Source organism: Bufo gargarizans, chromosome 11 (assembly GCF_014858855.1).
Source record: "Bufo gargarizans isolate SCDJY-AF-19 chromosome 11, ASM1485885v1, whole genome shotgun sequence".
NCBI classification, from domain to species: domain Eukaryota; kingdom Metazoa; phylum Chordata; class Amphibia; order Anura; family Bufonidae; genus Bufo; species Bufo gargarizans.
The window spans coordinates 52,148,962-52,437,319 of record NC_058090.1 but is presented as its reverse complement, the minus strand read 5'-3'; the positions used below and the strand labels follow the sequence as shown (position 1 = coordinate 52,437,319).

General features: G+C 44.8%; 2 protein-coding genes across 3 annotated transcripts; both read right to left on the bottom strand.

Annotated features, from left to right (window-relative positions):
- Positions 1-28,863: 28,863 nt before the first annotated feature.
- On the bottom strand, positions 28,864-83,771 carry CFL2 (cofilin 2). The gene is made up of 4 exons (XM_044272482.1): positions 83,546-83,771; positions 55,694-56,001; positions 51,414-51,490; positions 28,864-30,281 (listed from the first exon to the last, which is right to left on the bottom strand). Exons 1-4 carry the CDS (start codon positions 83,546-83,548, stop codon positions 30,166-30,168), a joined length of 504 nt encoding a protein of 167 aa, XP_044128417.1. The 5' UTR covers positions 83,549-83,771; the 3' UTR covers positions 28,864-30,165.
- Positions 83,772-169,960: 86,189 nt separating this feature from the next.
- Positions 169,961-279,107, bottom strand: BAZ1A (bromodomain adjacent to zinc finger domain 1A). 2 transcript variants are annotated; one of them, XM_044271504.1, is made up of 28 exons: positions 278,918-279,107; positions 278,576-278,706; positions 267,289-267,567; positions 263,103-263,237; positions 259,520-259,621; positions 257,911-257,998; positions 253,784-253,909; positions 253,070-253,148; positions 251,363-251,529; positions 241,816-241,911; positions 238,676-238,814; positions 238,092-238,238; positions 237,767-237,862; positions 223,344-223,568; positions 223,089-223,254; positions 221,187-221,291; positions 219,698-219,810; positions 217,833-218,354; positions 210,944-211,104; positions 208,289-208,434; positions 206,926-207,074; positions 194,848-194,937; positions 194,501-194,748; positions 185,817-186,007; positions 183,277-183,776; positions 180,860-181,023; positions 180,656-180,743; positions 169,961-170,989 (listed from the first exon to the last, which is right to left on the bottom strand). In XM_044271504.1, the coding sequence occupies exons 2-28, from the start codon at positions 278,686-278,688 to the stop codon at positions 170,799-170,801; spliced, it is 4,626 nt and encodes a 1,541-aa protein (XP_044127439.1). In that variant the 5' UTR covers positions 278,689-278,706; positions 278,918-279,107; the 3' UTR covers positions 169,961-170,798. The 2 variants fall into 2 exon arrangements, with proteins under 2 accessions (XP_044127439.1, XP_044127438.1); XM_044271503.1 differs by having other exon boundaries at positions 169,962-170,989; positions 180,860-181,005; positions 278,918-279,052.
- Positions 279,108-288,358: the final 9,251 nt, after the last annotated feature.

The window sequence follows — 288,358 nt, the reverse complement described above, 5'->3', positions numbered from 1 at the left end:
TTGAAGAGAATATTTAAAAGAAGAAAAACTGCTACAAGAGGACATAGTTTTAAATTAGAGGGGCAAAGGTTTAAAAGTAATATCAGGAAGTATGACTTTACTGAGAGAGTAGTGGATTCATGGAATAGCCTTCCTGCAGAAGTGGTAGCTGCAAATGCAGTGGAGGAGTTTAAGCATGCATGGGATAGGCATAGGGCCATCCTTCATATAAGATAGGTCCATAGGCTATTCATAGTATTCAGTATTATGGGCTGACTAGATGGGCCAAATGGTTCTCATCTGCCGACACATTCTATGTTTCTATGAATTGGAACTCGACGAGGAACAGATAAGAACCTTGCCAGGTCCTGAATCCGAGTTCTTCTTTCTGGAGTCAACTGGAGGGACATCCCAACGGAGTCGACTATAAACCCTAGGTAGGTTACTGAAGTCGACGGGCTCACGTTCGACTTCTGCCAGTTGATGATCCACCCTAGGCGGACCAGAAAGGACGGTCGGCCCAACGCTGACCCGAACGCCCACATACTGTGGCGGGGCACGGGAGCGCATAGCTCCCTGTCCCATCGCCGATCACCGCCATAGGCTTCAGGCCTAGTAGGCCTGAGGCCTATGCGGTAGTGAAATCCCGGCGCAGGCGTGCGTGCGTGTGTCACGGCTGAGGAAGGGGAAAACTCTCAGTAGTGCGGTATCAGAAGATGATAATAACGACTCAGCCAGGAAGGCAGAATTAGGGAGCAGGTCACCTCCTAAAGCTTCCCTAATCTGACCCTAACTCCTAGTGGCATGAGCCGACCTTGAAGGTAGGAGGACTCATGCTCCGGAACCTCGGGTCCTTACTAACCCTCTGCAGATCCCTAAGCTAGGAGCTGGGTAAGACGACCCGTTCCTCCTAGACACGGAGGAACAGGAGTCTCACTGGCCAAGCTACATAGAAAGGGGAAACATAAACAGACATATGGCAGTGACAGGTAAGTGAGACTAGTACCACACTTACCTGCCACAGACACACAACCTGGAACCTACGTGCAAGTGCTGTTATCCACAACCAACACCAAGGACACAGCACACAACAGACATCACACGGGAACCCAGTAAACCATATGCTGCAATAACACATAAACCATAAACTAACACCAGACATAAATTTTATGACCACCAGGGTGGCCCTCACTGGCAGATGGTAAATAACCAGGAGGATGTCTCCAGCAAGCATGGCTGAAGCACCCTCTCTGACTACTGCCTTCCACTGAGGCTTTATAGGGCCAAGTAGCCACACCCACAGTCAGACACACACACTAGGAAGGAAGTTAAAGGGGTTGTCCAGGTTCAGAGCTGAACCTGGACATCCCTCCATTTTCACCCCGGCAGCCCCCCTGACATGAGCATCGGAGCAGTTCATGCTCCGATGCTCTCCTTTGCCCTGCGCTAAATCGCGCAGGGCAAAGGCATTTTTCTGAGTTCCGGTGACATACCGGGCTCTCTATGAGGCTGACAGGCAGCCCGGTGACGTCACCGGCACTGATGGGCGGGATTTGGCTCTGCCCTAGCCAGTAAAACGGCTAGGGCAGAGCTAAAGCCCGCCCCTCAGAGCCGGTGACGTCACCGAACACACTGCTGGGCGGAAGTTACCGCCCGGCAGTGTGTTATTGAAAACACAAGAGCCTGTGCCCTGCGCGATCTAGCGCAGGGCACAGGAGCGCATCGGAGCATGAGATGCTCCGATGCCAGGCTCAGGAGGGCTGCCGGGGTAAAAAAAAGGGTATGTCCGGGTTCAGCTCTGAACCCGGACAACCCCTTTAACCCTTCCAACACCAGGGAAGGGAAAACATCAACTTAAAGGGGAAGTGCACACAACACATATAACACCCCGTGCACACTGATAAAAGGCACACCTATAGGAGAGGTTGCCAGGTGCAACCGCATGCCTACTGCAGCAAGCTGCCTAGCACTGCTCAGGCTGCTCTGCTGCCACATACCCAATGTTGCCAGCGGCAACCACAGGTGAGGCAACATACTATAGCCCTCACCTGTGATTGACAACAACACCAAGACCGCAGGCAACTGCATGCGGCTACAGGAGCCACGACCATGACCAAGGGTCGTGACAGCGTGATGACGTCATTGCGCGCCTGTGCCGGGACGCAGCACTGCCTCATCCCGGTTTCCTCTGCGAGCAAGCGCCTGGCCCTGGACATAGGTGAGCATTTAGCTTTTTTTCATGTGCCTACTTTGGGGGACATGTGGGGGGTGGGGGACAAACAGTAGGACATATTAAGAGACATCGAGTACATGGGGGGGAATGTGGGGGCTGTGGGGCCAAATTATTATGGGAGGGAATACTATGTGGGGGGAAACTATTATGGGAGGGACTACTATGTGGGGGCAAATTACTATATGGGGCAGTGTGGGGGCAAATTACTATATGGGGCAGTGTGGGGGCAAATTACTATATGGGGCAGTGTGGGGGCAAATTACTATGTGGTGGCAGTGTGGGGGCAAATTATTATGGGAGGGACTACTATGTGGGGACTAATTACTATATGGGGCTGTGTGGGGCCAAATTATTATGGAAGGGACTACTATGTGGGGGCAAATTACTATATGGGGCAGTGTGGGGGCAAATTACTATGTGGGGGCAATGTGGTGGAAATTACTATGTGGGAACAGTGTGGGGTAATTTCTATGTGGGGACACTGTGGGGTAATTTCTATGTGGGGTCAGTGTGGGTGAAATTGCTATGTGGGGACAGTGTGGGGTAATTTCTATGTGGGGACACTGTGGGGTAATTTCTATGTGGGGTCAGTGTGGGGGAAATTGCTATGTGGGGACAGTGTGGGGAAATTGCTATGTGGGGACAGTGTGGGGTAATTTCTATGTGGGGACAGTGTGGGAAAATTACTATGTGGGGGCAAATTACTATGTGGGGGAAACTATTGTGTGGGGGCAGTGTGGGGAAAACTATTGTGTGGGGGCAGTGGGGGGAAGTTGCTATGTGGGGGCAAATTGCTATGTGGGGGCAAATTGCTATGTGGGGGCAAATTGCTATGTGGGGGCAAATTGCTATGTGGGGGCAAATTACTATGTGGGGGAAATTACTATGTGGGGGCAGTGTGCTGGATATTACTATGTGGGGGCAGTGTGGTGTAAATTACTATGTGGGGGCAGTGTGGAGGAAATTACTATGTGGGGGCAGTGTGGTGGAAATTACTATGTAGGGGAAATAACTGTGTGGGGGCAAACTACTATATGGGGCAGTTTGGGGAAAATTACTGTGTGGGGGCATATTGCTATGGGGGATTACTATATGGGGGTGTTGCTATTAGGGATGCACTGTAGGGGCAATTCTATTATTTTTGGGGACACTATACAGGGATTATTGCCTGGAGCACATTAAAGGGTGGTATTACTAGGGGCACTCTAGGGGACATTATAGCTGCTGTAGACACTATAGGGACATTTGGGGTAATTTATCAAACTGGTGTAAACTAGAACTAGCTTAATTGCCCATAGCAGCCAATCAGATTCCACCTTTCATATTTGACAGCTCTTTTGGAAATCCAGTTCTACTTTACACCAGTTTGATAAATGACCCCAATTATGTCTATTAGGGTTACAATTTTTTCAGCAGTTTAGTACCTTGGACATTGGGGAGCAAAACGAGCACAGTATTGGGAGTGGCAGCAGGATGACACTGTGGGGACACCAGGATGAGGAGGTTGATGGAAAAATTGAGAAATCTAACGTGTCTGTGTTACAAACTGTAGAGCCGAGATGTGGCTGAAAAAATTTGCCATGGTGGTCTGAGTCAAATGGGGGAGAAGAGGAAAGAGAAGGTCTACATGACAGGAGATGTCACTGGATGTAAGAGGTATGTGGTGCTGTATTCTCCTCCATGTCTTTTTTATTATAATTATATGTATCTTAAATTTGGCGACCAAATTTTTCAGTTTAGGACCCAATTTGGGGTATTTTTTTAATCTGAAGATGTCATATGGCTTAGGAAGAGACTGTGGCGTTCATGAAGCACCGCAGCCTCTTCATACAAAAAAAAAAACGAAACTAAAATGAAGGGAGGGGGTAGACAGCCCCGGGCCTATCATGCACTTAATCCGCCCCTGCCTGTAGCTGCGTAAAAGATTTTATTACCCCCTGTGATTGAATTTGACATAAAAATAAGATCCCTTTGTCTTCCCAAGGGGAAAAGCCCTCCAATCTGAACAGTTCCAGTACTTGAGGATTACGCCATAAAGACGTATAATCGTTAAACCCCATCAGACCTGTAAATTCCTTAAATTTCGACCAGACCTTTGTTATTAATGTGATTGTAGGGCATTTAGCAGCGCAAGACTGCAGTCTTCCCAGTTCCGCCAATGTAATAAGTGTTTTCTGTTTCATGATTACGGAGGCAATTCCTGCAGAGGGGCCTAGCTGTACCTGTCGTCCCCATCCTCTAAAGTGCTGTAGCTGTGCGGCCATGAGGTACAGCCATGGGTTTGGGATGGAAAGTCCACCTTCCTCTTTACTTTTTTTTTATTTTTTATTCTTTATTTATCATTTTTCATATAGCACGTAAAGGTGTACATGACAAGTTGATATGTCCTAACATAAAGAGTATCCAGTATCTTGACATAAGACATGCCATATTTCTCAGACCCCAACAGGGGCAAAAGTTTGCCTAAACATAGAATATACATATAAACATTTTATGTAATGGTAACCATAACTCTTCTCGCTGAGTTTTGCTGACGTCACTTGATTCCAAGACCTGCTATCCACCACTGGTAGGGATAAGGGGAAAAACAAGGAGAGGGAGGGGGGGTCCATGTCACCATCCGGACCACCACTTACACCACTCTCTTGTGCGATTTAGCCAGAGCAAGAACGTAACTATCATTACATGTGAGACACATTAAGTATGATGACTAGATCATTTTTTCAGGTATCTGTCATGTGACCTGTTTAGCCAGCTAGACATCTCCTCAAATTGGGATATCTGGTTGACCTTAGCCCTCCACCCCTGTACCGTAGGGGGGTTTACATCCAGCCAATGCAACGGAATCAAAGATTTAGCTGCCGCAATGAGGTGTATTACCAGATTTTTCTCGGAAGATGGTTGATTTATTGGCTGGTTGATTTGGAAAATACTACCATTTCTAGCGAGATCTGAAAGTCTTGTGTGGTAAATTTTTTTACCTCTGTGGTGATCCCCCTCCAGTATGATTCTATCAAAGTGCAGTTCCACCAGATATGAGATAAGGAACCAGAATCGCCCCCACATCTCCAACACCTCTGAGTGGGTGCCAGCCCCCTAGTGTAGAGAAATTCCGGTGTTCTGTACCACCTAGTAATTAATTTAAAGTGATTTTCCTGTAGGCGTACACATTGCAAAAAAACATGCAAAGCCTCCAGTATTTTCTTTGTCTCACACTCCGTTAGCACGATCTTCAATTATTTTTCCCACTGTAGTAAATAGGGTGGTTTTAAGGTCTCCCCTGATCTCCCGTCAGAGGATAGAGCTCAGAGACTTTCCTCTGTTTGACTATAGGAGTGCATATCAGTTTCTCAAATTCTGTCAAAGGTCTCTGAAAAACTTACTTTTTCCTAACACTCCCGCACACAGACCGTATCTGAGGCATTGTCAAAAACATTGTTCCCTTACGTCCTACCAGCAGCACAGATGGGGTTAACTGCCCCTGTGGACTGGGTGGACCGGCGGAATTTTTAATGAGCCCAAGAACCAATAAACGATCTTCAGCTCCCTGAAAGGGAGGAGATCACCCCCCAGCCCACTGTGTTTTTTTCTGTCCTCTGGACAGGTGGACTGCCGTGTCGCTCCCCCTCAGGGAGCTGAAGAGTGCTTAGAGGCTCTGTTATTCCCCATTAGTCGCTGGATCAAGGAGGCCATTAGGGAGGCTTTCGTCTCCCAATCCCTAGATCATCCGGAGTTTGTGAGAGCCCATTCTACTAGGGCTGTCTCTACCTCTGTTGCGGAGAGAAGACTTCTTCCCTTAGAGTTGATCTGTAAGGCGGCCTCCTGGAGCTCTGAGTCAACCTTCATCTCCCATTATAGGATAGATGCTAGGATGGCAGAGTTTTCGGCCTTTGGGCAGACTGTTCTTAGTTCTGCCAGGCATAAGGACCCTCCATAGGGGATTCTTCTTGCTATCTCCCCATCTGTGCTGCTGGTAGGACGTAAGGGAATCGTTAATTTCTAACGATAATTTGTTCTCCCTTAGTCCTAACAGCAGCACACAAATATTCCACCCTAAATACATTTTTGCTTGTTAAAAACACAGTGGGCTGGGGGGTGATCTCCTCCCTTTCAGGGAGCTGAAGATCGTTTATTGGTTCTTGGGCTCATTAAAAATTCCGCCGGTCCTACCAGTCCACAGGAGCAGTTAACCACATCTGTGCTGCTGTTAGGACTAAGGGAAAACAAATTATCGTTAGAAATTAACGATTGTTGCCTGTTTAGGTACATCAGGTAGGACTTTGGTCAAAATAGCTTCTAGGTCTGTGAGGACCTCTCTAGCACTGGTTTGCTCCAATGCTTTCCACACTGTGGAGGTTTCCTGACATTTTGCACTTAATACATCAGGAAGTAAGGACCCTGGCATCAGCAGAGATAAATTTGGGGCTAGTTTCCCCCCCAAGGGCTTCCATATGTTACATATCCCTCGAAGCATGGGGTCTAGGCCTGGTAGATCCCTATTATGTTTGTTCGGAAGCCACACATAACTTAGGAATGATGGGCCTACACTATATTCACTTATGTCCCTGACATCTCTTTGTCTCTTAGGTTCTACTAACTCCAACCACCTATTCAGCTGTATGGCTTGATAATATCACGCCACATCCGGTAAGCCTAGGCCTCCCTTGTTTTTACAGAGCATGAGAACCTATATGGAATACAAGGCCTCTTCCCTTTCCATACGTATCTAGAGAACAACTTGTTTATATCGGTAAAAAACTTAGCAGGGATGTCTATAGGGACCATTTGCATCATATATTGTATTTCTGTAGTAGATGCTTTACACTCTCCACTAGCGGGGTATAATTATGTCTAAAAAGGTCCTCCAGGAACCTTGGTATCAAGATCCCAAGGTATTTTATGGGGCCTTTAGACCAGTGTAAGGGGAGAGAAGCTTTTAGAGAGTTCACTTGATCTTCAGGTAGAGTGATATTTAAGATTTCCGATTTGGTGTGATTCACCTTAAACTCTGAGACCCTGCTAAATGCCTCTAGCTTATTTTCCAGGGCACCTAAGCCTTGTACTGGATTGGTTATTAGAAATAATAAGGCTGTGCACTTCAATTCTGGGCTTCCATATCTGATTCCAGATATTTATTTTGTTTGTCTAACTGACTGTAATAAAGCTTCTGCTACTAAAATAAATAAGGAGAGGGACAGGGGGCACCCCTGTCTAGTCCCGTTTGAAATTTCAAATGTTTGGGAAAGCGTTCCATTAACTTTTAGTCTTGCGTGGGGCTGCTCATAAATGGGTGAAGATTGACCTGATGAATTGACCAGGTATGTTAAACTTCTCTAGGACTTGACTCATGAAGCCCCAGTTAACTCTATCGAACGCTTTCTCAGTGTCAATACTCAGGAGGACTAGAGGTATCTTCCTTGTGTGTGCTATGTGTATTGAGTGGAAAACTCTATGGGAATTGTCTTTCCCCTCCCTCCCTTTGACAAAACCGGATTGTTTGCATTGTATTAAGGAAGGTAGGACCTTAATCTAGTGGCCAGTATTTTCGCCCAGATCTTTAAATCCAGGTTTAGCAATGAGATTGGCCTATAACTTTCACATTGTTGTGGATCCTTACCCTCTTTGTGTATTAACGTCATGTGTGATTCCTGTGTCTGTCTGGTGTTGTGGAAAAATAATTGTTCGCCGTATGGTCGCCATCTATCCTATGGAGTAGCGCAGATTCGTTCGCATTCGCATCTGCGCAGAGACTTTCGCACGATTGTCCGGTCGTCCCGACCTGTAGCTGATTTGTGCCCGGCCTGGTATTACTGTAGGATACCAGTGTCATGGCGCCGGCTGAGGAGGGAGGAATGGGGACCGTCGAGGGGGGGTTTCTTCATCCACGAGGATAAGCACGGCAACGGAAAGGGCGCGAATGTGTGTGTGAACGTTCGCGCGATCATTCACATCTTTGCCAGCCAATCACTTCATACCATAACCTGTCTCCTCATTGTTCATGATTGTAAGACCGCCTTCCAGCCAATCACTTCATACCATAACCTGTCTCCTCATTGGTCATGATTGTAAGACCGCCTTCCATCTTCTGGTATAAATAAACCACGCCTAGCTGCTGGGAAGGAGGCACATTATTGGAACCTACTTGAGAACGTCTCTGTGATGTTATTTTGGAGGAATTGCGCACACATCGACGCACACTACACCAGGGATTTCACGATTGTACTTCTGGCGGTCGTTTTCGGTTGTGAGAACGAGACAAAGGAGCAAACGGCGACATCACTGGGGCGCGACATTTGACAGTGTTCTGCTGTCTCTGATCACTCTGTTCTTGACTTTCCCCTTGATTCAGGTTATACAAGGCTGTATAAAATTCCTGAAGCGCTCTGGCTATTTCTGGCGTGTCTGTCCGCATTGTACCATCTGATCCCTGTATCTTAGTTATGTGTGTCACACCTCTCACTTTTTTAAGTAGCGAGGTCATCATTTTGCCTTCCTTATCTCCATGAGCATAAATTTTGTGCTGAAAGTACAGCATCTGCTTAGTTATTTTCTGTTGGAGTAATTTCGCAACTGAACCCTCAACTCTATGACTTCCCCTTGAAAAGGCCTGCTAGTCGATTATTTGTTTAGTACTTCTATGGAGGCAATCTGCGCTAGCAGAGAGTCAACTGCTTTTTGTTGATCTATCTTAGCCTTGGTGCCTATAGCGATAAATACCCCCCTAATGAATGCCTTATGGGCTTCCCATATAATCAGGTGTTTAGTGTGTGCGGCAGTGTTATTCTCAAAATACGATTCCAAATGAGATCTGACCTGTTCCGAATCTAGTGTATTGTTCAGAAGAGATTCATTAAGTCTCCAGCTCCAGTTCCTTCTAGGCAGGGAATCCAAGGTGAAGATTGCTGTGCACGCAGCGTGATCCGAAATAGTGATGTTAAAATAAAAACTGTGTCAAAAAAGCCATTTTTGTCACCTTACATTACAAAAAGTGCAACACCAAGTGATCAAAAAGGCATATGTCCCAGAAAATGGTACCAATAAAACCGTCACCTCATCCCGCAAAAAAATGAACCCCTACATAAGAAAATAATTTTAAAAATAAAAAAAATATAGCTCTCAGAACATGGACACATTAAAACATAATTTTTTGGTTTCAAAAATGCTATTATTGTGTTAAAGTGAAATAAATAAAAATAAGTATACATATTAGGTATCGCCACGTCTGTAACAACCAGCTCTATAAAAATATGACATGACCTAACCCCTCGGGTGAACACCGTAAAAATAAATAAATAAATAAAAACTGTGCTAAAACAACCAATTTTTGGTCAACTTGCCCCAAAAAAGTTATAATGAATGATCGAACAAATCATATGTACCCAAAAATAGTAACAATAAAACTGGCACCTTATCCCCTAGTTTCCAAAATGGGGTCACTTTTTGGGAGTTTCTACTGTAAGGGTGCATCAGGGGGGCTCCAAATGGGACATGGCATATAAAAAAACAGTTCAGCAAAATCTGCCTTCCAAAAATCAGGTGGCGCTCCTTTTCTTCTGCGTCCTGCCGTGTGCCCTTACATCATTTTACGACCACATTTGGTGTGTTTTTGTAAAGCAAAGAATCAGGGTAATAAATATTACATTTTGTTTGGCTGTTAACCCTCGATGTGTTAAAGAAAAAAATTGATTAAAATTGAAAATCTGCCCAAAAAGTGAAATTTCAATTATTTATTTCCATTTCCTTTAATTCTTGTGGAACACCTAAAGCGTTAGCAAAGTTTGTAAAATCAGTTTAAAGTAACTTGAGGGGTGTAGTTTCTACAATGGAGTCATTTATGAGAGTATACACTATGTAAGCCCCCACAAAGTGACTTCAGACCTGAACTGGTCCTTAAAAAGTGGATTTTGGCAATTTTCTTAAAAATTTTAAGAATTGCTTCTAAAAATCTAAGCCTTCTAACATCCTAAAAAATAAAATGACATTTACAAAATAATGCCAACATAAACTAGGCATATGTGAATGTTAGGTAAAATATTTTTTGAGGTATAACTTTCTGTTTTAAAAGCAGAGAAATAGAAATTTAGAAAATTGCGAATTTTTCAATTTTTTTTTGTAAATTTGGGATTTTTTCATAAATAAAGGGGAAATAAATTGACTCAAATGTATGACTATCATGAAGTACGATACAATGTGTCACAAGAAAACAATCTCTGAACGGCTTGGATAAGTAAAAGCGTTCCAAAGCTATCACCACATAAAGTGACATACAGTGGATATAAAACGTCTACACACCCCTGTTTAAATGTGCTGTAAAAAATGAGACAAAGATAAATCATTTCAGAACTTTTTCCACCTTTAATGTGACCTACGGTATAAACTGTACCACTCAATTGAAAAACAAACTGAAATCTTTTAGGTGGAGGGAAGAAAAAAAACCCTAAAATAATGTGGTTGCATAAGTGTGCACACCCTCTTATAACTTGGGATGTAGTTGTGTTGAGAATTAAGCAATCACATTCAAAAATCATGTTAAATGGGAGTCAGCATACACCTGCCATCATTTAAAGTGCCTCTGATTAACCCCAAATAAAGTTAATTTGCTCTAGTTGGTCTTTCTTGACATTTTTTTAGTCGAATGCCACAGCAAAAGCCATGGTCCACAGAGAGCTTCCAAAGCATCAGAGGGATCTCATTGTTAAAAAGTATCAGTCAGGAGAAGGGTACAAGGCATTAGATATACTATGGAACACAGTAAATACCGTCATCATTAGTGGAGAAAATATGGCACAACAGTGACATTACCAAGAACTGGACGTCCCTCCAAAATTGATGAAAAGACGAGAAGAAAACTAGTCTGGGAGGCTACCAAGAGGCCTACAGCAACATTAAAGGAGCTGCAGGAATATCTGGCAAGTACTGGCTGTGTGGGACATGTGACAACAGTCTCCCGTATTCTTCATATGTCTGGGTTATGGAGTAGAGTGGCAAGACAAAAGCCTTTTCTTACAAAGAAAAACATCCAAGCCAGCCTACATTTTGCAAAAATACATCTGAAGTCTCCCAAAAGCATGTGGGAAAATGTGTTATGGTCTGATGAAACCAAGGTTGAACTTTTTAGCCATAATTCCAAAAGATATGTTTGGCGCAAAAACAACACTGCACATCACCAAAAGAACACCATCCCCACAGTGAAGCATGATGGTGGCAGCAGCACCGGGTGGTGGCAGCAGAACTGGGGCCTTAGTTAAGCTAGAGGGAATTATGAACAGTTCCAAATACCAGTGAATATTGGCACAAAACCTTGAGGCTTCTGCTAGAAGGCTGAACATGAAGAGGAACTTTATCTTTCAGCATGACAACGACCAAAAGCATACATCCAAATCAACAAAGGAATGGCTTCACTAGAAGATGTGCTTTGGCTCACATGGAATAATTAATATGACCATTATCAGGGTATCATGAACAGATACACTACTACTGTTTATATGGTGATGTGTCTAGATGATCATGTCTAGAGAGGAAACAAATCTATCCCCTAAGTGTGGGCTCTGACCCTGATGTATGGGGTCTTGACTGTACCGTCCAAGAGTGTGAACTGGTGTTGTAGGGCTGTAAAGATTGAAAGCCTAACACTAGTGCCAATTCTGGTTTACTATCATCCATGAGGAGGAAAACTGTATCCTGCTCATGTTAATATTGATGCCTTTATATATCCCCTGATGAGCCCAGGTTATTGGTATGGGCGAAACGCGTTGGTATTATATATATACCAATAATATGTTCGGCATCGTGATGAACAGCTGCATTACAATTAGGCACTGAGAGTGTCAAGCAGCCATCTTTGAATGTGTATCATACAATACCTTTCTTTTTTTCACTAAAAAAACGACATTTTGGTTCTAGCATGTATCTGTATGATGCAATAACCTTTGGATATATCTTTATTATTGTTTCTGTATTTAGCCCAGGTCACCACCTAGGATAATACAATTAGACCTAGTCCAATCACCATCGATAGGGACATACCAGGGTAATACAGGAGGTTCCTGAACACGGGATCGCTATTCTGTTTTTTAGGCAGGAATAAATATCTTAGGGCCATAATTAGGGAGATGCCCGCTTTAGAAATCAGCATCCTGCCCGGTATCCAACGTCCTTCAGGGATCCCACCAAGACACAGATATAACTGGTTTAGAGCACAAACCGCTGGTCCATCTACATATAGTTGATTTTTGCTCTTTCTTTTTTTCCTTTTTTGTGTGTTTGTTCTAAATGGGAGTTTGTTATTTTATGCGTATTATAGAATAAAGGCTACGTTTTAAGACAGGTGGTATCCTGTGACTAATCACCTTTTATTTAGTCACAGTAACAATAGAAAAGGGTCTGGCCAGTCACCTGACCACTTATATCACATAACAAGGATACAGGAAGTGATGACACAGGAAGATGAGAAAGTTCAGGTACATGTCAAAGGACAGGGGAGGGCATCAACATGGCCGAACAGTGCAATGCACACACCCCATCCCTGTATAAGGAAGGATGGGTCATGTCGATTGTCTGATCAGCCAGGTGGCCGCCCATCCCCCATCACTGTCAGCATGGACCCCATTCAATACTGCTCAAAGTGACCAGTATCTAGTGAAGATCATTCTACTGGTTCTTATAGATTTGGGACTATCTGCGAGACATTGCTACGGCTATTGTCAGTATACGGTACGAGTATACCGACAAGGCAGATATGCATGTCTTAAAAGCAGATATGTATCCAGAAAGGGATAGCGAAGCCGCAGCAGAGGTATAATATGTATCTCTCGTTATGCAGACTTCATTTCCCTAATGTGTATGGACATTTGAAGGGAAGAATCCCAGTGCATTGCACTTAGTGCTCACAAACCGGCAAACGCCCCCCTACACACTGAGAACACGTCTCCAAGCCCATGAGAAGGTTTTCATACTGACGGTTTTACCACTGGTCCCGATTCAACCCAAGTACCCTCTGCTAGAGCGTTCTTCGGTTAAATCCGACACAGGGAGACAGATGACAATCTATAAACACACACACACACATCCTAAGATAAAATGTCCGCATAACAAAATTTCCACAACAGTCTTTGTCATATGCTCCCCAGTGTCCCTCGATGAATCTCGATCTTCTTCTTTGAAAAAAAGTCTTGTCTACGAAAAGTCCTGAATCCATAAAACAAAACAGATGATGGAAAACAGAAAGTCAATCTTGACATGTAGCTTCTTTTCTTCGGGAGGTGACTCAGGAGGTGGCGTTTCGCGTTAGTTGCCGGCTGGTTTGGAATCCTCTGCATCTGGTCCATGGTTTGGTCTTCAGGGCGACTTGTCTGTTTGGACTTCGGTAACTCGGTCGATTAGACATCAGGAACATCTCACTCCAGCGTATAGAAGGAATGGAAACAAAAAAACATATGTACATGTCCTATTTCCTTTCCCCCAGATCCAATGGAAAACCAGTGAGCCCCAAGACCTCCAAAAGCTTTAAAAAGGATTCCGACCCTCACTAGTCATAGCTCCGCCTCTGCTCTGCTCCTGTTAGAATGGGCCCGACCCTTGTCAATGGTGTCTGTTAGACAGGCATAACCATACCACATCTACAGGTCGCCTAGCTGCCCGGACACCCATATAGGATTAACAAGCAAAGAGCAGGAGCCAGAGCAAATATTAAACCTATAGCTGATATTACCCTCTAGAAATGTATCGTTATGTGCTATCAACAAATGTCTCCTTGTGGCCCTGGCTAGTTTGAGGTGCGTTTCCCTCCCTAAAAATAAAACTAAACAAATAAACAAAAGTGATACTCTTCATTCTTTGACTTAGTTGAGCAGCTTCTTGCAATGACTGGTGTGGATCCAGTTGTCTCGTCCCTCAAACTTCAGAGAGGTTGGCGTCATCAGCAGCACCTGGAATGGCGCAAGATATCTCGGCTCTAGTCCCGTACTGGGATGTTTCTTTAGCACAACCCAATCACCTGGTTGACTAGAATGAACACTGGTCATTGAGCTGGGTCCGGGAGAAACTCCTGAACCCGGTGGTGGACATCGGGTGATAACCTGTGGAGCTGCCTGGGGGCATACCTGATGGAATAAAAGGGTTACAGCGGAACATTTACCTTCTTTGCAAAAATCTGACCCAAGTACCGTCAAAGAAAAGGCAGTCGTGATGGTTCTCAACGTGATTCCCTACTAGGTTAGAAAATTGATTGACAGTTGAGAGGTTAGAATGGTTAGTAAAAAATTTGAAGATTGTTGTTTTCTGCACCACTTTCCCCCCTTCTCATCGTCCTTAAAACCAGAACGATGAGAAGCTGGATTCAAAATGGTGCATCGTCTCAAGGTTAGATGGAGAGATGAGGGAGGGATGAGAGAGAGAGAGAGAGAGAGAGAGAAGGAGAAAGAGAAAAGCTCTTCTATTGGACTCCGTAGTTTTAGTTTGACGGGAGTACATGACAGTGTAAGTTCACACTGTCTGGGACTTTTGAATGCCCTGTTGCTGGAGATCGATGGATTCGTGCAGCCACAGTTCTGCTTTCTGGAGGGAACCATGGCTTTGGAGTCTAGTGGGGAATTCACGGACAAACTTTTTCCCAATCCAGACCTCAAAGGTCCCTTCTTTGGGGATGGTCCACTCTGTACCTACAGTCTATTGGTGCCAATCTTTGAGGGGCTTAACAACTCCTCCTCCATAGATGGATTTCATGTACTGCTTGGCTGTCCTATACTCAGAAGTGGTACCCTTCTATTCCCTAGATTTCCCTACACCCATGCTCGAGCCTTCTAAAAGTAGGTGCGTCCACCTACAGTGTCCTGCGACACATGCCTGAACAGCTGCTACTTACCTATGTTCGCCTCTGAGTTGCCCTAGGATTTCTGGCACCGACACATGGACTCTGTTCACCCTAGTTAGACCTCAGGAAAAGGATTAGCGGCCCTCAGAGATATACCAGCCTCGGTTTTGGCTCTGAATAGTGACCTGACCACAGGATAGGGCTTCCAATTGACCTAAAGTGGAATGTGCGCCCAGGAAACACACAGTACTCCTGTGTTAAAAAGGGGCGCACAGAGAACACAGTACCTTCTGTAGGGACAGTGTACACACAGAGAACACACAGTACCATCTGTGGGGACGAGGGGCACACAGGAAACACACAGTACTCCCATGGGGGAAGGTTCAACAGAGAACACACAGTACCAGCTGTTGGGACGAGGGGCGCACAGGTAACACACAGTACTCCTGTGGGGAAAGGGGTTACTCACACAGCTATTGGGATGCCCGGGTGATATATACCACCTTGTCTCTTTAAAAATAACTCATCAACTCACTTTCCTTTGCCGATATGATTCTATATAGTCAAGCTGAACAGCACACAAAGCCCTTTTTGCAGAGACTGATCAAAAACCTCTCGCTCAGCAGCAACTCTTGAATTCAGACAGTAGTTCCCACACAATATCACGAGACCCCCAGTAACTAAAGAAAGGTCTCCCAACCAAATCTACAGAGAACAGAAAGAGAGAGAGACAGAGAGAAAAGAAGAGGGGAAAAGAGAGGGAAAAAGAGCGGGAAAACGAGAGGGAAAGAGAGAGCAAAAGAGAGGGAAAAAGAACGGGAAAAAGAACGGGAAAAAGAGAGAGAGAGAGAAAAAAAGTTCTGGAACAGTTTTTAACAATGCAAAAGTTTAGGGCACAACCAAACTAATCACAGACATAACAAACCCCCAGTTTAGATACTGATGGCAATATCTGCCTGCTGTGGTGTTTAAACTATAACCACCTGACCTTACACACAAAGCCCTCTGTTGGATCTCTCACCATAGATCCTTTGTCCCAGCAGGGCAACGAACAGCCCTTTAAGGTTGAGAAACTCCCACAGCAGATATGCAAATATGCAACAACAAGTATCTGGGCAGATATTATTGGAAAAACATCAACCACATATGTACACCAAAAGGTTCTTTCAGTAGATTTTTTCCTGATATCAGCAGATTGGAGTACACAGATTTCAATTCACAAAGAGCAAAACTTTCTTAAAAATAAGAGTAAGGAAAAGGATTTTCTTACCTTATGTCGGCCTTTTTTGCTTTTTGAAAATGAAGCTGTGTGTCCTTTAAGTTCTGCTGATAACGGGGAAAATAATTTGCTCCCTAACTGTGCTCGCCAACTCATATCGCCATTTGCTCCTTTCGTCTCGTTCTCACAACCGAAAACGACCGCCAGAAGTACAATCGGGAAATCCTTGGTGTAGTGTGCGTCGATGTGTGCACAATTCCTCCAAAATAACGTCACAGAGACGTTCTCAAGTAGCATCCAATAATGTGCCTGCTTCCAACAGCTAGGCGAGGTTTATTTATACCAGAAGATGGAAGGTTGTCTTACAATCATGACCAATGGGGAGACAGGTGATTGGCTGGAAGGCGGTCTTACAATAATGACCAATGGGAAGACAGGTGATTGGCTGGAAGGCGGTCTTACAATCATGACCAATGGGGAGACAGGTTATGGTATGAAGTGATTGGCTGGCGAAGATGTGAATGACCGCGCGAACTTATGTTCACGCATTCTCACACTTATTCGCGCCCTTTTCGTTGCCGCGCTTATCCTCGCAGATGAAAAAACCTTTGTTCGACGGTCCCCATCCCTCCCGCCTCAGCCGGCGCCATCCGTGGTTTTCACTGACCCGTAGACTATAATGGACGTGATGGATCCGTGAACACGGACAAAATAGAGAATGCATCCGTGCTAAAAACACTGATCCACGGACCGTGGTAAAACACGGATGTGTGAATGCACACCATAAAATGAATGGGGACGTGTGCTGTCCGTGGAGAACATGTACAGTACATGTCCATGGAACACGGACGTGTGAATGAGGCTAAACTAAGTACCACATCGGACCAGCTATGCATGTTTTTGCAATGCAGATCTGTAGGCCTAAGTATAAAAATGTTATGGGGGTTAGAATATGGCACTGAAAAGAAAAAAATACATATTTTCAAAGGTTGTTTTTTTTTTTTCAGTATTAAAACAGAAAAAAAACTGTAAATATGTGGTATAGCCATAATTGTACTGACCTGGAGAATGAAAAGCACAAGTCAATTTTACCACATAGTGAACGCTGTAAAAACAAAACCCATAAAACTATGGAGGAATTGCATATTTTTTTTCCAATTCCATCCTATTTGGAATTATCTTCCAGTTTCCCACTACATTCTATACAAAATTAAATGGTGCCATTGGAAAGTACAATTTGTGCAAAAAACAAGCCCTCATTTGGCTATATGAATGGAAAAATAAAAAGATTATAGCTTGGGGAAGCGAGGGAATGAAAAACGAAAATGCAAAAATTGGAAAATTGCTCCATCAGGAAAGGGTTAAAACCAAACTTTACCAAATATTGATGAATGTTAATATTGTTAACCTCCATTGTAGACTCAATATAAAGTATAGATATTGCTTTTTACCAAATTCTTACTAAATAAAAACTGTGTCATCCTGTGTACCTGCCATGCTCCCCAATGCCCCAAAAAATACACTGCAGATAAAAATAGTACCCCCAGTAGTAATAATACATCTTTAGTGCCCCCATTAATTAGAATGTCTCCTATAATGCCGTCAGTAATAATACTGTCCCTTATTGCAGCCCAAATATTTATTTTTCTTTCCTGTCTTCACGGAGCGATAACTTTATTTGATTTTTTTCCGAATGAGAGCTTGTTGTTGTACCTTTTAATGCCACCATTTAAAATGGCATACAATGTAGTAAGAAGCTGGAAAGTGGTGTGGAGTGTGGTGTGGAAAATTTTGCAGGTTTTGTCCCAACAGTGTTCCCAATGTGGAATAAGTGACCTGTGGCCTTCATTCACTGCATCAGTACGATTACAAAGATACCACAACTTTGGGAAAAAATATATATTTTTTACATCGTCATAATCTTACCCCCATAACTTTTTTAAGCCTCATGCAGATGTCAGTGTTTCACGGACGTGTGCTGTAAGTGTTCTCCATGGACAGCACACGTCCCCATTCATTTTAATGTGTGTATTCACACATCAGTGTTTCAGCACGGTCCGTGGGTCCGTTTTTTTTAATCCATCACACCCATTATAGTCTATGGGTCCGTGAAAACCACGGATGCCATCCGTGTTGCATCCGTGTTTCACGGATCATTAACAAGAGATTCTTTGAAAATTATTTTTCAGCTGTTGAGTGTTAGTGAAACACGGATGCAACACGGACAGCAAAAAACGTACCCACGTACCCAACAAAGATCTGTCACGGGAGAAAACACGGATTGAACACGGTCCATGTTACCACTGATCCAAAACTGACACGGATGTCTGCATGAGGCATTATAGTTATGTCTACTGAGCTGTGTTGGGACTCATTGATACCATTTTGGAGTGTGTGTGACTTTCTGATGACATATTTTTTTTTTTTAATTGGGTAAGTGAAACAATAAAAAAAATGGCGAGTTACGCCATTCACTGTACGGGATAAATATATATATTAAAAATACGGGTGTTTTTGAATGCCGTGATGCCCATGATTTGAGGTTTATTTTTTTTATTGTATTGTATTTATATTGTATTTTTTATTCTAGGGAAAGGGAGGGGTGATTTAAGTTTTCATATTTTTTTATTTTTGTAATATCTCTTAAAATATTTTTTTACATTTTTTAGCCCTTTTGGAGGTTACAATATGCAGTATTCAGAATAATTTTTGCATAGACTGTGGTACCAAACAACTACAATCTAAGCTCTATTTGCAGCTATCCTATGGAAGCCTGCCACCTGCAGACCTCCATAGAACTGCAACTCTGATACACTGGGTCTGTTCATACAGTCACGAGACATACACTGGGTCTCTTCATAGAGTCACACTGGGTCTCTTCATAGAGTCTAGAGACAAAGCATGGAGGAGACGTTCCTAACCTGGAAGTGCATGCTTAACCACGGCATCTAAATGATTAAATGCCTGCAATCAGCATTATTGCCAGTCGCAGACATTAGCCCCGGGCCTCTGGTGTTTGAAACAGCACAGACCTGCATGGTGTGGTGCCCACTGCACTCATGAGCGCCATATATAAAAATCCTCCTGAGGTATCCTAAGGGTTAATAATGCCCTATAGCACCTCCAGCAACAATAATGACCCCATAGAGCCCCCAATATTAAGAATGCCTCTATAGTGCCTTCAGTAACAATAATGCCCCCCAAAAATAATTATGCCCCTATAGTTCCCCTAATAATAATAATGCCCCCAGCAATAATAATGCTCCTTATAATAATGCCCCCTGTATTGCCTTGACCAACATTAATCACCCTATTATACCCCAGCAATAATAATGCCCCCTACAATGCCTCAACAATAATAATGCCACCTATTGCGCCCCCCAGTGCCCCTATAATGCACTCGGTATTAAATACTATGGACACTTTTGCATTGTACTTATTTTGAGCTAAAAATAATTTTTTTAATTGGTCTTTATTAGAAATGTTCAGCCCAGCCTTGAAATTCTCTAGTACCAAACTCTGGGTTTAAACTGTTTCCCATAAGGCAACTCAGCTGATGGCTCCTTATTTCTGATCTCCTGACATCATAAATACTCATTATAGCTCAATTCTTATCAATTCTTATCTTACTGATAAGAATATGGTTTAAATAAGTGTTTATGAGCTGTTGGTAGTTCACAGATAAGGGATACACATAGCCTGTAGATAACAGCTCAACAGAAAGTAAGATGCTCACAACTAGGCAAAGTTAACCCTTTATGACAAAAATGCTGAACATTTTGACTAAAGACTAACTGAAAAAAATAAATAGACGTGTCCCCATGGTGCCCCCAGTACTGCATCCCATAGTGCCCCCTTTAATGCCCTATAGCAGGGGTACTCAACTAGTTTTATTAAAGGTCCACATACCTGGGTCTGCAGTCAGGTGAAGGTCCGAGCTGAACGCCAACAGTAAAGATGCCATGCGATCATGTGATCCATGCGCGTGGGGCGCTCTGAAGTTATAGTGGAGCACCCCGGGTAAGTCCCAGAATTAGTAATGGCCACATTAGTGGCCAGTAAGAATAATGCCCCCAGTAAGAGTAATGTCCCCATTAGTGCCCCCAGTAAGAGTAATGCCCCCATTAGTGCCCCCTCTTCTCTGCTTTTGCAAAAAAAATAAAAAATTATTAGCATTCACCTGGCTGCGGTGAACATTCGCTGCTGACTGCAAGCTCAGGACCGGTGCTCCAACGTGATGACGTCTTGTAGGTCCTGTCCTGAGCTTCTAGTCAGGGGGTGTTCTCCACAGCATGAGCAAATGGAGGTGGAGGTACCGTATTTTTATTTATTTTTTTACTAGCACAAGTAGCGGTGGAGGTAAAGGCTGTACTAATGGGCGTTCCATGATGGAAGCGCTCATTAGTAAGGGTAATGATCCGTCCTGTCGGATCCGTCCTGCCGCAAGTGTGAAAGTAGCCTAAAAGTCCTTACAGGAAAATTCTGGCACCGGCAAGGGAACTAAAATACCAGCCTTGCTGGTGAACTACTGGCCGGGTGGCAACCCAAGCCACAGAACAGACATATGTGACATTTATTTCATTGGTGGCAGTGGTGATGTCCCTCCCCTCTCCAGCAGCAGGTAAGTGTCCTTTGGAGCTTGAAGCTCCCTTACGTGCTGCTGCTGCTGCAGGGGAGGAGGGACCTGTGAGCGCACTGAGGGAGAAAGCTCCCTCCATGTGCAGGTGCCGGATGAAAGCGCTGGTGCCTGCATGTGGAGGGAGCCGTCTCTCACTGCGCCCCTGGGAAGGAGGAAGTGCGCCGGTAAGCTCCTCCTCCTGCACGTACCAGAGTGTGCAGGAGAGGAGGAGCGCTACATGTCTCACTGCGCTCAGCGCTCTGGGAGTGGGACAGGAGGAAGTGCATCGGTAAGCTCCTCCTCCTGCACTGTACAGTGTGCAGGAGAGGAGGAGCGCTCTGAAGAATGGCCAGAGTCCAGACAACTGGCGGCCGCGGTCCGTATTTGGACCGCGGTCCGCCAGTTGAGTACCCCTGCCCTATAGTGTCCTCAGTAATGCCCCCTTTGGTCCTCAAGTGGCCAGGTGAAAAAAAAAAACTACTACTCAACAAAGTCCGGTTACCTGATGCAAAGCAGGCTGTAGGCCTCTTCTTGCCTGAGATGCCTACGTCTTGGCACAAGCAGTCTGCATCTTGGGGCAGGCGGTCTTGATGATGTCATCACTTCACCACTGCTTGCACCATTCTACTGCGATATAGGCTTTAGGCTTAGTAGCCTAAGGCCTATGAGGGTGAACGGCAGGAAACAAGGCCATCGGCTCCAGTGCCCCGCTGCAATATTCAATTGAATGGCTGTGCAGAGGACAGCAGTACAGTTGAATCCAGAAGGGTACCTGCTGCCACCAGCCGTGTACATAAGTACCTGGTGCTTCCAGTGTTAATTAGGATGTTATGTAGCCATCTGGCGACCGTTAGAAGGGCTTCGACTGACCATAAGGAATCGTACTTGTAGGTTCAATGGCCAATCCATCCCTAACTGATCCACACTCGGGCACCACTTGCAATCAATCTAATCTAGCAGGAGGGAAAGTTCCCCAGCATCATCTCTGATTGGTTCCTGGCAGTAGAAGTCAACATTCTCTGTTAATGTCACGATACCCCTGAAGATGCCAGGTGTCTGGAAAAACATGACGGGAAGCACTTGATTTCCTTTTTACATTTTACTACTATCTCTGCATTTTATATTGACTTGTACAGGTATTTGTTGGTTGTTGATTGGACCCATACATTCTGTTAATCTGAGGGGGTCACCTGGACTGGACCCTCTCCCCTGTGATCATAAACGAATGTCGTATCGAAGGACAGCCCATCAATGTAAAATTCGAAGAAACTCCTTTAAAGTGTACCTAAACTTTAAATTTAACTTTATTACACCTATTGTACATGTGATAAAAAAGCATATTTGTAATATAGTTATTTTATATTTTACTTAGAAAAATAGGCACTTGAATTTCAGTTCCCTATTCTGCTTTGCAAGCCATACACCACTGTGATCCGGCGTATGGATTCCCCTGTGGCCGCACTGAGCATTGTACAGGCTGGAGCATACATTGCTGCTCCTGCCTGTACCAGCACTGTTTGCACATCAGTACAAGCGATTAGTACAGCGGAGCGAGAGCAGAACGCGTGCAGAGCATTAGCTCCATAGCACATCGCACTCTTGCCTGTGCCCGCTCTGCTAAAGCTTCAAATTCTAAGGATTTCAACATTCAGCTGGTGAAGGTGATGGGTCAAACACCTCCAGAGATTACGATCATAGTCTTTGAAAACTTCCAGACACATCTATGCCAAGCTTGAGAAGAGCAGCGATGTATGCTCTGGCCTGTACAGTGCTTAGTGCGGCCTTAGGAAACCCGTAAATAAATGCACAAATATGTTTTTATTACATGTACAATTGGTTTAATAAAGTGAAAGTTATAGAGTAATTCCCATCTTGAACATTGGAGCATATCACTAGGATAGGTGCAGGAACCACAGCTATACTTAGAACAGAGCCCGCAAAGTGCCAGAGGGCGCACTGCACATTCACGGCCATCCTCCATTCATTTCTACGGGAGCACTGGCTCGGCTATTTACGTAAGCCCTTAGAAATGAATGGAGGGCAGCTACGCATGCGCGGTGCACCCTCCTGCATTTTGCAGGCTGCAGACTTCAGGTACAACACATTTAGCTGTTACTTACAGAAGTTCTCTGATGACTCTGCAATAGTAGGCCTCATCACAGAAAAGGATGACAGGAAGTACAGAGAATTGACCCAGGAATTTGTGTATTGGTGCCAGCGGAACCACCTTAGGATCATTGCTGGAAAGTACATAGATGGTGGTGGACTTCCACAAGCACAGACATCCCCCTAAACCAGTGGACATCCAGGGGACAGACATTGAAATACTCAACACTCATAAGTACCTGGGTGTGCTCTTCAATAATAAGCTGGACTGGGCAGATAACATGGATGCACTATAGAGAAAGGGTCACAGCAGGCTCTACCTGCCTAGGAGGCTGAGAGCTTTTGGAGTGCTGAGGGCACGTCTTAGGACATCAGCCATCTTCGTTGGAGTGGCCTGCTGGGGTAGCAGCATCTCAACCAGGGAAGAGACTTCACAAACTGAAGGGACAGCTCTGTCCTAGGGAGCCCCCTAGACCCAGTGCAGGTGGTAGGTTAGAGATTGGGTAGTACTATCAGCGACCCACTGCCTCACCCCAAGTGTGAGAAGGAGCGCTATCAGAAGTTATTATTTTCTGCTGCTGTTAGGCTGTACAACCAAGACTGACCCAGGTGGAGATAGACTGCACTCATTACCTACCGGGCTCCTGTGTATATTTTTCCATCCAGACACAGATTTTTTTTTTAAAGCTGTGATATCTATATCCCTTTACTTTTTATATGTACCCTGTGCTATGATGCTTTTATTTTGGAGTTTTTGTATTCTCTGTGCTGCTTTAACACTGTGAATTTCCCCACGGTGGGACTATTAAAGGATTATGTCATCTTATAAGGTGTGTTGTCATAGGGCTAATTGGACCAATGCTACAGATTCACAGCAGTTACCCATTGAGTGTTGCTGGCATACGTCGGTGTTCTGTACATTTTATACTTTTGGAGCCTAATTAAGAGCTGAGAATGTTTGTTTTAATTTGGAAGTTCAGAACAATTCTAGCTACACGGTCAGTACTAAGCGTGTAGCTATACCATTTCTGTCCAGCGATGACAAGACTGGGAATGTGTCTGCTATTAATAGGAATGGTGTATGAAGGCTTGCATGCTGTATCATATTACAGGCTAATGTTCCTACAGATTGCTTGGCGGTGTCCTAAATTACATCTTACAAAAATTATGTTAGGAACTCATATTGTCGACTTCCTTTGATGTACAAAGTAGTTATTTAAGTATATTGTCAATAGCTTTATATTATTGTATCATTGTAGGACAAAAATATATAAGGTGGGCCCCGAAAAAACAGAACCCTGTTTCACTTGTGTGGTTTTTACAAAAATATTAAAGCATTATGGGGGTCATTTACTATCAGAAACACGCCTATATTAGGCGTATATCTGGCGCAGATTGCTCACGGCAGGTCTAAAAAAGTGGTAGGAAAAAGGGGACAGGCCAGCAGGCCCATCTCACTCATCATTTTCTATGCCTGTTTTAGGCACAGAAAATGGTCTAGATTTAAGCCAGCAAGGAAGTTGTCTTACATTTAGAGTGGCGCTCAGGGGTGGATTGGCCATAGACCTTACAGGGAAATTTCGCAGTAGGCCGATGCCCAGTTGGCCGTCTGAGCCCTCCTCACGGCTGGCCAGTAGAAGTTTTTGAGGATGTATTTTGTGCTGCTGGCGGCAGTAGTTTGCGATTGACTGTGGTAGTTGTCTCTGTTGGGGTGGTATAATGTCCTACAATATTGTATTGCTAGCCCCACCTACTTGTGTTGGCCCTGCCTTCCATCAATTTGGACCCTACTACAAAACGGGACCACTTTTAGAATTTTTCCCAGGGCCACTTTTAGTTCCTTGTCCACCCCTGGTGGTGTTGGATACACTGAAGTTATGTAAAGGCTGGCGTCTATTTATAACTTCGGCGGATCCGGCGCCGCCAGCTAAAAGGCTTATTAAGACCGGCATCTAAAACGCCGGTCTTAATAAATGACCCCCTATGTACTTACATGTTAAGGGAAATTAGGGAAGTGGTTTCCGTCAGTGTCTCTGCAAAGTTGTGCCCGACTTACCATGGTCAGGAACTCCTTCTGCAGCACCACAAGTTCCATATTCCAGACATAAGTTTCAATTTGCCATTCAGTTTGGGTACTGTCTGGGGATTAGTTTCATAAAACCTTAAACTTTAGGTAACCCCACAGATAAACGTCCCACGGTGTTAGGTCTGGTCACTGTGAAGGCCACAACTTCTTTGTTCACCGTACTTTCTTCTGTGGATGCTGCATGAACTTGGCACAGGGACATGTGCGGCATATGGCAAGTGGCCCCGTCATGATTGAATTGCTAGCAGGCTGCAGTAATGGTACAGAGGGGAGGTAACCAGTTGGGCGGGGGGGGGGGGGGGTGTACCTGCACAGATCAACTCTATCCAATCGCTACTGCCATTTTCAGACTGTGCAGGTACACCCCCCCAACTGGTTACCTCCCCTGTACCTTTACTGCAGACTGCTAGCAATTTATTCATAACTTCTAGTAGAAATAATAAAGGAATGGCACAACATACTGACATAAGAATAGATGTTCCAGAATTGTTATTACATGGGGAATGCATGAAGCTATTAGGCATGTCAGGAGAGGTGAAAGGTCTTCTTCAAACTGCTTGCTAAAATAAAATTTATCTCTAACTGGTTGCAATGGACAACAAATACAGTTTCACAGTAATGCTGGACTTATATTGCCCAATTGTGGGACAGATTATTGTGAACAAACCTTACTACGAACATCGGTTGCCGATAATCTGCCCTTGTAAATGTGCCGTCAATCACAGAGCAAAACACTTGTTCATCTGGTGAAATGGTCATTTATGTGGCATATTAAATCATTGTTTCTAGGCAGCAGATCATGCTGTGTGAACAATGGCTCTGTATGAGGACGAGCAATGGCAGTAGTGATTGCTTGTGCTCATACAGTGGAGGTGATCCTTAATTCAAATACAGCTCTTCGCCTCCACTGAAGAGCAGGCAATTATCAGGAAGGAATAGTCACTTCCTGACCATTGCCTGCTCAGTTGGGCAGTCTAAATGTGCCTTAAGGCAAGCATTATATATTATTACATTATAAGCATTATCCTGTGCAACTGCGTTAGTGAACTACGGATGTGTGCTGTCCGTGTTCTCCGAAGAAAGCACACGTACCCATTGATTTTAATGTCTCTATTCACACATCTGTGAATTACCACAGTCCATGGTTAGTTTACGGAAACATGTCCTATTTTTGTCCATGCTCACTGATCCCTCATGCCCATTATAGTCTATCAGCTAATGAAAAAATCACAGATACAACATGGATGGCATCTTTGCTTAAAAAAATAAAAAAAAAATTATGAAATTTTCAGCTGAGGCATTGTCAATGGAATATGGATAACACGTGGAGGGCAAAAAATGGACACATGGACCAAACATGGAAATCTGAGCGGATGAACCACTGACCAACTTGTCATGGGTGTCATCATGGACGTGTGAATGAGGCCTCACTGTCAGTGGCTGTTCATAAAAACTACTTTGTGATACACCAGTCTTTGTGTATAGACTGTTTAGTACCTTTATAAGGAGTAACAAAATAGGTATGGTATGCAAGGCACATAAATGACAAAGCATCACACTAGAATACAGCTTCTGTGTAATAACAGGTTTTATTATTATTATTTGGCACAAAATTCCACAAAATATTGCTGTGGTTTAATAACGGATGTCTGGAGACGATATTCTCATAAACAGTCTTTGGCGTTGTCTCTGATAACACTGAAATCTCTGAATAAAGGAAGTATAAAGGCACATGTTTGGTCTAATATAAATACCAATAATACACAACAATATTCAAGGCTATATTATGTTTCTACCAGGGGCGTAGCTATAGGGGATGCAGAGGTAGCAGTTGCTACCGGGCCCAGGAGCCCGAGGGGGCCCAAAGACCCTTGGGCTGCATAAGAAGATACCAGCATTATAGAAAGTGCGTGCTGGTCAAGATACACCTCTGGCTGGAGGGAAGGGGTTAGGTCAAGAATTTGACATGGGCAGCACAAAGGTTTGTGCTTCCCTGCCCTTGGCCACATAGCACTGAGGGAAGGAGGGCCCAAGCTGAACTCTTGCACTAGGGCCCATGAGCCTTTAGCTACGTCCCTGGTTATTTTTACATATGTCGTCATTATTTGTATATTATCTATTGATTTTTGATCACTGGCTGTTTACTCTAACATTTTTTGTCTAAAAGGTCCTTTGCTCATCCCTGAAGTAAATTTGATAACAGTATGTATAATCACAAAAAAACTGTTTCTGCATGTCCTAGCAATGTCCTTAAATGTCCGAGAGGGGAATACCCCTTTAAAACTCAACACTGATATTAAAAACACCATTTTAACAGAAATTTAATGGGGCGGTCTGCTTTGTGCAACCCCCTTTTTAGAAGGGTCCCTCAAAAATAAGATCACCGGGTGCCACCCCTCTCACAGCGAAAACCTGACAGCAAATTTTCAGTTTTCACAGGGTTGCTCATTGAAATCAATGGGTTGTCTGCTCAATAGGTTGTCTGTCTATTAGATGGGCCTGTCAGGACCTCCAGAGCGAGGTCTGCACAAGGCTTACATTCTGGGTTGTAACTGCTCTGGCTAGTAATAGAGGAAAGACACAAAATACCCCTAATAGGGCCTTCCTAATCTAAACAATTCATTTAACATAATTTTATTCCTAGGTCCAAAATTCAGCTCAATTAATGTAATATATAATTATAATATATTAAATGATGCATCTTTATAGGGTTCAGAACTCAATTTTTCTGCCTGTGTGAAAACCTTCTGTGCAGATTTCTTTACATGAGGACCATGTACTAGCTCTCAGTACTCACAGTACTATCACAGGGAGACTGTGCCTTTAGAAAGCCTAGTACAGGCTAAACATGAAGTTCTCTAACTTCAAGTCTATAATTTCAATTAGTAATAATTTGTCTCGAGTGTATTACTGTAGTGCAGCGGCGGCATGAAGTGCACGGCGTCATAGCAACCAATGACGCCGTGCGCTCCTGCTGTCAGCAGGATGCCAGGCCGGGATACCACGGACCGTTCACGGCCCTGTGCATTCGGCCTAAAGGGGTTGTCCCATGAAAAACATTCTGCAGTTTTTAAACCAGCGCCTGGCTCTCAATACTTTTGTAAGTTCAGATAATTAAAAATTCAGTATAGCCAGTGAATTTAATTAAATCTATCTGTATAGCACCACCTGCTGTTTGCTCTTTTTCTATCATCTCTGTCCACCTCACTGAGGTGGACGCACATGCTCAGGTCCATCCTTCAACTGCCACATCTGCAGCAGACAGGACACCCACCCCTGAGAAAGGGCATGCTCTCCGAGCTGTCAGCTCGAAATAAATCTAGCAGAGCATTTGGAACAATGAATGTGGAGATCTCTGTATCCATGTGAGGTACAGGGCTGGTTCTAGCTTTGTTAGAAAGAGATTGTCATGTACTATATGATGTCTGATTTTCATTTTTCACATTCATTGTGGGATAACCCCTTCAAATATACTCCACCAATATAAATGTGTGTGTATATACTGTGTGTGTATATAAATATAAATATGTACTTTCCAAAGAACGAGGCAGCACTTCCAGATTTCAAGCTTGACAAAGGCCTCATTGAGTAGGCCGAAACGTTGCTGGGGAATAAAGTTTTGGGATCTTCCCCCTGTCACCGAAATCTGGAAGTGCTGCCTCGTTCTTTGGAAAGTACATATCGTGGAGGAGAAGCCGACCTCTGTGAGGAATTGCACCCAGTATACACGGTCTGACTGTGCTGCTGCGGTATTTGGTATTTTATATATATAATTAATTAGTGGGCGGGGCTCCATTTTTGTGATGCAAAGCACCAAATCGCCTGTATACACGTTAAAGGGGGTGGCTCATGAAAATAACGCCATTTTATAAAAAAATATGGTGTATTAACCAACTGATCGCAGCAGTTCCTGCTTATCTATCCCGCAGTTGTAAGCGATTGTTACTGTGGGAATACTGCATTAAGGCATAAGGCATACATCTCCACTTTTACTGCAGGAAAAACATAGAATTACATAATGGCCATTTCTGTGAATGGTCGTCGATGTAATGCTTACATTTATAGGGTCTGTCAGAGCGGCCCTCTGTTCTAGGACATAGAGGAGGGGTCCCAAACAGAGGATCCCCCTCTATGAGGTCCATATGCTGACTAAGGAAAATGGACAGGGTTGCCGCCATGAGACAACCACATTAAAGAATAAAATTCTGTTGGCATGCAGCCATCACTAGGGGGAATATAGTAGCATATTACACACCAAACTCAATTATAAAGACTGTTTGCAGAAAGCTTGTGCGCTTCCCCTAGAGGTGGCTGCAGGCAGATAGGATTTTATATTTTAATTTGAAACAGAATGTTAGACCTAGAAACGGCATGCTGTTAAAAAAAGTACATTAAGTTTAAGATCAGTCACAGACGAGTGAGTTCAGTGCGAGAAACTCGCTGCGTGTGTCCATGCGATTTCTCGTTCTGGCCTCGCTCCTCTGACAGGATTGAACAGCATTATAATGATTTATAATGCTGTGTGACCCTGCGAGACCTGAAATCTGTTGCATTAACACTGACATAATGCTGTTAGTATAATTTAGTATATTCCAAGTCTCTCAGAATCACACAGCATTATAAAAATCAGTATAATGCTGTGCAATCTTGTCGGAGGAGCAGAGTTCAAAACGGCAACTCGCACTAACACGCTGTGAGATTCTCGCACTGAACTCGCTCGGCTGTGACTGGCTTAAGGCAGAGGATCCGAATTTAAATCATACATTAGGCTTAATTTACACTTGCATTTTACAGCTTATTTTTAGCTTCTGTTTTTTTTTTTTTTTTAAAGAAAAGTATAAAGACATCCAAATTAACTGAAAGCGCTATCCTTTGCCAGGATCAATTCCAAGGCTGTATGAACAAACCCTTAATGCTTTTCCATTAAGTTTGACTATGGTTGTACTTTTGTTAGTTCTTCACTTCATCTCTCAAGCACCAAAAGGGTTTATTCAGTTCATAGAGGTAAAAGGAAATTGAAAAGAAAATCAATAAATAAAAAAAAAACTTCCTATAGTCATAACAGGAACTGCTACTTAAATTATTGTAAGCTTCCAAAATACAAGAATTTCCTTCATTTTAATGGAACTCCTTCCAATGAAGTAACCACGTTCCCTCCTAGTTTATCTGCCAGGTTGGATCGGTCTTTAATATCATCCATGCCATTCACTTGCCACTCGTGTTTGATACCTAAAAAGATGAAATACACGTTAGATAAAAATCCATATAATACATAAAATGTACATATAAACGTTTCTGATAAAAATGTCTTTAAAGGCTATGACAAAGACTTATCCAAACTGGTGCAAAGGAAAACTGGTTAAATACCCATAGCAACCAATCAGATTGATCCTTTTATTTTCCAACGGAGCTCTGAAAAATAAAAGGTGTAATCTGATTAGTTGGTATGCCAGCATTCTTTGCACCAGTCTTAATAAATCTCCCCCTATAAGTTCACTTTTGAAAGCACTTTTTAATACTGCTCCAATGCAATTGAAATACTAAAATGATGCAACTCTCCAGACAGTTTTGCTTAAAGGGAACCTGTCATTGCTGTTACTGTTCCACTGGAGTCCTTCTAATAGTTTCATGCTTTTCATAATCTCCAAACAGCTTGTTATGTTCAGAAATCGCTCTATAAAGTTTTCCTGCTAATGAGTATTGACATCAAATCGGGTCTTGCTCCCGGCCACCTCTTCCCTGCCCACTTGTCTTTGATTGGCATTCCTGTCTTCTCATCTGAAATCCTGCGCATGCGCCTTGCTCTTAGTATGTGCCAGCTTCTTCGCATGTCTGCACATCATCTAGGGTCATATTTCACCAGAACATTCTTCCCCTCCCAGGAAAGAAGACCAACGACATTTAAGCCCTGATTTATCAAGTCTGGCATGTGCTATGCCTATGGCCCCACCCTCACAATGCCCTCACTTCCCCCGGATGCTTCCTTTTTTGTACACTTTGCGAGGGGGTGCAAAATACAGATTTGTGACTTTTCTATGGGGAATAATAAAATACCCCTTTAGCTCCTGCCAGTGCCTGATGTCTTCTATAGGTAAATTTCTTCATATAGTCAAACACTATAGCATCCATAGCAGCTGCCAATACTGGCCCCTCAGTCTCTATTGGACCCAGCCTGGCACACATGGAGGAGGCACAATAATAGAGGATGTGCAGCATTACTTCTAGTGTATAAAGTGTATTCCTCCAAAAAATAAGCTTATTCCTACAAGTGTTGTGCCAGAAAGGATGAAGGGGCGAGTGGACCACTAATAAGATGTCCGTCTATAATGGAAGCCGCAGGACGGGACCTTGAAGCTGGGTGTAGAGTCCTGTATGTGCTTTGTCTCCTGTCCTTCACATGATTTCTTCAGCTGTTAATCAGCTCCACCCTTATCTGTTTTTCTTACCCCTTCCACGGCTGTCCTGACATTTGAGGGTGCGATGGATTAACCTTGGCCGATATAGAACACTCCTATAAAAGCTCATTCCACATAATCAGCCCATCTAAAGGTGTCGCAGATCACCCTATGAACGAGTGAAATGCTCATTCAATGGGTGAAGTGATCAGAGTTGCGGACACCTCAATCATCATTCCCAGGCAGCAGATCATGCGGTCTAATCAGCGATCTGCTGCCCAGGAGAAATGATTATGCATGAGGACAAGCAAAAGCAGCAACGAGTGCTCTTCCCAATACTATGGAGGTGATCGGTGCATGTAAACATTTTTTTATATATTTTTTTTTATGGGCTCACAAGGGGACTCCATTATTAGATTACCATTTCTATTCAGTAATGGTATTTTATCCATTACTGAATACAAAAGTCTGTATATTCCAAAACAGTGCTGCTTCCTGCAGGTCTGCATTTGAATATACCAGTAACAGGCCAGAAGCCTATATGGGTAATAATATTAATTATAATAATATTGTATATAATATTATCAAATACTATTATTTGACCAACGCATCTGAGTGGGTTTAATGTCTGCGATCAGCATTATCACAGACATTAGCCCCGGGTGTCTGTTGTGTGAAACAGCAGACATCGCGCCAGCTTTGGTACATTCTCTGGAATGGGCGCCATCTTTAAAGACTTGCCTTCCGCCGTACATGTATGGCAGCAGTCGGGAAGGGGTCAAAAAGTACAATAAATAAGCAACTATTAACCTTTGAGACAACAGAAAGTTAGTATTTTAGTCAGCATGATCAGCCCTACCAGGTTTAATAGGGTTGATCATGCTGACAGATGCTCCTTAAGGGGACCCTTAAGTGAAAGAGAAAATACTGAGCATTAGCGGCTTGCTTTCCATTTACAGCCATTGGATTTTAATAAATAAAAGAGAAAGCAAGTTCAAATACAAGTCACATTCATTTCAACTCAGCTGCTGGTAATACACAAGTCAGAGCTTACAGTGTACGTCATCTACACAACCAGCATAGCACAGCAAGCTAAGATGTTTCCAAGTTAGGGCAACTGCATAGTTTTCTGTGCTACGCTGTTTGCATTGCTGGCATGCACTGCTTTGTGAGATAGGAAACAGTGGGGTGTCAGCCCCTCTGCTATTTTCCTGCCACGTGAAGGACAAGGCTTAGTCATATTTCAGCTTATTAATCTACCCTTAAACTGTTAGCTTAGAATATATTTAAAGGGTAACTGTCGAGGGCAGTGATACTGACCATTTTTGTAATATACTTTAATTACTGAAATCGTACATTTCTATTAGAAAAATAGCTCTAAAGTGGCCCATTTTGAGCCTTAACATTGCTCGCTGTCTTTTGTTTACTTAACACAGTCAGTGTTGAGCACATCTTCACAGTTTAAAGGCTATGTAGACTTCTGGGGCAATTTTTTATTATTGCGTTGTACTCATTTTGAGCATACACATTTTTTCAAGTGGTCTTAATTAAAGATGTTATGCCATTTTCTCTGTACAGGGCTGAAATGCTCTAGTAGCAGGATCTTAATGTTCAATTTTTTCCGTCAGGCAGCTCCTTATTGCCGATCTCTGACCTTAGAAACACTACATTATAGCTCAATTATTATCTTACTGATAAGAATGTGGCTTAAACAAGTGTTTATGGCCTTTTAATAATTTAGAGGTAAGGTAACACTTTGTCACAACCATTTTAGCTAAAGATTAGCAAAATGCAGTCGTAAAAAAATTTATCCCCGAAGGTGTACATAGCCTTTAAACCCTTTGCGACCTCCGCTGAATATGTATGGCGGAGGTCGCGTCTTTAAACATGGCGCCCACTTGTGCATGCAGCGGGTGCCTTAGCTGCTGGGTTTCCTCTGTTTTAAACACCAGAGACCCCAGGCACATGTATGCGATCAGCCATAAGGATGATCACATAAATTACACCCCTCAGATGCCATGGTCAAATGTTACCATGGCATCTGTGCAGTCCGGAAGCGGGAGCCACGCGTTCTCGCTCTCGTAACAGCGTTCCCCGACTGAGATCAGGGAACGTGTTACACTGTTCTAATAGCCCGAAGTCTCAAGCAGGCTTCGGCAGCTATTAGTGGAATATATATCGATATAGGCCACTGTATTGTTATATGGAAAATTAAATGTTCAATAATGGATATATTGCCATCAATGAACACAACGGGCAATCCTTATTACTGCCAGTTGTGGTCAACTTGGATGACTTAAAAAAGTTTAAAAAAAAGTCTTTAAAAATATAAAAAATATATAAAAGTTGAAATCACCACCTTTTCCCTCAAATCAAAATACCTAACCAATAAAAAAAATATACATCATGGGCATCACAATGTGTGAAAACGCCCATACTATTAAAATATAACAATATCAATCCCATACTGCAAATAGTGTAACAAAAAAAAAAACTAAAAGCAGTCAATTCGCTATTTTTTGTCAATTCAACTCCACAACTCTTCTATAAAAAGTTTGAAAAAAGTCACACACAGTTCAAAATGGAATTATTGAAAAGTACAGATTGCACCGCAAAAAATGAGCCCTCACAAAGCTTTGTATGCATAAGGGTACTTTCAAACTACCTGCCGGATCCGTCAAAATGCATGCAAACTGATGGCATTTGTCAGATGGATCAGGATCCTGATCCATATGACAAATGCATTGAAATGCCGGATCCGTCTCTCCGGTGTCATCCGGAATCATTTATTTTTTAAATTTTTTTGCGGTCTGAGCATGCGCAGACAGCAATGCCGGATTTGTTTTTCCGGAACACTCAGTGCCGGATCCGGCATTAATGCATGTCAATGGGAAAAAATTCCGGATCCGGCATTCCGGCAAGTGTTCCGGAATTTTGGACGGAGATAAAACCGCAGCATGCTATGGTATTATCTCCGTCCTGAAAAGTTAAAAAGACTGAACTGAAGACATCCTGATGCATCCGGAATGGATTGCTCTCTAATCAGAATGCATTAGGATAAAACGGATCTGTTCTTTTCCGGTATAGAGCCCCTGTGACGGAACTCAATGCCTGAAAAGAATAACGCTAGTGTGAGAGTACCCTAACTGCAAAAACGGTATAGTGGCCAGAATATGGTGATGAGAAAATGTAATTTTTTTCTGTATTAAAATGCAAGAAAAACTATACAAGTGTGATATTGTTGTAATCGTACTGACCTGGAGAATGAAGGTAACAGGTCAATTTTACTGCATAGTGAACGCCGTAATAAAAAAAAATTGTGGCAGAATTGCGTTTTATTTCCAATTTTACCCCATTTAGATTTTTTTTTTAACCTGCGACATTGTATGTAACTATAAATGGCACCATTAGAAAGTAGGACTTTGTAAGGCTTTGTGAAAAATAAAAAAGTTATGGTTCTGGGAATGCAGAGAGTGAAAAACGAAACAAAAAAAAAAGAAAATTGCCCGATCCCCTAAGGGTTAATAAACAGAAGACAGTGTTGTTTTAGAGCTACGGTATTTTTTGTAATAGATATGTATGATTTCAGTAATTAAAGTATATTACCAAAATGGTCAGTATCACTGCCCATACATATTAAAAAAGAAAATGACAGTTACACTTTAATCTAATATATAAAGCTGAGTGTATGTGTGTGTCTGTATGTCCGCTAAAGGAATCTGCACCGTAGCATTTACAATCACAAAATATGGCACACAGGTACATTAGGTGTCCGGGAAGATTTTAGACCAGGTCTCAGCCATTTATCTTCACTGCTGTAGGAGAGCTTTAAAGGAAATCTGTCACAAGGATAATTGCTATTGAAGTAAAGCCATGGCCTAATAGCACTTAGTACCTTATTTCAAGATGTGCCTTTGTTCCAGTAATAGATGTTTTTATCCTCTGAAAATCCAGTTTATTTTGTATGCAAATGAGCCAGTAAGGTGCCCAGAGGGGCGTCACTCTTGCAGGAAGGAGCCCAGACACGCCCCCTGCCACAATGTATCCACCCTGAAAATACTTAAAACCCAGGCCCAGCCAAGCCACGCCCCTTATCTGGTTATGCCATGCCCCATCCCACTCCTGAAGGATTGAAAAAAATGAAGGTAAAAATCTACTTCTGTCAGTTGCAGGGGTGGGAGGGTGACTTTCTCCCTGCAGCTCACGCTCAGACAGCACAGTGAGCTGTTCAAAAGTACACGCCCCAAATCTGATTAGGCCACGCCCCTCCTACGTCTCAGCCGACTGAGATTGAAAAAATGAAGTTAAAAATCAACTTCTAGGTCACGCTAAGCCACGCCACGATCTGGTTAGGCACTCAGACAGTACAGTGCTGCTGTCTTGGAGTAAGCTGTTGAAAAGGACACACCCCCAATCCAGTAAAGGCCACTGTTAAGGGGGCGGGTCGCTGTGGAGGTCCAATTTTAACATCTTTAGGACATATTTCACCTTAAAGGGGTTCTGCACTTTCCATTAACTGATGATCTATCCTCTGGATAGATCATCAGCTTCTGATCGGCCGGGGTCCGACACCCGGGACCCCCGCCGATCAGCTGTTTGAGAAGGCAGCGGCGCTCCAGCAGCGCCGCGGCCTTCTCACTGTTTACCGCCGGGCCGCCCGCCCACTGACGTCACGACTTGTATCAACTAGAGTGGGCGCGGCTAAGCTCTGTTCACTTGAATGGAGCTTAGCTGCGCCCACTCTAGTTTTGATACAAGTCGTGACGTCAGTGGGTGGGCGGCCCGGCGGTAAACAGTGAGAAGGCCGCGGCGTTGCTGGAGCGCCGCTGCCTTCTCAAACAGCTGATCGGCGGGGGTCCTGGGTGTCGGACCCGCGCCGATCAGAAGCTGATGATCTATCCAGAGGATAGATCATCAGTTAATGGAAAGTGCAGAACCCCTTTAAGGACCAGGCCATTTTTTGAAAATCTGACCAGTGTCACTTTAAGTGGTGATAACTTTAAAACACTTTGACTTATCCAGGCCATTCTGAGATTGTTTTTTCATCACATATTGTGCTTCATGACACTGGTAAAATGAAGTCAGAAAAATTCATTTTTATTTTTAAAAAAAATACCAAATTTACCCAAAATTTGTAAAAAATTTCAAATTTCCTAGTTTCAATTTCTCTACTTCTATAATACATAGTAATACCTACAAAAATAGTTATTACTTTACATTCCCCATATGTCTACTTCATATTTGGATACATTTTGGAATGATATTTTATTTTTGGGGGATGTTACAAGGCTTAGAAGTTTAGAAGCAAATCTTGAAATTTTTCTGAAATTTTCAAAAACCCACTTTTTAGGGACCAGTTCAGGTCTGAAGTCAGTTTGTGAGGCTTACATAATAGAAACCACCCAAAAATGACCCCATTCTAGAAACTACACCCCTCTAGATATTCAAAACTGATTTTACAAACATCGTTAACCCTTTTATGTGTTCCACATGAGTTAATGGCAAATAGAGATTACATTTTTGGGCAAATTTTCCATTTTGATCAATTTTTTCCAGTAACAAAGCAAGGGTTAACAGCCAAACAAAATTCTATATTTATTTCCCCGATTCTGTAGTTTGCAGAAACCCCCCATATGTCACCGTAAACTACTGTACGGGCACACAGTAGGGCGTAGAGGGAAAGGTGCGCCGTATGGTTTTTGGAAGGCAGATTTTGCTGGACTAGTTTTTTTGACACCATGTCCCATTTGAAGCCCCCTAATGCACCCCTAGAGTATAAACTCCATAAAAGTCACCCCATCTAAGAAACTACACCCCTCAAGGTATTCAAAACTGATTTTACAAACTTTGTTAACCCTTTAGGTGTTCCACAAGAATTAATGGAAAATAGAGATACAATTTCCAAATTTCACTTTTTTGGCAGATTTTCCATTTTAATAATTTTTTTCCAGTTACAAAGCAAGGGTTAACAGCCAAACAAAACTCAATATTTATGGCTCTGATTCTGTAGTTTACAGAAACACCCCATATGTGGTCGTAAACTGCTGTACGGGCACATGGCAGGGTACAGAAGGAAGGGAATGCCATACGGTTTTGGAAGGCAGATTTTGCTGGACCGGTTTTTTGACACCATGTCCCATTTGAAGCCCCCCTGATGCACCCCTAGAGTAGAAACTCCAAAAAAGTTACCCCATTTTAGAAACTATGGGATAGGGTGGCAGTTTTGTTGGTACTAGTTTAGGGTACATATGATTTTTGGTTGCTCTATATTGCACTTTTTTGAGGCAAGGTAACAAGAAATAGCTGTTTTTATTTTTTGTTATTTTCAACATGGTTAGATCATGTAATAGTTTTTATAGATCAGGATGTCACGAATGCGGCGATGCCTAATATGTATACTATTTTTTAATTTATGTAAGTTTTACCCAATGATTTCATTTTTAAAACAAAAAAAATCATGTTTTAGTGTCTCCATAGTCTGAGAGCCATAGTTTTTAGGCAAATATTTTGGGTAGGGTATGATTTTTGCGGGATGAGATGACGGTTTTATTGGCACTATTTTGGGGTGCGCATGACTTTTTGATCGCTTGCTATTACACTTTTTGTGATGTAAGGTGACAAAAAATAGCTTTTTTTACACTGTTTTAGTTGGGGTTAGGTCATGTGATTTTTATAGAGAGTGATTTTTATAGATTTTTATAGAGCAGGTTATTAAGGACGTGGCGATACCTAATATGTATACTTTTTTTTATTTATGTGAGTTTTACACAATTATTTCATTTTTGAAACAAAATTAAAAAAAATCATGTTTTAGTGTCTCCATATTCTGAGAGCCATAGTTTTTTCAGTTTTTGGGCAATTATCTTAGGGCTCTTTCACACTTCGTTCTTCTGTTCCGGCATAGAGTTCCGTCGTCGGGGCTCTATGCCGGAAGAATCCTGATCAGGATTATCCCCATGCATTCTGAATGGAGAGAAATCCGTTCAGGATGCATCAGGATGTCTTCAGTTCCGGACCGGAACGTTTTTTGGCCGGAGAAAATACCGCAGCATGCTGCGCTTTTTGCTCCGGCCAAAAATCCTGAACACTTGCCGCAAGGCCGGATCCGGAATTAATGCCCATTGGAAGGCATTAATCCGGATCCGGCCTTAAGCTAAACGTCGTTTCGCCGCATTATCGGATCCGACGTTTAGCTTCTTCTGAATGGTTACCATGGCTGCCAAGACGCTAAAGTCCTGTTTGCCATGGTAAAGTGTAGTGGGGAGCAGGGGAGCAGTATACTTACCGTCCGTGCGGCTCCCGGGGTGCTCCAAAGTGACGTCAGGGCACCCCACGCGCATGGATGACGTGATCGCATGGACACGTCATCCATGCGCATGGGGCGCTCTGACGTCATTCTGGAGCGCCCCGGGAGCAGCACGGACGGTAAGTATACTGCTCCCCCGCTCCCCACTACTACTATGGCAACTAGGACTTTAATAGCGTCCTAGCTGCCATAGTAACACTGAACGCATTTTGAAGACTGATCCGTCTTCAAATGCTTTCAGTTCACTTGCGTTTTTCCGGATCCAGCGTGTAATTCCGGCAAATAGAGTACACGCCGGATCCGGACAATGCAAGTGTGAAAGAGCCCTTAGATAGGGTCTTATTTTTTGCGGGATGATGTGACGGTTTGATTGGTACTATTTTGGCATACATACGACTTTTTTGATCACTTTTATTACCTTTTTTGGGAAGTAAGGTGGGCAAAATTTCAATTTCATCATAGTTTTTTATTTTATTTTTTTATGGCGTTCACCGTGTGGATAAAGTAACATGACCATTTTATAGATCAGGTCGTTACGGACGCGGTGATATCAAACATGTGTAGGGAATTTTTTTTTTTTTAATCAGTGATAATGTGTTTTTTGATTTTTACTTTTTTTTTTACTTTTTTTTTACCCAGACCCACTTCTTGAAGACCCACTTCTTGAAGATCCAGTGGGTCTGATGTCTGTATAATACAGTACAGAAACTTTATAGTGTACTGTACTGTATTTTCACTTTACAAAGTCTGATTAGACTTCTGCCTTTAGCAGAAGTCTAATCAGCACCATGGACATCCTCTGATTAGTACCATGGACAGCCGGACGCCTGTGAAGGCGCCCGGTTGCCATGGTAACCATCACTCGCTGCCACAGCAGAGCAGTGGGTGATGGGGAGGGAGGGAGCTCCCTCCCTCTTACCCTTTTCCATACAGCGGTCCCTACGGACTGCGGCATGGAAGGGGTTAAACACATGGCATCTGTGCCAGCATGTCTGAATTGACCGCGGTTTGCTGCGATCGCCGACATGGGGGGGAGGGGGGGTCACAGGACCCCCCTGCGCATTTGGCCAAGGTGCCTGCTCAATGATTTGAGCAGGCACCGGGTTCCGATCACCGCCCGCTGATAATCGGAACTATACATGATGTATCGGTACGTCATGTGTCCTTAAGTACCAGGACAACATGCCGTACCGTATCATGTGTCCTTAAGAGGTTAAGGGACGGGGCACTGTGGAGGGGTCAGTGTTAATGGGTGGGGGGCTGTGGAGGTCACTGTTTTGGGGGCGGCGTGCTGTAGATGTCACTGTTATAGTGGATAGAGTTGATATCTTTTAACACAAACTTTAAATGAAATAGATTAAATATACCCGAGCGAAGCCGGGTCCTTCTGCTAGTATTGAAATATTATTGTAATTGATCCTGTAATTGATTTTGTACAGATACAAATCTGACATAAAAAAATAATTTTAATCATTATTCGTTTTTAGGAAATAAAAATGCCATACTGTAAAAAAAAAAAAAAACAAGTTTGAGCAAAACTGGAAGAAAGTAGCAATGATTTGACATCCGCTGATCCTGAAAGGATCGAACAATGGCTTCAGCAAACAGGCCACAATTTCAGCAATTTAGACCAAAAGGTCACAACTATTCGTGAGGAGTACAAGTCCAAAAAAATCCAAATGTGCTCTCTGCATTTAACTGATGACAGATACAAAGAAACTACAAATGGCTAAACTCTCTGTCAAGATGCACTGCCAACAATCAAGAACTCTGTTCCAGTTGGAGAATTATTAATAGAAGAGAATTTGAAGAAGGATAGAAAACAAAAATGAAAAAGAACTCCAGAAACAAATCTTGCTGGACCTACAAGCTCGGATCAAAGTCGACTACTAGATACTTCACAGCCTACAACAACTGACAAGCTACCCGGCAAATGTACTGTTTCATCTGAAACAGATTTTTCTTTTCAGAACTCTGTTATTTTACCAACAAAGAAAAAGTATCACAGTTGTCTGGCCAATCAGACTATCTTAGGCTACTTTCACACCTGCGTTCGGTGCGGATCCGTCTTGTATCTGCACAGACGGATCCGCACCGATAATGCAAACGCTTGTATCCGTTCAGAACGGATCCGTTTGCATTATTCTTGAAAAAAAAGACTAAGTCAAAACGGATCCGTCCTGACTTGCATTGAAAGTCAACGGGGGACGGATCTGTTTTCCCATTGCACCATATTGTGTCAGTGAAAACGGATCCGCTCCCATTGACTTACATTGTAAGCTGCAAGCAGCGTTTTGGTGTCCTCCTCCAGAGCGGAATGGAGGCAGAACGGAGCCAAACTGATGCATTCTGAGCGGATCCTTATCCATTCAGAATGCATTGGGGCTGAACTGATCTGTTTTGGCCTGCTTGTGAGAGCCCTGAAACGGATCTCACAAGCGGACCCAGACGCGAGTGTGAAAGTAGTCTTAGTTTCTCACCAAATATTCAAAATTAAAATCCTTATCTAATGACTAGCATGCCAGTACCTTGCAGACAATCTGACTTTGATTCCCCTCTCCCTCTTAAAAAAAAAAGCCATGCTATGGTACATACAAGCATTAGGAAAGAAGATTTCAATGTTAACCACTTCCCGACCGCCCACTGACTATAAACGTCCTGGGTGGTCGGGTTTATCTCTGATCAGACATTTTAGAACGCTATTTCAGAGACAGCAGTGACTGCAGGGCAAACCAGAGAGAAGGCACGGACCGTTCCTGTGTGTCCCTGCCTTCTAGATTGCTGTATACACAGCGCTGAACGAGCGCTGTGTGTACAGATCAGGAAGAGATGTGCTGCTTCCTGTCCCGACCCAGTGATCATGTGACTGCCGGGGGAGTGCAGTTGCTGCCGGGTCTTCCAGAAGACCTCGATCAGCTCTGCAGTGAGGCTGTACAGTGCTGTATAATGCTGTACAGCCTCTCTGGGGGTGTATTTCCCCTGTAACTGGGGCTACTATGTCAGCTCCAGTTACAGGAGCAATGAATAGTGAAAAAAAACAAGTGAAGTTAAATGTCCCCCAGAGTGTTTTATAAAAAAAAAAGGAAAAAAAAAGTTTCACATGTAAAAAAATAAAATTTCCCCAATTAAGTCATTAAAAAAATGTTCAAAATATAAAAAGTTAAATAAAATAGACATATTTGGTATTGCCGCGTCGTGGTGGCCCGCTGTATAAAAATATCACATGATCTACCCCATTATGACATAAAAAAAATATTAAGCCAAAACAGCTTTTTTTTTTTGTCACCTGACCTCCCAAAAAACATAACATCAATCAAACAAAAATTTGTATGTAGCCCGAAAGGGTAGCAATGCAAACATCACCTCATCCCGCAAAAAAAAAAGCTATCTCACAAGACCATAGCCAGAAAAAAAATAAAAAAATTTGGTACTAAGAAAATGGCAACACAAAAACATGATTTTTTTTTTACCTAAAAATGTTCGAATTGTGTAAAACATAAAAATAAAAAATAAATAGTTACAGACATAACGATACCAAATATGTCTATCTACAAAAAATATCACATGATCTACCCTATCAAATGAACGGTGTAAAAAGAAATTAGAAAAATTACACCAAACTGCTTTCTTTTTTTGTGAGTTCACCTCCCAAAAAATTAGATAAAAAGCTACCAGAAAGCCAAATCTACCCCAAAATGGTGCCAATAAAAACTACAGCTTGTCCTACAAAAAATAAGCCCTCACACATATCAGTCAACAAAAAAATAAAAAAGTTATCGCTCTTAAAAACCATGACAGAAAATTCCATGTTACAAAATCCAGATAGATGCCGCTCCTTCCTTTCTAAGCCCTGGCAAATAACAGTTTATGACCACAATTGGGGTCTTACTGTATTCAGGAGAAAGTGGGTAGCAAATTGGGGGGGGGGGGGGGATATTCTCCTTTTATCATTTGTGAAAAATAAAGTTTGGGTCTATAGCACCATTTTCTTGTAAAAAAATAAACGTAATTTTTCATTTTCACACCAAGTATTAAAAATTCTATGAAACAGCTGTTGAGTAAAGTGCTCCCTACACCCCTTAAAAATTCCTTGGGTGGTGTAGTTTACAAAATGTGGTAACTTTGGGGGGGTTTTCACTGTGGGGTTACCTCAGGGCCTCTTCAAATTCAACATGGTGCCCAAAGACCATTTCAGCAAAATCTGCCCTCCAAAAACCATATGGGGCTCCTTGCCTTCTGTGCTATGTTGTGTGCCCAAACAGCGGTATACGACCACATATGGGGTGTTTCTGTAAACGGCAGAATCAGGGTAATTAATATTGAGACTTGTTTTGATGTTAACCCTTGATGTGTTACAGGAAAAATTGATTAAAATGAAATTTCATCTCTATTTTGCTTTAATTCCTGTGGAATACTTAAAGGGTTAACAACATTTCTAAAACCAGTTTTGAATAGTTTTGAGGGGTAGTAGTACCTAAAATGGGTGGTTTCTATTATGTGAGCTCCTCAAAAAGTCTTCAGAATGGAACTGGTCCTAAAAAATAGATTTAGGAAATTTTCCTAAAAATTAAAAAAAATTGCTTCTAAAATTCTAAACCTTCTAACGTCCTAAAAAAATTAAATTACATTACCAAAATTATACCAACATAAAGTAGACATATGGTGAATGTTAATTAATGAGTATTTTATGAGGTGTCACTATCTGTCTTAAAAGCAGAGATATTCAAATTTAGAAAACAGTGAATTGTTTCAAATTTTCATTAACTTTTGGATTTTTTTTATAAATAAAAGTAAAATATATTGACTTAAATTTACGATTAACACGATGTACAATGTGTCACAAGAAAACAAACTCTCAATGGCTTGGATAAGTAAAAGCGTTCCAAAGTTTTTACCACATAAAGTGACACATTTGATCAGATTTGCAAAATTAGGCCTGGTCAGGAAGGGGGAAAATGGCCTGGTCTAGAAGTGGTAAAAGGGGTTCTTCATGAATTTAAAAAAACTAAAATACTTAAATATTATTATATAATACATATATTCACAAATACCTTTCATTACTTAGAATGGCTTGTTTTGTCTAGGGAGCAATCATTAGGAGAAATAAAATGTCCGCCGTCCTTTTAGTGCACACAAAACCTGTCCTAATCACACAGGAGGACAAGTCACTTCACCACAACGAGCCATAGAGCTGCCTCATCCTCCTCTGTGCTCTGCTTGTCAGGAGTCATGATCCTGAATACAGGTGAATCTCTGTGGCAATGGAGATTATTAGGAGACATGAGGGTGAGGCTAATGAGCAGCAGCACTTGTTTACAGTCTCCATTACCACATTACCACAGCCTGTCCTGTCCGTCCTCTCTGTACTTTGTCTCCTCATTAACTAAATTCCTTAGAGATTCAGCTAAAGTTCTTATCATCTGTATTCAGGATCATAATCCCTGACAAGTAGAGAGGAGGAGGAGGAGGAGGAGGAGGAGGAGGAGGAGGCAGCTCTTTAACTCAGTGTTGTAAAGTAACTTGTCCTCATGTGTGATCAGGACAGGTTTTGTGTGAACTAATGGGACAGCGGTCATTTTGTTTCCCCTGATGATTGCTCCCTAGACAAAACTATCTATTATAAAAAATGAAAGGTGTTTGAGAGTATATTTATAATAAAGTAATATTCAAGTATTTTCATTTTCTTGTTCCCGGAGAACCCCTTTAAGGACTGCCACTTTTACCAATAACGGTCTTGTGAGATGGAAAAATACCTTGTTCAGGCTCAAGACAGTAAGGAAGCCAAAATCAAAAGTTTCTAATATCTAAAATAATGTTTGAATAATCTATTAATGAAGGTAAAGCGTCAGTATTCCACAAAGTGCAATTAGTGAAGAGTTTTTAAAAACATTTGATGGCCCAGCAGTAAAAATAAAAGGTAAGTGGTACCAAGGTTATCCATTCACAATTTTGGAGTTCCAGCTAAAAATTGGTAGATTCAACTCAGTAAACATACTAGTGGCCTCATGATTATTATTCAATGGATTAAATTTTCAAAAGTTCAATGAGCTTTTCAACTTATTAGGCATGGTAATTATTTTGGAAAAAATGTACTATCGCTGTCAAACTAAATTCCTTTTCCCAGCCATTGACCTTTTTTGGAATGAGGAGAAATCTTGAAGACAACTCCACTTTGTGGAGTGACGGACAATGCGACAGGCTAGGTTACAATATAAAATTTTGCATAATTGATTTAGAATTATTGTATTTTTATGTGTTTCTTATTATTATTTATGTGTTATTGTTTCTCGTTTAAACTTTATTTCAATCACATTTTGTTTGCTTTTGAAAGGGAAGCTGTTGTAAACCTCATGCAGAACTCGTTGTAAGCAAACAGTATTGGCAGAAATGCATAATTTGACCAGAAAATGCTACTGAATGCATACATACAGTGAGTGTTATGCTGCAAGTCCATTTGTCACCGCAAACATGATCATATTTCACAATATTCCTTGTTTAAGGGCTCATGCACACGACCATTGTTGTTTTCTGGTCCGCAAATTGCGGAACCTGCAAAACACAGATACCAGCCATGTGCATTACGGCCAGCCCCTAATACATCAGCCCTTTCCTTGTATGTAATGTATGTAATGTATGTAAAATCTATGTTAGAACTTAAAAAAATGCCATTGTCAACTTGTACGTGAACCTGGCCAAACAGCAATTTCTTTCTAAGGCCTCTTTCACACTTGCGTTGTCCGGATCCGGCGTGTACTCCATTTGCCGGAATTACACGCCGGATCCGGAAAAACGCAAGTGAACTCAAAAGCATTTGAAGACGGATCCGTCTTCAAAATGCGTTCAATGTTACTATGGCAGCCAGGACGCTATTAAAGTCCTGGTTGCCATAGTAGTAGTGGGAAGCGGGGGAGCAGTATACTTACAGTCCGTGCGGCTCCCGGGGCGCTCCAGAATGACGTCAGAGCGTCCCATGCGCATGGATGACGTGCCATGCAATCACGTCATCCATGCGCGTGGGGCGCCCTGACGTCACTTTGAAGCGCCCCGGGAGCCGCACGGACGGTAAGTATATTGCTCCCCCGCTCCCCACTACACTTTACCATGGTTGCCAGGACTTTAGCGTCCCGGCAGCCATGGTAACCATTCAGAAAAAGCTAAACGTTGGATCCGGCAATGCGCCAAAACGACGTTTAGCTTAAGGCCGGATCCGGATTAATGCCTTTCAATGGGCATTCATTCCGGATCCGGCCTTGTGGCAAGTGTTCAGGATTTTTGGCCGGAGCAAAAAGCGCAGCATGCTGCGGTATTTTCTCTGGCCAAAAAACGTTCCGGTCCTGAACTGAAGACATCCTGATGCATCCTGAACGGATTTCTCTCCATTCAGAATGCATTGGGATAATCCTGATCAGGATTCTTCCGGCATAGAGCCCCGACGACGGAACTCTATGCCGGAAGAAAAGAACGCAAGTGTGAAAGAGCCCTTACTTGGTTGACAATTTAAATCCACTGTTTTGTTTCACTCTTTTTGGATTTATCTTGTTCCTCTACTTTTTTTTTCAGATTCAATGGTTTATTTTGTGCAGTATAAGATGCATTTGCAATGAAGATTTTAAAATGGGTAAGAATTTTTTTTTTCTATTTGTTATTTAGGCCTCAAGCACATGAACGTATTTTCTTTCTGTGTCCGATCCGTTTTTTTTTTTGTGGACATGTGGTCATGTATAAGGAATCAAACAAAATAATTATGGTGTCGCCCATCTTACCTGAGCTGTTCTTAAAGAGGTTGTACGAGTTATGTAAAAAGAAAAAATAAAGCACTGTAAATCTGTTACATGAGTTAAGCAAGTTTTAGGCAAAAAAAAATTTGATTTACTCATTTCCCTAGTTCTGTTCTGGCCCTTTGTTGACATGCAGTTGCAGAGCTGTTGGGGTGTGTAACAACCATTTCTGAGGTTTTCCTCATGAATATTTGTGGTTGTGAACAAAGACTGTCTTTCCTCTCCCCCTGCTCTGCAGAGGGAGCGAATACAAGTGCTGCCCTGTCTGCAGTCTGACTGCTGGGATGCTCATGTTGCATGTGTGGGACTACAAGTCCCAGCTGTACAGTTCAATGACATTGCTGATACACACATGATCTTCCCCCTACCTGTTCCTGTGCAATGCTCTGTAGCCACTTTCTCGCAGTCAGCAAAAGAGTACAGAGGAAAGAACTCCTCCAGTCTCCAGCTTTGTGTTTGCAGAGTGAGGAGGGAGGGAAGATCTTGTGCACAGCCTTTGTCTCTTCACTGCCTGGAGAAAAGGAAACCCTGCAGCTGCTCAGTACCTGAGGTAGAGCCTCCAGCCCTGAGTCTGTGCTGCTTATAGTAGAAGGGGTTAAACTTTGCTGAAGAATCCAGTAGGAGGGGAGACACAGGGCAGACAGCTCAGCCAACAGACCAGGCAGTGCAGGGGGTGTGGCTTGTTGCTCCAACAGCACAGCTTTCAAGGTGACGTTCCGTGCATAGAGGCAGACCTGATCCATCTAGCAGCCCAGGCTTGTGCACAGAATGTCATCAAAGCAGGAAAAGGCTGTGTGTGAAACCTCCTTTAGCGTGCTTTAACAAATACTTTTTGCTGACTTTTTTTTCCCACTTTTGTGTTTTTAGTGGCATTTTTGTACATACATTTTTGTAGTAAAAACAGCAGCTCCAGGTGGTAGCTAGTAGGCAAACACACTGCTTGAAAAAACTCCCAAATACTGTAAACATGGCAAAAAATGCCTGTGATTATTTCTGCCTTTTTTTAACTGGTAAAAAACACCAGTGCAACAATCATGTGTTTAGGGACCCTTAGCCTATAATCCCAGATGGGAGGATGGATTTATTAAGGCTGCTATATCATATACCAGTTTTAATACGAAGTGCATCTGAGTAAAATGTACCACATTTATCAAGAGGAGCAGGCCTCTTAATAAATTTGACACGTGTTATGGTAATTGTTTTTTATGATTCCTAAGGTGGAATCTAACTAATTGTTGTGATGCTCCAAATTATAATGTTCCCTCCAAGGGTAAGAGTGTATGACCGGTCATAAAAAGGACATAGACACTGAACATGTGAAATACCTCTGCTGCCTTCCCTCAGAAGAGTTTTTTAATTTATAGAAAAAGGCCTGGGTATTTATATTTTACAATAGGGGTTTCAAATGAACCAATCAGAATATGCCAACTGTGGTAACCAGAACCTAGGTGTCTCCATAGCTTAGCATATGGAATCAATCACGATAAGGCAGTGAATTCCTTTGTCTAGACCGATACATACAATTGGTGTCTGTATACAGTCTATACCAGATAGATGTATATACAAAGATTATATCATTCAGAAATTAACAGAACAAGGAAGATAATAGCCAATATTTGAAAATATGATTAAAGGGAACCTGTCATGTGGATATTTGATTATAATCTAACTAATTATATACAATCATTAACTACTAAAAAGTGCCTTAGATGTATTCACTTACTGGTGTGACAGATAGTTACTCCATAATATACACACAAAGATGCCGCATGCTAATGAGCTGATTTGAGTCCAGCGTGATGTCAGTGAGTCCAATGTTTTTTTAATTAACAGCTATAGCCACTCCCCTGCCCACCTGCTGCTGATTCATATGGAAAATAACTGTCAATCAGCAGCAGGTAGGCGGGGAGAGTCAGGAGCTCATGAATATTCATGACTCATCATTATCAGCTGGAGCTTTTCAATACAAGAGTTGGCAGATTGACTGGGTCAATTAAAGAAAGTGACCCAGCATTTTGCTAAGAGAATCAGTCACTTATTTATGTTGCCCTTAGTTAGGACACCATAAAACTGGTGACAGGTTCCCTTCAAACTTATTTAAAGTTACCATATCACACGTCTTCTGGCAGTCTGTGTACCACAAAAGCAAATGTATGACAGTTATACTCTGTGCCAGATTCTACATAGATTATAGTAAATCTGTCAGACTATGGGAGGCCATAGGCCCTCCTGTTAAGCCCCAGACACTTCTCCTTTAAGAAGTGAGAGGGGCATAACATTTTTTATTTTTTTTAAGTTGGAACATTTTGCCCAAAATGGCACTTGTGCAAAAATGTGCAAATTATTAATTGCCCTAATTCCTCTATATTTTGTGAGCTATAGCCAGGGGAGGTTTCAAAAGGAAAGAAAAGTATAAAAGAAAAAATGAGATGTCTCTTTTGTATCTATTCCTGTGTGTGTCTCAAAAACATTTTCTGCGATACTTAACCTTAAGCAAAAAAGCTAAAGATCTGTTTTATTCTACACAGTGGCATAGCTTGGGGTGGGCAGGAGGGCCGCTGCCCCGGGCGCCAAATTGTAGGGGTGCCAGGCAGCAGGCAGTATAATAAGGGTGATGGAAGCCTATGGCCTATGAAGCAGTAGAATTGCGCGAGATGACATAATGACAAGGCACAGCAGGTCACAGTGATGTGTTCCTGATCGCCTGCGCCGGGACGCCAGAGCAAAGGCTACAAGAGGTGATGAAGAGAGGTGAGTATTTATTTTTATTTTTTATGTAAGTACTGGGAGCACTATGGAGGGGGGAGGCAGAAGAGATACAAAGGAGGCTACCATATTTAGAAAGAATGGGGACCGTTATATATTATATAATATACAGAGGTGTCCATTATATATTTTACAGAGGGGCCATTATATATTATACAGAGGGGCCATTATATATTATAATTACACATAGGGCCCATTAATAATACTGTATAATTATAATATATAATGGCCCCTCTGTATAATTATTATATATAATGACCGCCCTGTATTATTATAATATATAATGGCCCCCTCTGTATTATTAGGATATATAATGGCCCATTATATATCCTAATATTACACAGGGGCCATTATATATTATAATAATACAGAGGGGCCATTATATATTATAATAATAATAAAACTCTGCAGAGACGAGACGCGGCTGAAAGAAGGTGTCATGACGGTCCTATCTTTGAATGAAGACGTTGAGAAAAGTCTACATCACAGGAGATGTTACTGGATGGATGAGGTATGGGGTGCTGTACTTTTGGATGAGGTATGGGGTGCTGTATATTTTGTAGTCAAGTATGTAATGTCCAAACACATATTTGTTTCACAGGAGGGTTGGGGGGTGGATTGAGAATATGGCCCACCCTGACGCATCCTGGCCCCAGACTTCAGGTCACACTGTGCGTGTTCTGAATTCTGTGGCCTCACACCCGTCTACAACATTATCTGTACTCAGAGAGTTATCTCTGTTATCTGTGGTGTTACATAGGACTACTACATTATCTGTAAAAAGAGGCATGTCCACAGGTTAGGGGGCGCAATACATGACTTGCCCCGGGTGCTGGCAACCCACATTACGCCACTGATTCTACATACTCCACCTGGCAATAAACATAGAATCCCAATAATATGTTTGAGTTTGGGCATTTGGTATATCGAGCATCCAGTGGATTTGGCCATCTTCACACTAAAGGCACTAAAACTATTTTAAGGGGTTTTCTGGGGCTTAATGGGGTTGGCCACTTTCTGGTTACTGTTGACTAATGTATTTGTGCTGATGGAGGGTCATGTGACCAGGCAAATCACCTCTATATCATGTCTCCTCCATTCAATAGTTACGTTGCATAAACTTCTTGTATTTTATTTAATTTAATCTATCCTGAAAAATTATTTTTAGCCACTGGCCAACGTTTCGGTCTAACCTAGACCTTGTTCACGGCCTTAGTTAATTTTAGCATATTGGATGCAGGATCCGAAAACGTTGGCCAATGGCTAAAAATTATTTTTAAGGATGGATTAAACAAAATAAAATACAAGAAGTTTATGCAACGTAACTATTCAGTGCCGTGGTCTTTGAATATAAATATCTGTTTTAAAATCCGTTTTACCACAGAGCACCACCTTTTCACTAGAGGAGTGCCATTGAATTCACTTTACTATCCTCCATTCAGACACACTGCACCTGCACTAAACTCCCAACAGAATTAGTACAGATGGCAGGTGCAATGTATTTGAATGGAGGAGGCATCATATGGAGGTGATTTGCCTGGTCACATGACCTTCCATCAGTGGCCATCTTATGGGCAGGACCTCTGTGTGGACAGCACAAAAGACTAAATATGGAGGCATACCTTATAAAATATAGAAAATGGTGCAGAATTTCAACACAGGCTATATTAGTAAGTGTCATATAATAATCTCACAAACAAATTGGTGAAAAAAAACAAAGTGGCCAACCGCTTTAAATATTGATGAATTTGTCTTCAGAATCAATATCTAATCAGAAGTGGAATGGAGTGGAGGTGTCAATCTTGTGCGACATCTTGTCCACCTGTCACATGGCCTTTCTGCAGCCCAATCCAGTTCAATATCATACTACTTAATATACTGTATGTAGCGCTCTGCCTGGTATACACTGAAGACCCCCACCACCAAATCTGATATGGATGATCTATCCTGAGGATAGGTCATCAATATTTAAGTCCTAACAACCACTTTAAGACTGATCTTATGTTACTATTTGTATCCTGGAGAAAAAAAATTATGCTTGGTTAGATGGACAAACAGTATTATAGCCTACTTTAGTAACAAAAAGAGAACATATAGGAAGTACTATAGTACACACCTGTGAACTTCTTCTTAATTGCATCTTTTGAACTGGCATAAATCATCTTGCTTTTTAGAGGTGCATTGTCAGGTGCCCTAGAAAATAACATAAAAGCCAAAAGCCAGGTGTTACAAAAAATTATTTACTGTATTACATAGAAACACGAACAGTGGGGTAATAGGTATATTAGCATACTGTTTATTTTCTTAATTAGCCTCTTCCCACCCAATGACACACTATTATACCATGGTAAGAGGGTCATACCCAGAAAATCGTACAACAGTATACATGTTGAAGTGTTGGTTTGGGCACAGGAACTGTGCCCATCTCATCACTTGAATGTGATGGGTATATAGTATTCTGTTAGCTCCAATCTTGGCCATTTAACCTCACTGCTGATGGCAACATAAAAATGGTTTGACAGAGGGAGAGAGTGTGCCAATGGATTACTGTGGTAATCAGGGGCCTAACCATGGCCCCTAGATCTGCCTTCAGAGGTATAGCCTAATAGGATGCATCACAGACATAATACACTGCAATACAGAAATAGAAATGAGTAGTATGTTAGTGATCAAGCTCATATAAGTTAACGGTATAGTCTGGTTATTTCAAGTTATCTCGTATCCACGGGTTAGAGGAAATCCACAATCCCACAATAACGATATTGGAGCCCCAGACCCTGTGGGACCCCCTGAAATGAATGGAGCGGCAGGTCAAGTATGTGTAATGCCGCTCTATGCCAAGCACTGTACTCCAGTCCCAAGCCACAGAGACTGCAAGCGGTGTTTGCTGAGTGGAGTGTGTGTGCAAGAGTAGAGTAAAAGACAGATAAGTGCATAGTTTAACACTGCCCCATAGTTAAGCACAAAGACATAGAGACCAAGGTTTAGTAGATTTTCCTTGTTTTATAACAAGTTCCCAAATTAATGGTTTTAAATTAAAATTCATATTTATTCTGTATTTTTATTCTTACTACTCATGCCTAATTAAACATGTGCTCCATGGACAATGCTGCTAAGTGTGTGTCCTGTGCAATGCATGCATGCCTTGAACTGTATATGAGGGTGAATTAATATGCACTAGATACAAGCATATTGCATATTTGGAAGGCCAGGTTTGTGATGCTTGCAACACTCAAAGCCAGCACTCAAATCTGGAGAGAGGTTTAGACCTCACTGCACAAACACTGACTGGGGCCAGTGTTCCCTCTAAGCCTTGTCAGCTGCTAAGCGGGGTCGGCTTAGAGATGGGCAATGCTTAGTCAAAGGTGGACGATAGGACAATCAATCGTCGTATATCATTATATATGTACAGCTGGTATAAGTTATATATCTTCTTGTATATAGTGATAAGGACCATGCTGGCATAACCTGGGTATCTCCTGTATGTAATTATATATTTACAGCTGGTATACGTTATACATCTTCTTGTATATAGTGATATGGACCATGCTGGTATAACCTGGGTATCTCCTATATACAAATATATATGTACAGCTGATCTATTAAGTTATGCATATTCTTGTATATAGTGACATGAACCATGTTGGTATAACCTGGGCAAGTGGGCATCTCCTGTATAATACAGGCAAATACCTAGGTTACACCAGCATCATGGTCCATATAACTACAAGATGTATAACTTATACCAGCTATACAAGTCAGGTCCATAAATATTGGGACATCGACACACTTCTAACATTTTTGGCTCTATACACCTGGATTTGAAATGAAGCACACAAGATGTGCTTTAACTGCAGACTGTCAGCTTTAATTTGAGGGTATTTACATCCAAATCAGGTGAGCGGTGCAGGAATTACAACAGTTTGGATATGTGCCTCCCACTTGCTAAGGGGCCTAAAGTAATGGGACAGAATAATAATCATAACTCAAACTTTCACTTTTTAATACTTGGTTGCAAATCCTTTGCAGTCAATTACAGCCTGAAGTCTGGAATGCATAGACATCACCAGATGCTGGGTTTCATCCCTGGTGATGCTCTGCCAGGCTTCTACTGCAACTGTCTTCAGTTCCTGCTTGTTCTTGGGTCATATTCCCTTCAGTTTTGTCTTCAGCAAGTGAAATGCATTCTCAATCGGATTCAGGTCAGGTGATTGACTTGGCCATTGGATAACATTCCACTTCTTTCCCTTAAACTCTTTGGTTGCTTTTGCAGTATGCTTTGGGTCATTGTCCACTGCACTGTGAAGCGCCGTCCAATGAGTTCTGAAGCATTTGGCTGAATATGAGCAGATAATATTGCCGAAACACTTCAGAATTCATCCTGCTGCTTTTGTCAGCAGTCACATCATCAATAAATACAAGAGAACCAGTTCCATTGGCAGCCATACATGCCCACACCATGACACTACCACCACCATGCTTCACTGATGAGGTGGTATACTTAGGATCATGAGCAGTTCCTTTCCTTCTCCATACTCTTCTCTTCCCATCACTCTGGTACAAGTTGATCTTGGTCTCATCTGTCCATAGGATGTTGTTCCAGAACTGTGAAGGCTTTTTTAGATGTCGTTTGGCAAACTCTAATCTGGCCTTCCTGTTTTTGAGGCTCACCAATGGTTTACATCTTGTGGTGAACCCTCTGTATTCACTCTGGTGAAGTCTTCTCTTGATTGTTGACTTTGACACATACACACCTACCTCCTGGAGAGTGTTCTTGATCTGGCCAACTGTTGTGAAGGGTGTTTTCTTCACCAGGGAAAGAATTCCTCGGTCATCCACCACAGTTGTTTTCCGTGGTCTTCCGGGTCTTTTGGTGTTGCTGAGCTCACTGGTGCGTTCTTCTCTCATTGTAATTGGGATAATGAGGGGATAACACACACCTGGCCATGGAACAGCTGAGAAGCCAATTATCCTGTTACTTTTGGGCCCTTAACAAGTGGGAGGCACAGATGCAAACTGTTGTAATTCCTACACCGTTCACCCGTATTAACTGTAAGGCTGCTAGAAAGCTATGGGAAGGGTTAAAAGGGTGAAACTTTGATGACAGACTCCCTTTAATGTTGTCGACCATACGTTTACCCATAGCTATGTAGGAAACATCTTTCTGAAACAAATTCTGAATCTTAGGAGACTAGAGGACAATAATTTCTAACAATTTAACATCTAACAATCAGGGCAATTAGAGCAAATTTAGTTTGGGTAGAATTGATTCATTCGGGTCCAAACAAAACTTTTTGAAAAATTCGGTAACCTGAGCTATTAAACTTTCAGTATATTTAGCCACAATGTTGAGCGCTGTAAATGGGGAAGAATTGCTGTTTTTCTTTCATCACACCATTAAAAAAATTAAAGGTATAGTCTATTTATAACTTGGTGTTAATGTTACTTTGAATGGTAACGGTGCATTGTTCTAGTTGTTGTAATACTATTAATATGTTGAAAAAAAATGAATAAAATGTTTTGTTTTTATAAAAGGTATCAAAAGCAATCAAAAAGACTTTTGATAACGTATTATTTTTAACATGGTGCTATTAGAAAATAGACCTCATAGTAGTCTCACAAATATCAAAGGAAAATAAAGTTATGGCCCTCAGAAAATGGGTATTAAAGATCTACTTGAGTCCTGAAGAACCAATTTGACTGTGTCCTTAAAGAGGTTTTCTGGTTTTAGGGAAAAAAATGTACTACACGTGCATGGGGGCACTAGTGTAACTTCTTGCACCAATTCATTTCCACGGCAGCAGTCTCTCCACTTTGGACAATCTTCACAGTTAGGACTAGTATTATAGCTGCTATGCAACACTTGGTAACCACCATCAAAATGTTAGCCCCTAGTATTAGCAGACTAATTTGAAGCGTAATACAGTATGTTAACCAAAATATAACCTGTGTTGCATAAGTGCTACTGACAAGTAATGACCATAAAGGAGAGTGAGCAGCATTGTAAAACACAGGTGGGTGCAGTGTTCCACAAGACCCGACTGGAAAGACATCAGTCAACCGGGATAATGAAGAAGCCGCAGCATTCCAATTATTCCAGTGAAGGTAGTTCTGAATTTATAATAAAAATGATATTAAACAAGACATTGCTGTAAGTAAAGGATATTCTGTAACTAATATTGTCTAAATTAATATATAATCCCAGATGGAATAATTGGGTCTATTTTATTTTAGCTAAAAGATATCTAAACCGATATATGGCAGTCTAAGTATATAGGACATCCAAGAAATAAAAAAAGGGTACAGAGACAGCATGTCCAATATTGCTATTATACTGTTTAGGTATAAGATGGAGCATCTGCAGTGTTGTTTACCACACCATTTTAAGGAATGTACCAGAAAATGAAGACGAGATCCTCTTTCTTGGACTCCTTGGTCTCATAAGTAGCATCATACAGTCCATATCGACAGTCGTCAAGTGGTAGAAGATTGACAAAGGTCCTGTAAGGGTCCTCAACTGTGTTTCCAATGTCTCCCACCAAGATTTGCTTGGCCTCCTCCACAATTATTTCCTTCTTATCAGGGCTCAGACAAAACAGTACAGCCTTCTTCCTTTTCTTTATCTCTTCAGGAGACTGAGCTTTTCTCACCTTCATCTGATTGAAAACTTTGATAACTTCATCATTTACTGTCACGCCAGATGCCTGTTTAAAACCAAAATATAAAATTAGAATTCCTCTTTGCTTAAATAATGAAACCTACATGTGCACAGGATTGTTCCTGCGTGCAAGTGCTCTGGAACTGCTGTTTGAAGACAAGAAGCTAAATTCAGTCACTACAAAAAAGGTAGGTAAATCCAGCACTTCTTAAAAACGCCTTATTTAAAGGGGTATTCAGGTTTTCTTGACTACATTTATTTATTTAGAACAATTTTTTTAATATGCATTTATTTAAAATTTTGCATGCAGAGCTTTATTATATCCATGCAGTAGCCTCTCCCTAAAGAAAAAAAAATGCTACAGCCCATTTTAGTCCTGTAAAATGTATCCATAGGAGAGCTGCATAGGACTAAACATGGCATCAGTCATGTGAGCCATCATGTGACCCTCACTAGTATCATGTGACATGGTTTTCTGTTAACTGCCCAGGTATCTATCTAGATAAATAGTAGTTTATTGAGGAGCAAAACATGCAGGGGCATATTTACTAAGAATATGAATCACAGTCTTTATATTGGACAAATTTACTATTCTGGTGCATGGACCTTTTGTAAATTTGGAGCATCATAAAAACTGCGCCAGATTTACACTAGAATTATATCTGTGCACCAAAAATGTATCCATGTGCCAGAATTTTCTCTGTGTGCCAAAAAAATCTATGTTTAAGCTACCTATGAGTTGGCGTAGTTTCACAAAAAAAGTACTAAAATTGTGGAACATTTTTTGGCACATGGAGGTGCATGTAGGTCAATGTGCATTTTAGTAGTAAATCTGTCTCACAGTATAAGCAATATTACAACCTACAGCAGTGTCTCATCACGTCTGCCAATGTCTGTGTTGAAACAGACTGTTTTTGTTGGTTTTTTTACACTAAGTTTTATTAACAACAGGACAGCATCACCTAGAGACAGGCAGCCATTTTACAACCTCACCTAGAGACAGGCAGCTATGTAAATACACACAGTAACGTAGTTACTGTAATAACCACAATAAAAATAATTATTCCAACACTATTCTTATTTACTTATCACATGAATGTGTCCTGTGTGCAGGCCCAGCTCATGCATGTCGTGTAACACTGTTGCTTAATGAATGTTAGAGATTACATGATATGAAGAGTATCACATAACTGATGCCATGTTTCAGTTAAGCCATGGATATATTATATAGAACTGATACATGGGTTGTACCATTCTACTGCATATATGGGGTCAAATGTCTAATATAAGAAAGATATGCATGCAAAAATGTAAATATATGTATATTGCAAAACTTTATGACTTCCTATATGTAATTGGTATGTCCCTTTAATTATAACATGGAAAAAAGTTAAAATATAACTGTTGTTTCAGGGGTTTTTTAACAGTGTAATCACAGGGATATGACACATTTTTGTAGTACTTAAAGATGACCTTTTATAGGTTCTGACATTACAATATCAATACCTGGCACTGTAGGGCATGTCATATCACTAATTTACTAGATGTCATATCCCAATTTATTTTTTTCACTAATACACTGCTGTTTTGGAGCGCTGTGCCCCTGTTCTGTTTTGGGCGATGGGCTGCGATCGTAAGGGCAGAAGTACATAGTCAGGGACTGGGGTAGAGAAAAGAAGAGGCTGGAAGCCTCTGCATGTTACACACTGGCCTCTTCAGCGCTCGGTAGAACAGAAGACTAAAAACAGACTCTCGTTAACATTGCTCAGTTAGAGCTTTGCGAAGACTCTTTATGCTCTATATACTGCGAAAGCAGACTTTTTTTTCCATTTTTATAATAGAGTAGTATAGTAGTAGTAGTAGAGGTTTTGAAGGAGAACTGGATTTACCTACCTTTCTTTGAATGGCTAGGCCCAAAGATCTCTACACTGCTCTGATCGGGAGACTTTGACATTTTGGGTGAGCATTCTCTTCCTCCTTTCATTCGTAAATCATTGTCAGACATTTTTGCACTATGTACACTGAGTACATAGCGCAAGTCTCCTGATCGTCTAGCAGTGTGATAGCACAGGGAATTTTCCCATATATTTTTTCCTTTGCCTACCAGGTTTGCCTGTCTTGTTTATACTCTATTCATTATCATGCCCCTGTATATTGTGTGCCAACTTACATTAATACACAAAAGGAAGGCACTTCTCTACTCAGGACCTGAGAAAAATTATGTTTTATTATATGCAAATGATCTTCTAGGAGCAACGGGGAGGCGTAGCTGTTACCCCTAGAGGCTCTGCTCGAGCCGTCTGCACTTTGACAGCACCAGGCAGTGACAACATCATCACCTGGCCCTGTCAATCAAAGTGGAGGGGGCGCAGCAGCAGAAAGAGCAGAGCCTTTCGGTGTAATGGTAACGCCTCCGTTGCTCCTATAGGCTCATTTGCATATATTAAAACATCATTTTTCTCAGCGGGCACACGTGAACATGGGACCAACACAGATGCCTTGAGCTGCCAAGTGCACATGTAACAGGTCAGCCAGTGTCATAGGTACAAATCTGCTGACAGATGCCCTTTAACAAATATTTATAGCATAATACTGCCACACAATGCTAAATAATACTAACATGCAATTCCCCATTGAGCCCAGGAGCAATGGACCAACAGCACTTAAATGTTGATAACCCATCCTCAAGATGGGACATCAATATTAGATCAGTAGGTGTCCAACCTCTGGCACCCCCACCAATCAGCTGTTGGAAGGGACTTGGTTTACAATGAAGAGGTCCAAGCACTGAAAACCCTTCTAACAGCTCATCAGCAGTGGTGCCAAACCCCTATCGATCTGATATTGATGACCTATTCAGTGGATTTTAAGTCCTGGAAACCCCTTTAACGCCTTGACCGTTTAGGCATTGTGTGACCAACAAAGGATGCTATGAAGTGATGAGAGTGAGCAGAGGGCTTGAAAACTCTGCGGAATCAATACAGAAAGTATATTTAAAAATTATATAACTTTTCAAAATCTATTATACTTTACTATACAAAGAATAACATTTATTTGCTAAAACTGGAACACACATGTTCTGGTAAATGAATGTGAATAGGAATATGTAGATGCCTGTTTGTGACACTATATTCCCAGCTTTACTTTTCTGGGTCCTCTGACTTTCATATTGTTCTTTCGCCCACGTTTTATGCTGTCACAGTCTAGCTCCAGTTTTATTTTGGCTTCTTTGCACATCAACTTTATCTACTGGCTCCTCCAGTCAATCAGCTGATGGCAATATATCATGTTTGTTTAGCATTGGCTGACATACTAGCGTCTAAGCCATAGTACCCCCCTCTTGACAACCATTGCCAAATGAGAATCCACACACACTTCTAGCACATGGTCAAGATTAGAGTAGCTCTTATAACATGTCTACTTGTTGCTGTGCTGTAGATTGAGTAAGTGAAATGTTTAAATATCTCTTTTGTGCTCTATTGCAAGCTGTGTACAGTCTGTATCATAGATACACATTTGGTACGAAACAGAATGGACACAATTACTTGATGTTTTACAAAGAGTTTGTTATACAAGTCCCCTCATACACTGGCAATGATGAGAGGTCCACACACGCAATGATGCAGATTTACTCATTGTATAGATAGTGTAAATGTAGACTGGTATAACTAGTAAAAGTTACACCTTTGATTAAAGTGTTGTTTGCCCCCAGTGCATGTATAGTAAAAGAAAGGACAATTTGTATATAGTCTTTCTTAAACATATCCTAGTATTTGATGTGTATGCACAGCTCCTATTCAGACTTATGTGCACCAAGATGATGTTTCTGCTACTCCATGGTTACAGACTACAAATATATATCACTAGACAAAAGGTACTAGATCCAAGATACCATGATAAAATACAGCCTTTATTAGAAATTCATGTTAAAAAATATTTAATAAACTCACATAAGATACAGAGGGTGAACCTGTTTACAACATGTAGATCACTAAATCTAATCAATCAATAGTAGTAAAGACAAATGCCAAAGGTAACGCACTGCAGGGGGCCACTAGGAGCCCTACATAGCACAAGTAGCTACACGGCTCACCCACCACTCCTGACGTGCATTTCGCCAATGGCTTTATCTGGAAGTCTTCGACTACAAATAGTGTACATGTGCAGTCACACTCCCCCCTCCTCTGAGTCCTGCTTTCTATTTTCAGAGCAAGAAGTAGCTGTCTGACAATAATCACTGACAGAAATATAAGTAATCCAAATGGACCCTCACAGTGGATCACAGTGAAAGAATTGTCCCTGTGCCATCGCTCTCACTATGCGGAAACATTGAAAAACATTCTTAATTAAATCTACAGTAAAAATACAGTAAATTGTCACATTATCTGCTGGCCACATACAGTGGCGTAACTAGAAATGACTGGGCCCCACAGCTAATTTTTGAACGGACTAGCCCCCCTCCCCTCCCCCTTTCTCCAACAAATTTGCAACTCCCACTCCAGTGGCTAGTCAGACAAGGCCCGGCAGCAGATCCATCTGTTTCCTACAGTGTTACTGTATATCATGTCATTGTATAATACTGTTGAGGGGGCACTGACAATAAAATCTTTTAGTTCTTCTCCTGGATGGACTCCTTCTGAGTTCAGGCCCCAAAGCAGCCACTTCCCCTGCTACCCCTACAGCTTCGCTCCTGGTCAGGGATAATCCTTCTATTTTGCCTACAATTCTGTATGTGTATTTGTCTTTTTTTTTTATCAGATCATTTTTATTGTAATTTATAGCTCAATAAAATACAGTTGGTATAACCAGTACAAGTAGTGTCTTCTTATGTTAACAATACAATCATAATAGAACTTCTACTACAAGTCCTATGAGCAATTACAGATGTAATTATGACAATTAATCCAACCACCCCTCCATGACACCCTCTCTTTCTGTAGTTATACTCCACTTCCCCATGCCCCACCTCCCCTCCCGCACTCCCATCCAAAGACTCCATAGCTTATCGAATTTATGAGGATAGCCCCTTTTCAAGAATATCGCTTTTGCTGGTTTTTTCTTGCATCCTGGGCATTTTGCATCTGCTCTGACGCCTATGCGATGTAAAAACACTGGAGTTTTGTAGACCCTGTGTATGATATACAACTGTGATAGTTTCCCGTGTTCATTTAAAGGGAACCTGTCATCAACTTTATGCTACCCATACTAATGGCAGCATAAAGTAGAGACAGGTGAGTTGATTTCAGCGGTCTGTCATTTAAAAGTTAAAACTAAGTCATTGCTGAGAACCAACATCACAATCATTGCAGACTTGGCCTGGAAAAGAGTCCTGGCCACCTGAGAAGAGTCCTGGTTATTCATGAATTCTTGCTCTCCCTGCCCACCTGCTGATGATTGACAGTCTTCTACCTAGTTTTCTCCCTTTCTCTCTAGGAGAGAACTGCCAATCATCAGCAGATGGGGAGAGAGCAGGAGATTAGGAATAACCATGACTCTTCTCAGGTAGATTTGACTCTTTTCAACGCCCGGTCTGCAATGATTATGATGTTGGTTCTCAGCAACCACTTACTTTTAGCTCATGAGTGACACACCGCAGAAATCAGCATTTCTGTCACTATTTTATGCTGCCCTCAGTGAGGTTAGCATAAAGTTGATCACAGGTTCCCTTTAAGGATGATTTCGGTACTGCCTCTAAGATGTCTTCGTATTGTTCCTTAGTTATCTCCCCTACATCTCTCTCCCATGCTTTAATTCTGGATTGTGGGTAAGATTCCAGAAACTTATCTAGGAGCATTTGGTATATTGTAGATATTATTCCTTTCTCGCTCGTATCATTGGGGGACACAGGACCATGGGTATAGCTGCTGCCGCCAATAGAAGGCGACACTAAGCTGAAAAGTGTTAGCTCCTCCTGTGCTGGCTATACCCCATCTAGCCTGGAGATAGCATACCAGTTTTTAACTTGGTGTCATAGAAAGCAGACCTCCCTGCTTACAGGGCAGCTTACATCAATCGCCAAGGGGGAACCTGCAGTCAAGCAGTGATGGAGGAGTCGGCCAAAATCCTGCAGTGGGCAGAGACACATGTACCAGCTCTATCGGCGGTCTACTTTCCGGGAGTGGAGAATTGCATGGCAGATCTCCTCAGACGGACGACCGTGGACCCGGGAGAGTGGTCTCTGCACCCGGAGGTGTTCGACTCTATCTGTCTCCATTGGGGCCAACCGGACGTGAACTTAATGGCATCCAGACTCAACCACAAACTCCCCACCTTCTTCTCTCGAACAAGAGATCCCCGGGCATGCGCCATAGACACACTGGTGGCACCATGGGACGGATTCTCTCTATTGTACGTATTCCTGCGCAGAATCAGGATGGAGGGCATCTCATCGGATTGGCCCCATCGCACGTGGTACACCGATATCATCCTTCTTCTAGGAGACATGCCGTGGCCTCTTCCGCCCAGAGTCGATTTCCTCTCTTAGGGACTTGTCTTCCACCAGCATTTAGAGTCGCTACGTTTGACGGTGTGACTGTTGAAACCACCATTCTGAAGCAGCAAGGTTTCCCTGACCAGGTTATCCACACCATGATTAAGGCCAGGAAACCAGCGTTGTCCAAAATTTATTATAGAACTTTGAGGTCTTTTCTGCGCTTCTGTGCGGAACGTAACCTTCCTCCGCTACGTTTCTCTCTTCCCACTATCCTTTCCCTTCTGCAATCGGGTCTGGATTTGGGTCTTGCTCTTAGTTTTTTAAAGGGACAGGCGTCGGTGCTGTAAAAATTTTTCCAGCATCCTCTAGAAAAACAGGCCTTGGTTAAGACCTTTCTACAAGGGGTGGGTCACACCGTCCCTCCTTATCGTCCCCTTTGCCCTTTTGGGACTTGATCGTTGTCCTTGGTTCCCTCCAATTTGCTCCATTTGAGCCTCTAGACGCAGTTTCCCTCCCTATTCTTTCCTGGAAGGTTGCATTTCTGGTGGCAATCACATCCATCAGGCACGTTTCAGAATTAGCAGCGCTTTCTTGTAAGGAGCCCTTTCTTATTCTGCACCAAGATAAGGCAGTGCTCCGCCCGATATCTTCTTTTCATCCGTAGGTAGTCTCTGCCTTCCATGTCAACAAAGACATTGTTCTCCCTTCATTCTGCCCCTCTCCCTCACATCCTAGGGAGCGAGCTCTCTATCAGCTGGATGTGGTTCGTGCTCTGAGAATTTACTTATCCATTTCTAGTTCGTTTTGCCGTATGGACTCTCTATTCGTTATTCCTGAAGGTCCTCGCAAAGGCTTGGCAGCCTCCAAGGTGACTATTGCCAGGTAGATTTGTATGCCAATTGCTGAGGCATAGTGCTCCTGGGGCAGGGCACCACCCCTCGGTATCATGGCCCACTTGACCAGGGCGGCGGGGGCTTCTTGTGCTCGTTTCCACCATGCTTCCGCCTCACAGCTGTGTAAGGCAGCGACTTGGTCTTCCTTGCACACATTCACCAAGTTTTACCAGGTGCATACTTTTGCATCAGCGGACGCTGCTCTGGGCCGCAAGGTCTTGTAGACAGCAGTGTCTTAAAGAGGACCTTTCACCTTGAAAAACATTGTGAACGAAGTATGCTGCCATGGAGAGCAGCGCCCGGGGATCTCACTGCACTTACTATTATCCCCGGGCACTGCTCCGTTCTCCCGTTATGCCCTCCGGTATGTTTACTCTCTAAGTTATAGTAGGCGGTGTCTGCCCTTGTCCTGTGGGCGTCTCCTTCTCCTAGGCTGCAGCGCTGGCCAATCGCAGCGCACAGCTCACAGGACAAGGGCAGACACCGCCTACTATAACTTAGAGAGTGAACATACCGGACGGCATAACGGGAGAACGGAGCGGCGCCCGGGGATAATAGTAAGTGCAGTGAGATCCCCGGGCACCCCTCTCCATGGCAGCATACTTCGTTCACAATGTTTTTCAAGGTGAAAGGTCCTCTTTAAGCTTCCGCGAGGATGTTTTCCATGGGCGCGTGGTTCTTCCCTCCCCATGGACTGCTTTGGAACGCCCCACGGTCCTGTCCCCCCAATGATACGAGCGAGATAACAAGATTTTTGTGGACTCCCCTGTAAAATCTCTTTCTCACTTAGTTCATTGGGAGACACAGCTCCCACGCATTGTTTTCTAATATTGCCGCAGGTGATAGTGGTTAGTTTGCCGGTAGGGTCCTCAGTTCGGATTCGGTCCTACTAGCATTAGTCATGTTATGGTTTGTTTCATGTATGTTTTTCTCCTACTCCTACTGCTTGGGCACAAACTGGTATGCTCTTTCAAGGCTGGAGGAGGTATAGCCGGCAGAGGAGGCGCTAAAAGTTTTCAGCCTAGTGTCGCCTCCTAGTGGCAGCAGCAGCTATACCCATGGTCCTGTGTCCCCCATAAACTAAGCGAGAAAGAGATTTTACAGATGAGTCCACAAAAATCTCGTTTTTTTGTCCCCTTCCGAGCTTATTAAGTGAAGAGTGGCATCTCTAGAGCTCACGACACTACCAGTTTTAGACAGGTATATGCGTGGTCCTATTTGCAAATATTGGTAGAAGTTCTCTCTTGGTATATTGTAGACCTCCTGTATGTTCGTAAATGCTCTAGCTATATCCTTGTTTAATAAATTACCTATTCTAGTCACTCCTTTGTTTTGCCAACATTGGAACCCCTTCAGGGGTAAAAATTCAGGAAGCATACGATTGTGCCATAAGGGAGTATACTCTGTAGTGCCCGTGATACCTCTCATTTGTTTGACCTTTTCCCATACTTTCCTTATGAGTCATATTAGCGGAGACCGTTCATCCACTAGTGGCACTCCTGACTCCTGCAGCAACCACATAAGTTCTTTCCCTCCTAGCTTTTGTCGTAGTATCCGACCCATCATGTCACTTATGTCTGGATCTATTAAACCCCTGAAGTACTGACATTGTGCCGCTAGATAATATATCCACGGGTTAGGTAGTGCCTATCCCCCAGTCGATTTCGCATACTGTAATGTTTCCAGACAAAAAAGGTTACAGCTAGCTCACCTATAGCATCCTATGTGACGGTGCACGGGGCGGACCCAAGCCAGTCCCAATGTAGATCCACATAAACAGAAAAGAAGCTCCAGCACCAGACATAGACGTTTCAATAATCCGGTCTTTATTCACCAAAATATTCCAAGTAGATACAGCAGTGTTCTTAGTCATAATCCCATTATGACTAAGAACACTGCTGTTCGAAACGCGTAAATCTACTGGGAGTAAGTGGGAACCAGTGCCACTGTTTGCTGTATCTACTTGGAATATTTTGGTGAATAAAGACCGGGATTATAGAAACATCTACGTCTGGTGCTGGAGCTTCTTTTCTGTTTATGTGTAATGTTTCCAGCTTAATTCTAGGATGACCCTGCCGCCTCACCAGTTCCCTAAAAATAGAGTTGATTTTCTAGAACCTATCTATTGTTATCCATATCGAAGCATTATGTAATACATATAAAAGTTGAGGCATCAGTATCATCTTTAAGAGATTGACTCTTCCCACCACTGACAAAATCAACTTGCACCATGCCCTGGTCTTTTGTCGAAATTTTTAGAGTATTGGCGTTAAATTAAGCTTCTCAAAGTCTAACAGACTGGGTGAGATATTAATCCCCAAATATTTAATGCTGTTTACACATGGTATGTTTTTCTCTATAGCAGTCACCGAGGAAGTCTGCCCATCCAGAAACATCAATGCTGATTTATGCCAGTTTATATTCAGACCTGACAATTTCCCAAAACGGCCAATCAGACACATAACTTCAGACAGACGCTGACGTGTTCCCCAGGAACAGCAAGGTGTCATCCGCATACATAGCTACTTTGTTGTGTATAAGGTCATAATGAAAGCCCTTTATTGTTGGGGAGCAACGCACTGCTGCTGCTAGTGGTTCAATCACTATTGCGAATAACAAAGGGGACAGTGGACATCCCTGCCAGGTCCCTCTAGCTAACCTAAATATCGAGGATGCCCCTCCATTGGCTCTAATTAGCGCTCTTGGGTCTGAGTAGAGTACCTGCGCCCACTTGATAAAACATTGTCCGAAGCCCATTTTGCATAGTGTACACCATAAATACCTCCAATGCACACTCTCTAAGGCCTTTGCTGCGTCAAGTGCTAACACTGCTCTATCACTACCATTATCTGCCCCAATCTGCAGACTGGTAAGAACCCTGCGTCTGTTAATGGAAGTAGCTTTTTGGGGCATAAAGCCAGTCTGGTCCGGATGTATTATGGTTGATGTCACTTTAGACGATCTCATCGCTAAGACCTTGGTCAATATCTTAACATCAGCCGTGAGCAATGAAATAGGCCTATATGAGTCTGGTAGCGTGTTTTGGTATTACCACTATAAGTGCTTCCTGCATTGATGCAGGAAGAGTCCCCACCTCTAGAGAATATTGAAAGACCTTCAGCAACTCTGGGAGCAACATCCTTTGAAACCTTTTATATATTTCCACAGGGAGTCCATCTGTGCCTGGAGATTTATCATTGGCCATGCTTTTCAGAGCTTCGTCAAGTTCGTCTAAGCTTATCGGGCCTTTTAACGATGCTCTTGCCTCTGGAGTTAGTTTGGGCAAGTCAATCCCTTCCAAGAAGTCCACTATCTCATCTTCTGAGCATGAAATCTTAGAGGTACAGTACAGACCAAAAGTTTGGACACACCTTCTCATTCAAAGAGTTTTCTTTATTTTCATGACTATGACAATTGTAGATTCACACTGAAGGCATCAAAACTATGAATTAACACATGTGGAATTATATACATAACAAAAAAGTGTGAAACAACTGAAAATATGTCATATTCTAGGTTCTTCAAAGGAGCCACCTTTTGCTTTGATTACTGCTTTGCACACTCTTGGCATTCTCTTGATGAGCTTCAAGAGGTAGTCACCTGAAATGGTTTTTACTTAACAGGTGTGCCCTGTCAGGTTTAATAAGTGGGATTTCTTGCCTTATAAATGGGGTTGGGACCATCAGTTGCGTTGTGGAGAAGTCAGGTGGATACACAGCTGATAGTCCTACTGAATAGACTATAAGGAGTTGTAGAAGTCCTCCAGAGTATCTAGTATTTCCACAGTACCTGTCCTCCTCTGTCCTTGAGAATCCACTAACTCTGTGATACATGTCGATCCTTGCTGCACTGTTGAGATAATTGATAATAAATGCCCTACTCTTTCCCCTTCTTCAAAGAGACGCTGCTTAAAAAAATCATTCTGTCTGCCTCTTGGAGCAAGTGGGATCTCAGATTTTCCTGCGCTTCTTTCAACTGTATACTAGACAGCACTGAAGGAACTAGCACAAATGCTGACTCTGTCTCTTTAACCTTCTTGTGCATACGAGTATCCGCCTCCCTCGATTTTGATCTATGCCTACAAATAAACTGGATTAATATCCCTCTCAGGAAGCTTTTCATGGTGTCCCATATCACGCGCCTGTCCCTGCATTAAAAAGAAAATACTCCCTCAATATCTTTCATATCACCCAAGACCTGCAACCAAAAAGCGTTGCATCTCGGCATCCTGACTCCCGGCCTAGTGTGGAGACAGGGATATTTCAATCTTCAGGGGAGAATGATCTGATATGGATCTAGGTAAGTTTTCAACAGATTGTACTAATGGGTACATACAGCTATTAGCTAGGGCCAGGTCGATTCTCGATAATGAAAAGTATGTGGAAGAACTACATGAATATGCGCGCTGCCAGGTGCTGTAACCTCCAGACATCCAACAGCCCCACTTCTGTCATTATGTTATGTAGAGAGGAGGGGCCCATTATTAATCTTATAGGAACCACAGAGAATGGAGGGGGAACATAAACCGCCACCAATGCTTTGGCGCTTCGCCACATCGGCCATTCCCCTCACATTCCAGCTAATTATCTTAGTCATTTGAGTCATTTCTGAATATAATCCAGTAATTCCACCCCATAAGCCATGCATACCATATATCTATAGATCTTTGCTCGATCCTTGAGATCTTACCAATGCTGGAGTAATCACCCCCAACCTTTGTTTGGCCCCAATTAGAACATTTCAAACAATCTGCCCTGTAATAGCCCTTATAGATTACCCAACATGGGCATAACCACACTCCTTTGCCCAACATATTCTGCAACATGGCCCAGTCCTGTGCTTTCAAATGCACGGACTAGAGTCTCTTGATAAAGTCCACATGCTACTCACACTCCTGCGCCAAGACTGCTGTAGGTACCTCTCCAACGTACCATTAAGTCTCTTGTGGGTCCGTACTGCCGATGGCGATATGTTCCTCCCCTCCCAACTATAACATGAGGAACTAGGTAGAGAATGGGGGAGAAGAAGGAAATATAACAACTCAAACACCCCGTCAGGGGGAAGAACATTATAGTGTCAGAACAACTGTTCCTCCCAGTCTGGTATATAGTCCTGATCAAAAGTTTAAGACCACTTGAAAAATGGCAAAAAATCATATTTAGCATGGCTGGATCTTAACAAGGTTCCAAGTAGAGCTTCAACATGCAACAAGAAGAAATGGGAGTGAGACAAAACATTTTTTGAGCATACAATTTAATGAAAACAACAAATAAACTGAAACAGGCTGTTTTTCAGCTGATCAAAAGTTTAGGACCACACCTCCCAAAAAAAACGAAACCCCCCAAAACAGAAATCTAACTTCCAAACATGAACTCAGTAATGAGTAGCTCAGCCGTTATTGTTTATCACTTCAAAAATTAGTTTTGGCATGCTTGATGCAAGCGTTTCCATGAGGTGAGTGGGAACATTTCTCCAAGTGGTGAAGACGGCCGCACGAAGCCCATCTACTGTCTGGAACGGTTGTCCATTTTTGTAAACTTCCCTTGCCATCCATCCCCAAAGGTTCTCAATTGGATTTAGATCAGGGGAACACGCAGGATGGGCCAAAAGAGTGATGTTATTCTCCTGGACGAAGTCCCTTGTCCTGCGGGCATTGTGTACTGTAGCGTTGTCCTGTTGAAAAACCCAGTCGTTACCACACAGACTAGGGCCCTCAGTCATGAGGAATGCTCTCTGCAACATCTGGACATAGCCAGCGGCCGTTTGACGCCCCTGCACTTCCTGAAGCTCCATTGTTCCACTGAAGGAAAAAGCACCCCAGACCATTATGGCACCCCCTCCACTGTGGCGCGTAGAAAACATCTCAGGTGGGATCTGCTTGTCATGCCAGTAACGTTGGAAACCATCAGGACCATCAAGGTAAAAAAAATTCTCATCAGAGAAAAAAACTTTCTTCCACCTTTGAATGTCCCATGTTTGGTGCTCTCTTGCAAAGTCCAAACGAGCAGTTCTGTGGCGTTCAAGGAGACAAGGTCTTTGAAGACGTTTTTTGTTTTTGAAGCCCTTCAGTCTCAGATGGCGTCTGATGGGTATGGGGCTGCAGTCAGCACCAGTAAGGGCCTTAATTTGGGTCGAGGATCGGCCAGTGTCTTGACGGAAAGCCAATTGGATCCTCTGGCTCAGTGCTGGTGACATTTTTTTGGGCCTTCCACTTGACTTTTTTGTTCCATAACCCTCAGGATCATTTAAGAAATTCCAAATGACTGTCTTACTGCGTCCCACCTCAGCAGCGATGGCGCGCTGCGAGAGACCCTGCTTATGCAGTTCAACAACCCGACCACGTTCAAAAAGGGAGAGTTTTTTTTGCCTTTGGTATCACAACGTGTGACTACCTGACAGAAAATGACATTGAATCCACATCTTTGCACAGATTTGGCCTTTTAAAGGCATGTGGTCCTAAAATTTTGATCAGCTGAAAAACAGCCTGTTTTCAGTTTATTCGTTGTTTTCATTAAATTGAATGCTCAAAAAATATTTTGTCTTACTCCCATTTCTTCTTGTTGCATGTTGAAGCTCTACTTGGAACCTTGTTAAGATCCAGCCATGCTAAATATGATTTTTTTGCCATTTTTTAAGTGGTCTTAAACTTTTGATCAGGAGTGTACTTCATGTGCCGACGTCCTTCGTTTTCAGCTGATTCTCATGCAGATCCAACCGCTTCAGTGCGTCTTCCGGATCTTCGAAAAACTGCGTATTTCCCATAGCTGCTACTCTCAATTTCGCTGGAAATAACATGGAGTATGGTATTTGAAGGTGTCGCAATCCCCGTTTAATGTCCATAAAACGAGCCCTTTTTTCTGGACTTCAGGGGAATAGTTCGGAAAGAATGATATCTGGATACCATTAATGGATAAATCCGGATGGTCTCGTGCTCGTCTCAGTATGGTGTCCCTGTCCTTATGATGAAGTGTTTTAGCTAAAATCGGATGTGGTGGTCTACCATGGGGAAGCGGTCTGGTGGGGACTCTGTGTGCCCTTTCCACAGCATTTAGGGGTGATAGTCCCTTGTCTTGAAACTTTTGAGATATCCATATCTCTATATAGTCAGTGGCATTCACACCTTCCACCTTCTCAGGAACACCTACAATTCAGATGTTATTGCGCCACAACCTATTCTCCAAGTCATCTGTCTTGGGAAACAAAGCATCTATATCTCGAGCTGTTGTCTTGGCCGCCATTTTGAGAGGCCCTGTTACATCTTCCAGGTCTGACACCCTTCTTTCCACTTCAGTGGTTCTTTCAACAATTTTGTGTAGGTAATTCCTCATCAAGGACAGATCCTCCCTTAGGCCTCCTGCACACGAACGTTTTTTTTCGGGAACAGAATTGCAGACCCGGAAGTGTGGATCCGCAATTCCGGATCCGGGCAGCACATCATGCAGCCCTATAGAAATTAATGAGTCCGCAATTCAGTTCCGCAAAATGCAGAACGAAATTGCGGACGTGTGAATGGACCCTTAGAAGCTGCGGTGGATCGGCCAAAGTTAGTTAGAGGCCTGTGCCTCTACATAACTTCATCAGATCCACCAACAGTCCAGGGCCTTATTAAGACCGGCGTATAAAACGCTAGTCCTAATAAATGTGTTGTATAGGGACTTGCTCCTTTTGATAGAACAAAAATTGTGGAATGGTTTCAGTTGCCTTCACATGAATTCGCTATTATCATTAATTGTGTGTAAAATAAATAAATATATATTCCGTTTAGTTTTTTAGTGCATGGGATTGTGTCCTGTTTGGTAGAGGACATATATTTAGAATGACATTCTCAAGGAATTTTATGATTTCATTCTCCATATCTGGAGGGATTATCAGTTAGCAGTTTAGAACATAATGAAACTCTTAGTCATATTACAGTTAGGGCTCGTTCACACGAATGTCTGATGCCCGTTGCCGTACTGCGGACCACATTTGTGAATCCGCAATAAACCGCACCGTTCCGTGGCCATTCATTTCAATGGGTCTGCAAATTAGAGATGCGGAACAGTGTGGAATGGAAGAATGGAATGGAACACTACGGAAGCACTACTGAGTGCTTTCTGGGGTTCCGTTCCGTGCTTCCGTACCGCAAAAAGATAGAACTTGCTCTTTCTTTTGGCAGAACAGCAATTTGCAGTCCACAGCACAGGCACAGGCTTCACACGTTCGTGTGAACAAGCCCTTATACTGGGATTATTAAAGGGGTTTTCCAGGTGTTTGATTCCCTTTCCTCCAGCTGGTTCCGCAGCCACATCATTTATGTAGATACAGTAGCCTCTGCATTTGGAATGCTGTGACTTGTATTGCAGTTTACTCCCATTCACTTGAATGGCAATGAGCTGCAGTATCAGGCAAATCTATACTTGTATATGTTTGGTGCCTGTAAATAATGAAAGGCCCATGATGATTTACAGAGATCTCAGGGTTCAGACTCCACCAAGCAAACAAGGATAGGTCATCAATATTTAATTCAAGGAAAGCTCTTTAAAGGAATTTTCCAGGTTGTAGATACTGAGGACCTTTGCATATGCACTGAGCCGGATCCGGCATTTTTTCCCATAGGAATGTATTACTGCCGAATCCGGCATTCAGAATACCGGAATGCCGGATCCGTCCTTCCAGTCTGCTCATGCGCAGACTGAAAAAAAGGTGAAAAAATAAATGCCGGATCCGTTTTGCCGGATGACACCGGAAAGACGGATCCGGCATTTCAATGCATTTTTTCGACTGATAAGGATCCTGATCAGTCTTACTAATGCCATCAGTTGGCATACGTTTTGCCACATCCGGCAGGCAGTTCCGGTGACGGAACTGCTTGCCGGATCTCTCTGCCGCAAGTGTGAAAGTACCCTTAGCCTGTTATAATAAGAAGTAGCCCAGGACCGCCAAAGAAACCATTCTAGATTGTTACGGGGGTTGTCTCAGTGCGGCCTCCCCTCTCCCCCCCTAGTTAAAATCACCTTCCCCCATCATTGGTGGCCAGTGCGGCCTCCCCTCTCCCCCCCCTAATTAAAATCACCTTCCCCCATCATTGGTGGCCAGTGCGGCCTCCCCTCTCCCCCCCCCTAATTAAAATCACCTTCCCCCATCATTGGTGGCCAGTGCGGCCTCCACTCCCATTTTATTCCAAAGGAGCTCCAAAAAATGAAAGGTGGAATCAGATTTTTGGCATGGGCAACTAAAGCTACTTTCACACTACCGTTTGCGAGTTAGTAACTTGCTGATTTTAAAAATGAAAACAATGGAAAGAATGCGGCTGAAAATTGGGAATAAAATAGCTTGATATGACCTTAACTTCACCATAGAACCACTGATAACATCGTTTTCATTAAAGGGGTTTTCCAGCCCAAAAGTTTTATGTTTTCAAGGGAATCTGTCCCCACAATCTAGGCCTCTTTCACAAGACCTTTTTTTTTTCCGTTTTGCGGTCCGTTTTTTGCGTTCCGTATACGGTCCGTATATAACCATTTATTTCAATGGTTCCGCAAAAAAAACGGAATGTACTCCATATGCATTCCGTTTCCGTATTTCCGTTTAAAGATAGACCATGTCCTATTATTGCCCGCAAATCACGTTCTGTGGCTCCATTCAAGTCAATAGGTCCACAAAAAAAACTGAACACATACGGAAATGCATCCGTATGTCTTCCGTATCCGTTCCGTTTTTTGCGGAGCCATCTATTGAAAATGTTATGCCCAGCCCAATTTTTTCTCTGAAATTACTGTACACTGTATATGCCATACGGAAAAACGGAACAGAAAAACAGAACAGAAAAACGGAACGGAAACGGAAACAAAAAACGGAACAATGGATCCGTTTAAAACGGACCTCAAAACACTGAAAAAGCCATACGGTCATGTGAAAGAGGCCTTAGACTGTTATCTGCACCAGCAAATGAGTACTACTGCAGATAAGAAGTCCAGATGCCATTTCTTATTTTCCTACTGCCTCCAGTTTCCCCAGTGTCAGCGCTATGGTGTTCACCACATACGATAAATATTTTAGCATATGGGATCTTTGCAGGCAGGGCTTAACAGGCAGTTTGCTATGTCAGGGATGGGAGAATTCACAAGGCCTTAGGCCCCTTTCACACGGGCGAGATTTTCGCGCAGGTGCAATGTGTGAGGTGAACGCATTGCACCCGCACTGAATCCGGACCCATTAATTTTTATGGAACTGTGCAGATGAATGGTGATTTTCACGCATCACTTGTGCGTTGCGTGAAAATCGCAGCATGCTCCTCCTTATGCGTTTTGCACGCAACGCAGGCCCCATAAAAGTGAATAGGGCTGCATGAAAATCGCAAGCATCCACAAGCAAGTGCGGATGCGGTGCGATTTTCACGCACGGTTGCTAGGAGACGATCGGGATGGAGACCCGATCATTATTATTTTCCCTTATAATATGGTTATAAAGAAAAATAATAGCATTCTTAATACAGAATGCATAGTACAAGAGGGCTGGAGGGGTTAAAAAAAATAATAAAAAATGTTAACTCACCTTAATCCACTTGCTCACGCAGCCCGGCTTCTCTTCTGTCTTCATCTTTGCAGTGCACAGGAAAAGGACCTGTGGTAATGTCACTATGCTCATCACATGGTTTGCCACATGATCCATCACCATGGTAAAAGATCATGTGATGGACCATGTGATAAGCGCAGTGACGTCATCAAAGGTCCTATTCCTCAAAGAAGACAGAAGAGAAGCCGGGCTGCGCGAACAAGTGGATTAAGGTGAGCTAAATTATTTTTAATTTTTTTTTAACCCCTCCAGCCCTATTGTACTATTCATTCTGTATTAAGAATGCTATTATTTTCCCTTATAACCATGTTATAAGGGAAAATAATAAAATCTAAACAATACTTAACCCAAACCCGAACTTCTGTGAAGAAATTTGGGTACCAAACCTGATGATTTTTCTCATGCGCGTGCAAAACGCATTACAATGTTTTGCACTCGCGTGGAAAAATCGCACATTTTCCTGCGACGCACCTGCATCTTATCCGGGCCAAAAACATGACGCCCGTGTGAAAAAGGCCTTAGACTGCCATAGCAATCAACTAAAACCCTGCAATTCTGGAGGAGAGAGGGAGCACCCTCTCTGTGTCTAACACCTCAGATGCTGCCAGTCACAGACCGCAGCATCTAAAATGTTAAAAGACTGGGATGAAAGTTATTTCTGATCTTGGTAATTGTTGCCAAACACCTGGCGTGTATGAAGAAGGTTTAGCTTGTAAGTCTGCTCCCTACACCCCTCACACTCCTCAGATGTACAGGTACATCCAGGATCATAAAGCAGTTAAACACATATTAATTTTGCTGGCCAGCTAGCCACCAACCGAAGATGGAAGAGATCCGGTCATCTGTAAGATTACTAAAACACTGTGTCAGGTTCATGCAGAAAATCCTACAAACTGACAAACAGTGGGGAAGCTATATTTTTTTGCTTACTTTTATATGTAAGTCGGAGGCCGTACATTTCAGTGCTGTACAGAGACAGATCTGCGTACAGCATTAGGCCTCTTTCCCACGGGCGTGTGCGCCCTGTGGTCGTACTGTGGCCCGCAAAATGCGGGTCGCAATGCACGAGCACAGTCCGTGGGGCAGCCGCATTGGAACGCGGACCCATTCAATTGAGTGGGTGCGCGATCAGGCCGTTCCGTAAAAAGATAGGACATGTTCTATCTTTTTGCGGAACGGAAGTACGGGACGAAACCCCACGGAAGCAGGCAAATATTCCAGGTACTAAAGCAAATATTTAGAGAGAGAAGAAATACCGTAAGTTTGGAGAGTTGCCACAGTTTAACCAGGGATTCCATATTTGTGAGCATCGTTCCCTGGTATCATTCAAAGTGGCATTTAATTTTTCGTAACCGCTAATACCGAAAGTGAGGGAGACTGCCACCTTGACGCGACATGAATCCTGGCAGACATCAGAATATATTGCAAAAGTTTATAGGCAGCATTGTTATATGTCTGTGGTTTAAGGCTTAGCAAATATACAGGAGCCGACAAGGGGAGATCCTTCTTAAACACCTCAAATAATCCTCTCTTAAAGGGGTGTCCGGGTTCAGAGCTGAACCCGGACATACCCTTATTTTCACCCCGGCAGCCCCCCTGAGCCTAGCATCGGAGCATCTCATGCTCCGATGCGCTCCAGTGCCCTGCGCTAGATCGCGCAGGGCACAGGCTCTTTTGTTTTTAATAACACACTGCCGGGCGGTAACTTCCGCCCAGCAGTGTGTTCGGTGACGTCACCGGCTCTGAGGGGCGGGCTTTAGCTCTGCCCTAGCCGTTTTACTGGCTAGGGCAGAGCCAAATCCCACCCATCAGTGCCGGTGACGTCACCGGGGTTCCTGTCAGCCCCATGGAGAGCCCGGTACGTCACCGGAACTCAGAAAAATGCCTTTGCCCTGCGCGATTTAGCGCAGGGCAAAGGAGAGCATCGGAGCATGAACTGCTCCGATGCTCATGTCAGGGGGGCTGCTGGGGTGAAAATGGAGGGCTGTCCAGGTTCAGCTCTGAACCCCTTTAATGTTGGTCCAGAAGTGTCTCACTATGGGACAAGTCCACCAGACATGGAGAGCGTTACCGGTTTCAGGCAACCTCTTAAACATAAAAGTGAGACCATTGGGTAAATTGTGTGTTATCTAGTAGGTACCATATAAACTCTGTGAAGTATCTTTAAAGAGGCATTCACTGTGGAGATCACTTTTAAAGAGGCATTCACTGTGGAGGTCACTGTTAAAGAGGCATTCACTGTGGAGGTCACTGTTAAAGGGGCGGACACTGTGGAGGTCACTGTTAAGGGAGCAGGGTACTGTGAGGTCACTGTTAGGGCAGCGGGGTACTGTGGAAGTCACTGTTAAGAGGGCGGGCCCCTAAGGAGGTCACTGTCAAAGGAGTGGGGTGCTGTGAAACTCACTGTTGAAGGGGCGGGCTGCTGTGAAGGACAAAGTTAAGGGGATGGGCTGCTGTGGATGTCCCATTTTAAAGTGGCGGGGCACTGTGGGGGGTCAGTGTTAATGGGTTGGGGATTTTGGAGATCACTGTTAGAGGGGAGGGGTGCTGTAGAGGTCACTGATATAAGGGAAACTGTCAATATCTTTTAACGACACACACAAATATTAAAGGGAACCTGTCACCGGGATTTTGTGTCTAGCAACCCATGTCCTCAGCTCTATACACACAATCCCGGTGACAGGTTCCCTTTAACCCCTTAAGGACCAGGCCATTTTTTGAAAATCTGACCAGTGTCATTTTATGTGTGAATAACTTTAAAATGCTTTTACTTATCCAGGCCATTCTGAAATAGTTTTTTCGTCACATATTGTACTTCATGCCACTAGTAAAATGGAGTAAAAAAAATTCATTTTGATTTATAAAAAAAATACCAAATTTACAAAAAAAAAAGAAAAATGTGCAAATTTCCAAATTTCTATTTCTCTACTTTTATAATAGATAGTAATACCTCCAAAAATAGTTATTATTTTACATTCCCCATATGTCTACTTGATGTCTGGATCATTTTGGGAATGCCATTTTATTTTTTGAGGACGTTACAAGGCTTAGAAGTCTAGAAGCAAATCTTGACATTTTTCAGAAAATTTCTAAAACCAACTTTTTCAGGACCAGTTCAGGTCTGAAGTCACTTTGTGAGGCTTACATAATAGAAACCACCCAAAAATGACCCCATTTTACAAACTACACATGTATTCAAAACAGTTTTTACAAATTTGTGTTCCACAAGAATTAATGGAAAATAGAGATAAAATTTCAAAATTTTACTTTTTTGGCAGATTTTCCATTTAAATCCATTTTTTTCCAGTTACAAAGCAAGGGTTAACAGCCAAACAAAACTCAATATTTATGGCCCTAATTCTGTAGTTTACAGAAACACCCCATATGTGGTCATAAACTGCTGTACGGGCACACGGCCGCAGAAGGAAAGGAATGCCATATGGTTTTTGGAAGGCAGATTTTGCTGGACTGTTTGACACCATGTCCCATTTGAAGCCCCCCTGATGCATCCCTAGAGTAGAAAATCACCAAAAGTGACCCCATTTCGAAAACTACGGGATAGGGTGGAAGTTTTGTTGGTACTATTTTAGGGCACATATAATTTTTGGTTGCTCTATATTACACTTTTTGTGAGGCAAGGTAACAAGAAATAGCTGTTTTGGCACCGTTTTTATTTTTTGTTATTTACAACATTCATCTGACAGGTTAGATCATGTGGTATTTTTATAGAGCAGGTTGTAACGGACGAGACAATACCAAATATGACAACTTTTTTTGGTTATTTATTTCAGTTTTACATAACAAAGCATAAAAAAAAAATAGAAACTGGATTCCAAAAAAGTTGGGACACTAAACAAATTGTGAATAAAAACTGAATGCAATGATGTGGAGATGCAGATGACAGATCAAACGTTTAATCCGAGTAAATGTATCATTTTAAAGGAAAAATACGTTGATTCAAATTTTCACGGTGTCAACAAATCCCAAAAAAGTTGGGACAAGTAGCAATAAGAGGCTGGAAAAAGTAAATTTGAGCATAACAAAGAGCTGGAAGACTAATTAACACTAATTAGGTCAATTGGCAACATGATTGGGTATAGAAAGAGCTTCTCAGAGTGGCAGTGTCTCTCAGAAGCCAAGATGGGTAGAGGATCACCAATTCCCACAATGTTGCGCAGAAAGATAGTGGAGCAATATCAGAAAGGTGTTACCCAGCGAAAAATTGCAAAGACTTTGCATCTATCATCAACTGTGCATAACATCATCCGAAGATTCAGAGAATCTGGAACAATCTCTGTGCGTAAGGGTCAAGGCCGTGAAACCATACTGGATGCCCGTGATCTCCGGGCCCTTAAACGACACTGCACCACAAGCAGGAATGCTACTGTAAAGGAAATCACAGAATGGGCTCAGGAATACTTCCAGAAACCATTGTCAGTGAACACAATCCACCGTGCCATCCGCCGCTGCCAGCTGAAACTCTACAGTGCAAAGAAGAAGCCATTTCTAAGCAAGATCCACAAGCTCAGGCGTTTTCACTGGGCCAGGGATCATTTAAAATGGAGTGTGGCAAAATGGAAGACTGTTCTGTGGTCAGACGAGTCACGATTCGAAGTTCTTTTTGGAAATCTGGGACGCCATGTCATCCGGACCAAAGAGGACAAGGACAACCCAAGTTGTTATCAACGCTCAGTTCAGAAGCCTGCATCTCTGATGGTATGGGGTTGCATGAGTGCGTGTGGCATGGGCAGCTTGCATGTCTGGAAAGGCACCATCAATGCAGAAAAATATATTCAGGTTCTAGAACAACATATGCTCCCATCCAGACATCATCTCTTTCAGGGAAGACCCTGCATTTTTCAACAAGATAATGCCAGACCACATTCTGCATCAATCACAACATCATGGCTGCGTAGGAGAAGGATCCGGGTACTGAAATGGCCAGTCTGCAGTCCAGATCTTTCACCTATAGAGAACATTTGATGCATCATAAAGAGGAAGGTGCAACAAAGAAGGCCCAAGACGATGGAACAGTTAGAGGCCGGTATTAGACAAGAATGGGAGAGCATTCCTATTTCTAAACTTGAGAAACTGGTCTCCTCGGTCCCCAGACGTCTGTTGAGTGTTGTAAGAAGAAGGGGAGATGCCACACAGTGGTGAAAATGGCCTTGTCCCAACTTTTTGGGGATTTGTTGACACCATGAAATTCTGATTCAACATATTTTCCCCTTAAAATGGTACATTTTCTCAGTTTAAACTTTTGTTCCGTGATTTATGTTCTATTCTGAATAAAATATTAGAAGTTGGCACCTCCACATCATTGCATTCAGTTTTTATTCACGATTTGTATAGTGTCCCAACTTTTTGGGAATCCGGTTTGTATGATTCTTTAGTATCTCCACATTCTGAAAGCCATAGTTTTATTCATTTTTGGGGCGACTGTCTTGTGTAGGGGCTCATTTTTGGGGGGGATGAGATGACGGTTTGATTGGCACTATTTTTGGGTGCGGATGACTTTTTGATCGCTTGCTATTACACTGTCTGTGTTTCAGGATCTGCAGTTCAGAGCATGGACACACTCTTTTCCCCTTTTGTTCTGGATGCTATGGCCTATGTGCCTGTATCTCCTTACCCCCTCCTTCACATTGAAATGTCTGTGCAAGCCACCATTTTGCTACCAAACTTTAGCTCAGAACGTTCCTTAGGCACATAACAGGCTATGTCTGAATAGTATTAAAGATTTGTCTCACTTCAGCAAATGGCATTTATTATGTTAAGTTAATACAAGCCAATTACTAATGTATTGTTATTACCCATATTGCCTCCGTTGCTGGCTGGATTCATTTCTCCATCACATTATACATTGCTCATTTCCATGCTTATGACCACTCTACATTCCAGAAGCGGTGGCAGTGCTTTCCCATTATAGGAAAAAGCTCCGGCCTCTTGGGTGGCCGGGACAGCGCATACTACGGTGCTTTTTTCTATAGTGTGCAAGCATGACCATCGTTGCTGCATTGCAGGGTGGTCGTAACCCCTGGAAACAAGCCTTGTATAATGTGATGGAAAAATTAATCAAGCCAGCAAAGGAGGCCATATAGACAATCACCAGACATTAAATTAGTAAGTGCCTTGTATTTTTTTTCTACATGATGAATGCCATTTGCTGACGTGATACAACCCCTTTAACCTCTGCAGTGCTCAGTAAGGGGCTAACAAGAAGGGAAAGGTGGGAGTATTACAGTATGCTGGATAGGACTAATATACTATATGACCCACAGGGTTTTGTCTGTAGTCTAATCATGGGACACACAGCTTTCTTTATGACATGCATCTCTAAAATAGTCGGTATTTGTAATGAACACTTTTTGCAAAGTCTGATTTATTTTTTAAATGGTTCCAGGGTAAATGTGGCCTTTAAGTGTTTTTAGAACCATGTCCATAAGGATAGAAAAAAAATAAAAATAATCTACATCTCCTAAAAATAGGCTCCTGGTGGTCTAGTGTATTTAAGTGAGAAAATGTAGTGTTAGGCTCCATTCAGACGTCCGTAGAATGTGTCCGCACCCGTTCCGCAATTATCCTGAACGGGTGCGGACCCATTCATTCTCTATAGGGTAGGAATGGATGCGGACAGCACACAGTGTGCTGTCCGCATCCGCATTTCTGGAGCGTGGCCCTGAACTTCCGGTCTGCGGCTCCGGAAAAAAATAGAACATGCCCTATTCTTGTCCGCAATAGCCGACAAGTATAGGCAGTTTTATGGGGGTGCCGGCCGGGTGTATTGCGGATCCGCAATACACTACAGACGTGTGAATGGACCCTTACAAAGAGGAGGTCATTGAAGAAACAATAAGGGTAAGAAAAGGTATTTGCACGTCTCATTGCCATCCATATGGATGATTTGTACTTAGTAAATCTCAATCCCTTAGCTATAGATAGAATACTATGTTTACTCATAGGCTACATTCACACGTGATGATTTCATGGTAGTTTTTCTACCGGGGTTTCTTGCTGCACCGCCATGTGTGCAGTGTCACTCATCATTCACACACTGTAACCTGAATCATGAAACGCCAACATCCCGGCTTAGATGCTTGTATTCCCCTAATGGACAGACACAGGAGGGGATACAAAAATGAGAAATATTTAATCTATTCTTATCTTGCTGTTTGAATCCGATTCTGGCTTTGACTCAAAATGTGCATCAAAACACTGCCCCCAGGGATGGTCAGCCCCCAAAAACTGTCCAGTAGCTCAATATTCTGGGCTTGTGTGTCACTGAAAACCATAAGTCAGTCAACTAGGTGGCCTCACTAGTACCGCTCCTCACGAGTACAGATATTACATTAGTTATATAACATAGTAATAGGAATGGGTGCAGTCCACATAACATGATATCATAGAGCTGCTTCTGCATGTTTACAGGCTTGCATTTTTTCATTGGTCCTGGCTTAGTAAATCCTCCCACTTTTGAATGCAGCAATTGGTTCCCAGCAATATAGCCGGCATCTGTGCTGACCAATCCATGCAGAGAGTGAGGATGGCACTCTTAGTTGCACTCTCTTTTGGTCAGACCTTTCTTCCTGTGTTGTCGGAGTGCAACCACCGGGTCTCCATGGTGGTCACCGAGCAACTGTGGATCCATATTGTTTTTTGGCACAATAGGTGCCAAAAAAATCTGATATGTACAGTATGTCATCAGTTATGCCGCTATATGCAGCAATGGAAGTTAATGGGGCAGGGTGTGCAGGAGCAGGAGTCGTGTGTTGGTTGCATCATTTATATACATCCATATAGTGATATATGAAGGGCAGTCTTTACATATACTGTATAGTCCTCCTGTAGAGAGACAAGGGGCACCATAACTATGTATAGAGCTCTATAGTGAAAACTGGAGCACCAGAGGTGTACATATACTGTATATAAAGTGATGGTGCTCTATATTTGACTGTAGAGCTGCTTATAGGGTTTGGGATTCTACCCTATTCGGTTAAAGGGGATTCCATTATATGATCCATTCCATTGGCTACGTGTTGGCCCTGCCTGCTGCCAATTTACTGTATACCCACCTACAACACTGAGCTACTTTGTGATTATTTAAATTTTTTAGGGCCACTTCAAGTTTCCAGTAGACCCCTGACTGCTGCAAAGACTGATCCCAGCCTTAGGGGGATTTCCAATAAGAGGGTGGAGAGGTGCCCTGCCTGCATGATCACCCTACACTGAAATGAATGGGAGATACAGAAATAGCCAAGGAAGGCCGCATTCACAAAACTGTGTCACGGTCCGCACCACAATGCAGGGTGCACACGGCTGGTGCCCGCGTTTGGCGGATCCGCGGTTTGCAGTCTGCAAAACAGACACGGTTGTGTGAATACAGCCGAAAAGTCACTTTGTTCTCAAGATTGGTGGAAGTCCCAGCATTTGGACCCTACTAATCACATATTATTATTGCAACATATTTTAGCAGGAAAACCATTGCTGTATGAAGAAAGGTATTGCCAGTTTCTTTACCAGTGCTAGCTGACTGTAATGGAACGAGCGTCCATTTATATATGTGTAAGTCATGAGTATGTCCTGTAGAACTGTACGGAAAAGACACACTGCGGATTCCATCTAATTCCTCTTACACAGATATTAATATTAGTCTATATACATCCATAATAAAATTCCAGCTCACCTTTTTGTAGATTTAATCAACCCCTGGGGCACGGAACAGGTAAAAGAGTCCTTTGGTAGCAAAACAATAATAAATGAAGTTCCAGCACTGCAAAGCAATTGTTGTGTCGCTTGTCTCTTTATTCGTGGTAGCAAAATTACAGCATGTGGATCAGACCTCACACACTTCAGACACTTAGTCCTTAGTCATAACTGATAAGAAAATATATATATACATCCACCATAGTACAATGTGTATTTAACACAGCAAGCCGGCGGATAACAATCTCACTAACGTGTTATATCACACTCAGTTATACATACATATTCATCTAAATTATAAGATTTATGTGCATTGAAGCCAAGTATTATACCATAAGCCTCACATCCAGGAGAAAGGAATTGAACGTCCCCTCTTTCTGTCTATGCCACCTGTCAAACAATAACTATGGTAAGGATTATTCTCCATTGCTTGACCTTTTAAGGCATTCTCGGGTATGCTGGAGTCATTGTGAGAGCAATACTCATACAACGGTCTCTTCATACACTGAATTAGGTCACTGTATTTACCAAGTCAACTTCGCAAACTAATATTAGTTTAAGACGAGATGAATTTAAAAGTAGAATAAATAATAGCAACTTGTATCAGTGTATCAGGCGACACATAGAAGAAAATATCTAAGGTTACAGTAACTGATGGGGGAGGTGGACCCAGAAAATGTCACCTTCTAAAAGTTGCCCCCCTATAACAGAACTGGAACGGCAGAAGCTTTCATGATTATAGAATGTGATATTTTTCTTATAATATTTATACAATCTTCAAAGAAAGTCATGAGGAAATTCCTAATCCCTGCAACACCAGAAATACATTTGACGTCACCGATGCATGTAGGATGTTTCTATAAATGGAGGTAAAATTACTTTGGATCGCTTCAAAACTTATCATCTTGACAGATGGAATTTTTTATTTTTTTTGAAAAATAAACAGCTATTAAACTCTTAAAGAATAAAGAAAATGAAGAGTAAAACATTGTTGAGTTTCTTACCATGCTGGGCTTTGTGTAGGGAGAGCTCTAGGTATTCGGGGCTTGCTCCTAATTCCAAACTTGCCAAGAACTCCAGTAAATGAGGCAGAGGGTAGAGTGTCAGACAACTGCAGTAAAGAAGAGATGGCCAGGAAAGGAGAGCAGAAATGAAACGCAGAGAGTCACGATATAAGGACAGGCTAAGGGAAGAGTGGGAAAGGCAAAGAGAGGGTAGCCTGATGAACTGCAGTATAATATAGTTCAGAGGAGGGTGGGTCATTGGAGAAGGCAGGCAGCCAGTCACTCAATGCCCTGCTCATGCTCATAGCCCACATGCTGTACTGACAGCTGCACTGTGCCTAGGTCATCTACACCAAGACACACTTAACTCTTCACCGCCTGGTCATAGTTAGAAAAGCATACCTAAAAATTGTAGTATTTAGCACCCTGCACAGTCCAGAATACAAATCTTTGTAGCTCAGGCGTTGTAGGATGACTTGCTCCTTATTAAATAGGCATTATCCCCAAACACTTTTGTTATCACCCACTAAAAACATCTAGGGTATGTTCACACAACGCATTTTAAAATTCCACCACGTTTTTTTTTAACCTGTGGATATTTACTTCAATAGAAAACTGCATTTTTAGCATGTGGTTTTTTGGCATGATCTGCACAAAAACCGCATGGGCACATACAGAGCTGCTGCTTCTATTTACCACATGGGAAAGAAAAGCAAGTGCCGTTTTCCATTGAAATGAATGGCTGTTTTGAGGGGTTTTTTTGGAGCTCATTTTGAGGCAGAAACTCCAAAATCAGCGCCAAAAAAACAGTGTTCACTGGCCCCCAAGCAGGATTTGTAACAACTCCTGGACTCACGGTATGGCCACACATGACATATATACTGCAAAAGCAGAATTATGTTTGGAAAACCCGCAGCAGAAAAGTGACAGAAATTTTAAAACTCTCATCCACACTGCAGATATTTTCCCCACTTGACCTGCGATTCAAATTTTAGATACACAGAATGTCCGTTTATGCTGCAAATTTCACCAATGCACAGTGTGATATCTGCGGCTTTTCCGCAGCAAAAGGTTGAGCAAGATTAGAAAATAGGTCTTTTTTTTTTTTTTTTTTTTAAACAGCACCGCTCTTGTATGAGTTGTATGTAGTACTGCGGCTCATCCATATTTGATTAAATGGGACTAAGCTCCAGTGCCACACTCCAGTGGACGAGAGCGGCAGGGGTGCACCTAGCATTTCTGCTGCCTTAGGTGAAAACTGAAACGGCGCCCCCCCCCCCATGCCAATTTCCTAACCTAACCCCTTTACCACAATGAAAGCACTCATTGCCCATGGCCCTTCTGCTGCCCCCTCTTGCCCCTTCCTGGTGCTGCCTGAGGTTATTGCCTCACCTGGTCTCATTGGTGGTGCACCCCTGGAGAGAGGTGCTGTTGCGAGAGGGGAAGCATATCTGTTTCATTCCGGACTACCCCTTTAAATTTAGAGTTGTTTTTGAATCTGTGTCTCAACATGATTACTAAGTAGTAGGTTGTTGCAATAATAACACATGATTGACAATTTCCTCATCACCTCAGTCTTGATCATGCTGCCATAGCTATGAAGAAGCACATTCTGTATTTCCAGAATGTACACATCCAGAGAGATATCTAATCCCAATGAAGAAACGTATAATGCAATAAACCACTGAACTGCACATGGCTTACACTTCATGGTAGTACTTTATGGCCCTAAATAGTGTCATTTACTAATGATATATTCTTTATACCTATACACCTATACTATATATTTAACCCGTCAATGACTAGGCCTGAAAAGGCCATAATGACCGGACCCTTTTGCGATTTAGCGCGTGTGTTGGTTTGACAGTCCTGATTTTTTTATTTTGTTGGACTACCAAAATATTTTTTATAATTCTTTATCTTTATAGTGGTGTTACTTATCATTATAATGATAATGATAATAGCTACTGACAGTTACCTGTAGAGATCAGGAAATCATGGCTGTTATTAGACCTAGTGGCCAAAATTCTAAAAAATCTGTTCAACACAAAAAAACATAATTTAAACAATAGGTAATTTTCTGTTGACACGTTCCCTTTAGCTTTTTAGATGCGTATAGTTGTGAGACTGCTGCTGTTTTCACTGACTGGCTATTCAAAGAGACCGTGTGCTGTATTTTGGTGATACAACCTGGGAATATGATTTGAAAAATTCCTACATACCTTCTTGAAAAGCATAGTTGTATTATAATAGATGCTAAAGTCCTGGGGTAGGCAACCTCCACCACTCCAGCTGTTGTGAAACTACAACTCCCAGCATGATCACTTGCTCTGCTCTTCTTATAGCTCCCACAGAAGTGAATGGAGCCTGCTGGGAATTGTAGTTTCACAACAGCTGTAATGCCAAAGCTTGCTGACCCCTTCTGCAGTCTATGTCCTATAAAGCCAGCAACAAAAAGATCCAGTGGTGTAGTGTGGGGGGAGGGGGGTACAGGGGTTGCCCTTGGGTGCCACATTGCAGGGGGTGTCAGGCAGGAGGCAGTAAAATGAGGGCGATGGAAGCCTATGGCTCCCCTCTTCTCTGGTATGCCTCATAGGCTTTAGGCTGCCAGGTCTAAAGCCTATGAGGCAGTTGAACAGTGCAGGAGATCATGATTACCTTACTGTGACCTCCTGGTCGGGTCTCACCAGATGCCGTGATGACGCGGTGCAGGAGGGCACGGTGATGTGTTCGTGACCGCCTGCCCCGGGACGCCCGAACACCGGCCACAAGTGGTGATGGAGTGAAGAAAAGAGGTGAGTATTTTTTTTAATGTATGCATCCTAAGGCAGGCAGCACTAGAGCCACTATGGAGGGGGAGAGGACGGAGGAGGATTACTATATACTGTATATATAGAGAGAGTATCAGCCATAATAATAAAGAGGGGGCTAATACTTCTAATACAGAGGGGACCAATACTTCATATCCAGAGGGGGCCAATACTTCATATCCAGAGGGGGCCAATACTTCATATCCAGAGGGGGCCAATACTTCATATCCAGAGGGGGCCAATACTTCATATCCAGAGGGGGCCAATACTTCACATCCAGAGGGGGCCAATACTTCACATCCAGAGGGGGCCAATACTTCATATACAGAGGGGGCTAATACTTTATATACAGATGGGGACGATGCTTCTAATACAAAGGGGGTCATTATACTATTAATACAGAGGGGGCCAATACATCTAATACAGAGGGGGCCAATACTTCATATACAGAGGGGGCCGATACTTCCGCCAATCTGGAAGCTGCAACCTGAAAGACAGATGAGAACATGCATATACAGCAATCACCACATTAACAATATAACAGTTGACAAATAGGGTCACTGAAAGGAGTGGTGACAAGGGGCGTCGTTCTCTTCTCTTAGGATAACATAAGGGAACAGGGGCGCTGACCTGGCACAACGTATCAATAAACCAGGATAGTCCATATAAAACTTTAAGTGCAAATAGTCCTTGGAAAATGCAAAACAAATATAAGTCCTTGGAGGCTCAAAGGCTAACATGAGTCCGTACCCAGGCTTGCAAAGGGTTAAACAGGGGTTTCCCGTGAGGGGCTACCTGGGCCCATAATGTAGTTCTCAAACCTCACAGGTGGGTGCCACCTGGTAGAAGGAGTGGACCTCCTTACTGGCAGGGGTTCTTCCTGCCTGGACTCAGGAAGGTCAGAGGAGCCCACTGCCTCTGGAGCTTCTACAGAAGCTCTCTGGGGTAAGGTGTCCTGAGGTTGAGGCTAACAGGAACAGGAGCAGGAACCAGCAAATTCAGCCAGGGAGTGAGGGCCCAGTGGAGCGGCTCTTTATCATGGATCAAGTTCTCCACAGCCTGCATAGGGTCCATAGGTGGAGCCGGCAACTCTACTTCAGAAGGCTCAGGCTCCATATCCTCTGCCGCTGGTTCTCCTTCTATACAAGGCTTGAGGCGGTTCCTGTGGACGACTTGGGAACCTTTTCCGTCTCTGGAGACTTGATAGATGTGGGCTGCAGCATTGGGGATGGCAGTAATGATATAGGGAATCCTTTCCCATTTGCTGTCCAACTTGCTGGTCCGGTGGTTATTTTTTAACCACACCTTGTCTCCGAGGACCAGAGGTTCCGCATGGGCAGCCTGATCCTAGTCCTTTTGCTGCCTCTCCCGAACAATCTCCATTCGTCCCTGGACGATCTCCTTAGCATTGAGGAGACGCCTTTGGTGCTCCACTACCCAATCAGTCCTGGGCAGTGGGTTGATCACATCCGGCACTTGTACCCCCAGGGACTGATCCGCAGGCAATCTCCCTTGTCAGCCAAACATCAAATAGAACGGGGTGTAACCGGTGGAACAATGGATGGTGTTGTTGTAAGTGTACATAAGCTGCGGCAACGGAGTAGGCCAATCACCCCTCGTCTCAGGGGGTACTGCTCTCAACATTTCAATGAGAGTCTTATTCATTTTTTCACAGAGTCCGTTACCTTGCGGATGATAGGCGGTGGTCCGGACTTTCTGGCAGTTATGTAGCAGGCACATCTCATGGAACAGCTGCGACTCAAACGCAGACCCTTGGTCGGTGAGGATTCTTTCTGGACAGCCGTAGGGCAGCAGGAAATGCTTCCAGAACGCCTCCGCTGTAGTCTTGGCTGTCAGGTCTTTCACAGGCACTGCTACGACAAACTTGGTGAAGTGATCAATTATAGTCATGGCATACGTATACCCTGAGCGACTCGGCTCTAACTTTACGTGATCAATGGCAACAAGTTCTAAAGGAGTCTTACTTACAATAGGATGGAGAGGCGCCCTCTGGTCATGGCGTTCAGTCCGCCCCACAGCACAGGCAGTGCATTCTCGGCACCATTTCTCAATATCTTCTCTCATCCCAATCCAATAGAATCTTCTGCGAATGGTAACCTCAGTCTTTTGCACACCGAAGTGTCCGGACTGGTTGTGATACATATCCAGCACCAGGCTGGCATCCCGACGTGGCAGGAGAATTTGGTACACTCTATCATAGGACACTGGATCCAGACTCCTTCTGAGCAACAGGCCTCTTTGAAGGAATAGTTGGTGGTCTCGCTAGCTCTGGGTCTGCACTCTTCCTGCGGATCCTCTCAGGGATTTTCCCACTGGTAAGGAAGTCAAGTAGTTCACCGAGGACTCTACTTTCGGACTGGAGCTTAATCCATCTTTCTTGATCGCCTCTGGACTCAGGACCATCTGATGAGGAAGGATCAGCACCAGGGGAATCTTCAGTACGGATATTATCCTGCTGGGTAAATTTATTGTAGAACGCTGGCATCTCCACTTCTTCCCAGGCATCTTTTGGTTTATCTGGGGCTTCTGTAGTGGGGAGTCGTGACAGAGCATCAGCGTTGTCGTTGGAGCGGCCTGCCCGGTATTTCACAGTAAAGTCATAGTTGGCAAGGCGGGAGGCCCATCTTTGCTCCAGTGCCCCTAATTTGGCTGTATTCAGATGCGCCAGGGGATTATTATCCGTGAAGGCAACAAACGGTGTGGCAGCGAGATAGTCCTTAAACTTTTCGGTCACAGCCCACACTAAGGCAAGAAACTCCAGCTTGAAAGAACTGTAATTCTGGTCGTTCTTCTCAGCTCCCTTCAGGGATCTGCTGGCGTAGGCAATTGCCCTTTCTTTGTTATCTTGCACTTGAGCCAACACGGCCCCCAGGCCTCTTTTACTGGCATCTGTGTAGAGGTGGAATGGCTTCTGATAATCTGTGTAACCCAGAACAGGGGGTTCAGTCAACTTCTTCTTTAGGAGTTGGAAGGCAATTTCCCGTTCTTCATTCCATTCAACAGGAATAGGAGTCTTTTGGCTCTTCTTTGGATGCCCCCTCAAGAGTTCCTGGATGGGATCCGCAATTTGTGCGAAATGCGGGATGAAGCGCCTGTAATACCCTGCAAAACTGAGAAAGCTTCTCACCTCTTTCACGGTCGTAGAAGTAGGCCAATTACGGACAGCAGCAAGTTTATCAGGATCAGGCTGTACTCCTTCGGCACTGACAACGTGCCCGAGATATTTGACGGCTGGTTTCAGCAGGTGGCACTTGGATGGCTTGATTTTGAGGCCATATTTGGTAAGAACTTGAAATACCTCACCCAGGTGCTTTAGATGGTCCTCATATGTCTTGGAGTATATAATGACGTCATCCAGGTATAATAGCACCGTCTCAAAATTCCTATGGCCTAAACAACGTTCCATCAGCCTCTGGAACGTTCCTGGAGCGTTACACAGTCCAAACGGCATATAATTGAATTCAAACAGGCCCATAGGTGTAGTGAAAGCAGTTTTTTCTCGATCTTCTGGGGCCATGGGTACCTGCCAGTACCCACTGGTTAAGTCCAGGGTGGAGAAATAGGCTGATGACCCCAGGGCAGTCAAGGACTCTTCAATGCGTGGCAAGGGATATGCATCTTTGTGGGTGATTTGATTAATTTTTCTGTAATCCACGCAGAACCTTATGCTGCCATCTTTTTTTCGGACAAGTACTAGGGGCGCAGCCCAGGGACTATGACTGTCCCGGATTATATTAGTCTTTCATCTCTTGTATCATCTCTTTCACAGACTGATAGGTAGTAGGTGGTATGGGTCTGTGCCTCTCCTTAATAGGAGGGTGAGAGCCAGTGGGTATGGTGTGTTTGATTACACTGACCTCTCCATAGTCCGTGGAGTGCTTGCTGAAAGCCTGGTGGTGCTCCTTCACCAGCTTCAGGACTCCCTCTATTTGCTCCTTCGGGGTGGATTCGTTCCCCACATGTAGTTCTTCCCACCAGGATGCCGTTGGGGTGCTGCTGCTCTGTGTGGACTGGAACGCCTCCGCGGCAGGCAGACGGATCACATCCTGGAAAGACACCTGGAAAAGCTGAGCAACGGGGCAGTGTTTGAGGAGAGTAACGGGATGATCACCAAAGTTGATTAAGCGGACAGGCACCTTACCTTGAGACACGGTCACCAGGCTCTTGGCTGTCCGTATGAAGGGATGATCTTCAATGGGAATAGGTTCCACTAGGGTTTGATAGTCCTGGCCCTGGATCCCTAATACAGCACGGCACCACAGGATGATCTGGGAATTTGGAGGCAGAATTACCGGCCGGTTATCCCGGATCCGGACAGTACAAATTTCTCCTTTCTTGTTGGCGAACCTTTGTTGAGCACACAGCACACTAATAGTCTTTTGAATAACTCTTCTGGAAGCAGGTGAGGCTGAAGATATGGTTTGATTCAATGCTTCAAGCACTTCGGAGTAACAATTTGTAAGAACATTAGTCCCTAAGATCACAGGGTGTCCTCCTTTATATACTGCTTGTACCACAATTACGCCTTGCTGTGGCAGAGTGGCTTCTCCCACCAGAAGGGTAGGTTCCCAATACCCATGCACTTTCACTGGCTTACCGTTGCTGGCAATGATATCTAGCCAGGACAGGTGGCTGGGTGAGGAGACTTGGATCCCAGAACTTGTCAAAGGCAGGCCGTTGAATGGTGGTGACCTGTGACCCAGTGTCCAACAGGGCTTCAAAGGGTATCCCGTTGATACATATATTAATTTTTGGACGGGATCCTACATACTTAGGCATCCAGCTTGGATCTTTTGGACCTACTGTTCTACCTCCCGAGGGGCGGTCCTCTGCCTCAGGGGTTGCCCGTTTAACTGCCAGCACATTGATTCAGTATGTCCATATTTCTTGCAGTGGTGGCAGACAGGCTGTTTTCTACTTCTGGGCCGGTACTTCGGTCGCCCATCAGGCTCTTTTGGATATACATCTCTATATGCAGGTGGGAGCCTTGGGGGAAAAGGACCTTCATCTTCTAGTAACAATGGCCTCTCCCACTCCTCTAGTTTCTTGCACACCTTCTCCAGACTTAGAGTAAGATAGTTCACTTGCTCCATTAGTGCTGCCACTACATCTGTGACTGGAGCCTGGGTGGCCTGACCGACTCCTGTAGACCCCACATTAACAGACTTTGGCTGACAAGCCTGAGGTTCTGGGAGGGTTGCTGGCCCTGGAACAGGGTTCTGGCCTAATATACTGATGGCCAATTCCTTAAAGTCCAGAAATGTACAGTGGGGGTGTTGAGCTGACAACATGCGTAGCTGGCCCTTTAAGTGCTCAGTACCGATGCCCGCAATGAATTGCTCTCTAAGAGTCTGGTCCTGGTCCTCAGCTTCTTTAGGATCCACTTGGACTACAGCTCTCAGTGTCTCTTGTAAGGACAGGGCAAATTCGTGGAGCGACTCTCCAGGCTGCTGCTTTCTGCTGAAGAAACGCATTTTAACTTCTGACACCGTTCTGGCCTCAAATGTGGTGCCCAAGCGATCAAAGATCTGTTCCAGGCTACTCTTCTCAGAACGGGGCCATGACATTACTTCCCTGCGGGCGGCCCCTTCTAACTGAGCTAGGAGGATCTCCATTTGTTGTTCAGCAGTTATGGGATAAAGCCGGAACAAGGCCAGTATCTGCTCCCTAAAGTCTTTTAACTTGTGGGCTTCCCCTGAATAACGTGGGAACCAGGGGGCCCCGAAATAGTACGGCATGGTTAGCGGCATCAGGCTTGGCGGTGCCGCGGCGACAGGGGCCCTAGAGTCGGCTGCGGGTACTTCAGCAGGCACGACTGAGGCTGCCTGTCCGATTTCCTCAGATGCGGACATGGCGTTGCTAGGTGGGTATGGCCCTTTAAATGTAGCGGAGTGGACCGGAGCGGCAATGGCAATAATTTTTTTCCAGAAGGCAATAATTTTTTTCCAGAAAAGTCTTTGGTTACTACCGGGGGTCCCTCCGGTGCCCTAGCAGGGGTCGGGAGTTTCCGGTAAGGTAAACGGAGGAGCCGGCAAAAGTTTTAAAGTCTGTACTTACTCCGGTGGTGCTCGCTCCAGGTCTCGCGAGAGGCGCAGCTACGGGTGTTGAACATCCTGTGTACCGCGTCAGCAGGTGGGCGCGGCCTCTCGTAGCTCCGGGACTCGGGTAGGCGGCACCTTTTCCTCCAGACAGGGCGGCGTTCTTCTTCCTTGTTGGCTGGGCGATGACTCCGCCTGATTCTTTTCGCGCCAAAGTCCTCTTTTTCGCGCCAAACAGTTCCACGAGGCGCGCTTGTAATCCAATCAGGTTAAGTGGGCAATATGGCTGTCTATTCACTGACAGCAAGCGGTGACTTAAATCGGCAGCAAACAGTCCATACAAGACAATCTTCACACCGCAATTATCACAGTTCACTTTGGCCCAGCAATTTTTAATAAAGCAATTAGGGCTTGTCACTTTAAGGCAATTAACAGCACACAGTTTTTGTATCCGCAATGGCGCAGGAATGTTCGTATCCTGTTCGTGATGCCAATTTATGCAGCACGCCAGACCTGCAGGGTATAGCGACAGTGAGGTCACGGTATGGGCAATCGAGGGTTACTCACTTTTTGGAGGACCCTGGGCAGGCATGCAGCAGTGAATGAGAGGCAGACACTAGTTCCTCTGGGGCACACTCTGGGTGTAGAGACCTGGCCTGATGTTGGGTGAGGTGCCCTGGTTGTTGCAGGTGTTTAGAGTGCCTGAGGCAAGGTCCCTTTAAGGTTCGTGACGCCAGTGCCTGTAACGGTGGCACACCGGTTTTCAGTAGCAATAAGTGAGGTATACGGATGATATGGTGAACCAAATGTTGCTTTACTTATAACAGTCCAACTTTGTACATCAAGATGGTAATACAGTCCTTTACAGTCCCAAATGCACAGCAGGTTTATATCACAGCAGGTTTCAATCTCGCAAGATACTTGGAGGGTATATAATTAATGCTTGGCAGTGCTATGCTGCTCTATCCCCACAGCTATTCTAGCTGGCTGGATCCCAAGGCCCGGATGCCTAATTGCTGGCTTAAATCCTTGGTATAAATTCCTTCCTCCAGTATTGGCACTTGCTTAAGGTTACAGTACCTTTGTTTCCTAGCTGTCTCTCTCTGCTTGAGGTGACAGGTGACTGCAGGTTGCTCCCAGGAGGTCCTCTCCTACTACTGGGGTATCTCAACTGAGCTATCCTTAGCCTCAGGAGCTTCAGGCTGACGAGGTAACTCCTCTAGTCCCCTGGAATACTCACACTCCCCTGTCTGGGTGTCATGGTCTTACCTTCTTGCTGTTCTCCTTCGTTTGACATGTGCTGGCGGCCATCTTGGTTTCTTGTAGCCTCCCACCCTGCGGCTTCTCCTTCCCACTGGGAGGAGCTGGATGCCTAGCTCATATATAGGAGGTCTGTGGCTTCAGTTCCTTGCTTGGTCCTCCTGTGTGCACATGCTTCTAAGACTGCTGCTGCTTCTGGTTCCTGATCCTGGCCTCGTCTGACTACCCCGCTGGTTCCTGATCCTGGCTTCGTCTGACTACCCTTCTGGTTCCTGATCCTGGCTTCGTATGACTACCCTTCTGGCTCCTGACCTCTGGCTTCGCAAGACCCTGCTTCGGTTTAGCCATCCGTTTGGACTTTTGCTTACAGCTTGATTTGCAATAAAGCCTTCTTATTTCCACGTATCTCTTGTTGTACGTCTGGTTCATGGTTCCTTGACATTAGGACCAAGCCTCTCACGGATCTGACCAGGAAGGGCAGTAATTTCCAGGTCTGGCCGCTCGAGGCCATCCGAGCTTTTGAGGCTCTAAAGTCCGCCTTTGTGTCGGCTCAGATTCTGTTGCACCCCAACCCTGGGTTGCCCTTTGTCCTCGAGGTGGACGCGTCTGAGACGGGAGTAGGCGCCCTTCTGTCTCAGCGTAGAACACCAGAGGGTCCTCTGCTTCCTTGTGGGTTTTACTCCCGGAAACTGTCTTCCGCGGAGTGCAACTATCAGATTGGTGACAGGGAGTTATTGGCCATCGTGCAGGCCCTTAAAGAATGGAGGCACTTGCTCGAGGGTTCGGTGGTTCCGGTTCTCATCCTGACGGACCACAAGAATCTGACCTACCTTTCTGAGGCCAAGAGATTGACACCACGTCAGGCCAGATGGGCTCTGTTCTTGTCACGTTTTAATTACGTGGTCTCCTACCTACCCGGTTCCAAGAACATCAGAGCGGATGCCTTATCACGGCAGTACTCCGAGCTGTCTGGGGAGGAGTCGATTCCGACCTCGGTCATACCTCCGAATCAGATCCTGGCCGCCATTCGCACCAGCCTGACCTCTCCCCTGGGTGAGCAGATTTTGGCGGCTCAATCTGGTGCTCCCTCTGGGAGACCCAACGGCAGATGTTTTGTGCCTGAGGAGTTGCGCACTCGGTTGTTGCGAACCTACCATAACTCCAAGGCCGCGGGGCATCCTGGAAAGAATCAGCTGTCCTGGGCTGTTTCACGTCTGTTCTGGTGGCCTTCCACTGGCGTAGCTATAGGGGTCGCAGCGGTCGCAATTGCGACCGGGCCCCTAAGTCAGGGGGGCCCACGGGGCCCCCTCAAGCCAGGAGAACGCAGCCCGCAGCTGATAACTAAAATCAACATTCACGCGGAGCGGAGGCTGAGAGGTGAGCCCTGACTGTGCAGGGCAGGCGAAGTGAGGAGGGGGAGCGGCTTCAGTTCAGGAAGTGGAAACTGTGTGCAGAGGTGCTGCGAACTTGCGAGTGACTCTTTTCTCCTATCCTGTGTTGATATACTGAGGTGAGCGTGGCGCCGGCGGAGTGATAAACTACTGGACCGTCCGACCGGGGTCCTGGTCCGGTCCAGTAAGTGACTGTCCCTGGCCTGAGTGAGTCCCCTGACCTGCCTGGTGGCTGATCGAGAGCGCCGGTGAGATTGTGATAAGCCCAGACCAGTCAATACCCCCTTAGGAAATCTCAGTCTCATCAGATGTGACTGCAGCAGGCCAGCAGTGATTGATAAGCAAGAATTAATGTGCACAGTGGGAGGCCCCCCCTTAGGCAGGCGACAAACTGCCCCCCCCCCCCTCATTCTTAGGCAAGTGACAAATTCAGCTCTGCTACATCTACAATGACCAACTACAACAAATGTAATGCCAAACAGCAGTTCCTCTATGTGATGCCTTGGATAGCTTCCACTGGACCCACAGGCTGTGGGTCCAGTGGAAGCTATCCAAGGCATCACATAGAGGAACTGCAGTTTGGCATTACATTTGTTGTAGTTGCTCATTGTAGATGTAGCAGAGCTGAATTTGTCACTTGCCTAAGAATGAGGGGGGGGGGGGGCAGTTTGTCGCCTGCCTAAGGGGGGGCCTCCCACTGTGCACATTAATCCTGGCTGATCGATCGCTGCTGCTCTCACATCTGATGAGAGATTTCCTAAGGGGGTATTGACTGGCATTGGGGACAGGCTGGTGGACGAGGGCAGCCACCCGGTCCTGCCTGAGGATCACCCTGTTTGCACTTAGCTATGCCCAGGCCCCATGCCAGGGGGTCCCTGATGTATTAACTGACCAATAACATGGAGATCCCAGTGCCAGCTGCCTTGCTGGTGGACGATTGGCATATACTTCTGCTGTGGGCCACAGCAGATGTATATGCCAATCGTCCACCAGCAAGGCAGCTGGCACTGGGATCTCCATGTTATTGGTCAGTTAATACATCAGGGATGTATTAACTGGCAGCGTGATAAACTAACCCCCCCACCCCCAGTCTGCGACTGTCCCTGCTGGCTGCTACAGATGAGGAATCTCATCTGTCCCTGCCTCTTGAATGATAGGGCTGGAGGCTGGAGTCTCTGGACATGTTGTGGGGCCCTGAAAGTCTCCCTCCTGCACTGCTGCTACAATGGTAGAAGAGCAGAGTACATGTGCTGCTACTTCTGGTTTGCAGTGAATGCACAGTCTCTGTTCCAGCAGAGCCTCTGAGTCTAAGCACATGCGCCACTACTCTGAGCAGCAGCGCAGGCGTGCAATTGTCCTGGTACGGCAAGATATCCGTTCCTGTCAATCAAGTGGCAGGGGGAGATTCTTTGGCAGCGAGGACAGCCCCCCTGTAACACAGAAGTCACTATGCTGCCACAGACAGTGCCTACTTTTCAAAAAAAATAAAAAATGTACTACTTTTAGATGGCATCCTTATCATCATTATTATTATGCACTTATTGGATCAAAATGTATTTTCTCTGTGAGATTTTAGTTCTGCTAGTGGGCATGGTGGGCGTGCAGGGGTCTGGTGGTGTTAGGAAACTGTATTGAGGGCAGGGGTCGAGTGGAGGGGGAACGCATGGGAACGGCGTTCCTGCACTTTTTTCATGGCAGGAACGCCGTTCCCTTTCAGCCTCAAGCCAGGAGAACACAGCTGAATCAGATTCACAGGGGGAGACGGAGCGCACTGTGCAGGGCAGGTTAAGGGAGGAGGGGCGGCTTCAGTTGAGAGGAAGCTGTCTGTGCGGTGCCGCTGCCTGCGACTCCTCTCATGGCGCCCCGCCCCCTAATGACATCATCTCCTTCACTACGAGATCATTTAGAATGTCTTTTAGAAAAGTTTGTCCTGGGATTCGAACTCACGACCTCTACACATCAGAGGAAGGCATTTACCCTCACAGCCATGAAAGCCGTCTAGGTAGTTGCTTAAAAAAAAAATATAAGACTTCTAATTATACCTAGTGTACTGCTATCTAGTGTACAACCATACACATGACAGCTGCCCACTGTGTATGGATGTAGCAGAGCTGGGTGTGTTGGGGCAGCTGTCATGTGTATGGTTGTACACTAGGTATCAGTACACTAGGTATAAGTAGAAGTCTTATTTTTTTTTTTTTTTAAATATAAGACTTCTAATTATACCTAGTGTACTGCTATCTAGTGTACAACCATACACATGACAGCTGCCCACTGTGTATGGATGTAGCAGAGCTGGGTGTGTTGGGGCAGCTGTCATGTGTATGGTTGTACACTAGGTATCAGTACACTAGGTATAAGTAGAAGTCTTATTTTTTTTTTTTTTAAACAGCTACCTTGACAGCTTTTATGGCTGTGAGGGTAAATGCCTTGCCTCTGATGTGTAGAGGTCATGAGTTCGAATCCCAGGACAAACTTTTCTAAAAGTGTTTTTTTTTTTTTTTTATAAGACTTCTACTGATACCTAGTTTACTGATACCAAGTGTACAACCATACACATGACAGCTGCCCACTGTGTATGGATGTAGCAGAGCTGGGTGTGTTGGGGCAGCTGTCATGTGTATGGTTGTACACTAGGTATCAGTACACTAGGTATAAGTAGAAGTCTTAGTTTTTTTTTTTTAAACAACTACCTCAACAGCTTTTATGGCTGTGAGGGTAAATGCCTTGCCTGTAATGTGTAGAGGTCATGAGTTCGAATCCCAGGACAAACTAAAAGTGTTTTTTTTTCTTTTTCTGATACTTCTACTGATACCTTGTGTACTGATACCTAGTGTACAACCATACACATGACAGCTGCCCCAACACACCCAGCTCTGCTACATCCATACACAGTGGGCAAAGTTACCTACAGTAGAAGTCTTATATATATTTTTTTTTAAGCAGCAAGCTAGACAGCTTTCATAGCTGTGAGGGCATATGCCTTGCTTCTGCTGTGTAGAGGTCATGAGATCGAATCCCAGGACAAACTTTTCTAAAAGTGCTATTTTTTTAATTTATTTTTTAGTCCGCAGCGACACAAATTACAGCATGCTAGATTTTCTGTGCTTTTTTATTTTTTGGAGGGGGGGGGGGGGTTGCAGTGGATCTTGGGTGAGTTCCCACACTTTTTTTCCCAGGACTTGACCCCTGATTGAGGGTAGGGGGGCCCAAATTGAACTCTTGCACCAGGGCCCATGAGCCTATAGCTACGCCCCTGTGGCCTTCTCTACGTTCCGACATCGCCGCATATGTAGCAGCATGCTCCGTTTGTGCCCAGAGTAAGTCCCCTCGGCACCTTCCGTTGGGCCTTTTGCAACCCATAGCCACCGGGGAGCGCCCATGGTCACACCTGGGGATGGATTTCATTGTGGACCTCCCTGCATCCCGAGGCCATACGGTCATTCTCATGATTGTGGATCGGTTTTCCAAAATGTGCCACTGTGTTCCTCTCAAGAAGTTACCCTCTGCACAAGAGTTGGCCACGATTTTCGCCAGGGAGGTCTTCCGGTTGCACGGTTTGCCCAAGGAGATTGTGTCGGATCGGGGGAGTCAGTTTGTGTCCAGGTTCTGGCGCGCCTTTTGCTCCCAGTTGGGGATTCATCTCTCTTTCTCCTCGGCCTACCACCCTCAGTCCAATGGGGCCGCAGAACGATCCAATCAGGCCTTGGAGCAATTCCTTCGTTGCTATGTCTCCGATCACCAAGACAATTGGGTTGACCTCCTGCCTTGGGCTGAGTTTGCCAGGAACACGGCGGTGAACTCTTCCTCTGGGACGTCTCCCTTCATGGCCAATTATGGGTTCCAACCTGCCGTGTTACCGGAGGTATTCTCTCCCCAGGATATTCCGGCTGTGGAGGATCACCTTTCCGTCCTACGTGCTTCTTGGGTACAGATCCAGAGGTCCCTTGAGGTCTCTGCGCAGCGCCAGAGACTCCAGGCAGATCGCAGACGAGCGCCCGCTCCTTCCTACCAGGTCGGAGACCGTGTATGGTTGTCCACCCGCAACCTCAACCTTCGAGTGCCCACTCCCAAGCTGGCGCCTCGCTTTGTTGGTCCCTTCCGAGTGCTTCGCAGGGTAAACCCGGTAGCCTATGCCCTTGCGCTTCCTCCTGGCATGCGGATCTCCAACGTGTTTCATGTCTCCCTGTTGAAGCCATTGGTGTGTAATCGTTTCACTTCCTCGGTTCCTCAGCCTCGTCCGGTCCAAGTGGGCAATCGTGAGGAGTATGAGGTGAGCAATATCCTGGACTCACGCCTGGTCCGCGGTCGGTTGCAGTTTTTGGTCCATTGGCGTGGTTATGGTCCAGAGGAGCGTTCCTGGGTTCCCTCCGCAGATGTCCATGCTCCTGCCTTGCTCCGAGCCTTCCACGCACGCTTCCCTCAGAAACCGTTCCTTACTCCGCGGAGGAGGGGCCCTTGAGGGGGAGGTACTGTCATGGTCTTACCTTCTTGCTGTTCTCCTTCGTTTGACATGTGCTGGCGGCCATCTTGGTTTCTTGTAGCCTCCCACCCTGCGGCTTCTCCTTCCCACTGGGAGGAGCTGGATGCCTAGCTCATATATAGGAGGTCTGTGGCTTCAGTTCCTTGCTTGGTCCTCCTGTGTGCACATGCTTCTAAGACTGCTGCTGCTTCTGGTTCCTGATCCTGGCCTCGTCTGACTACCCCGCTGGTTCCTGATCCTGGCTTCGTCTGACTACCCTTCTGGTTCCTGATCCTGGCTTCGTATGACTACCCTTCTGGCTCCTGACCTCTGGCTTCGCAAGACCCTGCTTCGGTTTAGCCATCCGTTTGGACTTTTGCTTACAGCTTGATTTGCAATAAAGCCTTCTTATTTCCACGTATCTCTTGTTGTACGTCTGGTTCATGGTTCCTTGACACTGGGCCTTCCTATATATATATTTAGGGCTCTCTAGCTCCCTCTAATGTCTGGGAGGCTAAACTGCACCCTGACAGACCTGAAACCCAGTTAACACAGGGGAAATACACAAATGCAATAAAACACATTAACTTGTGTAGTGCCCACCTTTACCTAGTGGGACACTACATTTATAAATACTCGGACCACTATAGGATGCATTATAACTACTGTTGACACTATAGGGGACTTTATTTCTATTGAGGGCTCTTATAGGGGTACTTTATGGAGGGGCCTTGTTACTGCTGGGGGCACTATAGGAGGCCTTATTTCTACTAGGAGCCCTATGGAGGCATTATTAATACTGGGATGCTGAGGGGGCTTTATTATTGACCGCAATATGGAGCACATTCAAACTAATGGGGTTGCTACTGATGGTGATTCAGGGAACACTATTACCATTGAAGACAGTTTGGGAGTGTATTATTATGGGGGACTAGCTGTATGGTACTAGCACAGTATTGGGGGTAGCAGCAGGATCACATTGTTGAGGCAACAGGAGGAGAGGATGATAGTAAAGTGAGAAATCTAAAAACATTTTTCTGTGATAAACTCTGCAGAGACGAGACACGGCTAAAAGAAGGTATCATGTCTTCTCTCCGAATGAAGATGTTAAGGAAAGAGTGTACCTCAGAGGAGACGTGACTGGATGTAAGAGGTATGTGCTGCTGTATTATACTGTATTTTTTGTACCAATATATGTAACGTCCAGCCACATATTTCTTTCATGGTAGGGTTGGGGGGGGGGGGGGACTTCAGGCCACACTGTGTGTGCTCTGAATTCTAGGGCCTCCCATCCATCTACTAGATTATCTGTACTCAGAGAGTTATCAATGTGTTACGTGTGGTGTTACATAGGACTGCAGTTGACATCTACTACATTATCTGGGAAAAAAGGGGCGTGTCAACAGTTTGGGGGGCCCAATAATTGGCTTGCCCCGGGTGCTGGCAACCCACGCTACGCCACTGAAAGGATCTACATTCTATGAGTGTACATATCAACATACGATGCATTAAAATTGTAGAATGTTTTATATGGGGTGAGGTAGTTTATACTTTGTACTTAAAAGGGTTGTCCCACAAATAATATTCTACAGTTTTCAAACCAGCACCTGGATCTGAATTATTTTGTAATTGCATATAATTAAAAATTTTGCATAGCCACTGAGTTATTCAATCAATTATATCTGTATAACGCCTCCTGCTGTTTGCTTTTTTCCGTATTTCTTTGTCGTGCTCCCTGAGATGGCCGCACATGCTCAGTTTCATCCTTCAACTACCTCGTGAGCTGGGATAGGTGGAGCATGGGCACGCCTCCTAAGCTGTGATAGGTGGAGCATTGACACGCCCCCTTAGCTGCAGCAGAAAATACACTCCCCTAGAGCTGTCGGCTTGATATAAATCTAGCAGAGCAATGAATGGGGAGATCTCTCGACCCATGTGAGGTACAGGGCTGGTTCTAGCTTTGTTGCTGTCATGCACTATATGATCTCTTGATTTTCATTTTTTACATTAGTCATGAGATGACCTCTTTAATGGACATATAATGCATTATGGGACAGAGAGACAAATATTAATGTACTGTAGAAGATGTGAAAAAAATTCAGAATAAATATAAAACCACAAAACAGAAAATTGCATAGGTCACGTCTACTTAGAGGATGTTGCTCTACAGACAAACAAATTAGTCTGGGTTCACACCACCGCCATATATTTCTGGTATTATCCTCATTTATAGGAGCAGAACAACAAACACAACCGAAGTACCCAATTCGGCACATAACTGACCCAAACAGGTCCCATTGACTGTAATTAGGTTCATTTGTTTTCCATTTGTTTTTCATTTGTTTTCCATTTGGGAAATGGAGAAAAAAGTCCTGCATGCAAGACTTTTCTCTCTGCCTCCAACTCAAATGTGAACAAACCCATAGAGAGTAAATGTTTTCTTAATTTTTACCAATCTCTGACCCCACAAATGTATTCATTCTCAGAGAGGTTTCGGACGTCCAGATCTGCAGAAATACATTGCTTACAATGTGTTTTTCTGAGAAGTACTGAGCAGTAAAGTATAAGAGAGTGAGTGTGGGGCATGTTATGTATTGGTAATAATCCTCGCTGCTCATGCAGCTGCTCCTGCCAATCCTCCCTCCGTGTCATGGGTTCTCCACTCCCCAAGCGTCAGACCATGTTTCATTTCAGCCCTGACACTCTTCAATGAACAGACCCAGCGAAGTACAAGATAACTACAACACAAGAGAAGCATTAGAAGAGATTATGGTTACTTCTTGCACGACCTATAGATTACATTTAGAGATAATATATTGATTATTTACCATGTGATTATTCACATAATTTATCGCAGTTAATGGATTTGATTCATTATTGTAGTGGGGCAGTAGGCTCCCATTCATATGGCTAAAATGCACGAATGTAAGATTAGTCAAAGTGGCGTGCTGGCAAAATACATTTTTTGAAGGATATATTTCATGTAATGGGTATTTCTAATTATATTTTCTACATTTCTTGTAGATATGTTCCTTAGTATGGACCCATGCTGCATGTGGACTGCTTGGCGGGTGATAATACTTGTAGGAGTAGCGCTTTCACTTGTGTACTGATCCAAGTAGGTAAAGAAGGCAAACTATGGGAGACACGTTCAAAGTGCAGTGACCTGCAGGGGGGGAGGTGGGAGGAGGGGAGTGATAGTTGTGACAATGATAGGAGTGTTGGTGGTTCATAGTGGCTTCCCTCACTCGAATGTTCTTTCGGACCATGCAGTGAATGGAGGGCGCACCCTTTCTTCCCTCAGGCACAATTAGGGCCTTTTAGGGACTCCTGTTGGTGGTAATTGGGGTGCCCTTGTTGGTGAATAGTTTGGTTGGCAGGATGTGTAATGCCCCAGAGTGGTATTACCACTTCTTCACCCCACTACTGTCTTTACTTGTTAACCTCATGTCATCATGTGTATTTATTTCAGGTCCAAACACTGTGCATTTCCTATTTTGTAACTGTTTATGTTCACGTGTAATGTGCCTGGTTCACCAGCAGGTGGCAGCAAACACGGCAGAGCTACAGGTACATAAAATGGAACTTACCATTTTATTCTAACCCCCCTCTGTGGAGTCCCATTTCCTGCAGGTAGGGGGGGGGGTCCAAGTTCAGTTGCAGTCTAGCTTACCCCCTGCTAGGGGAAGGAAGCAAGTACTAGGCACGTCTCTGCTGGACGTGCCCAGGCCAAGCAAAGCCAAGCCAGCCATAGCACCTTCAGCTCTGCTGGATATGGAGGCCGTAGTTTGGAGCCTCAGGAGCCAGGAGGAGATTGGCCTAATTAAAAGACAGACTACAAAGAGAGAAGTTGCAGCATAAAGAAGAAGCCAAGTTCTGAAGTCAGCCTGTTAGTACAGCAGGTTCATAGAGCAACAGATGTAGCAGAGTTGAGTTTGCCTGCCATTTTAATGCTAAAGCCTGCTGGGACCAAGACAAAGTCTGTAAACCGTTTTGGAGAACGTTTATGCAATGTAAAGCTGATATTGAACTAGGGTTGGGCGATATAAAAAATATTCAGACGATAACGATATTAAGAAATTTATGGCAATAACGATATATATCGCAAGAAATACCTGTTTAAAAGAAAAACGGAGAGACATTATACTGTGTAGGGCAGCCAGAAGTAGACATTATACTGTGTAGGACAGCCAGAAGGAGACATTATACTGTATGGGGCAGCCACAAGGAGACATTATACTGTATGGAGCAGCCACAAGGAGAAGTCATACTGTATGGGGGCAGCCACAAGGAGAAGTCATACTGTATGGGGGCAGCCACAAGGAGAAGTCATACTGTATGGGGGCAGCCACAAGGAGACGTTATACTGTATGGGGGCAGCCACAAGGAGAAGTCATACTGTATGGGGGGCAGCCACAAGGAGAAGTCATACTGTATGGGGGGCAGCCACAAGGAGAAGTCATACTGTATGGGGGGCAGCCACAAGGAGAGGTTATACTGTATGGGGGCAGCCACAAGGAGACATTATACTGTATGGGGGCAGCCACAAGGAGACATTATACTGTATGGGGGCAGCCACAAGGACACGTTATACTGTATTGGGTAGGCACAAGAAGACATTATACTGTATGAGGGCAGCCACAATGAGACATTATACTGTATGGGGCAGCCACAAGGTGACATTATACTGTATGGGGGCAGCCACAAGGTGACATTATACTGTATGGGGCAGCCACAAGGTGACATTATACTGTATGGGGGCAGCCACAAGGTGACATTATACTGTGTGGGGCAGCCACAAGGAGACATTATACTGTATGGGGGCCACAAGGAGACGTTATACTGTATGGGGGCAGCCACAAGGAGACATTATACTGTATAAGGGCAGCCACAAGGAGATGTTATACTGTGTAGGGGCACAAGGTGACATTATACTGTTGAGGTTCAGCCACAAGAAAACATTATACTGTATGGGGCAGCCACAAGGTGACATTATACAGTATGGGGCAGCCACAAGGTGACATTATACAGTATGGGGCAGCCACAAGGAGACATTATACTGTATGGGGCAGCCACAAGGAGACATTATACTGTACGGAGCAGCCACAAGGAGACATTATACTGTATGGAGCAGCCACAAGGAGAAGTCATACTGTATGGGGGCAGCCACAAGGAGACGTTATACTGTATGGGGGCAGCCACAAGGAGACGTTATACTGTGTGGGGCAGCCACAAGGAGAGGTTATACTGTATGGGGGCCACGAGGAGACGTTATACTGTATGAGGCAGCCACAAGGTAACATTATACTGTATGGGGGCAGCCACAAGGTGACATTATACTGTGTGGGGCAGCCACAAGGAGACATTATACAGTATGGGGGCCGCCACAAGGTGACATTATACTGTGTAGGGCAGCCACAAGGAGACATTATACTGTATGGGGGTCACAAGGAGACATTATACTGTATGGGGGCAGCCACAAGGAGACATTATACTGTATAAGGGCAGCCACAAGGAGATGTTATACTGTGTAGGGGCACAAGGTGACATTATACTGTATAGGGTCAGCCACAAGGAAACATTATACTGTATGGGGAAGCCACAAGGCGACATTATACAGTATGGGGCAGCCACAAGGAGATGTTATACTGTATGGGGGCAGCCACAAGGAGATGTTATACTGTGTGGGGGCAGCCACAAGGAGATGTTATACTGTGTAGGGGCACAAGGTGACATTATACTGTATGGGGTCAGCCACAAGGAAACATTATACTGTATGGGGCAGCCATAAGGTGACATTATACTGTGTGGGGCAGCCACAAGGAGGCATTATACTGTGTGAGGCAGCCACTAGGAGACGTTATACTGTATGGGGGCCACAAGGAGACATTATACTGTATGAACAAGTTTTGACCGCCCCCCCTCCTCCCTCAGTATAATAATGTCATGTTGCTCATGTATATGGGGGACTCACGAGGACTTATTATTCCCTAATGCCTGCTATTATAGATCAGTGTGCAGCCTGCAGGCAGGAAGGGCCAGGCCACATTGGAAACATTCAACTGAAAATTTTGAATTTGACGTAGTCAAACATTTACGTCATTAACTCATTAAAATCACAATCTGAAATGAGCATCTTTTTGGCTATATGCCTAGAACGTCTCCTTAAAGGGAACCTGTCATGTGGATATTTGATTATAATCTAACTAATTATATACAATCATTAACTACTAAAAAGTGCCTTAGATGTATTCACTTACTGGTGTGACAGATGGTTACCTCATAATATACACACAAAAAGGCTGCATGCTAATGAGCTGATTCAAGTCCGGCATGATGTCATTGAGTCCGGCGTATATTTAATTCAGAGCTATAGCCACTCCCCTGCCCACCTGCTGCTGATTCCTATGGAAACAAACTGTCATTCAGCAGCAGGTGGGCGGGAAGAGTCAGAAGCTCATGAATATTCATGACTTACCATTATCAGCTGGAGCTTTTCAATACAAGATGTTGGCAGATTGACTGGGTCAATTAAAGAAAGTGACCCAGCATTTTGCTAAGTGAATCAGTTGCCCTTAGTTAGGACACCATAAAACTGGTGACAGGTTCCCTTTAATTTTAACTGTGGGTGCTACCCAAATGCTAGTACTCTTAATGCTTGTTAAGTTTCCTTTCTAATGAGCGTTGGAGTGACCTTGAAGTTACAGTAATTTTCCACAAGAAGCTCACAGTTCATTACACAAAAAATGGCAGTATGACATACAAACATGGAGGCTGAGGACACAACATGGAGTCTTAACCCTCACACAGTCTCAAAACAAGGTGATTCCAAGTCCTTCATGAGGCCTGCATCTGAGATTGCTCTCCTCTTACTCGTTGAGAAATGATTTCTTCTACCTTGAGGAACTTGTAAGAACTTTTCTTCCATTTAGTCGCCCATCTCCGGACTATTCCTAAAATTCCAGACATTGGACTGTTCCTATACACCCATTGTAGTTTACTGTGTTTTCCTTATTGCCTTTTGTCTTTCAGGTTCCAGTATTTTCATTGAACATCATATGGACATTCATGTTTTGCATATAGTGTGAAATCCTAGGATTATAGATGGGGAGTGTGCTGTCCCAGCATTTATTTCTTCCATTTAAGGCTCCTTTCACACCTGCGTTCAGGTGTCCGCTCGTGAGCTCCGTTTGAAGGGGCTCACAAGCGGCCCTGAACGCAGCCGTCTGGCCCTAATGCATTCTCAGTGGAGGCGGATCCACTGAGAATGCATCTGCCTGCCAGCGCTCACCCTCCGCTCCGCTCAGTGAGCGGACACCTGAACGCTGCAAGCAGCGTTCGGGTGTCCGCCTGGCCGTGCGGAGGCGAGCGGATCCGTTCCGACTTACAATGTAAGTCAATGGAAACGGATCCGCTTGAAGATGACACCATATGGCTCAATCTTCAAGCCGATCCGTCCCCTATTGACTTTCAATGTAAAGTCTGAACGGATCCCCTCAGGCTACTTTCACACTTAGAAATTTTTTCTAAGTTCTAACGCAGACAGATCCGTTCTGAACGGAGCCACCGTCTGCATTAATATGAGCGGATCCGTTCAGAGCGGATCCGATCGAACGCAGGTGTGAAAGTAGCCTAAGATTAATTGCTGTATTTGTGTTATCATATCATTACCATGTTATGTAATGCTGCCATCCTGTGGTCATTCTTGCTATAGGTTTTTGAATGTATTATGTAAATCCTACTCCTCCCTTTCGGTGACATCACATCCTGTTGTACTCTTCCTGTGTCTTTCTTTTTTGCAGCAGACTCAGAGCTGGTGAGAGCATTTCGTTTTGACCTCTAATATCCTATATATGTCTTTGCTCAAGGTAAACTCAATAAATTACCCAAGCATGGTGGTGGTGTTACAGTGTGGGCAGGTGTGTCTATTCAATACAGAACTGCCCTACACTTTGTGAGTGGAACAGTGACAAGCCCATGCTACTTAAATAACATCATTAATCCATTGTGCCTCTGAATGAACAACACAGGCCTAATTTCATCCTCATGGACAACAATGCGCCAGCTCATCGAGGTCGCATCATTATGGAATGGCTGCTGGAGACTGGGCTACTTCAAATGGAGTGGCCTGCTGTCACCGCCAGTTCTCTGAGAAGGTCTGTCAGACGTTCTTCTCTACCTCTTGCATGACGTTCTTTGTTTTGGTTTCACTTTGTCATCTCCTTTCCTTCTCCCAGCTGTCACCTATTTACACTAATTGTAATGTAGAAAGAGTGGCCACTCTTATAACTGGACCACAAAGTTGGCAAAACGACACTGATTTATTGATAGTGGTATATATAAATATAAGTATAAGCAATAGTCACCATATAAATATATAATATATCCTAAACAGATTTTAATCCTAAAATTATATGTTATATATAAAATATATAGTTTTTTTTTAAATATCTCTTTATTTTCATCATCTGAGATTTCATCATCAATAAAAGAAAATTACATTTTTAATCTATCAAAAACCTACTGGTACTTTCTATACATAAATATATATTGAGAAAAGCTCTACCAGCAAACTACTGGAGCTCAGCCTGTCAGTAACCAACTGAAATAAAAGGCAAATCATAATAATGTAGGCTGGCTCACAATATTTTTGCATACAAATTTATTAATACACTTATTAAAACAAACACCAACTTAGTGTCGACATATCAGCATAAATACATTGAATAGGTATATAAAGTGCGGAGCTCAAGCACAAAACCTAAAAAGCTGGAGTACTCCAAAATATAAATAAGACCTTATGACTAGGGTGCAACTGCAAGAATCGATTGTATTACTCAAATGTCCATAGATTTATATGCCGATTTAACAGCTTGTGGGAACCATATGGTTCAAAGAATGTCCTTCCTGCAAACTCCTACAACGAAAGCTCTGTTCTCAGGTGCCGTTCAGCAGTAATACACCGCTTTCAATCAATAGCGCTCCACTTACTTTTTCCTTCTTACGGAGCGAGCTTTCAACCTGTTCTCACAGCGTCCCACGTGACCGGCTGGATGGTAATTCGCTGGTTAATGACGTAGGCGCTTGGAGCCGTCAGGTTAGCGGAAGCTAATGTAGCTGAGTTCGTAAGTGTTTGAGCCCGTCGATTTAACGGAGGTTGTTAAAGCAGAGTTTGTTTGATGCTATTCAGCAAAATTTGATGTATCCACATAGATTTAGACCAACTTGTCAGTGATCAGTGGATGAAAACTTTGAAGGTAGTTCTCCCAATATTCAAAAAGAGTTCTTTTCTTGCACATATAAAAACCGCACCAGTAGCCAGGTCTGTGTCCACACTAGACGCGTTTCGGAACTGTGTTCCTTCCTCAGTAGGTGTGCAATGCATCCAGCCGGTCACGTGGGACGCTGTGAGAACAGGTTGGAAGCTCGCTCCGTAAGAAGGAAAAAATAAGTGGAGCGCTATTGATTGAAAGCGGTGTATTACTGCTGAACGGCACCTGAGAACAGAGCTTTCGTTGTAGGAGTTTGCAGGAAGGACATTCTTTGAACCATATGGTTCCCACAAGCTGTTAAATCGGCATATACTGTAAATCTATGGACATTTGAGTAATACAATTGATTCTTGCAGTTGCACCCTAGTCATAAGCTCTTATTTATATTTTGGAGTACTCCAGCTTTTTAAGTTTTGTGCGTGAGCTCCGCACTTTATATACCTATTCAATGTATTTATGCTGATATGTCGACACTAAGTTGGTGTTTGTTTTAATAAGTGTATTAATAAATTTGCATGCAAAAATATTGTGAGCCAGCCTACATTATTATTACTTTCTATACATAGACACATATTTTCAATCCCCATTTACCCACCCTCCTACCAACCTTGTGGGGAGGGAGAGGGAGACGTGAAGTAAATAACAAAGAAAAAAACAAAAGAAAAAAAAATTTAATAATTCCTCAATCTATCCAGCCCTAAAGTAACCATTTCTTCCATATTTCATCGACACTTTTTACTTTTCTACTATGGCCCTCCATCACTCGTTCTTCTTTAATGAGGTTGTCGACTGCTTTTCTCCACTGTCGAACTGTTGGAGGGTCCGCCCCTACCCATTTCTTAAGTATTAGGAGTCTAGCTTGGAATAGCACTTTACTCAAGACCATTCGTGTATCTCTATTTAGGCTCAAATGTTCGGTTGCCCCCAAAATACAAGTCACGGGATCTTCTGCTATTTGAACCTTCAAAATTAGGTATACAGTATCTGTTATTTCTGTCCAGTATCTAAACAGTCTAGGACATCTCCAGAAACAATGTATTAACCGCTTTAAGTCTGCCCATAGGATATAAACGTCCTATGGGTGGACCTCTATTTCTGAAAGCACGTTTTAAAACGTCCTTTCAGAAATAGCAGCTGCACGCTAATCGTGCAGCTGCTGATCGGGTTGCCCGCTGTCAGTGACAGCAGGGCAACCCAGAGAGAAGGCAGGGACAGTGCCCAGGTGTCCCTGCCTTCCGGATCGCTGCAGACACAGCGCTCACCGAGCGCTGTGTCTGCAGAGCAGGAAGCGCTGTGCGCTTCCTGTTCCGGCCCGGCGGATCGGAGAGTGCAGGAGCTGTGTGAGGTCTTTCAGAGACCTCGATCAGCCCTGCACTGAGGCTGTACAGCGCTGTATTGCGCTGTACAGCCTCTCTGGGGGGTGCATTTCTTCTGTAACTGGGGCTACTATGTCAGCCCCAGTTACAGGAGAAATCAACAGTGAAAAAAAAAAAAGAAAAAGTGAAGCAAATGTCCCCCAGAGGTCTTGTATGACCTTATGGGGGACGAAAAGTGTAAAATAAAAATAAAAAAAATAAAGGGTTGAAAAAAATAAAATAAAAAAAAGTTTCACATGTAAAAAAAAAAAAAGGTCCCCAAGTAAGGAATAAAAAAAAAAATTAAAAATAGAAAAAATAAAATAAAATAGACATATTTGGTATTGCCACGTCCGTAAAAACCAGCTCTATAAAAATATCACATGAGGTAACCCCTCAGGTGAACACCGTAAAAAAAAACAAAAAAAAAACCTGTCAAAACAAGCAATTTTTGTCACCTTGCATCACAAAAGGTGCAACACCAAGTGATCAAAAACGTGTATGTCCCACAAAATGGTACCAATAAAACCGTCGCCTCATCCCGCAAAAAATGAGCCCATACATAAGAAAATCTCTCAAAAAACTATAGCTCTTAGAACATGGAGACACTAAAACATCATTTTTTGGTTTCAAAAATGCTATTATTGTGTTAAAGTGAAACAAATAAAAAGTATACATATTAGGTATTGCCGCGTCCGTAAAAACCAGCTCTATAAAAATATCACATGAGCTAACCCCTCAGATGAACACCGTAAAAAAAAAAAAAAAAAACTGTGTCAAAACAAGCAATTTTTGTCACCTTGCATCACAAAAGGTGCAACACCAAGTGATCAAAAACGCGTATGTCCCACAAAATGGTACCAATAAAACCGTCGCCTCATCCCGCAAAAAATGAGCCCATACATAAGAAAATCTCTCAAAAAACTATAGCTCTTAGAACATGGAGACACTAAAACATCATTTTTTGGTTTCAAAAATGCTATTATTGTGTTAAAGTGAAACAAATAAAAAGTATACATATTAGGTATTGCCGCGTCCGTAAAAACCAGCTCTATAAAAATATCACATGAGCTAACCCCTCAGATGAACACCGTAAAAAAAAAAAAAAAACTGTGTCAAAACAAGCAATTTTTGTCACCTTGCATCACAAAAGGTGCAACACCAAGTGATCAAAAACGAGTATGTCCCACAAAATGGTACCAATAAAACAGTCACCTCATCCCGCAAAAAATGAGCCCCTACATAAGAAAATCTCTCAAAAAATAAAAAAACTATAGCTATCAGAACATGGACACATTAAAACATAATTTTTTTGTTTCAAAAATGCTATTATTGTGTAAAACTTTAATAAATGAGAAAAAGTATACATATTAGGTATCGCCACGTCCGTAACAATCTGCTCTATTAAAATGTCACTTGACTGAACCCCTCAGGTGAACGCTGTAAAAATAAATAAATAGAAACTGTGCTAAAACAACCAATTTTTTGGTCACCTTGCCCCATAAAGTGTTATAATGAATGATCAAAAAATCATATGTACCCAAAAATAGTACTAATAAAACTGGCACCTTATCCCCTAATTTCCAAAATGGGGTCACTTCTTGGGAGTTTCTACTGTAAGGGTGCATCAGGGGGCTTCAAATGGGACATGGCATCTAAAAACCATGTGGAGTTCCTTTTCTTCTGCGCCCTGCCGTGTGCCCATACAGCCGTTTATGACCACATGTGGGGTGTTTCTGTAAACCGCAGAATCTGGGTAATAAATATTGAGTTTTGTTTGGCTGTTAACCATCGATGTGTTAAAGAAAAAAATTGGATTAAAATGGAAAATCTGCCCAAAAAGTGAAATTTAAAAATTTGATCTCCATTTTCCTTTAATTCTTGTGGAACGCATAAAGGGTTAACAAAGTTTGTAAAATCAGTTTTGAGTAACTTGAGGGGTGTAGTTTCTACAATGGGGTCATTTATGGGGGTATCCACTATGTAGGCCCCACAAAGTGACTTCAGACCTGAACTGGTCCTTTATAAAGTGGGTTTTGGCAATTTTCTTAAAAATTTGAAGAATTTCTTCTAAACTTCTAAGCCTTCTAACGTCCTAAAAAAATAAAATGACATTTCCAAAATGATGCCAACATAAAGTAGACATATGGGGAATGTTAAATAATAAATATTTTATGAGGTATCACTTTCTGTTTTAAAAGCAGAGAAATTGAAATGTAGAAAATTGCGAATTTTTCAAATTTTTGGGTAAATTTGGGATGTTTTCATAAATAAAGGTGAAATATTTTGACTCAAATTTATGACTATCATGAAGTACAATGTGTCACGAGAAAACAATCTCTGAATGACTTGGATAAATAAAGGCGTTCCAAAGTTATTACCACATGAAGTGAGATATGTCAGTTTTGCAAAATTAGGCCTGGTCAGGAAGGGGGCAAATGGCCCAGATGGGAAGTGGTTAAATCAGCATTCTCTCCCCCACATTTTGTACAATTATCCGAAACTCTAACACCCATTCTTTTCAATATCCGTGGGGATCGATGCTTTTTCGGATTTTACCTGTCCCAAAACCTTATTTATTTCCGCCATCGATATTGCTTTTTCTAAAAAAAATTTGGGGGCATGGGATATCTCCCTAAGGGGGATCCGATCTAGGTATAGATCTAAATCTTGTTTTGAGTATTGTACCTTGGACTTATATACCTCCTGGAAATATTCCAGGAACACTTCTTTAATTCCTTCAGGTGTATTTATTATTTCGCCCCTTTTATCTTTAATCGCCCCTATCCAGGATTTCCCTCGTTGATTTCTTACTATATTTGCCAAAATTTTACCAACTTTTTCTCCCTCTGAGGCTAATCGAATCCCTTGACAAAGTAGTTCTTTCCTACTTCTCTCCATTTGATATACCTTTAACTTTTCCTGTTCTTCCTCCCATATTTTCTTATTATGGTCAGTGGGGTGTCTTATGCATGTTATTCCTGCTTCTTGAACTTTTTTTTTTCCAGTACAGTCCCCCTTTCCCTAGTAATTTTTTTCCAGTAATTTACTTTTTTAAAGAGCAATCCTCTTAGATATGCTTTAGCAGTGTCCCAAACAATTAACCTACTCGCGGAATGATTGTTCTCACAATTTTTTTTTTTTTAATTCTTCCATTATACTCTCTTTATCTGGAATCATTGATAACCAATGGGGGTTGAACTTAAACAGTGGTAAATCCTTCTTTTTATTCAGATCTAATTCCATTACCACCGCATTGTGATCTGATAGGGCCATGGGCAAATACTTTACTTTAATCCCATTACAAGACATCAAATTTTTATTTTCCAGGACCATGTCTATTCTAGACCAAGTTTGATGTGTTTTAGAATAACAGGAATACATGGTTTCATCCGGGTTCTGGAAGCGCCAAACGTCAGTCCAAATAAATTCATGGGCTAGTTTATAAAAATCAATTTTTTGTATTCTTTCCCCTCTGCTAGACGTTCTATCCCTGAGTGGATCCATTACTGCATTATAATCTCCTATCGCAATCATTATGGATTCCTGTCTGTTCAACATAAATCTGTACAGTTGATACAAAACATCTGGCTTATATGGTGGAGGAATATATATACGTTTGCCAATTACCATTTTAACCCCTTCTATATTACAATATAGAAAGAGGTACCTGCCGCAAGCATTGGCCTCATATACCAGACACTCAAATTTAATTTTGTTGTGAATCAAAATTGAGACCCCTCTTGAATAAGTAGTATATACAGAATGGTAACTATCCCCTATCCATCTCTTCTCCAGCCATCTTAGAGATTCTTTATCCAAATGTGTCTCCTGTAGGCAGATGATAGCTGGCAGGAACCTCTTCATCCACTCAAGGATAGCATATCTTTTTACTCTCTCACGCAGACCTCTCACGTTCAGTGAAACAATCCTAACCATCTAGCAGCGGGGGGAAAGCAAAATATAAGAGGAAAAAAAAAATACACGTCTCCCTTTCCCTCAACCCACAAATACCCACCCACCATAGATAGCCCCCCCCCCTGCTGGCCAGCAGTCGGGGCGACTCCATATCTTAGCATACTAACTCTTTTCCCCTCCGCAACCCCCAACCTCAAAGGCCCTCCACGTCCGCCCAGTCGCTAACCTCTTCCGGGGTCTGAAAAAAAAACAGTCCTGCCTTTATATTCCACCCTTAATTTTGCCGGAAAAAGTAAACTATACTTTAGACCTGCTTCCCTTAATCTCTTTTTAACGGCAATATACTCTTTCCTGTGGGCATTAGTATGGGCAGAATAGTCTGGAAATAGCCTTTTCTTTACACCCTGTATCTGATATTTTTCGGAAGTCCTTGCGTCAGATATTATTATATCGCGGTCCCTACTCAATAAGCATTTAACCAATATCTGTCTAGGAAATTCTCCTGGAACCCTCTTTTTTTGTAGGGACCCTATGTGCTCTTTCAATGGCAAACAATGGGGAAAGAGTACCCTCCCTACAATTCTCCCTTATCCATCTCGCCATATATTCAGTACAATTATCGCCCTCTGCGCGCTCTGGGATCCCTACACATCTTATATTAGATCTCCTTGATCTATCTTCTTGGCTTATTAGTTTTTGTTCCATCCTAGTATTCATTTCCTTTAATAAAACCACCTCTTTCTCTAATTTCTGTACCGAGTGTTCCAAAACAGGGACCTTTTCCTCCATCTCATGTAAGCGCTGCCTTATTTTCTCCATCTCGTCTCGTATTACGCTGACATCCGTTTGCACTGCCCCGATCTGGGTCACTATATTTCCCATTACATTCTCCATCCTCGATACAGTGCAAAATATGTCTTTCATCATCCTTGCATCAATTTCTGTAGGTGTCACTACCGATCCCCTCTCCCCGCCTTCCCCCACAGTCCCATTATCCTGCACCGGAACATGGGGCCCTGTTTCTGTCGTTCTCTCCTTCTGTGGGGACCTAAAACCTGGTGAGTTAGGAGCTAGAAATTTATTTAGACCTTGCTGTTTGGGCCCGCTCTCTAACCCCGTTGCTGATCTCCTACTACTGCCGCCCGTAGGGCCTTTCTTGGGTGGCATTTTGGTTCCCCCCTCTCACTTTCTTACCTCCCTTCTACCGCCCACCACAGATCACAGGAAACGGCAAAAAAAATAAAATAAAAAAATAGATAAATAAATAAATAGAAATACCAAAATGTTGACAATTTGTTAGTAATACAAAGCGGGGAGAGAACGAGAAAAAAACACAATAACAAGGGGGAGATGGGGTAATGCAAAAACCCCCACAAAACCCAACAACTGAGTTGTAGGTGTTGTCTTTGTTTTCCGCAGGTACACTCAGAATCGTCTCAGATGTTAGAGAAAAAAAAAAAAAGGAGAGTCAATGTCCACATTAACTATTAAGTCTTCAACATAAGATAGAGTAAAATAACACTGTAAGTAAAGATGGTAGTCCGTTAATCCTGATTAAGTCCAGGAGGGGTTTAGGGATGGAGGTGTTAAAAGGCTTAAATGTTAGAAGGGTTGAAATTTAGTACCATAAAGGGGGAGGGAACACTGGAGCCTCTTTTTTCCAGGGTATATCAGGACCTCCAGCTCACTGCTGCCTGCGCCAGTCCCCCATAACATCAGCACCCATTGCCTCCACTCCCTCCAGCCCCCATCAGTCTCAGGAACCCTAGAACTCACCACCCCAGTGGCAGACAGGTAACGTCGGTGACCACGGTATCAGGCGGATCCAGGCGCCGACATGCTAAGAAGCAGGGCAGAAGCCAGAGCGAGAGAGTCCCCGAGCTTTGGTATATCGGCGTCTCACATAGGACATGGCAGGATCGGCGTCTTGGCGTCTCGCATGGCAGGGTCAACGAACCTCAAGCATGCGATCCGAACGGTCCGGGCGGCCAGCGTGCAGAGGGGGCGGGGGGGAGCCTAGCGTCACAGGTCTGACGCTCTCATGCTGCGTCCATCTGCCCCATTGTACCGCAACATTATCCAGGTCTTCTAAATCCATTTCGGGTTTACTAGAGAATCTCCTGAGTAGCCAAAATGAATAAATAGCCGACAAACTAGTCAGATCCAACTGAGCCACTGAGGAAGAAGGTGGACAACCTTTGAAACGCGTCTGGCGTAGAGGAACTTGGACCTGACTATAAACCGGCTAAACTCCTATAATCCGATCATTCATATTGGACTAAGAAAGCGCTTTCTGTGAATAAACGAATTGCGGCCCCTTTTGGATATAGCAGCCGCCTGCGGGTGAGACCGAATCATCTGTTCTTCCACAACACAGGCGGAACATCCACCCTAATCAAGGAGACCCGGTGTGAGCTTGCAGCGCGATGGTTTAAGCGCTCTTACTCACAGCCGGACCTGCAAAACTACAAGACTTACTTGTACAGGACTTGCACCTAACTTGCTGCCGAAAGATAAAGTTTACCCTGAATTCACACCACGTGGGAGGCCACGGTATGTACAACAGGACTGTACGTGAGTAATTCTAAATATCATTACATGCGTATGATATCGCTACATAACAATCGCATTGCTGCTGAACTTTAAAGTTTACTTAACCAGATATCTGCTGGACTGTAATTTATAACTTCTTACTCTCTGGATTTACTACTGGAATATCAAGACAATCTCCAGGAGTAATTTTTTAATATTATATAAAGACTAAGTCCTAGAAGCAGATTATTGAGGGAGAAAGACTGTTCACTATCATTACCAAGTCTCCGGAGATACCGTATGATCATACACGATTTTTTGCAGCCTAGTGTGTGACACTTTTTTGCAGCCTAGGTGTACAAAGGGGCCCAAATTCCAATGAGTATCTTGAGGATTTCACAGGGCATTTTTTACGCATTTGGATTCCAAATTACTTCTCACGCTTTAGGTCCCCTAAAATGCCAGGGCAGTATAAATACCCCACATGTGACCCCATTTTGGAAAGAAGACACCCCAAGGTATTCAGTGAGGGGCATGGCGAGTTCCTAGAATTTTTTTTTTTTTTGCACAAGTTAGCGGAAAATGATTTTTATTTTATTTTTTTCTTACAAAGTCTCATATTCCACTAACTTGTGACAAAAAATAAAATTTTACATGAACTCGCCATGCCCCTCACGAAATACCTTGGGGTGTCTTCTTTCCAAAATGGGATAACTTGTGGGGTATTTATACTGCCCTGGCATTTTAGGGGACCTAAAGCGTGAGAAGTAGTTTGAAATCCAAATACATAAAAAATGCCCTGTGAAATCCTAAAGGTGCTCTATAGAATTTGGGCCCCTTTGCGCACCTAGGCTGCAAAAAAGTGTCACACATGTGGTATTGCCGTACTCAGAAGAAGTAGGGCAATGTGTTTTGGGGTGTCTTTTTACATATACCCATACTGGGTGAGAGAAATATCTCTGTAAAAGTCAACTACTTTTCCCATTTTTTTATACAAAGTTGTCATTTTACTGAGATATTTCTCTCACCCAGCATGGGTATATGTAAAAAGACACCCCAAAACACATTGCCCTACTTCTCCTGAGTACGGCGATACATCACATGTGTGACACTTTTTTGCAGCCTAGGTGCGCAAAGGGGCCCAAATTCCAATGAGTACCTTTTAGGAGGGCATTTTTAGGCATTTGGATTCCAGACTTCTTCTCGCGCTTTAGGCCCCCTAAAATGCCAGGGCAGTATAAATACCCCACATGTGACCCCATTTTGAAAAGAAGACTCCCTAAGGTATTCCATGAGGGGCTAGCTGAGTTTCTAGAAGATATTTTTTTTTGGCACAAGTTAGCGGAAAATTATTATTTTTAGTTTTTTCTCACAAAGTCTCCCTTTCCGCTAACTTGTGACAAAAAGTTCAATCTTTCATGGACTCAATATGCCCCTCAGCGAATACCTTGGGGTGTCTACTTTAAAAAGGGGTCATCCGTGGGGTATTTATACTGCCCTGGCATTTTAGGGGCCCTAAAGCGTGAGAAGAAGTCTGGAATATAAATGTCTAAAAAATTTTACGCATTTGGATTCCGTGAGGGGTATGGTGAGTTCATGTGAGATTTTATTTTTTGTCACAAGTTAGTGGAATATGAGACTTTGTAAGAAAAAAAAAATAAATAAAAAATTTCCGCTAACTAGTGGCAAAAAAAAAATCTTCTATGAACTCGCCATGCCCCTCAAAAGTGACCTTTATAGTGCCGCAGCGATTTTACGTTGTTTTTGCAGTGATCAGAAAAAAAAAATTCTGTCACTGCGGTGGGGCGGACTGAACGCAAGTGTTCGCACAGGATCAGGCCTGATCGGGTGAACACAGCGTTTTTTGTAGAGCCTATAGAACATGTCCTATTCTTGTCCGCAATTGCAGACAAGAAAAGGCATTTTCTATATAGTTCTGGCAATGTGCAAATCCGCAAAATGCGGAAAGCACATTGCCGGTGTCCGTGTTTTGCAGATCCGCGGTGTCCGTGTTTTGCGGATCCGCGGATCCGCAAAACAAATACGGATGTCTGAATGGAGCCTTACAGGGGGGTGATCAATGACAGGGGGGTGATCAGGGAGTCTATATGGGGTAATCACCCCCCTGTCATTGATTACCCCCCCTGTAAGGCTCCATTCAGACGTCCGTATGTGTTTCGCGGATCTGTGGATCCTTGGATCCGCAAAACACATACGGACGTCTGAATGGAGCCTTACAGGGGGGTGATCAATGACAGGGGGTGATCAGGGAGTCTATATGGGGTGATCACCCCCCTGTCACTGATCACCCCCCTGTAAGGCTCCATTCAGACGTCCGTATGTGTTTTGCGGATCCAAGGATCCGCAAAACACATACAGACGTCTGAATGGAGCCTTGCAGGGGGGTGATCAATGACAGGGGGGTGATCAGGGAGTCTATATGGGGTGATCAGGGGTTAATAAATGACAGGGGGGGTGTAGTGTAGTGGTGGTTGGTGCTACTTTACAGAGCTGCCTGTGTCCTCTGGTGGTCGATCCAAGTAAAAGGGACCACCAGAGGACCAGGTAGCAGGTATATTAGACGCTGTTATCAAAACAGCATCTAATATACCTTTTTGGGGTTAAAAAATTGCATCTACAGCCTGCCAGCGAATGATCGCCACTGGCAGGCTGTAGATCCACTCGTTTACCTCCCGATCCTGTGAACGCGCCGATGCGTCCAGGAGGAATAACAGGGCCGCTGCCAGGACGCAATCCTGCGTTCGGTGGTCCTGAGGAGGTTAAAACAGCATGTACCTGGCGGCTGCAGCGCCCGCTGCATGTGCGAGCGGACTCCATATTTAAAGTCCCGACCATCAACGTATATATACATAAGGCAGTCAGGAACAGATTAACATTACACAACAAACCAAACTTTACAGATCCCCCAAGGTCTGGGGTATTGCATATGTACAGCAATCCAGGTTAAAGCCCAGCACCAGACCCCATAAATGTACGGCGTTTGATCCTCAAGTAGTTAATTCAAATAAAAGCGACCATGTATTTATTTGAAAGCAACCTTGGTGCAGTAAGCTTAGTTTCATTACTGTATCTATGTAGTAAGCTTGATTCTGGTAACATATCAATGCAGTAAACTTGGTTCTGTTACCATATCTATGCAGTAAGCATGCTTGGTTTTGGTACTGTATCTATGTTGTAAGCTTGGTTCTGTAATGGTATCTACAGTATACAGTAAGGTTGGTTGTTACCTTATCTATAGGGATGAGCGAACCCGTGGAAATTCGCCGGGTTCCAACGAACCTCAGGTCAAAGTTCAGGTTCGGGACCCAAACTTGACCCTGAACCCAGACCCTATTAAAGTCAATGGGGACCCGAACTTCACTTTATTATTTATAAATAATAGCATTCTTAAGACAGAATGCTAAGTAAAATTGCCATTTAGAGGTTAAAAATAATAAATAAATAAACTCACCTCATCTACTTGATCGTGCAGCAGGTATCCTCTTCTTTCTTCTTTCTGCAGGACCTGCAAAAGGACCTGCATTGACGTCACTGCACTTACTACGTGGAGGATACCGGCTGCGCGATCAAGTGGATGAGGTGAGTTTTTTTTTTTATTATTATTTTTAACCCCTCAATGGCCATTTTATTTAGCATTCTGTCTTAAGAATGCTATTATTTTCCATTATAACTATGTTATAATGGAAAATAATAAAATCACCCGGACCCGAACTTCAGTGAAAAAGTGTGGGTTCGGGTACCTGAACTCGCAAAGTTCGGTATGAACCTGAACTTTGCAGTTCGGGTTCGCTTAACCCTACTTATCTATCTACAGATGTAGCTGAGCTAAAATTGACTTTTGCCATTCTTTACAGAACACATTAACCTGCAAGTTTAGCTTGGCTGCATCTGTAGCCAGTATATTCGTGTTACTGCTTCTGTGTAGTAAGTAGGGATGAGCGAACTCGAACTGTATAGTTCGGGTTCGTACCGAATTTTGGGGTGTCCGTGACACGGACCCGAACCCGGACATTTTCGTAAAAGTCCGGGTTCGGGTTCGGTGTTCGTCGCTTTCTTCGCGCTTTTGTGACGCTTTCTTGGCGCTTTTTGAAAGGCTGCAAAGCAGCCAATCAACAAGCGTCATACTACTTGCCCCAAGAGGCCATCACAGCCATGCCTACTATTGGCATGGCTGTGATTGGCCAGAGCACCATGTGACCCAGCCTCTATTTAAGCTGGAGTCACATAGCGCCGCCCGTCACTCTGCTCTGATTAGCGTAGGGAGAGGTTGCGGCTGCGACAGTAGGGCGAGATTAGGCAGATTAACTCCTCCAAAGGACTTGATTAACTGATCGATCTGCAGCTGTGGATCATTGAGCTGCTGATCCTCAATTGCTCACTGTTTTTAGGCTGCACAGACCGTTTGTCAGTCTCATTTTTCTGGGGTGATCGGCGGCCATTTTGTGTCTTGTGGTGCGCCAGCACAAGCTGCGACCAAGTGCATTTAACCCTCAATGGTGTGGTTGTTTTTTGGCTAAAGCCTACATCAGGGTGAAGCTGTCACACCAAGTGCATTTAACCAGCAATAGTCTGTTCATTTTTTGGCCATATACAAAATCAGGGGCAAGCTGCGCCTGTCACCAAGTGCATTTAACCCTCAATGGTGTGGTTGTTTTTTGGCTAAAGCCTACATCAGGGTGAAGCTGTCACACCAAGTGCATTTAACCAGCAATAGTCTGTTCATTTTTTGGCCATATACAAAATCAGGGGCAAGCTGCGCCTGTCACCAAGTGCATTTAACCCTCAATGGTGTGGTTGTTTTTTGGCTAAAGCCTACATCAGGGTGAAGCTGTCACACCAAGTGCATTTAACCAGCAATAGTCTGTTCATTTTTTGGCCATATACAAAATCAGGGGCAAGCTGCGCCTGTCACCAAGTGCATTTAACCCTCAATGGTGTGGTTGTTTTTTGGCTAAAGCCTACATCAGGGTGAAGCTGTCACACCAAGTGCATTTAACCAGCAATAGTCTGTTCATTTTTTGGCCATATCCCAGTCTAATTCTGTCACTAAATCCATACCGGTCACCCAGCGCCTAAATACTAGGCCTCAAATTTATATCCAGCTAAATCTGTCCCTAGTGCTGTAGCTGGGCGAGTTATTTAGTGTCCGTTCAAGCACATTTCTTGTTCTGGGTTGAAATACAATTCCCAATTTAGCAATTTCATAATTTAGTGGTTCCTGCTATATCAGAGCTATTTGAAATCTATCCCAAAAAGGGTATATAATATTGAAGGTGCACATTGGGTCATTCAGAATAACTTCACACACACCCGCTACTGTGTATTTCCAAGTCTAATTCTGTCACTAAACCCATACCTGTCACCCAGCGCCTAAATACTAGGCCTCAAATTTAAATCCCTCTAAATCTCTCGTTACCCACCGCTGTACTGTTGTTGCTGGGCAAGATATTTAGTGTCCGTCAAAGCACATTTTTTGTTCTGGGTTGAAGTACAATTCCCAATTTAGCAATTTCATAATTTAGTGGTTTCTGCTATATCAGAGCTATTTGAAATCTATCCCTAAAAGGGTATATAATATTGAAGGTGCACATAGGGTCATTCAGAATAACTTCACACACACGCTTCTGTGCATTTCCAAGTCTAATTCTGTCACTAAATCCATACCGGTGACCCAGCGCCTAAATACTAGGCCTCAAATTTAAATCCCTCTAAATCTCTCGTTACCCACCACTGTACTGTTGTTGCTGGGCAAGATATTTAGTGTCCGTCAAAGCACATTTTTTGTTCTGGGTTGAAGTACAATTCCCAATTTAGCAATTTCATAATTTAGTGGTTCCTGCTATATCAGAGCTATTTGAAATCTATCCCTAAAAGGGTATATAATATTGAAGGTGCACATAGGGTCATTCAGAATAACTTCACACACACGCTTCTGTGCATTTCCAAGTCTAATTCTGTCACTAAATCCATACCGGTGACCCAGCGCCTAAATACTAGGCCTCAAATTTAAATCCCTCTAAATCTCTCGTTACCCACCGCTGTACTGTTGTTGCTGGGCAAGATATTTAGTGTCCGTCAAAGCACATTTTTTGTTCTGGGTTGAAGTACAATTCCCAATTTAGCAATTTCATAATTTAGTGGTTTCTGCTATATCAGAGCTATTTGAAATCTATCCCTAAAAGGGTATATAATATTGAAGGTGCACATAGGGTCATTCAGAATAACTTCACACACACGCTTCTGTGCATTTCCAAGTCTAATTCTGTCACTAAATCCATACCGGTGACCCAGCGCCTAAATACTAGGCCTCAAATTTAAATCCCTCTAAATCTCTCGTTACCCACCACTGTACTGTTGTTGCTGGGCAAGATATTTAGTGTCCGTCAAAGCACATTTTTTGTTCTGGGTTGAAGTACAATTCCCAATTTAGCAATTTCATAATTTAGTGGTTCCTGCTATATCAGAGCTATTTGAAATCTATCCCAAAAAGGGTATATAATATTGAAGGTGCACATTGGGTCATTCAGAATAACTTCACACACACCCGCTACTGTGTATTTCCAAGTCTAATTCTGTCACTAAACCCATACCTGTCACCCAGCGCCTAAATACTAGGCCTCAAATTTAAATCCCTCTAAATCTCTCGTTACCCACCGCTGTACTGTTGTTGCTGGGCAAGATATTTAGTGTCCGTCAAAGCACATTTTTTGTTCTGGGTTGAAGTACAATTCCCAATTTAGCAATTTCATAATTTAGTGGTTTCTGCTATATCAGAGCTATTTGAAATCTATCCCTAAAAGGGTATATAATATTGAAGGTGCACATAGGGTCATTCAGAATAACTTCACACACACGCTTCTGTGCATTTCCAAGTCTAATTCTGTCACTAAATCCATACCGGTGACCCAGCGCCTAAATACTAGGCCTCAAATTTAAATCCCTCTAAATCTCTCGTTACCCACCACTGTACTGTTGTTGCTGGGCAAGATATTTAGTGTCCGTCAAAGCACATTTTTTGTTCTGGGTTGAAGTACAATTCCCAATTTAGCAATTTCATAATTTAGTGGTTTCTGCTATATCAGAGCTATTTGAAATCTATCCCTAAAAGGGTATATAATATTGAAGGTGCACATAGGGTCATTCAGAATAACTTCACACACACGCTTCTGTGCATTTCCAAGTCTAATTCTGTCACTAAATCCATACCGGTGACCCAGCGCCTAAATACTAGGCCTCAAATTTAAATCCCTCTAAATCTCTCGTTACCCACCGCTGTACTGTTGTTGCTGGGCAAGATATTTAGTGTCCGTCAAAGCACATTTTTTGTTCTGGGTTGAAGTACAATTCCCAATTTAGCAATTTCATAATTTAGTGGTTTCTGCTATATCAGAGCTATTTGAAATCTATCCCTAAAAGGGTATATAATATTGAAGGTGCACATAGGGTCATTCAGAATAACTTCACACACACGCTTCTGTGCATTTCCAAGTCTAATTCTGTCACTAAATCCATACCGGTGACCCAGCGCCTAAATACTAGGCCTCAAATTTAAATCCCTCTAAATCTCTCGTTACCCACCACTGTACTGTTGTTGCTGGGCAAGATATTTAGTGTCCGTCAAAGCACATTTTTTGTTCTGGGTTGAAGTACAATTCCCAATTTAGCAATTTCATAATTTAGTGGTTCCTGCTATATCAGAGCTATTTGAAATCTATCCCAAAAAGGGTATATAATATTGAAGGTGCACATTGGGTCATTCAGAATAACTTCACACACACCCGCTACTGTGTATTTCCAAGTCTAATTCTGTCACTAAACCCATACCTGTCACCCAGCGCCTAAATACTAGGCCTCAAATTTAAATCCCTCTAAATCTCTCGTTACCCACCGCTGTACTGTTGTTGCTGGGCAAGATATTTAGTGTCCGTCAAAGCACATTTTTTGTTCTGGGTTGAAGTACAATTCCCAATTTAGCAATTTCATAATTTAGTGGTTTCTGCTATATCAGAGCTATTTGAAATCTATCCCTAAAAGGGTATATAATATTGAAGGTGCACATAGGGTCATTCAGAATAACTTCACACACACGCTTCTGTGCATTTCCAAGTCTAATTCTGTCACTAAATCCATACCGGTGACCCAGCGCCTAAATACTAGGCCTCAAATTTAAATCCCTCTAAATCTCTCGTTACCGCTGTACTGTTGTAGCTGGGAAAGTTATTTAGTGCCCGTCAAAGCACATTTTTTGTTCTGGGTTGAAGTACAATTCCCAATTTAGCAATTTCATAATTTAGTGGTTCCTGCTATATCAGAGCTATTTGAAATCTATCCCAAAAAGGGTATATAATATTGAAGGTGCACATTGGGTCATTCAGAATAACTTCACACACAGCCGCTACTGTGTATTTCCAAGTCTAATTCTGTCACTAAACCCATACCTGTCACCCAGCGCCTAAATACTAGGCCTCAAATTTAAATCCCTCTAAATCTCTCGTTACCCACCGCTGTACTGTTGTTGCTGGGCAAGATATTTAGTGTCCGTCAAAGCACATTTTTTGTTCTGGGTTGAAGTACAATTCCCAATTTAGCAATTTCATAATTTAGTGGTTTCTGCTATATCAGAGCTATTTGAAATCTATCCCTAAAAGGGTATATAATATTGAAGGTGCACATAGGGTCATTCAGAATAACTTCACACACACGCTTCTGTGCATTTCCAAGTCTAATTCTGTCACTAAATCCATACCGGTGACCCAGCGCCTAAATACTAGGCCTCAAATTTAAATCCCTCTAAATCTCTCGTTACCCACCGCTGTACTGTTGTTGCTGGGCAAGATATTTAGTGTCCGTCAAAGCACATTTTTTGTTCTGGGTTGAAGTACAATTCCCAATTTAGCAATTTCATAATTTAGTGGTTTCTGCTATATCAGAGCTATTTGAAATCTATCCCTAAAAGGGTATATAATATTGAAGGTGCACATAGGGTCATTCAGAATAACTTCACACACACGCTTCTGTGCATTTCCAAGTCTAATTCTGTCACTAAATCCATACCGGTGACCCAGCGCCTAAATACTAGGCCTCAAATTTAAATCCCTCTAAATCTCTCGTTACCCACCACTGTACTGTTGTTGCTGGGCAAGATATTTAGTGTCCGTCAAAGCACATTTTTTGTTCTGGGTTGAAGTACAATTCCCAATTTAGCAATTTCATAATTTAGTGGTTCCTGCTATATCAGAGCTATTTGAAATCTATCCCAAAAAGGGTATATAATATTGAAGGTGCACATTGGGTCATTCAGAATAACTTCACACACACCCGCTACTGTGTATTTCCAAGTCTAATTCTGTCACTAAACCCATACCTGTCACCCAGCGCCTAAATACTAGGCCTCAAATTTAAATCCCTCTAAATCTCTCGTTACCCACCGCTGTACTGTTGTTGCTGGGCAAGATATTTAGTGTCCGTCAAAGCACATTTTTTGTTCTGGGTTGAAGTACAATTCCCAATTTAGCAATTTCATAATTTAGTGGTTTCTGCTATATCAGAGCTATTTGAAATCTATCCCTAAAAGGGTATATAATATTGAAGGTGCACATAGGGTCATTCAGAATAACTTCACACACACGCTTCTGTGCATTTCCAAGTCTAATTCTGTCACTAAATCCATACCGGTCACCCAGCGCCTAAATACTAGGCCTCAAATTTATATCCCGCTGAATTTGAATACAATACATTGGGCCAAATAATATATTTGTTGTTGTGGTGAACCATAACAATGAGAAAAACATCTAGTAAGGGACGCGGACGTGGACATGGTCGTGGTGGTGTTAGTGGACCCTCTGGTGCTGGGAGAGGACGTGGCCGTTCTGCCACATCCACACGTCCTAGTGTACCAACTACCTCAGGTCCCAGTAGCCGCCAGAATTTACAGCGATATATGGTGGGGCCCAATGCCGTTCTAAGGATGGTAAGGCCTGAGCAGGTACAGGCATTAGTCAATTGGGTGGCCGACAGTGGATCCAGCACGTTCACATTATCTCCCACCCAGTCTTCTGCAGAAAGCGCACAGATGGCGCCTGAAAACCAACCCCATCAGTCTGTCACATCACCCCCATGCATACCAGGGAAACTGTCTCAGCCTCAAGTTATGCAGCAGTCTCTTATGCTGTTTGAAGACTCCGCTGGCAGGGTTTCCCAAGGGCATCCACCTAGCCCTTCCCCAGCGGTGAAAGACATAGAATGCACTGACGCACAACCACTTATGTTTCCTGATGATGAGGACATGGGAATACCACCTCAGCATGTCTCTGATGATGACGAAACACAGGTGCCAACTGCTGCGTCTTTCTGCAGTGTGCAGACTGAACAGGAGGTCAGGGATCAAGACTGGGTGGAAGACGATGCAGGGGACGATGAGGTCCTAGACCCCACATGGAATGAAGGTCGTGCCACTGACTTTCACAGTTCGGAGGAAGAGGCAGTGGTGAGACCGAGCCAACAGCGTAGCAAAAGAGGGAGCAGTGGGCAAAAGCAGAACACCCGCCGCCAAGAGACTCCGCCTGCTACTGACCGCCGCCATCTGGGACCGAGCACCCCAAAGGCAGCTTCAAGGAGTTCCCTGGCATGGCACTTCTTCAAACAATGTGCTGACGACAAGACCCGAGTGGTTTGCACGCTGTGCCATCAGAGCCTGAAGCGAGGCATTAACGTTCTGAACCTGAGCACAACCTGCATGACCAGGCACCTGCATGCAAAGCATGAACTGCAGTGGAGTAAACACCTTAAAACCAAGGAAGTCACTCAGGCTCCCCCTGCTACCTCTTCTGCTGCTGCCGCCTCGGCCTATTCTGCTGCTGCCGCCTCGGCCTCTTCCTCCGCCTCTGGAGGAACGTTGGCACCTGCCGCCCAGCAAACAGGGGATGTACCACCAACACCACCACCACCACCTCCGTCACCAAGCGTCTCAACCATGTCACACGCCAGCGTTCAGCTCTCCATCTCACAAACATTTGATAGAAAGCGTAAATTCCCACCTAGCCACCCTCGATCCCTGGCCCTGAATGCCAGCATTTCTAAACTACTGGCCTATGAAATGCTGTCATTTAGGCTGGTGGACACAGACAGCTTCAAACAGCTCATGTCGCTTGCTGTCCCACAGTATGTTGTTCCCAGCCGGCACTACTTCTCCAAGAGAGCCGTGCCTTCCCTGCACAACCAAGTATCCGATAAAATCAAGTGTGCACTGCGCAACGCCATCTGTAGCAAGGTCCACCTAACCACAGATACGTGGACCAGTAAGCACGGCCAGGGACGCTATATCTCCCTAACTGCACACTGGGTAAATGTAGTGGCAGCTGGGCCCCAGGCGGAGAGCTGTTTGGCGCACGTCCTGCCGCCGCCAAGGATCGCAGGGCAACATTCTTTGCCTCCTGTTGCCACCTCCTCCTTCTCGGCTTCCTCCTCCTCTTCTTCCACCTGCTCATCCAGTCAGCCACACACCTTCACCACCAACTTCAGCACAGCCCGGGGTAAACGTCAGCAGGCCATTCTGAAACTCATATGTTTGGGGGACAGGCCCCACACCGCACAGGAGTTGTGGCGGGGTATTGAACAACAGACCGACGAGTGGTTGCTGCCGGTGAGCCTCAAGCCCGGCCTGGTGGTGTGTGATAATGGGCGAAATCTCGTTGCAGCTCTGGGACTAGCCAATTTGACGCACATCCCTTGCTTGGCGCATGTGCTGAATTTGGTGGTGCAGAAGTTCATTCACAACTACCCCGACATGTCAGAGCTGCTGCATAAAGTGCGGGCCGTCTGTTCGCGCTTCCGGCGTTCACATCCTGCCGCTGCTCGCCTGTCTGCGCTACAGCGTAACTTCGGCCTTCCCGCTCACCGCCTCATATGCGACGTGCCCACCAGGTGGAACTCCACCTTGCACATGCTGGACAGACTGTGCGAGCAGCAGCAGGCCATAGTGGAGTTTCAGCTGCAGCACGCACGGGTCAGTCGCACTACAGAACAGCACCACTTCACCACCAATGACTGGGCCTCCATGCGAGACCTGTGTGCCCTGTTGCGCTGTTTCGAGTACTCCACCAACATGGCCAGTGGCGATGACACCGTTATCAGCGTTACAATACCACTTCTATGTCTCCTTGAGAAAACACTTAGGGCGATGATGGAACAGGAGGTGGCCCAGGAGGAGGAGGAGGAGGATGAGGAAGAGGGGTCATTTTTAGCACTTTCAGGCCAGTCTCTTCGAAGTGACTCAGAGGGAGGTTTTTTGCAACAGCAGAGGCCAGGTACAAATGTGGCCAGCCAGGGCCCACTACTGGAGGACGAGGAGGACGAGGATGAGGAGGAGGTGGAGGAGGATGAGGATGAAGCATGGTCACAGCGGGGTGGCACCCAACGCAGCTCGGGTCCATCACTGGTGCGTGGCTGGGGGGAAAGGCAGGACGATGACGATACGCCTCCCACAGAGGACAGCTTGTCCTTACCCCTGGGCAGCCTGGCACACATGAGCGACTACATGCTGCAGTGCCTGCGCAACGACAGCAGAGTTGCCCACATTTTAACCTGTGCGGACTACTGGGTTGCCACCCTGCTGGATCCACGCTACAAAGACAATGTGCCCACCTTACTTCCTGCACTGGAGCGTGATAGGAAGATGCGCGAGTACAAGCGCACGTTGGTAGACGCGCTACTGAGAGCATTCCCAAATGTCACAGGGGAACAAGTGGAAGCCCAAGGCCAAGGCAGAGGAGGAGCAAGAGGTCGCCAAGGCAGCTGTGTCACGGCCAGCTCCTCTGAGGGCAGGGTTAGCATGGCAGAGATGTGGAAAACTTTTGTCAACACGCCACAGCTAACTGCACCACCACCTGATACGCAACGTGTTAGCAGGAGGCAACATTTCACTAACATGGTGGAACAGTACGTGTGCACACCCCTCCACGTACTGACTGATGGTTCGGCCCCATTCAACTTCTGGGTCTCTAAATTGTCCACGTGGCCAGAGCTAGCCTTTTATGCCTTGGAGGTGCTGGCCTGCCCGGCAGCCAGCGTTTTGTCTGAACGTGTATTCAGCACGGCAGGGGGCGTCATTACAGACAAACGCAGCCGCCTGTCTACAGCCAATGTGGACAAGCTGACGTTCATAAAAATGAACCAGGCATGGATCCCACAGGACCTGTCCGTCCCTTGTCCAGATTAGACATTAACTACCTCCCCATAACCATATATTATTGGACTCCAGGGCACTTCCTCATTCAATCCTATTTTTATTTTCATTTTACCATTATATTGCGATGCTACCCAAAGTTGAATGAACCTCTCCTCTGCCTGTGTGCTAGGCCTAAATATATGCCAATGGACTGTTGCAGTGGTGGCTGACATGAAGCCTGATTCTCTGCTATGACATGCAGACTAATTCTCTGCTGACATGAAGCCAGATTGTCTGTTACGGGACCTCTCTCCTCTGCCTGGGTGCTGGGCCTAAATTTATGACAATGGACTGTTGCAGTGGTGGCTGACGTGAAGCCTGATTCTCTGCTATGACATGCAGACTGATTCTCTGCTGACATGAAGCCAGATCGTCTGTTACGGGACCTCTCTGCTCTGCCTGTGTGCTAGGCCTAAATATATGCCAATGGACTGTTGCAGTGGTGGGTGACGTGAAGCCTCATTCTCTGCTATGACATGCAGACTGATTCTCTGCTGACATGAAGCCAGATTGTCTGTTACGGGACCTCTCTGCTCTGCCTGTGTGCTAGGCCTAAATATATGCCAATGGACTGTTGCAGTGGTGGGTGACGTGAAGCCTCATTCTCTGCTATGACATGCAGACTGATTCTCTGCTGTCATGAAGCCAGATTGTCTGTTACGGGACCTCTCTGCTCTGCCTGTGTGCTAGGCCTAAATATATGCCAATGGACTGTTGCAGTGGTGGGTGACGTGAAGCCTCATTCTCTGCTATGACATGCAGACTGATTCTCTGCTGTCATGAAGCCAGATTGTCTGTTACGGGACCTCTCTGCTCTGCCTGTGTGCTAGGCCTAAATATATGCCAATGGACTGTTGCAGTGGTGGGTGACGTGAAGCCTCATTCTCTGCTATGACATGCAGACTAATTCTCTGCTGACATGAAGACAGATTCTCTGTTACGGGACCTCTCTCCTCTGCCTGTGTGTGTGCTGGGCCTAAATATATGCCAATGGACTGTTGCAGTGGTGGCTGACGTGAAGCCTCATTCTCTGCTATGACATGCAGACTGATTCTCTGCTGACATGAAGCCAGATTCTCTGTTACGGGACCTCTCTCCTCTGCCTGTGTGCTAGGCCTAAATATATGCCAATGGACTGTTGCAGTGGTGGCTGACGTGAAGCCTCATTCTCTGCTATGACATGCAGACTAATTCTCTGCTGACATGAAGACAGATTCTCTGTTACGGGACCTCTCTCCTCTGCCTGGGTGCCGGGGCCTAAATATCTGAGAATGGACTGTTCCAGTGGTGGGTGACGGGAAGCCAGATTCTCTGCTATGGAACCTCTCTCCAATTGATTTTGGTTAATTTTTATTTATTTAATTTTTATTTTAATTAATTTCCCTATCCACATTTGTTTGCAGGGGATTTACCTACATGTTGCTGCCTTTTGCAGCCCTCTAGCCCTTTCCTGGGCTGTTTTACAGCCGTTTTAGTGCCGAAAAGTTCGGGTCCCCATTGACTTCAATGGGGTTCGGGTTCGGGACGAAGTTCGGATCGGGTTCGGATCCCGAACCCGAACATTTCCGGGATGTTCGGCCGAACTTCTCGAACCCGAACATCCAGGTGTTCGCTCAACTCTAGTAGTAAGCTTTATTCTTTCAACATATTCAAGCATGTGTGCTCTATGCATAGTCTAGTTATCGTTATTATGCAGTGGTACTGATATCATATGTGTACACTGTGGAAGAATTATTAAAGAGTAACTAAACCTTTGTGTACATTTTTTTTATTTTTTTTCCCCCAAAGCTTTATTGGGGGTTCCAATAAAATACACATACATTGGAATGAACTGCAAAGCATAAACATAAACAATAAACCGTACAAGAACATATAACAAGTAGATGATACATCCGTTGCTAGGATGGAATGTTAGTCTGCATGTCTGAGGAATCAGTGCTAGAGAGACGTCATCTTTAGAATTTTCTGAATTCTTCCCAGTCTTTCCACTGGGCTCTAAACTTAACATGTGAACGGTTTTCCCAAGCGGCTAAATCTATAAATGGTATCGACTTTTTTTATTCAATGTTCCACAGCGGGAAGGTCGGATGATAGCTAATTTCGAGGTATTAAAAGACGAGCTGCCATCAGCAATTTTTTAAATAGAAAAGGGACCCCAGTGCCAGTATTGGGTGGGGGTAGGCTTAAAAGGGCTAGTTGAGGGGAAAGCGATACGGATGATTTGCATACCGCATTGCCTCTATCAAAGATCTCGCTCCACCATTTGTGAATTAATGGACAAGTCCACCAAATATGGTAGAATGTTTGTATATAGTAAAAACAGGCACTCACCAACTGGTATAGATAATACAATATAGTATTTATTGTGTAATATAATTATTACATAAAATGTTGTAAAAATATAAAAAAATCTAACTGAGACGTATATGGAGGTAAATACATGAGATAAAATAAGATATAATAAGAACCCCTAGCTAATAATCGTATTAGAAGACAATTGATATTCTATGTAACGTGTATTAGAGGGTAAATATGGATTTTCCTAGTGATAATACAACTACTAAATGTGCTTAAAAAATGCGGGTCGGTGAGTTTCAAAGAATGTAGGGTATAAAATAATAAAACAATGCAATAGAATTGAAAGGTCTCAATATGACGTGCAATAGTGCTCCAAAAATATATAATACTCCAAGAAATATATAAAATGCTCCAAAAGGGTATAGTATTCCAAAAGATATATAGTCTTCCAAAAGATATATAGTCCCAAACAATATAGTCCCAAAAATATCCCTAAAAAAGGGAAGACGTCCCAAAACGTGTATTCAAAAATTAGTATAAAAAATGTATCAGAGATGTCAACACTAGGGTTTACAGTGCCACTTATATTCGAAAATGTGCTTTGCCAGACATGGATATGTCTGGGGCGTCCCCCTGATTCACTGCTTCTTACCTCCCCGTACGTTCTGTGGTCGGCGGATTTAACTCCTCTGTCTGTGAGTATGTGCCGGTGGACAAGCCGTGTTCTCCGAGATATCAGGTAAGTTGCAGACTTCTGACTGCGTAATACGCGGACCTCGGCGTCCCACGTGATCCTCCGGTTTAGTCTCGAAACCATGCGGTGCACAGACCTTGACGTAATTCCACCAGTACGTGCTATCATATGATATTGCACGTGATGCTGAGGAGGTCAGGTGGTGACGTTTCAGTGATCTTATAGGATCTTTCAAAACTTTAGTCCTTTTAAACGGAGTCCGTAGTACAATAGATATTGTCTTTGGATATCATATAGAGTTCGAGGTTTTAGGTGGGTAGTTCTCTTATTCCAAAACAGGCTGTCTCCCAGTCTCTCTCCCAGTGTCCAATGAAAGATGGTTTTGGCATTAAGATAGGGAGGAGTCTTTAATACAGTTGTGAAATCGGCTTTTGTGGGGGAGTATGGCTACAAATCATGCTTTCAAACCATGTGAGTGGTCTGAGTAATGTGTGTTGTGGAATGTGTTTAGATATGCATGAGCGTAGAAAAGAAATTAAAGGGGGATATGCTCCAGCTCTGGGAAGTAAAGATAAAGGAGCTTCTGTCCCCCACCTCCCCACTTTCATCAAATAAAGAGAGGACAGGAATCTCAGATCTTCGAATCAAAATTGGAAGACTATGTCTCAATTTAATTGGAGCTAGGTCTATTAGGTCTCTCACCTGTACAAGAGGGGTGGGTAGTGGGACACTCCAGGCCGAACTTTGGAACCATTTCCAAGCTCCAAGAGTGGCTTTGACTGTCGGACAGGTGTTCTGTGTGTTGACAGGATTGGTTTGAGTATGAACCAGTAGACCCCTGAAAAATAATTGCAAGTTTGAGGCCTCCATCTCTACTCACGACCTGTGGGGCGTCTGCTTGAACTAATCTATGGCTCTTGACAAAAGAATGGCTCTGTTATAGAGTGAGGGATCAGGAAGGCCTACGCCCCCAAAGGCCCTAGGCCAGTGGTGGCGAACCTATGGCACTGGTGCCAGAGGTGGCACTCGAAGCCCTCTCTGTGGGCACCCACACCCTGGAAAAAGTCTATGGTGTACCAGTATGCCTTAGACTTTTCGTGCCACTCATCAGTGCAGGGCGCACTATGAACGGCACAGGCAGGGCACTGAATGTAGGCAGGCTATTATAGATAAATGATAAAGTACATGGAAGATATACTGTATTGGTATTCAGGTTAAATTGCCGTGTTGGCACTTTGCGATAAATAAGTGGGTTTTGGGTTGCAGTTTCGGCACTCAGTCTGTAAAAGGTTCACCATCACTGCCCTAGGCCGTTGGAGGACAGGCAGGGCCAGACGAGCTTTCTTCTTGCCTCACATAAAAGAGCGGATATGTTTATCTAGTGTTAGGAAGTAGGATTTAGGGACGGCGAGAGGTAATACTTGTTGTAGGTAGCTTAGTCTGGGTAGAACTAATGATGTGACCATGTTTTTGCGCCCAAACCACGAAAGCATATGGAAGTGAAAAGTAGCTAATTGGTCTTGTATGGAATGTAGTGGAATGTAATTGAGGTGAAAAAGTTTTTGGAGGTCAGGGCAGATCCTGATCCCCAAGTATGTTAGATAGGGGGCATCCCAATTGAAAGGGGGGTGTTCTGCTAGTTTTAATCTGATCGGTGTCCTAAGTTCAACGCTCAGAACATGTGATTTTTTTTTCATATTAATTTTGAAATTGGATAGGGAGCTAGACTTCTCTAACAGATCATAGATAAGGGGTAAAGAAATTAACGGGTTAGTTGTTAATATCAAAAGGTCATCAGCGAATGCTGCTACTTTGTGTTCCTGGTTACCTAATTTAATATCCACAATACTGTTTTCCTAGAGAATAGCTTGGAGTAGTGGTTCCATGATCATCACAAAGACCAGAGGGGAAAGTGGGCACCCCTGTCTAGTTCCATTCCTGATGGGGAATGAGGGTGAGATAGTATCATTCACAAGCACCAATGCTAAGGTGTTGAGGTACATAGAAAAAATAGCCTGTATGAAAGTGTCTGGGAGGCCAAACCTGTCAAGGGTAAGATGCATAAAGTCCCATTGGACCCTATTAAAAAGCCTTCTCAGCATCGGTGCTGAGAAGTACTAGAGGGTGTGAGTGTTTTTTGACGTGATATAGGGCATTTAGGTTCCTAGCAGAGTGGTCTTTTCCCTTTCTGCCCATGATGAAACCCGTCTGGTCTCTGTGAATCAATTGTGGCAGGAGTGGGGAGAGGCGATTTGCCAACATTTTGGCCAGTAGTTTCAGGTCCAAATTCAGTAGGGAAATGGGGTGATAATTGGCGCAATGGGCAGGGTCTTTTCCCTCTTTAGGAATAAGGGACTAGGGACAGGGGTAATCCCTGGAGGGATTGATTGCGAATAGCTAGCAGGTGTGGAAGAAGAGATTTGCTAAAGGTGCGATAATAGAGGGCTGGGAGGCCATCTGGACCCGGGGGCTTTCCTTTAGGGAGTTGTTTTATAGCTAATAGTAATTCCTCAGGTGTGAACGGCACCCCCAGTGAGATCTTCTGAGATTTATCTATTTTGGGGAGTGTGATGGATTGGAGAAATGTGTTAATAGAGTCCAGATTGGATAGGGCACCCTCCGCTGGTTCGCAATGGGGGATATTGTATAGTGACTGATAGAAGGTCTGAAATTGGAGAGCTATATCTTTAGCTGACATGGCTATGTCTTCTCCAGGTTTAGTGATTTTACATACAGTGCCTTGCAACAGTATTCACCTCCCCCCCCCCCCCCTTGACTTTTTTTGTATTTTGGTGCCTCACAACCTGGAATTAACATTGTTTGAGGACTTGCATCATTTAATTTACAGAACATGCCCACAACTTTGAAGATGTTTTTTTTATTTTATTGTGAAGCAAACAACAAATAGGACAAAATTACAGAAAAAGTCAATGTGCATAACTATTCACCACCCTAAATCCAATACTTTGTAGAGCCACCTTTTGCGGCAATCACAGCTCCAAGTCGCTTTGGATAAATCTCTATGAGCTTGCCACATCTTACCACTGGGATTTTTACCCATTATTCCTTGCAAAACTTCTCCAGCTCCTTCAAGTTGGATGGTTTGCGCTTGTGAACAGCAATCTTTAAGTCTGACCACAGATTTTCTATTGGATTGAGATCTGGGCTTTGACTAGGCCATTCCAACACACTTACATGTTTCCCCTTAAACCACTCAGGTGTTGCTTTAGCAGTGTGTTTGGAGTCATTGTCCCCCTGGAAGGTGAACCTCCGTCCTAGCCTCAAATCATGCAGTGGTACAGGGTTTGCTCAAGAATATCCCTGTATTTAGCACCATCCATCTTTCCCTCAACTCTGACCAGTTTTCAGGTCCCGGCTGTGGAAAAACATCCCAATAGCATGATGCTGCCACCACCATGTTTCACTGTGGGGATGGTGTTCTTTGGGTGATGTGATGTGTTGGGTTTGCACCAGACATTGCAGTTTCTTTGGCCAAAAAGTTAAATTTTAGTCTCATCAGACCAGAGCACCTTCCTCCATACATTTTGGGAGTCTCCCACATGCCTTTTTCGCAAACTCACAACGTGCCTTATTGTTTTTAGCTGAAAGTAATGGCTTTCTTCTGGCCACTCTGCCAAAAAGCCCAACACTATGGAGTGTACAGCTTATTGTCGTCCTATGTACAGATACTCCAGTCTCTGCTGTGGAACTCTGCAGCTCCTCCAGGGTTACCTTAGGTCTCTGTGCTGCCTCTCTGATTAATGCCCTCCTTGCCCGGTCCGTGAGTTTTGGTGGGCGGCTGTCTCTTGGCAGGTTTGCTGTTGTGCCATGTTCTTTCCATTTGGTTATGATATATTTGATGGTGTTCCTGGGGATCATCAAAGATTTGGATATTTTTTTATAACCTAACCCTGACTTGTACTTCCTTACAACATTGCCCCTTATTAGTTTGGATAGTTCCTTGGCCTTCATGGCAGTGTTTGGTTAGTGATCCTCTGTTGCAGCTTCTGGGTCCTTTCAGAAAAGGTGTGTATATGTAATGACAGATCATGTGACAGTTAGATTGCAGACAGGTAGACATCATTTCACTAATGATGTGACTTCTGAAGGTATTTGGTTGCACCAGAGCTTTTTATGGGACTCCTAGCAAAGTGGTGAATACGTACACACATGCCAATTTTCTGTTTTCTATTTCTAAACAATAGTTTTATTTATAGATTTTTCTCATTTCACTTCACCGACTTAGACTATTGTGTTCTGATCCATCACACAAAATTCAGAATAACAAAACATTGAACTTAAGGCTGTAATGTAACTAAATACGAAAAAAGTCATGGGGGGTGAACATTTTTGCAAGGCACTGTATATAATTGTGAGCCTTCCTCTGTTTGATTCGGTTCATCATGAATTTAGAGGCCTTGTCCCCATGCGTAAAATATTTATATTGCGAGTGTAAGAAGTATTTGGTTGAGGTAATATTCAGGTGTTTTTTTTATTTGGCTCGTAGAGCGCTAAGCTGAGTTAGAAATCACTGAAGTATTAAACCTACTTTAAAACGTAACTTTTATATAACGATATTAGTAAAATAATTCCCACAAAAACAAATGTTATTTTAGATAGCTGCAAATAAATCTAGCGAAGTTAAGATAGGGTATACAGTACTCCGGACACACAAATACTACACGTTAGGTCATATGTGGCTACTCGTGATTCATGAATAATATATATCATATATTAGGTCATGTCCGACCACTCACGATTCAGATGTTCGTTGTTTGTTGACGGATAATCGCAAGGTTCCCAGATTCCCGGTCGTCTGGTGTCTGGATCGTGCTGGGGATGTGGTCCTTCCGGCTGTAGGTATTCCAGGGTTCAGAAAAAGGGATATATTAGGGCGCAAAGAATGGGAGATCTAGCCCTGCACAGTTAGCTATCCCTGCCTAAAAGTGGAGATGGCCCCCGCCTAAATGCAGAAGTATCACTCCCTATTGGAGCGACCCCACTTATCGACGGCTGTATCCTGGATACTAACCCTAAAAAAATAATCCCAATTTGCAGTCCTAAATCCCGACGCGTTTCCTCTGTCACAATAATATGACAGGTTCATCAGGGGATGAAAAATGATGTATAGTGGCTTAATAGCCTAGCTAGATGCTGCTGCTGGTCGTGCTAGATAAAGCAGACAGTCCAGAATGATACTGGATACTGCTGCCCTTAAATACCCCATTGTTGGTTAAAAATTCCTTACCGGTGTGTATAATTGTTGCACACATCGCGGCGTGCGTTCCACATGGCGCCGGTTTCCTCATAGGTGAATGAGACGCATCAGCGTCATTGGATAGTATACAGGAAGTGTTTCGCCGACTGGCGACGTCACTTCCTGTGTGTGAACCGCATCGTGGAACGCATCTTCTATGGCAATTCGAAGTACCGGAAGTGACGATGCTTCCTGTGTATGAGACGCACATGGAACGCATCTCCGTCTATTTGGGTCCACAAGATACTACACTTCCTATATTTAATACATATATAGAGCGCACTTTTGATTTATATATATAAGAGGAGCGCTATCAGGTACAGTGAAGCATTGTCTCTGGGTATATAATTTAATATGGAACGTCGCGATTAAAGATATAAACAACTTACTTAGAGACATATTTGGTAGATCTCAATAAGTATATTGGTATTTAATTATAAAACATATACCATTTAACCAACTATCGTCGTTCCTGGGGATCAATATAGCAAGGATGACCATATCTAAAATTACAGGCGGGCAAGGTGATTCAAGGGAATGATGTCTGCGTATTCATTTGGCAGTCATCATTCAAAGATACCCTATAATGAATTGTGTTAGACCTCTTGCGGTCAGATATCACTTATTTTCTAACGGATAAATTTTCATATACACAGAGGTCTTACAAGTCTCTTTTTATGACAGGCAATAACAGTATATAGTATATGGTATATATAGTCAAATGAAACATCCAAAGGAGAGGATCTCGTTGAGGCCCAGTGGGCTCACAGTTTTTAGTCTGTGGGTCCACTCCGCCTCTTTTTGTAAGATCCTCCTATCCAGGTCTCCACCTCGAGGGGAAGGGCGTACCACCTCCACCACGCAAAAGTTGATAACCTTGTCTACATTGTCATGAAAGTTTCTGACGTGTCTGGCAATGGCTGTGTCTTTTTTGTTCCTAATGTCCCCCAAATGGTCCCCAACCCGTCTCCTCAGTTCTCTTTTAGTTTTTCCTACATACTGTAATCCGCAGATACAGTTGATCAGGTAAACCAGTCCTGAGGTTTTGCAGTTTGCAAAGTCCCTGTTTGTATACATCTTGTTGGTGATGTTACTTTTAAAGTTTTTTGTTTGATGTATAAATGGACAAGCTATGCATGTACCGCAACGAAATGTGCCAAGAGGTCTTCTGTCCAGCCAGGTACCTGGTTTAGGGATAGGAGTATAATGGCTGTGAATGAATCTATCCCCGAGAGATCTTCCTTTTCTATATGTAATGGCTGGGTAACAAGGGAGCATGTCTCTTATGTCAGTATCCAAACGAAGCATTTCCCAGTATCTTTTTAGGATTTCCCTGACCTCTTTGTTGCAATCATCATAAGTTCCGATTATACGAAAAAACGATTCTGTCTCTTTTCCTTTCTGACCTTTCCTGGGATTAAGTAAATCTGTTCTAGTGGCCTTCTCCGCTGACCTGAAAGCTTTATGTAATGGTTCATCTGGGTAACCTCTTTCATTGAATCTGGTTTTTAGATCCTTAGCTTGATGGTAAAAATCATTTTTGGAACTACAGTTCCTCCGGATCCTCAAATATTGACCTTTTGGTATACCACACTTTAAGTTGTAAGGGTGGTGGCTCTCCCATCTCAGTAAACTATTTGTGGCCGTGGGTTTTCTATAAGTTTTTGTACTGATATTGCCATTGTCCAGTGAGATGTACAGATCCAGGAAGGCGAGACCCTTCTCATTTATCTCCGATGTGAAATGCATACCGATCTGAAATGCATACCGAAGCTGAGTTAGGCGTTATTCTGAGAGGGATTTTTTATAGAGAGCTTCCAGTTTTTGTATCTCAGACAAAAGTGCGTCTATACGTGCCATTCTTTTTTTATGTTAGAGCCCAAACTGCTGAATTGGCCTTGCATGTAAGCCTTGTGGGCATCCCAATGGGGAGAAGTGTCTGGGAGGGGAGAGTTTTTACACCTTTTCTTTAAGTTCAGTTGATGAGATCAACTGTTCGTTGAGCCTCCATTTAAATGCTCTTGGGGACATATGTGGTGCTGAGATGTAAACCAGTAAAGGTGAATGGTCGGACAGATGGATGGAGTCGATTTGAGCCTTAGAGCAGAGTTGAAGGTGTTCTTTGGATATTAATATATAGACTAGTCTTTGGTATGAACCGTGTACGTTTGAGAAGAAGGTATAATCTCTTTTGGAGCGATTTAAGGTTCTCCAAATATCCACCAAATGCACATTATGGATTTTTTTACACATATAGCCAAGGGCTCTATGCGAGAGGGCAGATTTTTTTAGATGAGGAGTCCACAAGAGACTCCCGGGTAATATTATAGTCGCCTCCCATGATGACTACACCTTCTTTAAAGGTCTCGACAATTGGAAAGAGGGCATCAAACCATGCAATTTGATTGGTTTTAGGTGCATATATATTAATAAACGTATACATTTGGTTAGCTATAGTGCCCTTCAACAATATATATATATATACCCTCAACATCTTGTATATGGGCACAATATTGGAAAGGTGTTCCCTTGCGAAAGCCCACACTAACTCCTTTAGAGGCCGAGGAGTTTGAGCCGCAGTGAAACCATATGGGGAAATTAGAATGAGAGAGATTTGGGTAGTGGTTAAATTTGAAATGTGTTTGCTGTAAGAGGAGAACGGAACAATTTTTATTTTTCAAATGAGAAAAATGAGAAAAGATCTGGCATCTTTTAGAGGGGGCGTTAAAGCCCTTGACATTAAATGAGGCTATGTGCAAGTTCGCCATCTCACTCTAATTTGGGAGAAGGACAAGGCCATGATTCTAGCTAAGGGAGCTATATAGCTTAAGCTTAACCCAATATAGTCAACAACCCATAACATAGTAATGGAGGGCGTCATGGGGTCCTACGACATGCGTATTGAGACTAAGCAATCAGAGAAGCATCCATTTAAACATAAGTCAACATAAACAGAAAATAACCAGTAGCAACAATGTAACATAGGTATTTGCAATACCAAAAGCTCACCTACGCTATGTGAAATTGGGTTAGATGTAAAGAAAAGGGGGATAGAAGTGACATGTATCATCACCCTTTACAGGATGAGGATCCAATAAGAGATCAGGAGGATCAGGTTGTATGAGGTAGACAGAAAGGGAGAATAGAAGCATGTGTTAAGAGAAGGTAGAGGGGACACGAGAGGTCAGGTGGAAAATAAAGTTAACACCCTGAGTGACATGTGTAAAAGTGCACAAAAGCAAGTTCATCTCACTCTCCCATAGGTAATCTTCTGGGGGTTACTCCCGAGGTACCTCTCTTGTGCTTATGAGGTTTTGGAGTACGCTGTCTGTCCCGGGGTTCATTTGGTGGTAGGTCTGGGAGATTTGTCAGCTCCTGAATGGGGTCCCAGTTTTGGGTATCCAGCGGGTTGATCTTCAGGTGATCATAGACTGGGTCCAAGTCCAGGAATGTGGTAATAGACATTCTGCGACCTTCATACATAAAAGAGTCCAAAGGGGAATGACCATCTGTATGGTGTGTTATGTGCTGTAAGCCAATCTGTAAGGGCTTTAGTGGATTGAGCGAGGTCTTGGAAGTCTAAGATGTCATGTCCATCCCAATTCACTGACCGGGTCTCTCATGCTTTGGCAAGAACGGCTTCCCTGTAAGGAACTTGCATATTACGTCCCTTGGTGGGGCTGTGGGTGCCGGTTTAGGCTTCAGGGCTCTGTGTGCCCTCTCCAAAATCACTTCATGGGCTGAATCTGGCCCCAGGAGAGACAGGCATATCTGGATTACTGTATTTGGGATATCTCCTGTGGCAACTAATTCCGATATGCCCCGGAAGCGTAAAGTATTGTGTCTCCCGCGATTTTCTTGGTCTTCTATGGCACTATATAGTGAGTTTAGATTGGTTTGGATTGTATTTATTCACTGGAAAAGCGCTGCTTGGTGCTGAAGAATGGCGGTCTGAGAGTCCTCAAGGGATTCCACCCTTCTCCCTATGTGCCTGACATCTTGTTTTAGAACCGACAAGTCAGTACTCAGTGGCTCGAGTGCAGAGGCTAGGGAGGAATCCAGTGCCTCATTCAAATATGTGCAGGATATGTGAAGACTATCGGGTTCGTCCTCGCCTCCTCGCGCTTGATACGACAGCTCCGTCTGTTTGTGGCTTTCGGCGCGTGGTGAAACCGGCGCCATCTCGGGCTCCCGGGCTATGTCAGTTGAGGCGGCTTTAGTAAGTTAAGCTGTTGTATGATGTCCTGAGGTGTCTCCAGCTTTAGATCTTCCAATCTTTATCATATTGGATCCACCAGGCAGTATGACCAGGCTGAAAGGGTGATCTTATACACGGAGCAGCTGCTTCAAGCAGCGATCTACTGCAGGTGCTAGCTCCCCTCCCCCTGAGTAAATTTTTTATAACATGTCCCTAATTCCCTAATAAAAGTTTTTCTAATATATTTGTACCCATGTGCTTTGCCAGGATTAGCTGAGCGGAACAGGCTCCTGCTTCTGTCTGCTTCGCTAAGCTAAGAGAACTGCATGTTAGCTCTTAGCTCAGCCAAGCAGGCACAGACAGGAGCCCGCTCCGCTCAGCTAATCCTGGCATAGCACATGGGTTAGTAAACCTCCAGGGGGCATGGGCAGGAGTAGCAATATGCGCTCCTGCCCGTACTCCCTGCTTATGTGGCCCCATTCATAAACTTTACAGTCTGTACCCCGTACACTGCTGAGCAGCGGTGTACAGAGAACTGAGTTTTAAGCGCACAGTGAATGGTGCACTTTAGGTAGGGAAAAGTCTTATAAAAATACATTCACATCTTTCTTTAGGTATTCTGGTAGTCTGTTCTGGCAGAGAAACAGAATAACTGTATGTGACATAGCCAGACACCGCCGGGTCCCCATAGACTATAATGGGACCCAACAAGTTTCCAGTATAAATGACAGCTTTCTGCTGAACAAATCACTCAGAAGTACCATGCAGGACATTCAGGATCGCACCACCAATTAGGTGAGGTGAGGCATTCACCTCAGGTGGCACATATCCACAGACAAATGGGGGCGGCAGGAGGGACATGAGAAATTAGCCCCGACAGCCACATTGAGGTAAGTATTTTAGTTTTAATTTTTTTTATTTTGCAGCATGCTGTTGGGCCACTATGGGGAGGTGGGGGGCAGGGGAACACTATAGGGGCATCTACTGGGGGCACTAAATATGGACATTTTGTAAAGGCACACATTATGGGGGCACTAAGGGCACATTCAGGCTCGCACTTGCCCACCAGGGAGCCGGTGAATCCCTCGGTAGGCCCCCTGAGCTAATCAGTGAGGGGTCTTTCTGTCTTCTGTACACAAGCAAGCGCTGTCACTGCATTAATGTGCCCCGCACCCTCTTAATGGAGATCTATAACCAGTAGGGCCCCCTGAGAGGCGGGTAAGACAACGACAGAACTTTAAACTATATCTGTGTCCTAAGGACACACCGTTTTCTGAAACTGTGTCCTTAGGACACAGATATAGTTTAAAGTTCTGTCGCTGTCTTACCCGCCTCTCAGGGGGCCCTACTGGTTATAGGAGTCGCTGTCAAGAAAAGGCAGACATATACAGGTTGAACTACACCTTCCTGGCCCTGGACTGCATGATTCTTCTTCTGCCAGTGTCATGAAGGTCTGTTAGTTATGGTGCAGGGCGATCGGTGAGCCTGGACTCTGGCAGATGAGGTGCTGGCTCAGTGATTTGAGTTATGCTGAGCAGAAAGTGTAAATCGGAACTCTTTGAGCCCAAGGTCCCTTCACCCCCCTCAGTCTTATATAGAAGATAACCATCATGACCTGGAACAGACACAGCAGCCTTCCCAGTAAAATATGAAATAAAATAGACATATTTGGTATTGCCACAAGTTATATAGTTATTTATAATGCACAGTACATATCATTAAAAACTATTTCTGATTTACTTTGCCCCTCCCAAAAAAAAATTAAACAAATGGAATTAAAGGTTGATCCATAAAAGATATGTACCCCCCACATTGTGGCACTAATAAAGTAAGCCTAGCAGAGCTATGTTAGTGGGAAAATAAAAAGATGGATCTTGAAATTCTATGATGAGAAATCTAAAAAACAGCATTCTGAAGGCTGAAAAAAATAAATTTGCGATATTTGCATATATAGGATGGCTGGGTGGGCCTCCAGAGTCAGTTCTACGTGTGGACCCTAGGCACCCCAGTCCGACACTGGGGACATTGACTCTACTGGGGGCACTAAGAGGATGTATGTTTTGTACTGTCACACAGAAGGCGGGCATTTTTTCTACAGAGACACATTAAGAGGGCACTATGGGGACATTGGCTCTACTGGGGGCACTAAGAGGATGTATTTTTTGTACTGGCACACAGAAGTTGGGCATTTTTTGTGTAGGCACACATTATGGGGGCACTGTGAGGACATTGGCTCTACTGGACGCACATTTTTTGTACTACCGCACATTATAAGCAGTCATTTTTTCTACTGGCTTACATTATAAGGGGGTATTTTTGGTACTAATGGACATTATAAGGGGGCATTTTTGTACTGGCACACATAAGGGGGCATTTTTTTGCACTAGCCCACATTATAAGGGGTAATTTTTTGTACTGGTGCACATTATAAGGGTATATATATATATATATATATATATATATATTTTTTTTTTTTTTACTAGTGCATAATATAAGAATGCATTTTGGTACTGGTGCACCTTTTTTTTTTTATGACAAAATAAACACCTGAGGTTCAGGGTGCTGACATGTATCTGGTGTAAGGGCATATGTGTAACACAGTAGTTCAGGTATAGGGGCCTCAATAAGCGCTAAAGCCTGGCATAGCACATCGGTTCAATAATGCAGTAAAAAAGATGAAACTAACTTTCTCATAATTCCACATCCCAATATGCCTTTTTTTTTTTTTTTTTTTTTTTTTTTTTTTTACCATCTCCCTATAATTCATAAAAATCTGATCAACTCACCAGGGCGCCCATTCATATCTAGTAAGAATTCTGTCACAAGTAATTTGTCCCACTTCATTTATATCTACAAGAATTTCTGGCAGTCCTACAGCGGTAAATGGGGAGCTGGCCAAGCTTGCGCGGCTTGCTCTCCATTCACTGCTTTGGGACTTCTGAAAGTAGATGAGGATGCTCACTTGGCTATTTTCAGAAGTCTCATAGCAGTGAATGGAGAGAATGCGGCACGTGTGTGGCATGCTCTACTTCAATTTGGGGACCCTGTTCTAGGGATAGTAGCGGGTCCAAGAGGTGGGCCCTATTTGACATTTGTGGCATATGTTGGGATGGGAAAAGCCCTTTAAAACACTGAACACTAAGGCTTCTTTCACATGGGCGAGATTTCCGCGTGGGTGAAATGCGTGAAGTGAACGCATTGCACCCGCACTGAATCCGGACCCATTCACTTCAATGGGGCTGTGCACATGAGCGGTGATTTTCATGCATCACTTGTGCGTTGCGTGAAAATCGCAGCAAGCTCTATTTTGTGTGTTTTTCACGCAACGCAAGTGAATGGGACTGCATGAAAATTGCAAACATCCGCAAGCAAGAGTGGATGCGGTGCAATTTTCACGCACGGTTGCTAGGAGACGATCGCGATGGGGACCCTATCATTATTATTTTCTCTTATAACATGGTTATAAGGGAAAATAATAGCATTCTGAATACAGAATGCATAGTACAATAGGGCTGGAGGGGTTAAAAATAAAATAAAAATTTAACTCACCTTAATCCACTTGTTCGTGCAGCCGACATCTCTTCTGTCTTCTTCTTTGAGGAATAGGACCTCTGATGATGTCACTGCGCTCATCACATGGTCCGTCACATGATCCATTGCCATAGTAAACGATCATGTGGCGAACCATGTGATGAGCGTAGTGACGTCATCAAAGGTCCTTTTCCTCAAAGAAGAAGACAGAAGAGATGCCGGCTGCGCGAACAAGTGGATTAAGGTGAGTTAAATTATTATTTTATTTTTTTTAACCCCTCTAATCCTATTGTACTATGCATTCTGTATTCAGAATGCAATTATTTTCCCTTATAACCATGTTATAAGGGGGAAATAATACAATCTTGAACCCAAACCTGAACTTCTGTGAAGAAGTTCGGGTCTGCGTACCACATTCAGTTTTTTACCTACTCGCGCGGGTTTGCTGCAACGCATCTGGCCTTAGCCTAAGGCCCCTTTCACACGAGTGAGGTTTTTTTTTTCACGCATCAGTTCTGCGTTGAGTGAAAAACGCAGCATGTTCTATATTCTGCGTTTTTCATGCAGACCTGGCCCCATAGAATGAATGGGGCTTCAGTGAAAAACACATTACATCCGGAAGCAAGTGCAGATGCAATGCGTTTGTCACTGATGGTTGCTAAGAGATGTTGTTTGTAAACCTTCAGTTTTTCATCACGCGCGTGAAAAACGCATCAAAACGCATTGCACCCGCGCAGAAAAAACTGAGACGGACTTAAAACCTTTAAAAGACGGACTTTAAACCCCCGCCTCCAGGTCCCACTAAGCCACACCCCCAATCCGGTTAGGCCACTAACCACTCCGCAGCCGACGGGGATTGAAAAAATGAAGATAAAAATCAACTGTTAGTTGGGAGGGAGGGTGACTTAGACAGCAGCACATTTATTCCCAAAAAATGCATAAGCCCATTGAAGCCTCGTCACATGCCCCTTATCAGCCAATAGAAGCTCGCAGGCCCTTAGTCTCCACATACACACAGTTTTACACCAGGTTTCCATAACAACCCAGCCATTTTTCTTCACTGCTGTAGATCAGCTTTAAAGGGGCAGGGTGCTGTGGATGACACTTAAGGGAGCGGAGTGCTGTGGAGATCACAGTTCAGGGGCAGGTAGGGTGGCCATTCAGGCCACCCTCAAAAGGCGGACTTAAAAACCTCACCCCCAGGTCCCGCTAAGCCACATCCCCTCCCACTCCGCAGCCGACGGGAATTGAAAAAATGAAGGTAAAAATCAACTTCTGTAAGCTGCAGGGATCGAGGGAGGGTGCTGCTGTCTGAGAGTGAGCACAGTGCTGCTGTCTGAGAGTGAGCTGTTCCAAAGAACATCCCTGTGTCCAACCAGGCCCTGCGCCGGACGGAGGACAGGGAGTCTGAAAGCCGGACTGTCCGGCCTAAAACCGGACCTTTGGCCACCCTAGGGGCAGGCTGCTGTGGAGGTTACAGTTAAGGGGACTGTCCGCTATGGAGGTCAGTGTTAAGGGGCAGATTGCCTTAGAGGCCACTGTTAAGGAGATGGGGTGTTGTGAAAATCACTGTTAAGGAGATGGGGTACTGTGGAGGTCACTAATGAAGGGGTGACCGCTGTAGAGGTCACTGTTAAAGGGGCAGACTGCTATGGAGGTAACTGTTAAGGGGGCAGAATGCTGTGAAGGTCACTGATAAGAAAGGCTTGCACTGTGGAGGTCTCTGTTAAGGGGACAGGGAACTGTGGAGGTCACAGTTAAGGAGATGGTCCGCTATGGAGGTCAGTTATTAGGGGCGGGGTGCTGTAGAGGTCAGTGTTTAGGGGCGGGGTGCTGTAGAGGTCACTGATAAGAGGGGAGTGCACTGTGGAGGTCTCTGTTATGGGGGATACTGTCGATATCTTTTAATGACACACACAAACATTAAATGAAATAGATTAAATATACCTGTGCGAAGTCGGGTCCGTCTGCTAGTGGTATTATAATATCTATATACCTCTTAGAAAAAACTGATGTGATGGGATTAACTCATAATTACGCTGGGTTCACACCTGAGCGTTTTACAGCGCGTTCAAACGCGCTGTAAAACGCTCAACACATGAAAACCAATGCTTCCCTATGGCCCTGGTTCACACTTGAGCGTTTTACAGCGCGTTTGAAGGCGCTGTAAAACGCCCTACGCTCAAAAAAGTTCTTGAGCTTCTTTGGGGCGTTTTGTCGAGCGTTCCCGTACATAGACTTTCGGGAACGCGCGACAATGGGCGTTCGCTTGTCTCTGTATGCGCGATTGTAAATGCCGGTACAATCGCGCATACAGAGCGCTCCTTTCAGAACGCTCAGGTGTGAACCCAGGGTTAGGGATGAACGAATCGACTTTGGATTAAACATCCGAAGTTGATTCACATAATACTTTGTTTCAATACTGTACTGAGCAAGTGCAATTGGCTTCAGCCATTAAGTTGGTAACAATACAATGTATCGCTCAATCACCTCATTAGTTGTGACATTCATGCCTGTGAAGACATATTTTATAATGCTAGTCTATGGTGACACGACATTCGCAAAAAACCCATCCAAGATGGAATGCAACATCATAGGCTTACATTATAAAATATATCACGCAACATTCCATGTTGCAGTGTAATTGTACCCTATATGTTGCACAACTTATTGTCGTTGTGTAGGCCTAGTTGTGGCGTTCATGCCTCTCTGTAGATATATGTACTTAGGGTACTTTCACACTTGCGTTGTTTGATTCTGGCAGGCAGTTCTGTTGCCTTTTTACAGACTTAGGCCTCCTGCACACGAACGTGTGCGCCCTGTGGCTGTGCGGGCCGCAATGCACGACCACCGACGGTGGGGCAGCCGTCGCGGATCGCTGACCCATTTACTTTAATGGGTCCGCAATCTGCCTGTTCTGCAAAAAGATAGGACATGTTCTATCTTTTTGCGGAATGGAAGTACGGGACGAAACCCCACGGAAGCACTAGCTAGTGTGAAAAGTACCCTAAAATTTACCACTCCAGACATGGCATTTGCAACCTCTTACGGGCGCTTGTACTTCAGAGGAAGCATTTGGCTGATACAGAAATGGTGCACATATGCTATGTTGACAACAGTTCTGCTAAGCCTTGTGGTACCACTCACATTGCTCTGATACCTCGCTTACAGGATGCTTTGAATGTAGTGTATGTGAGTCCTGTTAAAAGCCGGTTGGCTGTGTTCCATACTGTTTCAGCATAAAATCGTGTTACATGCACACAACCGTATGTGTTTCGCGGTCCGCAAATTAAGTACTTCCTTTGTTTGTTTTTTGCGGATCCATTGTAACAATGCCTAAAACGGACAAGAATAGGACATGTTCTATTTTTTTTGCGGTGCTACGGAACGGACATACTGAGGCGGACAGCAGACAGTGTGCTGTCCTCATTTTTTGCAGACCCATTGAAATGAATGGGTCCTCATCCTATCCGCAAAAAAAATATATAACTGACACGGAAACAAACAACATTCGTGTGCATGTAGCATAAGGCTAGGTCTACACAACGACATTTGTCGCGCAAAATTTTGTTGTACAAATGTCGCGCAACTATTTTTATAATGGCAGTCTATGGTGTCGCACTGCAACATGCGGCGACTGCGACAGTCCCAGTAAAATCCATCTCGAATTGATTTTCTGCGACTGTTGCTTCGCAGTCGCAGCATGTTGCAGTGCGACACCATAGACTGCCATTATAAACATTGTCGCGCAACATTGGTGCGACAAATGTCGTCGTGTAGACCTAGGCTAAATCACAGCACTTGCTGTCAATGTACTTTTTTAATCCCTGCAGGGCTGAACAAATTACAGAGGCATATATTGCGATTATATATCGCTGTACAGTGTCCCCAAAGGATCGATGAGGGGGATCAGTCTCTTGCTGGATTGCCAAATATTGGCCTAGGTTAAAAGCGTTTCGGGGCTCTTGGCTCCCTCCTCAGTAGCCACAAATATAAAGCCTGTATATTTGTGGCTACTTAGGAGGGGGCTAGGAGCCCCAAAATGTGAGCTCCCCTGCCCTAATCAGCGGGAGTCCTGGGTGTCAGACCCCTACCAATCAAATACTGATGACCTATATTAAAGTCTTGGAAAACCCCTCTACGTCTATGTGTGTGTGTGTGTGTGTGTGTGTATATATATATATATATATATAGATATAGATATAGATATAGATATATACAGTACAGACCAAAGGTTTGGACACACCTTCTCATTCAAAGAGTTTTCTTTATTTTCATGACTATGAAAATTGTAGATTCACACTGAAGGCATCAAAACTATGAATTAACACGTGGAATTATATACATAGCAAAAAGTGTGAAACAACTGAAAATATGTCATATTCTAGGTTCTTCAAAGTAGCCACCTTTTGCTTTGATTACTGCTTTGCACACTCTTGGCATTCTCTTGATGAGCTTCAAGAGGTAGTCACCTGAAATGGTCTTCCAACAGTCTTGAAGGAGTTCCCAGAGATGCTTAGCACATGTTGGCCCTTTTGCCTTCACTCTGCGGTCCAGCTCACCCCAAACCATCTCGATTGAGTTCAGGTCCGGTGACTGTGGAGGCCAGGTCATCTGGCGCAGCACCCCATCACTCTCCTTCATGGTCAAATAGCCCTTACACAGCCTGGAGGTGTGTTTGGGGTCATTGTCCTGTTGAAAAATAAATGATGGTCCAACTAAACGCAAACCGGATGGAATAGCATGCCGCTGCAAGATGCTGTGGTAGCCATGCTGGTTCAGTATGCCTTCAATTTTGAATAAATCCCTAACAGTGTCACCAGCAAAGCACCCCCACACCATCACACCTCCTCCATGCTTCACGGTGGGAACCAGGCATGTAGAGTCCATCCATTCACCTTTTCTGCGTCGCACAAAGACACAGTGGTTGGAACCAAAGATCTCAAATTTGGACTCATCAGACCAAAGCACAGATTTCCACTGGTCTAATGTCCATTCCTTGTGTTCTTTAGCCCGAACAAGTCTCTTCTGCTTGTTGCCTGTCCTTAGTAGTGATTTCCTAGCAGATATTCTACCATGAAGGCCTGATTCACACAGTCTCCTCTTAACAGTTGTTCTAGAGATGTGTCTGCTGCTAGAACTCTGTGTGGCATTGACCTGGTCTCTAATCTGAGCTGCTGTTAACCTGCGATTTCTGAGGCTGGTGACTCGGATGAACTTATCCTCCGCAGCAGAGGTGACTCTTGGTCTTCCTTTCCTGGGGCGGTCCGCATGTGAGCCAGTTTCTTTGTAGCTCTTGATGGTTTTTGTGATTGCACTTGGGGACACTTTCAAAATTTTCCCAATTTTTCGGACTGACTGACCTTCATTTCTTAAAGTAATGATGGCCACTTGTTTTTCTTTACTTAGCTGCTTTTTTCTTGCCATAATAGAAATTCTAACAGTCTATTCAGTAGGACTATCAGCTGTGTATCCACCTGACTTCTCCACAACGCAACTGATGGTCCCAACCCCATTTATAAGGCAAGAAATCGCACTTATTAAACCTGACAGGGCACACCTGTGAAGTGAAAACCATTTCAGGTGACTACCTCTTGAAGCTCATCAAGAGAATGCCAAGAGTGTGCAAAGCAGTAATCAAAGCAAAAGGTGGCTACTTTGAAGAACCTAGAATATGACATATTTTCAGTTGTTTCACACTTTTTTGTTATGTATATAATTCCACATGTGTTAATTCATAGTTTTGATGCCTTCAGTGTGAATCTACAATTTTCATAGTCATGAAAATAAAGAAAACTCTTTGAATGAGTGAGTGATACATTATATTGTTACCAACCTATTGAGGCCAATTGCAGCCTATGTGATCCTCCTGCAGTTACTGATATATCTACAGAGAGGCACGCCGGGATCAGTGCAGTGACTGAGCGATAAATTTTCTCCTGCAGTGAGGCCTCCGGATGCGTCGCATGTGCATTGTGGGAAAACTGCACAAGTAGGAACGCAATTGCGGTCAGTTTTGACTGCGATTTCGTTCCGATGTTCAGTTTTTTTCATGCGAGTGCAATGCATTTTGCACACGGGTGAGAAAAAACGGAATGTGGTACCCAGACCCGAACTCGGACTTCTTCACTGAAGTGTTCTATTCATTTTAATATTTTCCCTGAAAGATGAAGAAAGAAGACGATGCTGGCTGCATAAACAAGATGATGAGGTGAGTTACTAAGCATTCTGTATTCAGAATGCTATTATTTTCCTTTATAACCATGTTATAAGGGAAAATAATACAGTAAATTGACTTTTATCAATTTACTAACATAATCTCCTAGCAACCATGCGTGAAAATCGCATAGCATCCGCACTTGCTTGTGGATGCTATGTGATTTTCACGCATCCCCATTAATTTCTCATTTAGGTTTTAGTAAGATTTTCCAATATAACATATTTGAACATTTTCAGGGTCATGTGACATGAACACCTCAGTTATGATACTTATAAAGTTGTAAAGGGTATATACAACCCGGTATTGAACAATATGAACCATGAAACAGCATGGAGTTAAATGCCCTAGCCTGCCCTAAATGGACATGATACTAAGGCTACTTTCACACTTGCATTCGGAGCGGATCCGTCTGGAGTCTGCACAGACGGATCTGCTCCTATAATGCAGACGATGGGATCCGTTCAGAACGGATCCGACTGCATTATATTTCAGAAAAAATTCTAAGTGTGAAAGTTAGTCAGACGGATCCGTCCAGACTTTACATTGAAAGTCAATGGAGGACGGATCCGTCTGAAATTGAGCCATATTGTGTCAACTTCAAACGGATCCGTCCCCATTGACTTACAATGTAAGTCTGGATGGATCCGTTTGCTCCGCACGGCCAGGCGGACACCCGAACGCTGCAAGCAGCATTCGGGTGTCCGCCTGCTGAGCGGAGGACAAACGGTGCCAGACTGATGCATTCTGAGCGGATCCGCATCCACTCAGAATGCATTTGGGCAGTACGGATGCGTTCGGGGCCGCTTGTGAGAGCCTTCAAACGGAACTCGCAAGCGGAGCCCCGAACGCTAGTGTGAAAGTAGCCTAACAAGAAGAGACATACATATAAGACAATAGACAATGGGAAAGGGAAGGAGGGAGATGGAAAGAAGGCTGCAATTGACCATGGGGAGTCTAGACCTGTGAATTCCGAAATGAGTTTGAGGAACGGAAAGCTTCCCAGGGGCCCCACGTTTTCACATATCGTGAGGTGTCTGAGGGCTTAATACTGATGAGGTCTTCAAATCTCTGATATAGGGCAATTTCATCAAACCACTCCTCAGGTGAGGGAGATGAGGTGGATTTCCAATGCCTAGGAATTACCGCTTTCGCCGCTTGCACCATATATTTTAAAAGGGATTTCTTATATGCTGGGACATCTAGGACACAGTCGAACAATAGTAAGGCATCTGGGGAATTCTGAATGGGGACGCCGGTGATTTCCTTGATTGTTTTATGCACAAAGTTCCAGAAAGGGCGCAAGCCGCTACAATGCCACCAAGCATGGATCATCGTGCCCTCCTACGTAAGACATCTCCAACAACGATCCGACACTGTCGGGAACCATTTGTGGAGTAACGCTAGTACTCTGTACCATCTAGATACAATTTTATAGCTTGTTTCTTGAGCTTTGGTAGAAATTGTGGATTTATGAGATAGTAGGAAGCATTTGTTCCATTGAGCTGGGGTATATTGGTTACCCAGATCCCGCTCCAGGTCTGACAATACGGAGGAAGGCACGATGAGCGCCGGTGTATCAGTAGCTTGTACACGGAGGATATGGCATAGGACCGCTGAGGGAGAGACACACATCTGCTCAAACTCAGTGAGTTTTCGTGTCAGGATGTGAGTCTTGTTCAAAGAGGAGTAGAAATGCTGGAGTTGCAGATACTCAAAGGAGTCACGGGTTCATTGAGTCGGGGTCTCAAGTATTTGGGACAGAGGTTTCAGTGCAAAGCCTGAGAGGACATGCCAGAACCTGATCGGGCGGGTTCTTGTGCCCTGGAGGAAGGGTCAGGATGAATGTCCTGGAGGAAAACTGGGGTGGTCAGTTACCGGTACCCAGGGGCGTAGCTAGAAATGACTGGGCCCCATAGCAACATTTTTTTATGGGCCCCCCTCTCCCACCCCCACATACCTCTCAGACCCCCACCCCTTCCAGAGCTCCCACCCAAACACCCTTCCAGGACCTCCCACCCCAACATCACCACACCCCTCCTAGACCTCCCACCCTAAATCTTCCACCGCCAGTCCCCAGATATAATGGTCCAGACATCAAGTGTCCTGCTCCCCCCTCCTGCCTATATAATGGTCCAGACCTCCAGGTTCATGCTTCCCCCTATATAATGGTCCAGACCTACAGGATCCTGCTTCCCCCTACTCCCCATAAATAATGGTCTAGACCTCCAGGATCCTGCTTCCCCCTACTCCAAATATATAATGGTCCAGACCTCCAGGGTCCTGCTCCTCCCTATATAATGGTCCAGACCTCCAGGGTCCTGCTGCCTCCTAAATAGAATGGTCCAGACCTCCAGTGTCCTGTTCCCCTCTATATAATGGTCCAGACCTCCAGGATCCTGCTCCCCCCTTCTCCTTAAATATAATGGTCCAGACCTCCAGGGTCCTGCTCCCCCCTTCTTAAATATAATGGTCCAGACCTCCAGGGTCCTAATCCCTCTCTTCTCCTTAAATATAATGGTCCGGACCTCCAGGGTCCTGCTCCCCCCTCCTCCCTATATGATGGTCCAGACCTCCAGGGTCCTGCTCCCCCTAAATAGAATGGTCCATACCTCCAGTGTCCTGCTTCCCCCTCCTCCCTAAATATAATGGTCCAGACCTCCAGGGTCCTGCTCCCCCTAAATAGAATGGTCCAGACCTCCAGTGTCCTGTTCCCCCCTATATAATGGTCTAGACCTCCAGGATCCTGCTCCCTCTTCTCCTTAAATATAATGGTCTAGACCTCCAGGGTCCTGATCCCCCCCCTTCTCCTTAAATATAATGGTCCAGACCTCCAGGGTCCTGCTCCCCCCTCCTACCCAGATATAATGGTCCAGACCTCGGGGATCCCACTCCCCCCTCCTCCCTAGATATAATGGTCCAGACCTCCAGTGTCCTTTCCCCCCCCCCCCTATATAATGGTCCAGACCAGACCTCCAGGGTCCTGCTCCCCCCTTTTCTTTAAATGTACTGGTCCAGACCTCCAGGGTCCTGCTCCACCCTTCTCCTTAAATGTACTGGTCCAGACCTCCAGGGTCCTGCTCCACCCTCCTCCCCAGATATAATGGTCCAGGACTCCACAGTAAGTTTTACCAGTCCCAGAGTCAGCCAACCCTCACCTCACAGCCACTTGAACGTCTGCATGCCCACACTCCAGCAGCGCTGCCAGGCCCAGCAGCATGCAGCTTCGATGTACGCTCCGCCTCCTCCACTTCCGGCCAGTTGAACTGCCGCCCAGACTGGGAGCAGGACCACTCCATCTCCTCATTGCAGGTATGCCTCTCTGCCTCCGGCTGCGCCTTATCACACCGCCCACAGCCTGCAGGCCCTGCAGATAGCGCTTTCTCTGTATGTCCCAGAGGGGCCTGCGACCCCTGTGGCTACGCCACATGAATTTAAAAAAAATAATAATCCTTAGCCGGCGGCCCAGGCCCCCAGTGGCGTTGGGCCCCATAGCCATTGCTATGGCTGCTATGGTGATCCCTACGCCCATGCCGGTACCAAAGGGCCTTTGGGGTCAATCAGTGAAGTAGGTTGACCTATGGATGCTAAAAATGCGGGGGGTGGTGGGTGGTGGGTGGTAACGGACAGTCGCAATGGTGTAGGGCGCGGAGAGCCCACCAGCCAAAGGAGGACTGTTACGGAACACTGTGAAGAGTCCCATGCAATTTGCACCCAGGATTTGGATGTGTCAGTACGTGTCATGTCTAATAATCGAGCATAAGCAGTAGAGTGGTAATAAAGTCGACAGTCACGGAGAACTAACCCTCCAGTTTCCTTGGTGCGGGTCATTATTTCCCATTTTAATCACGGCCGGCCGGGTGCCCACACAAATTGCGTGAAACATCTACGAAGTTGGGACCAGAATTTGGATGGGATGCGAAGGGGGATAGTCTGTAAGAGGTAGAGTAGTTTTTGGTAACAGGGTCATTTTTAAGATACTAATCCTACCAAACCAAGAGAAATCTCATCTGCGCCAACCATCTAGATCTTTTTGGAACTGTTGGAGGAGAGGTGCGAAGTTTAGTTTGTGGAGCCGTGAGAAATCAGTGGTAAATTTAATTCCAAGATATGTTATTCCATTTGGTGGCCAAGCGAAGGGAAAAGAGGCTTTAAGGGAGGAGGTCAGAATGTCTGGTAAGGAGACGTTTAGGGCCTCTGATTTGGACATATTAATTTTAAAATTGGACGAAGCGCCAAAAAGAGATATCTCCCGAAGCAAAGATGGCAAAGAAATGCGTGGATTGGTTATGTAAAGAAGGAGGTAATCGGCAAACGCCGCACATTTATATTCGTGCGATCCGATCTTTATTCCTGAGATATCTGGATTGGCACGAATAGAGGCCAGTATGACCAAGACGTATAGCAAGGGGGATAATTGTGGATTGGGAAGGGGAAGGGCGAGAGCACCATTAATTTTAACTCGAGCTGTAGGGCGTTGGTATAGTGTTAGGATCTTTGACAGGAATATCGGGTCTATACCTATGTATGAAGGAACAGCATCCCCATTAATTTCTATGGGGCCTGCGTTGCGTGAAAAACGCAGAATATAGAACATGCTACGATTTTCACGCAACGCACAAGTGATGCGTGAAAATCACCGCTCATCTGCCCAGCCCCATTGAAGTGAATGAGTCCGGATTCAGTGTGGGTGCAACACGTTCACATCCTGCATTGCACCCGCACAGAATTCTCGCCCGTGTGAAAGGGGCCTAAGGGTTACATTCACTACCGACACTATTGATTTATTTATTATTTATTTTATGCGCTTATATTCTGCATCGCTTTACAGACATTAGCATCCAACTGTCTCCAATGGGGCTCACAATCTAAGTTCCCTATCAGTATGTCTTTGGAGTGTGGGAGGAAACCGGAATACCCGGAGGAAACCCACGTAAACACGGACAGAACATACAAACTCCATGCAGATGTTGTCTTTGGTCAGATTCGAACCTAGGACCCCAGCGCTGCAAGGCACCAGTGCTAACCACTGAGCCACCATGCTGCTATTGATCACTGTATAAAGACACAATTTTTGTTCAAACGGTTGGATCCATTGTTTTTATATTAGCTGCTGGGCCCGCAGCTTATTGATCTGGACTGTGAATATATTTGATTAATTTATTGGGACCATTTGGTTTTGTTTGTTTTTACTTGTACCTTAGTGAACCATTATTTTTTCCTTATTCATTCTTTTCCTATTTTGTAAATACATGAATATATACAATATATGCCTAGTGGATTTAATTTTGTTCTTACCTATTTGTATTAAATAGATGACTTTAACTTTATAGGCTTTTGGTGTTGCAGACTACATCATCGATTTTGGATCTAAACTACCACTTACAGGTGTGGCACTCCTTCCCGTGCACAGCCCTGAATTGGATTGCAGCCAAGCCAGCATATGGTATGGGTGAGCTGGAACAAATCCCCTTTTTTCCTGTGTTTATTAATGCTTTCAGTAGTTGTTTTATTTGATGAACATGACACCTCTTGACATTTGACCACAAGTCTCTTATATCGTTTGACAAACATAACACTTTGTGCATTTGATGTTTTGACCTGGTGAAGTACTCGGTCTGCATTGTCTGAACACACACAGAAATGGTTGTTCACAACTATTGCATCTGTCCTCTAGCACTGGTAAGAGTACTTTCACACTAGCGTTGTGAGGTTCCGGCAGGCAGTTCTGTTGTGGGAACTACCGTCCGGATCCGGCAAACGTATGTAAACGGATATAGTTTTTTTTAACGGATCCGTCTCTTCCAGAATAACGTATCCAGTATAATTTTTTTTTCAAAAGAGAAACCCCCTCCTCCTACATCCTGGTGCATGTGCAGACCGGAAAACCAGATCCGGCAATTTCTGGAACACTTGGTACTGGATCCGGCATTAATACATCTCTATGGAAATGAATGCTGGATCCGGCAAGTGCGGTCGTGTTCCGGGATTTTGGCCAGAAAAAATACTGAATACCGTACAAGAGACGGAAAGGAAGACATCCTGATGCATACTAAACGGATTGCTTTCTATTCAGAATGCATTAGGACAAAACTGATTCGTTTTTTTCTGGTATTAAGACCCTTTACCGGATTTCAATACCGGAAAAGAATAACGCTAGTGTGAAAGTACTCTTAGTCAAATTTTTTTTTTTACAACTGTGGCATCGTAGCATGTCGCATTGTAACACCATAAAAAGACATCGTAAGAAATATGTAATCATACCTTTTTTTAGGCGATATGTACAGCATGACACCAAAAGGGGGCAAAAGGTCCCACACTAATTTATAATTTAATATTGTGAGGGAGTGTTCAGGAGAGGTAACCTGGGTGTCTTTGTACTGAAACTGAATGTGTACATATTGCCATATTTGCTTTCGCACAGTTTATAAATTTTTTAACTGAAATTGTGCCATATCATGGGCAAATGTAGCTGTCCTTTAAAAAGGACAAACTAGTAATGAACGAATAGATTTGTATGAATTGAATGCGTTCAAAAATTAGTCTTGAGCAGCAAAGGGCTGGCCTCTCTGAGCAAGAGACTCCCCCTTAATTGACAGGGCCAGGCATCTTGCCAGGCCCTGCCAATCTACTGTGTGCACCATGGCTCTGCTGCTGCACTTGAGCAGCACAGATGCAGACTATGCATGCACCACTCGAGGAGACTCATTTTTTCCACCTTTACCCTGGTTTCACACCTAAGCGTTTCTCAAACGCGCGTTTTTATGCGCGTTTTTGTCGCGCGTTTTTTGTAATAGTAAACGCGCGTTTGGGTGATTGACAGCAGTGTTGTCCAAAGAGTCTATGGCCCAAACGCGTGTCAAACGCCCCAAAAAAAGCTCCTGAACTTGTTTATGTGTCGGGCGTTTTACAGCGCGTTCAAACGCGCTGTAAAACGCGAAAATGTGAACCAGCCCCATAGGGAAGCATTGGTTTTCATGTGTTGCGCGTTTTACAGCGCGTAGGAACGCGCTGTAAAACGCTCAAGTGTGAACTTAGGGTTAATGTGACCTATAAACTGTACCACTCAATTGAAAAACAAACTGAAATCTTTTAGGTAGAGGGAAGAAAAAATATAAAAAATAATAATAATATGGTTGCATAAGTGTGCACACCCTTAAACTAATACTTTGTTGAAGCACCTTTTGATTTTATTACAGCACTCAGTCTTTGGGTATGAGTCTATCAGCATGGCACATTTTGACTTGGCAAGATTTGCCCACTCTTCTTCGCAAAAACACTCCAAATCTGTCAGATTGCGAGGGCATCTCTTGTGCACAGCCCTCTTCAGATCACCCCACAGATTTTTGGATTCAGGTCTGGGCTCTGACTGGGCCATTCCAAAACTTTAAAGGGACACTGACAGGCCCAATTAGCATATTGAGTTATATATATCACAGTACAGGTCATATAAAGTGTATTAGAATCATGTAAGTATCCCCCCTGCCCACCTTTTAAATACGGAAATATAAAGTTTTATAACCTGCTTGTCCGGTCTCCAATCTGCCCAAGGGGCGGCGTTTCATCTGAAAATGCGCCCAGCCAGCCGCTCCCAACTGCCGTTCTGAAGCCCCGCCCAGCTCATCAATATTCACGTGGCTGGGCGGCGGCTACAACTCCCCAGGTCACGATCCTGCGCATGGGCAATCGAATCCTCCTGGCATCGTTCGCGTGTAATCTTCTGCGCCTGCGCCCCGCCGTGGTTAGATCGCGCCTGCGTACACACCCAGCCTGCGTCCCCGAGCCTCTGCCTCATGCGCATGCGCCAGACACTGTTCATAGCAGCAGCGCTTCAGGCGCAATGCGCATGAGGCAGAGGCTCGGGGACGCAGGCATGGTGTGTACGCAGAATACGGGAGATTGTTGTCACATGTACCACACAGCCAGTACTTGCCAGATATTCCTGCAGCTCCTTTAACCCCTTCAAGACCAAGCCAGTTTTTACCTTCAGGACTAATTACCATTTGCAAAATGTGGCTAACTTTAGAACACTTTTACTTATCCAAGCCATTCTGAGATTGTTTTTTCATGACACATTGTAGTTCATGTTAGTGATAAATTCGAGTCAATATGTTTTACCATTATTTATTAAATAAATCCCAAATTTACAGAAATTTCGGAAAAATGTGTAATTTTCTAAATTTGAATTTCTCTGACAGATAGTGGTACCTCACAAAGTAGTTATTAGTTTACATTTACCATATGTCTACTTAATGTAGACATGAATCATTTTGTAAATGTTATTTAATTTTTTTTGGGATGTTAGAAGGTTTAGAAGCAAATTTTAAAATTTTTCAGAACATTTCCAAAACCTACTTTTTAAGGACCAGTACTCCATGGAAATGCCGCTCATGTATTATTCTTGAGACCCCAGAAGCACTGCTGGCTGAAAAATTGCCCTCTCTTTCCTGAACGCCAAAAATCGATTATTTTTTTTCCCTGAAATTCCAAGAAGGTCCCCCCCCATGACCAGCTGTTCTGTGGATGACAAAGGCATTATATAGTGACACTTGGGTTAGGTATATAGCCAATTTTTTGTACCACACCTTAGATTTTCTTAAGGCACTGTAGGGCTGTAGTACCTGGTCTAAAAGATCCACTCCACCCATGAACTTGTTGTAATCCTGGATACACACAGGCTTGATGTTCTGCTCTGTGGTTCCTCGGACTGGGACTGGGGTGGACTGATCTGCATGTATGGTAGTTAACACAAGAACATCCTGTTTGTCCTTGTATTTTAGCAGCATCAAATTTTCTGAGCAAACAGCGCTGCTTTCCCCACGAAGCACTGTCTGATCTATAAAGGATTTAGGCCACTTTCACACGGGCGAGGATTCCGCGGGGATGCGATGCATGAGTTGAACGCATTGCACCCGCACTGAATCCTGACCCATTCATTTCTATGGAGCTGTGTACACGAGTGGTGATTTTCCTGCATCACTTGTGCGTTGCGTGAAAATCGCAGCATGCTCCTCTTTGTGCGTTTTTCACGTAACGCGGGCCCCATAGAAATGAATGGTGCGATTTTCACGCACGAGTGCTAGGAGACGATCAGCATGGAGATCCGATCATTATTATTTTCCCTTATAACATGGTTATAAGGGAAAATAATAGCATTCTGAATACAGAATGCATAGTACAATAGGGCTGGAGGGGTTAAAAAATAATAATTAAACTCGCCTTAATCCACTTGATCGCGCAGCCCGGCTTCTCTTCTGTCTTCTTCTTTGCTGTGTGCAGGAAAAGGACCTGTGGTGATGTCACTCCGGTCATCACATGGTCCATCACATGATCTTTTACATGTGATGACCGGAGTGACGTCACCACAGGTCCTTTTCCTGCACACAGCAAAGAAGAAGACAGAAGAGAAGCCGGGCTGCGTGATCAAGTGGATTAAGGCGAGTTTAATTATTTTTTATTTATTTTTTAACCCCTCCAGTGCTATTGTACTATGCATTCTGTATTCAGAATGTATTATTTTCCCTTATAACATGGTTATAAGGGAAAATGGCAATCTACAGAACACCGATCCCAAGCCCGAACTTCTGTGAAGAAGTTCGGGTTTGGGTACCAAACATGCCGATTTTTCTCACGCAGGTGCAAAACGCATTACAATGTTTTGCACTCGCTCGGAAAAATTGCGCATGTTCCCGCAACTTTTCCTGCAACGCCCGTGTGAAAGAGGCCTTAGGGAGCCATTTTTGATTTCTTCTAATTGTGCCACATGTGCCTATGCCTCTGGCAGCAAGGCACTCCAGGAGAGGGACACTATTGTAAAAGTTGTCCAAATACAGATGGTATCCGTAGTCCAGCAGGGGGTGGACTAAATCCCATACTATCTTCCCACTTATACCCAGAAGCGGGGGACAATCGGGTGGCTCAATTTTGAAATCTTTTCCCTCGCAAATACGAAAGCGCAATGTATACCCGGATACACTTTCACAGGCCTTATACAACTTCACGCCATACCTAGCCCTTTTATTGGGCAGGTACTGACGGAAATGTAATCTGCCTTTGAAGTGGACCAAAGATTCATCCACTGAGAGACATTTTTAGGGGGTATATACTTGACCAAATTTGGAATTGTAGTGGTCAACGACTGGCCTAATTTTAAAGAGTCTGTCATAACTGGGGTCACTTGGGGATGGGCATTCATTATTATTGCTGAAGTGTAGAAATCTTTGAATAGCTTCTAAACAGGCCTGGGGCATGGCAAGACAGTAAAGATAGCGTGATAAAGAATATCTTTGTTCCAATACGAACGTATTTTTATTTTTTTATAATGCCCATGCTTAGGAGAAGTCCCCAAAACCTTTGCATGTTAGTAGGGGTCCATTTGTGGGGCCTTGAGAGATAACTGTCTGGATGGGAGGCAATAAATTGCTCTGCATATACACTCACCTAAAGAATTATTAGGAACACCTGTTCTATTTCTCATTAATGCGATTATCTAGTCAACCAATCACATGGCAGTTGCTTCAATGCATGTAGGGTTGTGGTCCTGGTCAAGACAATCTCCTAAACTCCAAACTGACCCACCGGGTACCACTCATCTCCACTACAATTAGGAAAAAGAGGCTACAATTTGCACAAGCTCACCAGAATTGGACTGTTGAAGACTGGAAAAATGTTGCCTGGTCTGATGATTCTCGATTTCTGTTGAGACATTCAAATGGTAGAGTCCGAATTTGGCGTAAACAGAATGAGAACATGTATCCATCATGCCTTGTTACCACTGTGCAGGCTGATGGTGGTGGTGTAATGGTGTGGGGGATGTTTTCTGGGCACACTTTAGGCCCCTTAGTGCCAATTGGCCATAGTTTAAATGCCACGGGCAACCTGAGCATTGTTTCTGACCATGTCCATCCCTTCATGACCACCATGTACCCATCCTCTGATGGCTACTTCCAGCAGGATAATGCACCATGTCACAAAGCTCGAATCATTTCAAATTGGTTTCTTGAACATGACAATGAGTTCACTGTACTAAAATGGCCCCACAGTCACCAGATCTCAACCCAATAGAGCATCTTTGGGATGTGGTGGAACGGGAGCTTCATGTCCTGGATGTGCATCCCTCAAATCTCCATCAACTGCAAGATGCTATCCTATCAATATGGGCCAACATTTCTAAAGATTGTATCAGCACCTTGTTGAATCAATGCCACGTAGAATTAAGGCAGTTCTGAAGGCAAAAGGGGGTCCAACACCGTATTAGTATGGTGTTCCTAATAATTCTTTAGGTGAGTGTATATTTGTTTGTTCTACCATCAAGTTAATTAGGTCATCCGTGAAGAATAATAAAAAAAAAATTATTTCATTGAAACCTGTGGTATCCACATTGATGCCTGTAGTGGATGTAAATTCAGGGACCTGGGCTGCTAGTTATCTGTGGGGATCCATGAAGAGTCACTTGTACGGGTCTGCAACTGCGCACTACCCCTAGAACACCAACGAGGGGGTTTATCATTGGATGGATCATCTGAGAAAAATGAACCTAAAAATGTCACTTTATCTCCACTGTTGGAGTCAGTGTTTTTCAATTGAGTTGTACAGTTTATAGGTCACATTAAAAGTGGAAAAAGTTCTGAAATGATTTATCAGTGTCAAATTTTTTTTTTTTTTAGGGTACTTTCACACTTGCGGCAGGACGGATCCGGCAGGCTGGTCTCCCTGTCGGATCCGTCCTTCCGCTGTTTCGCTGCTCCGTCCCCATTGACAATAATGGGGACGGGGGTTGAGCTCCGGCGCAGCACGGCGAAAGCTGCCAGACTAAAAAGTGGGACATGCAGGACGTTTTAGTCCAGTGACTTTCACCGTGCTGCGCCGGAGCTCCGCCCCCGTCCCCATTATAGTCAATGGGGACGGAGCGGCGGTCCGGCGATACAGCGGAAGGACGGATCCGACCGGGAGACCAGCCTACCGGAACCGTCCTGCCGCAAGTGTGAAAGTACCCTTACATCACAGAAACCTGACATTTTTAACAGGGGTGTGTAGACTTTTTATATGTTCATCTAGTTCAGCCCGTTATCTTGCAAGTTGATCTAGAGCAGGGATCAGCAACCTTCGGCACTCCAGCTGTTGTAAAACTACAATTCCCAGCATTCTCCATTAATTTCTATGGGAGTTCTGAGAAGAAAAGAGCAAGTAGGCATGCTGGGAGTTGTAGTTTCACAACAGCTGGAGTTACCACTGCTCTTACCGTAAAGATTCCTCTTCTATGTTTGTGTACAAACCTTCTTTCCTCTAGACGCAGAGGATGTCCCCTCGTCACAGTCCTGGGGATAAAAAGATGATGGGAGAGGTCTCTGTACTGACCCCTGATATATTTATACATAGTAATTAGATCTCCCCTAAGTAATCTTTTTTCTAAAAGTGAATAACCCTAATTCTGATAAATTGTTCTGGGCACTGTAGTCCACCCATTACTTTAGTTGCTCTTCTTTGAAACCTCTCCAGCTCTGCTATGTCTGTCTTGTTCACAGGAGCCCAGAACTGTGCACAGTACTCCATGTGTGGTCTGACCCGTGATTTGTAAAGTGGTAGGACTATGTTCTCATCACAGGCAGCTATGCCCCTTTTGATGCAATCCATTATCTTATTGGCCTTGGCAGCAGCTGCCTGGCACTGGTTTCTGCAGCTTAGTTTGCTGTTCACCAAAATTCCATAGCATCTCTTAGAAAACCTTCCAACAGTTTACCCACAACAGATGTTAAACTTACCGGCCTATAGTTTCCGGGCTCTGTTTTTGGACCCTTTTTGAATATTGGCACCACATTTGCCATGCGCCAATCCTGTGGAACACTCCTTGCCAGTATAGAGTCCTTAAATATCAGAAATATGGGTCTGGCTATGACATTACTTAATTCTCTTAGGATACGGAGGTGTGTGCGCAATCTGGTTCCGGCAATTTGTCTATTTTAAATCTTTTTAAGACGCTGCTGTACTTCCTGGGTCAGACAGGACACTTAATGGGGAATTTACTTTTACATTCTGCATTTCATCTGACAGTTTATTTTCTTCAGTGAATACAGTGAAGAAAAAATATTTAATAGCTTTGCTCCCTCCTCATTACTCTGTAAAGGGCCGACACCTTCAGATTTATACTTTTTACCATTTATATAATTGAACATTTTAGGGTTAGTTTTACTCTTTGGCAATAATCTCAGTCTCTAGTTTAGACGTTTTTTTTCTCGTCTTTTACATATTCAATTTTTTTTTCCTTATAGTTTCTTCCTCGCTACCCTCCTGTTTTAATGGTTTAAATGCTTTTAGTCATTTATTGCTTTCTTTACAATTCTATTTATCTACATTGTTATTTTTTCCGTTCTCTTTTATTCCTATACGGTATGTACCTCTCACAATTAGAGTTTAGAATGCTTTTTAAAATATCCGATTTTGTGGCTGTATTTTTATTTTTAAAAGGACTTTATGGCCTTTTAGTTGGCCAAATTTTGCTTTTTAAAGTTTAGTATTTTTGTTGCTCCCTGAAGAAAAACACTTAAATGACAATTGGAATGTTATTATTTTATGGTCACTATTTCCCAGGTGTCCTCCTAGTCGGGTCCTGCATCAGTTGGGAAACGTAATTGTCTTTGGTTATTGCCAAGAATCTGTTTCCTTTATCAGATCTACAGATTTCAGTTTCCTAGTCTATATCTGGGTTTTGACAATCCTTTCTGAACAGACTGTAACCCTGTATGTTAACTGCCCAGTCATGTTAGTAATTCCTGTGTCATAGTCCTCCTCACACATCACCAATTCCAGTTTACCAGTTTTATTAGGTCAGGCTTCTGGCATTAGTATACATACAATAGTTTTTTTATATATATATATATATATATATATATATATATATATTATATATATATATATATATATTTTTTTTTTACTCTACACCTTCTTTTATGAACTGTGCTAGTCCCTCCTTCCATTCCTCCCCCCGGTCTCTATCTTCCCCTCCTATAATGTATTTACCCTCCCCAGTCCTTAGTTTAAGCAATCCTCCAACCTTTTAGCCATCTTCTCCCCCAACACAGCTGCCCCTTCCCCATTGAGGTGCAACCCATCCCTATGATAGAGCCTGTAGTCGATAGAGAAGTCGGCACAATTCTCAGGAACCCAAAACTCTTCTTCCTACACCAGTTCTTCAGCCATTTATTAACCTCCCGCTGCCTTTCTTGTGTGGCTCGTGGTACAGGTAGTATTTCGGAAAACACTACTTTTGAGGTCCTTGCCCTAAGCTTGTGACCTAAATTCCTAATATTTTTAAGGAGGCTCCACCTACCTATAACTTTGTCATTGGTTCCAATATGAACCATATGACCGCTGGATCTTCGCCAACCCCTCCCGGTAATATGTCGGACTCGAGCGCTAGGAAGACAACACACCGTTTGGAGATTCCAGTCTTTGTGACAGATCGCCCTATCTGTACCCAAAATAATTGAGTCTCCCACTACCAGCACCTGTCTGGCCTGCCCTGCTCTCCTGGTCCCCTGCTTACTGGAGACGACATTCCCCTGACTGGCAGAGGAAGTGTGTCTGCAGCAGTGCTGTCCCTGAACAGACATCCCCCTCATCTGCCAACCGTGCAAACTTGTTGGGATGTGCTAGACCAGGGCTAGCCTCCCTGGCACTCTTCCCTCTACCCTGCTTTCTAAATATTATCCAGCTACCTACCTCACTTTCCTGAGCCTCCATGTTACCACTCTGACCCACATAGAGTGCCTTCTCCGTGAGCAGCAAACTTTTCCAAATTGCTAATGCTTCTCAGTCGAAACCCGCTCGTCTAGATACACAATGTGTAACGAGAAATTTGCTAACATTTTGAATAAAGATATGCACCCTCAAACAGCTGTTCCAGGACTACATACATTAGACAGGATGTGCACTGAAATGCGCTGTCAATAATGGAACACATACTAATGGGGATTAGGCAAGAAAAGAGAAAAATACAATACAGTGCAGTAATAAGCAACTGACTTAAAGTCCCTGAATCTCAAGTCACACACTGGAAATCAAACACACGAATGCTTACAAACTCGCGTTTTGCCTGCTTGCATAGGTGCTACTCCCAACCAAACAACTTCAAACCAGACTGCTTTTTTTACCCCCTCTGGATTCATCTGCAGTAATATTTTTCAGGAGTGTAGGCCTGTAACTTTTTTTTTAATTTGTATTAAAACAATTTATAAAAGGGACCAATGGACTGCGTCGCCCCTTGGCAGACTCAGCACTCTCTTCCTCATAGTGTGCGCTTACTCACACTATGTCCTGATGCTGTAAGGACACAGCACAACAGGCACCCGACAGAAGACCAGGGAGTGGTGAGTACTACTAGTGCTACACTCACCGTACTTCGCGTGCGCATAGTGCTTTCATAATGGAAAGGCTTGTTAGTATTAACTTTATAAGGCCCACTGCCATTTTCACCCCACTTTTGGGAGACAAAAAGTGCATCTTATAGAGCGAAAAATATAGTACATGTTTTAACCCCAAATCTCCAAAGGCAAACAAGATATACAACTGATCCCCATGGCTTAAGCCAGGCATGCTCAACCTGCAGCCCTCCAGCTGTTGCCAAACTACAACTCCCAGCATGCCCAAACAGCCTACACCTATCAGCCTACAGCAGAGTATTGTAGTTGTAGTTTTACAACAGCTGGAGGGCCGCAGGTTGAGCATGCCTGGCTTAAGCAATATGTATAATACTCTTAGGGCTGTTTCACACGAGCGAGTCCATTGTGGTAATCACACTCTGTGTGTAAGTGTGATCCTCTTTTCTGAACACTGCTAGTCTTGCAGAAGCGTATGGCATTATACAGATTTATAATGCTATGTGCTTCTGCTTGACCTTATTGCTACAGAATCATGCTGACATAAAGCTGTCACTATGATTCTGTAGTAGTAAGGTCAAGCAAAGGCACATAGCTTTAGAGAATTAGAGTTATACATGGATTCCACACTTAAACCCTAATCCAATCTCCTAAAAAGGGTGAAAGGGGTATTTGATATGATCTAAATGGGTGTGTAGCGGTCAGGAAGTGGTTACAGAGGGGAGAAAAAAAGAAAACCTACTCCTGCCTCAGACAACAAGAACATGGCTGTACATAGCAATATGTAAAGGTCACAAAAATAAGCAGCATGTCTTATCTTTAGTGAAGTTTGAGAAACAGAAAATGCACCCAGCAACTACATAATTCACAAATTTAACCCCTTAAAGACCTCCACCGTATATATACGGTGGAAGTCCGGTCCCTAAACATGGCGCCCGCTGCACATGCCATAGCCGCCAGGTTTCTGCTATTTTAAATAGCAGAGACCCACGGCACATGTATGTGATCAGCCAAAAGGGTGATCACATACATTTTACCTTTCAGATGCCGTGGTCAAATGTGACCACAGCATTTTTGCATTTTCGGAAGCGGAAGTTGTGCGCTTCCGCTCCGGTAACAGCGCTCCCCGACTGAGATCGGAGAACCGGTTACAATCGCTGAAATAGACACCGAAGCCTGCTTGAACATTAGTTCAAATCACCCCCCTTTCCTTAAAATAAAAATACTTAACCAATAAATAATAAACATCATGGGCATCGCCGTGTGCGAAAATGCCCATACAATTAAAATATAATATAAATGGCATACAGCAAATGGCGTAACTGGGAAAAAAATTTTTTTAAAAAACAAAAATGACAATTTGCCATTTTTGGTCACTTCAACTACCCAATAATTTTTTTATAAAAAGTGATCACACTAGGGTTGTTTCGGCTATCGAACTTTTGATACCCAACCAATACTTTTAGCCCGGTATCGATACGAAAATATGGATCGAGCTGCTCCTAGCAGCACGGGGAGAAGGAAGCAGTCTCTCCCTCCCCCCTGTGTTGCTGCCGCTACCTCCAATGGGAGCATGGAGGAGGGGAGGGGCTGTGGCCACTGCGCCATTAATGCTAATTAACGTTTACTATACAAATAAAGCCAGCGGCACCCGACCTCTGAGAGGGCACTGCGATCCGTGGCAATTAACCCCTCAGGTGCAGCACCCTGTCAGAGGTCGGGTGCCGCCGGCTGTATTTGTATAGTAAACGTAATTATCATTGGTGGCACAGTGTGAAACCCCCCCCTCCCGTATTAAAAACATTGGTGGCGCATTGCGCCCTCCACAGTATTAAAAACATTGGTGGCAGTTTCTGATCAGAGCCCCAAGCAGTGTAATCCCGGGGCTCCGATCGGTTACCATGGCAGTCAGGACGCTACTGAACAAAGTATAAATCACCCCCTTTCCTAATTTTACATATAATATATATATATATATATATATATATATATATATATATATATATATATATATATATATATATATATATATCAATAAATCAAATATTACATATGGCCATGTCCGAAAAGTGCAAACTATTAAAAAATATCTCCTATGCCGTGAACGCCGCAAAAAAACAAACAAAACAAAAAAACAAACGTGAGTCGCCTTTTTTTTTTAAGCCACCTTGTCTCCCCAAAAAAATAGGATGATTGTTCGATTGCGGGTCGGACGTTCTTTAAAATGCGGAATGCACGCGTTTTTTTCCACGTGGATGAGATCTGCGGCAAAACTGCATCAAATCTGCACTAAACTGTTTTGTACTGTTGTATTTCAATAACAATACAATTATAAAAAATAAATTGCAGATGAGGATAGGCTGCAGAAACTTGTGCAGATCTAATGTGCGTTCACCCACACATGTGCAGGTGGGGCTTTAGGCTTTCTACACACAGAATCGTGCACGAAATTCATTTTTTTTTGTCATGTTTTGACACTCTTTTCAGGCTTCTTTGCGTATAGAATAATTTTTTTTATTTTTTAACAAAAATTACATCAGAAATCCCCACTGCCTTACTGTGATCATCTGACTGCAGCAGTTTATACTTAGTTTTATACAGAGCCAAACCAGGGCTGTCCCAGAAGGTACTTGAGACCTCTACTCTTGTGTGCACCACATAAAATATATACAATATTCAGCGATAACTTTGCAGCTTAAATAAGAAAGACATTAGAAAGATGGAAAAAAACAAAAAACATTTATTGCTTTTAAACACAGCTATCTGCATATGAAGATCTCACTGTGCTAGTAACCTGCAACAAACCTCAAATAAGTCGGTCACATGGGGAGAAAGGCAGAAACAGATTTTACATGGAAAAGTTTGTCATAACAAACAGTTTAACCTCAAATACAAAAGATTCATAAATACAAACAACTGAAACATAGGGTTTAAATGCCAAATAAATATCTAGGATCTGCAAAGTACTCTTAAGTGTGTATATAGTCCAACCCTCAAAAATATACCCCAGTCTATTCAACTCAAGTAGTGTTCAGGTAGAAAATCTATAGCCAATCTTTTTCCCTCCTCCTGGATATAAAACAGTAAGTTTCAAAGAGAAAATACATAAACCTACATTACCAAATTAGAAAAGGTCTCGGCAATTAAACAGTACGCTGCATCTCTGATATACATATATACTTCTATAAACATGTATGTGGCTTGGACCCTATTGAGCAGTTGGTGCATTTGCCCTGAGTGCTGTAAGGTGTGAGAAATCAGTGCTTGTTCATTAATTGGATGGCAAAGTCTATTGCTTGGTGATCCGAGTTCAGCAGGACATCAGCGTTATAAATAACAAAACCTTGATGCTCTCTGGTAGAACTTGTCTCACAAAAAGTCAAATGCGGGACTTTTTAGCAGGTGGAGCTGTTGCACTTGGAATGCTTTTATTGACCTCCAGGCCTAATTTATTAGCTTCATTAATGAAGAAGGTTTGTAGTTTGACTCCTGCTTTAGCCTCATTGCTGTCAACACTGTTATACTCAAAGCAATTAGAGAACATCAACTCAACGTCGGTAACAAACTCGGCTGTAAACAGAAAAAATAAAATATATTAGAAAGTTCAAGTAATACTTTTGACTAAACAGAAAAAGAGTAACACTGGAAGGAAGGTTTACACTCAAAAGAGCATAAGGAGAAGATGTAGCAAAGAAAGAGGCAGGTTTTCCCACAAATAGCAGGTTGAGTGGGGTTCCGATATGGACTTTATGGGCTCCGTTCTAAGAAGACAATGTGTGGGCCCCAAAGATGGGACCCACACCTGTAAGACATTGGGGGCATATCCTAGCGATATCCCCGCAATGTTCAAGATGGGAATACCCCTTTAAGGCCTCATGCACATGACCGTTGTTCGGGTCCGCATCCAAGCCGCAGTTTTTGCAGCTTCGGTGCAGACCCATTCACTTCAATGGGGCCGCAAAAGATGCGGACAGCATTCCGTGTGCTGTCCGCATCAGTTGCTCCGCAAAAAAAAACAAAACAACAACATCATGTCCTATTCTTGTCCGTTTTGCGGACAAGAATAGGCATTTCTACAATGGGCCACCTCTTCCGTTCCGCAAATTGCGGAAGGCACACGGGCGGCTTACATGTTTTGCGGATCCGCAATTTGCAGACCGCAAATGGAACGGTTGTGTGCATAAGGCCTAATGGTAACTGCACACGATGCAGATTACATGTGATTTTGGTACAGAAAAAAAAAATAACATAATACAGTACCACAAAGTAAATGAGCTTTGCCAAATCTCATGTACACATTACGTATTTACGCGTAGAAGTGGACCTGCCGTGTGGATTTTAAAATCCATAGAATGTCAGTTTGTGCAATTCCACACCTTATGTAGAGTTGTTCTCCCCACAAACTTAAAATAGATATGCATCACAGAACTACATAAAACTACACAAAAAAGCAATAAATAAATAGTGTGGATTTTGATACAGTTTTCATGTGGATTTTTGCATACTGTGTGCATTTAGGTTACTTTTTTTTTTTTAACTCGTTTTATTCAAGGATAGCAAAATAAGTATGGCATACACATGACATCACAAAGGCCCACGCAGGGGCTAATCAGAAATGCAGAGACAGAGTAATACCATATGTCTGGGGGTACACATACGAGATACACACGACAATAACACAGGTACTACAGTTGTGAGGGAGTCCTAGTACACGCTCCTAGAAAACAGCTAGCGTTAAAGGACGCGTCAGACCCCGGGGAAAATCTTAAGGACCAAGCAGACCCCAGGGGATCCCCAGTCGACCTCTATGGGCGCGATGCGTGCAAAGTGAGCGGTGAGGAGCACCACTCAGACCAGACCCTATCAAACTTCTGCGGGCATCCCCTGTGTTTATAGACCACCTTTTCCATGGAGACCGCACTATTTACCAGCGAGAGCCATTGACCCCTCGAAGGAAGAGACTCTCCCATCCAGCGCAGAGCAATCGCTTTTCTAGCCAAAAACAGTGTCCTTTCCAGGAAGATCCTGTGGTAATGCGACCAGGATTCCTCGTCTACTATACCCAAAATGCACATCTTGGGGCACAACTGCAGTGTCGGCGGGACCAAAGTCTTGAGAACCTCCAAAATCGACACCCAGAACTGGTGTATGCCTGGACAATCCCAAATCATATGCCAAAAATTGGCGCCCTCCGCACCTGTGACACCGAGAATGATCCAGCCTCCCCATCTTATGGAGTCTAGTGGGGGTCAGATTGCTATAGTGTAAAATAAAGAGCTGTGTCATTCTGTTATTGATCGAAGGGGATACCCTTGTTTGGGCCATCAGCACCTCCTCCCACTCCTCAGAAGTCAGAGAGCGTATGTGCATTTTCCATTTGGTCTCCACAGCAAGCGGGGTCGCCAGCATATGACAATCTAGCAGGTGAGTATAAAGCGCCGATACCATCCCTCTAGGGCCCTGGGATCTCAATTTAGGTTACTTTAACACAGTCTGTGTTTGGTCAGTGATTGTGAGCCAAAACCAGGTACAGGTAAAAAACACAAGCATATCTTCTTTCCATTATATCTTATCTCTGTGATGACTCCACTGTTGGAAATCACTGACTAATTGGATCAAACCCCCTTCACGTCAAAGGGAATGGAGCTACATTACCAGACATGCCCACGTTCAAAAAAAAAAAAAATGCTAAAAACATCAGATCCAGATATTAGTTGAAGGTTTATGGGAAATATGAAAATGCAGAACACAGAAATATATTTCCTGGAGTTTTTGTTAATTAGGTGGCATTTTTTTTTTTGTCTTTCTGGCTTCTTAAAAAATAAAAAAAACTGCAGCATGCTGAAGCTCTTGCCATTTTTTTCAGGCGTTTTGCAAACGCCTCTATAGGGCAAAAATGGCTTGACGAAAAACAGAGGCCCAAAATTCTAATACTAGATCAGGGATGTTCAACCTGCGGCCCTCAAGCTGTTGTAAAACTCCCAACATGCCCTGCTGTAGGCGGATAGCTGTAGGCTGTCCGGGCATGCTGGGAGTTCTAGTTTTGCAACAGCTGGAGGGCCGCAGATTGGGCATCCCTGATGTAGATGGTCTAAGCTTAGACCGGCCGCCTAGACCGGCACCAGATTTATCACAGGGGCTCAGGGTAGATGACAAATGTGGGGCAGGGACACTTTTTATTGACTCTATACCCACTATCAGTTGCTTTACTTTGAGACAGATTTTTAGGCCAGAATTGTGACCCCCACCCCTTTGTTAAGCCATGGCCCCTTGTCGAGCATGACGGAGAACGTGCAGAAAGCCTAGATGCAACAATTTGCCCCACTTTTTAGACAGATTTTTTGGTGCAGACACATTAGTAAATACGGGCCACGAGTGGTTATTGCCTTTTTTTAAGCTGTAAAAAAGCCAACCAGTGCAAACTAGATTTACACAAAACTCTTTGCTAAAAACGAGATTTTTGTGAAACTCACCTGTAAAATCTCTTTCTCGCGTGGTTCATTGGGGGACACAGGACCGTGGGTATAGCTTGCTGCTGCCACTAGGAGGCGACACTAGGCTGAAAAGTGATAACTCCTCCCCTGCAGGCTATACCCCCTCCAGCCTGGAGAGAGCATATCAGTTTGTGCCCAAGCAATAGGAGTAGGAGAAAATAACCATACGGTAAACAACCAACAACTGACCAATGCCAGTCGGATCAAACCAGAACTGGGGCCATAGTGGCTCCACAACCGCCAACAATCACGGCAAACAGAAATCACTGGGTGGGAGCTGTGTCCCCCAATGAACCACGCGAGAAAGAGATTTTACAGGTGAGTTTCACAAAAATCTCGTTTTCTCGCTGGTATCATTGGGGGACACAGGACCGTGGGACGTCCTAAAGCAGTCCACGGGGAGGGAAAAAAATCACATGCCCCTGGAGAAAAAACGTCCTTGAGGATGCGTAACTCACTGTCGCCTGCAAGAATTTGCTGCCTGGAACAGTATCCGCCGGTGCCTAGGAAGGCACCCGGTAAGACTTGACGAACGTGTGCCCGGAAGACCAAGACACTGCCTTCCACTCTGGAAGCTACTGCACGAGGAGATGGACCCGAGAATCGCCGACCGCTGGTCGGGTGGGCCAAGACTCAGCTGGGCGTTGCCCACCCGAGGGCGGAATGCCCGAGCAACTGTTGAACGGATCTATCCAGAAAACATCCTTTGGAGGCCGTCAGCCTTGACAAGGACCCCAGGATAAGAATTGGTAGAAGTCCTTAGGGCTGTAGGCGCCAGACAAGGACAAGCAAACCCAGAGGCCAAATCACATGGCTGATTGAGAGCTCGGTCCGTGTACTACGAGGGAGAAAGAAGAGAAACCCATGTCTGTGAGGCGTGGAAAGGCGACCACCTTCTGCGAAAAAAGAGGACCTTGGACGGAACACCGCCCTATGTTCATACTTAAAGAAAAAAAGTACGTACAAGAAGGCGTAACAATTCAGAGAAAAAAAATAATAAACAATGCCACCAAACAGCTGGCTCCTGGCCGCAGCTGTGGAAGCAGAACTAAAAAGCCAAGTCCTTAGGATTCACCTCTGGTCCAGAGAACAGCCCCTAGGGAGCGGAATATTGGTAGACCAACGCCCTCATAGCCAGAGAGGCTGGTGGTGAGATCTCTAGTAAGAGAAGCTGCCTGAGAATCACTAGGAAACAAACGCCTGAGCCAGGCGTGCCCCACTGCCGGCCAAAGTATCAATACCACATGGGAAAAGTAAGTAAAATAAAAGCCAATGTGAGCACCGCCAGTGATGGGAGCCCCGTCACTGACCATATTTCAACAAAACAGTAACGCTGCCTGGAAGGGCAGACGAGTGGAACAAAGATGAGAGAAATACTCTTGCCGGGTGAAGTTCGACCACAACGTCCAACGCCTTCACCATACCCGAGGAACCCTGGGCCCGAAAAAAATAAATAAATAAATAGGGATGGGCTCCCAGAGTCGTACAACCCATGGCTACTGGTCAGCTAGACAGGAGGATAAGGAGATCAGTTATCCACCACGAGGGGAGACCGGAAAGGAAACGTGTGATCCGTACCAGGAACGAAACTCCTACTAACAGGGGACGTCGTAACATACACCCGCTCTACCCGTCTTGGGAAGACTCTCAGTCCACCCCCGGAATGAGCAGTGAAAGAACAACCACCATTGACTTGAGGTGATATCACTGACATCTGAAGAGAGGTAGCACCACTGGCGACACAGTATGACTACTAGATCCAGGTCCCGCTTAGAACGGCAATCTAGAGCAGACGAGTGCCGTAGGGACTGATCTACCCAGTAGAACGCACTCAAAAGGTAGGTGCCGATCAGCCATTGTAATTACACCATCGCCACACCCGAGCCTACGACAGAAGGACAATAGCCAACAATAATGAAGAAAGACCGGCACTCACTATAGCCTTCAACAAAAGATGATGTCTTTTTTGGTCACATACAATACTCTGACGCGTTACGGCTCACATCAAGAGCCTTTCTCAAACATATGGATATGGATTGGATGTGGCAGAAGGACAACAGTTGTCAGAGCCACGTACCCTTATTGGTAGAAAACCAGAAAGAGGCCAGAACTAAAGCCCATTCCCATGTGAGACGGGGGCTCCACAGCGTCTAGTGGAGATGCGACACACCGCCAGAAGGGGAGGCCCTACCAGGGAAGCCCCAAGAGTAATGCACACGCCATACTCCAGCCGAGGAGTAGACCACACCGTAGAGGTCACCGATTCTCATGGTAGAGGAATCCGCTGCCTGACGAAAGAACTGTGCAGAAGGAGCCTTCGCATGTAGCGGAGACTCAAACACCCCTCGTGCGGTAGGGGCTACCGTATGCTCCGCCAGCGTGGACATGAGGGGACGGCCTGAGAACATCCAGGAGAAGTTCTGGTATCAAGCTGGCCCAGTCAGTAGAGCCAACCCTAACCCCTCCACCTGACAAGGGCGCTGAACAGGAGCAACTGCCGAATTAGTACCAGGGTAGAACCCCTACCTGAGGGGGGGCTGTCTCGCTACAGCGATTAGGAGCATCTGGCCCTAGCGTGAAGACTACCCTGCGAAGGAGAAGCCGTTGTAGTAGCCACTGCAGATTGCCAGCATAACGCCCTCATCTAGATAAGGATGAGTGGTGGACTCAGCATCCGGAGTCGGTGGAATACTCTGCTTGCTGGATCTTGATCACAGTACTCTGTGCAGTGTGACTGACCTGAACGGTGGAGGCTCATGGGGATGGGGAGTCTCTAGGACACATAAGAGTGGGTGACTCCCCTGAGAGCACAAAGGCCACATTCTTGTGTCTCCAAAGGGTGCATGAAGAAAAGAGGGATACAAAATGGGGGTATCCATAGTCTCCAGTGGCAGTATCCATATGCCACTAGATGGAGAATATCAGGCACCAGCGGTACCGACTGTTGCCACGGACCACCTGTGAAGGGAACCAAGGCATCTAGAGTCGTGGCGTAGCTGAAATACAGCATGCAAAGATGCATAGCGATTCCCCCGTTACTGGATCGTTTGTAGAGGGAACTGCCATAGGAAGTATGTGATGGCAAATGGGAGGTGGAATAGCAACCAACGGAAGCGCAAACCCCCGGTAGGGAAGGGGGTAGCGATAGTCAGAACCGCAAGCTACGGAAGTGTAAGTACCCACTCAATGGAGGGGGAAAAACCGACGGCAAACACTGCACCCAGTGGCAGTGCAAACGCTTTACCTACGATCGGGAGTAACATATCCAGTAAGTACTGTACCCCGAGGTCGTGCAATACATCACCCATCGAAGGGGGTAACGCACCTAGCAGGAACTTGCATATTAACGAGTTCTGTACTCTGTGGGAGGTGTCATCATCCCCCCCCCAGAAGGGTGTAATGCGTACGTAAACACTGCGACAGCAGTGAGAATGCCATCATGCCACCTAACAGACGGTTAATGTATGCTGACAATACTGAGCCCAGTGGAACTTCAATTCCGCCACTCACAGAAAGAGGGACACCTTGCCGGCATTGAGGCCAATGCTAGTGAGGTCAGTCCACCTCAGGAAGGAGGTAAAACCCAAATTAAGCACTGTATCTAGTAGAAGTGTAAATAGTGCCTAAGGAAGGGGTTAATGCATACACCAGAACCGGTTAACACGGACGTAATCTAGGGACCGAATAACTGTCCTGCCTCGGCCCGCTCGTGCGCAGTTCCACCTCTCAGCCTCTAGCCATGGCTGTTGCAGGTTGCGGCGGTGTTGAAATAAGAACCAAACTACCCGGAGGTGGAATGGAACTAAAGGTCTGCTTACCGATTGCACAGACGGTGCTGTAGTAACCAAACGACCCAGGAGGGTGGATTGGGAACTTCCAGAGGTCCCCCGCTGAGTTGCGCAGGGTAGAAACTCAAACAGACGCCCCCGGAGGGTGGATGGGAAGTTTCAGTTGTCCACAACTGGATTTGCGCAGTCGGATATTTGCGCAGTAGTAGCACCATTAACCAACCGGTCTCAGAGGGCGGATCGGGATCCTCCAGATGTACCCCACTGGATTTATGCAGTTGGAGCATCATCAACCAAACGGCCCGGAGGGCGGATTGGGGACCCTTCGGATGTACCCACTGGATTTACGAAGTTGGAGCATTATCAACCAAACGGCCCCAGAGAGCGGATTGGGATCCTCCAGATGTACCCCACTGGATCTATGCAGTTGGAGCATAATCAACCAAACGGCCTCAGAGGGCGGATTGGGATCCTCCAGATGTACCCCACTGGATCTATGCAGTTGGAGCATTATCAACCAAACGGCCCGGAGGGCGGAATGGGAATCTCTCAGATGTACTCCACTGGATATGCGCAGTTGGAGCATAATCAACCAAACGGCCTCAGGTGGCGGATTGGGATCCCTCATACGTACTCCATTGGAACTTGTGGGCTGAGGAGAGCAGGATCTGCATGCGCACAATTTTAAAAAAAAAATTTTTTTTTTTTTTTTTTTTTTTTCTTTTTACTAATTTTTTATGAGGACCTAGCCCGATATGGAGAAGGGCTGTATACTGCAATATAAAGGCACATTGTGCCTGCAGACAGAATCTATAGAAAGCAGGGGCCTGAAATGAGGGAGGAAGTTCCGGCCTAGAAGGCCGCAAAGCCGGGGACTAAATTATCACGCCGGCCGACCGGGACTCACCGCTAGTCAGTACATAGCGAACCTGGATCGATGTCCGGAATGCGGTCACCTGAGTCCGCTGACCACGTAAGCCCATCGGAGGAGTAAATATGCGTGGCCGAAGAAATCAGAAAGAAATAAAACGGTAGGCCCAAATAAAGCCGGGGCATAAATTTTGCGGCGTCCGGCCGAGTAGGGAATCCGTTCTGCCTGCTCTCCCGGGACGGCTTAGTGGACTCCTGAAAAGGGAGCCGCCGAGAAGGTGCGTCGCTTGGCCGACCGGGAAGCCCACCCGGTCGGTCGGAGAGCGGGGTCACCGGAATAGGGTGCAGAAGGCGCCTGTTTGTAGTCGGGAAGGTGAAAGTAACATGCCGCGGCCGTGGAAAGGGATTAACCCTTTCTACTGAGGTGAGCTGGGCGATGGGTGGAGGATTCCTCACCCCCTCAAGAAGGGGCCATGTGAGGGGGACAGGGAGGGACAGTAAAACTCACCAGACTTCATCTGTGTTCTTCACCCATAGTCTTGTACCAGCAGGGCCACCCCACGACCGCTGGCACCAGGCATCAGGGGTCCATGTAGAGAAGGGCTGGGGAGGAGGTGGCCCTCTTGCTGGCGGGAAGCAGGGGAGCTAGGCTGCCCTGGTCCACTTTGTCTTCTTGGGGGAGGCAGGGCGGTGGAAAGGCAACACCGGCCAGCCTCCCAGGGAGACAGAGACGCATGCGAATCTGTGCCCCTTAACCTAAAAATAAAATAAAATAAAAACAAAAATCGTAAAAGAGCCACCCTGCTAAGCAGGGAGGTCTGCCTCCTACGACACTAAGCTAAAAACTGATATGCTCTCTCCAGGCTGGAGGGGGTATAGCCTGCAGGGGAGGAGTTATCACTTTTCAGCCTAGTGTCGCCTCCTAGTGGCAGCAGCAAGCTATACCCACGGTCCTGTGTCCCCCAATGATACCAGCGAGAAATTGTGTTTATGCCACTTTCCAAAAAAGGGGGCTTGGCATGAACAGGGCCATCAGCTCCCACAGATTTATGGTCATTTCGTCTGCTTTTCTGGCATAAAAGATGGCTGAAATGTACTCCAGCTATAAATTGCCATAGATTTCATTCTAAACACACAGACTGCTGGCGGATACACTTATTTTATTATGAGCTGCACTTGTCGTGGTGCAAGAAATATCAAGACCAGCATAGAACTGCTAGTTTTGATAAATGACAACTAATGAAGCAAGAAAGACAAAGAAAAAGAAACCTAATGAATGAACCAAGCAAAACATTCTTGTGTGCCCTGCATTTCATCTTTCTCCTAGCACTTCAGCTAACATCTTGAACTGACCTTTTTACCACAGAAATACAGAAAAATGTTTAATTAACTTTTTTTATCTAAGGGTTCTCCCAGATTGATGGCCTATCCTCAGGATAGATCATCAATGAGATCGGCGGGGTCAGACTCCAGGGTAGTCACACTTGAGGGGGGCATAGGCAGGAGCAGTGATGTGTGCCCCCGCCTGTGCGCCTTAAAAATCATTATTTAAATATAGCTCTTACATGTCAGTGTTGTGCTGGAGAAGAATTTAACTTGGGGACCGCTGCAAACACTGCACAGGCCGGAGCACACATTGTGGCTCGTGCCTGTGCTCCCCTCAAGCTTGGCTAAATTCAGGCCAGCTTTGAGCTAAGCATGCTCCGCTCAACTAAATTCTGGCAAAGCACACCTGTTATAGGGTACTGATGTGCTGTGCCCGAACTTGCCCAGCTTGAGGGGAGCACAGGGAGGAGCAGTGATGTATGACCCCAGCCTGTGCAGCGGCCCCCACTGAAACTCATACTCCAGTACGTCAGCTGTACAAGAATAACAATTTTAAGGCGTGATAGCGCCCGAGACTTTGGGTGCCTATTTGAGTAGGAAAAATAAGTATATTTTTAAGCCATTTAGAACATTTAAAAATACATTTTTAGAAAAGTTTAGTTACTCTTTAAGCAAGAAAAACAAAAGAAAACCTACACATTGTAGATCTATTAGCCCAAGGAAAATGATTGAACTAGTGTATGGTTGTAATAACTTACATGCAGAATTGTATTCACATTTGTTCACTTTTTCACGGATTATATTTAAGGCAATGGGTCTCTTGATAATGTCAAAGTAATCTGGAACCTGTAAAGAATGGATAAAGCACATGCACTGAGTGTAAAGTAAGACACCTGAACTGTGTTATATAACATTCTACTAACACTATGCATGCAGCTCACGGACTGACGGCATTACAATACCTGGAGCTTGGACACCAGTCTCATGAAAGGCCAGCTGTCATTATGCCTCACCAGCTCCACCACCAGCTGCTCACAAGCAGATAACTCGTGTACTCCCTGGTGTCTCCCAGAACTCCTTCTGTTTCCTGGATCCCCTGAAGAAAGTTCTGGACGAAGAAGCAGATCTACATGTCATTACAGGCAGAGTTTTAGTATTTTAGCTAAATAAATAATCACAAAAACAGTTAAGACGATCAATTAAACTCAAATACAAACTTCTCTGCATTTGGTAGAAGGGAATATAGAATCCTATGTGTGAAGCATGTGCCGGGTTACATAACTCATCGCTAAAGCCAGGGAAATGGAGTAAGCGGGATCTCAACTGCAGCCCCTCTCCCATCTGGCCTGTGAAGTATTTTTCACACACTATAGAACTCCTTTATTTTCCTTGTGTCTTACAGGAAAACAGCTGTGGCAACCATGGTTCGGACACTTACCTGCAATCAGGTAGCTTTCTAATTATTGCCTTTGCTGCAAAACTAAGTGGATTCAAAAGAGAAGCATCTGCCGTCTGTGCACCCTTTCCATGTATCATCCACAGCTGGTTTAGCATCAAAACCCGAATGTGTACCGGCACCCTTAGGTTTTCAGACGCGGCTTTGACGCTAAAACCAGCTGTGAATTGTAAAGTGAGACCGTATAAGGCTACTTTCACACTAGCGTTCGATCGGATCCGTTCTGAACGGATCCGCTCATAATAATGCAGACGGAGGCTCCGTTCAGAACGGATCCGTCTGCATTATTTTGGCATATAAAAGCTAAGTGTGAAAATAGCCTCGGACGGATCCGTCCAGACTTTCAATGTAAAGTCAATGGGGGACGGATCCGCTTGAAGATTGAGCCATATTGTGGCATCTTCAAACGGATCCGTCCCCATTGACTTACATTGTAAGTCTGGACGGATCTGCACGCCTCCGCACGGCCAGGCGGACACCCGAACGCTGCAAGCAGCGTTCAGCTGTCCGCCTGTCCGTGCGGAGGCGAGCGGAGCGGAGGCTGAACGCCGCCAGACTGATGCAGTCTGAGCGGATCCGCATCCATTCAGACTGCATCAGGGCTGGACGGAAGCGTTCGGGTCCGCTCGTGAGCCCCTTCAAACGGAGCCCACGAGCGGACAGCCGAACGCTAGTGTGAAAGTAGCCTAAAAAGGGCAGATTCTACTAATCCTCCTCCTTGAATCTGTATGGCCAGCCTTACAGATTAGCGCATTTGGTCCCATTTAGTATTGTTATACTGATCATAGGCTTTTTAGCAGAAAAAAAAAAAATATATTACCTGCTATAAATGTCACTTGCCGAAAATCCTAGTCTAATTCCCCTGTAACTTTATTCTAGCAGTCAACAGAATTATGTTATAAATGTGTATATTTTTTCATTGTTTACCGCTTACTCAATAAAAACTTTTAAATGAGAAATTGCATCATTTATCTTTTAACTTTATTGAACTATGGAGCTTAGAATCAGCGTATAATACAAAGCAGGGCATAACAGGGTCTTGCTGATCTATTTGATGCAATAAACAACTCATCAGCAACCTGGAATCCCATAGGAGCCAGTGAAAGGACAAAGGGGGTCATCTTTCTTTGCCAACCTCCCCAGGGTATATTGACACAAACTGCAGCAGTTTTGTCTCCATTTCTCAAATCACAGCAAGAAACAGTCATCAAAAACTCTATACACAAGTACATTCTTAGGATACATCCACATGACTGGAAACACTGCAGATTAGCAGTTCTGGATTTTCATGCGGCAAATGTGCAGCGCTATACAGCACCTGCAAAGTGAACAGACCTTTAGCAATTGTCATCCATGTGCTGTGGAAAATTCTGCAGCAGGTCAGTATGCTACAGGTTTTCATTGCAGAATTCCCCCTTCACAATATAATGAAAAGCTGCAGATTTTCTGCTGCTAAAAATCTACAACATTTCAGTCACATGTGGATGTACCCTAAAGGTGCTGCAGATACTTAATGGACGGGATGGGTGTTCTCTACTGCAGAGCTGACCCATCTTTCCACTGCTTGTAGCCTACGTTTTTAATTTCCTCAATTTACATCAAAATGTGTCATGAGACAGAAAAAAAAACAACAACTTTCAAACACTGATTTAACATGCTGCATTTTGACAGTGATAGAAATATCACCAATTAGCCAAAACCTGCTTGTGCATTTCATAATTCCCCTTACATTTTTTAGCTAATTTCTGGAGCTGGTGTTTTCTCAGGAAAAAATAAAAAAAATAATAATATAATATCACAAAATCATGGACATGCTGATAAATGCCACAAAATACCTATATGTGAATATAGTCTTCATGACGAAACCTATCGGGATTATCTAGTAAATTCATAGTTGAGAAAGTAAATTTAGAAGGAACTTACCAGCTGTTACAAGTCTCTTGCCCCTTCCTTTGGCTTCCACATGGGTAGGTATTGAATTCTGTGACCTTCTTCCTTTGGGTGTCTGCTCGGCATTATCAAGGGTGAATGGACGGAAGGCAAATGGGCTTCCTACAGGAGTGCTATCAACAGATTTCATTTTTTTACCTCTGCCTCGACCCCTGCCCCGACCTCTGCCTTGTCCATCAACTGAAACCAGCTCCACAAAACAAGCTTCATGTATTTCCGCATTTGCTTGTAAAATGCGAATGGATGAATGTGAACCAGCATTTTTTTGCCCCAATTGTGGGGCAGAGTTGGCCTTTTTGCCTCTGCCTCTTCCTTTTGGAGTCTGCAAATTGTTTTTGGGTGTGACTTGTTGACTTTTAGGTGTCTTCCCAGACTCTTTCTTTCCGGATCCCTTTTTGGGTCCAGGTTTTCTGCCAGGTTTTCCTTTGGTCTTTAAAGGCAATTGTAATTTGGCTTTTCCTTTCACAGTTACACTACAAGAGAAGAAATGTACAATTAACTAAAATGAATGCAAGAAAATGCTACATAAATGACTGGAGCCACACACCCAACGTCAGGAGTGGATTTACAGTAAAGAAATACAATATATACATGAAAATACTTCTACTTTCATCCAGACCCTTTTTTGGTTTTGGCAAAAAACAAAACAAAAAAAAAACACTGCATTAAAAATTGCACATCAAACAGCATCAAAAACAGCATGTGTGTTTTCCAACATTGTGGAATAGCATGGCTACTGTTAAAGGGATTGTCTCACTTCAGTAAGTGGCATTTATCCTGTAGAAAAAGTAAATGCAAAGCACTTACTAATGTATTGTGATTGTCCATATTGCATCCTTTGCTGGCTGGATTCATTTTAATATCACATTATATACTGCTCGTTTCCATGGTTACAGACCGCCCTGCAATCTATCAGAGGTGGTCCAGCTTGCACAGTATAGGAAAAAGCACTAGCCTATGTGAGCTCCCATGGTTCTGGCCACCAGAGAAGCTGACACTTTTTCCTATAGTGTGCAAGCACGACCACCACTGCTGGATTGCAGGGTGGTCTGTAATCATGGAAATGAGCGGTGTATAATGTGATAGAAAAATGAATCCAGCCAGCAAAGGAAGCAATATGGACAATCACAATACATTAGTAGGTGGCTTGTATTAACTTCCTCTACATGATAAATGCCACTTACTGAAGTGAGACAACCCCTTTAAGAGCTTCCCTTCATTCTTTGGTGTCAGTAGGTATGTCTGATAACCTGCTGGATAGGGATGCAGCACACTGCCTAACTAATCGCTGAAACAATGGTGACAGTAAACAGAGTTTAGAATTAAACAGCAATTTTCTTCACCCAATTGATCAGTGATGTTATGACTTCCATTTTCATAACCTACATGACAAACCTATTCGATGGATCCATTTTTATTATAATTTTTTTAAACGCACTGATGTACAAAAAGATTTTTCATAATTGACAGCCTTATGTATTAAATGCAAATTCAGTGTAAATATCCCACTATAAGTGGTAACAAAGGGGCTGCCTTTATTAAAACAGTCTAATGTAAAACGGACCTTAAAGAGGACCTTTCACCACGCCTGACATGCCTGTTTTAATAGCTTCATGCATTCCCCATGTAATAATTCTGGAGCCTCTATTCTTATGTCTGTATGTTGTTCCATTCCTTTATTATTTCTACTAGAAGTCATGAATGAATTGCTAGCAGGCTGCAGTAAGGGTACAGAGGGGATGTAAGGGTCTATCCATACGTCCATATGTGTTTTGTGGATCAGCAAAACACGGACACAGGCAATGTGCGTTTCGCGAACCGCACATCGCCGGCACTCTCATAGAAAATGCCTTTTCTTGTCGGCAATTGCGGACAAGAATAGGACATGTTCTATTTTTTGCAGAACGGAAGTGCAGATCCGCAAATGCGGACAGCACATTCCAGCCCCATTTACAATGAATGGGTCTGCACCTATTCCACAAAATTGCAGAACAGATGCAGACCCATTTTGCAGACGTCTAAATGGACCCGAACCAGTTGGGGGAAAGGGGGGGGGGGGGGGGGGGGTGTACCTGCACAGTATCAGTCTGTCCAATCAGTGCTGCCATTTTCAGACTGTGCAGGTACACTTGCCCCCCCCCCCCCCCCCCCCCAAAACTGGTTACCTCCCCTCTGTACCCTTACTGCAGACTGCTAGTAATTCATTATAACTTCTAGCAGAAAAAATAGAGGAATGGCACAACCTAGAGCCATAATAGATGCTCTGGAATTATTACATGGGGAATGCAAGTAGCTATGAAAACAGGCATGTCAGGAGAGGCGACAGGTCCTCTTTAATTCTCATTGTAAACAATTACAGCACAGCCTTCATCAGAGAAGTTCATGTTAAAATGGAGCTGTTATCTGCTGCTAAATACAAGGCCAGTTTTATTGTTAAGATGCTTTTACTATTAAAGATGGCCCATTGCATGAAAGAGAATGCATCATATACACAACTCATCTGGCTAGCTGACCTCTCTTCTTCTGACATGGCAGTCTCCTCATCGTCTTCGTTTTCTGATTGCACTTGCACATCATCATCATCTTCTAGCTCATCCTCCTCTTCTTCCTCATCACTGTCAATTGAAGGCCTCTTGCGGTTGGGCCTGCGGGTCCGTTGTCTTGGTTTACACTCTGGACAGAACCAGTCATCTTCAGGAATAAACTGAACAGAAAATAAAATCTTCATCAGCCCCAGAACAAGAGCACTGGTTTTCAAAGTAAAAACAATACCAAATGACAGAAAATCTCTCTTAATTTATATGGGCATTTTGGCAGAATCAGAACGGGTGCCTCAAACCTGTGGACACTGACACCTGCAAAGCAAAGACTCAGAACAAAAAAAGTGACAGAAATAACTTCTAACTTGAAGCAAAAGCAATTCAAATCATTAAAGCACCGTATATGAGGAGATTCCATAAAATCCCCCCTGAACCAGGTCAGCAAATACTAACCCACGAATAGTACTAAAGTTTGCAAGAGTTTACTAACTAAAAAAAACGTGGCCCCTTTTTTCTTGCTGTTTTATGTAGCACTCTTTCTAAAAGGAGGTCGAGACCTACACAGTCAAAAACGTAAAGGGACTTGTCCCACCACATGTTCATTTTATAGATCAGAAGAAATTACTTCCGGGGCGGGGCATCAAGAATGGCCACTTTTTAACAGTGCTTTACTGCCCAGCTACAAAATCCACCGCCATCTGTGTCCAACAGGGCGACGGACACAGCACCAAAGAGGGGAAAAATCCCCTGTGATAGCGTGGCTTAGAGGGCGACAGTCAACATCGCCCCAGAGTCCGTGCCACCGGTCCGCGCAGCTGCGGCATGCACTCTCTCCCTGATGCCAGGCACCTTTAATCCCGGCCATCAGCGGAGCCGATGCCCACATTAAAACATCAAGCAGGTGGTTTCCTGAGGAGGGGAGGACACACGAGGGCCACAAGTTCATTATCAGGGCCCTGAAGAACACCCTCACAACAAGGCTTTCATCCTCCCACCCCCACTGTACAACACCAGCGGCTGGGACTTACTGAATCTGCCAGGGAGACCAGCGATCCCACACAGAACCCCCCCTCTTGGAGTGAAGAAGGCGCCATACCTGCAAGTACAAGGGACTTGAGTACTTTCAAGATGGCGCTTCCACTTTCATGCTGAAGTTCCCTCACTTATCGCCACACAGTCACTTTTGAGCCAATAGTGACACCTTGTGGTGTATTACGGAATAACATCATCTAATACCAGCACTGATGCTTCTACAACTACTATGGCCAAATTTAGCTTTTTCTTCCCAATAGTATAAATATCTTACAGGGATTACCCTCCCAAATACTAACGCAATTCAAAAATCAGTTACACAGGCTTAAACCTGACAGCGATTATGGACAAATTTGTGGCCAAGAACTTCTAAAACACGTACCAACCTCTCAGATGCAAATCTGCTATAACCGCCACTTATACCTCAATTAAAATGTCAAAATCTGCGGGCAAATAGCCCAAAAAAAAAAAAAACACCCAGGAATACTCAAGGCCCCTCTCAATCAGCCTCAGATATGCCTTTCTCATCTCAACTTATTACAGATGGTGACATCGTCGCCTAACCTCTCCCCTAGATACGACACTCTGCACTCCCCGGTGGAAGACTAATCACGCTTCTACTGTGGCGAACAAAGTCTCCAAGGTTCTCCCACCTCTTTTTGACAAAAGACTGGAGGTACTCCATTCCTCTATTAACTCTGCCTTACAATTAATTACCACGAAATCTCAAAAAATCTCAGACCTAGAGAACAAACATGCAGCTCAGGAGTTAACCATCTCCAACTTGGAACGCACCGTACAACAACGTAGAGAAGCAGAGTCTGCTTTAGCCGCTAAACTGGAGGTCCGGGATCGCAACAACCTTAGATTTATAGGCATCCCGAAGAGTGTTACTGGGGAAGACCGACTCGCATATCTTGCTGTGGACATGCCCGCGGCGTTGGGCCTGGAGATGTTGACAAACTCCATATGTAACGGGTACTCAGAATTGGACCACCTAAACCAGCTGGAATGTACAACCCAAGACCCCATCAGGTCATCACAAAGTAACTGGACGATTAAAGAACAGATCCTATGCGCGTACTGATGCCAACGCACCATGAAAATATTAAGACATACCATCTTGCTCTTTCAGGACTTTTCCGCATCGGTCTCCCAGAAACGGAGAGCATTTACCCCAATATGTCAAGATCTCTACGACAGGGCGGTTCGATTCCAGTTGCTTTATCCGGCAATATTACGAGTGCTGGAGAACGGCAGGCAACTAATTTTTGAAGATCCGCATGATGCCCGACGCCACTTTCGCCTCGATCCAGAGAACTGAAGCCTGTACCATCATAATTGGAGGGTTCCATGTATCTTTCTATGCCCACGATCTCACCATCATGGGTAACATATGGGTCTCACTACCCCCGCAGTAATAGTCTGCCGAACTCTGTTTCGTTTACAATGAGACCCGCCTTTGTTCACACTAATGTGCAATTGTTTACATTTTTTCTTGTATGTTTTGTTTCTATTATTGCCCACTCATCGCCTCTTATTTTCCTCCTCCAGGAACTTGCCTGCAGTGCGCGGGCCCCTGAGCGCTCCACCTCAGTCTCGTCACTCTGTTTTCTGTCGCTGCTGGGACGACGGGGAATGGTTAGTTATGATGCAATCCTTGCATCTCTACACCATAGTCTCGAGATCAAATGACATCACACACATCCCATGACACAGTGGACTATCACACACCTTCTACACTTAAACTAATATCTTGGAACATAGCCTCAATAACCCAGTCAAATGAAAAAAAAAAGGGTCCTCACCCATTTAAAACGCATGAAACCAGATGTAATATTCTTACAAGAAACACATTGGAAGCAAGAGTCCAATAGGGACCTACGGACGACTTGGCTTGATGGATATCACTCATCGGACTATATGTACAAAGCCAGGGGGGTAGCCATACTATTCAGAAGGGGCTTAGGGGTGTCAATAGGAGGAGGAACTGGAAGACAAAAGGTGGCAGATACATACTGCTCCGAATACAAATAGCTGGGAAGTCATACACTTTTACATATAGGCCCCTAATCAGACGAATACAGATTTTTTTTTTTGCCAAACTCCAGGCCCTTCTACCTAGAGCAGATCTTAATCTAATTATTGGAGACGATTTTAATACCACCATCTACCCCACTCTAGGCAATTCTGCTTCACAAACATCACTTAGACCGTCCTCCAGAGACCTCACCAATTTAATGGAAGCTGTCTCTCTATGTGACCCGTGGAGAATTCATCACACCACCTCCCGAGAATATACTTTTTACTCGACAGCACATGCTAGCTTTTCAAGACTTGACTATTTATTAACATCAACTTCCCTTTTCCACACCATTTATGACACCTCAATTATGGCAATTGCAATTTCAGATCATGCGCCTATCACCATGGCTAAACAAGCCCTAGAATCACAAATTAGGAAATTTCCCACATGCCTATACAAGTCGGATAAATTCCAGGACTACCTTTAACCCCTTAGTGACCAAGCCTGTTTGGGCCTTTATGACCAAGCATTTTTCTTCCTTTTTTCATGGTCTCGTTCCAAGAGCTATAACTTTTTTATTTTTTCGTCTATATAGCTTTATGAGGGCTTGTTTTTTACGGGACAAGTTGTAGTTTTTAATGGAACCATTTTGGGGTACACATAACTTTCTGATTAACTTTTATTAACTCTTTCTGGGAGGGAGATGGGGGAAAATAGCAATACTGCCACTGCGTTTTTACATTATAAATTTTACGGCGTTAATTTTTCGGTACAAATAACATAATATCTTTATTCTCTGGGTCAGTACGATTACAGTGATACTAAATACTTATAATTTTTTTATGTTTTACTACTTTTTTTTCCAATAAAACCCCTTTTATTAACCAAAAAAATGATTTTGCATTGCCACTTCACAAGACCCATAACTTTTTTTTTTCTTTTTCTATGGAGTTGTGTGAGGGCTTGATTTTTGAGGGACAACTTGTATTTTTCATTGGTATCATTTTGGAGTAAATGGCGCTTTTTGATCGCTTGTTATGTTTTTTTCGGTGTAAACTAAGAATAAATTAGAAATTCTGTCTTTTTTATTTTTTTCGGCGTTCACCATAGGGGATAATTTATGTAATATTTATGTAGTCCGGGTCGTTACGGACGCGGCAATACCAAACATATGGGGGATTTTTTCTTTTTGCAATTTTTTTCATTGAAAAGCGTATTTTCAATGAAAAAAAAAAGCATTTTTTTATTTTATGGAATTTTTTTTATTTAATAAATGTGTATTTATTTATTTTTTTACTACTTAAAAGTCCCACAAGGGGACTATAATATAAAGTATTTTGATTGCTTTTAAAATGTAATGCATTATCTCTATAAGGCATTACATTTCAATAGCATTTCAATAGCAATGCTATTCAAACCTTTACCAGCAGGTGGCGCCAGAGAGGCACAGCCTGCTGGAAATAACTGAAGACAGGCTCGGGGCCCTGAACGGAAGTGAGGTAAGCTTCCGAACACATCAGCACCCCGCGATCTTATTTTCGGGGTGCTGATGGGAGACAGAGGGAGTCCGCTCCCTCTGTCACCACTTTACATGCAGCGGGCGCCATTGCGCCCGGCATGTAAAGGGTTAAACAGCCCGGATCGGCACTCCTGTCGGTCCGGGCTGTTAGAGCAGGGTCCCGGCTCTCATACGAGAGCCGGGCCCGTGCTCCCCGCTGCACGGGGGAGCCGTGCAGCGCTTAGACCGGGCCGCCGTAAAAACGCGGCGGCCCAACCTAAGGCCTTTTAGTGACCGCCGTAAAAACACGTATGGGTGGTCACTAAGGGGTTAAATACACTGGACTAATTTCGTAGATGATAACATTGAACACCTAGGTAACCTTCCACTCCTAGGGGCAACATCCAAGGCAGTCCTTAGAGGACACATCATCAATTACATTCGATTGAAACGCAAATAGACGGCCGAAAAATTCTCTTCCCTACACAAAAATCTGCTTACATCCCAACAGTCATATATTCATTCCCCTTTCTCCCACACCAAACAAGTATATGAAGAAACTAAACAGATACTAGAATTATTTGTCCAGAGTCAGGCAATTTGGCTGACCCGACTGGATCTGAACAAATACTATAGGGAGGCAAATAAACCGGGACGTCTCCTGGAGAGTCTAACCCAAAACCGCACTAAAAACTCGCCTACATTCACTCCTTACATGATCCAGTCTCTATGGATATTACTACTGAGATAGGAAAGCGTGACGAATACCACACTTCACGCCTGACGTCAACTACATCGAGCTCACGAGATACGGTATAGTCACTGGTTACCAAGACGTGACGTTACGCCGTCCCTGGGAGTATGCAAGGTCCGCTTGGTACAGTTTACACAGTTGCCTCCTGCCCACAAGGGCACAGAGAGGCAGAGGGTTAGAGACTCGCTCACAACCCTGACAAGCTGAGAGAGCCTTTTCCCTGTCCCAGTGAAACAGCGCTTCCTCAGCCCGGGAAGACTGCCACCATCTTCTCGTTTGATCTAAGCCTGGTCCGCTAACGGGATTATATAGGGTGAGAAACCAACCCGTGGTAGCATATAACTAGGCCGAAACATGGACATGGGGATTTGTGATCGAGATACAAGATAGCACAAGATTAAATTATATATTTAATTGCCTTAAGGGCTCACTAGACATAACACAATATACACAGAAAATATATACAGTGGTCTGAGTGATCAATACAGATGGCGTGGTACACCAGGGTTAAGCAAAACAAAAGTCAGTTTACCAGATGGATGAGTCCTTTGGGTTGTGACGAGTTCTTAGCCGTAGTCACATGGGAGGCAGTGATGTCAGCAGTTTGCAGGTCCCTCTAAACACATGGCACGATGTGACCCTCCTTCAGAGAAAAGACACGCCTGCTGGCTTGCATGGGAATTTTGAACTGTAGCCGACCCCTCATCTCCCTGCCTCTGGGAGGGGTAAACTCCTCCTCTTCTGGTGTTGGCAGCCAAGGGCCCACAAAACCCATTAGGCTCATAGCTCCAGACCAGAAGGTTCTGGGACCAATGGATCCACTTGGGTTTCGGCTACCAGTAGAGTCCAAGCATGGTACAGTTATACATATCTCCCCTCCCTGGCATCCCACCACGAAACAAAGACCACGGGCCTGTTGATCGTGTCCACAAATATGTATCTGGTTTATGTCTGTGATGGACGGGCGATTCATAATTCCTTATGAATCACTAGGGCCAATATGTCCGATAACTGCTTTTTCCGAGGAGTGACTTAGACCTCTTGCAGGGAAGTTTTCCTGCAGGATCAGGAATAGGGGTGTAAGATGTAAACAAAGGCGGCCTGCTAGAAGTTCTCTGCCATTTGTCTGGGCTTTGAAGCAGGGCCCCCCTGTGGAGTTTGATTTCCTCTCTCGGCTATCTAACAGCAGATGGCTGGTGTGAGAACATGGCTGACATGAAATAATCCATATTCCTAACAGAAAGATCATATATATTTTACTGGTATTATGAGGATTTATACAGGACTACTCCGGCAGACTTGGACAAAATAGCCACCTTCCTCGAATATCTGGATCTCTCTACCTTTACGGAGGAACAACAATCAGTCCTAGATGCGACTATTACAGAGGCTGAGGTACGAAATGTGATCTCCTCGTCCCAATACCAAAACCCCTGGTTCTGACTGACTCTAATGAATACTACAAAATGCTTAACCCCGAGATCATCCCTATACTAACCCAGTTATATAATGCCATATATAAAAAGACCATGCGGGGGTGGACTTGTTCCTAGACTCTAGGACAATATTACTCCCCAAACCAAAAAATAAATAAAATAAAGTGACACTGCCACAGTCTTATAGACCCATATCCCTTCTAAATCGGCATTACAAATTCCTGGCGAAAATATTATCAATCAGATTACAAAATACCCTGCCCAAAATCATACACCCCACACAAAGAGGTTTCATTAATCTAGACAATCTGTCAAAAACATCAGGGCAGCGGACGTCGGAAGGTTGAAGAAATGACTTTAATATATTGCTCTATTTGCTTATTTTGGGACCATCACCAGAGACGCGTCATAAATAATACTGATCAATATTACGGCTCTTATTAAAATGTATGTTATTCTGTCTTATGTCAACCTTAAATAAAAACATTTGAACATAGATCAGAAGAAATGAAGCATAGCTGCATTTAACATTCTGTTCAAACAAAACTAAATATAAAATGATCCAGTCAAGAGTTATGACATTTACTTACATACTATGGTGCCACCTGGTGTACAAAGTGTATAATAATATGCAAGTCCACCTACTGGGTATATGTCCAGTATTGGCTCCCCCTAGGTGGGCTATAAAGACACCGAACTAACCAGTTAATACAAAAGCCATAAAAAAGAACCGAACCACAAACAAGAACCAATATATCCTGAACCTAGAAGAGAACCAAGAGGAAAAAAAACAAACAAAAAAAAAACAAGGGTGGTAACTGTGTTCCCCAATGCATCCAACAACAAAAAAAATATGTTTTTTTTTTTTGTTTTTTTTTTACAATTACAAAAATAGTGTCTGTGGAGAGGATATAGCCTACCTAGGCAGAGTGAGCATTTCTAACCCATGTGCTGTTTCTCCCAATGTCATTCAAGAGAAACAGGCGTAAATTGCAACAGAAATGTACACCAGGTCCTGAAGACTGCCAGTCACTGCGGATAGAGGAGGGAGCAGTGCTTTACTCGTCAATACACTGGACTAGGGCAGATTTACCAAAGCTGGCTATTCATTTACCAGTCTCAATAAATGTGGTGCATCATATTCCAGCAGACTTTTTATTAAGAAGCACAGGCTTCTTCTATCCACTGGCTGTCCATGTGCCAGAAACAGAAATCAGATAATTTTCGCCAGTGGTCATCTGTGCTACTGGAGAAGCGAAGCAGATACACTATGCATTCACCAATAGTGTACACTATGGCACAGGCGCAAAATTATGGGCCAGGTGAGATGCCTGCCTGTCAGTCAAGGAGGAGGGGGAAAAGGGGCTCTACGTGCAGAGCCATATTAGTAAAAAATATATTTTTGTTCGGAACGGCACCATGGAAGAACATAAATGAGGTATTGTTTTACTCAGCAGGGTCAACCCCACAAAGCGTTATGCTTAGTTTAATAAGGTTAATCCTCAAGACAAATGATATTTAAGAGAACTGATCACTTTAAATCTGCAATGTAAATCTAGCTTTAATTACTTAGGCTAGTTAAACTACCTCAAGTTCACAAATTATGTCAAGAAACTGCAGAGGCCTCATCTGCACAGTAGCTTATCTTCTGCATCAGACTGGTTCCTTAATTGTCCTAGGTCCCCCTTACCTTGATAAGCGGGCTAAGGGTACAGCCACACGATCAGGCTTGTGGATGTAGCTTTGGAAGCCAAAAATCAGGAGTGGATGACAAAGAAGAAAAGTATAAAAGGACAGATATGACTTCTTTTTAATTTACTTCTGGATTTGTATTCCAAAACTGCATCAAGAAACCTGAACATGTGGCCATACCCTTAGTGACACTATGTTGAATATCATAGCGCTAATTACCTTCAGCTTGGGCCTCACACAGAAAATGTGGTGCCCTCTCTCACAGCCGTCACACAGGATCATGTTCTCATTATCTCCCTTCTTGCGGCAAACCTTGCACCTGGCATTGCGAATGGATCGGGACCATAAGATACTGCGATCCAACGTGGCTAAGTGGAGGAAGATTTGAGAGAAGCTGCTAGATGAAAGTAAAGATTCTCGCCAGCGATCCAGCAATGTTCTTTGAATACGACCACTGTCACTGGCATCTACAATGAGACAAAAGCCCAGTCATATCTCACTGCCATTGCTTAGGTTCCTTTTAGTTATTACTCATTTCTAATAGGCTTCCAGCAACTGTTACTTACCATCTCTTTCACTAGTTTCGTCATCTTTCTTCTTTTTGTCTTCCTTCTTTTTATCAAATTTATAACTCTTCTTAATGTCTTCGGCATCACCTATACAATTGATAAGCATAAAGTGATGAATGACTACTTATAGTGATGCTTATAATCCTATTTATTTTTTCTGAGTCAGCTTTTATTTTTTATAGCTCTGCTATATTAGGCTAACACTAACTGCAAGTTTGTTGCACTGATTCTTTCATATTCATGCTATTCTTTCATATTCTGAGAGAGCCTTGAAATGAAGAAGCTTACTTAAACATTGGGACTGGGTCAATATTCATACACGCTGGTCTGGGCTTTTCACAGAAAAGTAATGTCCACATTCGCTGGAGTGTATGTGTACAAGCCAGCAGATGATTTCTATTAAAAAGGTTGAGTTATGTGCATATGGAAGTCAAGGGGAGCAGGTCCCTTGTTCAGGACCCTTCTATGAGCTATAGTGGAGAGCAGCTCTCAAAAAAAGTAAAAAGGTGAAACTGGCCTGTTATTATCTTACAACCACATTATCTGGACAGAAATGAACTCCAAAACAGCGTAGATGTGAAGGGGTTTTCTGGGTTATTGATATTTACAACCTATCCTCAGGATAAGTCATCAATATCATAGCTTTTGGGGGTCTGACATCCAGCACCAGCAGCAACTGCAGGCACCTAAACTACCACCGAGAATGGAGCTGTGTTACTGCCTCAACACTTCTTGGTGTTACTTCCGGTGGCTGCTGTGAACAGCTGGTCAGTGGGGGTGCTGGATGTCAAGAACCCCCCCCCCCTTTGATCGGATAGGGATGCTCTAAGGCTATTTTCACACTAGCATTAATATTTTTTAGTATTGAGATCCATCATAGGGTCTCGATACCGGAAAAATCCCACTGACAAAACGCAACTGAATAGAACGGAACGCTCCAGAATGCATTCCTTTCTCATACCGGAGAGCAAACTGCAGTATGCTGCAGTTTGCTTTCCGTCCTGGGATGCGGAGCAAGACATGACCCATAATGCAAGTCAATGGGGGACGGATCCGTTTTCTCTGACACAATCTGACAAGGGATCGGTACTCCATTGATTTTCAATGGTGCTCATGACGGATCCGTCTTGGGTATGTTAAAGATAATACAACCGGATTCATTCATAAAGGATGCAGATGGTTGTATTATCAGTAACGGAAGCGTTTTTGCTGAACCCTGCCTGATCCAGCAAAAACGCTAGTGTGAAAGTAGCCTAAGGGTAGGTCATCAATATCTATAACCTGAAAAAACCCTAAGAGAAAATGGGATTGGATTTTTTTTTACTTACTGTAAAATCCCTTTCTCGTTCAATTCATTGGGGGAACACAGCACCATGGGTATATGCCCAGCTACCACTAGGAGGGGACACTAGATATTAAAAAGGTTGGCTCCACCCAGGCGGGCTATACCCTCTCCACAGCACTAGGCTAATCTGTTTGTACCAATAGCAGTAGGAGTGAGAAACAAAAGCGAAGAACCAACATGTCCAGGACCGGGAAAGGAAACTAGAACAGCAGCCTGGTGACAGGAAAATAAGTGAAAACAAAGAGTGGGATCTGTGTCCCCCAATGAATTGAACGAGAAAGGGATTTTACGGTAAGTACAAAAATCCAATTTTCTCCTTAATGTCATTGGGGGACACAGCACCATAGGACGTCCCAAAACGGTCCCCGAGGGCTGGAAGGTAATCTCATGCAAAAAGTTGGACACACAGGTGCTGGAGAACCCTGTGACCCAACCGGACCAGGAGAGGCCATAGCATGAAATGGTTCCAAAGGAAAAAAAAATATAGGAGACAGTCAGGATTCAAAGGACAAGTGCCTGGGAAAAGAGCCCAAGAAGGAACAAAGGGGAACACCTGATTCCTCCCGAGGTGGGATATGGAGCAAAGCAGATGTCCTGCGCAAGAACCAAGAGTTGAACAAGTGCCCACTAAAGAGCCCGAGCAAAGATCTGTAAGAACCAGGGCTCCTCCTGAAGAAACAGGAGAGTATCACAACAACGTCTGTTGGTAACGACCTAGCGCTCTGCATATGGAAGGATTCTCCAGGAGGAGAATCCATAAGGGTCCATTCACACGTCCGTTTTTTCTTTCCTGATCTGTTCCGTTTTTTGCTGAACAGATCTGGACCCATTCATTTTCAATGGGTCCTGAAAAAAAATCTGACATTGTGCTGTCCGTTTTTTTTCAGGACCCATTGAAAATGAATGGGTCCAGATCTGTTCAGAAAAAAACGGAACAGATCAGGAAAGAAACAACGGACGTGTGAATGGACCCTAAGAGGACAGACCCAACAAGAAAATTAGACTATGAGGGTACCTGGCAGGAGGAAAAATGCCTGGAAAAAGGACGGGCAGTCCTTAACCAAGGAAAAAAACTTCCTGGAAACAAGCTAAAAGACCCTGTGGACCGCCCCTCAGCAAAAGGAAGGCGCTTCTATAAGGCCTGGAAGCAAAGCAACCCGACCAGAAAGAGGACCCAGCAAGGAAAAAACGAACTTGTCGCAGACCAAAAACATGGCCTGTCTGTGGCCAACCTCCTGTAAAAGCCAGGGTAGAGAGGAACCATGGGAAGTGAGCGAGGCTCCTTCTGCAGCAAGGCATGTGGGCAAAGAGCAACACCCTATGAGAAGGTGGAACCCCATCCTGCTAGAGAAAGCAGCCAACCCCTGGGGAAGGAGGGGGTCCTAGGTAACGGCCAGGAGAAGGGAACATAAAGACCTGCTTCCCATTAAAAAATTACCCAGACAAAGGCTCAAGTATGGTCCACAGAACTGGACCACATGAGGATAATAATAGCCAGATTATCAAGGGAAAAATTGAATGTATCCACCAAAGGGAAAAAAAACAGCCATGGTTAACCAACCATCCCAAGTGTAGTGGCTAGCATACTGTATAACATTGCTCCGGAATAGGAAAGTACAGCAGCCTGGATTTTGTAAAAGAAAGGCCAGATATCCATATGTCAGAAGAGGATGAAGAATTCGCCAGGGGGAAGCCGGGAGAGACTACACTGACATGTTGAAAGCAGCTAACAACAGAGCACAATGAAACCCCCAAGGAAGGGGAAAGAAACTGACAGGTGTAAAAAACGGCAAGGCCCAAGGGGATGGCACTTCCGTCATGTAGCACCACTAATCCGGGAATATAAGGGTGTACAAGAATGCCCAGACCATGGAAGAACTACGGGACCATATCAGATACCAGGGCGAGCAGCAGAAAAACCCACCCAAGTAGGTGTCCTGTCACAGGCATATCAGCAAGGAACTCCAGCGATTACCTGAAAACTGCAATAGCGACTAGTGCTCACAATGCTTTGTATCCCTGCAGGATAGAACATCCAGTGGTGATCCAGAAACTCAGTCAGTACTGGGCCACGTAACACTGTGAAAACAAAGCTGAGAGGCAGTAACAACAACGCGAGTACTCCAGCCATGAAACGGGGTAAGCAGCTGTGCAGAATACAGTAGTACTTTATATGGTTGAAAATCTAGCATGACCGCCAACAACCTGCGCACGCGAAGGGAGTGTGGTTGTCTGGTGCAAGCAATAATGTAAAAATCATGCCCATTACAACAGTAATGAGGTGCCAGATGCATACTAGAACCAGAAAAGGGTGATGAATACAGCATCTGGGAATGGTACCATCACTACTCAGCATGAAGAGGGGCCCCATGATTGTCTAGCACACATTAGAGCCAGCAAAATACACCCAGTAATACAGGAGCTGTATGTGCCACAGATTGTACCAATAGGGCACAGCACTTAAGAGATACTATAAATACTCCGCCTGAATGGGAGTAATCTGATTGCATGGCGAACACAATGAGAGTGGAGACCTAGCTACAGCATCTGGAAATGGCATAGATACTGCGCTTGATAAAGGAGTAGAATGACTGCATGGTGCATGGCTACAGCCTCTGGAGATGATGACCAGGGCTCCCACTGTAATATGTTGCGTGGTGCACACCAGCCCCAGGATGGTGTATTGGCTACAGCGTCTGGAGAAGTAATACGGTGGCCTGGAACACTCAGACTAGGAGAGTGTTGAATATAGCCCCTGGAAGAGAGAAATTACTCCAGCTGAAAAGGAGATATCTTGGAACAAGGAAAGTCTGCTGGATACAGCATTTGGCAGTGGTACGAGTACGCCCCTGTGAAGGGGAAGGCGTACGTACCTGGGACACCACATAAGTGTGTTGGCGTGCTAAACATGGTGACGTGTAAAGCACCACCTACTGGAGAGGCGGCAAGCTGACTTACCTGTGTGGATAATATCCTGTGCAGCTAGGGGAGTGCCATCTGAAAATCCACTAAAGGGGATCGCAACCCTGCAGAGGAGAGGTTCCTCAGTGAACATTTGTCTTTGGCCACCCGGAGAGATTCTGTATGGTGGAAGACCGCATGATGCTCTGTTCAGAGTCAGAATCAGTGCTGAGGAGTCCTCGAGGAGGTGTAAGATGCGTCAGGGAAGAATATGTCACCAGCCTCAGACCTGTCCTGGGGGTGACCAGAGGATGCCGAGGAGGAGCGGGTCTTAGTTGTGACAACCCGAGGTAGTTTGCGAGACCTGGTGTCTTAAATGTGAGCGTGCCCCGGCCGCGGAGGAGTCCCTGGGAGGGGCAGAGGCGGACCAAATTTGGGCAGGCAAGTGGTCCAGAGACTCCACCATGGATATGGAGAGTCGGACAAGATTCTCTATGGCTTGGGACAGGGAAGAGACCCATTCAGGAGGGACCGACACAGAAAGGGTCGTCAGGGAAACATGAAGGGTCTGGGAGCACAAACAGGGAAGGCTGACCGCATGGCAACTTTTTATCGCAATGGGCGCATGTGAAATACATGGCGACCAGGAGCGGGGGCTGGGAATGAGAGTCCTCTTTGAGGAGGATATGGGGGCTGATGGGGAGCTTGAACAAAGAAAAACAGCCAGGCAGAGGCGGTCCTACTGGTTCCCAGGTGCTGCAGCAGCTGCAGAAACGGGCAAGGAGGTTTGCTGGCAAGATAGAGGCTCTTTTTTTTCTTAAAAAATAGGTAAAGTGGAAACCTCCCTCCACAGGGTTAAAGCCTGCACTTGGCTAGGATAGGAGGGGAAAAGAACCCTTCCCATAAGCCGAGAGAAGCCGGGGACTAAAGTAGGGAAAGACCGGGAGACGCATGGGTAGCAAGGGAGGTTAAGGATACCCAGGGGGGGGGAAGAAAAAGGGGGAAAGGAGGGACCTAACCAGGCCCCACAAATAAAATAAATCCCATCCCTTGGACAGAAAGGGGGGTTTACCCTGGGGGACCTCTTGGGGCAGGGACGCAGGGGAGAATACTTATCTTCCGGCGTCTTCAGGTGCCACAGGGTCACCCCTTCGGCAAACTCAACACTTACAGTACAGACCAAAAGTTTGGACACACCTTCTCATTCAAAGAGTTTTCTTTATTTTCATGACAATGAAGGCATCAAAACTATGAATTAACACATGTGGAATTATATACATAACAAACAAGTGTGAAACAACTGAAAATATATGTCATATTCTAGGTTCTCCAAAGTAGCCATCTTTTGCTATGATTACTGCTTTGCACACTCTTGGCATTCTCTTGATGAGCTTCAAGAGGTAGTCATCTGAAATGGTCTTCCAACAGTCTTGAAGGAGTTCCCAGAGATGCTTAGCACTTGTTGGCCCTTTTGCCTTCACTCTGCGGTCCAGCTCACCCCAAACCATCTCGATTGGGTTCAGGTCCGGTGACTGTGGAGGCCAGGTCATCTGGTGCAGCACCCCATCACTCTCCTTCATGGTCAAATAGCCCTTACTTTCAAAGATTTCCCAATTTTTCGGCTGACTTACTGACCTTCATTTCTTAAAGTAATGATGGCCACTCGTTTTTCTTTACTTGGCTGCTTTTTTCTTGCCATAATACAAATTCTAACAGTCTATTCAGTAGGACTATCAGCTGTGTATCCACCTGACTTCTCCTCAACGCAACTGATGGTCCCAACCCCATTTATAAGGCAAGAAATCCCACTTATTAAACCTGACAGGGCACACCTGTGAAGTAAAAACCATTTCAGGTGACTACCTCTTGAAGCTCAATCAAGAGAATGCCAAGAGTGTGCAAAGCAGTAATCAAAGCAAAAGGTGGCTACTTTGAAGAACCTAGAATATGACATATTTTCAGTTCTTTCACACTTTTTGGTAATGTATATAATTCCACATGTGTTAATTCATAGTTTTGATGCCTTCAGTGTGAATCTACAATTTTCATAGCCATGAAAATAAAGAAAAAACTCTTTGAATGAGAAGTTGTGTCCAAACTTTTGGTCTGTACTTTATGTGGGATAGCCACTGCAGATGCAGTAATGGGGGACTGGGTGACCAGCATAGGTACTTCAAGTATGCGCCTGCAGGGGGTGCAACTAAAGTGGTAATCCACAATCGAGCCCCATTCTGCAGCAGGCCGAGACCTGCAGAAGAAAGGAAAAAATAAAATAAAAAATGAAAAGCAGCAAGACCTGAAAAAAACAGAGCAGGTCATGTCTGCCTCCTATGGACACTAGACTAAAACGGATTGGTCTAGTGCAGTGATGGCTAACCTTGGCACTCCAGCTGTGTTGAAACTACGACTCCCAGCATGCTCCATTTATTTCTACAGAGTTCTGAGAGCAGCCAAGCAAGGGGGGCATCTTGGGAGTTGTAGTTTTACCACAGCTGGAGTGCCAAGGTTAGCCATCACTGGTCTAGTGGCTGTGGAGAGGATATAGCCCTTCCTGGGCAGAGGCAACCTTTTTGATATCTAGTGTTGCCTAATAGTGGTAGCTAGGAATATACCCATGGTGCTGTGTCCCCCAATGATATTAACGAGAAAGTATGATTATAGTCTACAAGTGAATGAACAACCAGCGTTACCAGGTAAGTTTCACCAATATACTGACACATATAAGCCTTATTAAAGGGCTTCTGTCACCCCACAAAAAGGAGATTTTTGTATAACTTACCAGTTAAATCTCTTTCTCACTCTTCCTTGGGGGACACAGAAGACCTTGGGTATAGCTCAGCTCCCTAGGAGGCGTGACACTAAGTAAAACTGTTAAGCCCCTCCTCCATCAGCTATACCCTCAGCCTGGAGATAGAGGCTACCAGTTGCGTGTCCAAGTAGTGAAAGGATAACAACCAACAATGTAAACAGCCAGCAACCCAACGGGGCGCCAGACCATAACCCTATAACCAAAACACAGAAGGGTGGGTGCTGTGTCCCCCAAGGAAGAGCGAGAAAGAGATTTAACTGGTAAGTTATACAAAAATCTCCTTTTCTCACCCATTTTCCTTGGGGGACACAGACCTTGGGACGTTCAAGAGCAGTCCAAGAAGGGAGGGACCACAACCCAAGGCGGAACACCACCGGAGCATCAGGAAACCGCAGCCTGCAAAACCAGGCGGCCCAAAGCAGCATCCGCTGACGCATGCGTATGCACTCTATAGAACCTGGTGAAAGTGTGCAGAGAGGACCAAGTGGCTGCTTTGCACAACTGCTCAGCCGAGGCCCGATGCCTCTGCGCCCAGGAAGCCCCGACTGCTCTGGTGGAATGAGCAGTGACGCCGAAAGGCGGAGCCCTGCCCTTGGCTCGATAAGCCTCAGACACCGCCAGTTTAATGAAACGGGCAATGGCCACCTTGGAGACTGCCAAACCCTTGCGCGAACCCTCCGGAACCACAAACAGGGAATCCGTGCGCCGAAAGGATCCGGTGACCTCCAAGTAAATCCTCAACGCCCTGACCACATCCAGACGGTGCAGTTCCCGTTCTCTGGGGTGGGAAGGAGAGGGACAGAGCGACGGAAGGACGATGTCCTCATTGATGTGAAAGGCGGAGACCACCTTTGGCAGGAAGGCCGGGACAGGCCGAAGCACAACCTTATCCTGGTGGAAGATCAGGAAAGATTCGGAGCAAGAAAGAGCCGCTAACTCCGACACCCGTCGGAGAGACGTGATGGCCACAAGAAAGATGACCTTGCAGGACAGAAGGCGAAGGGAGACCTCCCGCAAGGGCTCGAAGGGGGCAGATTGGAGCGCCGAGAGCACCACATTCAGGTCCCAGGAAGGAACCGGAGGGCGGTACGGCGGAACAGAGTGAGCCACCCCTTGCAAAAAGGTCTTAATCGGCCCTAGAGGGGCCAGGGGACGCTGGAGAAGAATAGACAGCGCCGAAATCTGTCCCTTCAGAGAACTGAGGCCAAGCCCCAGGTCCAGACCCGACTGGAGGAAGGACAGGATCGTGGGAAGAGAAAAACGGAGAGGTGGGATGCTCCGGGATTCACAGAACCCCAGATAGGACCTCCAAACCCGATAGTAGATTCTCGAGGATACGGGCTTACGAGCACGGATCATGGTGCGGACTACGTCCGCGGAGAAACCCCGTCGCGTTAAGACGGCGGTCTCAACAGCCACGCCGTCAAACGTAGCGAGCCTAAATGCTCGTGGAAGATCGGACCCTGAGAGAGAAGGTCTTCCCTGGAGGGCAGTGGCCACGGTGCGTCTGCCAACAGCAACATTAGGTCGGCGTACCAGGACCGACGGGGCCAATCCGAGGCGATTAGAATCGCGGGAACGCCCTCTGCCGCGATCCTCCGAAGAACCCGTGGCAGGAGGGGAAGAGGAGGAAAGACGTACAGAAGGGAGAATTCGCGCCACGGAAGGACGAGCGCGTCGGCGCCGTATGCCTTCGGGTCCCGTGCCCTGGCCAGGTATAGGGGAACCTTGTGGTTGAATTTGGAGGCCATAAGGGTCCACGTCGGGGCGACCCCAGCGAAGACAAAGGGCCTCGAACACCTCTGGGTGCAGAGACCATTCTCCCGGGTCGATGGTGGACCGGCTGAGGAAATCCGCCGCCCAGTTGTCTACCCCCGGGATGTAAATCGCAGACAAGGCTGGCACGTGCGTCTCCGCCCAGAGGAGAATGAGGGACACCTCTTGCATCGCCGCGGGTGCCTCCCTGATGGTTTATGTACGCCACAGCCGTGGCATTGTCCGATTGGATCCAAACAGGGTGGCCCCTCAGTAGATGGGTCCAGTGTCTGAGGGACAAAAGAACCGCCCTCAGTTCCAGAATGTTGATTGGAAGTCTGGACTCCGATAGAGACCAAACGCCCTGGACCCCCCCCCCACCCCCGTAAGCTGGCATCGGTGGTAATCACCAGCCAGTTCAGTGGAAGGAAGGACCTCCCCCTTAGAGGGATATGCAACCACCAGCTGAGGGAAGCCCGAGCCAGGGGAGGCAGAAGAAAGGTCCTGTCCAGACTCCTCGGTGATTTGTCCCAGGCCGACAGAATCGACAAAATTAGAGAAAAATTAAAACAACAAGGAGAAAACAGCCCTGCAGTAGCAGGGGGTGTCTTGCCTCCTTGGACACTAAGCTAAAAACTGGTAGCCTCTATCTCCAGGCTGAGGGTATAGCTGATGGAGGAGGGGCTTAACAGTTTTACTTAGTGTCACGCCTCCTAGGGAGCTGAGCTATACCCAAGGTCTGTGTCCCCCAAGGAAAATGGGCGAGAAAGTCTTTTTTTTTTTGGCTAGTTACATTCCTTATAGCGCGATATAGGAGAATATAATGTTGTCACTTACTTTCATGCGGCCGTTTCTTGAGAAAACGAAGTTTTATAATATGCAAATCCGGTCTCTACCAGCAAGTAGGGCGTCTACTTGCTGGTAGCCGCAGCAGAAAACCGCCCCCTCGTCGTGTTGATTGACAGGGCCAGCCGTGATCTCCTCCTCCGGCCGGCCCTGTCAGTATTTCAAAAATCGCGCGCCTCTGTTCATTCGGCGCAGGCGCTCTGAGATGAGGAGGCTCGTCTCCTCAGAACTCCCTCAGTGCGCCTGCGCCGATGACGTCTTCTTTCGGTGATGTCATCGGCGCAGGCGCACTGAGGGAGTTCTGAGGAGACGAGCCTCCTCATCTCAGAGCGCCTGCGCCGAATGAACAGAGGCGCGCGATTTTTGAAATACTGACCGGGCCGGCCGGAGATCACGGCTGGCCCTGTCAATCAACAGGACGAGGGGGCGGTTTTCTGCTGCGGCTACCAGCAAGTAGACGCCCTACTTGCTGGTAGAGACCGGATTTGCTTATTATAAAACTTTGTTTTCTCAAGAAACGGCCGCATGAAAGTAAGTGACATTATTATATTCTCATATATCGCACTATAAGGAATGTAACTAGCCCCCCCAAAAAATGACTTTTGTGGGGTGACAGAAGCCCTTTTTTTTTAAATCAGATAATTTTTTATTATCATTTTTTCTTTTTCATCATCAAATGACAGTCAAATCAAATATCCAATCATCAAAAAGACATCAGGTACAAAGGATAAACGTACAAAATATCACACATGCACATTGTACATAATACACATCCTATGACCGTAAGAGATCGTAGGAATTTATACACTAGATCTAGACCTTTATTTGTCTATTTTTTCTCCCTCAACAAACATCCCTGTAAACACCCCCCCCCCTCCCCTCCCAAACCTTCCAAGAGCAGGACATCATTGCAATAGGAGCATTACTACCTCCTAATTCTTTTTCTCCTCTTCATATCGGCACCGTTCCAGTGATTTCAATACAGATTACAGGCAGTGAGTCCCAAGTAACTATACTCCTATACAGTTATGGCACTCAGTCCACGGTCACATATCTCACACATCAGTCACCACCAAACGTATACCACACATTCCACATATTGCCAGGTTATACACAGTTACTTCCCCAGATCAGCCTTACCGGGCACTCAGAACACTCCTCGTTAATGCTAGCCAAGGACTACAGCATCCCGACCTATCTATCCAGCTACCCCAAATAGCCTCAAATTTAGTCAAGCATTTTCTTTTCTGGTACACACCCCTCTCAAGGCGCACTACCACATTCATTTTAGCAACAAATGCTGATACCTCTGGGGGTATCCCCTGTATCCATTTTGCTGCGATAGTCTTCCTCGCCTGATACAGCATCCTTTCTATTCCCGTAGCTACTGTAGATTGCAAATTATCCTCTGGCAGCATTCCCAGAATACAAATTTTCGGATCCATCTTAAATTTAGTACTATGTACCTTATTAACAAGATGTAATATTGCTCTCCAGTAAGAGGTCAATGAAGGGCATGACCACAACATATGTAGGAGATCAGCTTCAGCGCTACCACATTTCGGACAATTGGGACTATCCCTGCAACCCACTTTATGTAGGAATACCGGAGTCCTATATACTCTATGCACTAGGCACAACTGGGAGAGACGTGCCACCTCACTGAGAGATAGAGTAGGAGTAAGCGCTACTACCTCTGACCATTGTACATCTGTAAGCCCACCCAAATCTCTTTCCCATTGCTGTCTGCATTTTAGCGGATATCCTTTAAGAAAATCCTCCAGTAAGGCCTAATACAGCACGGAGATTGCCCCTTTCACCGATCCAGCAGCCACCACTGAGTTCAGTGCATGAGTGGATGTAAATACTATTGGAGCCACTTTAGCCTGAGCAGCCAATGCATGCCTGAGCTGAAGATATCTATAGAACTGCGAGGAAGGAAGCCCAAACTCCGAGCATAGCTGTTGATATTGTTTTAATACCCCACCTGAGAAGATATGGCCCAAATTCCATACTCCCTTGTTATTCCACCCAGAAAATCCGGTTAGACCTTCCAACTCTTGCAGTGCTGGGTTCCTCCAAATAGGCGAGATATTAACATATCCCTCTAATCCCAAGATATGTCTGGTTTTACACCAAACTTTCCTCATGAGCACTAGTATTGGGATACGCCCTGCATCTTCCTTTACCCTACCTTCAATGGCCGTCAACGGGGGAGACCTATTCGAGACAGAAGCCCTTTAAGGGTAAACCAGAGTTCCCCTTTTAAATTATTGCTTGTCTATTATACACAGTTATATAAGTCATTGCAAAAAAAGGAAAACAAAAACAAGCAAAAAGATGATAATTAGACTTTGCCTTGTAAAACGACTCCCTTCACCATCATGATTACACATAATTATAGTCACTACCAACTTACCAAGCGGAGCCTTTAGATATTTGCGTTCCACTCCCTGCTCTATCTGCAATAATGCTTGCGCCAGGTAATGTACAGAATTAGCTGCTGGTTCAGGAGTGCTGGCATTGGTGGATTTGGCACTCTGTACTTCCATTTTCAAATTCTGGAGCCTGCAGGAAAGTACAGTGTATTTATAAAAAGCACAATGTTCCAGTAAGACCGCAAAAGCAAAAACTCTACACTAGCCCCAATCATGTACTGTGTGGATGCAACTGTACTCAAAGTATTTCTGAAACTCTGAACATAAAAACTGTCCACTTTCCAAGGAACCGACAATTTTTACAATATGCCAAATCTCTTCCAACATATCCTTTTTCTTGTTCACTTAGGACATCCCCGTCTAAATGCACTACATAAAGAGACAGTGTTGTTTCCCATGCAGGAACCTTCTCTACTGCCAAGCTCTGGAAAACATGGAGCACTCACTGACTTGGCAATGGATGTCCTGCACTAATACAGGTAAATCTCTCCTGTAAGTTTACCATAAGGCCTCTTTCACACTTGCGTTGTCCGGATCCGGCGTGTACTCCATTTGCCGGAATTACACGTCGGATCCGGAAAAACGAAAGTGAACTGAAAGCATTTGAAGACTGATCTTCAAAATGCGTTCAGTGTTACCATGGCAGCCAGGACGCTATTAAAGTCCTGGTTGCCATAGTAGTAGTGGGGAGCGGAGAGCAGTATACTTACCATCCGTGCGGCTCCCGGGGCGCTCCAGAATGACGTCAAAGCACCCCATGTGCATGGATGACGTGCCATGCGATCACGTCATCCATGCGCGTGGGGCGCCCTGACGTCACTCTGAAGCGCCTCGGGAGCCACACGGACGGTAAGTATACTGCTCCCCACTACACTTTACCATGGCTGCCAGGAGTTTAGCGTCCCAGCAGCCATTCAGAAAAAGCTAAATGTCGAATCCGGCAATGCGCCGAAACGACGTTTAGCTTAAGGCCGGATCCGGATTAATGCCTTTCAATGGGCATTAATTCCGGATCCGGCCTTGCGGCAAGTGCTCAGGATGTTTGGCCGGAGCAAAAAGCGCAGCATGCTGCGGTATTTTCTCCGGCCCAAAAACATTCCGGTCCTGAACTGAAGTCCTCCTGATGCATTCTGAATGGAGAGAAATCCGTTCAGGATGCATTAGGATAATCCTGATCAGGATTCTTCCGGCATAGAGCCCCGACGACTGAACTCTATGCCGGAAAAGAACAACGCAAGTGTGAAAGAGCCCTAAGGGGGGTTTCATCATAAAAAGGTGAAGTCCAAGGTGGAAAACCCTTAATACAAGGAAGCTTCACTAATTATTAATTGATTTTCCTCCAACCTGTCCTTGTTGCTTTGATTCATGTCATTTTCCATTTCAACAGCGGTATCCTCCATCTTCAGGACTCCATTTTCTTTTGCTTCATTATCCAAACGGTCATATGACCAGTTCTGAAGAGCCGATCTCCATGACTGTCTGTTAGGCACCTTGACCAAGAAAAGAAACAAGTGGCTATTACTACATCACCAAAAATACAACCAACACAGAGCAGAATTAAAACGTATGTATACCAGAGAGTCTGTTCAAGCCCTGACAAAGGCTCTTGTAGCAAAAAAATATACAGTTGCAAGAAAAAGTATGTGAACCCTTTGGAATGATATGGATTTCTGCACAAATTGGTCATAAAATGTGATCTGATCTTCATCTAAGTCACAACAATAGACAATCACAGTCTGCTTAAACTAATAACACACAAAGAATTAAATGTTACTATGTTTTTATTGAACACACCATGTAAACATTCACAGTGCAGGTGGAAAAAGTATGTGAACCCTTGGATTTAATAACTGGTTGAACCTCCTTTGGCAGCAATAACTTCAACCAAACGTTTCCTCTAGTTGCAGATCAGACGTGCACAACGGTCAGGAGTAATTCTTGACCATTCCTCTTTACAGAACTGTTTCAGTTCAGCAGTATTCTTGGGATGTCTGGTGTGAATCGCTTTCTTGAGGTCATGCGACAGCATCTCAATCGGGTTGAGGTCAGGACTCTGACTGGGCCACTCCAGAAGGCGTATTTTCTTTTGTTTAAGCCATTCTGTTGATTTACTTCTGTGCTTTGGGTCGTTGTCCTGTTGCAACACCCATCTTCTGTTGAGCTTCAGCTGGTGGACAGATGGCCTTAAGTTCTCCTGCAAAATGTCTTGATAAACTTGGGAATACATTTTTCCTTCGATGATAGCAATCCGTCCAGGCCCTGACGCAGCAAAGCAGCCCCAAACCATGATGCCCCCACCACCATACTTCACAGTTGGGATGAGGTTTTGATGTTGGTGTGCTGTGCCTCTTTTTCTCCACACACAGTGTTGTGTGTTTCTTCCAAACAACTCAACTTTGGTTTCATCTGTCCACAGAATATTTTGCCAGTACTGCTGTGGAACATCCAGGTGCTCTTGTGCAAACTGTAAACTTGCAGCAATGTTTTTTTTGGACAGCAGTGGCTTCCTCTGTGATATCCTCCCATGAAATACATTCTTGTTTAGTGTTTTACATATCGTAGATTTGCTAACAGGGATGTTAGCATATGCCAGAGACTTCTGTAAGTCTTTAGCCGACACTCTAGGATTCTTCTTCACCTCATTGAGCAGTCTGCGCTGTGCTCTTGCAGTCATCTTTACAGGACGGACACTCCTAGGGAGAGTAGCAGCAGAGCTGACCTTTCTCCATTTATAGACAATTTGTCTTACCGTGGACTGATGAACATCTATGCTTTTGGAGATACTTTTATAACCCTTTCCAGCTTTATGCAAGTCAACAATTCTTAATCGTAGGTCTTCTGAGAGCTCTTTTGTGCGAGGCATCATTCACATCAGGCAATGCTTCTTGTGAAAAGCAAACCCAGAACTGGTGTGTGTTTTTTATAGGGCAGGGCAGCTGTAACAAACACCTCCAATCTCATCGATTGGACTCCAGTTGGCTCCAATTAGCTCTTGGAGAGGACATTAGTCTAGGGGTTCACATTACTTTTTCCACCTGCACTGTGAATGTTTACATGGTGTGCAATAAAAACATGGTAACATTTAATTATTTGTGTGTTATTAGTTTAAGCAGACTGTGATTGTCTATTGTTGTGACTTAGATGAAGATCATATTACATTTTATGACCAATTTGTGCAGAAATCCATATCATTCCAAAGGGTTAGCACACACTTTCTTGCAACTGTATATACATAAATAATAATAAATAAAAAAACAACAACCTAAACCCTGATACCACATCACAAACCAATGTTTTCACAAAAGATAATGAGCAATCCTCTTTGTCCCTCATAGCAGAAGGGGTTATTCACACCTCGTGCACAGTTTTTACCTATTAACTGTTGCTGTAACATCTATAACAGGGGTCAGCAACCTCAGGCACTCCAACTGTGGTGAAACTACAATTCCCAGCATGCGCCATTCATTTCTGAGGAGTTCTGAGAAAAGCCAAGCAAGTGTGCATCTTGGGAGTTGTAGTTTTACCAGAGCTGGAGTGCCGGAGTTTAGCCAAAAGGTCTAAGGTCTAAATAGCAGGGCTCACCCGGTACAGAGGATTGTTTGTTTCCCAATGAAAAGTACAGAAAGAGAAGTAAAGTCTGACATGCAGCCATCGTACACAACATATACCAACAGGATTTCCAACCACAAAGTAAAAATGTTCATGTTCAGACATATAAATAGCAGCAATAGCCTTGTGTATACATATTTTTTTTACGGAGAATTCACCATTTTTATCTACTCCGTTGCACAGAAATGTTTGCAAAAGTGACAACAAGAAGTGCACACAAAGTGGTAGCTTCACATAAAACCAACCGTAAAATAAGCTTGAAAGTGATAATAAATACGAATGCACTTCATGTCACCATTGCAAAAGTTACCTGATTTACTAATGCATTTCATTTTTACTGTTTAATAAAATACAACTACAAATGGGTCTTGCATTTGTCTCGAGGAATACCTTAAGAGAACCAAGTGTGCCCTGGTAAATTCGGTCTTCAATGTCCAGGAGGAGCTCACAAAGTCTGAGTTCTAGCTGCTTTTCAGCAGAGGTCTTTGTAGGATCATGCACTTTCGATGGTCTCCCCCTACCGGGTTTAATATCTGTTGGGAGTGGACTGTCTAAAAAATAACAAACTTATTACCAAAGCAATCTACATTATGGCTGAATAAGTTACACAAGGCCATTCAGATCGTCCTAAATAATTAACAGTAAACTTAGAGCCTTAAAGAGGACCAGTCACCACAAAATGCAACGCAATCTAAAAGCACCATGTCAGAGCAGGAGGATGTGAGCAGATTGATATATTTTGGGGGGGAAAGACTTAGTAAAACTTGTAATTTTTACATTTACATCTGCAGCCCTGTGAACAATTATCAATACATGGAGGAGGTGTTATCAGTGACTGACAGCTATCTCTGTATGCACAATTATACACAGTGCTATCAATCACTGATAACCCCTCCCTCCTGTACAGATAGCTTTTCACAGGAGGTGAAAAATATTGGATTACACTTACCGGTAATCAGTTTCCTTTGAACCTATGACAGCACCCCTGGAGAGACTGCCTCCACCTCCTCAGGACAGGAAACGGGAACCAAAACCACCTTTTAAGGGAGGGATCTTCCCCTCCATCTCCAGTCCTTTTCTCAAGAACTAAGAAATATAACATCTTAACAACCTAATACACTTTTCTAGGCACAGTCTATAGTGCCTAAAAACAAAACAAAAACGTATGTGGAGAGCTCCAGTAGCCGCCTTACAAATCTGCTCTATAGAGGCAGAAGCTCTCTCTGCCCAAGACGTGGAAACGGATCTCGTAGAGTGGGCCCCAAACCCCGAGGGTGGATCAATCCACTTAGAAAAGTAGGCTAAGGAAATGGCCTGTCTAATCCACCTAGCATAGACGATGACGTCGGCGCAGGCGCATTGAGGATGGAGCGGCCGCCTCTCAGGGCGCCGACTGAATACCGTTACGGCGCAGGCGCGAGATCTTGATAGCAGACAGGGCAAGCCAGAGGACGATCCCGTTCACTGGCCCTGTCAATCAACATGAGGAGGGGGCGTCTTTAGGATCGGAGGATGTGGCTGCTACCAGCAAGTAGCAACCCTACTTGCTGGTAGCAAGGTAATTTGCATATTTTAAAAGCACGTTTTTAACACAATCTACTGAACCAAAATGATTAATTAGATTATGTATGCATAAATCGCAGTATAGGGATTATAAGTAAACAAAAAAAAAAAAAGTTTAGTGGGGTGACAGAAGCTCTTTAAAACTCAAATAAGGCACTTAATGCTGAAATGTGGACTTTTAAAGTGTTGGGCCTAAGTTTTTTGTTCCATCCTTCCTGTAGGAAATCTAATACTAGTGGGATGTCTGGAGCTTCTAGAACATCCACAGGTTTCTTGGCGAATCTGAAAAAGGTCCTCCAAACCCTAAGGTAGATCATAGAGGTGACCTTCTGACTGGCCAAGAGAGAGTGCTAACTACATCCTCGGAGAGACCTCTTTTCTTTAAAATCTCCCTCTTATTAACCAAGCAGTCAGGTGCAGATTCTTCACCTCTGGGTGAAAAACTGGACCCCGAGACAGAAGCTCCTGATATTCTGGAAGCACCCATGGTGTTGCTATCGACATCTTGCGGAGCCAGGAAAACCACACCCTTCTCGGCCAAAAGGGAGCTATAACTATTATCGTAGCCTCCTGCTCTCTGATTTTCTTAAGGACTCTTGGTAGCATTTTTAGTGTGGGAAAGGCATACAGAAGGCCCTGCCTCCAAGATTGAGAAAGCGCATCCACAGCTCTCGGATGCTCCATCGGAGAAAGGGAAAAGAAGACTTCTACCTTCCTGTTTGCCCTGATGGCAAAGAGATCTCTCTCTGGAGTACCCCATAATGCTGCCACATGATTGAAAACCTCCTGATCTAAGGACCACTCTCCCTGGAATAGTTGATGACGACTGAGGAAGTCCGCTTTCACATTGTCCGAACCCCTTAGATGTACTGCAGAAAGAGATGATAGAGAAGCTTCTGCTAGGATGAAAGGGAGAGAGACATTAGGCCCCGAGCCCTTGTACCTCCCTGCTGGTTGATATAGGCCACTGCTGTTGTGTTGTCCGAATAGACCCTTACATTCCTGCCTGATTGTCGGAAGACTCTGTACTAAGGCTATCCTGATTGCATCCAATTCCCTGAAATTGTGTGAATGGGACAGATTTGCTGTCCCAAATCCCCTGCAATAGCAGGGACTCCACATGGGCTCCCCAACTGGATGGGTTCACATCCCCGCTTAAGGAGAGAACCACCTCCCGGGTCCAAGGAACTCCTCTTTCTAGATTTTTAAGATCCATCCACCACCCCAAGGAATCTAAGGTCTGGGAGGACAGATATCTCCGAGTCCAGAGGGGGGGGGTGGGGGGGGGACTTCCGTCCCAATCTCGCGGGAACTGAAGAAGTCTTAAATGGTACTGGGCCCATTCCACCCCTGGAATAGTGGCTGTCATGAGACCCAGTACCAACATGGCCTCTCTAATAGTGACTAACGGAGACGAGAGAAGAAACTGAACTCTGATTAGAAAAGCTTTTTGCAGAGGTAGCAGGCACTTCTGGGAACTGGAGTCCTAGGAAACTTCATCTCTGGCCTGGGCATAACCTGGATTTGTCTAGGTTAATCTCCCATCCCAGCTTCTCAAGAACTTCTCTCAACCAGGTTATATGACCCTGACGAATTTGACTTGACCGGGTCACTAACAGAAAATCATCTAGGTAAGGTATAATGATTATCTCCTTCTCCCTGACGTGGGCCATCATTTCTGAAACTATCTTTGTGAAAACCCTCGGAGCTTGAGCGAGGCCGAAGGATAATGCTCGAAATTGAAGATGCAGAATCTCCCTTTCTGACCAAACTTCTACCCTCAGGAACCTCTGGAGGCTGGGATGAATGGGAACATGATAGTATGCATCCCTCAGGTCTACTGTGGCCATAAAGCAAAACAGGAAGAGATAGACACTATCCGAAATCTCTCGTACTGCAGAAATTAGGTCAAACACCAAGTTTATTATAGTCCAAAATACACTTTTTTTTTTTTTTTTGCTCTCTCTTATGAAATCTGGGACAAAAAGACTTCCTGGGTGCGTGACTAAGAGGGAAAGCCCTGGTTTCTGTCCGAGGCCTTTTCTAGCAAGTTGTCCAGGATGGGCCAAACAAAAACTCTCCTTGACAAGGGATAGCGCAAAGTTTTACCTTGGAACTAGCATCCCCATTCCAGCTTTTCAACCAAATAGCCGTCGGGCAGAGTTGGATAAGGCGGAAGCCCTAGCAGAAAATATTAAGGTATCCGCAGGAGCATCAGCTAAGAAATACAAGTCATTACTTATAACAGGGAAGGAAGACAAAACCTGCTCCCTAGCGGGACCCCCTTTAATGTGAGCCTCTAACTCCCCCGTCCACACTTAGTGATCTAGCAACAGACGTAGCGGCAATAGCAGGTTTGAAGGCTGCTGCACAGCCTTCCCAATTTTTCTTTGAATAAACCTCTGCTCTCCTATCCATCGGGTCCTTGAGCAAACCCATGTCCTCAAAGGGGAGTGCGGCTTTTAGGGACATTTTTGCTACTGGGGAATCCAGCTTTGGGGCCTTATCCCAGGAGGCAGACAACTCCTCAAACGGATACTTCCGCTTCACCAAAGAAGGGACGAAAAACTTCCTATCCGGCCTTTTCCATTCTCTGGCAGTCACATCTGGAATGTTCTTATGCACATGAAACACCTTTCTCTTCTTGGGAGCCAACCATTCAAACAGAGTCCTGGACTGAATGCTGTGGCCTCTGATCGTCCAACCCCATGGTAGCCCAAACCGCCTTTACAAGGGAGTTAGTATTTTCCACATGAAAAAGTGGTCTCCTTGCAGCCTCGTCCTCAGAAGACTCGTCTGATGACCCCACTCTCCTTCTTCCAGACCAAAAAGTATCTCACCGTCACTGGAGGAGGAGTATTTTTAGGCAGCTGTGGAAGTACAGGGGAGGTGCTTTGTCAGACCACTAACCGACTCCCTGACCTTTTCACGTATCATCTGTTTTATACTGCCCATAAAAGAAGGAGATTCTTCTTCCATTATTTGCTGATACATCCCTGACACAGGGGTTTTGCCCAGGCAGAAGGAAGCTTCTTACACACACAATATCCTTTCTCCTTTACTCTGGAAGTCTTCCTAGAAGACTCATTTGAAACCTAGGCAACAGAAAATGACCTCATAAGCATTAAGATTAATATATGCTGGGGTATAACCCCTCTTACCCCACCGTAGTACCGATGTATCATTGGTGGTCTCAGTGGGCTGAGCCTGCTCCATGTTTCATACAGCAAAACCACCTGAATGGAGGAACTGCCACGGTTCTTCACCCAGCATGACAGTAAGCCGGCTGGGCTTTTCTCCTCAGCGCGAGCTAGCCGGCATCGCTCCCCTTCCGGTCCGCCGCGTTGGCTTCCTCCGACCGCCGCAAGCCGGAAGTACATGCAGATCATCGCGCGGGCCGGCGGCCAAACATGCAAACACGGCCGCAGAGGTTTGCAGGAGCCCAAGACCCTCCCAGGAACCGGGAAGGAGGACGGAAGGGGTAAGGACAGAGAAGGGAGCCCAGACTTCTGCAGCGGCTCCTAGAGGAGACTTACGCCACATGAGGTAACCCTCCACACACTTTTTTTTAGCCGGGGCCCCCGCAGCTCTTTCCTTGATATCCAGCGGATCAGATTCCTTCCTGCCCCTTAGGACAGGAAACAGAACTGGAGATAGAGGGGATGATCCCTCCTTTAAAAGGCAGTTTTAGTTCCTGTTTCCTGTCCTGAGGAAATGGAGGCAGTCTCTCCAGGGGTGCTGTCATAGGTGATCAAGAGAAGGAAAAATATAAATTACAAGTTTTCCTGAATCTTTTCCGCATAAAACTATATTTCAATCTGCTCAGCTCCTCCTGCTCTATAACCTTCTGCCTACAGATTGCATTGCATTTTCTGGTGACAGGTCCTCTTTAAAGAGGACCTTTCATGGGTTTATATGTTAGAAATTGGTATGCTTAGCAGATAAGGCTGCCCCTACAGATGCCAGCACTATTTCTTCTAAAATACCCCTTTGTTCCGGTGCTGTGTCCCCCGATGTTTTTTGTGCCCAGTATGTTATACTGAGCATCGGTACAGGGAGGAGAAGACGCCAGGGTTTCTCAATGGGCGTCTCCTTCTCCCTGGCTGTAGCATGGTCCAAACTCAGTGGAGAGTGTCACAGCTAGGGAGGAGTTTTTTCTTTCCCTGGCTGTGACGCTCTCCACTGCAATTGGGCAGCTCACAGCCAGGGAGAAGGAGACGCCCATTGAGAAACCAGACCGTCTCCTCCTGCCTTAAAGGGAACCCGTCACCTGGTTTTTGTGTATAGAGCTGAGGACATTGGTTGCTAGATGGCCGCTAGCACGTCTGCAATACACAGTCCCCATAGCTCTGTGTGCTTTTATTGTGTAAAAAAAAAAGCGATTTGATCCATATGCAAATGAACCTGAGAGGAGTCCTGTCTCTGAGATGAGTCCAGCGTGAAGGAGCCCAGCACCGCCCCGCATCCTCAGAATCTCCTCCTTGCTCCCCGACGTCAGAAAGCTATAGCACCGTAATCTCGCGATGCGCGAGCTAGCGGATGCACAGTTCCTTCCTAGAGGCTCATGCCAGCACAGGGAAGGAACACTGACGACACTGTGCATGCTCTAGCTCGCGCATCGCGAGATTATGGCGCTATAGGTTTCTGACGTGGGGGAGCAAGGAGGCGATTCTGAGGATGCGGGGCGGTGCTGGGCTCCTTCACACTGAACTCATCTCAGGGACAGGACTCATCTCAGGTTAATTTGCATATCTATCAAATCGGTTTTTTTTACACAATAAAAGCACACAGAGCTATGGGGACTGGGCATTGCGGATGTGCTAGCGGCCATCTAGCAACCCATGTCCTCAGCTCTATACACAAAATCCCGGTGACAGGTTCCCTTTAAGGATGATTAAGCATCTTAAAATCGATGATACAAAACGCGTAGACGCTGTACATGTGTTTTGGGATTTTACCACTGAGAAAATAAAGTTAATCGTTTTACTGGAAGCTGGATTTATCATCTTTCAAGTTGCAATTATGCCTAGTCCTGGGCTAATAATCTGTGCTTTCTAAACGAATAGCAGGTAAGTGCTGCTTCAATCTTTTTGACCGTCTCCTCCCTGTGCCGATGGTCTAAATTAACATACTGGGCATGAAAAACCAGCGGGGGACACCGCGTCAGAACGGAAAGGTATTTTAGAAAAGGCATCTGTAGGGGCTGCCCTATCTGGTAAGTATACCAGATTGTAACATATACACCCATGAAAGGTCTTCTTTAATGCTACCCTGCAGTCTAGAGAGAAAACATTATCTAAAGGTGGTACCTGCAGGGGATGATTATCTGCTCTTTGTTTTCCTCAAAACTTGCTCCTTGGCTGATCCCTGTCTCATCATTGGTTCAGGGTGCCGCTGACTAGAAGTCTGAACCAATGACGAGACAGGGGGTGTGTCTAAGACTACCTCAGACTAGGCAGTGAAAAATTGTAGTCACAGATCACAGCTCAGCCCTAATGGAGCAAAGCTAAAAAGCAAGATTTGAGGATAAAAAAAAAACAGCAGTCAACTGTAACCATACCTTATAGGTATAGACGTCCATAGTTTTAACCTAGCCACTTATGCAATACTAACAACATTATATAAACCTGCACAATCCATTTTTTGTGAAAAGTGAAAATACTGGTAAATGAAATCAATCTATGCCATGTTAGGTAATACAGTGGTAAAGCAATACCTGATATATGGAAGCGATTTGCTGGGAAGTTACTTAGTCTCTGGCAGATCCTCATCTTTTCCTGTACCAGTGTGTCTTTAAGTGTACTCTCTCTATACCCTCGTGTATTCAAGCACTCAATCAGTTCATCCAGCTGTTCTACAGTGCTGTAGTAGCTCCAGCGGTTTGGCTTGTCTACAGGTTTAGGAGGCTCCTCCACTTTCTCCTCTTTAACAGGAGAGTCATGACCATTCACCTCAGGATCATTTTCAGTTGCCCCTTCAATCTCTTTTTGAGGTTGTAACATATCCTCAGTTATTCCAGTATAATCCTCCTCCACAAAAAGCCCTGGTAAAGAAAAGAAAGTCCAGAAGCGCCTATACCATCGGTCTCGGCCCAGGGGTACGATGTTGGTGCAAGCTGTGACGTATTGCATTTTTTCCAACAAATCCTGCTCTTTCTTCTCTTGTTTCTTCCTTAATGCTTCCTCTACTGAAGAAGGTTCTTTCTTTCCCATGGAATTTGTATTTTTCTCCTTTTGACCTGTGAGGTGTAAGTAAATTAAAAGAAACCTTGTGAGTAATATTCTTAATATCATGATTCGCCATTCTTATATTAAGTTCAAATACAAGACATCTCCCACTATAGGATCCAGACTTGGGTGCTTAATGGAGCCGCAATTCAGTCTGCAAGTATGTTACAGTACAATAATAGTGTATAGAGATGGAGGGGATACTGATGATTCTCAGATCCACTTGGAACCGAACCAGAGTTCGGGAAATCGTTTTTTACAGTAGAAATTGATTTATGAAGTTATGATGCGAAGTCTCGTGAGACTTTGCGAAGTAATAACTTTGCCTCATAGGAGCCAATACATTCTAATACTATACGGAACGCTCGCTCTGTACAGTACTCAAACGAAATATTATGCGAATCGACTTCGGATATTTCATCCGAAGTTGATTCATTCATCCCTAATCATGGGTATAAGAAAGAATGCATATTAATAGAGTTTTCCAACATTTTACTCCTGATGACCTGTCCTCTTTATAGGTCATCAGTAGAGATGAGCGAATTTCATATTTTGAAATTCATTCACGCTTCGTTTACTGGTAAAAGGTGAATTGCGTTATGGTTTCCGTTATCACGGACCATAATGCAATTCCATATACGAAATACCTTTAGAGGCATTCCGTTATTCATTCCGTCATAACAGAAGTCTATAGGGTGCACAACGGATCCATCCCATTTCCTTTATGCAGAAGAGGACTCCCCTGCATAACTGAAACGGGACGGATCCGTTTTGCAGCTCATAGACTTCTATTATGACGGAATGAATAACGGAATGCCTCTAAAGGCATTCCGCTATGCATGCAGTCATAGAATTGTGTTATGGGGCGTGGTAACGGAATCCATAACACAATTAACCATTTACCAGTAATCGAATCGTGAATGAATTTCAAAATATGAAATTCGTTCATCTCTAGTCATCAGTATTTGATCAGTGAGGGTCCTACACCCGGAACCCCCACCAATCAGCTGTTTGAGAAGGCAGCTCACCAAGCACAGTGCTGTACATTGTATAGCGGCTGTGCTTAGTATTGCACTCAGTCCTTTTCACTTGAATGGGGCTGAGCTGCACTTACGCCACATGACCAATCAAAGTGTCGTCACCGGCCTAGGAAAAGCAGAGAAGGCCGCAGAGTTCACAGGAGCGCCAGTGCCTTCTCAAACAACTGATTAGTGGGGGGTCCTGGTTGTTGGACTACCACCAATCAGATACTGATGACCTATCCAAAATATAGTAGAATCTCGAAAAACGCATTTAACAACGAACATTCACACTACAACCTGCTTCTTGTACAGGATGATCTAAATTAATTTACCTTTCCTTTTCTTGCCTCCTGGTGTCAGCCCTTCATCTTCAGTGGCCACATCCTGCTCAACATCTTTATTCTCAGAGCTTGTGTCCAAATCATCATGTTCTTCAGTCTTTTCACTTGAATACAGAAAGAGAATGTTACTAACTACATGCAATAAATGTGAAATTAAAACCTAAAGCTATAGCTTTACATGAAAAATGCATCAAAATGTAATGTGCTCATCACACTGCTCTAAATTTTGCTGTAAAATGTCTTACAAAATCTTGATGTGTTTAAGTGTCGGTTTGACTTAGACTGTCTTGACAGCATTTAAAGGGCTTTTTAAATAAACAAGTCAAGTAAGACTATACATTCCTGACTTTAGGGTCTCCATCCCATCTTACACTCACATAATGTTGCTTTTAAAAAAAACGGAGTATAGGTGAAAAATGTCTAATTGCTGGGGACTACACCTACTGTGGAGATCTGAATGGAGCAGCAGTGCCCTGTTTCTGCATTTAATGTCTATTGCAGATACTGAGCAGCTGGGCACTGTACAGTGCTGTCTGCCTGTCCCAAATACTGAGTGGAACATCAGGGTGCATACTCTACTACCGCTCCACGCAAGCTCCTCACAACTGTGTGGCGGTCTGCTAAAGCAACCTTACGTCACATCTGCTAAAGCAACCTTATACGAGGGCGGCTAGGGCAGAGACTATGAACCCCTATCCTTAAAAGGGATTGGCCACATTGGCTGGCTACTGTTGACCAACGTGTATGTAAGACAACTATGTGGCACGTGCAAATATAACCTTTCTGCATATTCTGTGCTGTTTGCTATATTTCATAAGCCATGTTCCCTTGCTGGGCAAATCTTCTCTGCTGTCAGAATACAAGTCCTGTACATAACATGGCCTTCTCCATTCAAACACAATGCACCTGCACTAAACTTAAGTGCAAATGCAGTTGGCAGGTGCAGTGTATTTTAATGGAGGAGACCGAGTAATTTTCCTGGTCACATGACCCTTCGTCAACAGCCATTTTATGAACAAGACCTCCATGTGGACAGCACAAAAGACTCTGCCAACAACAAAATCATCAACTGTTCTGTACTAGCTCCAGCACCAGAAGTCATGCCAAAACTACACCGCTCCATCTGTTGTGCAGTGTACAGAGCTGGCTACTGTAGCACTACTTCCCTTCACTTCGAGCAGTGATGCACGCCGCTGCAGTAACCAGCCATGCACTACACAATGCAGAGGAGCTGATTGGTGGGGGTGCGGGGTGTCAGACCCCTAAAAAGTCAGATAGTGATATTCTATCCTGATGACACGTTATCACTTGTAAAGAGGTGAACAACCCCTTTAAAGATAACCCATTACTTCGAAGAAAAGGGATGCAGCAAAAGGAATACAACTTTTACCATAACAGGGATACAAAATATATTGTAATCTACTGTCACTTACAGAGTTGTTCTCAAAACGGTGTAGGCTTTAATAATAATGCTGCTTACCCTGCACTTTTAGTTGAAGTGTTCTCATCTTCTCTCAGTTTATCTTCCTTATCCTTCATCTTCAGCTCTTGCTCCTTCAGCTTTTCCTCTCTCCGCTTTCGAATTCTGAAATAAGTATTGTTATTATTAATTTATACTTGTGATTCGGCGCAGGTGCAGTGAGGGAAGGCCGCTCTCCTGGTGCCGGCTTCCTCACTGTGATGTAGACGGTGCAAACGCAGTGAGGAAGCCGGCACCAGGAGAGCCGCCTTTACTGACTGCGCCTGCACCAAATACAGAAGTACACGGCACAGGCGTGGGATTTCCTCAATGATGAATTGAACTCGTACATCAATCAAGAGGAGCGGGGCGGGCAGAACAGAGGACCTGGGCGGGATAAAAGGTAAGTAGACGGAGCCTTTAGGTGCTGAATCTACGCCCACATAGCACCTAGAGGCTCATTAGCATATTTTAAAAAAGTGTATTTTAGCAAAACAGCTGCAGGGACAAATTAAAAAGAACACTGTTATGTAGTGCTGACATTAGCACATCGCTAATATCAGCAGTACATAACAGTAATTCTGATGGTAGAAACCCTTTGAATCCTTCACTTTGACACGGGATAGCGCAAAGCTTTGCCTTAGAGCAGGGTTTCTCAACTCTGGTCCTCGGGACCCACCTACCAGTCATGTTTTTTAGGATTTCCTTAGTATTGAGCAGGTGATATAATTAGTGTCAATGCATCAGGACTTACCACAGGTATTCATTCTGTGGGATATTCTGAAATCCAGACTGGTAGGTGGGTCCCGAGGACAGGAGTTGAGAAACCCTGCCTTAGAGGAAGCGCCCCCATTCCAGCCCTTTAACCAAATATCCCTACAGGCAGAGTTAGATACAGCCAAAGCCCTAGCGGAGAACCTTAAAGGGATTCTGTCACCAGATTTAACCCTATTAAGCTAGCTGACATTAGCAATGTGCTTATGTCAGCTAAACCTAACTAGCCTATTCCTACTTATATCTATGCCCCCGTTACCCCAAAAGTCTAACTTTAATAATACGCTAATTTTCCTCTAAGAGCGAGGGGGACGGAGCTCATAGAGGCTCCGTTCTCCCACCTTTGTCGTCTCCCTCCAAGTCCTGATTGACATGGCCAGGCAGCGCTCGCATCTGTCTGCCAGCTCTGTGCCCTGGTGAAATCTCACGCCGTTCAGAGTATTCGGTGCAGGCGCAGCAAGGAAGCTGGCAGCCTGCGAGGATCTTTCGCTCCCCGCGCCTGTGCCGAACGGCATGAGATTTCGCCTTTTAAAAAGAGGTTCTGCTTCCTGTCTCCTGTCCGGAGGAGGAAGCGGTCTCTCCAGGTGTGCTGTTATAGGCGAAAGATACATTTTGGATTTTATTTATGCACAGTGAGGATCAGCTCAAATTCACCACCAACATGAAGTATGATGTGTTTTACGAAAAAACAAACTCAGAATGGCTTGGATAAGTTAAGGCGTTCCAAAGTTATTACCAGATAAACGGAAACATGTCAGATTTGCAAAATGGGGCTATGCCATTTGGTCCAAACTGGCTGTCGTTTGAAGGGGTTAAAGAGCTATTCCAATCTCAAGTGATCGCACTAGGATGTGCCATCACAATTGTTGGGGACCTGACCTGATGGACCTCCACTGATCCAATGAAACACAGTACTGCTGTCTATGATACAACATCCATTCCTCCTATATTTAGCTGTTGCTCTTTACTCATCTGTACTGTAAATACTAAGTTTATTGTCGTCTTCTGTTCCAGTATCATACCCCAATTCTACAACACATTTTGTTTCTCAATCGTCATTATAAACAATACAATAAGATTTAACCACAGTCTTGCCTCAAAAACATGTTAGTTATTCAGAATGTCTAATACATGGATTTTTATACAAACCTAGCAGCAGCTTCTTCCTTTTCTTTACGGTTCTGTTCAGCTTTCAGTTCTCTGAATTCTTGCTTCATCTGGCGCAGCTCTTCAATGCAATCTTCAATATAGTCTCTGGTGGACACCAACGTAAGCAGCTTCCCACACAGAGCATGGAGAATTTTCAGCTTTTCATCTAAAACACAGATGAACCAATATAAGTAACAGAATTCAATATCAGTTGCTTTTCGAAGGAACAAAAGTATCAGAATTTGCATTTCTCACCAGGTAACAAGTCATACACTGAAGTACCAGACAGCTTTTTCAGGATTGCAGGATTGCTCATACGAAGCTCCAAACAGGCATCATCTGTTGCAATAAAGCCACCTTGTTTTTGGTACCGATATTTAGCATTGGCAGAGTTTGATTCGGCTCCAGAGGACAAGATATGGAGACGGAGAATCTCTGAAAGAGTGCAGCTATCTAAATCCAACTCTTTCAGACTGCAGCCTGAAAGTGAATTGCAAGAAAATAAATTTAGTTTGAATTTTTATCATATGCATTCACTCAAAAATTACACCCGATCCTTGATAAAATATTTTCCAAAATACAGCCATTTTAGTATAGTCAATTCTGAGTATTACATTTACTGCATCAGAGTTAAAAACAAAACCGTAGAAACCCGTAAATGCTAAACGTGCAACAAGAAAAGGAGTTAGTAATAAAAACGAGATTTTTGTATAACTTAGCAGTAAAATCTTTCTCGCTCTTCATTGGGGGACACAGAAACTGTGGATATAGCCATGTCCTCTAGGAGGCGTTGACACTAGTAAAAACAGTTAGCTCCTCCCCTGGCAGCTATAGCTTCTCCCCTGGCAGCTATACCCCCTCCCGCCTGGAGAGAGAGCTTCAGTTTGTGCACAAGCAGTAGGAGAAGCAAGCCAACCAAGAAAACAACAATACTGGGTGGGTGCTGTGTCCCCCAATGAAGAGCAAGAAAGATCTTACTGGTAAATTATACAAAAATCTTGTTTTATCGCCCATATTCATTGCGAGGGACACAGGAACTGTGGGACATCCAAAAGCAGTCCACAGGGAAGGAAGAAACACAGACCCATGAAAGCAATCATCCCTGCAGGCATCTAAGAAACAGCCGCCTGCAAGACCATGCCGCCCAAGGCAGCGTCCGCCGATGCATAAGTATGCACCTGGTAAAATCTTGTGAATATGTGTAGGGAGGACCAAGTAGCCATCTTACACAACTGTGCAGCTGAAGCACGATTCCTCAGGGCCCAAGATGCGCCCACCACTCTGGTGGAGTGAGCCGTGACACCTAAGGGCGGAACCCTGCCCCAGACGCGGTATGCCTCTGCAATTGCAGCCCGAATCCAACGTGCGATTGCCACCTTGGAGGCCGCCAATCCCTTGCAAGGACCCTCTGGAATCACAAAAAGGAAGTCCGTATGGCAGAAGGGACCGGAGGCTGCTAAATAGATGTTCAGAGCTATGACAACATCCAAATTGTGTAACTCCCTTTCCTTAGGGTGTGAAGAAGAGGGACACAGTGAGGGAAGGACAATTTCCTTGTTGATATGGAAGTCAGTGACCACCTTTGGAAGAAAAGAAGGAATGGGCCGGAGAATCGCTTTATCCTTATGAATAACCAGAAAGGGTTCTCTGCAAGAGAGCGCCACCAACTCGGACACCCGTCTGATGGAAGTGATAGCTACAAGGAAAACTACCTTCCAGGACAGGAGTCTGAGAGAAAACTCCCGCAAGGGCTCAAAAGGGGAAGCCTGGAGCAATGTGAGGACTAAATTCAGATCCCAGGGTGGTAAAGGAGGATGGTACAGAGGAACCGTATTTGCCACTCCCTGAAATAAAAAGTCCTTACAGGCCCCAGGGGGACCAGAGGGCGCTGGAAAAGGATAGAAAGCCCTGACACTTGACCCTTCAAAAGAACCAAGGTCCAACCCTGATTGAAGAAAGGACAGGATCATTGGGAGAGAAAAACGAAGTGGTGGAATGTTTTGGCTTTCACAGAAACCCAGGAAGGACCTCCAGGCCCTGTAATAGATCCTTCCTGGTTTGAATCATAGTGCAGATGACATCCGCCGAAAAAACTCTTCCCGTCAGAATGGCGGTCTCAATGGCCACGCCGTCAAACGAAGAGACCTTAAATGCTGATGGAAGACCGGTCCCTGCGAAAGAAGGTAGTCTGAGTGGTAAGGACCGTAGAACCCTGGGTAGGAGGGGGAAGGGGGGGGGGGAAACACGTAAAGGAGGGAGAACCCCTGCCAAGGGGAGATCAGGGCGTCCACGCTGCAAGCTTCCGGATCTCTTGCTCGGGAGAGGAAGGTGGGAAGTAGACAAATCGCCTCGAATACCTCCGGGTGGAGGGACCACTCGCCCGGATCTATTGTCGTCCTGCTGAGGAAGTCTGCTGTCCAGTTCTCCACACCCAGGATGTAGATCGCTCCGCCCACCGTAACATCTTGGCAGATTCCTGCATCGCCGTGAAACTGCGCGTTCCCCCCCTGGTGGTTGATTTACGCCACCACCGTGGCGTTGTCCGACTGGACTGATGGGGCGACCCTTCAGGAGGTGGGTCCAGTGCCAAAGGGATAAAAGAATCGACCTGAGCTCCAGGACATTGATCGGAAGCTTGGACTCCGACCGAGACCATGTGCTTTGGACTGTCCTGGGAGGGAACACTCCTCCTCAACCTTGCAGACTGGCGTCGGTAGTAACAACCGTCCAGGATATTGGAAGGAAAGACCTTCCCAGAACTGGAACAGACAGCCATCAACAAAAGGGACGACCACCCGAGCAAGAAGCTCTGTAGGGTGCATCCGAGGGAGGTGCAGCCTGCGCTGGTGGCGGATTCTCAACCAAGCGACCCACTAGAGAGAGGGTGGATTGGGAGACTTTAGTGAGGTTTTCCACTGCCTGAGAGGGGGTTCTAGCCCAATCCGGCAACTCTGATGCCAAAAGGGGAGGCAGCAACAGTACGGGCTGGAGACTCCCTGCCTGGGAGTCTGACAAGCAGTGCAGACAGAATCTGGTTGCCCGCAAAGGAATTTTGCCTGACACATGGAGCAGGCATAATGGACAGCTATTGGCAGCTTAGGAAGAGCACCAGAGGGATCAGACATTATGGTACCCAGGAAGGACACATCTGAGGCTGGAGAGGGCACAGTGACCTGAGGAGAGGAGCAACAGTTCCTACCAGAGTCAGGAGCAGCACTGCAGTAGGAGGATGTCACAGAGAAGAGCTTCCTGAGCGCTGTGGCAGGAAAAGAAAGCCCCGCTCCCTCAGGTCCTGCGATCTCCCGCGGCGGTGTGCACGCACGCCGAGAGTAACCCTCGCAATACCGCTCAACTGTAACCCCCGCAGAATCTGTACCCAGCAGGCTGCTGTCCGTTCTGTAAGTGGGAGAGTAATGATAGAATTGCCACCGCCTCTCCTTTGAGTCCCGTACCGAGCACCGAGATAGGCCCGCCCCCTCCCAACCCGAATGGGCTCCTCTGTTCCCGGGATTGTAGTGGCCCAAGATGTAATAATTAGTCACACATTAGTTTTTGGCTCTTGCTATGACAATGCTATAACACATGCATCAAATAGCAGTTAACAAGCAATATCATCTAAAACACTGTGGGTGCTATTACAAGTGGTTCAGGTACCACTCATGGTTTACCGCTAACTATAATATTGCTCTTGTACTTGCAACTTGAAGCATTGGCAAGTACTAGGTACAGCAATAAGCGTCAATTAGAGTGTTTGCTCCACAGTCACTATGAAAATCAGTTTGTGTTCATAGAAAGCAACATGGCAAAGAAAAAAAAACAGAACATGAAACATGGGACATCCTAAAGCAATCCCAGATGGCAGGAACAAGAAAGTAGACTGTAGTACAAACCACCCAATGCTCTGCACCTTGAAGAACCTAGTGAACCAGACTGGCACCACAGGTAGCCAAGGCACAGCTCTGACAAAAGTTGGAGAAGGTGTGCACATATACCCAGATGGTGGCTTTGCTGACCTGGGAAAGAAGAATTATGTTGTTCTGACCAGGAGGCCAAGACTGCCTTAGTTGAGTGGGCTGTGACCTGAAAAGGAGGAACTTTTCTGCCATCTTCAATCAGATCTCATCCAGTGGGCAATTGTGGTCTTGGGCACTGAAGGACACCGGCGGACAGTCAGGGATCACAAAGAGAGCATTAGGTTACTATAGGAGTCTAAAGAGACATGGTATAAGCATGGGTGTAGCTATAGGGGGTGCAGAGGTAGCAGTCGCTACCGGGCCCAGAAACCTGAGGGGGCCCAAAGACCCTTGTGCCACATAAGAAGACACACAACGCACTGAGGGAAGAGGGGCCCAAGGTAAACTTATGCACCAGGGCCCATGAGTCGTTAGCTACGCCCCTGGGTATAAGCGTACTGCCCTGACATCAAGACAGTAAAAAGAACTATCCTGTAGATGGGAAGGTAAAAGGAGGGGAGGATCAGGGGTCAAGTCCTGGGAAAAAAAAAGTGTGGGAACTCACCCAAGATCCACTGCAACACCCTACCCCCCCCCCCCCCCCCCCCCCAAAAAAAAATTTGCTAAAATTTTAGTGCAACATTTATTGTTAAGTGCCAGTTTACAAAAGACGGGGGCGGAGCTACGGCGGTGCACGGAGAAAGCCACCGGACTAAAACGCCTGACATGCAGTAATTTTAGTCCGGCGGCCTTTCTCCGTGCACCGCCGTGCTGCACCGGAGCTCCGCCCCATCCCCATTGTAGTCAATGGGGACGGAGCGGCGGTCCGCGGGCACGGCAAAATAGCTGCAGGACGGACCCGACATGGTGAACAGCCTGTCAGATCCGTCCTGCCGCAAGTGTGAAAGTACCCTTATTGGTCAGTTAAAGGGAACCTGTCACCGGGATTTTGGGTATAGAGCTGAGGACATGGGTTGCTAGATGGCCACTAGCACATCCGCAATACCCAGTCCCCATAGCTCTGTGTGCTTTGATTGTGTCAAAAAAACGATTTGATACATATGCAAATTACCCTGAGATGAGTCCTGTCCGTGAGATGAGTCAGGGACAGGACTCATCTCAGTTTAATTTGCATATGTATCAAATCGTTTTTTTTGACACAATAAAAGCACACAGAGCTATGGGGACTGGGTATTGCGGATGTGCTAGTGGCCATCTAGCAACCCATGTCCTCAGCTCTATACCCAAAATCCTGGCGATAGGTTCCCTTTAATACATCAGGGACCCCCTGGCATGAGGCCTGGGCATAACTAAGTGCACACTGTGTGATCCATAGGCAGGACTAGGTGGCTGCCCTCATCTACCAGCCCGTCAATACCCCCTTAGGAAATCTCTCATCAGATGTGTGAGCAGCAGCGATCGATCAGCCAGGATTAATGTGCACAGTGGGAGGCCTCCCTTAGGCAAGTGACAAACTGCCCCCCCCTTATTCTTAGGCAAGTGACAAACTCAGCTCTGCTACATCTACAATGAGCAACTACAACTAATGTAATGCCAAACTGCAGTTCCTCTATGTGACTGTGATGCCTTGGATAGCTTCCACTGGACCCACAGCCTGTGGGTCCAGTGGAAGCTATCCAAGGCATCACATAGAGGAACTGCAGTTTGGCATTACATTAGTTGTAGTTGCTCATTGTAGATGTAGCAGAGCTGAGTTTGTCACTTGCCTAAGATTGAGGAGGGGGGGGGGAGAGTCAGTCAGTGAGTCACTCGCAGCCAGCCCAGCACCGCTGCACACATCTTCCTCTCCCCCCCTCCTCAACTGAAGCCGCTCCCCCTCCTCAACTGAAGCCGCTCCCCCTCCTCAACTGAAGCCGCTCCCCCTCCTCAACTGAAGCCGCTCCCCCTCCTCAACTGAAGCCGCTCCCCCTCCTCAACTGAAGCCGCTCCCCCTCCTCCCCTGAAGCCCCTGCTCCCCCTCCTCCTCTGAATCCCCTGCTCCCCCTCCTCCCCTGAAGCCCCTGCTCCCCCTCCTCCCCTGAAGCCCCTGCTCCCCCTCCTCCCCTGAAGCCCCTGCTCCCCCTCCTCCCCTGAAGCCCCTGCTCCCCCTCCTCCCCTGAAGCCCCTGCTCCCCCTCCTCCCCTGAAGCCCCTGCTCCTCCTCCCCTGAAGCCCCTGCTCCCCCTCCCCAACTGAAGCCCCTCCTCCCCTCCCCAACTGAAGCCCCTCCTCCCCTCCCCAACTGAAGCCCCTCCTCCCCTCCCCAACTGAAGCCCCTCCTCCCCTCCTCAACTGAAGCCCCTCCTCCCCTCCCCAACTGAAGCCCCTCCTCCCCTCCCCAACTGAAGCCCTCCTCCCACTGAAGCCCTCCTCCCCTCCCCAACTGAAGCCCCTCCTCCCCTCCCCAACTGAAGCCCCTCCTCCCCTCCCCAACTGAAGCCCCTCCTCCCCTCCTCAACTGAAGCCCCTCCTCCCCTCCTCAACTGAAGCCCCTCCTCCCCTCCTCAACTGAAGCCCCTCCTCCCCTCCTCACTGAAGCCCCTCCTCCCCTCCTCAACTGAAGCCCCTCCTCCCCTCCTCAACTGAAGCCCCTCCTCCCCTCCTCAACTGAAGCCCCTCCTCCCCTCCTCAACTGAAGCCCCTCCTCCCCTCCTCAACTGAAGCCCCTCCTCCCCTCCTCAACTGAAGCCCCTCCTCCCCTCCTCAACTGAAGCCCCTCCTCCCCTCCTCAACTGAAGCCCCTCCTCCCCTCCTCAACTGAAGCCCCTCCTCCCCTCCTCAACTGAAGCCCCTCCTCCCCTCCTCAACTGAAGCCCCTCCTCCCCTCCTCAACTGAAGCCCCTCCCCCTCCTCAACTGAAGCCGCTCCCCCTCCTCAACTGAAGCCGCTCCCCCTCCTCAACTGAAGCCGCTCCCCCTCCTCAACTGAAGCCGCTCCCCCTCCTCAACTGAAGCCGCTCCCCCTCCTCAACTGAAGCCGCTCCCCCTCCTCAACTGAAGCCGCTCCCCCTCCTCACTGAAGCCGCTCCCCCCTCCTCAACTGAAGCCGCTCCCCCTCCTCAACTGAAGCCGCTCCCCCTCCTCAACTGAAGCCGCTCCCCCTCCTCAACTGAAGCCGCTCCCCCTCCTCAACTGAAGCCGCTCCCCCTCCTCAACTGAAGCCGCTCCCCCTCCTCAACTGAAGCCGCTCCCCCTCCTCAACTGAAGCCGCTCCCCCTCCTCAACTGAAGCCGCTCCCCCTCCTCAACTGAAGCCGCTCCCCCTCCTCAACTGAAGCCGCTCCCCCTCCTCAACTGAAGCCGCTCCCCCTCCTCAACTGAAGCCGCTCCCCCTCCCTCCTCACTTAGCCTGAGTCACGCAGGGCCTCGCCTTCGCTCCGCCCCCTGTGAATCTGATTTTATCGCTTCTCCTCCTGGTCCTTTTGCTCTGAAAGGGAACGGCGTTCCTGCAATGAAAAAAGTGCAGGAACGCCGTTCCCACGCGTTCCCCCTCGACTCGACCCCTGGGGAGGATGATATCTTCATTGAGATGAAAAGCAGAGGGAGCCTAGCCTCTGATAAAAATGAGTGTGGTGCTTTTTGACAGAAGGAATTATTGAAATATATTTATTATTACAGTGATGACTGTCGTTATATTCTGTTGGATTCTATGTGAGTACAGGCTTTTTCTACTATTCTGTGTATTGCTGTCACAGCCAGGCAGGGTGGATTTGATTTAAATCAAACTGATTTAAATCACAATTTAAATCACTAGTCAGTAAGGCTTGATTTAAATCATAGTTTTCTACATAAAGACTTATTCTTGCTGGTATAACTTATAATATGCAAGTAGATGATTTTTAGAACAACAACTTTTCATATTAGTTTGATTAGGTTGATTCTGTATTCATAGGTTTGTAGAAGTTAAGATTAAGGTATTTTTCTCAACTCTGTTCATGTTATAAAATTTTTGCTGTGAAGAAGAGGCCTGTGATCTCTGCCGAGTCAAATTCAGTTTTGAGAACTGCAAAAGTAAACCAAGCATCTGTGATAATATCTTGTAGGCAGAGAAACTGCCCAATAATCTTACAAAAACCTCTGGAAGAGCATGACCTTGTGAATGGATTAATGGAATTTATTTACCCAAAAAAATTTAACATATACAGCCTTATTCTACATAATTAAAAAACGAATCTTAATTTTATGATGGAATAACCTTTGGATGGTAATAGATTTTCCTCAAAAAGCATTTTATATATAAAAAAAAAATCTAATTTAAATAAAAAAAAACGAGATTTTTGTATAACTTACCAGTAAAATCTCTTTCTCGCTCTTTCCTTGGGGGACACAGAAGACCTTGGGTATAGCTCATCTCCCTAGGAGGCGTGACACTAAGTGAAAACTGTTAAGCCCCTCCTCCATCAGCTATACCCTCAGCCTGGAGAGAGAGACTGCCAGTTGCGTGTCCAAGTAGTGAGAAAAGGCAAAGTCCAACAAGTGGAAACAACAAGCCAACTACCCAACGGGTAAACAAAAACTCGGAAACCGTGCAGAAAAAAACCAATGAATGGGTGGGTGCTGTGTCCCCCAAGGAAAGAGCGAGAAAGAGATTTTACTGGTAAGTTATACAAAAATCTCGTTTTCTCGCCCAATTTCCTTGGGGGACACAGAAGACCTTGGGACGTTCAAAAGCAGTCCAAGAGGGGAGGGACCACAGCACCAAGGCGAAGCACCCGAAGGCAGCAAGGAAATGCCACCTGCAAAAACCAGGCGGCCCAAGGCAGCAGCCGCCGCCGAAGCCAGAGTACGCACCCAGGAAAACCTGGTAAAGAGTGCAAGGAAGACCGTGGCCACCCTGCACAATGACATGGCCGAAGCCCAATGCCTCCGGCCCCGGAGGCACCAACCGCTCTGGTGAAATGAACGGTGACACCAAAAAAAAAAACAGAGCCCTGCCCTTGAGCAGTAACCACAGCAATAGCCATGTGGTTAAGCGGAGGAAAGCACCCAGGAGCCGTGAACCTTGGCGCGGACCTCCTGGAAACAAGGAGACCGAGCGTCGACAAGAGTCGGAGATGTCCAAGCAAAAAACTGCAGACACTTCAAGTAACAGAGTCCCAGTCGCAGGTCCAGGCCAGACTGGAGAAGACCGAATCACGGGAAGAGAAAGGCAGAATTGGGTGAATGCCCAGCTTCCTAAAGAACCCCAGGGAAGACCCTAAGTCAGACAACAGAACCTGGACGAAGCACGGCCGGGAGCGAACACTAGTGTGCTCGCTGGACTCGTCTGGGCAGACGGGAGGAAATCCAATGCGAGTAAGCGCAAATCAGTGACACGGCAAAAAGGTTGGGAAAACCGGTCCCGTCGGCCCCCGAGCAACGCCGTCCCGAATCCACGCGGAGTGGGGGAGCAGATGGACAAACGGAAGGAACCGAACGGGACCCGGCCAGTTTCCAACAGACTCCAGGACAAGTCAGGCTAAGTCCTCGTCGTTGTAGCCACCACAGTAAGGTGTTCTACAGACCCGAAGTGGGGGCTTGAAGGGTAATCTTGACAGAAGAAAGTAGGCACGCCAGGTTACCGAGAAGGTAAAGTCCAAGCAGGACCAGCGCCCAGAATGGTAAAAGTAATCTGCACCCAGCGGGAGGACAGAATGCGGCAAACCCGGTAATAGGCACACAGCTAGTACAGCCAGTGTGAACAATGGAGACAGTACGAGGTCATAAGGAACACCGGGACCATCCATATGAACAACCATGGTCTCCCCAGGGGGGAGGGCAGTGAAGGAACAGCCCCTGAAGCCTGGCCGGGGCAGAAGCCACATCGGAGTAAAACTGACCCAGGAGAAGCCAAAACAGAGCCGTCGAGAGAAAAATAGCCGAGAAGACGGATGACACCCTCCAACCGCAAGGAGGAGTGGGCAACAGGGAAGCCACAGGACCGCTCAAAAGCAGAACTCCGCTACTCCGAGATGTCCGGCTCACCAATTCGCAGAAGGCGAATACCCTAACGAATCGAAAGTGGAGGTCCCTGAGACCTCGGTAATCGAGCAACCAAGAGAAGTTGGGCGACCTGCTCGAAAAGAGCGGCTAGAACCTGGTAGCAAAACAAACTGAAGCACGGAGGGTGCCAACAGGAAGGACTCAAACCAAAACGCATCCAAGAGGAGGAATGGCAACAGGCGAGGGAACCGTAATCCGGCCAGAGCCAACGTAGACTGCGAGGGACGCTGGAGACAGCACTCTCGACCATGTGACCGCTTGCGCTGGGAAGCAATGCCACAGGGTAACTAATGGGTACGCATCCAGGAACCACAAACACTCCCCAGGCGGAAGGGCCAACGAATATGGTGGATACCGTCACAACGGAAACACCAAATATACCCTCCGAACAGAGAATGGATACCACCCAGCTCGCTGCAGTAGAGAACAATAGAGCCCGTCCAGGCCAGGTGAACAGAAAGATCTCCTCAGAGAAGAGTGCCAGGCCGGCGGCAATCACCGTATCCCAAGAGAAAAACAACGACAAGTCGCAGGAAGAATGGAGGCATACGTACAAGCAGCCCCATAAGCAGTGAGAAAGCCAACCCACCTACGGAAGGAGAAGGCATACACGGCCCAACAACGCACAGAGTAGCAGCCCCCAAGAGCGTCCGCCCACTGCGAAATAGTCATACAGCAAGGAGGGCCAGCCACAGAGCCCCACAGAAGTGCAAAGTGCAACCGGAAGGGGGGACATACACAAGACTAGTATGGCATGCGACGGAGCGCAAGCAGTCCGCCCAGAAGAGAGGGCAATGTACTTGGCAAACAGTGCGGGCAGCAAGCGTGCAAAGCCCGCCCCACAAGGGGGTGATGCCCAAGACCAGCACCTACTTCAGAGAAGGAAGACATACCATATTCCGCCCAGAAGAGGGCCATGCACATGGCCACACCGCATCCAGCAGGACGTCCACCTAGTGAAAAGGGGACATGCACAGGGTAATCCTAGCATTAAGTGAGTGTGCAATAATCCACCAAACACCGAATTTTGTGAGAGTACAACTACTTCGCCAATGAATGGGGACAAGTACAAGTCCAGCACAGCACATACAAGGACAGTTGTGAGTCCTGTGAGCGTACAAAAGGTCCACCCATGGAATGAGGGGTGGTCACGCACAAGGCCAGCACCGTATCCAATGGGAGTGCAAGCATTCCACCCATCTTAGAGGCCAGCAACGTATCCGGTGAGAGTGCAGTATGCCACCCAGAAGGGGGAGCCATGCCCATGGCCAGTATTGCAACCAGGGAGAATGCGAGCACCCCGCCATGGATGGGGGTCAGGCACCTGGCCAGCAGCACACTGGCGAGAGAACAAACACAGTCAGTGAGAGTGTGTGTATGTTGCCTGAGGAAAGGAGACATGTCCATGGCCGGCAGCGAATCCAGTAAGAGTGCCGTACACCACCCACAAAAGGGGGAACATGTATATGGCCGGCAGTGGATTTAGTGAGTTGCAAGCGTCCCACCATGGAAGGGGGTCCTGCACGCGGCCAGCAACTTATCAGCGAGAGAACGACCCCAGTCAGTGAGGGTGTATGCATGGCGCTTGAGGGAAGAAGGCATGCCCAAGGCCGGCAGCGAATCCAATGAGAATGCAGCATACCGCCTATGGAAGGGGGTTATGCACATGGCCGGCTGCCCAGCACCATAACCAATGAAGTGCAGTATTCCGCCTAGAGGAAGGGGGTCATGCACAAGACCGGAAGCGAATCCAGTGAGTGCAGCATTCCGCCCCTGGAAGGGGGTCATGCACAAGACCGGCAGCGAATCCAGTGAGTGCAGCATTCCGCCTATGGAAGGGGGTCATGCACAAGACCGGCAGCGAATCCAGTGAGTGCAGCATTCCGCCTATGGAAGGGGGTCATGCACAAGACCGGCAGCGAATCCAGTGAGTGCAGCATTCCGCCTATGGAAGGGGGTCATGCACAAGACCGGCAGCGAATCCAGTGAGTGCAGCATTCCGCCTATGGAAGGGGGTCATGCACAAGACCGGCAGCGAATCCAGTGAGTGCAGCATTCCGCCTATGGAAGGGGGTCATGCACATGGCCGGTATCAAATCCAGTGAGAGCAGCGTTTCGCCTATGGAAAGGAATCACGCACATGGCCGGCAGTGAATCCAGTGAAAATGCAGCGGTCCCCTATGGAAGGGGGTCGTGCACCAGACCAACACCGTATCTGGTGAGAGTGCAGAGTCCACCTATGGAAGGAGGACATGCACAAGACCGGCAACGAATCCAATGAGTGCAGCATTCCGCCTATGGAAGGGGGCTGTGCACATGGCCTGCAGCGAATCCAATGAGTGCAGCGTTCTCGTGCACATGGCCAACACCGTATTCGGTGAGAGTGCAGTATTCCACCTAAGCGGGGGGTCATGCACCAGGCAAGCCTGCAGCCCGAGAGAGTGCAGTATCCCGCCTAGGAAGGGGTTGTCTGCACATGGCAGTTACCATAGCTGGAGGGTGACGAACTCTGCCAACCGAAAAAAGGAGAGCGCATGCACTTGGCCAGCGCTGTATCCCGGAGAGGGCAAAGAAGGGAAACATGCACCAGCCGGGGAGTGCGACACCATGCCGCTCATGGAAGGAGCATGCATACAGGCGGCGCTACTGAGATAAGGCTGCAGCGTCCTGCGCAGCGCACAAGAAATCCATTAGCTTAACCATGTTATGCATTTCTAAATAAAAAATAGCCTCACTGAGGCAGAAGAAGTGCCACCATACAGGTGCCCAGCATAGAAGTAGAGGGGGGGGGGCGCCAGCCATATAGGCCCATCAGCCGAGCAAAACAAACTGAAGCACGGAGGCCGGTACCCGAAGGGTTAACAGCCAACCAACCTGGAAGGGAGGAGGAGGCGGCGCCGCGATCCCCTGGGGGCGGGGAACCTCCAGGCGGGAAGAATTCGCGCCCGGAGAAGTTCCCGCCCCCTCCAACAGAGGCCGGAAGTTTGCGGCCTAGCAGGCCGTGAAGCCGGGGCCTAAATTTTCTGCGGCACCCGGCTGACCGGGGCCGCACAGGAAACCGGAGCGGACTGCCTGGACAAACCGGCCGCGGAAGCCCACCCCGCGGACCGGAAGTCAGGGGCCCGGGTGGAGCGCCGGAATGCGACCCAGTAGGCCCGAAGCCTGGGCCAAAATTTGCGGAAGTCGCCGACGGCCGGCCGGAATCGTTGGAGCATCGTGCTCAAGCCAAATGCCGGCCGCGGGAGTCCACCCCGCAGGCCGGAACAGTCGGGGGCCGGGAAGGAAGTGCGGCCCAGCAGGCCGGGAAGAAGCGCCGGAGGTGCGGTCGCCCAAGCAGCACTGCCGTCAGGAAAAGGCCCCCGGTCCAGAGCAGCGCATCGGTGAGGGGATGGGGGGACCCTGAGACCAGGTGCCCGTGAGGATGTGAGCACAGCGTTCCCAGGAGGGACGCTGATAAGTGAAGGGAGGCGATGTGGTTGCCTATTCGCAGCATTCTGCTGCTAAAATGTCCCATGAGGGCCAGAAGGGAGGAGAGGGAGCAGGGAGTGGAATGTCGCCCCGCAGCACCCCAGGGGCCAGCCTAGGTCCAGCAGTGACCGAAGGGTCCAAGTATGGGGGGTCAGGCACGCAGGAGACCAGGGTGGGGGGTGGGGGACGAAGGGCTGGAGAAGCCACTCTCTCACCATAGTCGTCTTCACCCTCGGTCCATTCCAGCAGGGTCGCCCCTTCAGCTACTGGCACCGTAGTGGCAGGACGCTGGGAGAGGGACTTGGCGTGCGGGCGACCCTTGCGCTGGCGGGATGTAGGGGAGCTGGGCTGCCCTGATCCACCTTGTCTTCTGTGGGGGAGGCAGCAGTGCGGGTGACCGGCACTGGCGCAGCTCAACCCCGGGAGAAACAGAGAGGTCTAGTGCGTCTCTGTTGTCCCTGATGATCTGGAACAAAAAGAAAAGAAAAAAGTAAAAATCAAAATTTAAACAAGGAGAAAACAGCCCTGCAGTAGCAGGGAGTGTCTTGCCTCCTTGGACACTAAGCAAAAACTGGCAGTCTCTCTCTCCAGGCTGAGGGTATAGCTGATGGAGGAGGGGCTTAACAGTTTTCACTTAGTGTCACGCCTCCTAGGGAGATGAGCTATACCCAAGGTCTTCTGTGTCCCCCAAGGAAATTGGGCGAGAAAAAACGATTTAAATCATTGATTTTTATCCACCCTGCAGTCAGGATAATACCACAGGTGGGAGAGGATTGCATTTGCATGGCTACCAACCCACAGCCCAGCTAAATTATGTCAATGTCTTCCTGATGACCACCCACTGACACTTGACAAAGGGTGCACTTTACAGTTGATGGGTTCCATTGTCTTCAGCTTGTCTGGATGCTGGCAACACTCCCTGCTAATTAATTTGTACAGCCCATCTGCTGAGGGACAACCACTCGGCTGTTCTTGTAACTCTCACAGAAGTAAAAAGGAGGATGAAGCAAGTATTCTACTCGTGTAGTTGCAACTGTTCAGACCACACTGATCAAAAATGAATTACATTTCCAGCGTGTAAGCCAATAATGTTTTTGGCCAGAATAACCCTTTAGGTTTTATGCCCTGTCCCAACGAGCATACAATATAGATAGAAGAAAAGTTATTTACACCAATCTTATTCCCAGCACAAGGTTGTACAAAGGCTTCAACTGGAAACGTTCAAGGTGGGACAGATAACAGCATTCAATTTGGTACAATTTAAGAAAGCAAACATACCATGATTTAACTGGGGCCAAGCCGCTGCTAAAGAGGCTACTGCGTATAGAGCAGACTTTGTTGTGTCTGCATCCTCACCCAAAGTTTCCGTTAGGCCTGTAAAACACAAAAGCAACCTGTTTTATTACACATTAAAACTGGTTAAATAGCCATACAGAAATACCATACAATAAACAAATACAATAAAAAAAATAACTGTGTACAGTGAAGGAGAGCAGTAAGCATTCTTCAGATTTGGAGGTACTTAAAATAAAAGCTTACCAATCACTCTTTGATGGCCCTCTATATGTTCTCTATTTAAGCCATAAGAATAATAAACCTTTACCTTTAGCTTCTGCATCTGTTATTTGGTCATTGGCCACATCCTCCTCCTCTTCTGCTAAGGCCTGAAAAATGGCGCTCAGGAAAAAGAAAAGCAGCTCACAAAGTGGTCCTTCTGGGTCACTGCCAACCAAAGCCTCTTCAAGAATTTCTGGTAAGAGACAGATAAAAGAACGGCTTTATCAAAAGTCACCAAGTATCACAAGTGGATAGCCTGGCACTCTTACTGCTGAAGTTCCCATGACCATCTGTTTGAAGTGGGGTAATGCAATTTCTGTTATACCATGCACGACTGCTGCATAGGAAACTAAGCACCACATGGGGCGTCCATTATTTTGCATGGATACCTACGGCTTTCCACAGCTGCTGGATGACAGTCTGTCTTCACCGGAACCACTTGTTTTTATTTTTAAAATCAGTAAGGCAGCATTGTGGTATATTCACATATCGCAGATGTTCGAAAAATTTCTACAGCTGCAAATCAGTTCCATTCAACTAGGAATGTTTCTACAGCTATTCAGATGAGGAATTTCTACAACAAATCTGCATCTGTGAATATACCCACAAAAGGAGTCAGAAACCACTTACCAAATGTCATTCCTTCAGGAAATTCATCCTTAAGGTCAAACAGATCACCAAATGCATAAAGGAATTCTAAGACCATAACAGCATCCCCAAAACAATCAGGAGGGAGTCTTGTTTTTACTGGAACTGGAGCAGGAAGATCCTAAGTAAATAAGGGGAAAAAAAGATACAAAATATACATTAAAAACTATAAGCAGCTAGGATACACATTATAGAGCTAATAGCATTTTATTGAATATGTGTTGTGGTTTTTCATAGGTATGTAACATTTATATCAAAATATCCTAATTATAGTGGATTTGATATATAATAACTCATGTGTTATATTCACCATTGTGCATGTATTTTAAAGTAAGCCAAAAGAGGTTCATGGAAAGGACACAGTTCATGTACCTGTCTGAGAAGTCATTCTTGGATATTTAACCCTTACTAGAATGATACTAATAGCTTAGGTAATAGTGTCACCTAGGGGTGAATGAGTAACATTACACCAACAGCAGAAATGCAATTTGGGCAATAAAATGATATCACTGTCATTATCATATGTACGTGTCTAGCTGACAATGATTGGAAAACTCCAAGCTAGGAAGGTGTGTCCAACTTATTAGGATCACAAACTTAACCACACACACATAAGAAGGGGGGGAGAGATACAGCAACAGGAGAAAAGGACAGGGGGAACAAGGAAAACACAAAGAAACAAAGAAAGCCCAGGAGAAAAATCCCAATGACCAAAACAGACTTTGGTGCTGACATCCCTTAGTCTCTGCACATCCTCTGCTTTCTCGGGTAACTTATAACTTTATTCCATGTAGTGTTGATATAAATTATTTATCCTGATATTTAGAAAACTCCCGTTGTATGGCGGATGTATAGTGTTAAAAGTGCTACATCAATATTGTCGCTCAGTAAAGATGCATATTACTGAATAAAATATATAATATTGATTTCAGAGGAAACTCAGATTGGAATAATTTCAATCCATAGTCAATACCAGGCTTGATCATTTATAAGTTGTGTGACAATACTACCCGATTATCTGAGATTTGTCATAGTTTGTGCAGAATAAGGGTTCGTATCTATCATTAACATTATTGAGTTTTATATTTGATAATTGTGGTCAAGACTGATTGTATTAAAGGAGGTATTGTGTATACGTTGGTCTTGGCATTAGTGCCATCTAGTGGTGAATTTTGGGTACTGCATATCACTGTGTGTTGTTGCATATTATTGACTTTTATATTCATTAAGCTTTGATTGTATCTCAAGTTATTGTATAATAAATCATTTATATTTTTGCATAGATGCTTGTACCGTGATTTACCGATTGCACAACATAATTAAACAATCTCTTTTTGAAGTGTTTTATATGTCCACCTCGAGGATAAATTCCCTTTGATATTTTTCCTTTGATCCTTTTATATAAAGCAGCTGCTACTGCCCCAAAGCCCTCTTTATCTAATCCCCATTTGGTAATTTAGTTTTTATGCAATCACTGATTTCCCCAGAAACTTTCCCAGTAGGTTTGTTGGGTGGGGATCAGTGATAAGGTTGTGCAAGGTGCAGAAGACAAAAGAGGTCCTTTGCACCGCAATCTACGACTTCTCCTGGATCACGCCAGGTCTAATAAAGTGGGCGTGGTATAAGAAGGGGCAGTAGGCCCGTCTCATTTACCATTTTCTACACCTGTTTTAGGCGTAGAAAATGGTCTAAATGTAAGGCCTATTGCACACGGCCGTTTTTTTTTCCCGTTTACTGGCCGTTTTTTGCGTTCCGTATACGGTCCGTATACGGAACCATTCATTTCAATGGTTCCGCAAAAAAAACGGAATGTACTCCGTATGCATTCCGTTTCCGTATTTCCGTTCCGTTTTAACATAGAACATGTCCTATTATTGCCCGCAAATCACAGTCCGTGGCTCCATTCAAGTCAATGGATCCGCAAAAAAAACGGAACACATACGGAAATGCATCCGTATGTCTTCCGTTTCCGTTCCGTTTTTTCCTGAACCATCTATTGAAAATGTTATGCCCAGCCCAATTTTATCTATGTAATTACTGTATACTGTATATGCCATACGAAAAAACGGAACAACGGATCCATGAAAAACGGACCGCAAAACACTGAAAAAGCCATACGGTCGTGTGCAATAGGCCTAAGACAGCTAGGAAGCTGGCTTACATTTACAAGAGGCGGTGGATCCGCCAAAGTTATGTAGAGGCCTCTACTTAACTCCTGCAGATCTACTGCCAGCATAGGGACTTGCTAAGAACGGCGTCTAAAACCAGTCACATGTTCGTGGCAGTGCTCAAATCCGTGAGAAGGTGGTCAGTGATGCATCCGTGAAGCTGTCCGTGAAGGAGCCGTGTTAGGTCCGTTTTTTGCTGTCCGTGTGCCATCCGTGTTTCACTGACACTGAACAGCTGAAAAATCTTTTTCAAAGCATCTATTTCTAATGATCCGTGGTTTTCACAGACCCAGACTATAATGGGCCCGATGGATTTGTGAACACAGACAAAATAGAGCATGCATCTGTGCTGAAAACAGACACGCGGGCCATGCTAAACACACTGATGTCTGAATACACACATTAAAATCAATGAGGACGTGTGCTGTCCATGGAGAACACGGACAGCTCACGTCCGTAAAACACCGACATGTGCCCCAAAACGTTTTACAATTTATGATTTTTTTTTTCCCCACAAGGTCATCATAATGGCCCAGAAATCCACAGAATCCTTAGCTTTAGCTGACTGTTTAGATCTAAACAATACCTTCATTCATCAATGTATAAGATATTGTACATGAACAGCAAGTATCTCCACAAATCTGATATGGTACTGAAGACTACAGGAAGTCAGTAATGTTTTAATATAGGTGCACAGCCTTACTTCCCCATCCTGTAAGAATTGCATTTCTTATGCATCTTATATGGAAGCTTGGGGCATGTCTGAGTATACTGTAGGTTGGTTGTGTATTAAATGGTTGGGAGCTATTTATCGGAGAGGTAATGCAGCAAGATTACATTTTTTATATGGTACTTTGTTAAATCATCAGCCTCCTGCATAGTATTAGGTATCCTGCCTACTAATTCATTAATTTGTTCCCTTCTGCACTGTAAATAACACAGCAATAAACTTACCTTTAAGTCATCACACTCTATGTCGTCCCGACGCTGATTCCACATTCTTAAGCGCTCAGCATATTTACGCTTCTCCTCACGGATTTTCTCTCTCTCCTGAAGCAAAAAGAGTATACATAAACGTAAAGGGGCTTGTCTGGGCTACAGATATTGAGGTCCTATCAGCCAGAACCCCACTGATAATCTGTTTCAGACCGCTGCCCTGGCACAAGAATCTATATAGGTGTAGGGAGCTGGAATCAGCAAGCTCCATACACCGTGCAGTGGTAATGCCAGGGTACTGCAGCTCAGATCCCACTCAAGTGGATGAGAGCAGAGCCCAAGTACACAGTTGCCAGAAACCACACTTGGAAGGAGCATTCTGCTTCCACTCCATACACTGTATAGTTTCCATCACCCAAAACAGCTGATCAGTGGGGGTGCCAGGTGTAGGAGCCACACCAATCTGATACTGATGACCCATCACTGGCGAGGTCAATAGCTGTTGAACAGAAAATCCCTTTAAAGGGCTTCTGTCACCCCACTAAGGGTCCATTCACACGTCCGTTGTTTCTTTCCTGATCTGTTCCGTTTTTTGCGGAACAGATCTGGACCCATTCATTTTCAATGGGTCCTGAAAAAAAAATCTGACATTGTGCTGTCCGATTTTTTTCAGGGCCCATTGAAAATGAAAGGGTCCAGATCGGGTCCAGATCTGTTCCGCAAAAAACGGAACAGATCAGGAAAGAAACAACGGACGTGTGAATGGACCCTAAACCGTTTTTTTGTTACTAATAATCCCTATACTGCGAGCTGTGCATACATAAGTTAAATAATCATTTTGGTTCAGTAGAATTGGATAAAAAGCTATTTTTAAAATATGCAAATTACCTTGCTACCAGCAAGTAGGGCGGCTACTTGCTGGTAGCAGCCGCATCCTCTGATCCTAATGACGCCCCCTCCGCATTGTGATTGACAGGGCCAGCTAACGGGATCGTTCTCTGCTGGCCCTGCCTGTTTGCATTCAAAATATGGCGCCTGCGCCGCGGCCGTGCCTATCTTCAATCTGCGCAGGCGCACTGAGAGGCGGACGCTCCATCCTCAATGCGCCTGCGCCGATGACGTCACATCTACACCTGGCGCAGGCGCATTGAGGATGGAGCGTCCGCCTCTCAGTGCGCCTGCGCAGATTGAAGATAGGCACGGCCGCGGCGCAGGCGCCAGATTTTGAATGCAAACAGGCAGGGCCAGCAGAGAACGATCCCGTTCGCTGGCCCTGTCAATCACAATGCGGAGGGGGCGTCATTAGGATCGGAGGATGCGGCTGCTACCAGCAAGTAGCCGCCCTACTTGCTGGTAGCAAGGTAATTAGCATATTTTAAAAATAGCTTTTTATCCAATTCTACTGAACCAAAATGATTATTTAACGTATGTATGCACAGCTTGCAGTATAGGGATTATTAGTATAAAAAAAAAAAAAAAAAAAAAAAAAAAAAAAAAGGTTTAGTGGGCTGACAAACCCTTTAAAGAAAAACTGGCAACACAAAATACAGTGCAATCTGCAGGCAGCAGGTTATTGAGCAGGAGGACTTGAGCAGTTTTTGAGGGAAAAGATTCTGTAAAACTTGTAATTTATATATCTCCTATATATCTCTCCTTTGCAGTACATGTGGGAGGTGTCATCAGTGATTGATAAAATTCTGTGTAAAGCCTGTATTACACAGGCTAATTGAGCAAGCAATTGTCCAGATGGAAGAGTTCCCTCCAGCAATCGCCGGCTAGCTAGCGATCTCCTCGGCAGCATGGAGGGGCGCAATCACTATGCCATCATTCGTCCCCATGTTGTCTAGTGTTTTGCTGGCTGCAGCTTGAGAAAAAAAAATATATATCACAATTGCCCAATGAAAGAGCGTTTATTCGTTCATTGGCAGCAGTATTACATTGCAAGATGATCGCTTATGAGTATTAATACAAACACTCTTTAGGAATCATCTGACAAAAAATTGGCAGGTGCGATACAGCCTTAAAGGGGTTCTGCACTTTCAATTAACTGATGATCTATCCTCTGGATAGATCATCAGCTTCTTATCGGCGGGGGTCCGACACCCGGGATCCCCGCCGATCAGCTGTTTGAGAAGGCAGCGGCGCTCCAGCAGCGCCGCTGCCTTCTCACTGTTTACCGCCGGGCCGCCTGCCCACTGACGTCACGACTTGTATCAACTAGAGCAGTGTTTCCCAACCAGTGTGCCTCCAGCTGTTGCAAAACTACAACTCCCAGCATGCCCTGACAGCCAAAGGCTGTCCAGGCATGCTGGGAGTTGTAGTTTTGCAACAGCTGGAGGCACACTGGTTGGGAAACACTGAACTAGAGTGGGCGCGGCTAAGCTCTGTTCACTTGAATGGAGCTTAGCCGCGCCCACTCTAGTTGATACAAGTCGTGACGTCAGTGGGCGGGCGGCCCGGTGGTAAACAGTGAGAAGGCAGCGGCGCTGCTGGAGCGCCGCTGCCTTCTCAAACAGCTGATCGGCGGGGGTCCCGGGTGTCGGACCCCCGCCGATCAGAAGCTGATGATCTATCCAGAGGATAGATCATCAGTTAATTGAAAGTGCAGAACCCCTTTAAGTGTGTATACATAGATAGCCGTCAGTCACTGATAACTCCTCCACAAGCAGCTTCCGTAACACCACTTGAGAAGGCCCTGCATGGGTCAAAATGCTGTGCACTTATCAGATGTATGTCAGTAAGGGACTTATCAAGATGGTAACCTGCAATAATTCCTTCTGTGGAAGGGGGTAAAAAGGCTACCTGATAGGTGCAGTCGCTGCACCACTAGGCGTGTTAAAATTTTAATACAATTACTCTGCCTTTGAGTGGATGGGGTGGCTGCTAGATGCTCAAAAATCACTCTGCCTATGGAAGAGGATAACATGGCTCTTTGATGCTTGCAATAACTACAAGGCTATGTTAAAGAGGACCTGTCGCCATAAGATCCAATGCAATCTGAAAGCACCATGTCAGAGCAGGAGATGCCAAGCAGATCGATATATAGTTTTGTGGGAAAAGATCCAGTAAAACGTATAATTTATATATTAATATCTTAGTTTTTTCACCTCCTGTGAATACCTATTAGTACAGAGAGGAAGGGGTTACCAGTGTGACAGCTACGTCTCACGCACATTTATACACACAATGCTGTCACTGAAAGCCCCTCACTCCTACACCAATGCTGTTCACAGGAAGTAGAAAAGGGAGAGATATAAATGTAAAAGTTACAGGTTTTAGTGAATCTTTTTCCACAAAACTATATATTAATCTGCTCAGCTTCTGCTCTATAACATGGTGCATTAAGACTGCATTTTGTGGTGACAGGTCCTATTCAAATACAGAGTCTGGTTAAAAAACACAGGTAATACAATAGGTTAAAAATATATTACAGCTAAGGCTATTTTCAGACCTGCATTCGGTGCGGATCCGTCTTGTATCTGCACAGACTGATCCGCATCGATAATGCAAACGCTTATATCCGTTCAGAACGGATCCGTTTGCATTATTATATTTAAAAAAAAAAAAAACACATTGAAAGTCAACGGGGAACGGATCAGTTTTCAATTGCACCATATTGTGTCGGTGAAAACAGATCCGTCCCTATTGACTTACATTGTAAGTCAGGACGGATCAGTTTGGCTCCGCATCGTCAGACAGTCACCAGACAGCGTTTTGGTGTCTGCCTCAAAAGCGGAATGGAGACCAAACGCAGCCAAACTGATGCATTCTAAGCGGATCCTTATCCATTCAGAATGCATTGGGGCTGAACTGATCCATTTTGGGCTGCTTGCGAGAGCCCTGAAACAAATCTCACAAGCTAGAAACTGTAATATAGAATGAAATAAATGTGGCTGACACTCAAAGTACCGTATTTTTCATTTTATAAGATGCACCTAGGTTTTAGAGAAGGAAAATCAGAAAATATATTTTATCAGAACCCCAATCAGATTCTGAATCTGTATCAGACATGAAATAAATAGCGTATTTTACGCTTTATAAGACGTACCTGATCATAAGACGCAACTAATTCCATTTTTTCCCTTCGGCTATGACAGCACCCCTGGAGATTTAGGCGATTTTATTCTAGGGCGGGACAACAGCTTGGAGCACCTTACGGGCAAATGCCAGGCCTTCATTAGAAGATTATAGTGTCTGAAAAAAAGTATGTGGGGAACTCCAGGTGGCAGCCCTACAAATTTGCGCTATAGAAGCGGAGGCCCTCTCTGCCCAAGAAGGAGACTGATGTAGTAGAGTGAGCCCGGAACCCAGAGGGCAGAACAATCCCCTTGGATGATTACACTTAATAGCCTGTCTGATCTATCTAGCAATGGTTTGAGAAAATGCAGCAGAGCCCTTCTTCGTACCCTGAATTAAAGCAACAGATGGGAGGAGGACCTCCAAGGCTGAATGGCCTAAAGATATTGAATTATACACCTCCTAACATCTAAACAATGGAATTCCGATTCCTTCTAATTTTTTGAAGAAGCACAGAAGAAGGTTAAAACTATCTCCTGGGAAAGGTGAAACTGGAGACAAACCTTAGGTAAAAACAGAAGGTTCAGGAGAAATCACCAACCAATCCTCTAAGATTCTTAAGTAAGGTTGGTCAATGGAGTGAAGCAGTCTGCGCCAACAGAGTAGTGATAACATCCTCCGAGAGCACTCTTCCTTAAAATCTCCCTCTTAATAGCCAGGCAAGCCAGGTGAAGATTTTTTTACTTCTGGGTTAAAGATTGGACCCTGAACTAGAAGTCCCTGGAATATGTTAAGAACCCAAGGGGTGGCTATCAACATCCTGCAGAGCCAAGAAAACAAAACCCTCCTTGGCCAAAAGGGAGCTCTCTCTATGACCGTGGCACTTTCTTCTCTGATTTTCCTGAGGACTCTTGGTAACAGCTTTAGAGGGGGGAGGGGGCATAAAGAAAGACGTTCTTCCAGGATTGAGCCAAAGCGTCCACTGCCCTTGGATGCTCCTTTGGGGAAAGGGAAAATAACTCCCTCACCTTTCTGTTTGACCTGGTGGCAAAAAGGTCCATCTCCGGGACACCCCATAAAACTGAAATCTGGTTGAAAACCCTCTGGTCTAGACACCATTCCCCCTGGCATAGATGACAGCTGAGGAAATCTGCTTTTACATTGTCCACTTCTTTTAGATGTACTGCAGAAAATGATGAGAGAATTTTCTGCTAGATTGAAAATCTGGTGGCTTAGGGCCATCAGACTCTGAGTTCTTGTACCTCCCTTCCTGTTGATATAGGCTACTGCTGTTATATTGTCTTAACTGATTCTGACGTTTCTGCCCCTGATGATCGGGAGACTGTCTCAATGCTAACCGCATTGCATTCAGTTATTTGAAATTATGAGATAGGGAATTGTCGTCCCAGCTCCCCTGCAACAGAAGAGACTCCACATGGTCTCCCCATCCGTATGGGATGGCATCCGTGGTAAAGGGAAGGACTGCTTCTCTGCGCCACGGAACCCCTCTCTGTAGATTTTGCAGATCCCTCCAACACTCTAAAGAAATCAGAGTTTGAGATGATAGATGAATCTCCGCATCCAGAGAGTACACATCTGTCCCAAACCTCCAGAATCTGAAGCTGTAGGGGCTTCGAATGATACTGGGCCCATTCTACCCAAGGAATAGCATCAGTCATGAGCCCGAGCATGGACATGGCCTCCCTCAAAGAAACTGACTAATGAGAGCTAAGGATCTGAACTGTTGATCTGATCAGAAGAGCTTTTTGAGGGGGCAACAAGCACCTCTGAGATCTGGAATTTAGGATCATCCACAAGAAGCTGCACTTCTGACTCGGACACAAACTGGACTCCAGGTTTATATCCCATCCTAGTTTGTCCAGAATCTCCCTTAACCAGGTAATTTGTTCTTTTAGGATCTGACCTGGCCAGGCGACTAAAAGAAAATCATCTAGATAGGGTATGATAACTATGTTCTTCTCTCTCACATGAGCCATCATCTCTGCAATGATCTTTGTGAAAACCCTGGGGGCCTGAAATAGTCCAAAGGGAAGGGCCTGAAACTGAACATTATTGAACGAAATGAAACATTATTAATATAATTTTTTACAAGAAATAGGGTTGAGTTAAAAGCCTCTCGTCACCTCCTGTCTTGGAACTTCCACCAAAACTTTCTCTTCTAACAGGGAAAAACCTCTGAAATAATGGCTGCCTGTTTTGGGGCGTCTGACCGATAGATTTGTGATAACAGACTTTCTACTGGCAACTTTAGAAACTTTAATCTTAAGCCTTCTTTTATAACAGAATTATCCAGTGGCTGTTGAAGATTTTTTGCCACTGACCTGAAAAATGAGACAGACGACCCCCCCATTGGAGGCCTGGCATCATTGGGGCCGTATTTTTGAGGCATCTGACCTGGAAAAAAAAGAAACCCCTTAGACTTCTTAGCTGCTCCCGCAAACTGTCTAGTTCTAGCCTTCCTCCCTGAAACCCTCTCTATTAAACCTGGGAGGAAAGGATCTCCTAAGGGGCTGCTGACTGGTGGAAGAAAAGCCCTTTTTTCTATCAGAGGCTTTTCCAAGTAAATAATCAAGGATCAGACCAAATAAGTATTCACCCTGACACGGAATGGAGCAAAGCTTCGCTTTAGAGCCAACATATCAATTCCAGCTTTTTAACCAGATAGCTCTACGAGCAGAATTGGATAAGGTGGAAGCTCTGGTAGATAACCTTAATGAGTCCGCGGAAGCATCGGCCAGGAAATCCAGAGCATTATATACAGCCAGGCCCATAAATATTGGGTATTTTTTCCCTTCAGTTTTGTCTTCAACAAGTGAAATGCATGCTCAATCGGATTCAGGTCCGGTGATTGACTTGGCCATTGCATAACATTCCACTTCTTTCCCTTAAAAAAACTCTGGTTGCTTTTGCAGTATGCTTTGGGTCATTGTCCATCTGCACTGTGAAGCACCGTCCAATGAGTTCTGAAGCATTTGGCCGAATATGAGCAGATAATATTGCCCGAAACACTTCAGAATTCATCCTGCTACTTTTGTCAGCAGTCACATCAATACAAAAGAACCAGTTCCATTGGCAGCCATACATGCCCCCACGCCATGACACTACCACCACCATGCTTCACTGATGAGGTGGTATGCTTAGGATCATGAGCAGTTCCTTTCCTTCTCCATACTCTTCTCTTCCCATCACTCTGGTACAAGTTGATCTTGGTCTCATCTGTCCATAGGATGTTGTTCCAGAACTGTGAATGCTTTTTAAGATGTCGTTTGGCAAACTCTAATCTGGCCTTTCTGTTTTTGAGGCTCACCAATGGTTCATCTTGGGATGAACCCTCTGTATTCACTCTGTTGAAGTCTTCTCCTGATTGGTGACCGACACACATACACCTACCTCCTGAAGAGTGTTCTTGAACTGGCCAACAGTTGTGAAGAGTGTTTTCTTCACCAGGGAAAGAATTCTTCGGTCATCCGTCACAGTTGTTTTCCGTGGTCTTCCGGTGTTGCCGAGCTCATCGGTGCGTTCCTTCCTTTTAAGAAGGTTCCAAACAGTGGTTTTGGCCACGCCTAATGTTTTTGCTATCTCTCTGATGGGTTTCTTTTGGTGTTTTTGTTTTTCAGCCCAATGATGGCTTGCTTCACTGATAGTGACAGCTCTTTGGATCTCATCTTGAGAGTTGACAGCAACAGATTCCAAATGCAAATAGCACACTTGAAATGAACTCGACCTTTTATCTGCTCATTGTAATTGGGATAATGAGGGAATAACACACACCTGGCCATGGAACAGCTGAGAAGCCAATTGTCCCATTACTTTTGGCCCCTTAACAAGTGGGAGGCACATATGCAAAATGTTGTAGTTCCTACACCGTTCAACTGATTTGGATGTAAATACCGTCAAATTAAAGCTGACAGTCTGCAGTTAAAGCACATCTTGTTAGTTTCATTTCAAATCCATTGTGGTGGTGTATAGAGCCAAAAATGTTAGAATTGCGTTGATGTCCCAATATGTATTGACCTGACTTTATAGTAGGGAAAGAGGATAACTGCTGCTCCCTAGGGGTACCCCCTTTTATGTGAGCCTCCAGCTCTCCCATCCATGCTTTCAGGGATCTCGCAAAAGAAGTGGCGGCGATTGCCGGCTGAAAGGCCCCTGCCGAGGGTTTCCAATCCTTCTGTTAATAAATTTCTGTCCTTCTGTCCATCGGATCTTTAAGAGAACCCATACCCTCAAAAGGAAGTGCAGCTTTTTTAGACATCTTAGCTACTGGGACAAAGTTTTCGAGCCCTGTCCCAAGAGGCAGACAGTTTTTCATCAAAAGGATATTTACATTTAACAGAGGAACAGACTGCGGTGGCTTCTGGTCCTCTAAGCCTATGGTAGCTGCATTGAATAGGGAGTTAATGTTCTCTGCATGAAAGAGCGGCTTCGTCAGAGGATTCATTAGATGAAAGCGGTTCTCCCTCTTCCATCAATTCTGAAAGTACATCACAGTCACCGGAGGGGGAATTAAATGCAACTGCACAGGGCGATTCCTGAGCAGACCGCTAACTGACTCCTTAACCTCCTCACGGATCATCTGCTTGATGCTGCCCATCAGGGACAGAGCTTTCTCCTCCCCTCAACTTGCTTACACACGCTTGACAAAGGGGTTTGGCTCAAGCAGAGAGTAGCCTTCTTTTACATACAGCACATATTGTCCATAGCTCTGGAGACTTTTCTAGAAGACTCCTTAGATACCTAAACATAGAAGACCCCCATGAGTAAACTGTATGAGAAATTATGGGGTTACAACCCCTCTTACCCAAACATGGTACCGGCGTATCATTGGTGGTTTCAGAGCGCTGAGTCTGCTCCATCTTCCCAATATCAGCCAGAATAGAGGAACTGCCAGCTTCTTCCACCCAGCATGGTCGTGAGCTGTCTGGGCTTTTCTCTTCCGGCACGCGTACCGGCTCCCCCCACTTCTGGTCTTACAGTGCTGGCTTCCTCCTACTGCCGTAACCCGGAAGTACTTCTCCCACGTGTGCCGACAGCCAGACGTGCGATCACGGCCGCAGAGGTCCTGGAAGGCCGAAACCCTCCGGGACCGAGAAGGAGACTGAGTGGGGTAGGAGAGAGAAAGAGGCACAGTCTCTGCAGCGGCTCCTAAAGGAGGCTTATGCCACTGGGAAATGCCTTCCTAATACTATAAACAGCCGGGGCGCCCGAAGCTCCTTTAAATTTTTCTTAGCGGTTCCGAATCCCAGCTGTCCCTTAGCACAGGAAACAGAACTGAGGTAGAGGGGGTGGACCATCTTAAAGCTGTTCTGGTTCCAGTTTCCTGTCCTGAGGAGGAGGAGGTCTCTCCAGGGGTGCTGTCATAGGCAAAGGGGAAAATACAGTATATAATCTCTTAAGCAAGCAGCAATCCAAAAGGCGAAATTCTTCTCTGGGCAAAGAGGCCCAAAGCACTCCTAGGCATGCAACTGTTAAGTAGAGGATATATTTGCTTAACTGACCATGAAATACCCAAGAAGAAATGCATTACCTTTTCCTTTTCAAGTCTTATCATCTGTTTTTCTTCTATTTTCTTCAGCCGTTGTACCTGAACAGTCTTTTTAAACTCTTCCTTCTGTAGAACTTTATCCACCTTTTCTCTGCCCCGATACTGCATACGTTCAGCGCGTTCCTTTCTCAATCTCTCTCTTTCCATTTCTAAATGGGAGATAATGGAATAAAAATAAGAGTTAAAAGTACTCCTGGTAAACCAAAAACGGCAAGGTTAGTGCATAGACCGACCCTGAGGATGCAAGAGCCCATTTCATGCTGAATGAAACTGCTGGATAAGAAGGGCCTCCTCAGGACTTGCTAACTCAAAAGGAAATGTGTCACCAAATTGTTTTTTCTGCCTGTTAAAACCAGATAGCAACACATATTTTTTCTGTAACCAGTTTTTATATTCTGAGTGCAGATTTTTTTATTCTATTTTATTTATATAAGGAGAACACAGCACTCAAGAGGGCTGCATTGTCCGATCTGATATAGATGACCTATTCTGAGGATAGGTCATCAATGTAGGATTAGCAGAGAACCCCTTTAAATTACCATGATGCTCCTTTTTTTCTACAATTTGACCTAAAGAAGGAACCTTTTTGTTCTGGCTTAAGGGTGAACTAGTAAAAAATCTGCTTACGGTAATTTTCCAGCTTAAATATTTAATACAAAAGTATTACACACCTTTCAGGCTGAAGTGGATCAGGGCCTTTACCTTAGATCTATGCTTAAAATGTATAGCGCCTGATCACTTGCATTCTGCTCAAAATCATTCCCCTTGACCAAGGGAGCTGGTGGGCCCAGGATTGAATGCTGAGGAAGTGCTCTACACACATTAATTGCAACATGTAGCAAGACTGAAACTTGAAATGGAGAGGGGTTCGATTTACTAAATTGGAGCATTGCTATTTATTAATGTATTAAATTGGAAGTGACATGTTTTCACTATAAAATGTAATATACAGAACCATCAACAGCAAGGCAGTTAAAGGGGTGCTCCAGTGGGAGAAGGAGCAGGAGAGTGATTGGACTGGGCAAATCACTAGTCGCAGTGGTAAGACTCCCCTCAGCCAGTAACAGGAGATGTCTACTCGGGCCAGAATGTTGAGCTGAGGCTTAGAGTACTTTCACACTAGTGTTATTCTTTTCCAGTATTGAAATCAGGTAAAGGGTCTCAATACTGGAAAAAAACACAACGGTTTTGTCCTAATGCATTCTGAATGGAAAGCGATCCGTTCAGTATGCATCAGGATGTCTTCCTTCCGTCCCTTGTACGGTATTTGACCGGACAAAATACCGCAGCATGCAGTTTTATTTTTTTTCTGGCCAAAATCCCAGAACAATACCGCACTTGCCGGATCAGGCATTAATTTCCAGAGATGTACTAATGCTGGATCCAGTACCATCTAACGTCTAACGGATCCAGAAAAATAAGCTTTCCATTTGTATACGGCATGGCGGAACTGCCTTCCGGATTCTAACAATGTTAGTGTGAAAGTACCCTAAAAAGGGGAGACAGTAAACATCAATGGATTAGTGAGGGCGGGTATTGTTCCAATTATTTGTTAACCCATTTTGCATGATTTAAAAAAATGGATTCCACTGGAAAACCTATTTAATCAGCATATAAGAAACATTTAAAGGATTGACAGTAACGTTGAATCTGATGAATGATATAAGAATTTCTGATCAGAACTCTTACCCATAGCTTTCAGTTCTTTCTTGTGCTGCCGGATTCTCTCTCGTTCCCTTGCAGCTGCAGCCTCCCTGCTTGCATGTTCCTAAAGCCACAAGATTTCTTTATTCACTTTTTTTGACAGATGACACATTAAAATATACAGACGCCTGATCATTCCCTGCCCTTCAGGTCTAAAACCCAACTCCTACAATTAAAAGCATTCTGTACAAATACTAAGTGATTACTGTGTGATTGTTGCAGGTCTTATGGCAGAGATCATTTAAAGGGATTATCCCACATGTGTAGGGCCCCTCACAGGTAATATACTCCCCGCTGCCGCTTCTACACGGATGAAAACCTTAGGTGTCTAGGAGGAGCAGCCCATGGCAGGCGGGTGAGGTTAGGGAGGCTCGCCCCTGCCTGCCATTTAGGAGAAATTGGATAACCCCTTTAACTCTTGGTGGATCAGACACAGAGATACTGTTGTACACTAGCTACACCGCAATAACCGTCTTTCAAGGTACCCGGCTGGTAAGATCAGCAATCAACTAATCTGTGTTTAATTCAACTGCATAGTCAATAGGAAAAATGAAGCACTAAATGGTGCCCACTGAAATCAAATGAAAAGTACCGAGAGCCTCCACTTACAGACTCATTTTATTGCCACTCTCCAAATTTACTAATGTGAATAAGCCCTAAAATTGGTTACCTAAACCAGACAACTCATTTACAACTTACCCTTCTCAAGTGCTTTCTGGCAGCTGCAGCTTTTTTTTCTGCTGACAAGACGAACCTTGGAGGCTCATCAGGAAAATAATGGAAGAAATTTTTTGCTAAGATTTGGTATTTTGCAATACTATTTGCCTACAAAATAGAAAGAGATAAATGCAACACACTGCAGAATTAAATCTGGAAACGTGCCTCTAATATCAAGTACAGTCATTGCTTATTTGTAGATTTCAGAAAACGTAGAAAAAACAAACACTTTATTCTCGTTATAAAAAGAAACCCCAACATAAAAAAGAGGTTGGCCTGAGCCCCACAGTGATCCCTCAGTTCTAATCACCCAGGACGGGGTCTCCAAATAAGGCCAGTAGGTCAAGGACTGATCAGGAAGCAGATTCTTTACCCACAAGACCTTATTCCATGCTGCATAAATGAAAGGACACCCGTCACCATCAAAATGCAGTGCAACCTGCAGGCAGCAAGTCATGGAGAAGGAGGAGCTGAGCAGACCGTCTCATTCTGAGCTAAGGAGTCATGCGAGGAGACTAACATGCGATTGTTAGGCCCACAGACTGTACATGTATAGCGGAGGTTGGGAAGGGGTTAAAATAAAAGTGATTCCCTATATAACTAGGGCCTTGAGCATAGCGGTTAAGAACACAAAAAAACAAACACTTTAAGAGGCAAAAGCCTTATTAGCTGAGCAACAGGCCTCACAGCCTTAGGGCTCATGCACACCATCGTTGTTTTGCGGTCTGTTTTTCACGGATCCATTGTTCCATATCAGAGTTTTTTTTTTCCTTCTGCGATTTAAGTCCTCTTCCGTTATTCCACAAAACATATCCGTATGCGATCCGTTTTTTGCGGATCGGAAACGTAAACAGTAAATTATTAATCACTAAACAAATGAGCAATATGGGCTGGGCATAGCATTTCTACAGTATGGATCCGCAAAACACGGGTGACATATGGATGTGTTCCATGTGCGTTCTGTATTTTTTGCAGACCCATTTACTTTAATGGGGCCTTGGACCGTGATTTGCGGACAATAATTGGACACGCACTATTTTGCGGAACGGAAATACGGAAACGGAATGCCTTCTGTTTTTGCTGACCCATTGAAGTGAATGGTTCCGCATACGGTCCGCAAAAAAATATAAACAGGGCCAGCCGCGATCTCCTCCTCCGGCCGGCCCTGTCAGCATTTCAAAAATCGCGCACCTGTGTTCAATCGGCGCAGGAGCTCTGAGATGAGGAGGTTCGTCTCCTCAGAACTCCCTCAGTACGCCTGCGCCGATGACATCACCGAAAGAGAAGACGTCATCGGCGCAGGCGCACTGAGGGAGTGCTGAGGAGGCGAGCCTCCTCATCTCAGAGCGCCTGCGCCGAATGAACACAGGCGTGCGATTTTTGAAATGCTGACAGGCCCGGCCGGAGGAGGAGATCGCTGCTGGCCCTGTCAATCAACAGGACGAGGGGGCAGTTTTTTGCGGCGGCTACCAGCAAGTAGACGCCCTACTTGCTGGTACAGACCTAATTTACATATTATAAAAGTTCGTTTTTAGAAGAAACTGCTGAAGGAAAGTAAGTATGAGCATTATATTTTCATATATCGCAGTATAAGGAATTTAACTAGGCCCCCCTCCCCCCAAAAAAAATATGACTTTAGTGGGGTGACAGAAGCTTTTTAATAGTATGTACAATGCACTAGTACCTACAGATACATTGCTGTATCCCAGGACACTGGGATAACAGCGAAAATCTAATTTATCAATCACAATGTAAAAGGAGCAAAATAATTATCAATGAACACATTTTAGCTCTCTCCATGTAATTTATTTTCCACCATTATATTTATGAGATTACTAAATAAATCAGTCTTTCGCTGCTACCCCAGGACTTGAACTCCTGAGTTTTGCGTGGGAGACGGATGCTTTAAGCTACTTTTGCACTAGTGTTTTTGCTTGATTCGTCACGGATCAGCAAAAACTCTTCCGTTACTGATGATACAACCGTCTGCATCCGTTATGAACGGATCCGGTTGTATTATCTTTAAAAAATCAATGACTGATCCATTCGTCATGAACTCCATTGAAAGTCAAATGGGGGACAGATCAGTTTTCTATTGTGTCAGAAAACTGATTTGTCCCCATTGACTTATATTGCAGAGTTATTCTGCCCGCGATGGGGACGCAACCAAATGGAATGGAATGCATTCTGGTGCATTCTGTTTCGTTAAGTTTTGTCCCCATTGACAATGAATGGGGAGAAAACGGAAGCATTTTCCCCCGCTATTGAGATCCTATGACAGATCTCAATAGCGGAAAGGGAAAGTGCAGATGTGAAAGTAGCCTTAGGCCTCATGCACATAACCGTTGTGTGCATCCGCGGCCGTTGTTCCGTTTTCCGTAATTTTCTGCGGACCCATTGACTTTCAATGGGTCCGTTGAAAACTCGGAAGATGCTCCGTTTGGCATCCGCATCCGTGATCCGTGTTTCCAGTCCATGAAAAAAATATGACCTGTCCTATTTTTTTCACAGACAACGGTTCACGGACCCATTCAAGTCAATGGGTCTGTGAAAAATCACGGCTGCACACAAGATTGTCATCCGCGTCAGTTTTTTCCTATCATTTCAAAGGCAAATTTGACCTAGATTTTTTCTTCATTTTTCATGTCCGTGGATCCTTCAAAAATAAATGAAGACCCACGGAAGAAAAAACGGACACGGATCACGTTACAACGGAAACAGTTTTTTAACTACGGTAAAATGTCCTGATATATGGTACTGTTTTTGCAGATACCATTGCAGTGTACAGGAATAGTAATGAAGACTTTGTTAGGGTACTTTCACACTAGCGTTTTCCTTTTCCGGCATTGAGTTCTGTCACAGGGGCTCAATACCGGGAAAAAACTAATCAGTTTTATCCTAATGCATTCCGTTCAGGATGCATCAGTTCAGTCCCTCCTAGGGTACTTTCACACTTGCGGCAGGACGGATCCGACAGGCTGTTCACCATGTCGGATCTGTCCTGCGGCTATTTCTCCGTGCCGCTGGTCCTCCGCTCCGTCCCCATTGACTATAATGGGGACGGGGGGCGGAGCTCCTGCGCAGCACGGCGAAAGCCACCGGACTAAAAAGCCTGACATGCAGTAATTTTTAGTCCGGCGGCCTTTCGCCGTGCACCGACAGAGCTCCGCCCCGTCCCCATTATAGTCAATGGGGACGGAGAGGCGGTCCGGCGGCACGGCGAAATAGCCGCAGGACGGATCCGACATGGTGAACAGCCTGTCGGATCAGTCCTGCCGCAAGTGTGAAAGTACCCTTATGTCGCTGCAGCTTTCTCTCCGGCCAAAAATCCTGAACACTTGCCGGATCCGGCATTAATTTCCATTGAAAAGTGTTACAGCAAAACGGATCCGTTCTTCCGGTCCGCGCGTGAAAATCTGTGAAAATAAATAAATACCGGATCCGTTTTTCCAGATGACACTGGAGAGACTGATACGGTATTTCAATGCATTTGTCAGACTGATCCGCATCCGTCTGACAAATGCCATCCGTTTGCGTCCTGCAGGCAGTTCCGGCGTCGGAACTGCCTGCCGGAATCCTCTGCCGCAAGTGTGAAATTTAACCTTAGAGAAATTCTTCTGCTCCCAACATTACCCCTCCCAAATTCAAACTCTACTAAGAGCATAGTCAACCTAATTTTTTTTTTAACTCTCCAAATATGGAGACAAGAGAAGCAAAGGATTTTGAAAAGTGCATAAGTGATGCATCTGTTTATTTTCTTCATTTTTCTGTTCTTCTGACGGATGAAAAGAACGGAAAAATAACGGTGATATGAACTCTCCCAAACACTGACAGCGCCCCATTGACAAAATAAAGGGTTATATTAGGCCTCCATCATGTCTTTCATTTTTCTAGCAAATCTGAGAGAATCTGTGACAGAAGATCCTAACGTAGCTAACATTGCAGATGTGAACCCAACCCAAGATGCATTTTAGTGTGATGGAAGAATATCATAAATATATTGGACAATACTTTTGTATCAACCAGTTGGCCCGAACTATAGGAACCACAGAATAAAGATTTTTAGGAAATGCAGATGTAAACACAATTGTAAAAATATAAAAGGTTACCTTTGGCTTCACTGTGCCATTTTGTACTTCACAGTGAAGTTTTAAGAAGTATTTCAGTCTCTCTTGTGAAAACAGCGAGGATTTCCGACTGGAGGAAAGACAGACAGAAAATCAACAAAGTGTACTTATTAAAAATAACTTTTTGCTGCCATTGATGACCTCTGCAATTCAAATGTAATATATCAGTGGTACAGTGATGCATTTTGTCTTGAAAAACCAGAATAAAAATGCACATGAACAGGTCAGTGCACACACTAGGGATAAGACATTCCATAAATTACAGACACTGTTAAAACAAAACATTTTTTCTTTTTGCTAAAACCTATAAATGCAGAATTGGTGGTATAAGGCTCATTATTCATGTTGTGGACATTGTGAAATATTAACCACATTAAGACCACTTGACAACGGTGATCACTACAACTAGCAGGGTAATATTACACCACAACAATCACATTCTGTTGCATGACCTAACCGCCATGCAGTTAAATCCCAAAACTAAAAAAAATTGCACACTTAAAGAGGACCTTTCACTAGAATAAAACCTCTAAGCTAACTATAAAGACATGGAGAGCGGCGCCCAGGGATCTCCCTGCACTTACTATTATACCTGGGCGCCGCTCCGTTCTCCCGGTATAGTCTCCGGTATATTCATAGTTAGGCTTCACCCAGGGGAACCTGCCGGCGTCTCATTCTCCCATGCTGTAGCGTTGGCCAATCGCAGCGCTCAGCTCATTGCCTGAGAGAAAAAAAAAAGCCTCTCAGGCTATGAGCTGAGCGCTGCGATTGGCCAGCTCTACAGCATGGGAGAATGAGACGCCAGCAGGTTCCACTGGGTGGAGCCCAACTATGAATATACCGGAGGCTATACCGGGAGAACGGAGTGGTGCCCAGGTATAACAGTAAGTGCAGGGAGATCCCTGGGTGCCGCTCTTCATGTCTGTATAGTTAGTTTAGATGTGCAGCTCCATTCATCCTGGATACTCCAGACCCCTGTTCTTGTGATTACTGTGGGTTCAATCACTAGGTCAGGGAATAAGTTTAAATCTTGGCACAACTCCAAGATGTGTATACAGTATATCAACCTTGAGGCAATAACTTGCCTGCAGGCAGAGAGTCAGATGCAGAGCACACAAACTTAGTAGCTGCATGTTATAACTACTCTTAACTACATTTTCGGAAATCACATAATGTGCCTTTAAAGAGGACCTTTCACCAGATTTTATTAATTGAGTTAAGTACCTGTACTTGCGGGGTGCTGCCACCTTGCCTGCTTTGTTAAAACTAATAAACTAAATACTGAGCATCGGAGCAATGGGGAGGAGACGCAGTCTTTCTGTGGGAGTCTCCTTCTCTGCTGGCTGTAGCGCTGTCCAATCGCAGCACAGAGCGTCACAGCCAGGGGAGAAGGAGATGTCTCCTCCCGATTGCTAAATACTGAGCGGAGAAAACACCAGGGGGCACTGCGCACAAAACAGGCAAGGTGGCAGCATCAGCAGGGGGGGGGTACTGGGCAAGTACAATTAATAAAATCCGGTGAAAGGTCCTCTTTAAGGTGTGGGGGAAGTTTTGCTGTACTGTAATGTAATTAATGACGGTCATAACATACCTGACTTGGAATTGCTTCACAGTAACAGATTCGTACTTTGTTTCTACAATAGGTTTAACTTTGTATTTGAGAAGAGTTGGGTCAATTGGTTCGTTTTTCTTCCTGTATGGGAGAAGAAAAAGCCTTTACACATTTGTCAATTTTGAAGAATTATATTACATTACCATCTTTACTATAAGGCCTCATGCACACGGCCGTGCAGTTTTTTGCGGTCCGCAAAAAAAAGGAAGCCGGCAATGTAAATGCCCATTCTTGTCCGCAAAGCGCGGACAAGAATAGGACAGGTTAGATTTTTTTTTAACAGGGCCGCGGAACGGAGCCACGGATGCGGACTGCATATAGAGTGCTGTCCGCATTTTTTGCGGCCCCGTTGAAGTGAATGGGTCAGCAGCCGAGCCGCCAAAACGGCGGCTCGGATGCGGACCCAAACAACGGCCGTGTGCATGAGGCCTAAGAGGTGTCTCAGACTGGGAAACTGACCCATGAAAAACCTCAGCCCACTGAAGAAAAATATGGTTGTGTGTATAAGCATTTAGGCTCTGATGTATTTTTGCTGGAATTTAACTTGCATAGGAGCTGAGCTGCAGTAACCCCCGCATAGCCACTACCCTAAAGCTTAAGCTTTCAGCTTCCACCTCTGTTCCCTCTATTTCTTCCAGGGTCGGCGGCTGCAGAACAACTGATCAGTGGGGGTGCTAGGTGTCAGAACCCCACCGATATGATATCCTGAGCAGTGATGGCCAGTTCGCAGACTAACACTGCGAACTGGCCATCACTGATCCCGAGGATAGAGTCAGCAATATCAAGAACCAAAAATAACCCATTTGTACAGCAAAATGCTGTAAAGCCTAAATACATCTTTTTGTGTCAAAGGCTTTTTCAAAATGCAACATACATTTATTCTGGCCTATTTTCCACAGGCAAGACCTTATTATTTTGACTATATGAAATCACCTACATTGTATTGAATTTGTATTAAAGGGGTATTCCCACTTCATACAAATGGGGGCATATCGCTAGGATATGCCCCCATTGTCCGATAGGTCCGGGTCCCACCGCTGGGACCCGCACCTACAACGAGAACGAAGCGGAGAGCACCGTGGATTTCCCGGGGCCCGTCCACCACCAAGCGCTGCTCCCATAGAAGTGAATGGGAGCGCACTGAGCATGCGTGGCCCCTGCTCCCATTCATTTCTATGGGGCAGGCGGCAATAGCCGAGCCAGCGCTTGGCTATTTTCGGTGGCTCCATAGAAATGAATAGACGGCGGATGCGCATGCGCAGTGCGCCCTCCGTTCATTTCCTGGCTCCGTTCTCATTGTAGGTGAGAGTCCCAGCAGTGGGACCTGCACCTATCAGACAATGGGGGCATATCTTAGCGATATGCCCCCATTGTCTGAGATGGGAAAACCCCTTTAACTATTACTCCGGTGTTTGTATTGTTTTTCCCAGAATGCTTACATTATAACCAATAAAAATGAAACACAATTTCCTGTTCACTATATGATACTTTTTGTTTTACCAATGTAATTCATAATGCTCCCCTAACCTGTATATAAAAAGGACTGAAGAACTGAAAAACAGTACTTTAAGGGTGCTGCAGAAAAATAATACTTTTGGGGGGTGGCATTTTTTAGTGACACGATTACTTTTTTCCCCTCAAACTATTTTTTCTAAAGAGAATTCTATGGGAAATGGTCTGAAAATAATCCCCCAGAAACCCCAGAGCATGCTACAATTCAAAGAAAAAAATAAAAATAAAACTGTCTTAAATGGGGTATCCTAGATGTTACAGGTTATCCCCTATCCTATTAGTGGGTCTTCTACCACTAAACTGCCGAGACAACAGGGCACTTTTTGCCAGTTTCCAGAACTCCCATAGAGCTAAAAGGAGCCACAGTACGCATGTCCCACCTGCCACTCAGTTCATTTTAGAGGGGGTTCTCCGCTCTCATGATCAATGGGAGTCCCCGTGGTAGGACCCCCACCAATCTAATAGTTAACGCCTTGGCTTGTAACAACCCCAACACCCCATTAAAGGGACTCTGTCACCAGTTTCTAACCCCCCCTTTTAAAACTATTGTTCTCTCCATGGTGCCCTTGTCATTACAAAGCTGTTGTTATAAGATAAATCCGCCGTGTAGTTTTGATAAAAATCGCTTTTATCTAACCTGTCAATCTTCTGGATAAGGTGCCCAGGGCGTTTCTGAAGGTCTGAATCTGCCGCTCTCCGCCGCCGCCGTTGGTGCCCAGCTACTCCCATGATCCTTTCAGCGCCACCTCGATGTAATGAAATCCGCCTCCGGCTCTCCTCAGTGCCCCCTCCTCCTTTTCAAAGATCCCGTGCGTGCGCACAGGCCTGTGCCTGATGCGCCCGTGCGGACTTTTAGATTCTGCCTCGTTGAGCGAAGTGCGCACGAACATGCGCGGACGCGCGCACGCGAACATGCGCGGACGCGCGCTTCGCTCAACAAGGCAGAATCTATAAGTCCGCACGGGCGCATCAGGCACAGGCCTGTGCGCACGCGCGGGATGTTTGAAAAGGAGGAGGGGGCACTGAGGAGAGTCGGAGGCGGATTTCATTACATCGAGGTGGCGCTGAAAGGATCATGGGAGGAGCTGGGCACCAACGGTGGCGGCGGAGAGCGGCAGATTCAGACCTTCAGAAACAGGTTAGATAAAAGCGATTTTTATCAAAACTACACGGCGGATTTATCTTATAACAGCAGCTTTGTAATGACAAGGGCACCATGGAGAGAACAATAGTTTTAAAAGGGGGGGTTAGAAACTGGTGACAGAGTCCCTTTAACAAAACCACTGCATAAACAAGTGCTTGTAAGACATTTTATAATTTCCTTTTTGGCCACAATGTAACATCTTGCATTGGCAATCCAAAGTCCCGTGGGCTTCTGGGTCTGTGCCACAAAAGATGGAACATGTCCCATCTTTCACCGCATCTTGCAGATTGTTGACCCTTTGAAGTCAATGGGTCTGCAACAAGACGCAGGGCGCACATGGCCTATGCTCATGTTTTGTGGATCAGTGGCTTGTAATCTGCAACATGGGCACATTTGAATGAATAAGGCCTGAGGCCCTGACTTCTCAAGTGTGTCCTACGCCAGATTTTATGGGCCCTGCTCCGCTGTAGGTGGCATTTAATATATGATGAGGCACAGGAATCATAAATTAAATGCTTCTTCCGGCAGTCCATGTGCCAGAATGAAATCTACGGCAACTTTGAGCTGCCAAATATTTCATTCATTATTTACACTGTTGTAACTAGGGATGATTGTGCTATTGCCGATTACGGCACCCTTGTCATGCCACCTTTTCAGAAACTGGTGAGGAAATGCCAGATGAGAAAAAAAAAAAACACACATTTTAGAAGTTGCAAAACAGAGTTTTGCCTTTTTGTTTTACGCCACAAAACTGGCATAGAGGAAATGGTAGAATCCCTGCCATGAGTGAAACCACCCTCATGAAAAGTATCTCAGAGACTTTAAAACTGTCATTTTCATAGTCACCATCTATTCAGAAGTCATAGTCTCAGCAAATTGTTAATACATTTATTTTTTTATTATTACCAGCTATTGGGAAGATCCTTTGGAGACTCATCATCACTGTCACTGATTACAATTGTGTCACTGTGGATGTCGTGCCCGTTTGTCATCCCGTTCTCCTGTGGTGGAAGTTTAATTTCCAAAACCGTGCACTCCAACCTGACACAAAGAAAAGTGAATCAGTTATAAGCGCTCCACGGAAGGCGCGTTTTAACAAGTTTTCACAGCTTGAGTAATAACTTGCAGAGGAACAAAGGCAGGGAATACTGATGGAGCTCGCACTGCTGCACCCTTTGTTCTCTGCCACGTGGGGACGCAACAATGAAGGCTTTCATGCTGGACAAACTGCAAACTTGGATCATGTCTTAATTTCTTACAGTAATGGACGTTAACATATTTGAAGGTATTTGCATGCTATAAATGCCCGCGGTCACCTCCGAATAAGTCATAGTGCCAATGCACAGCACTACAGGGTGATAATCTGAAGGTAATTACAAGTGATGCCACATGGCATATCCCCTAAACAAAGAAGCAAGGTGCAGATTGAATATTTCACATAGACAGTCTTTAAAGGAGTTCTGCACTTTCAATTAACTGATGATCTATCCTCTAGATAGATAATCAGCTTCTGATCGGCGGGGGTCCGACACCCGGGACCCCCGCCGATCAGCCGTTTGAGAAGGCAGCGGCGCTCCAGCAGCGCCGCGGCCTTCTCACTGTTTACCGCTGGGCCGCCCGCCCACTGACGTCACGACTTGTATCAACTAGAGTGGGCGAGGCTAAGCTCCATTCAAGTGAACAGAGCTTAGCCGCGCCCACTCTAGTTGATACAAGTCGTGACGTCAGTGGGCGGGCAGCCCGGCGGTAAACAGTGAGAAGGCCGCGGCGCTGCTGGAGCGCCGCTGCCTTCTCAAACAGCTGATCGGCGGGGGTCCCGGGTGTCGGACCCCCGCCGATCAGAAGCTGATGATCTATCCAGAGGATAGATCATCAGTTAATTGAAAGTGCAGAACCCCTTTAAATCATAATCTAGACAAGGAACATTTGCACTATATAGCACTGGAATAAACCAATACATTGTAACAAACAGCAGCTGTTAATACAAACAAACTTATTTGGCCACATTTACGATAGTGACTGCGCCTGTTTTTAGGCATAAAAATGCAATTTAAGGGTACTTTCACACTAGCGGTTTTCTTTTCCGGAAAATAACTGATCAGGCATCTCCCTATGCATTCTGAATGGAGAGTAATCAGAATATCTCCGGCGAAAAAAAAAAACTGAAGACTTGCCTGAATGCCAGAGAAAAATAAATAAATACTGGATCCGTTTTGCCTGATGACACCAGAAAAACGAATCCGGTATTAAAATGCATATTTCGGACTGGTCAGGCATCAGGATCCTGATCAGTCTGAAAAATGCCTGATACACTCCTGATCAAAAGTTTAAGACAAATTGAAAAATGGCAAAAAATCATATTTAGCATGGCTGGAGCTTAACAAGGTTCCAAGTAGAGCTTCAACATGCAACAAGAAGAAATAGGAGTGAGAATTTTTTTTTTTTTAAGCATTCAATTTAATGAAAACAACGAATAAACTGAAACAGGCTGTTTTTCAGCTGATCAAAAGTTTAGGACCACACCTCCAAAAAAAATAAATAAATAATAAACCCCCCAAAAACAGAAATCCAACTTCCAAACATGAACTCAGTAATGAGTAGCTCCGCCGTTATTGTTTATCACTTGAAAAATTGGTTTCGGCATGCTTGATGCAAGCGTTTCCATGAGGTGAGTGGGAACATTTCTCCAAGTGGTGAAGACGGCCGCACGAAGGCCATCTACTGTCTGGAACTGTTGTCCATTTTTGTAAACTTCCCTTGCCATCCATCCGCAAAGGTTCTCAATTGGATTTAGATCAGGGGAACACGCAGGATGGGCCAAAAGAGTGATGTTATTCTCCTGGAAGAAGTCCCTTGTCCTGCGGGCATTGTGTACTGTAGCGTTGTCCTGTCAAAAAACCCAGTCGTTACCACACAGACGAGGGCCCTCAGTCATGAGGAATGCTCTCTGCAACATCTGGACATAGCCAGCGGCCGTTTGACACCCCTGCACTTCCTGAAGCTCCATTGTTCCACTGAAGGAAAAAGCACCCCAGACCATTATGGCGCCCCCTCCACTGTGGCGCGTAGAAAACATCTCAGGTGGTATCTGCTTGTCATGACAGTAAAGTTGGAAACCATCAGGACCATCAAGGTTAAATTTTTTCTCATCAACTTTCTTCCACCTTTGATTGTCCCATGTTTGGTGCTCTCTTGCAAAGTCCAAACGAGCCGTTCTGTGGCGTTCAAGGAGACGAGGTCTTTGAAGACGTTCTTTCCTTTTTGAAGCCCTTCAGTCTCAGATGCCGTCTGATGGTTATGGGGCTGCAGTCAGCACCAGTAAGGGCCTTAATTTGGGTCAAGGATCATCCAGTGTCTTGACGGACAGCCAATTGGATCCTCTGGCTCAGTGCTGGTGAATCTTTTTTGGGTCTTCCACTTGACTTTTTTGTTCCATAACCCTCAGGATCATTTAAGGCTGGGTTCACACCTGAGCGTTTTACAGCGCGTACCTACGCGCTGTAAAACGCTCAACAAGGAGAAACCAATGATTCCCTATAGGAAGAAGTACATGAGCTTCTTTGGGGCGTTTTGTCACGCGTTCCCGTACATAGACATTCGGGAACGCGCGACAATGGGCGTTCGCTTGTCTCTGTATGCGCGATTGTAAACGCCGGTACAATCGCGCATACAGAGCGCTCCTTTCGGAACGCTCAGGTGTGAACCCAGTGTAAGAAATTCCAAATGACCGTCTTACTGCGTCCCACCTCATCAGCGATGGCGCGCTGTGAGAGACCCTGCTTATGCAGTTCAACAACCCGACCACGTTCAAAAAGGGAGTTTTTTTGCCTTTGCCATCACAACGTGTGACTACCTGACAGAAAATGACAATGAATCCACATTTTTGCACAGATTTATCCTTTTAAAGTCATGTGGTCCTAAAATTTGGATCAGCTGAAAAAAAGTTTCAGTTTAATCGTTATTTTCAATAAATTGAATGCTCAAAAAATGTTTAGTCTCACTCTCATTTCTTCTTGTTGCATGTGAAAGCTCTACTTGGAACCTTGTTAAGATCCAACAATGTAAAATAGGATTATTTGCCATTTTTCAAGTGGTCTTAAACTTTTGATCAGGACTGTATGTCACAAAAAATGACATGCGTTTGCATACAGTTTGCCTGATCAGGCAGTCAGTTCAGGCAACAGAACTACCTGCCGGAATCAAACACCACAAGTGTGAAAGTACCCTTAGACAGTTTTTTTTTTTTTTTTTTGCCTCATTTACTACTGAAAATACGCCTGTTTGGAAGGCTTTAGCAACTCATTTGCCTATTTTATTTTTAGACTAAATCAGAAGTCTTCCAATGTTGGCGCCCATTTCCAACCTGCTTATATAGTTATTTTGCGCCCGATTTAGGGCTCATGCACACAAACAGACGTTTTCCTAATTTCAGCTCACTTGCAGTACATTTTCATGCGGATACTACCCCAGCGCTCTTCTGCCCTACAGGTGGGAGCCCCGGAGACAGACAAAGCAAAATACTCCTGTCTAATTGAAAACCTAAAAACAGGCGAGCAATTTGCGGACCTGCAAAACGCATACGGACGTGCGAATAGACATTTCTATTGTTATTTCTCTTGCTCATATAGGGCCAATATATTCTGCGGTGCGTTTACAGTTATCATCGCTTGCTGCCCTCAGGGGGCCACACAATCTTAATTCCCTATCAGTATGTCTTTGGCATGCAGGAGGAAACTGGAGTACCCAAAGGAAACCTACGCAAACATGGGGAGAATATACAAACTCCATGTAAAAATGCTGCAGCTCTTTCCCTGTAATTGCCACAGCTTGTAATAGAAGATAAGACTGATGACAGCTGAAGACCACCGCGTTTGACCACCTCAGTGAGGTGGACACGAAATAAGGAAAAGAAACCGCAGGTGGTGCTATATGGCTACATTTTATTGGATATCTTAGTGGCTAGACTAATTTTTAATTACATGCAATATTTTTGTGGGACAACCCCTTTATTACAGCTAGGAGGAACTTTATAGTGAAAGATGCTATTTTAATACTGAATCAGAGGCTACCGGTATTCATAAAAATACATTACCTTTCACCACTGTTTCTTACTACAGTCACAGTTTCACCAATAAAGTATCGGCCTTTCACGTAGTCGTAGATATCATCACACAGATCTGACACCCTCTGATGATTGGCGAGTGTGGCAAGGTAGAGCACAGGCACGACTACAGATTCCGGAAAATTCTGCAAGCTTTTTTTAACTTTTTTTTCAGAATCAAGTGCCTCCTGGTAAGTAAGTCCAGATTTCCCAGTGAAGGAGCAGCTCCACACCAGACTGTTGCATAGGATAGTGCGTTCGAAAAACTCACTGTAATGAGAAAGCAGAGAGGGAAAGTGTATCACTTACATCACAGACTGCCGCAGAAGCCGCTATAAAATGTTGTACACAAAAATGCTACTGCAGAAACAAGGAGAAACTGCCAACCATTTTTCTGTAAAGGTTTCTTCTAAGGCTACTTTCACACTTGCGTTCGGAGCGGATCCGTCTGGTATTTGTACAAACGGATCCACTCCTATAATGCAAACGATGGTATCCGTTCAGACGGAACCTTCTGCAATATATATCACTAAAAAAGTCTAAGTACAGTTTGTATTCAGACGGATCCGTCCAGAGTTTACACTGAAAGTCAAAGGGGGGCGGATCGGTTTGAAAAATGCACCATATTGTGTCACCTTCGAACGGATCTGCCCCCATTGACTTCCATTGTAACTCTGGACGGATCCGTTTGCCTCCGCACGGCCAGGCTGGCACCCGAACGCTGCAAGCAGCGTTCGGCTGTCCGCCTGCTGAGCGGAGCGGAAGCCAAGCGGAGCCAGACTGATGCATTCTGAGCAGATCTGCATCCACTCAGAATGCATTAGGGCTGGACGGATCCGTTCGGGGCCGCTTGTGAGAGCCTTCAAACGGAACTCACAAGCAGAGCCCCGAACGCTAGTGTGAAAGTAGCCTAAGGCTACTTTTACATTAGCTTTTTCAATTCCGCTATTGAGATCAGTCATAGGATCTCAATAGCGCAAGAAAACGCTTCAGTTTTGTCCCTATTCATTGTCAATGGGGACAAAACTGAACAAAACAGAATGCACCAAAACGCATTCCGTTCAGTTTGGTTGCATCTTGCGTGGTGCGGAGCAAGACTGATTCGTCCTGGCACACAATGCAAGTCAATAGGGACGGATCAGTTTTCTCTGACACAATAGAAAACTGATCCGTCCCCCATTGACTTTCAATGGTGTTCAAGACGGATCAGTCATGGCTACAGAAGACCTAATACAACCGGATCCCTTCATGACGGATGCATGCAGTTGTATTATTGTAATGGAAGCATTTTTTTGCAGATCCATGACTGATCCGCAAAAAAAGCTAATGTGAAATTAGCCTAATGTGTGCAGTGACGAGACGCTGGATTGGAAAGATATCACAGGACCACATAGGTTTCCAGTATAACCAGACAATCCTCATCATGACCATATGTTGGGTTTGGGTCCGATCTGCATTTTTTGCAGATCGAACGTGGACCCATTTATTTCTACAGGGCCGCACAAAACGTCATCAGTGAGCTGTCCTAATCTGTGTGGCCGTTCTGCAAATTATAGTCCTACTAGTAGAAAGGCCCGGCTTCGCACGAATATATTTCATCTATTACATTTAGTGTTTGTGTGTGTCGTTAAAAGATATCAACAGTATCCACTATAACAGTGACATCTACAGTACCCCGCCCCTTTAACAGTGACCACCACAGTGGCCTGACCCCTTAACCCCTTGGCTACTAAATGTTTTTTCGTTTTTGTGTTTTCATTTTTCTTCCCCATTTTCTGTGAGCAATAACTTTTATATATTTCCTGTCACATAGCTGTATGAGGGCTTATTTTTAGCGGGACAAGTTGTACTTTCTAATGCCACCATTAATTATAGCATAAAATGTAGTGGGAAGCGGGGAAAAAATTCCAGATGGGGTGGAATTGGAAAAAAATGCAATCCCTCCACCGTTTTATGGGAGGGTGTTTTCTACGACGTTTTGTTTACGGCAAAACTGACCCATGCCTTTCTTTCTCTCGGTCAGTGCGATTACGATACTCCATATGTATACATTTTTCATGTCTAAATAGTGGACATTTATTTTTTACTTTCATAATTATAATTTTTTTTACATCACATATTCTGACACCTATAACATTATTATACTTGCGTCTAGGGGCTCATTTTTTGCGGAACAATCTACTTTTTATCGATACCATTTTGGAGTGTGCGTGACTTTTTGATCACATTTTATTACTTTTTTGGGGTAGAGTAGCAATGAAAAAATTGCAAATCTGTCATTTTGACCCTTTTTTCCGTAACGCCATTCAGCGTATTGGAATTTTTTATTTTTTTTATAATATGGGCGTTTTCGGTCACGGTGACACCCATGATGTTTATATTTACTGTTATTTAGGTATTTATTTTTTAATTATACGGAAAGGAGGGCGATTCAAACTTTTATATTTTTATTTATTTATGTATTTTTTTACATTTTGTGGCTCATATATGAGCTTATTAATTATGTTTTTAATTTTTCATCTAGTTCTTTCGGGGATTTTATATCTGCCATTGAAAGTCAATTTTGCTAATTTCTTATCCTGGCCTGCCATCTGGTGGCCAAATAAGAATTACAGCCTGAACACTTTCAGCCTTATCAGCGAGTCTGAAGGTGTTCAGAGCAAGTACCGATGCCTCATTTGGCCACACGGGGCATCAGTAGGAAGCCCGGAAGCGTGAGCTTCAGTGTTTTTGCGCATTTAGATGCCGCACCTCACTTGGTCACGGCATCTAAAAGCATTTAATTACCACGATCGGCATTATTGTCGGTCACGGTAATTAGCCACAGGTCACTGCTGTATGAAACAGCAGAGATCTGCCGGCCATGACACCCGCTGCACATGCGAGTAGGCGCCATATTCGCTGTTAGCAAAAGGGTTAACAGTAACATACACAGCACCCTCCCCTTTAACAGTGATCTCCACAGCAGCCGCCCCTTTATTAGTGACCTCCACAGTACCCCGTCTCGTTAACAGTGATTTCCACAACAAGCCGTCCACTTAACAGTGACCTCCACAAAGCTCCATACCCTTAAAATGTGACCCACAACACCCCGCCCGCTTAACACTGACCTCCACAGCATATTTCCCACTGAACAGTGACCTCCACAGCAGCCCACCTCTTTAACAGTAACCTACAGAGCATCCTGCATCTTTAACAGTGAGCTCCACAGCAGCCGTCCCTTTATTAGTGACCTCCACAGTACCCCATCTCCTTAACAGTGATTTCCAGAACACCCCATCCTCTAAACAGTGGCCTCTACAGCAATCTGCCCCTTAACACTGAACTACATAGCGGACCGTCCCCTTAACTGTGACCTCCACAGCAGCCTGCCCCTAGGGTGGCTAGAGGCCCGTTTTTATGTCGGACAGTCTGGCTTTCAGAATCCCTGTCCTGCGTCTGGTGCAGGGCCTGGACGAACACAGGGATGTCCCTTTGAACAGCTCACTCTCACGCAGCAGCACTGTGCGGTCTGAGCGTGAGCTGCAGGGAGAGGGTTGGTCAGTCACCCGCTCCCCCCCCCCCCCCCCTCCCCTCCCTTTTGCAGCTGACAGAAGTTGATTTTTACCTTCATTTTTCAATCCCCGTCGGCTGCAGAGTGGGGGTGGGCTAACCAGGTCGGGCGTGGCGTAGCGGGACCTGGGAGTGTGGTTTTTAAGTCCATCTTTTGAGCGTGGCCTGAATGGCTACCCTACCCGCCCCCCTTAACTGTGACCTCCACAGCACTCCACTCCCTTAACAGTGTCATCCACAGCGCCCTGCTCTTTAAAGCTGACCTACAGCAGTGAAGAAAAATGGCTGGGTTGCTATGGAAACCTGGTGTAAACCTGTGTGTATGTGGAGACATCAGCCTGCGAGCTATAGGCTGATAAGTTTTTTTTGTTGTTGTTTTTTTTTTTAGGAATATCAAGACCTAAAATCTTCCCGGACACCTAATGCACCCGTGTGCCAAATTTCGTGATTGTAAATGCGACGGTGTGGATTCCTTAATAATCAGGAACACCTGTTCTATTTCTCATTAATGCGATTATCTAGTCAACCAATCACATGGCAGTTGCTTCAATGCATGTAGGGTTGTGGTCCTGGTCAAGACAATCTCCTGAACTCCAAACTGAATGTCAGAATGGGAAAGAAAGGTGATTTAAGCAGTTTTGAGCGTGGCATGGTTGTTGGTGCCAGACGGGCCGGTCTGAGTATTTCACAATCTGCTCAGTTACTGGGATTTTCACGCACAACCATTTCTAGGGTTTACAAAGAATGGTGTGAAAAGGTAAAAACATCCAGTATGCGGCAGTCCTGTGGGCGAAAATGCCTTGTAGATGCTAGAGGTCAGAGGAGAATGGGCCGACTGATTCAAGCTGATAGAAGAGCAACGTTGACTGAAATAACCACTCGTTACAACCGAGGTATGCAGCAAAGCATTTGTGAAGCCACAACACGCACAACCTTGAGGCAGATGGGCTACAACAGCAGAAGACGCCACCGGGTACCACTCATCTCCACTACAAATAGAAAAGAGAGGCTACAATTTGCACGAGCTCACCAAAATTGGACTGTTGAAGACTGGAAAAATGTTGCCTGGTCTGATGAGTCTCGATTTGTGTTAAGACATTCAAATGGTAGAGTCTGAATTTGGCGTAAACAGAATGAGAACATGTATCCATCATGCCTTGTTACCACTGTGCAGGCTGGTGGTGGTGGTGTAATGGTGTGGGGGATGTTTTCTGGGCACACTTTAGGCCCCTTAGTGCCAATTGGCCATCGTTTAAATGCCACGGGCTACCTGAGCATTGTTTATGACCATGTCCATCCCTTCGTGACCACCATGTACCCATCCTCTGATGGCTACTTCCAGCAGGATTATGCACCATGTCACAAAGCTTGAATCATTTCAAATTGGTTTCTTGAACATGACAATGAGTTCACTGTACTAAAATGGCCCCACAGTCACCAGATCTCAACCCAATAGAGCATCTCTGGGATGTGGTGGAACGGGAGCTTCGTGCCCTGGATGTGCATCCCTCAAATCTCCATCGACTGCAAGATGCTATCCTATCAATATGGGCCAACATTTCTAAAGATTGTATCAGCACCTTGTTGAATCAATGCCAGGTAGAATTAAGGCAGTTCTGAAGGCAAAAGGGGGTCCAACACCGTATTAGTATGGTGTTCTTAATAATTCTTTAGGTGAGTGTATATTAGATTCTTGTCAGTTTTTCTACAATAGGGCCTGCGGAAAGTGCAGGATACACACGGCTGGTATCCATATTTTGTGGAAAAAAAAATGGAACGGCAGTGTGCAAGAGCCCTTAAAGGGGTTATCCCATGAATAATGTAAAAAATGAAAAATCAGACTTCATGGTACATTAGTGTTTCACCGGGTATCGAAGTATCGATACTTTTAGACCCGGATCGATTTGAAACCGGGTCTTACTATTTAACGATACTAGGCTGCGCAGTATGTTAGAGTAGGGTTGTTTCGGGTATCGAACTTTCGATACCCAATTGATACTTTTAGCCCGGTATCTATACGATACCGGGATTTGTCTTTTATTACAGCTCAGGAGGCAGTTGAAGGATGAAACTGAGCATGTGCAGCCTTCTCAGTGAGCAGGTCAAAGAAAGAAAGAAAAAAAACAGCAGGTGGCGCTATTCAGATATATTTTATTAAATAACTCAGTGGCTATGCTACATTTTTAATTACATACAATTACAAAAGTATTCAGATCCAGGTGCTGGTTTGAAAACTGTAGAATAGTTTTCGTGCGACAACCCCTTTAAGAAAGAATGCTAGCCAAGTAAGGCTAAGTAGGGAATATACCATTCCTCAGTACACAGAGAGACTGTGGCCAAGGATCCAAAAGAAAAATTGTGGGGTTTTCACATGCTCTCAGGCTCTAAAAGGCCATACTAGACATTTGGGGTATTTTTCCACTGACTTGCAACTGCAAATATGTATTGTATGTATATCTGCAGTTAATGGCGCAGCTATGCTGCATGCACACTTAGAGGTGTATCTTCATCCTGTATGTTCTTAACTTCAAGAAGAGAAAAGATACCCAGCTCAAGGAAAAGAAGAAACAATCCGCAAATCCTTCCGTGGTAATGTTTCCCCACTCCACCAATCTGGGTTCCAGACCCATTTTTGACAAAAAAAATAAAATAAACAACACAAAAACAACCTTCATACACCACGGTCCTGCACACAATGCAAAAGAAAAAGAACAGTGAAACTAGTTTTACCCGTTTGTGGACTTTACCTAAACCCAAGAATAATTTAAAACACCAATAATTGCCTAGTTCCTTTATTAATCTTCAAACAGCAAAAAACTAATAAAAACATGAAACACACAGGAAAGCAGCACAAACAATGACTGCCGTCTGCACAACAGTCTCTAATTACACACAAGCTTTTTGCATTCTGCTGCTTTTCTCAACACAACTAAGCTACAACACGCCTTGCACGTCTCTCCGTCTAAAAGAAAGCAGCAGTCGGGGAAATCTGTCCATCTGACACAAAAGCAGCTGAAAACAAAAGAGCAAAAACATGGCCCGAAGGAAAACAAAAGGGACTCAGGCTAGGGCCACACAGTGACAAGGGTACAACTACATTGTGTCGCACAACTCTTTTTAGAATGATAGTCGATGGTGACGCAACAGTCGAACAAGAATCAAACTTGAATGGATTGTTAGCGACTGTAGTGTCACAGTGCGACTCCATTATCATTTAAAAAATTGTCGCGTGACATGTCGTTGTGTAGCCCAAGCCTGATGCGTGTACAAGACTCTCACAAAGTTCTGAGAAAGCAGACACAAGGAAGGTGTTTTAAAGGGTTTCTGTCGCCCCAATTTTCGCTATTAAACAGTCTGACATTATAGATGTGAAAATGTCACCTGAATTTAACTCTGCTTTTCTTTTATTTAAGTATGCCCCCGCTTTTGTGTAATTTTAACTTTTATTATATGCAAATGAGCCTCTAGGAGCAAGGGGGGGGGGGGGGGCATTGCACCTGCTCCTAGAGGCTCCGTTCGCCAACCTCATTTCCACGCCCTTCTGTCTTGATCGACAGGGCCAGGCCAGCGTTCTCCTGCTGGCCCCGTCTGCCGTGTTAATCTCGCGCATGCGCCGTCCCGTTCACTATTCGGCACAGTGAGAAAGCCGGCTTTCTCACTGCGCCGAATGGGACGGTGCAGGCGCAAGATTTATAGGGCAGACGGGGACAGCATTTTCACATCTATAATGTAAGCCAGTTTAATGGCGAAAATTGGGGTGACAGAAACCCTTTAATTACAACACGACTTTCCAGACTGTACACAGACGAGACCAGTAAATGATGCAATTCACACAAGTTCTTTTCATGGAGAATTGGTGTGCGCAGAGAAACTTGTAACTTGTTCCATTCTTCACCGCTTTCCATCATTCAGTACATAGGTCCAGAAAACTAAAAATGGACGCACCTGAACAACAAACATCCAGATACATCTGTTTTTTACCACTGGTAATAGGAATGGCTGTCTGAAGCCAGCTAAGACTGCTTTCACATCTGCGGAAGCGATTCCGGCTGGATGACACATGGATATAGAAAGTGCACTGATGGCGTCCATGTGTTTTCCACATCCATATGTCAGTTCTGGTCCTCAAAATGCAGACCTCAACCGCATAGAAGAGAATGGGTTTGCCAAAAAAGTGCAGATCGCAGGCAAACAATATCCTTATTTAGCAGATGCGCAACTTGTGCATGAGGATCTATATAGTCACTTTAGCAGGCAGTATCATACAAGATTAGATACTCAGCAGGCAGTATCGCCCATGAGAATCTTTGAATCAGGAACAGAAGACCATATCGCAGATGATAGATTTAGATACAGAGGCACACCAGACAGCATCTGACATAAGCTTCGATACACACCAGACAGTATCATATAAAATGGGATTAGATACACACCACACCAAACAGTATAGTACAAGATGGGATTAGATACACAGCTCAGCAGGCAGTACCTCACACAACAGGCTGTGTATCAGACTCAGCAGGCTGTATCATATATGATAGTATTAGATACAGATGTGCTTGCTCTCCTAGATGGTAAGGGAAGAGCCTGTGGACTGTCAGATGTGATTCAGCCACTAAGTGAGAAATAGACCAGCAGGAGTCATGTATGGCTGTAGTAACACAGCCACAGGAGTTATAGTAGGTGTAGCGCCTGCAGACTGAACAGTGGGGGGGACAGGGCCCGCCTGTGGCTCATCACTGTGCAGTGCAGCCAGGCTTTATCAATAAAGTTACCTATTCAAGAAAACAAGAAACTAGGAAAATAAGCAGATCTGCCAGGATACTCTGATGCCCAGAAAGAAAGCACATACATGAAAGGAGCACATTAAAAAAATGTTGATTATGGGACCGGACATCCTCTGTAGGCCTTTTGCAGACGGACGTTGCCCAGCCGTGCCTGTGTTGCAGCCATCATTCACTTGACAGTGTGGTGGGGAATGGAGGAACAGATCGGAAGGCCACGGAAGCACTACTTTTTTGCAGTGCGCTCTCAGACCCTATTCAAGTGAATGGGGCCGCATCCGCAGACGGGCACACATTATTTGCCAGTACATTACGGACTGCAGCAAGGCGGGCACACGGTCATGTGCATGAAGCCTTAAGGCTACATTTACATAGTCAGCATTTACAATCCAAATTCAGGAATGGAACTAGGTCTGGGCAAGAAAATGAATTAATTCAAGTCATTTGCCCTATTAATGCCCAATATTATTTTTTTAAATTGTGATACCATTTTTTTTCTTCTGGAGAGCAGTATGGTAATAATTAAGTGCCCTTTACATTTAAATGGACATGGAAAGTTACTTCTTACCAGGAATCGGGAAGGTCATGAGCAGAAGGTCCTAGCTTGTGGGCACCTTACACATTGAAGTGATTAGAGCCGGGATAGAGCTACACTAACAGTCACCATGGGCAAGAAACAGAAGACCAAGGCCTCTTTCACATGATCGTAGTGCTCCTGGGGCCGTATTGCAGCCCACATACGGCGGGTCTGCAATACACGGGGCACCGGCCGCGTGTATTATGCGCCACGGATGCGGACCCATTCACTTGAATGGGTCCACAAATCCGGTACAGAACAGAACCCAGCGTGAGCACTACAGAGTGCTTTCGTGGGGTTCCATTCCGTGCTTCCATTGCGCCAAAGATTTTTACGCAACTGACTTTTTAACGTCTTTTTGCAGAACAGACAGATTGCGGACCCCATTCAAGCAAGTGGGTCCGCGATGCACATGCGGCTGCCCCACGCTCAGTGCCCGCACATTGCGAACTGCAAATATGTGGTCCGCAGCACAGGCACAGCCAGCACACGTTCGCGTGCAAGCGGCCCAAGGTTGAGGAGAGGTATATAGCAGGTTTGTGTTGCTCTCATGTGCTCCTAGCCTCCTTCAGAGCCTGAACAGGTGGGAAAGGTCTCCCAGCACTGATGAGGATAGATGCAGCATCTGGTTCCTAGTGGTATCAGGTGCACACTGTGGGGGACATTTACTAAGATGGCATTTTATGCCAGTCTAACCCCCCGTTGCTGTAGTATACAGCTTTTTGATCCGGCAAAACGTAAGCCAACTGATGGCATTAGTAAGACTGATCAGGATCCTGATCAGTCTGAAAAATGCATTGAAATGCCGGATCAGTCTTTCCGGTGTCATCCGGAAAAGCGGATCCGGCATTTATTTTTTTCGGTCTGCGCAACCCTTACAGGAAGGACGGATCCAGCAATAATACATTCCTATGGCATTTAGGCCAGTCTTCCGTTTTTTTGCCGGAGATAAAACCGTAGCATGCTGCGGTATTATCTCCGTCCTGAACAGTCAAAAAGACTGAACTGAAGACACCCTGAACGGATTGCTGTCCTTTCAGAATGCATGGGAATAAAACTGATCAGTTATTTTCCGGTATAGAGCTCCTAGGACGGAACTCTATGCCAGAAAAGAAAAACGTAAGTGTGAAAGTACCCCAAGACGCATTTTTCCCCCAAAAGTGGGGGGAAAATGTCACTGCATCTTATGGAAGGGCTCATTTGTACAGGAGGACCGGGAAGCGGTGAAGGCTCTGTACTCACCGCTTCCTGGTCCTCAGCTGTGCTGCAGGGGCTTCTGTGACCTCACGATGTGCGCGCAAGTTCACAGCACAGCCGGCGGCAGGAAGAGCGCTGGAGGAGAGGAGCGGAGGTGTCCGGAGCAGAAGAGGCAAGTGGATTTTTTTTTATGTGCACTGTGGCATGGGGGCTGATGAGAGGCATGGGGCTCTTATCTGAGGTCTGAGCCAAGGTCTTATTAACATTGGGGGTCCGATTGGTGGTCTGACCTGAGGTCTAATGAAATATATATATATTTTATTGTCCTCCTCTAAAACCTAGGTGCATCTTACAGGGTGAAAAATACAGTAATTCTGCCCACAGATTTTTCACTTTTCTACACGAAAGGGGGTGAAATTAGTGGTAAAAAACTGCAGAAGTCTGACATGCGGCAAATTTCTACTCTAAATGTCAATAGAGCGTGGGCGAGAACTGCTAAAATCTCATCCACTTTGCTGCTTCCCTTATACACTGTACACCAGATTGACCTGTTCTTCTAACTCTCATACAAGTGAACAGAGCACTGTGGGAGTTGTAGTTTCAGAACAGCTGGAGTGCCGGAGGTTGCCGATCCCTGCTGTAGGGTTTAGGGCCAGTCCGCCCCTGCCTGGAACCTGCAGATACAGTGATGTTTCCTACCATAAGGCCTCATGCACACGGCCGTTGTTTTGGTCCGCATCCGAGCCGCAGTTTTGGTGGCTCGGATGCGGACCCATTCACTTGAATGGGGCCGCAAAAGATGAGGACAGCACTCCGATCCGTGGTCCGGAAAAAAATACAACCTGTCCTATTCTTGTTCGCGTTTCGCGGACAAGAATAGGCAGCTACATTAGTGGCTGTGCATGCCGTTCCGCAAATTGCCGAACGCACACGGACGCCATCCGTGTTTTGCGGATCCGCAATTTGCAAAACACACAACGGTCGTGTGCATGAGGACTAAGACCACCATATTGATATTATCATACATGAGATCAAACAATTTCAATAGCGTACAGGAAGAAAACAGCAAACTCTGAGCACGGCCATCTGTAATGTGACATGAGAGCAGCCATACTGGCAGCTGTGTGCGGCACCATAACAAAGAGAGCGGCCACAGAGGGCGTCTTACTCGTAGTCCCTGAAGACCTCGTTAGTCACCCGGCAGTAGAAGAGGCGCTCCGCGGGCTGCAGGTCGGCGGGCGGCGGGTTCCGGACGAACGGCTTGCGGTGTAGCAGCGGCATGTCTTCTCTAGGACAGCACTGTGGAGACACAGCAGGTCAGCGCCGCCGCTCCTCAACAACAAAATCTTTATTCACACACTCGTCCCAAACACTATACATGTCACCATTCTACGGGCACAATACCGGGACGTATAAGAAGACAGGAGAGGGCACAGGAACAGGGAGGCTACCACGTGACTCCTGTTGGAAGAAAGAAAGGGGGAGAATAAGGTCACATAAAGCGCGGTACCCATGTGAGGAGCCGCGGCCTGGACTTCTGAGATCTCTGCCTGACTGGAAACCCCGGTGACTGCTGCGCGCTGTCCGCTCCGCCGGGTACTTCCGGTTGTGAGGAGCTGGAGGAGGTGCGGGAGGCGGGAAGAGGTGGCGGGCTGCTGCTGCCTTGTGTCGGTGCAGCTGCTGGCGGGAGAGGGAAGTGAGCGCCGGATCTTCCCCTATTGTGTACTCTGCTCACCATGTGCGTGACAGGACGGCCCTGATTGGTGCGTTATTACATGGGGACTGTACACTGTATACATGGGGACTGTACACTGTATACACCAGTTATTACATTGGGACTGTACACTGTATACATGGGGACTGTACACTGTATACACCAGTTATTACATTGGGACTGTATACACCGGTTATTACATGGGGACTGTATACTGTATACACCGGTTATTACATGGGGACTGTATACTGTATACACCGGTTATTACATGGGGACTGTACACTGTATACATGGGGACTGTACACTGTATACACCAGTTATTACATTGGGACTGTACACACCGGTTATTACATGGGGACTGTACACACCGGTTATTACATGGGGACTGTATACACCGGTTATTACATTGAGACTGTACACTGTATACATGGGGACTGTACATTGTATACACCGGTTATTACATGGGGACTGTATACACCGGTTATTACATGGGGACTGTACACTGTATATGCCGGTTATTACATGGGGACTGTACACTGTATACACCGGTTATTACATGGGGACTGTATACACCGGGTATTACATGGAGACTGTACACTGTATACGCCGGTTATTACATGGGGACTGTACACTATATACACCAGTTATGTTAGGGAAATATCCCTTCACCTATGATTGTTGGAATCCAAATTAAAAGGGATTTGAGAGCTCCGGTAAACTGACACAGTCATTGGATATAGCTGGATCAGATTTCTCATTAATTCAAAGACAAGCTCACAATAATATAGGTTTAAAACAGAAAAAAAAAAATCACATGACAAACATGACATTTGCGGTTATAAGATATAGATCATAAGACTATACGTAGGTTTCCATTCCTCTCCTCCCCCCCCCCCTCCTGAATCTCAGACTATACCTCTGCTTGAGAGGAAACTGTGGGGAGGGGTGTGTGGGTGCAATCACTCCAAAGACATACTGATAGGGACCTCCGATTGTGAGCCCCATTGGAGACAGTTGGATGCTAATGTCTGTAAAGCGCTGCGGAATATAGTGGCGCTATATAAGTGCATAAAATAAATTAATAAATCAACACACAAACTGACTTTTTGACCTTGTTTTTAGCTTTATTATTATTATTATCTGTCTATTTAACCCTGTAAGCTCCATTTAGGACCTGACCTAAATCTCCCATATACACAAGATGGAGGAAATGTTTATACAAAATGGATTCTTTTTTTTAAAATCAGAGTTATTATTCATTTTCCAAGAGGTAGAGATAAGATACAAATTACAGTATGAGGTATACATAATCTCTGGTAATTAACATGTATTATCCCAGCAGTAATACACATTTATGCATATTATCTAACAATGGTGCAAGATATCAATATGATTTCTTATCAGTGTACAGTCGTGGCCAAAAGTTTTAAGAATTACATAAATATTGGAAAAGTTGCTGCTTAAAGAGGACCTTTAAGCGATCCTGACATTGTGAACTAAGTATACAGACATGGAGAGCGGCGCCCGGGGATCTCACTGCACTTACTATTATCCCTGGGCGCCACTCCGTTCTCCCGCTGTGTCCTCCGGTATCTTCGGTCACTAAGTTATGGTAGGCGGAGTCTGCCCTTGCTCTGCTGTAGCGCTGGCCAATCGCAGCGCAGAGCTCACAGCCTGGGAGGTTATTTTCTCCCAGGCTGTGAGCTCTGCCATGCGATTGGCCAGCGCTACAGCAGAACAAGGGCAGACTCCGCCTACCATAACTTAGTGACTGAAATCTCTGCCTACCATAACTTAGTGACTGAAGATAACTGAGGACACAGCGGGAGAACGGAGCGGCGCCCAGGGATAATAGTAAGTGCAGTGAGATCCCCGGGCGCCGCTCTCCATGTCTGTATACTTAGTTCACAATATCAGGATCGGTGAAAGGTCCTCTTTAAGTTTTTATAATAGCAATTTGCATATACTCCAGAATATTATGAAGAGTAATCAGATGAATTGCATAGTCCTTCTTTGCCATGAAAATTAACTTAATCCCAAAAAAACCTTTCCATTGCTGTCATTAAAGGACCTGCTAAGATCATTTCAGTAATCGTCTTGTTAACTCAGGTGAGAATGTTGACGAGCACAAGGCTGGAGATCATTATGTCAGGCTGATTGGGTTAAAATGGCAGACCTGACCTGTTAAAAGGAGGGTGATGCTTGAAATCATTGTTCTTCCATTGTTAACCATGGTGACCTGCAAAGAAACGCGTGCAGCCATCATTGTGTTGCATAAAAATGTGACAGGCAAGGATATTGTGGCTACTAAGATTGCACCCCAATCAGCAATTTATAGGATCATCAAGAACTTCAAGGAAAGAGGTTCAATTCTTGTTAAGAAGGCTTCAGGATCGTCTCCTAAAGAGGATCCAGCTGCGGGATCGGAGAGCCATCAGTGCAGAGCTTGCTCAGGAATGGCAGCAGGCAGGTGTGAGCCCATCTGTACGCACAGTGAGGCGAAGACTTTTGGAAGATGGCCTGGTGTCAAGAAGGGCAGCAAAGAAGCCACTTCTCTCAAAAAAAAACCATCAGGGACAGATTGATCTTCTGCAGAAAATATGGTGAATGGACTGCTGAGGACTGGGGCAAAGTCATATTCTCAGTTGAAGCCTCTTTCCGATTGTTTGGGGCATCAGGAAAAAGGCTTGTCCGGAGAAGAAAAGGTGAGCGCTACCATCAGTCCTGTGTCATGCCAACAGTAAAGCATCCTGAGACCATTCATGTGTGGGGTTGCTTCTCATCCAAGGGAGCGGGCTCACTCACAATTTTGCCCCAAAACACAGCCATGGATAAAGAATGGTACCAAAACACCCTCCAACAGCAACTTCTTCCAACAACAGTTTGGTGAAGAACAATGCATTTTCCAGCACGATGGAGCACCGTGCCATAAGGCAAAAGTGATAACTAAGTGGCTCAGGCACCAAAACGTTGACATTTTGGGTCCATGGCCTGGAAACTTCCCAGATCTTAATCCCATTGAGAACTTGTGGTCAATCCTCAAGAGGTGGGTGGACAAACAAAAACCCACTAATTCTGACAAACTCCAAGAAGTCATTATGAAAGAATGGGTTGCTATCGGTCAGGAATTGGCCCAGAAGTTGATTGAGAGCATGCCCAGTCGAATTGCAGAGGTCCTGAAAAAGAAGGGCCAACACTGCAAATACTGACTCTTTGCATAAATGTCATGTAATTGTCGATAAAAGCCTTTGAAACGTATGAAGTGCGTGTAATTATATTTCACTACATCACAGAAACAACTGAAACAAAGATCTAAAAGCAGTTTAGCAGCAAACTTTGTGAAAACTAATATTTGTGTCATTCTCAAAACTTTTAACCACGACTGTAGAATGGTAGCTATCATAACCTATTCACTCTTAGAACCCCCAAACCCCCCCCCCCCCCCCCCAGGCGATGAGACGGGCACGACATCAACCGTTCAGTTGAACTCCATAGGAGTTCTGCACAGTCCCAAAACATGTGTAGCAAGGAAGCAGGACTCTCTCCACATCAAGGACAGGATGCATCAGGTCTAACCCCTATCCTGAACAGAAATGCTGGAGTCCTATATACCCTGTGAACAAGAAATTGCTGAGACATACAAAATGGATTCTCATCCCTCACAATTCCCCCATTTTGAGATATCTTCAGTTCTGCAGCTGGCGCAGGACAGAAGTTTTTCTCAATAGTCTCTAAAATCTCTTCTCTTGGTACATACTTTGTGCACATAAACAGTAGCCTAAGGGTACTTTCACACTTGCGTTTATCTTTTCCGGCACTGAGTTCCGTCATAGGGGCTCAATACCGGAAAATAACTGATCAGTTTTATCCCCATGCATTCTGAATGGAGAGAAATCAGTTCAGGATGTCATCAGTTCAGTCACTGAACGGCATTTTGGACGGTGGAAATACCACGGCATGCTGCGCTATTACCTCCATCCAAAAATCCGGATCAGTTGCCGGAATGCCAGCATTAATTTACATAAAAAAATACTGCAATGCTGGATCCGTCCTTCCGGTCTGCGCAGACCGGTAAAAATGTGAAAAAAAATACATAACAGATCCGTTCCTCCGGATGACATCCGGAAAGACTGATCCATTCTTGCAATGCATTTGTAAGACAGATCCGCCTACAAATGCTGTCTGTTTGCATGCAGATTGCCGGTGACAAAACTGCTTGCCGGATCACTCTGCCGCAAGTGTGAAAGTAGGCTAAGCAATAAATATGCTATGAGGATAACTATGGCAACTTGGACAATCGTTGTCACGAGGGTGTCAAGAGCCACGCCTGACTCCGTTGTACCCGGGGTCAGGAGGTCGCAGCGGTTGGCTGCACGCTCTATGTCAGATAGGGAAGTTTCCTTATTGTAGCTTTCTGGGTTTGCTTTACAAACCTTTTTGGCTCACTCAGGGATCCGTAGCTCCTTCTCTCAGCTGTTCCTTGTCCAGCACTCCCAATCCTCCTTATATTCCCCTCTCACACTTCTCTGGTTGCCAGATATAGAGCTTCCTGCCTGGACATCTATTCTGACCCACTGGAGCTGTGTTGCTGCGTTCTCTGAGTGTTGCCTTAGAACGCTACCCTCCGGATCCCTGTTGGACCTTTGTGGACAATTGTTGCCGTCCACCTGGGTGTTTGTGTTTGTCTGTGTTTGTCTGTCCTCTCCCTGGTGTTTCCCTCTTAGTGCAGTGGTGAGGACTAGCGATCCCACCGGCCCGTTCATTATCTAGGGCTCATTTCAGGGAAAGCCAGGGTTTAGGCACGTGATCGCCGCACGGGTGAGGAACCCGTCTAGGGACGACAGGGCAGGCAGGTACCAGCTGCAAGGTGAGTTAGGGGTCACCACCTTTCCCTCTCCCTTGTGCAGGGCTTTCCCTGTGTTCCTCCCTGTGTGTGTTGCCGGTCATTACATTATATCTGGCCCTTATTTTTGTGTAGGTAAAAAAAAAAAAAAAATTTTTTTTTACTTAGAATCCAGTATGGATCCAATTGCTGCTCTGTCCGAACAATTTCATGGCCTGTCTTTGGAGGTGGCAGGATTGAAGGCGTCGGTCCTCCAGCAACAGCAGCAATTACAACTGACCGCAAGCCCAGCGGTTGCTACTGGTAACCAGGTTGTTGCGGAACCCAAGGTCCCTCTCCCTGACAGATTTTCTGGGGGAAGGGACAAGTTTTTGACGTTCCGTGAGGCCTGTAAACTATACTTTAAACTGCGTCCTTACTCCTCTGGTAATGAAGAACAGCGGGTGGGTGTTGTTATTTCCCTGCTGCAGGGGGACCCGCAGTCCTGGGCGTTCTCTTTACCTACTGATTCCCAGGCTCTTCGGTCAGTGGATGAGTTTTTCGAGGCCTTGGGTCTCATATATGACGACCCTGACCGAGTCGCACTGGCTGAATCAAAATTACGGAGACTCCTACAAGGAGAGCGGCCGGTAGAGGAGTATTGCTCTGACTTCCGTAGGTGGGCTACGGATACCCAATGGAACGACCCGGCTCTCAGGAGTCAGTTCTGCTCTGGGTTATCCGAAAGGGTTAAGGATGCGCTTGCGCTGTATGAGACCCCCTTTTCCCTTGATGCAGTTATGTCCCTTTCTATCCGTATAGATAGACGCCTTAGGGACAGGTTGAAAAAACCGGAGCCATTGATAACCCCTCCCAAGCAGCAGTTAGTCTGTACGGACTTAGATGAGCCTATGCAGCTAGGAGGAACTACTCGTCAGGTCCGTCCTCCTGAGGTTCGCCGTAGGCGTGGGGGTTGTTTTTTTTGTGGGGAGAGGGGTCATTTCATTAACGTCTGTCCTTCTTTCCTCAGAAACCAAAAAACCGTCGGAAAACTACTAACCCCAGGCTGTGTGGAGGATGTCAGCCGGGGGGTATACGTTTCCTCCATACGTACATCGCAATTTTTGTTGCCAGCGGTTATTGTTTTTGGTGATAAGACAGAGACTGTTTCTTTCTTTCTAGACAGTGGAGCAGGGGTAAATTTGATAGATGCCCATTTTGCCCGCACTATGGGTTTGTCTCTCTGTACGTTACAGAGACCTATTCCCATATTTGCTATAGATTCTGCTCCTCTGTCTCAGAGAAACCTCACCCACATCGTTCATAATTTACACCTTCGGGTAGGGGACCACCATAACGAGATGCTTTCATGTTATGTTCTGGAGGGGCTTCCCACTCCGGTGGTGCTGGGCCTACCCTGGTTGGTAGCGCACAATCCAGTGGTGGATTGGCAGGCCAGGGAGATATTGGAGTGGAGTGAGCCGTGCAGAGAAAATTGCTTAAATAGCAATTGCTTAGTCGCCTCCATAACTACCCTACCTACATTTGTTTCGGACTTTGAGGACGTTTTTTCTGAAAAGGGTTGTCAGAAGTTACCACCTCATCGTCCTTATGATTGCCCGGTTAACCTCATTCCCGGCGCAAAATTACCCAAGACCAGGTTATATAATCTTTCAGGTCCAGAGAGACAAGCCATGAAGGATTATATCTCCGAGAGTTTGGCTAAGGGACACATCAGACCCTCTTCTTCACCCGTGGCTGCAGGGTTTTTCTTTGTTAAAAAGAAAGATGGGGGCCTGCGTCCTTGCCTAGATTTTCGTGAATTAAATCGGATAACCATCCGAGACCCATACCCTCTTCCTCTCATTCCTGACCTGTTTAACCAGATTGCGGGTGCTAGGTGGTTCTCCAAACTCGATCTTAGGGGGGCCTACAATCTGATTCGTATCAAGGAGGGGGATGAGTGGAAGACAGCTTTTAACACCCCTGAGGGGCATTATGAAAATCTAGTTATGCCTTTCGGCCTGACCAATGCTCCTGCCGTCTTTCAACATTTCGTTAATGACATTTTTAGTCATCTAATCGGCAGGTTTGTGGTAATATACCTAGATGATATCTTAATTTATTCGTCTGATCTGAAAACACATGAGGAGCATGTCAGACAAGTACTACAGGTCCTACGGACGAATGAATTATATGCTAAAATTGAAAAATGTGTTTTTGCCGTTCAGGAGATACAATTCCTAGGTTATTATTTATCTGCGTCAGGTTTCCGTATGGATCCTAGGAAGGTCCAGGCAATTTTGGATTGGGATCTTCCTGAGAACCTCAAAGCACTACAACGGTTCTTGGGCTTTGCGAATTTCTATAGGAAATTCATTAAAAATTATTCGGTGATCGTAAAACCCCTTACTGACATGACTAGGAAGGGGACTGATTTTTCTAAATGGTCTGACGCCGCTAAAGTTGCTTTTTCCTCTCTAAAAGAGAGGTTTACCTCAGCACCTGTACTAGTCCAACCTGATGTCTCTCAGCCTTTTATTGTTGAAGTCGATGCATCAGAGGTGGGAGTGGGGGCTGTGCTGTCTCAGGGTCCGTCTCCTGGCAAATGGCGTCCTTGTGCTTTCTTTTCTAAAAAACTATCTGCAGCGGAACAGAACTACGATATTGGCAATAGGGAACTGTTAGCTATTAAACTTGCGTTTGAGGAGTGGCGTCACTTTTTAGAGGGGGCAGTCCACCCCGTCACTGTGTTTACGGACCACAAAAATCTGCTGTACCTCGAATCAGCTAAGCGTCTCACCCCTAGACAGGCTAGGTGGTCGCTATTTTTTACCAGGTTTAACTTTGTGATTACCTATCGTCCTGGGGTAAAGAATACCAAGGCTGATGCACTATCTCGTTGTTTCCCTGGAGGGGGTAATGTGAGTGATCCGGTACCCATTCTACAAAGAGGAGTAGTTGTCTCTGCGGTACACTCTGCCTTGGAGGGGAAGGTGTTAGAGGCCCAGGGGGACGCCCCGGTCTCTTGCCCTTCAGAGAAGTTGTTTGTACCGTTGAACCTACGTCTCGAATTATTAAAGGAACATCATAATTCGGCACTTGCTGGGCACCCGGGTAGTAAAGCAACCTTAGAGCTATTGTCTCGTCGTTTTTGGTGGCCAAGGTTGCGTCAGGATGTATTGGATTTTGTGTCTTCTTGTTCTACCTGTGCGCGCGCAAAAGTTTCACATACACGTCCTGCAGGGTCTCTATTACCACTCGTCATTCCCAATAGACCATGGACACATCTGTCTATGGATTTTATCACTGACTTACCTTTGTCTGCGGGTAAAACAGTGATTTTGGTAGTAGTGGACAGGTTTAGCAAAATGGCACACTTTATTGCGTTACCCGCACTACCTAATGCTAAAACTCTTGCTCAGGTATTCGTCAGTGAGATCGTGAAGCTTCACGGGGTCCCCTCCGATGTTGTTTCGGACCGGGGAACCCAGTTTATTTCTAAATTTTGGAAAGCTTTTTGTTCCCGTTTAGGGGTTCACTTGTCCTTTTCCTCAGCTTTCCATCCTCAGTCGAATGGACAGACTGAGCGTACCAACCAAAACCTGGAGACATATCTAAGATGTTTTGTGTCTGAAAACCAAGAGTTGTGGTCGTCATATTTACCGTTAGCTGAGTTTGCCATAAATAATCGCCGTCAGGAATCCACTGGCAAGTCACCTTTTCTTGGTGCATATGGTTTTCATCCCCAATTCTGTACTTTCAAAGAGGGGGGGTCTTCTGGGGTTCCCGAAGAGGAACGGTTTTCGTCATCTCTTTCATCAGTATGGCAGAAGGTGCAAGCTAACTTGAAAAATATGGGAGGTAAATACAAATGCATGGCTGATAAGAGACGGTCGCCAGGTCCGGACCTAGGAGTGAATGACTATGTGTGGCTGTCTACAAGGAATATCAAGTTGAAGGTTCCCTCTTGGAAACTGGGTCCTAGGTTTATTGGTCCTTACAAGATTGTAGCCATCATCAACCCCGTGGCTTTTCGCCTGGAGTTACCTCAGACTTTTAAAATCCATAATGTCTTTCATAAGTCGTTACTCAAAAAATATGTTCCACCTCTAGAACCGTCACCGCTGCCACCCCCTCCTGTTGTCGTGGATGGTAGTTTGGAATTTCAGATATCCAAAATTGTTAATTCTCGTCGGGTCCGCCGCTCTCTCCAATATCTGGTGCACTGGAGAGGTTACGGTCCCGAGGAAAGAATGTGGGTTCCTGCGTCTGAGGTAAACGCCGACAGGCTAGTCCGGATTTTTCATGCCTCTCATCCTGAGAGACCTGGTCCTGAGTGTCCGGAGGCCCCTCGTAGAGAGGGGGGTACTGTCACGAGGGTGTCAAGAGCCACGCCTGACTCCGTTGTACCC

What these genes read in the sequence shown, in the direction of transcription:
- CFL2 (XM_044272482.1), bottom strand. An exon ending in GATCTCGTCTTCATTTTCTG is followed by an intron (nt 51,491 to 55,693) that starts GTACATTCCTTA and finishes GTTATTTTCTAG; the next exon opens with GGCACCTGACAATGCACCTC. An exon ending in AATTAAGAAGAAGTTCACAG is followed by an intron (nt 30,282 to 51,413) that starts GTGTGTACTATA and finishes TCATCTTTTTAG; the next exon opens with GTATCAAACACGAGTGGCAA.
- BAZ1A (XM_044271504.1), bottom strand. Translation starts at nt 278,688, where the DNA reads ATGCCGCTGCTACACCGCAAGCCGTTCGTCCGGAACCCGCCGCCCGCC. An exon ending in GTAAGAAACAGTGGTGAAAG is followed by an intron (nt 263,238 to 267,288) that starts GTAATGTATTTT and finishes TCTTTGTGTCAG; the next exon opens with GTTGGAGTGCACGGTTTTGG. An exon ending in ATGTGAATACAATTCTGCAT is followed by an intron (nt 170,990 to 180,655) that starts GTAAGTTATTAC and finishes TTCTGTTTACAG; the next exon opens with CCGAGTTTGTTACCGACGTT.